A 283,902-nucleotide genomic window follows, 5' to 3' on the forward strand; every position below is an offset into this window, starting at 1 on the left:
CATAAGCATCCCACTGGTTGGGAGCACCAGCCAGAACCCAAGTTACTTTTTGTGGTGGTGGTCCAGGTAAGTCATGCACCGGACCTCTGATGTTCTTCTCTGAGTTGGTGTTTTTCTGATGATCCAACTTCATTCGTTTCTTCACAATACATCCACAAATAGTTACATTAACTACATGATTCATCTTTTGTTCTTTTTAAAAAAGAAAAACTTTGCATCTCTATACAAACTTGACATATCACCTAAGTCTCAGATTTCAAGTAATAACAAAGACATTTACTGTTTAACTTATACATCTCAGCAGTTAGGATCAGACATCAAATAACAACAATCAACTGTTAAATTCTGTAGTTTTGAAACTCACCTTGGATCCATAGCGTCTGTAGAACACCGGAGTGTTCATCTCTTCTTCTTCATCTTCTGAAAAAGATATTTGCTGTCCTACTGCAGACTGATCAGTAGAATTCTGCAGAAAATATAGTTTTAGATCAAAGCACCGAGAGAAATTCAAACAACTTCTTTGCAGTTCTTTTTAGCTACATTGAAAAAAGAAACAACATCAAGAGGTAGGTGAATAGGTGGTAAACCTAAGATTTTTATCTTTCAGCTTCAAAATCAAGATAAATGTGAAAAAACTTCATAACAATATCCATGCAAGGAATTAAACAAAAGGGTCAAAAACTAATTTTTCAAGATAATAATATCCATGCAAGGAATCAAACACCTCTTGTAACACGATAAACATGTTTTTACAATTAAAAAATAAATAAAATAGGATTTTTCAGCAACATATCTTCTTACAAAGCTAAAAAACCGTTTAAGCTCCGAGCAAGTGTCAAAAACAGCATGTTTTGTACCAATCACATCACACCATGTCAGTTTCTTGAAGATAACATTATTTTGTGGCTAAAAAGACAATGCAGAGAACTTTTTCATGGTAAAGAACAAGATCTATATGTTTCCGAAGCTGTGTCATCTTTCACTATGGTGTTTTGGGTAGATCCATAGATCCTTAAGTGAACCTTATGCATGCATGCATGAATGAATAAACAACACTTGATGGATGAAGAAGAGAAGGTTTACCTTGTCGGAGTAAGTAGGGCTAGATCCATGGAGTTTTCCCTCATCAGAAAGCTTGAGATGTGATGAACTACCAGCATGCAGCTCCCTTGAAAACATGATTTCGTTTTCAGCACTGTAGAAAATGTCTTCTCTCTTAACTTGGAATGGTGTTACTTCCTTCACCTTTGAGTCTTTGCTCGACATTGTTTGGTGTTGTTGATGTTTTCTGAAGACAACTGCAGCAGTGTGTTTTCGTGTGTGTTTTCATCTGTGTCTGTTCACTCTTATCTCATAACCAAACATATTATTGTTACCCAAAATACCCCCACTTTTTTCCCTAGGTAACATAAATGTTTTGGAAGTAGTGTCTAGAATAGTAATTTACCCTAGCAAGGATTAGGGTAACTGAGAAGTCTACTTAAACAAAGAACAGGTTCACTTAAAGCTTATTAATTAGTTAATTTTTTTTTTTAATTTCTCAAGACTTTGCACTATTATCTTTTACTTGTTTTATGCTTTAGTTTTTTTTTAAGATATGAAAGTTAATAATGATGTTCTATCTTGTCATGTTTAGAAATTAACTTTATCATTAATTAACAATTTTTTTTTATATTCTACAATTCATTTTTTAATATTTTTGACCACTTTTAATGCATTTGTTTATTCTAATTATTTGCTTTTAAATATTTATCCACTCTTTTTATATTACTACAGATATTTAAAATATTGTTTTTTAATTTAAATATTAAAACAAAATCTATCTATATATATAATTAATTAAGTTAGATTGTGGGGCTAAATGTTTGATGAGAAATAAGTTTTTATATCAGTAAATTCTCAAGATAAATTTATTATTAAATCGACATTTGTTAACAATTTGTTTGGAAACAAAAAAAAAATTGTTAACAATTGCTATATTTTTAATCACATTTTTACATGTTTTATACATTTCATAGAATAAGAAATCTTGATAAAAAAATTATATTAATGATAAAAAATTTTAAAAAAAAATATTTAAGAGGGAAACTAAGAAGGATAGTGTTAAAGGGGGTTTTCAAGTTTTTTGTTTACAGGACTCACACCTCATAGTCTCACAACTAACCAAGCACAAAACATTGTCATTGTCATAAGCTTTTAGGAACCAAAGATGGAAATTTAAAATGAAAGAATATGAAAAGATAGGGAAAGAAGAACAAATGTTCTATTAATCTGTAATACATCTTACATACTCACTCAAGATAGTATAGAAGAAAGTAAAAGAGGAGATAACTAACAACCTAATAAAACTCTTTTTTTTTTTTCCTTTACACCTCTCAAATTGATGTTACTTCTCGGGTTAGTTTGCTATGAAAATGCTTCAAATGGAGAATAGATTTGATTAGAATATCAACCACTTAAAATTGTGCAGGTAAATGAATGATATAAATGGCATCTTCAATGATCCTCACAAAATAGAGGTCAAAATGTTTGGTGGTGGACTTCATCACAGGATTTGTTGCAAACAAAATTGCACCAAAATTAATAAGATTTTGGAATCATACCCATAATTTACTTAGGAGAGCTTGCAACCAAAGTAAGTCAGCACTAAAAGCAGCAAGACCACAAAACTTAGTTGATTCACACAACTTTTTCCTTCAGAAGAAGTAAGCTTGCCTTCTATATAAATAGATTAGTCTATTGTAGATTTTTTGTCATCAAATCCACAATCAAAATATGAATAAACTAGAAAAATGAGTGGATAAAGCTTGTTAAGAAATAAATTTTAAATTTAAGTTAACCTTATAAAATCGGTTTAAAGTTCACTCCTTAATCTGGTATAGAGTTATAACTTCAGCTGCTTGTGAGCTTATTTGGCTTAAACTCTAATAATCAAATTGCTTTTCGTATTAGCTCAAATCCTGTCTTTTCACAAGTAGCTGAAGTCATAGTTATATATTTTGCTTTAACACTAAATCTTGCCACAACATTTTGTTTCTTGATCTTCCAAAAAATTAAATTATCACTAATAGAAACACAATATCCAAGTGATCTTCTATCCGACAAAGATCATATCCAATCAACATCGGAATAACATACAACTCTAGTATGATTATTTTGACCATATAACAAGCTTTTTTAAGAAGATCCTTTAATGTATTTCAATATACAAATGATTGTATTTCAATTATCAGCCCATGTTGAATTAAGGAATTGACTCACCACACTACTAGCAACAAATGAATATATGGACGAGTGAGTCCCCCTGATTAGTAGTCCTCTTACTAGGTAGGGGTTTATTATTAGGATCCATAAGTCTCTCAACAGATCGTTAATCCATTTTTCTCCTAAATATCCAATACATGGGAAACTACTTAAGTCCATATAAAGATTTGCGAAGATGAAATACCAATCTAAGAGACTTCCTTGACCAACAAGCCGGGAGGTTGCTTAATATAAATTTCTTTATGCAAATCCCCATTAAGAAAGACATTTTTTACATCTAGTGGATACAAAAGTCATTGTTGAAGAGCAATCATGACTATGAATAAGCAAACTGGAGTCATCTTTGCTACTAGAGAAAAAGTATCACCGTATTGGACAAAATGTTGTGGCAATCATCTCCAACAAAACTCATGAACAATCATACCTTGTAAATGTCTCAAAATTCTTTTCACAATTTTTCAGTGATGTTGGTGGGATTATGCATATGTTAACAAACTTTGTCAATGAAATAAAATACTCTGGCCTCATGATAATGATATATTAAACATCCTACAATAGACTTTTAAAAAGAAGGGCCAGAAACAAAATAACAGACAAGCTTGAGATATGAGTTGTAGACATGAGAACATGGAGTTGAGAAAGGTTTGGAATCATACATGCTTGCTCTACGAAGAAGATCACAAATGTATTTAGCTTGAGACTTGTCATCTATGCTGGTATAGACATCAATGTCTAAGAAATAGTGAAGAGATCCAATATCCTAAGAGCTATGACTGCAAACTTGGAACATGTAACTATGATAGTGATTTGAATCAATTTGACCACTTAGGAGTCTAGAACCATGATTTACAAAAACCATCTCTTGAAAAGCCTCATTCAAGAAGACATTATTAATATCAATACCATGATAGAACATTTTCCAGCCAAAGCCAAAGTAAGAACAACTCGTTGTACAGTAATCAGAAGATGACAGTGAAACACTGTGCATAAATGAATAAACTTGATGGGCTAAAAAGAGAAGATGTACCTTCCACTTATCTCTGAAAAATAGCAGAAACCTTAATGTTGTTGATGTTTTGCTCCAAACATGTTAAAAGGGACATTCACTATGCGAGAAAGAAAGTTGGTGGTGGACAAGTTTGTGTTCTTCATGTTCTGTCTGGTTATCAGATTCTCCACATTTTCTTTGAAGAACTTTCCACACATATTCTTTTCATGATTTTTGTCGAAATAATCTAAATGTGAGACTCTTCAACTAAGAGAGTGTGTTAGCCTTTAAATAGAATATCTGCATAATCTTTTGTTATTAAAATGCAAATAAACAATAGCCTAACTTTAGCCTAATTTCAATCATGTTTTCATGAGATTTAATTGGAACCTAAATTCAGTTATATTTTTCATGAATAAGAAAGAGGGAGGTAGATTTCTACTATTTTTTAAAAAAATTCTTTCTTTTTTCTACTATGAAATTTTCAAACCAAAACTTTAAAAATAAATAATGTACAAATTTATAAATGTTAATTTTGTTAATAATTTTTTTTATTTACATATTTTTAAATAATTATTTTTCGAAATATATGTTTTTGTAAATAATTATTGCACCAAATAATAATAATAAATTATTATATTCTACATAATTGTTTTTCTAAATTTTTAAGAAATTATTTTCTAAATTAATCTTAATGAATAATTATTTTTAAAAGTTTTAAATTATTAATTCTCGTTTCTTCATTTTTAAATAAAAATAAAAAATCAAGTTTAGAGTCAAACTAAATTTTAGACTGTTACACTAAACCATGTTATTTAAATAATTATTTAGCATGTTATTTGAGAAAAAAATAATATAAATATTATTAGAAGAAATAAATTTTTCAAGTCCGTTAATTTTGTTAAAAGTTTGTGTATTTTCTCTCATCTCATAACCAAAACATAATATTTTTATTTTGAAAAAAATCCACACCTTTTTACCTAGGTTACATAATTTTTTTATATATAAGGAGTCTAACTAAGAAAGAAAAAGGCTAACTTAATTATTACTTAATTGATTTTTTTTATTTCGTATTTCCCAAGCCTCTATAAATATTATTATTGACTGGTTTTATTTTTAAGATTTGAAAGTTAATAATATGTTTAGAAATAAACAGTATAATTAATTAATATTTTTTATATTTTACATTTTACATCTATTTTTCACATTTCATATATTTTTCTCCACTTTTTTATTCTAATTTTTAACCTTTAAAGATTTATCCACTCTTTTTATAATAGAAGACATATTAATTTTTTAATTCAAATTTTAAAACAAAATCTATATATAATTAAGTTAGATTGTGGTGCTAAATGTTTGACAGTAGATTGATAAGATAAATTTATATTGATATTTAATAACATTTTTAATGTTTTATATGCTTCTTAGAATTAGAATATTGATAAAACTAATATTTTTGTTACATAATAGAAAAAAATAAAATAGATATAGTAATGATATTTCTAAATTCACACATGGTATATATCTGTATCTGAAAAATAAAATAAAAAGATAAAGATAAAGAAAAAACATAAATTAAGAGAGAAAAGTAAAAAAAAAAAAAATGTTTATTTAAGAGTGAAAGTGCAGAAGAAAGAGGAAGAAGAAGAAAAGTGTTGAAGAGGTTTTGAAGTTTTGGTATATGCAAAGGATTGCGTTGTGTTTTGCGTGAGTTTCTGGTGATTCATCCATGAATACGACGCCGTTTATGGACAAGCAGATTATGGATCTCACTCACGGATCTTCCACTGCGCACCAACACACCAAGGACTTCATCGACCTCATGAAGCACGAACCACCGCAACAACAACACCACCATCAGCATCGCGAAGAAGACGATGATGAAGAAGAAGAAGAAGAGAAAGCGCGTGGCAATGGGATCAGCAAGGACGACATCGTTCCCAGCTACGATTTCCAGCCGATTCGCCCTCTCGCCGCTTCCAGTTACGATTCCGCCCCCAGTTTCGCTGCTGCATTCTCTCGCCCTTGGAACTCCGAATCCAACTCCAAAGTAACGTTTCTCACTTACCCTTTTGCTTTCAAACCCCAAATTTTTTGTCTTTATCCGTTTTGCTCATCTGGGTATTCTGTGTTTTCGATCATGTTTGTTTGTTGGCTTGTGGGGTGTTTGTTAATTAGGGTTTTGAATTAGTTGTTAATGTCTTGTTTAGTGATCATCTTCGAGGTTGTACTTGTCGTGCTGTGGTTTTTTATTGCTGTTTGTTACCCCTTTGAGTTTTATTAACTCTTTCCTGTAAATTGAATAATTCGGTTGTGTTATGTGATGATGAACTGAGATCATGGACACGTACTTTCAAACAGGAATTTGCTATCTTTCAATGTCGGGGGAGGATATCTGTACTGTTTCATTCTAGTTTTTTTTATCATGGGGTTCTTTGTTGTGTGCCTATGATATATTATGTTGAATATTTGGAATTGCTCTGTAGATTCAAGCATGAGTGACTTTTGTGTTTTCGATATAATAAATAAATACACTCTTTGGTAATGATTTTTTGTTTCTACTTTAGACTTCTTATTGGCGCACAATAGAGAACCCTTTCATTATTGTTTGCTGTTTTTTAAAATTTTGCATGTTTTGAATATTTTCCTGAAGTCCATCTTGGTTAGTGCTTAGAGAAAATGGAAGGTGTGTTTGAATAATTGGGTGATGATTCATTTGTAGTGTTGTGTAGGAGGAGGAATAATTCATTTTACTGTCTTTCTGGTGTATTTTCTACATAAATTTTATGTATCCATCCTTATTTTGTGCAGAATTACAGTTCTCTGGATTCGATTGAACCTGCAAAGGTGATTGTAGAAAAGGACCGAAGTGCTTCTGATGCTTCAATGTTGGCTGAGATTGATCGGACCATGCAGAAACATATGGAAAATATGCTTAATGTACTGGAAGGTGTTAGTGCCCGGTTAACACAACTGGAAACCAGAACCCACCATCTTGAAAATTCTGTGGATGATTTGAAGGTATCTGTTGGGAATAATCATGGTATCACTGATGGAAAATTGAGGCAACTGGAGAATATTCTTCGAGAGGTACTTTATCTGTAATAATCAGTAATATTTTATTTGTGTTGAATGAGTTCAAATGTTGACGTAAATATCTGTTATATATATTCAGCACCATAATATTTGTCTCCTAATCCTATAAGCATTGTTTATATGCAACAATTAAATTTGATTTTGACATTTTTTATATTCACACCAGGTATCAATGACAGTCTCTCACTATAGTTGTAGGTCCTTATTTCGTGTTCTTTCTTTTCTGTCCCTAAATTTTCATATATAACTTGTTTACCAAAATTATTAACAAAAGAATTGTGGCACATACACAAGAATCCCTTGTCTGCAGTTTGTAAATGTTAAATGTTCGCAGACTTTTCCCTCTAACTGATAGAACATCATTTTACCAGTTCATATGGCATAACATAGGAGTTATTAGGATTGTAATATTGTGTGTATAGTTCTATAGGTGTGGTATCTTTTCACCCAATGATGATGCCATTCTTTTAGTAGGGTTGCTTTTCCCACACTTTATAGACTCACATATTTTGATAATGTAACTTGACTTGATTTGTGTGTTTCTGATGCGAGTTTGTAATGTGAAACTCTTGCTGTAAATCCTTATTTGTGCAGACCACTTTTAAGTTTAACATAAAAGTGAATGATATTGAAATGTTTGTGAATTTTGGTTAGTTCTCCAATTCCTACATTGTTTGCTAATTAAGATTAATATTAAGCTTCTGTAAGAGGTCTTTTACACGCATCATTTTAGTACTGTTTTAAACTTCTGCAATAGTGAACAATATCATTAAAAAGTATTAAACTGAATTTGTTAGTTCATATTCAAAAAAGGAAAAGTAGAACAAATTATTTGTATGAATGGTTCAAGGCGAAAATTATGATGAGGCCGAGTAGCACTAAAGCTAATTTTTCCCTGAACTTTCATGATATATACGAGTTTATTTTCATACTACTACTGTTTTTACTTCTTTTATAAATGAAACATACAGGTGCAATCAGGGGTGCTAACTATCAAGGACAAGCAAGATATAATGCAAGCTCAGCTGCAATTTGCAAAGTTACAAATGTCCAATACGAATCAGAAACCAGAAGCTCAATCTAGCACCATTAACGTTCCTGTGCAGCAAGCTGTTCCTGCTCCTGTGCAATCTCAACCACAGCTTCCTACCCCTGCTAATCTTCCTCAATCAGTTCCAGTTGTTCCTCCCCCTAATGCTCCTCCTCAACCTCCTCCACAACAGGGTTTGCCACCTCCACCTCAAGTTCAACTTCCAAACCAATTCTCTCCAAACCAAATCCAAGCTGCTTCTCAGAGAGATCCATATTTCCCACCACCTGTTCAGTCTCAGCAGGAAACACCCAATCAGCAATACCAACTGGCGTTATCCCAGCCGCCACATTCTCAGCCTGGAGCACCGCCGCACCAGCAATATCAACAGACCCCACATCCCCAATACCCTCAACCAGCACCTCATCTACCTCAACAGCAGCCGCCGTCACATCCATCCATGAATCCACCTCAACTACAACCTCCACTGGGGCACCATGTTGAAGAACCACCTTATCCTCCTCAGACTTATCCTCCCAATGTCCGCCAGCCGCCATCTCAGTCACCCAGCGGTCCTCCTCCTCCTCAACAGTTCTACGGGACACCATCCCACTCGTATGAACCGCCATCGAGCAGACCCGGTTCCGGCTATTCTTCTGGGTATGGTACACTATCTGGCCCTGGCCCTGCTGAGCAGTATCGCTATGGTGGCCCACCACCTCAGTATGGTGGCAATCCTGCACTGAAACCACCACAACTGCCAACCGCTTCAGTCTCTCCGAGTGGTGGAAGCGGTTACCCTCAGCTTCCAACTGCCAGAATACTCCCACAAGCACTCCCTACTGCATCTGCAGTGAGTGGTAGCTCAGGTTCTGCTGGAACTGGAGGAAGGGTTTCTGTTGATGATGTGGTTGATAAAGTTGCTAGCATGGGATTCCCTAGAGACCATGTGAGGGCCACTGTTCGGAAGCTAACTGAGAATGGTCAATCTGTGGATCTAAACACAGTGCTGGACAAGCTTATGAATGATGGTGAAGTCCAACCCCCACGAAGTTGGTTTGGTCGGTAGCATTACACGGTTAATTCATATGTATAGAAGAACCAATTGCCATGAAAAGATGGTTCATGAAGAGACTTTGTTTTGTTGTTGGGTTGGATTGTGCCAAAGTTCATATTTTGACTCTCTTTTTTCTTTTCTATTCTTGTTTCATGGAAAGTTTAATCTTGTTTGTTTTCTTTTCTTGTTCTGATTTATGACTATCATCTTCATCTTGCTTTGTATATTCGCAATAAATAGAAGTGGATTTCGATAACTATTTAGCCCACTTCAAGTTCTGCCACTTTACTCATTGCTCATTTAATACTTAATGTGTCATAAATTAATGATATCATAATTATAGTTAAATTGTTGTTACAATTTTAGTTTTTAAATAAGATTACAGTGTTAAAAAATATATTTTGTATTTATTTTTTAAAACATAATTAAAGTTGAACCAAAATAATATTTTAATCATCGTAAAATAGGGCACCTCGAAATTTTTTCTTAATTATTATATTTCTCGTGTATTAATATTTAGTTTTGTTTTTGTTATGAATGTATTTATTTAGTGAGGAAATTAGTTTGTTTATTTATTAAAATCATACATTATATTTTAAAAAATATCATAAACAAAAAATAAATAATTTTCTAAACCAATTGAAGTTAAGAAAATGATATTTTTATACTAAAAGTGTTTGAATATGTGTATTCGTTTATTCGTGAATTGATTTTATTATTACTTTACTTATAATAATAAAATTTAAAAATAAAATAATATTTTTTCTTTTTAATAAAATATAAACAAAACATTGTTTGAATATTTTCCAATAGGTCAGTGAAAAGTTTTAAAGTATTGTTTAATGGAGTATTTTTCTTAATTTAAGATTTATTGTGGAATGAGTTAATGAAACACTAAAAAAATTAGTAAATAAAAATTAATTTAAGATATAATTAATTATTTTTTATATTAACTAAATTAGATAAAGATTAAAATAATTATTGGTATCTAAATTAGTTTATATTATTAATAAATATTTTTAAATTGGTATTTAATTAGTTATTAATATTTTAATTATCAATTAATTAAATTCTGAAATCGATAGTTAAAATCTTGATAGTTAATTTAATATTAATTTAAAAATTAATTTAAATATTAATAATTTTTTAAGTTTATAAGATAGTATTTAATTTTTAATATTGATTTTTTATTAAACGAGTTTCTAATAGTTTTAATAGTGAAAATTTAATTTTGTAATTAATTATGTGTTTTCATTATTAAATTGTTTAACGCATATGAATTTCATCTTTTTTAAATAAAAGCTTTCATGTTAGGTATCACTATGCAACTTAAGATCTCAGCTAGGCTGATACCTCAAGTTACAACAATCATTTACCATCACATGAAAAAAAAAAATATTATTGAACAAAAGAAAAAAATACAAAAATACGGGGGGACTATACCAAAACCCATATGTTAACAAAAACGATACATAGGTAGACTATACCTATTCATAAAGAATTCTAAGAATAGACAAGGTGGAAGCCTATTATACCAAAGAAAAGGCTCTCTATGAAAAAATCCTAAATTAGCCAACTTATCAGCACACGCATTTCCTTCACGAAAACTATGAGTAACCATAAACCTAATTTTCCCACAGTAATTAAGACAAGCATTCCATCGATTACGAAGCATCCAAGGAACAGTTGTCTTAGCAGTAAACGCAGCACAAACCAAAGCAGAATCACATTCCAACCAGACATTAGTAAGTCCCATCTTTTGAGCTTCCTCCATAGCATGTATAACCCCATAAAACTCAGCAACCAGAGCAGTCTGAACTTCAAGAAATGCAGAAAAAGCTCCAATAAATTCCCCCATACTCCCACGAAAAATACCTCCGCAAGTAGCAAGACCAGGATACCCCCTAGCAGCCCCATCAGTGTTAATTTTAACCTAGCCTGGTGAAGGAAACTCCCATCTAACAGGAAGAGGACGTAAAACTTTACCAGTACGAGTGTTAATACTAAAAAACCTGAGCACATTGAAATCGAACATATCATTCTTCATTGAAGCTTTAGACGAATTACCCACTAGACAAGTTAAATCTTTAATACATATGAATTTCATCTTGACATATTGAGAAGTTATATGAAATATGTAATTGATCTTGAAAAAATGTGCGATGTTGACATTTGTTACATTTAAAATACTTCAAATCTTATAATACTGATAAAACTATTTATATTTTAGTTTAAAATATGTGATTTTATATGATATTTATAATGTGTAGCAATTTAAATATTGTAGTACTAATAAAATTATTTACACGTTTATTTTAAATATATTGTTCTAATGTAATTTTGTGTCTTATTTAGGATTTTTTTATCCATGATTATACCTTTTTGTGCACAAATAATTTTTGACAAATAAATTTATAAATAAAATATTGATCAATTTATATAAACTATTGGCCACCATTTATATTAATCATTTTCAATTAATTATTTTACACATTTATTAATTTGTTGTTAACCATAACTTTATTATTACACTCACTTTGCCATAAAAGTTACCGCAAGTGTAAACCTAGGCCAAGATGAACTTGAACAATAACAAAATCTACTCAACAAATTCAACGCAAAAGAAAAAAAATTAAAAATAATATATATATATATATATATATATAATTGTTGTATCAATGGTTAATAATGCTATTGGAATTTGTATAATTTCAAAGTCAAGGTAGGGGTTAAGTGAAGTAAGAAAGTTAAGATAAAAAAATTTATAAAAATATTACTTTAAATTTTTTAGTTAAATTGGTATCAAGATCTGTTATTGAATTTTGTTCATGATTAAAACGGATAATTTTATAGATGGTTCATAAATTAATTCCAAGTCACTCCTAAAATAAGTCTTCTTTTATTAGTCCATTAAATAGGTAGATTAAAAAACTTTAAGATAAAGTGAGTTAAGTTATAAAACTTTAATTAACTCCTAAATAGTTTTTAAAATTGTATGAGTTTAATAAATATTATAAATTATAAATTAATCTCCAAATATTTTACATTAATTATAAATTAGTTCTTAATTATTTTTTATTATTTGCAATTTAATTGGAAGGTTAGAGTCCAACTTAACTTGTTCAACTGAGCCAACCTAATTCAACTTGGGTTTGGCCCAATGACAATGTCCAGTGTAGGCATGACCTTGGTTGGACTGTTTATTTCTGCACCTTCATATGTTCTTCTGCCACGCCCATATAAAATGTGAAAATACATTTATCTTTCTTGTGCCACCTCCATAGAGTAGTTTCCGGATTATGTAATTCATACACGCATTTGAAAAAAGACTTATGAACTACATAATCTAGAAGCTAAAAAAGACTTCTGGATTATGTAATTTGAAAACTAATCATGCATCTGAAAAAAAAGGTTTATGGATTATATAATTCGGAAGCTAATTACGAATTTGAAAAAAAGACTTCCGGATTATATAATCCAAAAGATTACAGAGGGATATTTTTGGAAATACAAAAAATTATGGAGGTGAGAGAATAACATATGGAGGTGCAAGAAGAAATAGTCTCTTGGTCGACCTTGTATCAACCTGACCTAACATGGCCTAGTCTGAACTTGGTCGACATTGGCCAAACTTGACTTGATTTAACGTGGTTTAGATTCTAATCGACTTGATGTGGGTCTGATACTACTTAAGTCGACGTGGTTTTGACTCGACTTGACTTAACTTGAGATGGCCATATCGACTTAACATGAGTGTGCCTGACTAAACTTAACTTGAAGTGGGTCCAACTCGACTTATCCCAAAGTGTGCCCGACATAAATTAGCTCAAGGTGGATCCAACTTAACTTTGCTCGATGTGGCCTATCTCAACTCAACTCGATCTAAATGAGTCTAACTTTACTCAACTTAACGTGTATCCATTTACTCGACTTAGCTCAACCTAGGTCATACTCAAATTGCCCGAATTGTGTCCAACTTGACTCTTTCTGAGGTGGGTCTGACTCAACTTAGTTTGAGGTGGGCCTAACTCAACTTAGCCTGAGGTGGGTCTGACTTGACTTATCCCAAAGTGTGCCTGACTTGACTCGACTCAGCTCGAGGTGGATCTAACTCAACTTTGCTTAATGTGGGCCTTATTCAACTCGACTCGAATTGACGTGTGTTCAACTTTACTCGACTTGATGTGTACTTGACTCGACTTAGCTCGACCTAGGTCAACCTCAAGTTGTTCGATTTGAGTCTAAATTGACTACATCTGAGGCTGGTCTAACTCAACTCAACACAAGATGAACCCAACTTGACTTAACTGAAGGTGGACTCAACTTGACTCAACCCAAGGTGAGTTCGACTTGACTACACCTCAAGTGGACATGACTCCAAATCAACTCAATTCGATGTGGGTCCACTCAATTTGGCTTGACATACGCCTTACTGAACCCAGTCTGAGGTGTGCTCGACTTCACTTGACTTGGCTCGAGGTGACTCCAACTCAACTTTATGTGGGTCCGAATCGATTTGGTTTGACATGGACCTGACTCGACCTCCATTCGATGTGAGATCAACTTAACTCAACACGACATGAACCTGATCAATCTTAACTTGATATGGGCCCAATTTTGGGTTCAACCCAACTTTTCCCATGCTAACATGGGATCGACTTGGGCATACATGAGACTCTTCTTGATTTGACTTGATCTAAACGTTATCTAACTTGGATAACGTGGGTCTAACCCGACCAAACCCAAGAGTCGAGTCTGTCTCAACCTGGCCTGATATGGATGAAGTTGGATTAGACCCGACCTAGACTTAGTCTAATCTAACTTATCCCAACTTAAGCTCTGCTTGACTTGACACAACTCGAATCAAAACTAACTTAACTTGACGTAAACTCGATTATAGTGTCAACTTGACCTAAACTCGATTATAGTGTCAACTTGACCTAAGTTCGACCCGACTTTGTTCATCTTGAATTTGAATTTGGATTGAGTAAATATTTTTTATGCATATAAATATATTTTTTTAAATTCTTTTATTTTATTTTCATTTTTGAATAAGAATTTTTTCTTTAAGATATGACCCATAGAATTTTTTCTTTAAAATATGATCCATGATACTTTTGTATTTTGTTAACATTTTAACCTTATGAACTTTTTTTTTTTATCTTTTGAGTTCTTTTTGGCCTTATCCATGTGGAGTTAACCCAAATTGACAAGTGTATTCATGATTCATTATTAATAAGTTTTTTAAATATATTCTTTTAGTAATACGATAATATTAACAAACATATAAAATCCAACTCCCAATTTATAGGAATGAAAGGAGTCACAAATGTGAATAGAAGAAAAATATTAACTATTTTTATTTATTCATATTTGTATTTTTCTGATTTTTTATGAAATCAATTAAATTATACAACTTTCAATTTTTTTTCTCAAAACATTGTTGGAGACTTTTAACTGAAATTTTACTTAAGCTAACCAATATTCTTGCTTAATATAATCTCAAGAGTACTTGATAATGGCTCATAACTTTCAACCATGCATTAGAAACAATTATTATTATTATATATACATAAACGATTTTAATTTTGTTCATATTGATTAAAAAAAATGTACATAATAAAATAATTAAAAAGTATATAAAATATTATTTTAACAATAAATTCGTTGAGATAATATTATTAAAGTGAATATCTTCTAACTACTCGAGGTTGAAACATATATAAATTTTTAAATCATTATTTAAAATTTTATATGAATGATTTTACATTGAAATTACATTCTAATTGATAATAAATAAAAAATTAAAATATGAAATTTGAATTTGCATTGTTTTGATCTGAGAAGCGAAAAAGGCAAAGACGAAAGGGGAGAAATAATAAAAGAAAAATCGATAATAATAAAAAATAATGTGATTAAGGTGTTGTGTTTGTTTCCTCTCTCACAAAGTCTCCAAAGGTAGAAGAGAGGCGCACGCACCAGGCTCTCACTCTCAGCTCCTCCGTCGTCCAATCGCCGCCGCAGCCGCCGACGCTAACCGCCATCACCGACAGCATCCGTCGCGCGTGGTTCAATTCCACCACTCCTTCTCTCTCTCTCTCTCAGGTTTTCTCTCTAATTTCGTGGATAAGACAATTGTTTATTCTTCCAATTGCTTTGCTCCTCTCTCTTATCCTAATTCAAGGAACGAACGAAATAGCTGCACGCGGGCGCGATTGCTTTCGCTTTAGGTTTAACTGATTTTTCGTGTTGTCAAAGGGATGCGTAATTTCGGTGATTTTTCTCCGTCGCTGTGTGTGGCACAATACATAAGTGCATAACCCCTCATGTACACAGTGTAGTGGTTGTTTGTTATTATTCGATCATTTGAATTGGAGAGAATTGTTGCACCGTCCTGTGTTGCGAACGGGAATGGTTGTTAGGGCAAACAGCACTGAGTGGATCTTTCGAATTGGGCAATCGTTTGGGGTTAATTAGAGACAAACAAAGACACGTGTTAATTAGAGACAAACAAAGACACGTGGTATTTTATTTGATTTTTTTTTTTGTAATTTTATGGGTTCCTCGGGCTTCACCAGCAGGTTTTAGCTGCTGATGACTTTGGTGTGGGATATATTTTAGTATTTAGTTTAATGTGGTGAAATTTTTGGTACTGCATTGTTTTATATGCCAATGTTGGGTAGCTGGCGATCTTTTGTCATCCCTTTTTTTTTTATGTTTGCTTCTAATATGGTTGTATCCTACGATACTGTGTGATTATTGCTGAATTGTCTTGCCCAGATGCTACATTTGTGTTTTTTTCGTAGTCTTTGGTGAATATTTAGACTTGGTTGTGTTTCCTCAAAAGTTGGAGGATATGATGCGCTAAAAAGAGTTTTTTAAGTGATTTCAAGTAATTATTATGGTTTTATTGTGTTACTTTGCGTCGATGCTGCATAGTTCACATATCAGGGACGTGCCAAATTCTAAACTTATTGCTTAAGGTGCTTAATAGGCATTTCTCACTCGCTACAGTAGGACAGACGATTGTAAATTTCATATAGATATATTCGCTCGTGCATTCTGAGTTCCTTGCTTGTTATCCTTTGATATTGTGGAAATATCATAATTTTCAGCAATTAGTTGTCAATTTGACCACTGGTATTTTCCTTGCATCTGGGTGTAATAATGATACATGACTAGGAAACGGTCAATAAAAGCTATCTTAACATGCATGTAATCTGCTAGTGCCCAGTGCATTTGCTATGGGTAATATTGCTAGTCTTTTATTGTAGATTATACCAAATTATCTCACACTGGCTCTCCTATTTTTTCTATTGATGTAGGTCCCTTTGTATTTCTGGGGCTGTTTCAGTGAACATAAGCTGGCTTATTCTTTCTAGTTGGTGTTTGGAAGAAGACTCTGTAAATATTGTGTTATAAGTGAATTAATGGAGCTGAAAGTAGCGTCTCCAAAACCTGAATCTGTTGCACCGTCTGATTGTGTCAGTGATCCAGAGGAAAAGGAAGTAAGTGAAGAAGATGATGATGATCGGAATCATAAGCATCGAAGGAGGGACGCTCGCTCTCAATCTTTGGAGAGAGATGTTTCAGATCCTGTTATTAATAGGCCATTCAAAAAGCGTAACAAAAATTTTGGTAATAGGCATCCCTTCAGGGTAAACGAATCACAAGCCTTTGAAACACTGAAAACTTACAGTGATGCCACCACTGATAAAGATATATACTTCAAGTTTGATAGAAGGCGCCCTGGCTTGACTTCAGTTCCTCGAGGACCTTTGGATATGAGCCAAAGACTACGTGGAAACCAATCTTTTACTGGAGATCCTGGTGTTGGCAGGGGAAGAGGCAGGGAATCTGGTTTTTGGAATCAACGTGAATCTAGGTTTGGCTCAATGGATGTTGCTTCACAAATGGTTCCACAAGGGTCAATTCCTCCAAGCCTTTATGCTGGACGTGGGTTACCCAATGTTTCAAATGCACAAAATGCATCGTGGAACACATTTGGTTTAATTCCAGCCGTGCCCAATGGTGGTCTAGATATGCTTCATCCAATGAGTTTACAAGGAACACTTAGACCATCTATTAATTCATCTTTGAATGTGAATATTTCTCGCCAACGGTGTAGAGATTTTGAGGAGCGTGGATTTTGCCTAAGAGGGGACATGTGTCCTATGGAACATGGTGTTAATCGAATTGTCATTGAAGATGTTCAGGTACCTTGCTTTTTCTTATTATATTTCCTGTTGTGTAGCTAAGAAGGGTGAAGCTTAAATTTCAAATTGCATGAGGATTTTTACTACGAAGTAGAATAATGTTTTTGTTGTGTTTCACTTTAATGGAGAATCAATTGGCTGTAGGTCACACAAATTATGTTTCAGATGTTCATGTGGGTGATTTAATATTTGATCTGCTGGCATGGTTGGGACAAATTTTGTTACTGAGTTGCGGTTGCATTTTCTAGGTTTTGAGCTGTTTTAGGAATGTTTGACTATCTGATGTCCTCACTTGCTTGTCTCAATTCTCTTGAATCTTAATGCTAAGAACCCAAGGACATGGGAAATAGACCCTGAAAAACAAACTATTAAGTTGGGAGAGCCAAACACTTAAATACTCCACAAAATATCTCATGCTACTCAATGTGGGAATTAGGCACCCCTTAATATTCCTATCACTGTAGTGCTCCCAATAGTCAACATCTCAATGGCTTTCACTTTACGACACCTTTTACATGGTGACACTTCACTCAATTTCCTTGTTGGTTAGAACCCTCCAGTGATTAAGACCCTTCATGGGCAGCCCTTTCTGAGACACTGGCAATTAACTCCGATACCAGTTAATAGGCACCTAAACACATGGGGACACACCCATAAACCTAATGGTGGAGCACCAAACATTTAAACAACCCTTTCTGAGACACCAGCTGTTAACTCTGATACCAGTTAATAGGCATCTAAACACTTGGGGAACTCACCCTTAAACCTAATGGTGGAGCACCAAACATTTAAATACTTAAGTGTCCCATATTACTCAATGTGGATCTTAGGTACCACGTTATACCCAAGTTCCTATCACTTAGTCAAACTGTTTTATCAAAGAGAAAAAAAGGATAGTTCCTCACATATAGAGCAAATGTAAGTGCAACATTGAAGCCTGACTTACATTATACTATATTAAATACATTTATCATAAAAAGCAACACCAAACACTGAAAACATAAATAGGTCTGAGTTGAAGTAATTAGTAAATTGAGAAACTTATTGTTGAGAATCAGAATAATATATTTTGTTTTTTATTATGTAATCCTTAATTTAGAAGAAACAATATATCCTCTATTCATGCATAATAAATATACAGAGTCAATTTATATAAGCTCATATCTGCCAAGTATTCATACATCAATGTCTATGTGATCTCTATTTTAACACTCACATTAAAAAAATGAGGCGTTAAGCAATAAGAAGTTACAGCATTTAAAAATTAGCTTTACAAATTTCGAAGTATGTTTTTCCTTGGTTCCTCTCAAGTTATATATCATCCTCGAGTTTATATAGATAAAGAATAAAATTGTGCATGATAGTAGCTATATATACAGGGGGAATTTTCTTAAAAAGATTTCATGAAAATGTTCTCTCATGCTTTCTGTTTTGTAACATTGCTTTTCGAAAATGAGATATTATATGAACACTCTCGAACTTGACATTTTGTATTTATTTTTTAATAGAATGTTTACATAAAACTATTGGGTTTTTGTAACACAGATTTGCATTTTGTAGAATTTTCAAATTTCCAGTATCAGTATTTATCTCACACATTGTATTAATTACTGTGGGTTGGATTAGATGTAGTGATGAATTCTTTTCTTTATATGGTCCAATTCATCGTTCACTAATTAATTTGTTGTTCACAATTCAGAGTCTTTCACAGTTTAACCTTCCTGTTTCGCTTCCAAGTGCACACTTAATTGGAGGTCCTGCTGGATCTGAATCTTTACATTCAGTAAATGCTTCTGCCACTTTGATGAACAACAAATGTTTACCTGGAAAAGTTTCTAAGTCTGTAGTCAATGATGATGGTTTGGCATTGGATGGTGCTTTTACTGGTCCTGCTGGTTGCACAAGTGGAGCTGATCTTTATGATCCTGATCAACCACTTTGGAATGATAGTGGTCTGGAGCCTTCAAATGCACTCCTAACTCTTCAGTCATCTAAGAGTGATGAAACTGAGCCCATATTGAATGATGCTCCAGATGGTGATTGTCCAGTTGGAACTGCTAGAACATCTGTCAGTTCACAGGGTGCCAGTTCATCTGTCTGGGCCAGAATTGGTAGTTCAAAAAACAGATTTGACATGAAAGAGAAAACTAATGTTGGAATGAGTTCTTTTCATTATCCTGAGAATCAATTAAAGGAAGATAACGGTGAATTACTAGGTGCTCACAATTCTTCCTTTCAAGTAAAGCAAAATATAGCGGATGATGCAGACCCAAAAGCCTTGGACGCTTCTTTGAAAGCACAAACTGATAGTATGCGTACTACACGAAAGTCATCACAAAAGGCATTGCGTACTCTATTTGTAAATGGAATACCTCATAAAAATAACAAGAGAGAGGCTCTTCTAGCTCATTTTAAGAAGTTTGGGGAAGTTATTGACATTTATATTCCATTGAACACTGAACGAGCTTTTGTGCAATTCTCCAAGAGGGAAGAGGCTGAAGCTGCTTTGAAGGCACCAGATGCTGTAATGGGTAATCGTTTTATCAAGCTATGGTGGGCTAATCGTGATAGCATTCGCAGTGATAGTACCAACACTGGGAATGGCGTGATTGTAACTCCTCGTGGGCAAGCAGCTGCTTTTGTTCCATCTCATCCCATTGTCACTGATAGGGGAAAAGACATCCATCAAATTGATGCTTCAAAGACTACATATGAAGTATCATCGCCTACTGATCAACCTAAGCCTGCCATCACTGATGGACTCAAGGTTCCGCCTCCTTTGCAGAAGAAGCTTGTAAACTTGGAGAATCTAAAGGAAGAACTGCGCAAGAAGCAGGAAATGCTAGATCAAAAGCGCAATGAGTTCAAGCGCCAGTTGAACAAATTTGAGAAACAAGTAAAACCTAAAGACCCTTAATTTAATTTGTAGTTGATTATACATTGTTTTAGAGGCTTATGATCTTTTGCCTGTAAGAAGCTAAAATACAATGCCTTTAATGGTGATTGGTTTAGACTTTAATGCCAAATATCAAGCATTATGTATCAATAAGGCCTATACTTCCCTTTCCAAGTCTAATTGAAGTATAACTGGTAGAACCTTAAATTTTTTTTTTTTTCGTAGTTTAATACTCTACATAAATATGTGAACAAAGAGACATAGAAGTTAGGCATACTCGGCATTCTCCTGTTACTTTCTGTTATCATCTTTCTTGTATTGGCATCATTCCCTCCGTCTCATCGTATGGATGCTAATTACTCACAGGCTTCTGGACTCAAGGGTGAATTGTCTAATGAGCAAGCCACCAAGAGGCTCAAATTAGGCACTGCATCTGATGTTGCCAAACTGGCTTCTCCTCCTCTATCATCGGATGCTGATGTTGGCATCACATCCCCAAATGCTGAGGCAGCAGCTGATAAGAATAAACAGCTGGTCAATACTGTATCCCAAAGTCCTAAAACAAGTACAGCAGCAAGACTGCAAGAACCTACAGGCTTGAAGCACCCAATTCAACCATTAATGCCTGTAAATAGATACAAATTGGACAATCGTCCTGCTGCATTTCGTATCATCCCACCTTTGCCTGCTGGTCTAACTAATGTAAGTATTCTCAATGTCTTTTCTGTAATTAAGAGATAGGAGAATTTTTCAATGGCTCGCCTTGTTTAAGCAATTGTTTTTACTATAAGGTCCCAAGACACAACCCATGTTGGAGATTCAGGCATGGATTCACATTTGAGAATAGTATATTGGTTTCACATGCATGTTCATATTTATTGGTTAAGGTTTTTACTTTTTGAATTGAAATCCCAACATGTGCCCTTTTTGGGGATTGACATTAGAGTTCTTGGATCATAATTATTGTAAGACAACAGAATTAAACTAATAAAGTTGACATTTTTAATTGTCCTTTCAAAGATATTTGCCATTTATTCCTTTCTTTTTCATATTTGTATGATATACACTCTTGTGCATTTTTTCATGCCATTCTACTCCTTAATGTAGAGAAGTTTCCTACCATCATAATGCGAAGGGGTAGAAAGAAAGAGAACAAGAAGTATGTTGTAATGGGATAAACTGTATAAAATGTCTCCTTTTGTCTACATACTACTAGATTAGGATTGCAGTACAAAATACATCTATGCAATAAATACCCATATAATCTCAATAGCCTGAAGTAAACTCTTAATTAACTCTTTACACTCTCCATCAAGCTGAAATATAGATTTTAATGATATTGAGCTTGTTTCAAATGAAATCACAGCATACCCTACTCAATGGTCACTTGTAAATTTTCTGTACATGCTATATACTCCCGACATATTGGATTTGATGAGATGAGTATGGCAGCCTGGTTATCAAATCACAATCATGGAGGGGCAGACTGCCAAATCCATTCTCAGTCTTGATCTAACATCAAGCATACTCACATAAGTTCGCAATTAGTCTGAACCATAGCATGATATTCTAATTCCATTGATGTTGCTAACACATTTTTGCTTCTTATTCTTCTATGACATTGAATTATCTCACAAAAGGCACAGTATCTTCGGGTGGTTTTTTAATCTGTAAGAGCCCTTACCGATTAGTTTTTGGCCTTGCAAGTTGTCTTGTTTGCTAATACAAGATTAATCAGATAAGTTGAACCTTTGCGTTGCATGAATATGCTTTGTTGGTTGGTCTCATCTTAGCAAACCTAGAACCCCAAGTGAAATATATCTTCTAGAATTGTTTTTCAATAAGAAATATTACATGAGATAATTTGTTATGTATCAGATCAGATGGAAATAAAATGACTTTTGTGGTTGATTTAGAAGTCTATGCATGGTTCATTACAAGTCTGTGCATTTATATGGTCACGTCTTAGATTTGTTACTGTACAATTATTAAATGAGAGGTAGTATTTTCATCACATTCCATGTTTTCTCAAATAAATTGCTGTTGTTTAGGTTGCTGTTTTGAAGGAGCACTTCTCACCTTATGGCGAACTTTCCTCCGTAGAGCTAGAAGACGTGCAAGTAAATGATAGTAGCCAACAAGAGGCTCATATAACTTTCACTACTCGTTGGGCAGCCGAGAGGGCATTTATTAATGGTAAATGCTGGAATGACCTGAATCTGAAATTCATGTGGCTGACACCTACTGGTTCTAGTAATTCGACGGGTGGTAGAGAACGTTCTCTATCCGCTCCCAAGGAGCCCTTAGATTCAGATGACCATTCCAAAGAAAAATTAGGAAACTCTTTGAACCAGGAAGTAATTGAATCAGATGGCGAGAATAAAAATTCTGAAACTAGAAATGGTTTGGAGCTTATGGAAATGGAACCAAGTGAAGATCCCCAGTCTACCACAAGGCAAGTTTCTTCTCCCGAACACTCACCCGAGGGAAGTGTCTGTTGAGGATCTACTAATGGTCAGATTTGTACAGCAAGGTAAAATTTTTAATCTACGAAACTCTAATTTTCAGGGGCCTATTTTTTGTTTCTATTTTCAATTTCTGAAAATTTATTATTCCATGTTCCTTTTTAAATGCTCGAGACTTGTAAATTTCCTTCTTTTTGGCTGCCTCCTGTATTTGGTGGTATTAGATGAATGGTGCATCATGTAGTTCACTTTTAGGATACAAGTTTTGAAGTTCAAAATTGTGTTAAAAGCCATTGAACGCTTACATAACAAATATTCGGAAACCCTTTTTCCCTTTATGTCTGTAGTTACAGTCGAAAAATAATTGAAGCGATTAGTCACTTAGTTTGATTACATACCTTTAAATGTTATTTATTTCACTTCTATCTATTGATTATTGGTTAGAGACTCTTAAACTGAGACAACGGCATAGTGATCCCCCAAAAAATTATTATGCGAAGTGTTGGAACAAAACATTTCAGTTTTTTTTAAGAAAATTTTGTTATTATTTTATATCATATTATTGCCCATATGATATAAATTAATTATCGGTTATATTATCCCTATTATTTGCAGGAGAAAAATGTTGAGACATTTAATATTGAATGCTTTTACTTTTTAGTCATTATTATTTTGTAATTCTTTAATTCCATTTAGGCTTATGCTAACCCACTACTTTCATTCAATGTCACCTAGTAAATGATATATAAAAATTGAAGCGATTGTAGCGTTGCCTCAAGGTTTTTTAGTTTTTTTTTTCTTTTTTTTTGTGGGATGCACCAGTCTTTGCTGTAGTGCAAAGCAAAGACAATGCTTCAAGGCCTCAGTAGCAAGCTACTGCAGTTGGCCCCTTCCCCTAAAAATTAAATTTAATATCGTGTGAACCAATGGCCTCAAGGTTTTTTAGTTATCCCCACTTTTTTAGCTTTAAAGTAGATTAGATTAAAATCTTCTATAATGTTCAAATAGTTGTGTTTATAGCAGTGAAAGTGTTGATAACAACTAAGGTGGGAAAGATGAGGAGTAATAATAGTAATTATTATAGTAAATCTAGTAGCAGTGATGACAACAATGAAGACATTGTCTATGGTAGTACTTGATGTTGATAATAGAGGTAATAATAATAGGGATGTTGATAATAGAGGTAATAATAACAGTATCAATGAGGATGGTGGTGGAGACTGTGGTGATGTTGCTTGATGAAGTGGTGGTAGTAGTAGTGTCATGAATGGTGGTAGACATGCAGACAATAATAAGTGGTGGTGATAATTGTAGAAGTGATTGTATTGGGAATAATGATGGTTGTGGTTAGGAATCATAAACTCTACTCAAACCTTAGGGAATACATGCTTATTTTAGAATGAGTGCAAGTATGTGTAATATAATACTCAACTTGTTTTCTCTCATAATTTATATTTATATTATATATGAACACTATAATAAATAAATTATGTAAATAATTTTTTTTAATTTAAATCTTAAAATGATTATATTAGATGACTATGATTGAAATATGTTTACTTATGACTTAAAATATTATGCTTGAATACTGGATAAGACATTTGAGTGATTTCACGGAAGAATTACAATTATTTATTATTTAATTTCTAAATTAAGAAAAAAAAATCACGTTCACATTTATCTTTATGTATAATATAATATTTTATTTACGAGTATTTGATAATTTTTTACATTTTTGTGAGTTTTTAAATATGTATCATTGGAGCTATATCATAAATTCGGAAGTCTTTTGTTAGCTTTCGGATTATGTAATCCAAAAGCCTTTTGTGATTAGTTTCTGGATTACATAATTCTGGATAATATAATTTTTTTTTTTCAGATGCTTGATTAGCTTTTGGATTCGTAATTTGGAAAAGTCTTTTTTGGATTGAGATTAGTTTCTGAATTATATAATCTGGAAGTCTTTTTTAAAATGTGTGATTAGCTTCTGGATTACACAATCCATAGGTTTATCTCAAATCTAAAAAAGACTTATGGATTATGTATGATAAAAAATTATGTATGATAAAAAAGTATTTTCATATGGAGGTGCATGAAGAAGCAGTCTAAAAGGGGTTGAGTATTGTCCTATCAAGTGTGTTTAAAAAAAGGCTATTACTTCTTGCGTCATACGAATTGGGACCTGCACCCAATAACCGTAAGGAAAATACGAGATTACCCTCCATGGTTTTAAAATTCAAAATAGGTTTTGGCTTTCCTTCTTCTCCATTCGTGTGCACACTTCTGGTGGCTGTGATTCTCATTATTTGCACTTGTGTTTGGTGGTTTTTGACACCCATTTCAGTTTTTTTACTTCCAGATTTTGGATTCTACAATGTATTACCAGAATTTGAATTCTGGAATAGGATTAGGAGCATGATTTTTAACTTCTTGATTTAGGAGTCTAGAATGTATTTCTAGATTATATTTTCCAGAATCCTAAATTCGAAAGTTAAAATAAATTGATCTTACCTTTCTACAATGATACCTTTCTACAATGATGGAATGCGTCTAAAATGGGTTCCAAAAACCATTCGAAAACACGGTGAATCATCGACTGCTTCTTTATGCACTTCCATACTTTCTTAGGCCACCCTCTTAAATATTTATATTCCAAAAATATAATTTTTTAATGTTCTGGATTACATAATCCAGTGTTTTTCTAAATTCGTAATTGGCTTATGGATTATGTAATTTGAAAGTCTTTGTGATTAGCTTCCGTATTACATAATCCAGAAGTCTTTTCTATACATGAGATTAATTTTTGAATTATATAATCCGGAAGTATTTTTTTCAGATGTGTTATTAACTTTCAATTTACATTAATTTGAGAGTCTTTTTTAGATATGCTTTCGGATTATATAATTCAGAAGTCTTTTTTTTTTTCAAATGCGTGATTAATTTTTGGATTATATAATTTATAGGTTTATTTCAAATAAAAAAAAAACTTAAGGATTTTATAAATATAAAGAAAAAGAATAAAATGGTATTTTTATATTTAGTATGGAGGTAGAAGGTATTGAAGTACAGGAAGAAGCAGTCTGAATCATCACACACAAGTGCTAATAACCAACCAAATATAGTGATCCACAAAACTCAAGATGAAAGAAAAAATGAGAACCTCGAGCATTGCACTCCAATGGAACTACAATGGAGGAGAAGGAAAACCAAAATCTATTTTTAATTTTAAAACCCTAGAGGGTAATTTCGTCTTACCCAGCCTACTCCATTACAAATTGATGGGTTAACTTCATTTTTTAAAATTGGTAACGTTTTAGTTTAGTTTTTTTTCTTTCTCTTATTATTTTCTAATATGAAAACTAAAATCAATATGCATATAATGACTATAATATATATGTATATGTATAATAATAATAATATCAATAAATGGTAATTCTAAATATCATATAAAAAACACTAAATAATAATTAGAAATATCATTCAAATAAAATCTAAATAATTATCTCAAAAGTCAATCCAACATATTCCTTTTGAAATATAAAATCTAAATAGGAAAATACAATCCAAATTCATAAAAATATATTACTATCCAATATCAATAATTCACGTCTCTAGCCTTTCCATAATATTAGGGTTAGAGTCTTGAATGCAATAATAAAGATTAAATTATTTTTTTTATCCCCATATACAATAAGAATTTTTTAATTATAAAAGATTAAGTAATAAATAATTAAACTAATGTTACCTGTTCAAAATTATGTAACTAATTTTGAGTTAAAATAAATGTCTCGATATTCTTTTGAAGGATGGAACAACGATATTTGGTTAACACGCTTACTATTATATGTTGTGGTTGGATAACAATCTGGACATGTAGAAATTACCGAAAGGTAAATTGTAAATATGAAAATAAAATTAAAAAATAAAATTATATTTTGAAAAAATATATTAACGCAAGACACTAATTATATATATATATATATATACATTAAAATATCAAATATAAATTATATTATATTATATATATATATATATATATATATATATTGTAAAAGCTTTCATGTTAGACATTATTATGCAACTTGACATCTCAGCTGACATTATAAAAACAGATTCACAAACAAAACTGTACTCAAATAAAAACAATCAACCAAAATTAGCAATAAAAGGACTACAAGGAATTGATGACATTGTAGGAAAAACATGACTAGACAAAACAAGTATGAATTCTAAAATCAAAATGACTCAAACACAATGAATTTCACCAATTAAAAATAGCAAAAAAGACTTAAAATAAAGTAAAAACAGAATTACTAACACAAAAACAGAATCAAAGTGTCCAACAACTCAAAGAAAAATTTCAGCACAACCATAGCTCTAGATACCACATGATATGAGCTGGATTGACACTAAACAAGATACACAATATATAAGGAGGCTTAAGGTCATCTCAATGGAGGATAATGCCATCCAAAAGAGAAGCCAAACTCATTCAAACAATGAGTGCCATGTCAATATCACAAACACTTGGCGGAATTTAAAGGAAAGCAAGAACAAAACAAGAACACAAATAGAAAAACAATTGAAATGTGTAATTGCAAAAACTGGACAGAATTGAAAGAAGAAATGAATCTACCGATTGAAATTGAAGAAACAAGATGAAGGAAGATGAAACTTATGTGGTTGAAGCTTGGTTTGGGAAATGGACACGCCACTTGGATGATGAATGTTCCAAGATAAGTGCAGATTTGTCGCCACTTGAATGCTCCCAATGCATCACAAGATAAGACAAGGAAGAGGAGAACTAGTCTCACAATCACTCACAAATTGAGCACAGTAACTTTACTCTATTTTCAAATCTGAATTTTACAAGAGCAAGCACATCTATTTATAGCCTTAGAGGTGCTGAAATGAAAAGCTAATCAAATTCAAATTTCCCTCTAAATCTAATTCAAATTTGGAGCCAAACTTGAGTCACATGGAAGGTGTGACCTTTTTTTTTTCTATTTTGGAACCTCTTAAACTACTCCTACACCATCCCCCTAAGTCACATGGACAATGTGACTTTATTTTGTACATTCCCACTCCTATTTTAATATCCACACCTCCTACAACTATACAAGAGTGGTGATGCTCATTTATTTAATGCTTGTGCCCTTGCTCCTAGTAGTTCTTTGAGTTATGACTTGAGCTTGGGCCTTATGTTGGGCTTGGGCCTCATATTTTTAAGAAGACTACTAGGAAGAACTTAAACTATTGTTGTCCTTGACCATTCCTCTTATTGATGGCCTCTGTAATTGCTTATTGAGAATACCTTTAGAGTATAGCATCCTTGGTCATCTTCATGTATTTTTCATTCTCATCACCTTTTGTGATTTGGTTATGGATGTGCATCCTTACCTGAGCGCAAACAACATATGAAAGTACTTGTGTGAATTTTTTCAGCGCAATACGGACCCAGAATAAAATTGCAGAAAGTTAAGCGAAATTTCACAAGTTTTGGTAGATGATAGCCTTTAGTTTACAAAAAATTTTTGAAAAATTCTCCCGAAATAGTTTTTTTCCTGAAATTCCACGTAAGAATCTCCACTGAATTTGGGACAAAACGCGACAAATTTCGGGTTAAACGGATAAGTATTCACCCACGAAAAGAATCAAACAGTTTCACACACAAACGAATAGCTTCCTTTCAGCCATGGCACTGATGAATAAAAAGTTTATTGCCAATCTTGTGAGACGAATCTGGAGCTCAAGTCTCAGCCAAAACTCAAAAGACACAGTGACGAATGTATGGTAAAAATTTCAGACCAAAATACCCAAGGAGTAAGGCGTAGTAAGTCCCAGACCGAGAGTGAACAAAACTAGTTTTCCGAAAACAAAACGTCCTGGCTTTTCTTCCCCGTATCTTCCTTCTGTGATTTGTTTATGGACGTGCCTCCTTACCTGGGTGCAAACAACATATGAAAGTACTTGTGTGAATTTTTTCAGCGCAATACGGACCCAGAATAAAATTGCAGAAAGTTGGGCGAAATTTCACAAGTTTTGGTAGAGATAGCCTTTGGTTTGCACAAAATTTCTGAAAAATTCTCCCGAAATAGTTTTTTTCCTGAAATTCCACGTAGGAATCTCCACTGAATATGGGACGAAAGGCGACAAATTTCGGGTCAAACGGATGAGCATTCACCCACGAAAAGATTCAAACAGATTCGCACACAAACGAACCTTCCTTTCAGCCCTGGCAGTGATGAATAAAAAATTTATTGCCAATCTTGTGGGACGAATCTGGAACTCAAGTCTCAGCCAAAACTCAATAGACACAGTGACGGATGTCTGGCAAAAATTTCAGACCAAAATACCCAAGGAGTAAGGCGTAGTAAGTCCCAGACCGAGAGTGAACAAAACTGGTTTTCCGAAAACAAAACGTCCTGACTTTTCTTCCCCATATCTTCCTTCTGTGATTTTTTAATGGACGTGCCTCCTTACCTGGGTGCAAACAACATATGAAAGTACTTGTGTGAATTTTTTCAGCGCAATATGAACCCAGAATAAAATTGCAAAAAGTTGGGCGACATTTCACAAGTTTTGGTAGAGATAGCCTTTGGTTTGCACAAAATTTCTGAAAAATTCTCCCGAAATAGTTTTTTTTCCTGAAATTCCACGTAGGAATCTCCACGAATATGGGACGAAATGCGACAAATTTCGGGTCAAACGGATGAGCATTCACCCACGAAAAGATTCAAACAGATTCGCACACAAACGAACCTTCCTTTCAGCCCTGGCAGTGATGAATAAAAAATTTATTGCCAATCTTGTGGGACGAATCTGGAACTCAAGTCTCAACCAAAACTCAATAGACACAGTGACGGATGTCTGGCAAAAATTTCAGACCAAAATACCCAAGGAGTAAGGCGTAGTAAGTCCCAGACCGAGAGTGAACAAAACTGGTTTTCCGAAAACAAAACGTCCTGACTTTTCTTCCCCATATCTTCCTTCTGTGATTTTTTAATGGACGTGCCTCCTTACCTGGGTGCAAACAACATATGAAAGTACTTGTGTGAATTTTTTCAGCGCAATATGAACCCAGAATAAAATTGCAAAAAGTTGGGCGACATTTCACAAGTTTTGGTAGAGATAGCCTTTGGTTTGCACAAAATTTCTGAAAAATTCTCCCGAAATAGTATTTTTTCCTGAAATTCCACGTAGGAATCTCCACGAATATGGGACGAAATGCGACAAATTTCGGGTCAAACGGATGAGCATTCACCCACGAAAAGATTCAAACAGATTCGCACACAAACGAACCTTCCTTTCAGCCCTGACAGTGATGAATAAAAAATTTATTGCCAATCTTGTGGGACGAATCTGGAACTCAAGTCTCAGCCAAAACTCAATAGACACAGTGACGGATGTCTGGCAAAAATTTCAGACCAAAATACCCAAGGAGTAAGGCGTAGTAAGTCCCAGACCGAGAGTGAACAAAACTGGTTTTCCGAAAACAAAACGTCCTGGCTTTTCTTCCCCATATCTTCCTTCTGTGATTTTTTAATGGACGTGCCTCCTTACCTGGGTGCAAACAACATATGAAAGTACTTGTGTGAATTTTTTCAGCGCAATACGGACCCAGAATAAAATTGCAGAAAGTTGGGCGAAATTTCACAAGTTTTGGTAGAGGATAGCCTTTGGTTTGCACAAAATTTCTGAAAAATTCTCCCAAAATAGTTTTTTCATGAAATTTCATGTAGGAATCTCCACTGAATATGGGACGAAACGCGACAAATTTCGGACTAAACGGATGAGTATTCACCAGCGAAAAGTATCAAACAGTTTCACACACAAACGAACCTTCCTCTCAGCCCTGGAAGTTATGAATAAAAAATTTATTGCCAATCTTGTGGGACGAATCTGGAGCTCAAGTCTCATCCAAAACTCAATAGACATAGTGATGAACGTCTGGTAAAAATTTCAGACCAAAATACCTAAGGAGTAAGGCGTAGTAAGTCCCAGACCGAGAGTGAACAAAATTGGTTTTCCGAAAACAAAACGTCCTGGCTTTTCTTTCCCGTATCTTCCTTCTGTGATTTGTTTATGGACGTGCCTCCTTACCTGGGTGCAAACAACATATGAAAGTACTTGTGTGAATTTTTTCAGCGCAATACGGACCCAGAATAAAATTGCAGAAAGTTAAGCGAAATTTCACAAGTTTTGGTAGAGGATAGCCTTTGGTTTGCACAAAATTTCTGAAAAATTCTCCCGAAATAGTTTTTTCCTGAACTTCCACGTAAGAATCTCCACTGAGTTAGGGACGAAACGCGACAAATTTTGGGTTAAACGGATGAGTGTTCACCCACGAAAATAGTCAAACAGTTTCACACACAAACGAACTTTCCTTTCAGCCCTGGCAGTGATGAATAAAAAAATTATTGCGTATCTTGTGGGACGAATCTGGAACTCAAGTCTCAGCCAAAACTCAATAGGCACAGTGAGGAACGTATGGTAAAAATTTCAGACCAAAATACCCAAGCAGAAAGGCGTAGTAAGTCCAGGACCGAGAGTGAACAAAACTGGTTTACCGAAAACAAAACGTCATGGCTTTTCTTCCCCGTATCTTCCTTCTGTGATTTGTTTATGGACGTGCCTCCTTACCTGGATGCAAACAAAATATGAAAGTACTTGTGTGAATTTTTTCAGCGCAATACAGACCGAGAATAAAATTGCACAAAGTTGGGCGAAATTTCACCAATTTTGGTACAGGATGTGGATTCACCCACAAAAAGAATCAAACAGTTTCACACACAAACGAACCTTCCTTTAAGCCCTCGCAGTGATGAATAAAATATTTATTGCCATCTTGTGCGACGAATATGGAGCTCCTGTCTCAGCCAAAATTCAATAGACATAGTGACGAACGTCTGGTAAAAATTTCAGACCAAAATACCCAAGGATAAAGGCGTTGTAAGTCCCAGACCGAGAGTGAACAAAACTGGTTTTTTGAAAACAAAGCGTCCTGGCTTTTCTGCCCCGTATCTTCCTTCTGTGATTTGTTAATGGACGTGCCTCCTTACCTGGGTGCAAACAACATCTGAAAGTACTTTTGTGAATTTTTTCAGCGCAATACGGACCCAGAATAAAATTGAAGAATATTTGGGCGAAATTTCACAAGTTTTTGTAGAGGATAACATTTGGTTTGCATTAAATTTCTGAAAAATTCTCCCGAAATAGTTTTTTTTTTTCTGAAATTCCACGTAAGAATCTGCACTGAATTTGGGACAAAACGCGACAAATTTCGGGTTAAACGGATGAGTATTCACCCACGAAAAGAATCAAACAATTTCACACACAAACGAAGCTTCCTTTCAGCCATGACACTGATGAATAAAAAATTTATTGCCAATCTTGTGAGACGAATCTGGAGCTCAAGTTGCAGCCAAATCTCAATAGACACAGTGACGAATGTATGGTAAAAATTTCAGACCAAAATACCCAAGGAGTAAGGCGTAGTAAGTCCCAGACCGAGAGTGAACAAACCTAGTTTTCCGAAAACAAAACGTCCTGGCTTTTCTTCCCCGTATCTTACTTCTGTGATTTGTTTATGGACGTGCCTCCTTACCTGGGTGCAAACAACATATGAAAGTACTTGTGTGAATTTTTTCAGCACAATACAGACCGAGAATAAAATTGCAAAAAGTTGGGCGAATTTTCACCAATTTTGCTAGAGTATATAGCCTTTGGTTTGCACAAAATTTCTGAAAAATTCTCCCGAAATAGTCTTCTCCTGAAATTCCACGTAACAATCTCCACTGAATTTGGGACAAAACGCGATAAATTTCTGGCCAAACGGATGAGTATTCACCCACGAAAAGAATCACATAGTTTCACACACAAACGAACCTTCCTTTCAGCAATGGCAGTGATGAATAAAAAATTTATTGCCAATCTTGTGGGACGAATCTGGAGGTCAAGTCTCAGCCAAAACTCAATAGACACAGTGACGAACGTCTGGTAAAAATTTCAGACCAAAATACCCAAGGAGTAAGGCGTTTAAGTCCCAGACCGAGAGTGAACAAAACTGGTTTTCCGTATACAAAACGTCCTGGCTTTTCTTCCCTGTATCTTCCTTCTGTGATTTGTTAATGGACGTGCTCCTTACCTGGGTGCAAACAACATGTGAAAGTACTTTTGTGAATTTTTTCAGCGCAATACGGACCCAGAATAAAATTGCAGAAAGTTGGGCGAAATTTCACAAGTTTTGGTAGAGTAGCCTTTGATTTGCACAAAATTTCTGAAATATTCTCCCGAAATAGTTTTTTCCTGAAATTCCACGTAAGAATCTCCACTGAATTTGGGACAAAACGCGATAAATTTCGGGCCAAACGGATGAGTATTCACCCTCGAAAAGAATCAAACAGTTTCACACACAATCGAACCTTCCTTTAAGCCCTCGCAGTGATGAATAAAAGATTTATTGCAATCTTGTGGGACGAATCTGGAGCTCAAGTCTCAACCAAAACTCAATAGACATAGTGACAGACGTCTGGTAAAAATTTCAGACCAAAATACCCAAGGATAAAGGCGTAGTAAGTCCCAGACTGAGAGTGAACAAAACTGGTTTTCTGAAAACAAAGCGTCCTGGCTTTTCTTTCCCGTAACTTCCTTCAGTGATTTGTTAATGGACGTGCCTCCTTACCTGGGTGCAAACAACATATGAAAATACTTGTGGGAATATTTTCACCGCAATACGGACCCAGAATAAAATTGAAGAATATTTGGGCGAAATTTCACAAGTTTTGGTAGAGGATAGCCTTTGGTTTTGCACAAAATTTCTGAAAAATTCTCCCGAAATAGTTTTTTTTCTGAAATTCCACGTAAGAATCTGCACTGAATTTGGGACAAAACGCGACAAATTTCGGACCAAACGGATGAGTATTCACCAGCGAAAAGAATCAAACAGTTTCACACACAAACGAACCTTCCTTTCAGCTCTGGCAGTTAGGAATAAAAAATTTATTGCCAATCTTGTGGGACGAATCTGGAGCTCAAGTCTCAGCCAAAACTCAATAGACATAGTGACGAACGTCTGGTAAAAATTTAGACCAAAATACCCAAGGAGTAAGGCGTAGTAAGTCCCAGACCGAGAGTGAACAAAATTGGTTTTCCGAAAACAAAACGTCCTGGCTTTTCGTTCCCGTATCTTGCTTCTGTGATTTGTTTATGGTTGTGCCTCCCTACCTGGGTGCAAACAACATATGAAAGTACTTGTGTGAATTTTTTTAGCGCAATACGGACCCAGAATAAAATTGCTGAAAGTTGGACGAAATTTCACAACTTTTGGTAGAGGATAACCCTTGGTTTGCACAAAATTTCTGAAAAATTCTCCCGAAATAGTTTTTTCCTGAACTTCCACGTAGGAATCTCCACTGAGTTAGGGACGAAACGCGACAAATTTTGGGTCAAACGGATGAGTATTCACCCACGAAAAGAATCAAACAGTTTCACACACAAACGAACCTTCCTTTCAGCTCTGGCAGCGATGAATAAAAAATTTATTGCCTATCTTGTGGGACGAATTTGGAGTTCAACTCTCAGCCAAAACTCAATAGACACAGTGACGAACGTCTGGTAAAAATTTCAGACCAAAATACCCAAGCAGAAAGGCGTAGTAAGTCCCAGACTGAGAGTGAACAAAACTGGTTCTCCGAAAACAAAACGTCCTGGCTTTTCTTCCCCGTAGCTTCCTTCTGTGATTTGTTTATGGACGTGTCTTCTTACCTTGGTGGAAACAACTTATGAAAGTACTTGTGTGAATTTTTCAGCGCAATACAGACCCAGAATAAGATTGCAAAAAGTTGGGCGAAATTTCACAAGTTTTGGTAGAGGATAACCTTTGGTTTGCACAAAATTTCTGAAAAATTCTCCCGAAATAGTTTTTTCCTGAAATTCCACGTAAGAATCTTCACTGAATTTGGGACTAAACGTGACAAATTTCGGGTCAAACGTATGAGTATTCACCCACGAAAAGAATCAAATAGCTTAACACACAAACAAACCTTCCTGTCACCCCTTGCAGTGGTTTATTAAAAAATTATTGCCAATCTTGTGGGACGAATATGGAGCTCAAGTCTCAGCAAAACCTCAATAGACACAGTGACAAACATCTGGTAAAAATTTCAAATGTCAATCACACCCAAGTAATGAATAGATGTCAGATGTCACAATTTGTCTATCCTCATAAAAGGATTTATTAAATTTTCCATTGTTCGCGTTCTCGGTGTCCCTCTCTTTTAAGAGAATTCGCTGCATGTTAAATCCTTGTAAAAATATTGTAGATTTTAGGTATTATAAAATAAATTTTTTTTAAAAAGAATGATTTCTGACTAAATTTTTTTTAAAAGAGGTTAGGGTAGATGTAAAAGCAAAATGTAATATCTATTCGTTGATAAAAGTAGGATTTATTTTCTTTGTAAGTGATTTTTTTTTCAAAAGCATGCATAAAATGAAACTTTTGAACTACACTAGAAACAAATTGAGAAACATTCATTAGAAAAAAAAGAAGATTAAAAAAAGTGTACAAGGTCTAATAAGAAAAGTGGGTTCTATTTTATTTCTTCAAAGACAAGTTTAGAATCAAATAGACCCACTAAGAGGTTCAACAAAACAGTTTGGTTCAGAAATCCACTTTCCAATCTACAATGTTCTAAGAATTAATGTTTAAAGTATTTGCATTTCAAAACTCCATTCTCTCAATTTGTCTCTCAGATGTTGGAGTTTGCTCGGGAACTGTACAGGAACTCCTCATCAGAACCCAATTTCAAGGTCTTCTACTTATTTCCTCTGTATAATATCATGGTACAGTGCTACACACCAACTTTGGAAGAGCTGTGGAAGAAATAAGGTAGAAAGAAACAAAAGCATAAGCACATTGTTCCATTTAGATCATTTAGTTCCAGTGATCTATTATTAAGTTTAAGTTCATTTTTTTTGTCAGAAACTGTAGTAACATGAAATAAGAACACAGAATACTCTGTTCGGAATGGATGCCAAATGCCAAACCACCTTCACGATTTTCGTAGTATTCTAAAATTAGGAAAAACATTCGGTTGGAATTTAATTTCAACAGAAAAATTGAAATAATTTTGCACGAAAATAAGAGTAAAATAAAAGTAATTGATTCATGAAAAACGTAGTTGAGTTCAAGTATATCATGTGCTGCTCTTGTTTGAAAAATGGCAATTATAGGGTTACCGTTTGCAACTAAGAAAATGGTAATCGAAAAGGTACAAAGATATTCTGGAGAATTCTAACCTGTTGAAGTGCCAGACAAATTCTAATTTTGAACTTCTGACTCATCTTCTGACTCATCTTCTGACTCATCTTCTGACCAATCATCCAGTTTCAGTTTTTGGATGTGAGCAATCTTTGTCCAGTCTTCGCCATCTGGATTCCGACAACGCTCCTTCAGCAATGGACAATCCCATATTGCAAGAGAAGAGATGGATTTGGGGAGACCCTCCGCTGGTAAGCATTCAAGGCTGGGACAAACCTCAAGTGTGAGAGAGGAGAGGTGGCAGAGACCCTTGTAGTGCATCTTTTTAAGATTTTGGCAATATTGGATTTGTAGAGAGGTGAGAGAGCGTGGCAGCAAAATTTCATCGGGAAAACACTCCACCTCCAAATTGTGAATATACAAGCTTTGAAGAGATGTGTTGGGATCCAAGTTGCCTCTCAAGTAGGCGATAAGTTTTAAAGATGAAAGAGACATTCTTTTTATATTTAATGGCAAACCTCCATCTGGGAACAACTCAACTTCTGGACAAGTAACTATATGCAGCACAGTAAGGGACGGAAACAGGATTTGCATGGGTTTGGGAAACAGGAATGATTTAAATTCAGGGCACTCATAAATACGTAGATACTTGAGATGATTATGAGCGTACTCCTGTGAAATTCTTCTTAGGTTTTGGCAGTCTATCAGTTTAAGAGAACGGAGCTTTGGAAAGAAATGTAGTCGAAAGATTGTAAGAGAGTCGGTGCCTCCATCAGTATGCGATGTGTCCATACTGTTTCCGCTAATTCTGAGCTCATCACTAACAACTTCTTTCGTACCTTTCAGTTTCGGACATTTAAACACAAGAAGCTCTTGAAGACGTGGAAAAGAAGTAGTTTTACACTCCCATTCTTCCCATTCCTTCATATTGAAGAATGTCAGCTTCTCCAAGCGTGCAAATGAAGAGTTGCTCCCATAAAATTCAGCACCAATGCTCACTATTCCATCAAGCCCTTCAATCTCAAGGATCTTCAGTGATGACAAAAGTCCAAGGGGAGGCAAACATAGGCAGTATTTACAGTCCAGCAAGCTTAAGAACACCAGGTTTGATAACGAATTATCGAATTCCCAACTTGGGAATTCTGTAGCATTGTAGTTCCAGATTGACAAAATCTCCAAGTGATTGGAAGGTTGTAGATTCTGAAGTACTTCCTTTTCTTTCTTTGGATCATCAGGGATGTGGTCCGACTTCCAATTTAATTTTAGCTCCACAAGGCGTTTATCTTTCAAATTTGCTTTTAATGCATCCAAAGGATTCCCAATATTCTGCACGTCAATGATTGATAGCCTTCCATGAAGATTGAGTCCTCCCAATCCGCCCAGTTCCTTAGTACTTAGCTCACTATTTTTATCCACGAAAAACATACTTAGTACTTGAAGATTCTTCAATTCTCCAAAATGCATTGGCATCTTTCTCACTTTTGTACCTTTAAAATCCAGGCAACGCAATTTGGTAAGCTTATGCAAATTTGAGGGAAACTCCTCCAACATTGAACAAGAGCTCAACTTCAGTATTAGTAACTTATAGAGCAAACATATCGAGTCAGGTAGCTTTTGTATCTCTGTAGATGAAAGATCTAACGATTGGAGATGTTTAAGATCACCTACAGAATCTGGGACCTCTCTAAGGTCTAAACAACCACGGAAAGATAACACGCGTATAAACTTAATATTGGAAAACAAATCATGTATCGAAATCTTGAAATCCCATGGAGATCTCCCATATTGTGAGATAGAAAAAAATGAACGAAGTTTTTTAGCATCAGTTAAACTCTCAAAACCATCAAAACTTTTGACGTCACGGAATTCAAATGAAAAATGACGGGTTGTTTTCTGTATATATTGTTCATTATCAAATTTCAACCTGAAACAGAAATCCGCATATACATATTTTGCCAAATCATTCAGAAGGTCATGCATGACGAAACGCCCTACGACGCTTGATTTGTTAAAAAAACACCTTGACAGTAGATCATTGAAGTACTCTTCCCCAATTTGTTCTGGATGTCTAATATGTTGTGTACTCAGTAGAAAATTTTGGGCCATCCACAAAAAAATTAACTCCTCCTTCACAAACTCATAATCTTTGGGGAATAAGGCACAATAAGCAAAGCACCTTTTAAGATGAGAAGGAAGATGGTGATAGCTCAAAAATAACGCAGGAATAATTTCACTGTGTTCTTTTGGTAACTCCCATATCTCACTTTCCAATATGTTCTTCCAATCTGAAATGGATGAATTTGTGCTCAAAAGACATCCAATTGTTTTCAGAGCTAGAGGTAATCCCTTGCACTTCTCAACTATTCTTCTACCAACCTTCATGAACTCATCATTCAATTCAATATCACCATCTTTTAATGCATGATTTTCAAAAACTTTCCTGCATTCGTCCTCTCCTAATTGCTTTAGAAGATGCACTTCAGACCTCATGCTAGAAGCAACTTTCTCACTGCGAGTTGTGACAAGAATTCTACTTCCTGGAGCCCCATAGCTAAGAGGAGTTTGCACAGCTTCCCATTCTGCTGGTCTTTCGTTCCAAACATCATCCAAAACAAGAAGAAATTTCTTTCCTGACAATTTTTCTTTCAGTTTTTTGTGAACCATTTCTAGGTTCCCACTATCATCTGTTTTATCAGTGATTGCCTCAAGAATTGTTCTTGTCACGGTCAAAACATGAAAATGATCAGAAACACAAACCCAGGCCTTGATATCAAATTTTACATCTTCTATCTTTGGGTCATTGTACACATGCTGGGCGAGTGTGGTCTTACCCAACCCACCCATGCCCACAATGGAAAATATTGATGGGTGGTTAGGATTGTCGATTTCAGATGTGAGCCAATTAATGATTATATCTTTGTCAGCATCTCTACCGTAAATAACACTTTCAACCACCAAAGAAGATGATGGCAATTTCTGTGACACTCTACTGCCTGATCTATCATTATCATCAGAATAAGTACCCTTTTTCAAACCAAGAGCATCCTTTTGGTTTGCAAGATATTCTAGTCTCCGCAGGACTTCTTTCATCCCTGATTCAATTTTCTTGTTAAATGAACTGAAAGTAGAGTTGAAGAAATTTGATACCTTGGAAGTAAAGGTTTGAGGTTGGGATTGAGCTTCGACTTGGCATCTGGTGAGTTCATAGTCTATTTCACCCAACAGATCCTCTGCATCAAAGACAGCCTCTTTGACAGCAACAAGCCATGCTTTGACGTGTGGATCTGTTAGCTGCTTTAGTTCAGCATCATCAGCGAGAGCATTTATGGAATGCAGCATGATGTTCAAATTGGCGAGCAGTTTCTCATCAAGTTTTCTTCTACGAAAGAAGTCTAGAAGTTGAGGAGAAGCGAGCCTGTCGAATGCAACCTGAAGAAAGGCGGAAAGAAGAGCACCACCAACAAGTTCTGCTGCCATGGTAGGAAGGAGTTGGAAATGAAGTGAATGGAAGTGTGTGATTTGAAATGGACAGTGATTAAGTGCAAGGAATCTTTCTCTTTGATGGCTGCTCAACCAAGACCTTTTTTAAGTCTTCCCATCAATGGTTTCTGATAAAAAAAATATTCACAGCTGTAATCCATGAATGGATGTCTCACAATAAGATGCAATAAACAAATATGCCTCTTAAACTTTAATTGCTTTCATATTCTCTAACTTCAGATATATTATAATTAAGCATATCTATTTTATGTACTAATTCTCATCCTTTCTTTATTCACTTAATTGCGTATCTCATGAGATAATTAACCCAGTTTAGTATATGCAGCAGTTATTGTGAATTAACCAAGATTTGGTTTATTGGTCTTTCTTTGTCTCTTCATTTGTCACCTTTTTTCAATTTGGTTCAATATTTTTATCTCTTCATTTATATTTTTTTAATTTTATTATTTTGAAAGATCTTAAATTGGTTTTACTTTTATTTAAAAATTGTCATAATTTTTTTAATATTGCTCCATTTACTAACTCTAAAGTGAATAGTAATTAGATATTTTTATTTTTTATTTTTTGAGGTGGATAGTAATTAGATATGAATTTTTTATTAAATTTTGATATGCGATCTTAGAACTTGTGTATATAGGGACAGAATGAAATAAGATGGTGGGATACTTAAAGGGTCTTATAAAGCTAGATATTTATTCTTAAATAAATAGGAAATGTTTTTTTAGTGGAAACAAAAACATTTTGCATTTTGACAAATTTTGGGAAGAAGTTACTATAAAAATGTTGAAGAATATTTTTAAAAGTTTGGCATAATCGTCTTGGTCATGCTACTATAATACTGTGACGACTAGAATAATGAAACTGGTGCAAAATTCCATGTATTAGATGCTCTATTTTGTTAAGATTCTATTGTTGCTAAATATCATCAATTGCTTTTTCATGATGATGAAGATGCCAAGGAACCCTTGTCACTGTTGTTGAAACCTGCTTCTGTGATGAAGTCAAAATTTGTGTTCTGATACATGTGTTACCATCCTGAAAGGCTTGTTTTTTATGTTCTTCAATATAAAATTTTAGCACGTTAAAAATTAGCACCTGCATTGGACATTTTATTATTATTTTATATATTTTACTAATTTATTAAATGTTTACATATATATATATATATACTCCAGGTCTGTATAATGCATGAATGGAGTTAGCTAGACCCAGCAACAGTCCCAATATCTTCTTCCAAGTCTTCATACATACTTTAGCACTTATGTTTTAAGATCCCAGTGGAAAGCATGAACATAAACTGTCTATAACTAGGCATTCCAATGGAAGCATTCACTCAACTTTGGAATCAAGGGTTTGGAACACAATAATTTTTCTTGTGTAATCTAATCGAAATGCATTACATATTTCGGTGAACAACCCCAAGGTTAGAACTATAGTACATGTGTAAGAAGAACACAAAAATAAAGGTACAACATGCATTATGTTTCTGCCGAATTTTAGTGCATTGAAATGTGTATGTACAACAGCTCCATGCTTTGTCAGAGACATTCCACACGGTTGGCTTCTGTTCAACACTGTGTCCTCTCTCAATTGAATTCCGAACCGAATCAGGAATGGAAGAAATAACTCAGTATTGTCCACATTCCATGAATGCCAAAGCTCAATTCCCAAGAACATCGTGCTGCGTGTAGCATGGTGATGGTGAGGGTGTTGTTTTGAGTATGCAACAATTTCAGTGTCATAATCTTGTATTTTGGGGACTATAGTTCAAGCAATAACCATGCTGGAGAGCCGGAGTTACTTATCCAATGGCAAGTAATTTTTAAGTAATACACATGTTTGATGCATCACTTTGAGCAGAAAAACAGCCATTCGATTCTCACTTTCATCGATGGGTTGGGAACCAGGAATATAGGAACCATCTGCTATTTGCACAGCCCAGTTGTATATGCGTTCTGTCGATGAAAAGAGGTGCGACGCGACAGTTTCAGCAACAACATTCCAGTTTTGGTCTGCTAGAAGAGACACAAGGGTGACTGGTAGATCATTCACTACCATTTGTTGGTCCACGATCATAAAGGGCATATACTTGCAGCATGAAGCAGATAACAGACCAAGAAACTGCAGTGCCTGCACAAAGTAAGCTCCAAAACAAATGAATGTCTGAAAATTAATGCATTTATCTTTTTCAAATAAAGAATATGCAACCCTCTTATAGCACACCAATTCTTGTTGAATTTAGTTTTCGAATTTTTCCATGATATGCCTGAAAGTTACTACAAATAGGGGTGGGCAAAATCCAATCTACATCCAATCCAAATCCAAATAAATGGATTGGATTTAAAATCCACATCCACTTTAACAAAACCACATATATTTGGATTTCTTTTTAAATCCATTTAAAGTGGATTGAATCTAGATTAAATCCACTTTGTTAAATCCATTTTGTCAATTACATTAAATCCATTTTGATATGAACATACACTAACTTGGCTCAAACTGGGCCTAAGCCGACTCAACCTGGACGCACACCAAAATCGACTCGGGCCTGGACGACTCGACATCAGTCCGGGCCCGGACGACTCGAGATCGGCCCATGCCCGGACAACTCGACATCGAACAGGCCCTCTCAGCTCGACATCGGCCCGAGCCCAGACGACAAGACATTAGGCACAGGACCGAACAACTCAACATCAGCCTGGGCCCGTACGATTCAAGATCGATACGGGCCCGTACGACTTAACATCGGCCCGGGCCTATACGACTCGAGATCGCCCCAGGCCCATACGACTCGACATCGACCCGTGCCCGTACGACTCGACATCGGCCCGGGCTCGTACGACTCGACATCGGCCCGGGCCCGTACGACTCGACATCGGCCCGGGCCCGTACGACTCGACATCGGCCCGGGCCCGTACGACTCGATATCGGACCGGGCCCGTACGACTCGAGAGCTGCCCGGGCCCGTATGACACGACAGTTGCCTGGGCCCGTACGACTCGATATCGGCCTGGGCCCGCACGACTCAAGGCCCAGACCCGTACGACTCAAGGCCCGGGCCCGTACGACTCGAGCCCGGGCCCATACGACTCGAGCTCGGCCCGGGCCCGTACGACTCGAGCTCGGCCCGGGCCCGTATGACACGACAGCTGCCTGGGCCCGTACGACTCGAGATCGGCCTGGGCACGCACGACTCGATGCCCCGTCTCGTACGACTCGAGCTCGGCCTGGGCCCGTACGACTCAAGATCTGCCCGGGCCCGTACGACTAGAGATCCGCTCGTGCCCGTACGACTCGACATCGGCCCGGGCCCGTACGACTCGAGATCGGCTCGGGCCCCTACGAATCGACATCGACCCGGGCCCGTACGACTAGAGATCGGCCCGGGCCCATACGACTCGACAATGGCCCAGGCCCGTACAACTCGACATTGGCCCGGGCCCGTACAACTCGACTCGAGATCAGCTTGAGCTCGCACGACTCGAGATTGGCCCGGGCCTATACGACTCGAGATTGGCCCGGGCCCGTACGACTCCAGATCGGCCCAGGCCCGTACGAATCAACATCGGCCTGTGCCCGCTCGGATTGACATAGGCTTTAGCCCGCTCGAATCGACATTGGCCCGTGCCCGCTCTGCTCAACATCGGCCCAGGCCTGCTCAGCTCAACATCAGTCTAGGTCCATGACAACGGCCCGAGCCCGCTCGACTCGACATCGGCTCGGGCCCACTCGACTTGACATCAGCCCGGGCTCGTTCAACTTGACATCAACCTGGGCCCGCTCGGCTCAATATTGACCTTGGCCCGCTCAGCTCGGAATCGGCCTCGGCCCGGACGACTCGACATCAGTTCGAGCCCGGACACTCGACAACGACCCGGGTCCGAACGACCTGACATCGGTTCGGGCCTGCTCTGCTCGACATCGGCCCGGATTGTCTTGGCTCAACTTGGATCGGACCAAGTCAAAACCCAACCCAAAATGCAATTTGGATAATCCAAAAATATATCCAATCCATATCTAATCCATATCCAATTAAATGGATTGGATTTAAAATCCAAAAATATGGATTTGGATTTAAGATAAATCCATTTAAATGGATTAAAACTAATATGGATTTGGATCCTTATGGATTGGATTTTGTAATTTGGATTTTTTGCCCACCCTTAACTACAAATAAGTTGTGATAATCAGTAAGGAACTACTACCGTGGAAGGAAAACTGGATACGCAGCTAATTTCAACAGCATCAATAAGCCACTGTTTTTAAAACATCTCATAACATAATACAGGCAACAAACAATAGAAATTATCACATATTGTAAAAGATTACTACTATTATTGTGTGACAGAACTCAATATTTTTCTTGATGGGGAAAGTTGGATGAAGAGATATCGTACAATATATCATGTATGGACACCATACCTTCAAGAAATCCAATAGCCAACTTTCTGGAGCCTTCCCTAAGCATCTTACAGCCTTGGACCATTCCTCTGACATCCCCTGACACTACACTTACAGAAGATTGAACTGCCGGCAATAAAGTAAATACAACTTCCATGCACCTCTCAATATGAGATATGTGACTAGATGTATCCACAGAAACCTCGTCCAGGCATTCATAGAGACCTTTCCAGCATGAAATAGATAACAAGCTTTTGTGGTAAGTGCCCGACTCTATATATGAAGTAAAAGACAATAAGTGATTGCTCACATCACCAAATAGTTTCTCAAGCCTGGAGTTTGAAAACACTTTTACAAGGTCTGCCAGATGGTTTAGCAGACATGACTGCAGATTTATTTCAAGTGTTCTCAATCTGGAAAAGTCAGATAGCTCATCAAGAAAAGTTAGAAGCGAATCAAATTGATTTGCATGAGCCATTGCAAACATGGTGGATTCCTCCCCAAGAGTTCCATTCTTGCAAGTAGAGTCTTTGGGTAGCAATTCAACAACTTTGACCTCATACCTCATACAACGCCTAATAATTGAGCCCCAATCCAAGCATGGCAACCTGGGAGCTCTAGAAAGACACCTTAATACAGCAATGACTGTGTCAACAGTTCCGGGCTGAATTTGGATGACAAAATAAGAGAAAAATGAGAAGTACTAACAAAAAAACATATCATAAAACTATTGTAATAGAAAATATAGATGTACAACGGAAGTTTATCATATACACACACCCATGCCAAAATCAAAGAAAAAAATAATTAAATAGGAGAAGCAGAAGTAGTTACTGTGTTGAATTCAGTTTACGCAATGGCACAAAACATGTAAGAAATAATGCAATGATGAATATCATCGAATAACCAAGATCAACAAAAAACCAAGATGATTTTATTGTTTAAGCCAGTAATTAAAAAGGGTACACGAAAAAGTGTAATATTAAATTCATTCATAAGACTTCTAAAAAAACACTTAAGTTCAAATCCCAACAACTAGCTTCCAGTGGACACTTCAAATTTATATATAATCATGACTAAATGATTTATGGATTTTAAGCTACTTTTGTAGTTAGTTTGATTTTCAACTCCCAAACGTGATAAGAAAATCTGTTTACATAATTCTAAAAAGAAAAATTAAGCATCAACTTAGACATTAAAAGCAAAGGATCACACCTTCTATCGGACAAAGAAAGGAGAATAAACAGAAAAAAAGAGTTACAGATGGGAAGGAAAGTAGTCCAATGCAAGCAAGCAAATGAATAAATATATATAAAAATTTATACAAAATAAAACATTTACCTCAGTGTATTTGAAATCCATAAGCCACAAACTAAGCTTCAAAACAACACTGTCCTCAGAAAAACTATGGGAAACAGATTTTGAACTAGTTTCAGCTACACTGCTATCACTATCAACCCCCAAAAGTTCCCTGGACCATAAATGATGTCGAAGGAAGGCAAGCACCCAGGAAGCAAACTGTTGTAGCTGCTGAGTATCAGAATTCTGTGCCACAAGAAACAACTCTTGCACCAATGATGTCAAGTATGGTTCAAAATCAGAACTTGATAGGAGAGGGCCCATTACAGAGGAAGACTCCTGTTTTTTAAATAGTAAGATATTTAAATATGAAGCAAGAAAAAAATAAATAATACGATGAGATAGCTGGTATCAATTTTTATCAAAAAGGTAAATTACCTTCTGATAATCAGATTGCTTAGTGTACTTTGGAAAATTCATATTGACCAAAATTTCTGCACCTGCTCCAATAGCATTAACAACTCCTAGCATGCCACCAAGATGAACAAGAGAAGGGAAAGCATTCACGTAACATTTCCTGAACAGTTCTAGTAAACATTTAACGTGTTAAGCCTCAATAGAGTAAACACCTTCATTCAATATACAAGAAAGTACAGTCCCTGCTCCAGCACATGATGCCATCAGCATACTATGGTGCGAAATGCCAGACTTTTTCACAGAAATTAACTCGGAAATCAACTCTTTATAGGCAATCACAATGTGCTCCAACTCAGCATCATCCATCAATTCCATTCTCTGGCAAAAAGCTACTATAGTGGGAAGTGCAATACAGGATCCTAGTGCTAAAACAATTTCAGATTCTTTCCCTAGAAAAGTTTTTATTTCAACTAGTGAATGCACATATGGAAGTCATGATATTACCAAGTTCTTTATCTTAATAACTGTCTCCAACTCTCCAGCTCTGTATATTGCACTAATGGAGTTAGCTAGACCCAGAACAAGTCCAGCAACACCCCAGATATCTTCTTCCAAGTCTTCAGTGTTGTCAGATATTTGTTCATATGCTTTACCACTTATTTCATATGAACCCAGTGGAAAGCATGAACATAGACTGTCTAAAACATCAGAAAAACATCGAGCTCTCTGTTGAATCATTGTAGCTAAGGAAGTAATAATTCTTCCTAGCAATTCAGATTCTGGAATCTTCTCTGTTTCTTTCATCACAGTAGAGGTAACAGAAGTTTCAACCCTGGTAAGAAGATCTTGGCAAGAAAAACCCAATCCAACACCACATGCTCCTTTTACAAGGGAACTTCTGCCATCAAAAAGAACCTGGAAGTTCATACAATCACTTAAATGCAATGCCAGAAAATCTTATCAATAAGTTTCTCTCAAGAGTGAACCAAATTGAAAAAAATTAATAAAATTGACAGAATATTCCATTTAAAACTCTGACTTTAGCCTTCATGTGTGTAGTAGCATTCTTACTTCTCAACTATCCTACTACAATGGAAATTGGGAACCTAACTGGAAGAAGATAAATACGTAAAGCAATATTTTGTTTAAGAAAATTCATGATCCTCAAGAATGAAAATTTTTGAAGTTGTCAATGTCACTTGATGAGTTGGGATATAACTTCTAATTTTTCATTTTCTATAATTCACCACCATCATTATTATAATCTATGTCGACAACGTATAAGTGTATGCAGAGGAATCTTAGACATGCTTACCTATGAGCAAGAATAGGATCATCTTTGTAACCTTGCACATGCTTTGCAATGACATCCCATGCAGTGTAAAAATCTAAAGAAGTCAACATATCAGATCAGAATGCTATTTAACAAATAAATTGAACATGATCTGGTATCAAACAATTGTAAATGCATAAATTACTATTCCTTGGTATAGTATTGTTCCACAAATATGTTTAGAAAATTACCAATCACATCAGCTTCACACAGGAAGGCAAGGCTTTGCAAGCCTAGAGCTTTAATTACACGATCTTGGTTCTCAATGCAAGACTGTTAAACCGTAATTTCTCATCAAAGGATGCACTGCAAAAAGAAAATCAAGAAAACAGTACAGGCAGAGCATACCGAAACAGACAAGATGAGATCAACACCCCTATCAGGACTTCTATGGCAAACATCTCGAATGGAAGCAGCCATGCTGATGCAGATTTCTCTCTCAGATGTGAAATTGGTGAACCCTTTAGGGAGCAAGACACCCTAGATAGAGACAAATGTAAAATATATATATATATATATAGGAAAAATTTACTGTAGTAAGATTTTGAAGACATGGCCAGGGACTGTAAAATACTCAAACAAAATTGGAATTTCAATCCTCAATAAAAATCTAAGAAATATGTTGCATGGACAAAAGATAGAAAGAATGAGACAGACAAAATGCCAAACTTTCAGATTGTACATAAATTTATAGAAAACCTTTTTATGTGACCTTTTCATGGATTCACAAGAATATATCACAGTACAGAAAGAATTGTGGTTTTATGTGTAAGAACTGTTTACTTAGCATCAAAGAATTGTGGATTTAAGTTTGAACTTTGCTTGGGTGAATATGTCCTCTCAAGTCTCTCATCTTCAGCATAAAATAGTTATGCATGCATGTCCACCTAAAATAATATTTGTTGCAATGGAGATACAGGAAAGTGTAGAGTGAAAAGCTCACTAGCAAACTCCCAAAGGCTCGATCAATAGTCTCCCAGGTTCGACAAAGCAATCTAGTTGCCGTAGAATGTAATGAGCTGCATGTTGAGGAAAAGTATTTAAAACTAAATTGCATGTATATTTAATATTTTTAAAAATGCAAAATGATCATATTTTAGTTTCAAGGCCAGGATGACATTTAAGCACCACAACGAATTTTCTATCTTTAAAACCAAACACCCTCCACCATGGTGACTTGAAGAAGAAGAAGATGATGATTTAGGCTATACAACCGTATCCAGAGCACTAGATTTGTACTTATATTTACGGGCACAAGTACAGAAGGGATATGTCATTAGCAAAGAATATTAAAAAACCAGTAAGGCTCCTGAAAATAATACAAAGGAAAAGCAGAAATTATAAAGACAAAATTGGCTTTTGGATGTCATTATGTTCCATTTTCCAACTAAAGACAAAAGCAGCTCAGAATTCACATACTTTGATTACATTTTTATGTTATACTCAATGCTAAAAAAGGGACCTCAATGGTACACATCATCTCTCCAAAAACAGGATACTAATGAGCAAGAATAATATAATAATAACAATATTATTTTTTTAAAAGAACCAAACAAAATACACATTTATACAATCTAGCTGGTGTACGCACACTTTTGCATCTTTGTTAAGCATTGGCAGGATAGTTTGAACAACAAGTGGAATCATTGCCGAGTGTGAAGCAAGTGATGGCAGCATTTCAAAAACTTTTAACTGCAAAAAGAACCAAAAAATAAGAGAGGAAGAAAAATAATGTACATATGATGGGAGACAAAAGAACAAGGTAAGACATGCAATAAGTGTCACTACAAAATGGAGAAATTACCAGCATATCATGGCAATTGACATCATTTCTTCTGAATATATTACTGTAAAACATAATTGTTAGCAACAAAGGAACTCCTAGTTTGGGATCCATAATGGCAATGGAAGACAAAGAATCGACAGAAGCAGCCCCATTGATGGATGTATCAATAAAACATTGAGAACAGAACTGAGTAACAAGGGCATCTCTGCAAGGCAGACATTGAAATAACATTAATTTCTTGCATCCTTTAACACAACTATAACTCCATTTCACAAAAGCTAAAAGGTTATACCATTCAGAAACACTTCCTGAGAATGTGAGAGAGGTAATGAAGATTTTCGTTGGTCAACAATTGACAGACAGAACCCTCTTAAATGGGAAACCCAAGATGCTGGTCTATCATACATTATTTCACTTTGATTCAATCCCGGTAAAGTCAACTTCAGAAGGGAAGTTCTGGAAGAAGATTCTCCATCCTGAAAAAACATATACATATTTCTTAAAGTCTATTATTTGCAACTAGACAAAGAAAGAGTATGCAAGAGCAGTATCCTGGAAAATTCATAAACATCTTTTCCATGAAAATATGAAATATGAACACTTTAGAGATTGACTTAGAACTTGATGGAAAATGAAAGTGCATTGGACTTGCATGCATGCTTAAACCTCAAAATCAAGACAGCTATAGAAAACATACCACTATCATATTTCCACTTCAGGATCAAGAGAAGGAGTTTCAGTATAGAAATTTGTTCGTGTTCAAGTTCTGATTGAACAATGATTATGAATAATGATACAATAGTTGATGACAAACCAGGTAACCATGCTAACCCAATATCTTTCTGTACAGTTAACAAGCGCATAAAGAGTTCACATACGGGCTCATCGCCACCAGGGTGCCATTGAAGACATGTAGATATGAAATATGTTTTCAATTTTTCTTTCTATAGAACATATATTGTTGTGTTCTAGAATTATTTTTCCGAAATGATACTTTTTTAATTTTATTTTGAAATTTTTTGTTAGAAAGTAACAATCTCTTTCTAACAATGTGTTGGATGCAGGTTAAAAAGGTTGGATGTAAGGAGAATTTTCCTAAAAAAATAATTTAAAAAAATCCTAAACCCAATAATGAATTGTTTCGGATTAACGAACACCACATATAAAAGAAAATTGGCACTTAAATGCATCACATATTCACGTATGAATCGTCAATTTTAAAACAACAAATTTGACCTACATCAAAACCATTAAAACATTTTTTCATAAATATTTAATTTCATGTCTGAGTTGAAAACATTCACTAAAAAAAAAAAAAAATGTTTATAAGCGAATACAAAAAAAGTTATAAATAAATTTTATAAAATTAAATTAAATTTAAAATTAAATTTTTTTTCCAATCATGATAATGTATATTCTAATTCCTACTTTCAAAACACATTTGGTTGGAATTTAATTTCAACAGAAGAATTGAAATAATTTTGCACGAAAATAAGAGTAAAATAAAAGTAATTGATTCATGAAAAACATAGTTGAGCCATCCTCCTTTAATAAATATCATGAGTTTAAGAAGTATAACATGTGATGCTCTTTTTTGGAAAATGGCAATTATAGGGTTACCGTTTGCAACTAAGAAAATGGTAATCGAAAAGGTACAAAGATATTGTGGAGAATTCGAACCTGTTGAAGTGCCAGACAAATTCAAATAGGTGCACGCCTAATTTTGAACTTCTCACTCATCTTCTGACTCATCTGAGCAATCATCCAGTTCCAGTTTTTGGATGTGAGCAATCTTTCCCCAGTCTTCGCCATCTGGATTCCGACAACGCTCCTTCAGCAATGGACAATCGAAGATTGTAAGAGAAGAGATGGATTTGGGGAGACCCTCCGCTGGTAAGCATTCAAGGCTGGGACAAGTATGAAGTGAGAGAGAGGAGAGGTGGCAGAGACCCTTGTAGTGCATCTTTTTAAGATTAGGGCAATGAGCGATTCGTAGAAAGGTGAGAGAGCGTGGAAGCAAAACTTCATCGGGAAAACACTCCACGTCCAACTTTTCAATAGTCAAGCTTTGAAGACATGTGTTGGAATCCAAGTTCTGTCTCAAGGAGGCGATAAGTTTTAAACATGAAAGAGACATTTTTTTTATATTTAATGGCAAACCTCCATCTCGGAACAACTCAACTTCTGGACACTTAGTTATCTCCAGCCCGATAAGGGACGGAAACAGGATTTGCATGGGTTTGGGAAACAGGAATGATTTAAATTGAGGGCAATCATCAATACTTAGATTCATGAGATGATTATGAGTGTACTCCTGTGAAATTCTTTCTATGTGGTGGCAGTCTATCAGTTGAAGAGAACGGAGCTTTGGAAAGAAATGTAGTCGAAAGATTGTAAGAGAGTCGGTGCCTCCATCAGTATGCGATGTGTCCATACTGTTTCCGCTAATTCTGAGCTCATCACTAACAACTACTTTCGTACCTTTCAGTTTCGGACAATTATCCACATGAAGCCCTTCAAGACGTGGAAAAGAAGTAGTTTTACACTCCCATTCTTCCCATTCCTTCATATTGTCGAAGTATAAGCTCTCCAAGGATGCAAACGAAGAGTTACTCCCATAAAATTCATCACCAACGCTCACTATTCCATCTAACCCTGTAATTAGGAGGGTCTTCAGTGATGACAAAAGTCCAAGGGGAGGCAAACATAGGCAGTATTTACAGTCGTCCAACTTTAAGAACACCAGATTTGATAACGAATTATCGAATACCCAACTTGGGAATTCTATACCACTGTAGTTCTTGATTAACAAATGCTTCAAGTGATTGGAAGATTGTAGATTCTGAAGTACTTCCTTTTCTTTCCTTGGATCATCAGGGATGTGGTCCGACTTCCAATCTAATTCTAGCTCCACAAGGTGTTTATCTTTCACATTTGCTTCTAATGCGTCCAAAGGATTCAAAATATTCTGCACGTCATTGATTGATAGCCTTCCATGAAGATTGAGTCCTCCCAACCCGCCCAGTTGTTTAGTACTAACCTCACTATTTCTATCGACGATAAACTTATCCAATTCTTGAAGATTCTTCAATTCTCCAAAATGCATTGGCATCTTTCTCACTTTTGTACCTTCAAATTCCAGGCAACGCAATCTGGTAAGTTTATGCAAATTTAAGGGAAACTCCTCCAACTTTGAACAAAATTTCAACTTCAGTATTAGTAAGTTATAGAGCAAACATATCGAGTCAGGTAGCTTTTGTATCTATGTAGAGGAAAGATCTAACGAATGGAGATGTGAAAGATCACCTATAGAATCCGGGACCTCTCTAAGGAATGAACAATAACTAAAAGATAACATGCGTATAAACTTAATCTTGGAAAACAAATCATGTATCGAAATCTTGAAATTCCATTGAGAACTCCAACCTTGGTTGATAGGAAGAAATGAACGAAGTCCTTTAGCATCAGTCAAACTCCCAAAACCATCAAAACTTTTGACGTCACTGAATTCAAATGAAAAATGACGGGTTGTTTTCGGTATACATCGGCCTTTATCAAATTTCCACCTGAAACAGAAATCCGCACAAATATATTTTGCCAAATCATTCAGAAGGTCATGCATGACGAAAATTTCTACGAGGTTTGATTGTTGAAAGAAAGACCTTGACAGTAGATCATTGAAGTACTCTTCACCAACTTCTTCTGGATGTCTAATCTGTTGTGGACTTTGTAGAAAATTTTGGGCCATCCACATCAAAATTAACTCCGCCTTCACAAACCGATAATCTTTGGGGAATAAGGCACAATAAGCAAAACACCTTTTAAGATGAGAAGGAAGATAGCGATAGCTCAAAAATAACGCAGGAATAATTTCACTGTGTTCTTTTGGTAACTCCCATATGTTACTTTCCAATATGTTCTTCCAATCTGAAATAGATGACTTTGTGCATAAAAGACATCCAATTGTTTTCAGAGCTAGAGGTAATCCCTTGCACTTCTCAACTATTCTTCTACCAACCTTCATTAACTCATCATTCAATTCAAGATCACCATCTTTTAATGCATGATTTTCAAAAACTTTCCAGCATTCATCCTCATCTAATTGCTTTAGAAGATGCACTTCAGACCTCATGCTTGAAGCTACTTTCTCACCACGAGTTGTGACAAGAATTCTACTTCCTGGAGCCCCATAGCTAAGAGGAGTTCGCACAGCTTCCCATTCTGCTGGTCTTTCGTTCCAAACATCATCCAAAACAAGAAGAAATTTCTTTCCTGACAATTTTTCTTTCAGTTTTTTGTGAACCATTTCTAGGTTCCCACTGTCATTTGTTTTATCAGTGATTGCCTCAAGTATTGTTCTTGTCACGGTCAAAACATGAAAATGATCAGAAACACAAACCCATGCTTTGATATCAAATTTTGCATCTTTGATCTTTGGGTCACTGTACACATGCTGGGCGAGTGTGGTCTTACCCAACCCACCCATGCCCACAATGGAAAGTATTGATGGGTGGTTAGGATTCTCGATTTCAGATGTGAGCCAATTAATGATTATATTTTTGTCAGCATCTCTACCGTAAATAACACTTTCAACCACCAAAGAAGATGATGGCACTTTACTACCTGATCCATCACCAAAATAAGTACCCTCTTTCAAACCAAGATCACCCTTTTGGTTTGCAAGATATTCTAGTTTCTCCAGGACTTCTTTCATCTCTGATTCAATTTTCTTGTTAAATGAAGTGAAAGTAGAGTTGAAGAAATTTGATACCTTGTAAGTAAAGGTTTGAGGTTGGGATTGAGCTTGGACTTGGCATCTGGTGAGTTCATAGTCTATTTCACCCAACAGATCCTCTGCATCAAAGACAGCCTCTTTGACAGCAAGAAGCCATGCTTTGACGTGTGGATCTGTAAACTGCTTTAGTTCAGCATCATCAGCGAGAGCATTGATGGAGTGCAGCTTGATGTTCAAATTGGCGAGGAGCTTCTCATCAAGTTTTCTTCGACGAAAGAAGTCGAGAAATTGAGGAGAAGCGAGCTTGTCGAATGCAACCTGAAGAAAGGCGGAAAGAAGAGCACCACCAACAACTTCTGCTGCCATGGTAGGAATTGGAAAATGATTGGAAGAATGGTAATGAATAAGTTGAAATGGATACAATATGTATTGATAGGATGAGTAGTAAAGTATTTTAGAAAGGATGACTTGACTTTAAAGATGGTGGAACATACTTTTCTTTGAGTCTTTCTTAAAACCTTAATTCCACAATTATTCGTTGCATTCACAGGTTCAGCCAATCATAGAGTTATTGATGGTTGGGTTTAAACATTGGATATATATTTTATGTTTCATTAGTTTTATATTCAATGGTTTTGGTGAGTTGAATAAGGTCGATAGAACCAAAGTCAAGAAATAATTGTTTATTTTGTGATATGATATTTAATGAATAAAAGTCTGACAATAATGGTGTGTTCTAGGTAGTTATTTTATTATTCTATCTGTACCTTCAATTAGTGGAAAGAAGATACCCTTAAATAGCGATCACTTAAATAATTATTTAACAGTTTTTTTATGTATTTCAAGTTAAAAAGAAAAACATTCTTATCATTTGGAAATTCTTCCGTGATATGTCTCAGCTTCTTTGTGAAATACTGAGGCAATAAATATTAAGAGCAATTTGGTTATCACAAGCAAGGGTCTTCTTTCATTAATATCTACTGTGCTGAATTTCAAACAATCACCTCTGAACTGATATTCTCTGTTTTCTTAATTGCCAGATTTTTTAAATATTTATAATTTCAATTTTATATTGTTTTCAAAATTTTAAAAAAAAATGTTTAATTACTTTTGTAGCTTGTATCTTTACTTTTCATCTAATCTTTAATTAATTTATATAAATGTATTTATCATATTGACTTAAATATTTTAGTTCCAGAAGCGAGGTCATTTGTCTATTAATTAGGTAGCAATACAATTTTTTAAACAATGTAAACAGACTTTTAACAGAAATCAATGTTTAGTTGTAGATCAATCATAACAAAAGACTCATTCCTTCTAAGAGTTATTGGAAATTTGAGGATCCATGGTGGAAGAGAATAACGCCACAAAGTATCATCTGACAGTTCAACAATGAGTTGAAATTGTGAATTGCATGAGTTGATTTCTCTAATCTAAGAGTCCAAGAGGTGACAGTTTGAATATACAAGGTTTCTAGAAAGGTGTTGGCTCCCAAGAATACCTTTTTATCTCCTTCTATACAGGACCAAACATAACTTCACACTTTTGTTAGTTGCTGTTCAGAGTCTTTACACTTGTATGCACAATTTTTCTGTTGCAGGAGAATCTTCAGATTGTGGACTAAGGAGAGGTAATAAAACAGCAAAACATACTTAATTATCACTTTATTAGATTTGAAATAAAACAGGAGAGACATGATTTTTTTTCCAAAGAATCAGAATTGATTGAGAATGGATACTTAATGAGATGCAATCTATTCAATTTTGTTGAAGATTGAAGAGTGATTTCTTAAATACCTGTCATGCAGATTTTCAAAAAATCATGAGAGAAAAGGCAGCCTATCAAGTGCAATGAAATTTTGAACAGTTAAATGTGTAAATGTGTGAATGCTGACAACACAACCATTCAGTCTCAAACCACACGCAGCATTCATTCTCATTTTATATATGACTTGAAATATTTAATCTTTAATTTAATCTAGCTTTTGTTTCTGCCTGACATAGTGTTTGGTACATCTTGCATAATATTTAGTCTATTTGTCTTTCTATATTCATCACTTTTTTTCAATTTTCTTACCTTAATTGTTAGTTTTCAAAACTGAAAGTAGCATAATTAATTGAAACAGTGGTGTGCATTGCAGAAAAGTACGCTCTATTTTGTTCTTTGAAAAGCAAATTTAGAAGCAATAGACCCATGAAGAGTTTGGTGGACAACATTAAGTTTAACTAGAAAACCTTTTACAGTTAAATTTTATAAATAAATGGAAATCTGAGGAGGAAAATGTAATGTCAGAAGTAAAAGCTATTTGCAATGCTCACTGCTTCAATGCCATTCCCAACCGAAGATTAGGATCCTCTGCCAACCGAAGATTGGAATACTGTGAAAAAAAGATAATGTGATTATCAATCAAATCATTAATTTGAAATTAACAAACCAACAAAAGAAATCAGTAGACGAGTCATGGATACATAATACATTAGCATAAGAGATTTTGTACAACTAAATTTTTAGATCAAGGTGTGGGAGATCAAACAAATCTCCGATCAATGTTTGAGCAATGAAAATTCTCAAATTGTAAGAGAAGAGATGGATTTGGGCAGACCCTCCTCTGGTAAGCATTGGAGGCTGGATTTTCAAGATTTGTGTTCAAAGTAAGTGTGGCAGCAGAACTTCATCGGGAAAAGACTCCATGTCAACCTTTTCAATACACAAGCTTGGAAAACATGTGTTTACATCCAAGGTCTCTCTCAGAGAGGCCATAAGTTTGAAACTTGAAAGAGACACATGTTGAAAATTCCACATCGAATGTCCTTTATGTGCACTGCAGTTTCCATTCATCTTTTCAATAATACATTCAGGAATCAGTAGTGGTGTTAACAACTAAATTTTTGGGGTCATTTTTTCTCCAGTTTCAGTGATCTATTATTAAGTTTAAGTTCATTTTTCTTTCTCAGAAACTGCCATAGCATGAAGTAAATGAAAGAAGGGAAAATGTGACTATGAAAACAAATATACTCATATTCATATAGCAAGATAAATGAAGATGAGGCCACCACAACTTCCAAATACAGACAACCTTCACTGTCTAAAAATAGGAAACATATTTGGTTGAAATTTATTTTGAACACGACAATTGAAATAATTTTGAAGATATTGTGGAGAATTGGAACCTGTTGAAGTGGCAGACATATTGAAATAGGTGCACGCCTAATTTTGAACTTCTGACTCATCTTATCACCAAACATCCAGTTCTTGGATGTGAGCAATCTTTGTCCAGTCTTCGCCATCTGGATTCTGACAACGCTCCTTCAGCAATGGACAATCCCATATTGCAAGAGAAGAGATGGATTTAGGGAGACCCTCCGCTGGTAAGCTTTGAAGGCTGGGACAATTAAGAAGTGTGAGAGAGGAGAGGTGGCAGAGACCCTTGTAGTGCATCTTTTTAAGATTTGGGCAATGATTGATTCGTAGAGAGGTGATAGAGGGTGGTAGCAAAACTTCATCGGGAAAAAACTCCACGTCCAAATTTCCAATACACAAGCTTTCAAGACATTTCAAGCTCTCTCTCAAGGAGGCGATAAGTTTTAAACATGAAAGAGACATTTCTTTTATATTTAACGGAAAACCTCGATCTGGGAACAACTCAACTTCTGGACACTTAGTTATATACAGAGCAGTAAGGGACGAAAACCGGATTTCCATGGGTTTGGGAAACAGGAATGATTTAAATTGAGGGCAATCATGAATATATAGATTCATGAGATGATTATGAGCGTACTCCTGTGAAATTCTTCTTAGGTTTTGGCAGTCTATCAGTTTAAGAGAACAGAGCTTTGGAAAGAAATGTAGTCGAAAGATGCCATCAGTATGCGATGTGTCCATACTGTTTCCGCTAATTCTGAGCTCATCACTAACAACTACTTTCGTACCTTTCAGTTTCGGACATCCACCCACATAAAGCTCTTCAAGACGTGGAAAAGAAGTAGTTTTACACTCCCATTCTTCCCATTCCTTCATATTCTGGAATTCCAAGCAATCCAAGGATGCAAACGAAGAGTTGCTCCCATAAAATTCAGCACCAACGCTCACTATTCCATCAAACCCTTCAATCTCAAGGGTCTTCAGTGATGACAAAAGTCCAAGGGGAGGCAAACATAGGCAATATTTACAGTCCTCCAACTTTAAGAACACCAGATTTGATAACGAATTATCGAATACCCAACTTGGGAATTCTGTACCACTGTAGTTCCTCATTGACAAATTCTCCAAGAGATTGGAAGGTTGTAGATTCTGAAGTACTTCCTTTTCTTTCCTTGGATCATCAGGGATGTGGTCCGACTTCCAATCTAATTCTAGCTCCACAAGGTGTTTATCTTTCACATTTGCTTCTAATGCATCCAAAGGATTCAAAATATTCTGCACGTCATTGATTGATAGCCTTCCATGAAGATTGAGTCCTCCTAGTTGCTTAGTACCTAGCTCACTATTTCTGTCCACGAAAAATGTACTCAGTACTTGAAGATTCTTCAATTCTCCAAAATGCATTGGCAACTTTGACACTCTTGTACCTTCAAATTCCAGGCAACGCAATTTGGTAAGTTTATGCAAATTTATGGGCAATTCCTCCAAAATGAAACAATAGTTCAACTTCAATATTAGTAAGTTATAGAGCAAACATATTGAGTCAGGTAGCTTTTGTATCGTAGTACGTGAAAGATCTAACGAATGAAGATGTTTAAGATCAGCTACAGAATCCGGGACCTCTCTAATGTCTGAACAACCAAAGAAAGATAACACGCGTATAAACTTAATCTTGGAAAACAAATCATGTAGGGAAATCTTGAAATTCCAATCGTGAGTCAAAACTTGTGAGATAGGAAGAAATGAACGAAGTCTTTTAGCATCTGTTAAACTCCCAAAACCATCAAAACTTTTGACATCATCGAAATCAAATGAAAAATGACGAGTTGTTTTCTGTATACATTGGCCTTTATCAAATTTCAACCTGAAACAGAAATCCGCACAAACATATTTTGCCAAATCATTCATAAGGTCATGCATGAGGAAACGTCTCCCGAAACCTGAATGTTGAAAGAAAGACCTTGACAAAAGATCATTGAAGTACTCTTCACCAACTTCTTCTGGATGTCTAATATGTTGTGGACTTTGTAGAAAATTTTGCGCCATCCACAACAAAATTAACTCCTCCTTCACAAACTCATAATCTTTGGGGAATAAGGCACAATAAGCAAAGCACCTTTTAAGATGAGAAGGAAGATAGCGATAGCTCAAAAATAACGCAGGAATAATTTCACTGTGTTCTTTTGGTAACTCCCATATCTCACTTTCCAATATGTTCTTCCAATCTGAAACGGATGACTTTGTGCGTAAAAGACATCCAATTGTTTTCAAAGCTAAAGGTAATCCCTTGCACCTCTCAACTATCCTTCCACCAATCTCCTTTAGCTCATCATTCAATTCAAGATCACCATCTTTTAATGCATGATTTTCAAAAACTTTCCAGCATTCATCCTCTCCTAATTGCTTTAGAAGATGCACTTTAGACCTCATGCTAGAAGCAACTTTCTCACTGCGAGTTGTGACAAGAATTCTACTTCCTGGAGCCCCGTAGCTAAGAGGAGTTCGCACAGCTTCCCATTCTGCTGGTCTTTCGTTCCAAACATCATCCAAAACAAGAAGAAACTTCTTTCCTGACAATTTTTCTTTCAGATTTTTGTGAACCATTTCTAGGTTCCCACTGTCATCTTTTTTATTTGTGATTGCCTCAAGAATTTGTCTTGTCACTGTCAAAACATGAAAATGATCAGAAACACAGACCCATGCTTTGATATCAAATTTTGCATCCTCGATCTTTGGGTCACTGTACACATGCTGGGCGAGTGTGGTCTTACCCAAGCCACCCATGCCCACAATGGAAAGTATTGATGGGTGGTTAGGATTGTCGGTTTCAGATGTGAGCCAATTAATGATTATATCTTTGTCAGCATCTCTGCCGTAAATAACACTTTCAACCACCAAAGAAGATGATGGCAATTTCAGTGGCACGTTACTACCTGATCCATCACCAGAATAAGTACCCTCCTTCAAACCAAGATCACCCTTTTGGTTTGCAAGATATTCTAGTTTCTCTAGGACTTCTTTCATCCCAAATTCAATTTTCTTATTAAATGAAGTGAAAATAGAGTTGAAGATATTTGATACCTTGTAAGTACAGGTTTGAGGTTTGGATTGAGCTTTGACTTGGCATCTGGTGAGTTTATAGTCTATTTCACCCAAAAGATCCTCTGCATCAAAGACAGCCTCTTTGACAGCAAAAAGCCATGCTTTGACGTGTGGATCTGTGAACTGCTTGAGTTCAGCATCATCAGCGAGAGCATTGATGGAATGCAGTTTGATGTTCAAATTGGCGAGGAGCTTCTCATCAAGTTTTCTTCCACGAAAGAAGTCCAGAAGTTGAGGAGAAGTCAGCTTGTCGAATGCAACCTGAAGAAAGGCGGAAAGAAGAGCACCACCAACAAGTTCTGCTGCCATGGTAGGAAGGAGTTGGAAATGAAGTGAATGGAAGTGTGTGATTTGAAATGGACAGTGATTAAGTGCAAGGAATCTTTCTCTTTGATGGCTGCTCAACCAAGACCTTTTTTAAGTCTTCCCATCAATGGTTTCTGATAAAAAAAATATTCACAGCTGTAATCCATGAATGGATGTCTCACAATAAGATGCAATAAACAAATATGCCTCGTAAACTTTCATATTCTCTAACTTCAGATATATTATAATTAAGCATATCTATTTTATGTCTACGTTTTTTTTTTTTTTGTTAATGATCCGATTTGTTTCTTAATGTATGTTGTTGGATTTTATTTTATAATATTTATACTTTGTTTATGAATTTCCAGGCTAGCTTAATTAGTTACCGTTTGTAACGTATGAGGTGTTTTTTAGAACTTGTGTATATAGGGACAGAATGAAATAAGATGGTGGGATACTTAAAGGGTCTTATAAAGCTAGATATTTATTCTTAAATAAATAGGATATGTTTTTGGTAGTGGAAATATAGTGTTCTATTGATGGCGATATTAAAGATATAAAAAGATTTTACCAGCACCTCAAAACATTTTGCATTTTGACAAATTTTTGGAAGAAGTTACTATAAAAATGTCGAAGAATATTTTTAAAACTTTGGCATAATATAATACTGTGACGACTAGAATAATAAAACTGTGCAAAGTTCCATGTATTAGATGTTCTATTTTTTTAAGATTCAATTGTTGCTAAATATCATCAATTGCTTTTTCATGATGATGAAGATGCCAAGGAACCCTTGTCACTGTTGTTGAAACCTGCTTCTGTGATGAAGTCAAAATTTGTGTTTCTGATACATGCGTTACCATGATGAAAAAGACTTGTTTTTTATGTTCTTCAATATAAAATTTTAGCACGTTAAAAATTAGCACCTGAATTGGACATTTTATTATTATTTTAACTCCATCCTCAGTTCAATTACTATAATTTTTAATTTCATATATTTTACTAATTTATTAAATGTTTACATATACATATATATATATATATATATATATATATATATATATATATATATATACATGAATGGAGTTAGCTAGACCCAGCAACAGCCCCAATATCTTCTTCCAAGTCTTCATACATACTTTAATTAGCACTTATGTTTTAAGATCCCACTGGAAAGCATGAACATAAACTGTCTATAACTAGGCATTCCAATGGAAGCATTCACTCAACTTTGTCATAAATAGGAACATAGAAGTGATTGGAATAGGCTAATAACAACTTATTTTTATAAGCTTCAGTATGAAGTTCATTGAAATAAGCTAAAGAGGTTATAATTATAAGAATCATCAATTATTATCATAAGCTCAAATAAAGTCCCTATAAGCTCTTTAACACTCCCTAAGTTATATTAGAAACTCTTCAGTTTCTTCATTTATTATGGTTTTGGAGAATATAATCTTTCTTAAGAACAGGTAAAAGAGCAGCCCAGATAAGAATAATAAAATGTATCTTTAGACCTGCATCCCTTCAGCACCACTAATGCCAACTCCAATATCAGCCTCCTGAAGCATGCCAACATCATTTGCCCCATCACCAATACATAATGTTATTGTCTTCCCAGTTCCCAATATTACCAACCTTGTAACCTGCATATTTTTTTGGCTGACATGATTATAATATTTTAACAACCAAAGCTATTATTATACATAACTACTCAAGGAAATAATATTATTTATATGACAGGAATTCAAATTGCACACCCATAGTACTCACACGAGCTTTTTGTTTGGGTGAAGATCGGCAACATATGACAGAAGCACAATTAATGGCAAGCTCAAAGAAGGACTTTTCCAAATTCTTGTTAAGAGAATAATCCAAGGACTTTCCATCGATTATCAAGCCAAACCCAGAAGACGTTCCTTTATTTGCATTAGAACTCTCTTTGGCAGAGTTAATTTGTGAGATTCCTTCTCCAATTTGCTTCTTAATGCTTTCAAGAGAAGCCTAAGAAAATAACTTCAAATTTATACAACTTTCTCATAAAAAGAATCTAGAACAAGCCTTGCTAATGTACCCTATGTTGACTGCAGTTTCCATCTTGTCTCCAGTCAATACCCATAATAACTTGATTTTTGCCCGTGCAAGCTTTTCAATACACTCAGGAACCTCTATTTCCATGTCAATAAGCTTTATTAACTAATCAAGAACAAAGGTATTAATATCTGATTTTTTTTTACTGTCATTTTTCCCTGTTTCAGTGGTCTATGTCTGAAGCCAAGTTCATTTTTTGTCAGAAATTCTATTTTATTCTCACTGGGTACATAATTGTTGTAAAGTTGTCTTCATTCAAGTGACCCCTAGTTCACTCTGATTTCACATCAATTAGAAATATGACTTAAATAAAACTTAGACAAATATCACTTTACAATTTGATTTTCTGAGATTGAGTTCGGCCCTTAACCCAAATTCTAAAAATAATAAATGCAAAGACTTACATGATTAGGAGTAGGAAGATTTAAAAGTTTACACTTACACCAAGAAGTATCAAATCTCTTTCCATCTTGTCAGCAGCTGCATCCACCAGTGCATCTTGGTCTTCTGTTACAGAAGTTTTGACCTTTGAAAACTCCTCGTCCCATAACTTTTATTCTTCTTCATCAAGTTCACAAGGGTTCTTAAACCAGTCTTGGCGTACCTTTTGATATGATCTCTGGTTTCAACCTCAAACTGTCTTCCATGCTGTGAGAGCCTTTCAAACATTACACTGAATATATGCAGGGAAATACACAATTTGACGTTACTACATGCTAATAACAACTCCATCATTCAAAAAGCATGGGATATTAATTGAAACCTGTCTGCACCCTTGCATAGGAGCAATAATTGATTTTCCTCATTCCTCACTATCACTGACATTCTTTTGCGGGAACTGCTGAACTCTAACAAATGTGGAAGCTGATACACTCTGCTAGTCAAAAATTAACCCAATGAACAGTAAATTAAACACAAATTTAAAACAAATGAAAATGCGTCTAAATTATAATATGCTATGTAAAGACTTGTTCAAAGCTTCTTAAATCACTCTCTCTGCATCGACCAAATATATCAAACAGGTTCAGACCTATTGATAGAGTTTATCAGAAATAAAGACAAAGAATACAAACTATAAATATATACCACTCATTGGCACCACATGAACCAAAACATTTATTAAATTTCAAGTAGAATTTTCTCTTATTAAGAGTTAATAATGATTCTTTTATTCATTGGAACTTATTAAAGGAAAAGAAAGAATAGGGTAAATCCCTTGTGTATATTGAACACATAGGGTTATGTTTATATAGGAAAAAGAAACATATGGGCTAAGCCCATTACATAAATATGAGATATCTAACAATATCTATAATATCTCATAATATTAAATAATATCTAATTATATCTAATAATATCTAACACTCCCCCTCAAGCTGGTTCATATAGATCATATGTACCCAGCTTGTTACAAATGTAATCAATCCTAGGTCCTCGTAAGGGTTTAGTAAAAATATCTGCTAATTGATTATTTGAATTAGCAAACTCAGTCTTGATATCTCCTGATATAATCTTTTCTCGAATGAAATGACAATCAATCTCAATATGTTTTGTCCTTTCATGAAAAACTGGATTTGAGCTAATATGAAGAGCAGCCTGATTATCACATATCAGTGTCATTTGAGTAACCTCTCCAAATTGCAATTCTTTAAGTAACTGTTTAAGCCAAATAAGCTCACAAGTAGCCAAGGCCATAGCTCTATATTCTGCTTCTGCACTAGATCTTGCCACAACACTTTGTTTCTTGCTCTTCCAAGAGATCAAGTTATCACCAATGGAGACACAATATCCAGAAGTTGACCTTCTATCAGATGGAGATCCTGCCCAATCAGCATCTGAATAACAAACGACTTTAGTATGGTTATTATGACCATATAACAAACCTTTTCCAGGAGAGCCTTTAATGTACTTCACTATACGAATGACTGCATTCCAATGATCTTCACATGGAGAATTAAGAAATTGACTCACCACACTGACTGCAAAGGAAATATCAGGACGAGTAACAGTGAGATAGTTCAATCTTCCAACTAATCTCCTGTACTTCTCAGGATCTGAAAGAGGCTCCCCCTGATTGGGTAGAAGCTTGACGTTGGGATCCATGGGAGTATCAACAGATTTCAAATTCATCAACCCAATTTCCTCCAAAATATCTAATGCGTATTTTCTTTGAGAGATAACAATACCAGTATTGGATTGTGCTACCTCAATCCCCAAGAAATATCTGAGTTTGCCAAGATCTTTGGTCTGAAAGTGTTGACAAAGGTGTTGTTTTACTTGTGAGATGCCATGGTGATCACTGCCTGTAAGAACAATGTCATCAACATATACTACAAGATAGATACACCCAGCACTCGAGTGACGATAAAAAACTGAATGATCGCCTTCACTGCGAGTCATACCAAATTGTTGAACAACATTGCTAAATTTTCCAAACCAAGCCCTAGGAGACTGCTTGAGGCCATATAAGGATTTGCGAAGACGACATACCAATCCAGAAGACTCCCCCTGAGCAACAAAACCGGGAGGTTGCTCCATATAAATTTCTTCCTGCAAATCCCCATTAAGAAAAGCATTTTTAACATCCAATTGATAAAGAGGCCATTGTTGAAGAGCAGCCATAGCTATGAATAAGCGAACAGAGGCCATCTTTGCTACTGGAGAAAAAGTATCACCATAGTCTAAACCAAAAATTTGGGTATAACCCTTAGCCACAAGACGAGCTTTGAGACGATCAATAGTACCATCAGGACCAACTTTGATAGCAAAAATCCACCTGCAACCAACAACAGATTTCCTAGATGGTAAAGGAACAAGTTCCCAAGTTCCATTATTCTGAAGCGCATTCATTTCATCAAGCATGGCCTGACGCCAACCAGGATGGGCTAAGGCATCACCTACAGATTTTGGAATGGATACAGAAGAAATAGACGAAAGGCAGGTATAAAAGGGTTGAGATAGTCTATGGTAACTCAAAGCAGTATAATGTGGAGAGGGATTACGAGTAGAATGTATACCTTTACGGATAGCAATAGGAAGATCAGGTTCAACAGTCGGAGGTTCAACTATAGGAGCCGGAGGGGGATAAGGTGTTGGCACCATAATAGAGTCTGCTGATGGACGATGAGACAGTTGACGACGACTATACACCTGAAGAGTTGGCGCCGGTGGTGAATTGTTAGGTGCACTAGGCACAACAAGAGGAATATTAACTTGATTAGATGAAGAAATTGAAGGAGAAGGACAAGACTTAAAGTAAAGGGAAGATTCACTGAAGGTGACATCTGCTGAAATAAAATAACGGTTTAAAGACGGTGAGAAACATTTATATCCTTTTTGTGATCTAGTGAACCCTAAAAAGACACATTTGTGTGACTTAGGAGATAATTTATCAAGACCAGGACTAAAATTATGAACAAAACATGTGGACCCAAAAACTTTGGGAGGTAAAGAGTGGAGAGGGTCATGTGGAAATAAAATAGAATGAGGAATTTTGTTATCTAAAACTGAAGATGGCATGCGATTAATGAGATAACATGCACTAAGAACAGCATCACCCCAAAAACGCTGAGGAACATCACCATGGATTAAAATAGTACGAGTTGTTTCAACAAGATGTCTATTCTTGCGCTCAACTACCCCATTTTGTTGAGGTGTATAAGCACATGAAGTTTGATGAAGAATACCATGAGAAGCCATAAAATTTTTAAAAGAATGAGAAAGATACTCACGTCCATTATCACTGCGCAAAATTCGGATGGAAATTCCAAATTGATTTTTAATTTCATTGTAAAATATTTGAAATATAGAAAACAACTCAGAACGGTTTTTCATTAAAAATACCCAAGTACATCTTGAATAATCATCAATAAAAGTAACAAAATACTGAAATCCTAAATTAGACTTAATACGACTTGGTCCCCAAATGTCAGAGTGAACTAAGGCAAAAGGAGATGAAGCACGTTGTGAGACACTACGAGGAAAAGAACTACGAATGTGTTTCCCTAACTGACACGACTCACACGATAAAGTAGACACATTAGACAAACTTGGAACAAGCTGTTGCATCTTGGCAAGACTAGGATGACCCAACCGAGCATGAATGAGAGATGGAGAATCCATAATTGCGCCAACATGTGTAGAGATCTGTAGTTGATAAAGTCCATGAGACTCACATCCGGTGCCAATCATCCGTCCCGAACTCCGGTCCTGTAAAGTAACAGAATCTTTGGTAAAAGAAATAACACAATCAAGGGAACGAGTGAGACGACTAATGGATAATAAGTTAAATGGAGACCCAGGGACATAAAGAACATTATCAATAGATAAAGATGAAAAAAGATTAATAGTACCAACACCATGTGATGGTACCCTATATCCATTGGCCATGGTAACTGAAGGTAAATAACCCGTAGTAGATAGGGAAGAGAAAAAAGATTTATTACCAGTAATGTGATCAGTGGCACCTGAATCTAGAACCCAAGGGCCATGGGAAGTGGAGTGAGTGAGGCCAACAAAAGATGTACCTGAATGTGCAACAGAAGCCGTGGAACTAGGGTTCTGACGATCCTCATACCATTTAAGAAATTCATTGAAAATAGCAGGCTGGCTTGGGGTATCAATTGAAGTATGGTCCATGGTAGAAGGTTGCACAGGGGCAATTTGAGCAACCGCAACAGATCTAGGAGGACGACCATGTAAGGCATAACATCTGTCAATTTTGTGGCCAAGTTTGCCACAATGGTCACACTTGTGGCGCCCTTTGCCCGGCTTGTGAGGGCGAGTACGATCATTATGCTGAGATACTAAAGCAGAAGAGTCATCAACATGAGACATTATATCAGCAGTGTGTTTACCTGGCACGCGCAAAAGGGTAGAACAAGTGGAAGTAAAATTGGGCACAATAGGAGATCCCAAAATTTGATCACGAACGTGAGAATAATCATCAGGAAGACCATGTAAACCCAATAACATGAAGAACTTGGATCTTTGTTCTAGTTCTTGAGAAGGAGTAGAGGCAGGAGGTAATAACTCATTAAAATCATGAAGAAGAGCATGAAGTTTACCTAGATATTCTGCCATTGTACCATCAAGACGTTTGGGAGCAACAATTGTGAGAAGATTTTGACACACACCATAAAGACGTTGAGTATCATTGGTGTATAATAATTTTGCTTGTTCCCAAACTTTTGAACATGTTTCATAGGTACGAAAAATTTGTTTTAAAGATGAGTGAATGGTCGATTTGATAACAATGCATAATTGAGCATCAATTTTCGACTAACGAACAACCTCATTTTCAGCAAGAGTAGGATGAGTAAGATGATCAACATAACCTTGACTCTTAAGCCATAATTTAATATCTGATGCCCAAGTATCATAATTGGTTCCATCCAATTTGTCAATGGAAAGATGAACATTGACGTAATTAGTATAAATAGATGAATCCAGCATAATGACTGAAGAAGAAGCCATAGTGGCAGCGGAAGCGGAAGAAGCCATAAAAGATAAGGACAAATCCAGTCACCGGTTAATGGGCGGGAGCAACAAAGATGAAGGCTCCGACAGCGATTCCGGCGAGATTCCGGCGGCGTCTCCGGCGAAGGTCCGGCGAAGTTCCGGTGAAGGTCCGGCGAAGGTCCGGCGAAGGTCCGGCGAAGGTCCGGCAAGACAGTGGGGGTGGTGGCTGGAAAATTCCAGTAAATAGTGGATTCACCAATAAAAATTGAACCCTAAACCCTAAACTCTAACCTTATGCTCTAGATACCATATTAAAGGAAAAGAAAGAATAGGGTAAATCCCTTGTGTATATTGAACACATAGGGTTATGTTTATATAGGAAAAAGAAACATATGGGCTAAGCCCATTACATAAATATGAGATATCTAACAATATCTATAATATCTCATAATATTAAATAATATCTAATTATATCTAATAATATCTAACAGAACTGAATATAGGTACTAGGAGGTTTTCAACAACTCACACACACTAAACTAATTGAGTTAGACGGCCCCTGTGGTAAAGATGATTTTCTTGTAGTTAGTAAATTTTGTTTACACTTATTTTGCTTCTCTTTTTCAAGATATTGAATCTTACGACCTTTACTATTCTCCTTTTTCAGCCAATATTCTTCCAAACATGAAAGGCTTTAATTCTTCTCCTCAATCTTTCATCCTAAAACCAGATTTAAGAGCCCAGACACTTTCTGAGAGTCTTTCCCTTTACATATGATTTTGCAGAAAGGAAAATTTCCCTATAACTATAATTTATACCATCCAAAAAATCCATAATTGAACTTTTTTCTTTTATGGGTCTTATATACAATGAAACTAGTTGAATAGATATATGAAGATGTAAAAGGAAGGGCAAACCAAAGCTTTGAAAATCCTATTATAATTTTGTTTTAGTGAGAAGCCAGATAAAACTTTGTTGACAATAGAAGCTGAACTACTCTATTAAATAGAAGTTATATGATCTCATCTGAGATGACAAATTTGGCCACCAACATTGTGGGGAACATATTAGAAAAGGGAACATGGTAAAAGGAGTTAGCCAACCTGTCAACCTTTTTTCCACTTTCATAATGCAATTCGTGCAATGATATGCTTGATTGTGTCCTTGCAAAAAACTCAAAACCAAGCTCCCTTGCAGCTGTGACAAAAGCTGCTTCATCTGGTGATTCGGCTTCATAGGAAATTTCTCCAGATTCATTATCTTCATCTGGAATAGCTGTGTGACAAATAGCTAAAACTCGAAAGAATTTTATCACTCAATATGGTATCAACCTGACCAAGTTCCTCATTCAAATTAGACGTGCGTGCAAGAGCTGGCCTATCTGATTCTTCATAATACATTTGTTGGTCTTGGTTAATGAAAATGCTCTGCAGAACTTTCACAATTTCTATGGACACATAAAGTGATATTGGAATTAGATATCCATACAACATAATGGAAGTCAAGAAATGAAGAACAGCAGCAAGTGTTGCCCTTCTCGGATCATAGAACACCGTTGCATTGTCTGGACGAAGATACCATCTTCTATAACTTCCACCACTAATATCCTTTTTGGTCTCAATACCAAAAAAGACAAAACCAATAAAGGATATCAAAACCAAGGTACTGAAGAGGATGTAGATTATCTTATCCATTTTCCTCTCAATTTTGCTTCTCTTGGACGGAGGATCAGTGGAATTCTGCATACTTTTCGTATCATGGCCAGTAAAGACAACAATGCCATAGATAAAATCAGTGTTGTCACCTCCAAAGCATGCTTTAATTTCAGATTAGTTTCTCCGTCAAGATTCATAGTCTCGACATAATTTTATTTTATTGTTTTGAAAGATCTCAAATTGGTTTTACTTTCATTTCAAAATTGACACAATCTTTTTTCTTTTCTAATATTGTTTCATTGACTAACTCTACAGTGGGACTTAATACCGATTTAGTATTATGTTTTCAGGTTGGTAGTAATTAGGTATTAATTTGGCCATAAAATATTTTGTATTTGACATATGTATTCAAATTTAAAGAAGAAGTTACTATGTTGACGAATATCATGTGGAGTATTGAGTTTCCATGGTGCACATAAGATAGCAGAAGACCAAAATGCTCATACAGAGGAACAAACGAAAAGAGCAAGAACAGAGAAAAGATGAACAATTTCTTACTTTGTTATTCATTTTCTGCACAGAAAACAACAGATTGCTATTTGTAAAAGAAAGGAACCTAAGTAAGAAGGCCCATTAGGAAAAACAAAACCAAGCCCAATAGAAAATAAACTACAAAAAATAATGAAGCCCAATAGCCTTCCTCAAGCTGGAGGTTGATAATTTTTCAACCCAAGCTTGGAAACCATTTACCGAATATGGATTGATAAGGACCTTGGTGAAAATGTCAGCATGTTGCTCAGAACTCTTGAAAGGGAGAAGATGAAATAATTCAGATTGTAGTTTTTCTGTAACGACGTGACAATCTTTTTCAATATGTTTCATGCGTTTGAGAAATATAAGATTTGAAGCAATGTGTCCGACAACTTGATTGTCGCAGAACAAATGGACATTTTGTTGAATATTGATATGAAGATCTTGTAGAAGAAAAATGAGCCATTGGATTTTACTATGCAGTAGTAACAAGAGCTCGATATTCGGTTTCGGACGAAGAGCGCAAAATAGTACTTTTTTTTTTGTTTTCCACGAAATCAAGTATTCTAACTCTGGCTTCAACTTGTGGAAAAAATATACACCTAAATATTGATCACTGGAATAAATTTTAGGAGTGTTTTTGAGTATTTCTAATTTTAATATATTATTTAAATAAAAATAATAATTTTCTTATCAGTTAGATATAAAATGTTGCTTTTAAACTGAAAATAATGTTAATATTTGAATCTCATGACAAAATTTTTGTATTTGGTTTATATGTTACTCATCCGTTTGACCTGAAATTTGTTGCGTTTTGTCCCAAATTCAGTTGAGATTCTTACGTGGAATTTCAGGAAAAAACTATTACAGGAGAATTTTTCAGAAATTTTGGGCAAAACTCGTGAAATTTCGCCCTACTTTCCGAAATTTTAGTTTAGGTCCGTATTGCACTGAAAAAATTCACACAGGTACTTTCATATGTTGTTTGCACCCAGGTAAGGAGGCACGTCCATAAAAAAATCACAAAAAGAAGATACGGGGGCGAAAAGCCAGGACGCTCTATTTTTGGAAAACCAATTTTGTTCACTCTCGGTCTAGGACTTACTACGCCTTACTCCCCGGGTATTCTGGTATGAAATTTTTACCAGACGTTCGTCACTGTGTCTACTGAGTTTTGGCTAAGATTTGAGCTCCAGGTTCGTCTCACAAGATTGTCAATAAATTTTTTATTCATCACTACCAGGGCTGAAAGGAAGGTTCGTTTGTGTGTGAAACTGTTTGATTTTTTGTGTGGGTGAATACTCATCCGTTTGACTTGAAATTTGTCGCGTTTTGTCCCAAATTCAGTGGAGATTCTTACATGGAATTTCAGGAAAAAACTATTCCAGGAGAATTTTTCAGAAATTTTGGGCAAACCAAGGCTATTCTCAACCAAAACTCGTGAAATTTCGCCCTACTTTCCGAAATTTTAGTCTGGTTTCGTATTGCGCTGAAAAAATTCACACAGGTACTTTCATATGTTGTTTACACCCAAGTAAGGAGGCACGTCCATCAACAAATCACAAAAAGAAGATACGGGGGAGAAAAGCCAGAACGCTCTATTTTCGGAAAATCAGTTTTGTTCACTCTCGGTTTGGGACTTACTACGCCTTACTCCCCGGGTATTCTAGTATGAAATTTTTATCAAACGTTCGTCACTGTGTCTAATGAGTTTTGGCTGAGATTTCGGCCCCAGATTCGTCCCACAAAGATGGCAATAAATTTTTTATTCATCACTGCCAGGGCTAAAAGGAAGGTTCGTTTGTGTGTGAAACTGTTTGATTTTTTCGTGGGTGAATACTCATTCGTTTGACCTGAAATTTGTCGCGTTTTGTCCCAAATTCAGTGGAGATTCTTGCGTGGAATTTCAGGAAAAAATATTCCGGGAGAATTTTTCAGAAATTTTGGACAAACCAAGGCTATCCTCTACCAAAACTCGTGAAATTTCGTCCTACTTTCTGAAATTTTAGTATGGGTTCGTACTGCGCTGAAAAAAATTCACACAGGTACTTTCATATGTTGCTTGCACTCAGGTAAGGAGGCACGTCCATAAAAAAATCACAAAAAGAAGATACGGGGGAGAAAAGCCAGGACTCTCTGTTTTCGGAACACCAGTTTTGTTCACTCACGGTCTGGGACTTACGACGCCCTACTCCCCGGGTATTCTGGTCTGAAATTTTTACCAGACGTTCAGCACTGTGTCTACTGAGTTTTGGCTGAGATTTGAGACCCAGATTCGTCCCACAAGATTGGCAATAAATTTTTTATTCATCACTGCCAGGGCTGAAAGGAAGGTTTGTTTGTGTGTGAAACTGTTTGATTTTTTTCGTGGTTGAATACTCATCCGTGTGACCTGAAATTTGTCGCGTTTTGTCCCAAATTCAGTGGAGATTCTGAATTGGATTTTTCAGGAAAAAACTATTCCCGGAGAATTTTTAAGAAATTTTGGGCAAACCAAAGGCTATCCTCTACCAAAACTCGTGAAATTTCGCCCTACTTTCCGAAATTTTAGTCCGGGAGCGTATTGTACTGAAAAAAATCACACAGGTACTTTCATATGTTGTTTGCATCCAGGTAAGGAGGCACGTCCATAAACAAATCATAAAAAAAAAGATACGGGGGAAAATAGCCAAGACGCTCTATTTTCGAAAAATAAGTTTTGTTCAATCACGGTCTAGGACTTACTACGCCCTACTCCCCGGGTATTCTGGAATGAAATTTTTACTAGACGTTCTTCCCTGTTTCCACTGAGTTTTGGCTGAGATTTGAGCCCCAGATTCGTCCCACAAGATTGGCAATAAATTTTTTATTCATCATTGTTAGGGCTTAAAGGAAGGTTCGTTTGTGTGTGAAACTGTTTGATTTTTTGTGTGGGTGAATACTCATCCGTTTGACCTGAAATTTGTCGTGTTTTATCCCAATTTCAGTGGAGATTCTTACGTGGAATTTGAGGAAAAAATTATTCCCGGAGAATTTTTCAAAAATTTTGGGCAAACCAAAGGCTATCCCTCTACTAAAACTCGTGAAATTTCGCCCTACATTCTGAAATTTTAGTATGGGTCCATATTGCGCTGAAAAAATTCACACAGGTACTTTCATATGTTGTTTGCACCCAGGTAAGGAAGCACGTCCATAAACAAATAACAAAAAGAAGATAGGGGAAGAAAAGCCAAGACGCTCTATTTTCCGGAAACCAGTTTTGTTCACTCTCGGTCTGGGACTTACTACGCCCTACTCCCCAGGTATTCTGGTCTGAAATTTTAACCAGACGTTCGTCACTGTGTCTAGTGAGTTTTGGCTTAGATTTGAGCCCTAGATTCGTCCAACAAGATTGGCAATAAATTTTTTATTCATCACTGTCAGGGCTGAAAGGAAGGTTCGTTTGTGTGTGAAACTGTTTGATATTTTTCGTGGGTGAATACTCATTCGTTTGACCTGAAATTTGTCGCATTTTGTCCCAAATTCAGTGGATATTCTTACGTGTAATTTCAAGAAAAAACTATTTCGGGAGAATTTTTTAGAAATTTTGGGCAAATCTCTACCAAAACTTGTGAAATTTCCCCCTACTGTATGCAATTTTAGTCCTAGTCTGTATTGCGCTGAAAAAATACACACAGGTACTTTCATATGATGTTTGCACCCAGGTAAGGAGGCAAGTCCATAAACAAATCACAAAAAGAAGATACTGGAGAGAAAAGCCAAGACGCTCTATTTTCGGAAAACAAGTTATGTTCACTCTCGGTCTGGGACTTACTACGCCCTACTCCCCGGGTATTATGGTATAAAATTTTTAGCAGACGTTCGTCACCGTGTCTACTGAGTTTTGGATGAGATTGGAGCCCCAGATTCGTCCCACAAGATTGGCAATAAATTTTTTATTCATCAGTGCCAGGCTTGAAATGAAGGTTCGTTTGTGTATGAAACTGTTTAATTTTTTTCGTGGGTGAATACTTATCTGTTTGACCTGAAATTTGTCGCGTTTTGTCCCAAATTCAATGGAGATTCTTACTTGGAATTTCAGGAAAAAAACTATTTCAGGAAACTTTTTCAGAAATTTTGGACAAACCAAGGCTATCCTCTACCAAAACTCGTGAAATTTCACCCTACTTTCTGAAATTTTAGTCTGGGAACGTATTGCTCTGAAAAAATTCAAACAGGTACTTTCCTATGTTGTTTGCACCCAGGTAAGGAGGCACGTCCATAAACAAATCACAAAAAGAAGATACGTGGGAGAAAAGCCAGGACTCTCTGTTTTCGGAACACCAGTTTTGTTCACTCACGGTCTGGGACTTACGACGCCCTACTCCCCGGGTATTCTGGTCTGAAATTTTTACCAGACGTTTGTCACTGTGTGTACTGAGTTTTGGCTGAGATTTGAGCCCCAGATTCGTTCCACAAGATTGGCATTAAATTTTTTATTCATCACTGCCAGAGCTGAAAGGAAGGTTCTTTTGTGCATGAAACTGTTTGATTTTTTTCGTGGGTGAATACTCATCTGTTTGACCTAAAATTTGTCGTGTTTTGTCCAAAATTTAGTGGAGATTCTTACGTGGAATTTCAAGAAAAAACAATTACGGGTGAATTTGTCAGAAATTTTGGGCAAACCAAGGCTATCCTCTACCAAAACTCGTGAAATTTCGCCCTACTTTCCGAAATTTTAGTCTGGGTCCATATTGCACTGAAAAAATTCACACAGGTACTTTCATATGTTGTTTGCACCCAGGTAAGGAGGCACGTCCATAAACAAATCACAAAAAGAAGATACGGGGGAGAAAAGCCAGGACGCTATGTTTTCGGAAAACAAGTTTTGTTCACTCTCGGTCTGGCACTTCCTACGCCCTATTCCCAAGGTACTTTGGTATGGAATTTTTACCAGACGTTCTTCACTGAGTCTATTGAGTTTTGGCTGAGATTTGAGCCCCAGATTCGTCCCAAAAGATTGGCAATAAATTTTTTATTCGTCACTGCCAGAGATGAAAGGAAGGTTCATTTGTGTGTGAAACTGTTTGATTTTTTTCGTGGGTGAGTACTCATCCGTTTTACCTGAAATTTGTCGCGTTTTGTCCCGAATTTGTTGGAGGTTCTTACATGGAAATTCAGGAAAAAACTATTTTGGGGGAATGTTTCAAAAAATTTCGGCAAACCAAGGCTATCCTCTACCAAAACTCGTGAAATTTCGCTCTACTTTCCGAAATTTTAGTCTGGGTCCGTATTGAGTTGAAAAATTTCAGACAGGTACTTTCATATGTTGTTTGTACCCAGGTAAGGAGGCACTTCCATAAACAAATCACAAAAAGAAGATACGGGTGAGAAAAGCTAGGACCCTCTGTTTTCGGAAAACCAGTTTTGTTCACTCTCGGTCTAGTACTCACTATGCCCTATTCCCAAGGTACTCTGGTTTGAAATTTTTACCAAACGTTCGTCACTGAGTCTATTGAGTTTTGGCTGAGATTTGAGCCCCAGATTTGTCCCAATTGATTGGCAATAAATTTTTTATTCGTCACTGCCAGGGCTGAAAGGAAGGTTCGTTTGTGTGTGAAACTGTTTGATTTTTTTCGTGGGTGACTACTCATCCGTTTGATCTGAAATTTGTCGCGTTTTGTCCCAAATTCAGTGGAGATTCTTACGTGGAATTTCAGGAAAAAACTATTCCGGAATAATTTTTCATAAATTTTGGGCAAACCAAGGCTATCCTCCACCAAAACTCGTGAAATTTTTACCTACTTTCCGAACTTTTAGTCTGGGTCCGTATTGCGCTTAAAAAATTCACACAGGTACTTTTATATGTTGTTTGCACCCAGGTAAGGAGGCACGCCCATAAAAAAATCACAAAAGGAAGATACGGGAAAGAAAAGCCAGGACGCTCTCTTTCTGGAAAACCAATTTTGTTGACTCTGGATGTGGGACTTACTACGCTCTACTCCCCTGGTATTCTGGTCTAAACTTTTTACCAGACGTTCGTCACTATGTCTACTGAGTTTTCGTTGAGATTTGAGCCCCAGATTCGTCCCACAAGATTGGCAATAAATTTTTTATTCATCACTGCCAGAGCTGAAAGGAAGGTTCGTTTGTGTGTGAAACTGTTTGATTTTTTTAGTAGGTGAATACTCATCTGTTTCACCTAAAATTTGCTGCGTTTTCTCCCAAATTCAGTGGAGATTCTTACGTGGAATTTCAGGAAAAAACTATTCTAGGAGAATTTTTCAGAAATTTTGGGTAAACCAAGGTTATCCTCTACCAAAACTCGTGAAATTTCGTCCTACTTTCCGAAATTTTAGTTTGGGTCCGTATTGCGCTAAATAAATTCACACAGGTAATTTCATATGTTGTTTGCACCCAGGTAAGGAGCCACATCCATAAACAAATCACAAAAAGAAGATACGGGGGAGAAAAGCCAGGACGCTCTGTTTTCGGAATACCAGTTTTGTTCACTTTCTGTCTGGGATTTACTACGCCATACTCCCCAGGTCATATGGTCTGAAATTTTTATCAGACGTTTGTCACTGTGTCTACTGAGTTTTGGCTGAGATTTGAGCCCCAGATTCGTCCCACAAGATTGGCAATAAATTTTTTATTCATCACTGACATGGCTGAAAAGAAGGTTCGGTTCTTTGTGAAACTGTTTGATTTTTTTCGTGGGTGAATACTCATCCGTTTGACCTGAAATTTGTCGCGTGTTGTCCCAAATTCAGTGGAGATTCTTACGTGGAATTTTAGGAAGAAACTATTCCAGAATAATTTTTCAGAAATTTTGGGCAAACCAAGGCTATCCTCTACCAAAACTCGTGAAATTTCGTCCTACTTTCCTAAATTTTAGTCTGGGTCCGTATTACGCTGAATAAGTTCACACAGGTACTTTCGTATGTTGTTTGCACCCAGGTAAGGAGACATGCCCATAATCAAATTACAAAAAGAAGATACGGGGGAGAAAAGCCAGGACGCTCTGTTTTCGGAAAACCAGTTTTGTTCACTCTCTGTCTGGAAGTTACTAAGCCCTACTCCGCGGGTATTCTGGTCTGAAATTTTTACCAAACATTTGTCACTGTGCCTACTGAGTTTTGGCTGAGATTTGAGCTCCAGATTCGTCCCACAAGATTTGCAATAAATTTTTTATTCATCACTGTCAGGGCTGAAAGGAAGGTTCGTTTGTGTGTCAAACTGTTTGATTTTCTTCGTGGGTGAATACTCATCTCTTTGACCTGAAATTTGTCGCGTTTTGTCCCAAATTCAGTGGAGATTCTTACGTGGAATTTTAGGAAAAAACTATTCTGGAATAATTTTTCAGAAATTTTGGGCAAACCAAGGCTATCCTTTACCAAAACTCGTGAAATTTCGCCCTACTTTCCTAAATTTTAGTCTGGGTCCGTATTGCGCTGAATAAGTTCACACAGGTACTTTCGTATGTTGTTTGCACCCAGGTAAGGAGGCATGCCCATAAACAAATTACAAAAAGAAGATAGGGGGAGAAAAGCCAGGACGCTCTGTTTTCGGAAAACCAGTTTTGTTCACTCTCTGTCTGGAAGTTACTAAGCCCTACTCCGCGGGTATTCTGGTCTGAAATTTTTACCAAACATTTTTCACTGTGCCTACTGAGTTTTGGCTGAGATTTGAGCCCCAGATTCGTACCACAAGATTGGCAATAAATTTTTTATTCATCACTGCCAGGGCTGAAAGAAAGGCTCGTTTGTGTGTGAAACTATTTGATTTTTTTCGTGGGTGAATACTCATCCTTTTGACCTCAAATTTGTTGTGTTTTGTGCCAAATTCAGTGGAGATTCTTATGTGCAATTTCAGGAAAAAACTATTCCGGAAGAATTTTTCAGAAATTTTGGGCAAACCAAGGCTATCCTCTACCAAAACTCGTGAAAGTTCGCCCTACTTTCCGAAATTTTAGTCTGGTTCCGTCTTGCGCTGAATAAATTCAAAAAGGTACTTTCGTATGTTGTTTGCACCCAGATAAGGAGGCACGTCCTTAAACAAATCACAAAAAGAAGATACGGGGGAGAAAAGTCAGGACGCTCTGTTTTCGGAAAACCAGTTTTGTTCACTCTCGGTCTGGGAATTACTACGCCCTAATCCCCGGGTCATCTGGCCTGAAATTTTTACCAGACGTTCGTCACTATGTCTACTGAGTTTTGACTCAGATTTGAGCCCCATATTCGTCCCACAAGATGTGCAATAAATTTTTTATTCATCACTGCGAGGGTTGAAAGGAATGTTCGTTTGTGTGTCAAACTGTTTGATTTTCTTCGTGCGTGAATACTCATCTGTTTGACCTGAAATTTGTCGCGTTTTGTCCCAAACTCAGTGGAGATTCTTACGTGGAATTTCAGGAAAAAACTATTCCGGGAGAATTTTTCAGAAATTTTGAGCAAACCAAGGCTATTCTCTACAAAAACTCGTGAAATTACGCTCTACTTTCCAAAATTTTAATCTGGGTCTTTATTGCGCTGATAAAATTCACACAGGTACTTTCGTATGTCGTTTGCGCCCAGGTAAGGAGGCATGTCCATAAACAAATCACAAAAAGAAGATACGGGGGAGAAAAGCCAGGACTCTCTGTTTTTGGAAAACCAGTTTTGTTCACTCTCGGTATGGGACTTACTACGTCCTACTCCCCGGGTCATCTGGTCTGAAATTTTACCAGACGTTCGTCACTGTGTCTACTGAGTTTTGGCTGAGATTTGAGCCCCATATTCGTCCCACAAGATGTGCAATAAATTTTTTATTCATCACTGCCAGGGCTGAAAGGAAGGTTCGTTTGTGTGTGAAATTGTTTGATTTTTTTCTTGGGTGAATACTTATCTGTTTGACCTGAAATTTGTCCCGTTTTGTACCAAATTCAGTGGAGATTCTTACGTGGAATTTCAGGGAAAAACTATTCCGGGAGAATTTTTCAGAAATTTTGGGCAAACCAAAGGCTATCCTCTACCGAAACTCGTGAAATTTCGCCCTACTTTCGGAAATTTTAGTCTGGGTCCGTATTGCGCTGAAAAAATTCACACGGGTACTTTCATATGTTGTTTGCACCCAGGTAAGGAGGCACGTCCATAAACAAATCACAAAAAGAAGATACGGGGGAGAAAAGCGAGGACGCTCTGTTTTCCGAAAACCAGTTTTGTTCAGTCTCGGTCTGGGACTTGCTACGCCCTACTCCCCGGGTATTCTGGTCTGAAGTTTTTACCAGACGTTCGTCACTGTGTCTACTGAGTTTTGGCTGAGATTTGAGCCCCAGATTCGTCCCACAAGATTGGCAATAAATTTGTCATTCATCACTGCCTGGGCCGAAAGGAAGGTTCGTTTGTGTGTGAAACTGTTTGATTTTTTTCGTGGGTGAATACTCATCCGTTTGACTTGAAATTTGTCGCGTTTTGCCCCAAATTCAGTGGAGATTCTTACGTCGAATTTCAGGAAAAAACTATTCCGGGAAAATTTTTTAGAAATTTTGGGCAAACCAAGGATCCTCTAGCAAAACTCGTGAAATTTCGCCCTACTTTCCGAAATTTTATTCTGGGTCCGTCTGGCGCTGAATAAATTTAAAAAGGTACTTTCGTATGTTGTTTGCACCCAGATAAGGAAGCACGTCCATAAACAAATCACAAAAAGAAGATACGGGGGAGAAAAGCCAGGACGCTCTGTTTTCGGAAAACCAGTTTTGTTCACTCTCGGTCTGGGAATTAGTACGCCCTACTCCCCGGGTCATCTGGTCTGAAATTTTTACCAAACGTTCGTCACTGTGCCTACTGAGTTTTGGCTTAGATTTGAGCCCCATATTCGTCCCACAGGATGTACAATAAAGTTTTTATTCCGCACTGCGAGGGTTGAAAGGAAGGTTCGTTTGTGTGTCAAACTGTTTGATTTTCTTCGTCGGTGAATACTCATCTGTTTGACCTGAAATTTGTCGCGTTTTGTCCCAAACTCAGTGGAGATTCTTACGTGGAATTTCAGGAAAAAACTATTTCGGGTGAATTTTTCAGAAATTTTGGGCAAACCAAGGCTATCCTTTACAAAAACTCGTGAAATTCTGCCCTTCTTTCCAAAATTTTAATCTGGGTGTGTATTGCGCTGATAAAATTCACACAGGTACTTTCGTATGTTGCTTGCGCCCAGGTAAGGAGGCATGTCCATAAACAAATCACAAAAAGAACATAGGGGGAGAAAAGCCAGGACGCTCTGTTTTTGGAAAACCAGTTTTGTTCACTCTCGGTATGGGACTTACTACGTCCTACTCCCCGGGTCATCTGGTCTGAAATTTTACAAGACGTTCGTCACTGTGTCTACTGAGTTTTGGCTGAGATTTGAGCCCCAGATTTGTCCCACAAGATGTGCAATAAATTTTTTATTCATCACTGCCAGGGCTGAAAGGAAGGTTCGTTTGTGTGTGAAACTGTTTGATTTTTTTCTTGGGTGAATACTCATCTTTTCCACCTGAAATTTGTCGCGTTTTGTCCCAAATTCAGTGGAGATTCTTACATGGAATTTCAGGGAAAAACTATTCCCGGAGAATTTTTCAGAAATTTTGGGCAAACCAAAGGCTATCCTCTACCGAATCTCGTAAAATTTCGCCCTACTTCCGAAATTTTAGTCTGGGTCCGTATTGCGCTGAATAAATTCACACAGGTACTTTCGTATGTTGTTTGCGCCCAGGTAAGGAGGCACGTCCATAAACAAATCACTAAAAGAAAATACGGAGGAGAAAAGCCAGGACGCTCTGTTTTCGGAAAACCCGTTTTGTTCACTCTCGGTCTGGGACTTACTACGCCTTACTCCCCGGGTCATCTGGTCTGAAATTTTTACCAAACGTTCGTCACTGTGTCTACTGAATTTTGGCTGGGATTTGAGCCCCATATTCGTCTCACAAGTTGTGCAATAAATTTTTTATTCATCATTGCGAGGGTTGAAAGGAAGGTTCGTTTGTGTGTCAAATTGTTTGATTTTTTTCGTAGGTGAATACTCATCTGTTTCACCTAAAATTTGCCGCGTTTTCTCCTAAATTCAGTGGAGATTCTTACATGGAATTTCAGGAAAAAACTATTCTAGGAGAATTTTTCAGAAATTTTGGGCAAACCAAGGCTATCCTCTACCAAAACTCGTGAAATTTCGCCCTACTTTCCGAAATTTTAGTCCAGGTTTGTATTGCGCTGAATAAATTCACACAGGTACTTTCGAATGTTGTTTACGCCCAGGTAAGGAGGCACGTCCATAAACAAATCACAAAAAGAAGATACGGGGGAGAAAAGCTAGGACGCTCTTTTTTCGGAACACCAGTTTTAGTCACTCTCTATCTGGGTCTTACTACGCCCTACTCCCCGGGTCATCTGGTCTGAAATTTTTATCAGACGTTCGTCACTGTGTCTACTGAGTTTTGGGTGAGATTTGAGCTCCAAATTCGTCTCACAAGATGTGCAATAAATTTTTTATTCATCACTGCCAGGGCTGAAAGGAAAGTTCGTTTGTGTGTGAAACTGTTTGATTTTTTTCGTGGGTGAATACTCATCTGTTTGACCTGAAATTTGTCGCGTTTTGTCCCAAAATCAGTGGAGATTCTTATGTGGAATTTCAGGAAAAAACTATTCTGGGAGAATTTTTCAGAAATTTTGGGCAAACTAAGGCTATCCTCTACCAAAACTCGTGAAATTTCGCCCTACTTTATGCAATTTTTGTCTGGGTCCGTATTGCGCTAAATAAATTCACACAGGTACTTTCGTATGTTGTTTGCGCCCAGGTAAGGAGGCACGTCCATAAAAAAATAACAAAAAGATGATACGGGGGAGAAAAGCCAGGACGCTCTGTTTTCGGAAAACCAGTTTTGTTCACTCTCGGTCTGGGTCTTACTACGCCCTACGCCCCGGGTATTCTGGTCTGAAATTTTTACCAGACGTTAGTCACTGTGTCTACTGAGTTTTGGCTGAGATTTGAGCTCCAGATTTGTCCCACAAGATGTGCAATAAATATTTTATTCATCACTGTCAGGGCTGAAAGGAAGTTTCGTTTGTGTGTCAAACTGTTTGATTTTCTTCGTGGGTGAATACTCATCTTTTTTACCTGAACTTTGTCGCGTTTTGTCCCAAACTCAGTGGAGATTCTTACGTGGAATTTCAGGAAAAAACTATTCCGGGTGAAATTTTCAGAAATTTTGGGCAAACCAAAGGCTATCCTCTACAAAAACTCGTGAAATTTTGCCCTACTTTCCGAAATTTTAGTCTGGGTCTGTATTGCGCTGATAAAATTGACACAGGTACTTTCGTATGTTGTTTGCGCCCAGGTAAGGAGGCATGTCCATAAACAAATCACAAAAAGAAGATGCGGGGGAGAAAACCCAAGACGCTCTGTTTTCGGAAAACCAGTTTTGTTCACTCTCGGTCTGGGTCTTGCTACGCCCTACTCCCGGGAGCATCTGGTCTGAAATTTTTACAAGACGTTCGTCACTGTGTCTACTGAGTTTTGGCTGAGATTTGAGCCCCAGATTCGTCCCATAAGATTGGCAATAAATTTCTCATTCATCACTGCCAGGGTCGAAAGGAAGGTTCGTTTGTGTGTGAAACTGTTTGATTTTTTTCGTGGGTGAATACTCATCCGTTTGACCTAAAACTTGTCGCATTTTGTCCCAAACTCAGTGGAAATTTTTACGTGGAATTTCAGGAAAAAACTATTCCGGGAGAATTTTTCAGAAATTTTGGGCAAACCAAAGCTATCCTCTAACAAAACTCGTGAAATTTCGCCCTACTTTCCGAAATTTTAGTCTGGGTCCGTATTGCGCTGAAAAAATTCTCACAGGTACTTTCGTATGTTGTTTGCGCCCAGGTAAGGAGGCACGTCCATAAACAAATCACAAAAAGAAGATACGGGGGAGAAAAGCCAGGACGCTCTGTTTTCGGAAAACCAGTTTTGTTCACTCTCGGCCTGGGACTTGCTACGCCCTACTCCCCAGGTATTCTGGTCTGAAATTTTTACCAGACGTTCGTCACTGTGTCTACTGAGGTTTGGCTGAGGTTTGAGCCCCAGATTCCTCCCACAAGATTGGCAATAAATTTTTCAATCACCACTGCCAGGGCCGAACGGAAGGTTCGTTTGTGTGTGAAACTGATTGATTTTTTTCGTGCGCGAATACTTATCCGTTTGACCTGAAATTTGTCGCGTTTTGTCCCAAATTCAGTGGAGATTCTTACGTGAAATTTCAGGAAAAAACTATTCCGGGAGAATTTTTCAGAAATTTTGGGCAAACCAAACCTCTACCAAAACTCGTGAAATTTCGCTCTACTTTCCGAAATTTTAGTCTGGGTCCGTATTGCGCTGAAAAAATTCACACAGGTACTTTCGTATGTTGTTTGCGCCCAGGTAAGGAGGCACGTCCATAAACAAATCACAAAAACAAGATACGGGGGAGAAAAGCCAGGATGCTCTGTTTTTGGAAAACCAGTTTTGTTCACTCTCGGTCTGGTACTTACTACGCCCTACTCCCCGGATCATCTGGTCTGAAATTTTTACCTGACGTTCGTCACTGTGCCTACTGAGTTTTGGCTGAGATTTGAGGCCCAGATTCTTCCCACAAGATGTGCAATAAATTTTTTATTCATCACTGCCAGGGCTGAAAGGAAGGTTCGTTTGTGTGTGAAACTGTTTGATTTTTTTCGTGGGTGAATACTCATCCATTTGACCTGAAATTTGTCGCGTTTTGTCTCAAATTCAGTGGAGATTCTTACGTGGAATTTCAGGAAAAAACTATTCCGGGAATATTTTTCAAAAGTTTTGGGCAAACCAAGGCTATACTCCACCAAAACTCGTGAAATTTCGCCCTACTTTCCGAAATTTTAGTCTACGTCCGTATCGCGCTGAATAAATTCACACAGGTACTTTCGTATGTTGTTTGGCCCAGGTAAGGAGGGACGTCCATAAAAAAAACACAAAAAGAAGATACTGGGAGAAAAGCCAGGACGCTTTGTTTTCGGAAAACCAGTTTTGTTCACGCCAGGTATGGGACTTACTACGTCCTAATCCCCTGGTCATCTAGTCTGAAATTTTTACCAGAAGTTCGTCACTGTGTCTACTGAGTCTTGGCTGAGATTTGAGCCCCAGATTCGTTCCACAAGATGTTCAATAATTTTTTTATTCATCACTGCTAGGGCTGAAAGGAAGGTTTGTTTGTGTGTGAAACTGTTTGATTTTTTTCGTGGGTGAATACTCATCCGTTTGACCTGAAATTTGTCGCGTTTTGTCCCAAATTCAGTGGAGATTCTTACGTGGAATTTCAGGAAAAAACTATTCAGGGAGAATTTTTCAGAAATTTTGGGCAAACCAAGGCTATCCTCCACCAAAACTCGTGAAATTTCGCCCTCCTTTTCGAAATTTTAGTCTGGGTCCGTATTGCGCTGAAAAAAATTCACACTGGTACTTTCGTATTTGTTTGCGCCCAGGTAAGGAGGCACGTCCATAAACAAATCACAAAAAGAAGATACGGGGGAGAAAAGCCAGGACGCTCTGTTTTCGGAAAACCAGTTTTGTTCACTCTCGGTCTGGGACTTGCTACGCCCTACTCCCCGGGTATTCTGGTCTGAAATTTTTGCAAGACGTTCGTCACTGTGTCTACTAAGTTTTGGCTGAGATTTGAGCCCCAGATTCGTCCCACAAGATTGGCAATAAATTTTTCATTCATCATTGCCAGGGTCGAAAGGAAGGTTCGTTTGTGTGTGAAACTGTTTGATTTTTTTCGTGGGTGAATAATCATTCGTTTGACCTGAAATTTGTCGCGTTTTGTCACAAATTCAGTGGAGATTCTTACGTGGAATTTCAGGAATAAATTATTCCAGGAGAATTTTTCAGAAATTTTGGTCAAACCAAGGCTATCCTCTATCAAAACTCGTGAAATTTCGCAGTAGTTTTGGAAATTTTAGTCCAGGTTTGTATTGCGCTGAATAAATTCACACAGGTACTTTCGTATGTTGTTTGTGCCCAGGTAAGGAGGCACGTCCATAAACAAATCACAAAAAGAAGATACGAGGGAGAAAAGCTAGGACGCTCTGTTTTCGGAAAACCAGTTTTGTTCACTCTCGATCTGGGTCTTACTACGCCCTACTCCCTGGGTCATCTGGTCTGAAATTTTTACCAGACGTTCGACACTGTGTCTACTGAGTTTTGGCTGAGATTTGAGCCCCAGATTCGTCCCACAAGATATGCAATATATTTTTTTTTCATCACTGCCAGGGCTGAAAGGAAGGTTCGTCTGTGTGTGAAACTGTTTGATTTTTTTCGTGGGTGAATACTCATCCGTTTGACCTGAAATTTGTCGTGTTTTGTCCCAAATTCAGTGGAGATTCTTACGTGGAATTTCAGGTAAAAACTATTCCGGGAGAATTTTTCAGAAATTCTGGTCAAACCAAGGCTATCCTCTATCAAAACTCGTGAAATTTCGCAGTAGTTTTGGAAATTTTAGTCCGGGTTTGTATTGCGCTGAATAAATTCACACAGGTACTTTCGTATGTTTTTTGCGCCTAGGTAAGGAGGCACGTCCATAAACAAATAACAAAAAGAAGATACGGGGGAGAAAATCCAGGACGCTTTGTTTTCGGAAAACCAGTTTTGTTCACTCTCGGTCTGGGACTTACTACGACCTACTCCCCGGGTCATCTGGTCTGAAATTTTTACCAGACGTTCGTCATTTTGTCTACTTTGTTTTGGCTGAGATTAGAGCCCCAGATTCGTCCCACAAGATGTGCAATAAATTTTTTATTCATCACTGCCAGGGCTGAAAGGAAGGTTCGTTTGTGTGTGAAACTGTTTGATTTTTTTTGTGGGTGAATACTCATCCGTTTGACCTTAAATTTGTCGTGTTTTCTCCCAAATTCAGTGGAGATTCTTAGATGGAATTTCAAGAAAAAACTATTCTGGGAGAATTTTTCAGAAATTTTGGGCAAACCAAGCCTATCCTCTACCAAAACTCGTGAAATTTCGCCCTACTTTCTGTAATTTTAGTATGGGTCCGTATTGCACTGAAAAAATTCACACAGGTACTTTCATATGTTTTTTGCACCCAGGTAAGGAGGCACGTCCACAAACAAATCACAAAAAGAAGATACGGGGGAGAAAAGCTAGGACGCTCTGTTTTCTGAAAACCAGTTTTGTTCACTCTCGGTATGAGACTTACTACGCCCTATTCTCCGGGTATTTTGGTCTGACATTTTTACCAGATGTTCGTCACTGTGTCTAATGAGTTTTGGCTGAGATTTGAGCCCCAGATTCGTCCCACAAGATTGGCAATAATTTTTTATTCATCACTGCCAGGGCAGAAAGGAAAGTTCGTTTGTGTGTGAAACTATTTGATTTTTTTGGTTGCTGAATACTCATCCGTTTGACCTTAAATTTGTCGCGTTTTTTCCCAAATTCAGTGGAGATTCTTACGTGGAATTTCAGGAAAAAAACTATTCCGGGAGAAATTTTCAGATATTTTTGGCAAACCAAGGCTATCCTCTACCAAATCTCGTGAAATTTTGCCCTATTTTCCGAAATTTTAGTCTGGGTCCGTATTGCGCTTAAAAAATTCACACAGGTACTTTCATATGTTGTTTGCACCCAAGTAAGGAGGCACGTCCATAAACAAATAAAAAAAAAAAGATACGGTGGAGAAAAGCCAGGACGCTATGTTTTCGGAAAACCAATTTTGTTCACTCTCGGTTTGGGACTTACTATGCCCTACTCTCCAGGTATTCTGGTCTGACATTTTTACCAGACGTTCGTCACTGTGTCTATTGAGTTTTGGATGAGATTTGAGCCCCATATTCGTCCCACAAGATTGGCAATAATTTTTTTATTCATCACTGCCAGGGCTGAAAGGAAGGTTCGTTTGTGTGGAAAACTGTTTGATTTTTTTCGTGGCTGAATACTCATCTGTTTGACTTGAAATTTGTCGCGTTTTGTCCCAAATTCAGTGGAGATTCTTAAGTTGAATTTCAGGAAAAAACTATTCTTGGAGAATTTTTCAGAAATTTTGGGCAAACCAACTACCAAAATTCGTGAAATTTCGCCCTACTTTCCGAAATTTTAGTCTGGGTCCGTATTACGCTGAAAAAATTCACACAGGTACTTTCGTATGTTGTTTGCGCCCAGGTAAGGAGGCACGTCCATAAAAAAATCACAAAAAGAAAATACGGGGAAGAAAAGCCAGGACGTTCTGTTTTCAGAAAACCAGTTTTGTTCACTCTCAGTCTGGGACTTACTACGCCCTACTCCCCGAGTATTCTGGTCTGAAATTTTTACCAGACGTTCGTCACTGTGTCTACTGAGTTTTGGTTTAGATTTGATCCCCAAATTCGTCCCACAAGATTGGCAATAAATTTTTTATTCATCACTGCCAGGGCAGAAAGGAAAGTTCGTTTGTGTGTGAAACTGTTTGATTTTTTTCGTTGCTGAATACTCATCCGTTTGACCTTAAATTTGTCGCGTTTGGTCCCAAATTCAGTGGAGATTCTTACGTGGAATTTCAGGAAAAAACTATTCCGGGAGAATTTTTCAGAAATTTTTGGCAAACCAAGGCTATCCTCTACCAAAACTCGTGAAATTTCGCCCTATTTTTCGAATTGCGCTGAAAAAATTCACACAGGTACTTTCATATGTTGTTTGCACCCAAGTAAGGAGGCACGTCCATAAACAAATAATTGGGTATCTCATGAGATAATTAAGCCAGTTTAGTATATGCAGCACTTATTGTGAATTAACCAAGATTTGGCTTATTGGTCTTTCTTTGTCTCTTCATTTATCACCTTTTTTCAATTTGGTTCAATATTTTTATCTCTTTATTTATATTTTTTTAATTTTATTATTTTGAAAGATCTTAAATTGGTTTCACTTTTATTTCAAAATTGTCATAATTTTTTTAATATTGCTCCATTGACTAACTCTAAAGTGGATAGCAATTAGATATTTTTATTTTTATTTTTTATTTTTTATTTTTTATTTTTTGAGGTGGATAGTAATTAGATATGAAATTTGGATGAAATGTTGATATGCGATCTTGGAAGAATAGTTGTGGTTGTTAGCTACAATTTAAGATTATCTTCTAAGTTATTGAATAATGTTATCTTTCAACATTATTTGAATATTTCTGTGGTGTTTTCAGTGTGTAATAGTCTGATTAAAATACTATATATGCAAACAAGTTTTTGTTTGCTTTAGTAATTAATTATATAGTTTTTCGTGATTTTAGGGTATTTTGTAATATTGATAACTTTGTTTGAGTTTATTAAAAAAAAAATTACTCATCTTATAATGTCTAGTTATTTTTGTTAATGATCCGATTTGTTTCTTAATGTATGTTGTTGGATTTTATTTTATAATATTTATACTTTGATTATGAATTTCCAGGGTAGCTTAATTAGTTACTGTTTGTAACGTATGAGGTTTTTTTTTAGAACTTGTGTATATAGGGACAGAATGAAATAAGATGGTGGGATACTTAAAGGTCTTATAAAGCTGGATATTTATTCTTAAATAAATAGGATATGTTTTTGGTAGTGGAAATATAGTGTTCTATTTATGGCGATATTAAAGATATAAAAAGATTTTACCAGCACCTTAAAACATTTTGCATTTTGACAAATTTTTGGAAGAAGTTACTATAAAAATGTTGAAGAATATTTTTAAAAGTTTGGCATAATCGCCTTGGTCATCCTACTATAATACTCTGACCACTAGAATAATGAAACTGTGCAAAGTTCCATGTATTAAAAGCTCTATTTTTTTTTTAAGATTCTATTGTTTCTAAATATCATCAATTGCTTTTTCATAATTCTGAAATTATTTATTTTTGTCATTTTGAGCTTGTGTTTTGCTGATGCATGGGGTCTTTCTCCATACAAATCGTTTAATAGATCTCGGTATTACTTAGTTTTTTTTTATGCATATTCGTGTTTTAAGTGGTTTTATTTCATATCGTCTAAGTATTAGGTTCTCTTGGTTTTTTTGGTTTTAAACTTTTTGCTAATAACAAACTGATTACACTTTAAAAAGCTTACAAACAGATTATGTTAAACAATTCCTTGCTCTTACATCGTATCTGAATAATATTTGTTGCAAGGGAAGATACAGGAAAGTGTAGAGTGAAAAGCTCACTTGCAAACTCCCAAAGGCTCGATCATTAGTCTCCCAGGTTCGACAAAGCAATCTAGTTGCCGTAGAATGTAATGAGCTGCATGTTGAGGACAAGTATTTAAAACTAAATTGCATGTATATTTAATATTTTTAAAAATGCAAAATGACCATATTTTAGTTTCAAGGCCAGGATGACATTTAAGCACCACAACAAATTTTCTATCTTAATGGTGACTTGAAGAAGAAGATGATGATGATTTAGGCTATACAACCGTATCCAGAGCACTAGATTTGTACTTATATTTACGGGCACAAGTACAGAAGGGATATGTCATTTGCAAAGAATATTCAAAAACCAGTAAGGCTCCTGAAAATAATACAAAGGAAAAGCAGAAATTATAAAGACAAAATAGGCTTTTGGATGTCATTATGTTCCATTTTCCAACTAAAGACAAAAGCAGCTCAGAATTCACATACTTTGATTACATTTTTATGTTATACTCAGTGCTAAAAAAGGGACCTCAATGGTACACATCATCTCTCCAAAAACAGGATACTAATGAGCAAGAATAATATAATAATAACAATAATATTTTTAAATATTAATAATCTTTTAATTTATAAAATAATATTTAACTTAATTTAATTAATATAATACTAATTATCTTATAATATAATTTAAATATTATTTAACTTTTTAATAATATTTGAGTAATTTAGAATCTATTCTAATAAAAATACTAATTATACCATGTTAATAATATCAAATTTTTTATTTTAAATTATAAATCTTGTAATAATATTTATGTATGTAATTTTCATGTTAAAAAAATTACCACAATAAAAAGAACATCCATTTTTACCAAGTAATTAATTGAGAGACCAACTTTGTTTTTTCTTGAAAACAATGATGAACATTAGGACCATATGTTTGGTATCTTTTCCCAACATCTTCTCCTATTCTATAGTCTCTACCTTCCTAACCCTAACCCTAACCCTAATCTCTCTCCAAATCTTTCTTTTTCAAACTCAAAATCTAGCTAATTAGCTTTAACACCAATGGACAAATTTTTTTTTTACCAAATATTAAACAAGAACCAAAACTTAGAACACAATCACCAACTTTTTAGGTCAAACTCAGATTTAATTGGACAAACTTCAATACAAAGATTGTAGAGGAGAGGTAATAAAGTAGTAAAATATAATTGAAAGAGTAGCATGCAAATAAGAAAAGTGGGTTCTATTTTATTCCTTCAAAGACAAGTTTAGAATCAAATAGACCCACTAAGAGGCTCAACAATACAGTTTGGTTCAGAAATTCACTTTCCAATCTACAATGTTCTAAGAATTAATGTTTCAAGTATTTCAAAACTCCATTCTTTCAATTTGTCTCTCAGATGTTGGAGTTTGCTCGGGAACTGTATAGGAACTCCTCATCAGAACCCAATTTCATACTTATTTCCTCTGTATAATATAATGGTACACTGCTACAAAACCAACTTTGGAAGAGCTGTGGAAGAAATAAGGTATAAATAAAAGCATAAGCACATTGTTCCATTTAAATGATTAACTTAAAAATCAAGAAAGAATGGGTGTATCCATCATAAATACATTAGCATACAAATTTTTTATAGAGCTGCATGTTTAGATTTTTCCAATTAAAGTGCAGTTCTAAAGCTTCACAATGTTAATTGCATTCACAGCTAGCTTCATATTTAGATAAAAAAAGTGTTAAAATAAACAAATGTGCTGCAATGGAGTTGGACTAGCTACAGCTTGAATTGAATACACTCAGAGATTTGGAACTTTTCCCAAAATCCTATCAAACTCAGTCTTCATTGAACACCATAAGACTTATTTTAATGCCTAAAAATATTGATGAAATATCGAAGACCTTTTTAATAAAGAAAAAAGTGGTTTAAAAATACTTTTAAATTCCAATTACAAGTTCCTTAGATACAGAATGTCCTTTATGTCCACTGCAGTTTCCATTCAAAACTTCATTTTTTGGATCATTTAGTTCCAGTGATCTATTATTAAGTTTAAGTTCATTTTTTTGTCAGAAACTGTAGTAACATGAAATAAGAACACAGAATACTCTGTTCGGAATGGATGCCAAATGCCAAACCACCTTCACGATTTTCGTAGTATTCTAAAATTAGGAAAAACATTCGGTTGGAATTTAATTTCAACAGAAAAATTGAAATAATTTTGCACGAAAATAAGAGTAAAATAAAAGTAATTGATTCATGAAAAACGTAGTTGAGTTCAAGTATATCATGTGCTGCTCTTGTTTGAAAAATGGCAATTATAGGGTTACCGTTTGCAACTAAGAAAATGGTAATCGAAAAGGTGCAAAGATATTGTGGAGAATTCGAACCTGTTGAAGTGCCAGACAAATTCAAATAGGTGCACGCCTAATTTTGAAGTTCCAGTTTTTGGATGTGAAGTCACAGGTCTTCGCCATCTGGATTCCGACAACGCTCCTTCAGCAATGGACAACCCCAGATTGTAAGAGAATAGATGGATTTGTCTCAGTTTCGGACATTTAAACACAAAAAGGTCTTGAAGACGTGGAAAAGAAGTAGTTTTACACTCCCATTCTTCCCATTCCTTCATATTATAGAAGTCTAAGCTCTCCAAGGATGCAAACGAAGAGTTGCTCCCATAAAATTCGGCACCAATGCTCACTATTCCATCAAGACCTCTAATCTCAAGGGTCTTCAGTGATGACAAAAGTCCAAGGGGAGGCAAACATAGGCAGTATTTACAGTTAAACAACTTTAAGAACACCAGATTTGATAACGAATTATCGAATTCCCAACTTGGGAATTCTGTACCATTGTAGTTCCTGATTGACAAAGTCTCCAAGTGATTGGAAGGTTGTAGATTCTGAAGTACTTCCTTTTCTTTCTTTGGATCATCAGGCATATGGTCCAACTTCCATTTTAATTCTAGCTTCACAAGGCGTTTATCTTTCAAATTTGCTTTTAATGCATCCAAAGGATTCCCAATATTCTGCACGTCATTGATTGATAGCCTTCCATGAAGATTGAGTCCTCCCAATCCGCCCAGGTGCTTAGTACTTAGCTCACTATTTTATACGGACTTCATTTGGTATAAGTGCTGCAAAGGTTATCTTTATATAGTTAGTCATTACAACCTAATTAGTTATTAGTTTATGATACACACATCCACTGATTGCAGAGGATAAACATCAATGCCAACGAGGTTAATTAAGAGTAAGATCTCTAAAGAGGTCTCTTCTACTCCCTCCAGCCTCCAGATATAGAAAAGGATACTGTAAAAAAAGATAGTATGAATGATTGATTAGTAAAGCTTCTTATCTTCCAATTAAATCATTAATTTAAAATCGAAACCTAACAAAAGATAAGTCAACACATCATCGATACATTAGCATAATAAATTTTCAGTCCTGCATGCTGGGAAATGCCGAAGCCTTAATGTTAAAGTTAATCAAAAGAAGGTAAAATGGTTGCAAACATGTTTCTTTCATCAAAAGAAGAAAATATTTTTAACAAGGAGTGCATTGGATTGGAGATAGGATAAGCATATTATGGACCTCGTTGCTGTTGAGAATCTTTAAAATTGTATTCCAGAAAAAGGTTTTATCAAAGAAAAGAAAGAAAAGAAGAAAATAAAAGAGAAACAGTTTATGAAAAAGATGGAGTACAACAGCCACTTCTAAGGGTTATATTCTGTACTGATTACTTTACCAATAACTTCTGCACTTCACAATTTTCAGTGTCCTAAACAGTGTCTGCATAATAAATTCAGTGCTGCATATGTAGGAGTTTCCCATTTTGGTTGATTATCTATAATTCAATTTCTCCATAATTTAACATAATCCACCTAATCCTTTTCACATTTTAGGACCACATGTTAAATAACACAGAAACAAATACACGAGTGTGGAAAAGGTAGCTTAAGTATGTGTTCATGAAAACAAAAGTTATTATCAATTAGAGTTTGTTCTCTAAATTTGATCATTAAACTTAAAGGAATAAGCTAAAAGGAGTTTTTTGGAAAAAGGTTATCTTAGAAGCTTATTGAAATAATAGAGATTATACGAGTCATAAGCTCAAATAAACTTCCAATAAGCTCTTCAAAATACTTCCTTAGCTAGAATTAAAATCCTCAATTTCTTCATTTGTTATGAATTCAGAGAATGTTAATCTTTTTAAAGGCAGGTAAAAGCATGGACCACATAGGTATAACCAAGTGAATATTTAGACGTGAATTCCTCCTACACCACTCATGCCAACATAATAATAACTTCCATGTTTTTCCAATGGCAGGATATCTCAGAATGAAGAGTGATCACTATTTGTTTAATGTCTTATCTAAAAGTAAACCAAAAGCATAGCTGTAAAAGGAAAAGGAAAATAAAACTAGTTTATATTCAATACAAGTTTCTTAGAAACAGAATTCAGAACAAGCCATTCTTAATGTACCCAATGTTCTCAGTGATTTCCTTTCATCTTGTCTCCAGTCAATACCCCTAGCTTCATTTTATCATGGACAGCCTTTTCAATATATCATGAACCTGTATTTTCATTCAAAAATAATCAAGAACATGAAAACTGAACTGGTGTGAATAACTGCATTCTATTAAGTTTGTTTTCTTTGTCAGAAACTTTATTAATTTAACGCACCAAGCATGGATCAAGAAGAAAGATGGATAAGTGTGGACAAGAAAATCAATTTTGTGGAATACCAAGCTACAGGATGGTGATGGATGGAACTATACCTTCCAACTACAGAGTAATCTTTAGAGAATGAACGCCACATGCTAGAACTTCATGCACTTCACAATTTTTAGTGTCCACATCCACTTTCTGAATATTCAAGTCACAACCATCGATCACTATTTCTTGAAGGAAGTCGTAATGGATCATGGGAATTTTCACAACTGAGTAAGTCCAAAAGCTGAAGGCATGTCACCAGAACCAAACACACTCTTTATCTATAAAACAAAAGGCTGAATTTCAATGTTGGAATATTTGTTAATTATCTGAGAAAGACTACCATCATATTGCCAAAAGTATCGTATAAAAGATGCTTTAAAATAGTAATTAAAATTAAGATATTTCTAATCCCAGGTATTTATATTATTTAGTTGAACTCATGCATTAAATGAACTAACTAGCAGTGTATGAATCTTAGTACTCTTGAATACAAACAGAAAACTATGAGATTAGTCTCAGCAGGAAAAAGTTGAAAATATGAATTTGAGTCTCAAGATCAGAATATTAAGGAAACTAAAATTGGACCATTACAAGGTTGTGTGGGTGAACACTAAATTGGATGGATGCATGGCCTTACACATTAGACCCTGTTTTAAAAATATTACTGAAATTGTCTCAGTTTAGGTTCATTATGCATAGCAGTTTGGTTGTCACCAAAGAACTTCATGAGGGTTTGCCAGCTTAACACTCATATTCTGAATAATATTCAAGCTATTTCTGTTACTATTTTTTCTGAAAACTCAGTCTTGATTGAACTCCATAAAACTTCTTTTAATGGAAATGAATGTCTTTTTTGTGTAGAAGACATCTAATTGTTTTCAAAGCTAGAGGTAATCCCTTGCATATACAAGAATTGTAAATTGAAATTTCCATTTGCTATGATTTCAAACTCTTATGTGATAAAGAACCATTTTTATAATATAAGTGAGTAAAATTAATATGAACAGACTTACAAAAATGAAGCTCAAACATGATAATTTACATAGATGGAAAGAACTCAAATTATGTTTCAAAATTGTCCTAAGACAAACTATGGTTCAAAATCTCATCATCTAGCTCCATAGCTTTCTGCAATCCATGGATCACATGCCTGCATGTTAACTTGTTAGGAACATACCCCACTTTCAGCAGCTTATCCTCAACCTCCATCAACTCTGTCACATTCCCAACATCACAAAACACTTTAACAACTGCATTGTAGCTTTCAGTATCATAAACTTGAAACTCCTTGGCAAAGAGTTTCAACAAGGACACAGCTTTATCAACCTTATTTTCCTCACAATACCCTTTTATTAATGCCCTGCTTATTTCTACATCAGGTAACATATCTGAACCAATAATTTCCTTCAACAAAACTTCAGCTTCCACAGTCCTCTTTACTCTACACAAACAGATTATAACAGCTCGATAGGCAGCAGCATTCACTTTCATGCTCTTATTTTCCATATCAGATTTCAAAATTAATGCTTCTTCCTCATTATTGAATTCACATAGAGACTCAACCAGTTTATTGTATGTGTTCATTTTAGGTGTATAACCATCCTCAGATATCCTATGCAGAAAACTTCTAGCAGCAAATTGCTTACCTTCCTTACACAGTGCAACTACAAGATAATCATATACTTCTTCAGGAATCTTAATTCTAAATCTCTTAAGCTCCTCAACAGTATTCATGGCTGAAAGAAGTTTTCCATCCCTGGCATATCCATCAACTATAACCCGACAAGTGATGCTGTCAGGACAAATCCTATTTCCTATCATTTCATACAATATTGATCTACACATTTGCATCCCACCATGTCTGCAATAGCCACACACAAGAGTATTATAAGACACAATATCTGGAGCTATACCTCTGTGAACCATCTGATGAAAAAGCTGATGAGCCTCCTTGACCTTCCCATCTTCGCAAAGACCATTCATCAAGGTTGTATATGTGATCAAATTAGGCATCACACCTCTGACATACATGATCTTGTATAGATAAAAAGCATCCTCCAATCTCCTCTTCTTACAATAACTGTTAACAAGTGTGTTATATGTAACCAAATCAGGTTCAAATCCTTCCTCCTCCATCTTCTCCGAGAACCCTGTCACCTTATCTGTATCTCCATCTTTACATAAAACATGAGTCATAATATTGAAAGTATAAGCATTCCTATGTACTCCAAGTCTTCCCAACATTGAGTAATGTAATTAAACCTAGACAACCCACTCAGCAAACAATTGCAAGCAATCACATTGGGGATAAGACGAGTCTCAATGTTCCTCCTAAAAGTTTCCAAAGCCTTCTCAACCATTCCCACCTTCACATAAGCCTTGACGAGCATATCAAATATCACAGGGTTCCAATTACAGTCCTCAGTACAGCGCACAAGATTCTCATAAATGCCCTCATTTGAAGAAGCACAAACACCCTCAACCTCAACCATTTGTATCAATTCAGCCAATAACTCCATGGCCTGAGAGAACACTCTAGACCAAGCAAGTACATGAAGAATTACACAGTAGTTTTGCACAGTTGGCGTGATATTCAAATCATTTTTAACCCAATTGAAGAAAGTGAGGGCTGAAGAGTGATCAGACTGGCATCTGAGCAAGACCCTTGAAATTTCATGGGGACCCAACTGGGGGAGAATCCCTTTGATTTCATTACTTTGGAGAAGGGAAAGGTGGGAACTTTTGTGTTTGAGGATGGAGGAGATGAGGTTTACGACGTTGTTGGGGTTCTGGGTGGGAGGCAGAAGATTGTAAAAGGGACTCAAAGTGCGTTTGGAGTGAGAATCATGAAGAGTGATGAGAGTAGAAGAAGAAAAAAGAAGGGTTTTATCGGTGAAAGTTGAGTTGGAGAATGATTGAAACAGTGTGGGAAGATAAATTGAAGGTCGACGAATCATGTTGAGAAAGAAAGAACAATGTTGGACGCTGCCGAAACCCTTCCCAAACCCTAAGGTAAGTGAGTAATCGGTAAGAGAGTTTCAAACCATTAACCTCCACAAGCGCCTCCATGGCTGCACATTTAATGATATGAAGCTGAAAAAGTTCGTCTGGAGTCAGGGAATCAGGAGTGTTCGGAGGAGAATTAGGGTAAGAAATGCTCGTAAGAGGAATGATGATGAAGATGTCAAGGAACCCTTGTCACTGTTGTTGAAACCTGCTTCTGTGATGAAGTCAAAATTTGTGTTCTGATACATGCGTTAGTGAATTGGACATTTTATTATTTTTTTTTTTTAGCATGAACATAAACTGTCTATAACAGTTCTCTGTCTATAACAGATCTTGGCAAGAAAAACCCAATCCAACACCACATGCTCCTTTTACAAGGGAAGTTCTGCCATACAAAAGAACCTCGAAGTTCACACAACCAGTGACATAAAATGCAAGAAAATTTTATCAACAAGTTCCTCTCAAGAGTGAACCAAATTGGAACTAAGTGTGTTGCAACCTCCAAAAAAAACTTTTGATTCATAAAAATCAAGGGGAAAAGGGTGAATCAATGAAAAGTTTTAGTAACACTTACATTTCATCTAAAATGTCGAGAAATTTATTAGAAATGCTAGTTTCTTTAATATTAAAACTTACTAAGGGCAACTAACTAAGGAGATTTCTTGCGGATGATTTGTTAGAGTATAAAAAAAATATGTTATGGTTCTATTTATAACTTCATGCCTTAGAGAACATTCTCAACAACACTCCAGACCAAGCAAGTATGTGAAGAACAACACAGTAGTTGTGAAACAACTTCATGCCTTAAAAAATTCACATATATAATGTATAAAAAGTTAAATGAACTTTTTCATAAAAACAACTTCTGAACACTTTTTCAGGATTCCAACCATTACGTGGATTTGTATCAAGTCACAGAAAAACTAGGCATTCCAATGGAAGCATTCACTCAACTTTGGAATCAAGGGTTTGGAACACAATAATTTTTCTTGTGTAATCTAATCGAAATGCATTACATATTTCGGTGAAAAACCCCAAGGTTAGAACTATAGTACATGTGTAAGAAGAACACAAAAATAAAGGTACAACATGCATTATGTTTCCGCCGAATTTTAATGCATTGAAATGTGTATGTACAGCTCCATGCTTTGTCAGAGACATTCCACACGGTTGGCTTCTGCTCAACACTGTGTCCTCTCAATTGAATTCGGAACCGAATCAGGAATGGAAGAAATGACTCAGAATTGTCCACATTCCATGAATGCCAAAGCTCAATTCCCAAGAACGTCGTGCTGCGTGTAGCATGGTGATAGTGAGGGTGTTGTTTTGAGTATGCAACAATTTCAGTGTCATAATCTTGTATTTTGGGGACTATAGTTTCCATCTCGAGCAATAACCATGCTGGAGAGCCGGAGTTGCTTATCCAATGGCAAGTAATTTTTAAGTAATACACATGTATGATGCATCACTTTGAGCAGAAAAACAGCCATTTGATTCTCACTTTCATCTATGGGTTGCGAACCAGGAATATAGGAACCGTCTGCTATTTGCGCAGCCCAGTTGTATATGCGTTCTGTCGATGAAAAGAGGTGCGACGTGACAGTCTCAGCAACAACATTCCAGTTTTGGTCTGCTAGAAGAGACACAAGGGTGACTGGTAGATCATTCACTACCATTTGTTGGTCCACGATCATAAAGGGCATATACTTGCAGCATGAAGCAGATAACAGACCAAGAAACTGCAGTGCCTGCACAAAGTAAGCTCCAAAACAAATTCAACTTGGTTATCAAGGAGTACAACACAGCTATGATTTCAGAATGTCTGAAAATTAATGCATTAATCTTTTCAAATAAAGAATATGCAACCCTTATAATAGCACACCAATTCTTGTTGAATTTAGTTTTTGAATTTTTCCATGATATGCCTGAAAGTTACTACAAATAAGTTGTGATAATAAGTACCGTGGAAGGAAAACTGGATACGCAGCTAATTTCAACGGCATCAATAAGCCACTGTTTTTTAATACTTCCCTCCGCACGGTACAAAGCTGCCACAACTTCAAAGAGTATATCCCAGAGTCCTGCAAAAATTAGACCAATAGTATTGACATTTGACATGTGAACCATCAATTTATTTCAGCCCAAACTGATATGAGCTTTCCTTTGCCAAAAAATAAAGAAACATTGAGTACCAAAGCAGAAAACTAACCTTGTGATTGGGAGTTCAAAATGTAGGATTTCATCTTTCCAAGTTCAGTCACTGAAAGGGAACCAGTCTTCACAAGCTTAATCTTAGCACAAACCTTTTTCTGGATTTCAATAGATTTTCCAGCACTCTGAACAAACTCCTCATGTGAAACCTGTGGATTGCAACTGTCAGCATAGATCACAGGTTTAAAGTGACAATTTGTACCTAATAATAAGCTAGACCTCAATTAGTTTGAATAAACAACAAGAAGAATTAACTTAAGGTAAACAACAAAACATCTTATTATCTCGTAACATAATACAGGCAACAAACAATAGAAATTATCACATATTGTAAAAGATTACTACTATTATTGTGTGACAGAACTTAAAATATTTTTCTTGAGGGGAAAGTTGGATGAAGAGATATCGTACAATATATCATGTATGGACACCATACCTTCAAGAAATCCAATAGCCAACTTTCTGGAGCCTTCCCTAAGCATCTTACAGCCTTGGACCATTCCTCTGCAGAACTAACATCCCCTGACACTACACTTACAGAAGATTGAACTGCCGGTAATAAAGTAAATAGAACCTCCATGCACCTCTCAATATGAGATATGTGACTAGATGTATCCACAGAAACCTCGTCCAGGCATTCATAGAGACCTTTCCAGCATGAAATACATAACAAGCTTTTGTGGTAAGTGCCCGACTCTATATATGAAGTAAAAGACAATAAGTGATTGCTCACATCACCAAATAGTTTCTCAAGCCTGGAGTTTGAAAACACTTTTACAAGGTCTGCCAGATGGTTTAGCAGACATGACTGCAGATTTATTTCAAGTGTTCTCAATCTGGAAAAGTCAGATAGCTCATCAAGAAAAGTTAGAAGCGAATCAAATTGATTTGCATGAGCCATTGCAAACATGGTGGATTCCTCCCCAAGAGTTCCATTCTTGCAAGTAGAGTCTTTGGGTAGCAATTCAACAACTTTGACCTCATACCTCATACAACGCCTAATAATTGAGCCCCAATCCAAGCTTGGCAACCTGGGAGCTCTAGAAAGACACCTTAATACAGCAATGACTGTGTCAACAGTTCCGGGCTGAATTTGGATGACAAAATAAGAGAAAAATGAGAAGTACTAACAAAAAAACATATCATAAAACTATTGTAATAGAAAGTATAGATGTACAACGGAAGTTTATCGTATACACCCATGCCAAAATCAAAGAAAAAAATAATTAAATAGGAGAAGCAGAAGTAGTTACTGTGTTGAATTCAGTTTACGCAATGGCACAAAACATGTAAGAAATAATGCAATGATGAATATCATCGAATAACCAAGATCAACAAAAAACCAAGATGATTTTATTGTTTAAGCCAGTAATTAAAAAGGGTACACGAAAAAGTGTAATATTAAATTCATTCATAAGACTTCTAAAAAAACACTTAAGTTCAAATCTCAACAACTAGCTTCCAGTGGACACTTCAAATTTATATATAATCATGACTAAATGATTTATGGATTTTAAGCTACTTTTGTAGTTAGTTTGATTTTCAACTCCCAAACGTGATAAGAAAATCTGTTTAGATAATTCTAAAAAGAAAAATTAAGCATCAACTTAGACATTAAATGCAAAGGATCACACCTTCTATCGGACAAAGAAAGGAAAATAAACAGAAAAAAAGAGTTACAGATGGGAAGGAAAGTAGTCCAATGCAAGCAAGCAAATGAATAAATATATATAAAAATTTATACAAAATAAAACATTTACCTCAGTGTATTTGAAATCCATAAGCCACAAACTAAGCTTCAAAACAACACTGTCCTCAGAAAAAATATGGGAAACAGATTTTGAACTAGTTTCAGCTACACTGCTATCACTATCAAACCCCAAAAGTTCCCTGGACCATAAATGATGTCGAAGGAAGGCAAGCACCCAGGAAGCAAACTGTTGTAGCTGCTGAGTATCAGAATTCTGTGCCACAAGAAACAACTCTTGCACCAATGATGTCAAGTATGGTTCAAAATCAGAACTTGATAGGAGAGGGCCCATTACAGAGGAAGACTCCTGTTTTTTAAATAGTAAGATATTTAAATATGAAGCAAGAAAAAAATAAATAATACGATGAGATAGCTGGTATCAATTTTTATCAAAAAGGTAAATTACCTTCTGATAATCAGATTGCCTAGTGTACTTTGGAAAATTCATATTGACCAAAATTTCTGCACCTGCTCCAATAGCATTAACAACTCCTAGCATGCCACCAAGATGAACAAGAGAAGGGAAAGGATTCACGTAACATTTCCTGAACAGTTCCAGTAAACATTTAACGTGTTCAGCCTCAAAAGAGTAAACACCTTCCTTCAATATACAAGAAAGTACAGTCCCTGCTCCAGCACATGATGCCATCAGCATACTATGGTGCAAAATGCCAGACTTTTTCACAGAAATTAACTCGGAAATCAACTCCATAAAGGCAATCACAATGTGGTCCAACTCAGCATCATCCATCAATTCCATTCTCTGGCAAAAAGCTACTATAGTGGGAAGTGCAATACAGGATCCTAGTGCTAAAACAATTTCAGATTCTTTCCCTAGGAAAGTTTTTATTTCAACTACTGAATGCACATATGGAAGCCATGATATTACCAAGTTCTTTATCTTAATAACTGTCTCCAACTCTCCAGCTCTGTATATTGCACTAATGGAGTTAGCTAGACCAAGAACAAGTCCAGCAACACCCCAGATATCTTCTTCCAAGTCTTCAGTGTTGTCAGATATCTGTTCATATGTTTTACCACTTATGTCATATGAACCCAGTGGAAAGCAAGAACATAGACTGTGTAAAACATCAGAAGAACATTGAGTTCTCTGTTGTATCATTGTAGCTAAGGCAGTAATAATTCTTCCTAGCAATTCAGATTCTGGAATCTTCTCTGTTTCTTTCATCACAGTAGAGGTAACAGAAGTTTCAACCCTGGTAAGAAGATCTTGGCAAGAAAAACCCAATCCAACACCACATGCTCCTTTTACAAGGGAACTTCTGCTATCAAAAAGAACCTGGAAGTTCATACAATCACTTAAATGCAATGCCAGAAAATCTTATCAACAAGTTTCTCTCAAGAGTGAACCAAATTGAAAAAAAATAATAAAAATTGACAGAATAATCCATTTAAAACTCTGACTTTAGTCTTCACGTGTGTAATAGCATTCTTACTTCTCAACTATTCTACTACAATGGAAATTGGGAACCTAAGTGTGTTACAACCTCTTATTAGAACCTCCAAAAAACTTTTGATTCATAAAATCTAAGCAAAAAAGGTGAACTTATGAAAATTTCCACAAACACTTGTGATTAATCTAAAATGTCAAGAAAAATTCATAGAAAATGTTATAGCTTCTTTAATATTCAAACTTACTTTCATCGGCACTTAATTTTAATTAAAAAATAGAGAACAAGAATACCTCAAGAAGTCCGGTGATGTTATGATATCTCTGTTTATGATCTGTTACATGAACGCAACTAGAGATTAATCCTAGAGAAATTGCAGCAGACCATTCGCGGTGTTCATGTTCATGTTGGAGCAACCATTCCAAAAGAAACTTTGAAGCAGCAGATTTAACTGTGTGAACAGAAGGAGGCAAAACCTGACAATAGAAAGGCCAAAGTTAGTTGCCAGCAAATGTTATTATGCTAATTACACAAGATACATTACTAACTAGATTATTAGAGAGCTGACTCACTACATGTTCAATAATCTTGAAAACAGTGTATATGTTAAGATGCCAACATGTGGCACAGAGGATAATTAAGCAGAATCTTTAAAGATTTTAAATGAGTGCATAACCATAGAAAACCTTCTCACCACACAAAGTGCTCCGATAGCCAGTGCAATATTTTCAGCAGCTCTAGGTATAGCCTCATCTGCGATAGCCATCATACTCTGCACAAAAAGCATGTAAAAAAACCTAAATCAGACATGACAAACTTGTGCATTCAATACAAATAACTGATAAATGGGTAAAAAAAGATGGTTTGTAATGACAAAAGACCAATCTTGACCTTCAAAATGTCACTAGCAGCTTTAGAAGTTTTATCTAGGACACTCAATTGTGCCTTAGCATCATATGACAGTGTGTAAGCCTTCATCCAACGTCGCACAAAGCCTTTCCATGACTGCAGTGCCATCAGCGCAAGCAAGATATTTCTTGAGAGCTGAAGAGAAGCAGCTACTTCCACTAGAGCAATTTCATACCCAGTATGTACATCTCTTAACCTCTGAATACTTATAATATCAGATCAAAAGTTCATTCAAATCTAATCCGATTATATTTAACTGTCAATATCTTACTTTGGATGCTTGATGTTCATTCACATCTTTAGGAGTGAAAGAAAAACATATTAAAGCGGCACCAGGTAATTCTCTAGTTTCCTTTGTCTTTCCTGTAAATAGTTGCTTAAGATCAAGGCGTATGCAAATAACACAAGAAAATCATTATATTAAACCAGACAGAGTCTGATAAGAGCTATTGGTAACAAAAGACTTGATTTAAGCATTTCATTTTATTTTTTCAACCATCAGATCTGAATTTCTTCTTGCAAGAATTCTTGGGAAAAGAACACAATGGAAAGCTGATACCACCATACCTGAAGAGAATATAACCTGTGGAAATACATTCATCAATTTTTCAATCTTGCTTCCTGTAACTCTTTTTTCCTTGACTAGTCTTCGGCGATTTCTAAGGCAAATGGATATAAAAAATAACAAATTCAATCATACTAAGATTACACCATCCTATATAAGTAAATTGTAGGATGCAGTATTTACATGTGCTCATATGCTATTATCTTGACATGAAAATCCTCCATAGCCTTGAGAACGTTGGGGCTTGTTTCAGAAAAGAACAACTCTAAAATCATTTTCTTGAAATCTGGAATACTATTTTCAAGTAGGGATACCTGGAAAGTGACAGCAAAACAATATTAAAGGAACAAGTGTAAATTACTCTTTCATTCAATAAAATAACAGTCCACTCATGTAGAAGAGCAACATTTGTATCAGTGGATATACTTCATATTGGGAAAGTGACTCCAGGGCTGAAATTCTTGCTTTTGCCCACTGTCTATCTTGACTGGAGGTAACTACATTCCAAACAATTGGAAGCACACTCTTTGATGCTTCTGAATATGCTTCTGCATCCATTGCACCCCACCTTAGCAGAAGGCAAAGGCTGCCATAATACAGGAAATATCTTTTAATGAGACAACAGAATGACAATTTAAACTAGGAAATTATATATTAATTTATGGAGAAAGAACACCTCAATCTAAATACTACACAGAATCAAATATTATTAACTGGAAGAAGATAAATACGTAAAGCAATATTTTGTTTAAGAAAATTCATGATCCTCAAGAATGAAAAATTCTGAAGTTGTCAATGTCACTTGATGAGTTGGGATATAACTTCTAATTTTTCATTTTCTATAATTCACCACCATCATTATTATAATCTATGTCGACAACGTATAAGTGTATGCAGAGGAATCTTAGACATGCTTACCTATGAGCAAGAATAGGATCATCTTTGTAACCTTGCACATGCTTTGCAATGACATCCCATGCAGTGTAAAAATCTAAAGAAGTCAACATATCAGATCAGAATGCTATTTAACAAATAAATTGAACATGATCTGGTATCAAACAATTGTAAATGCATAAATTACTATTCCTTGGTATAGTATTGTTCCACAAATATGTTTAGAAAATTACCAATCACATCAGCTTCACACAGGAAGGCAAGGCTTTGCAAGCCTAGAGCTTTAATTACACGATCTTGGTTCTCAATGCAAGACTGTTAAACCGTAATTTCTCATCAAAGGATGCACTGCAAAAAGAAAATCAAGAAAACAGTACAGGCAGAGCATACCGAAACAGACAAGATGAGATCAACACCCCTATCAGGACTTCTATGGCAAACATCTCGAATGGAAGCAGCCATGCTGATGCAGATTTCTCTCTCAGATGTGAAATTGGTGAACCCTTTAGGGAGCAAGACACCCTAGATAGAGACAAATGTAAAATATATATATATATAGGAAAAATTTACTGTAGTAAGATTTTGAAGACATGGCCAGGGACTGTAAAATACTCAAACAAAATTGGAATTTCAATCCTCAATAAAAATCTAAGAAATATGTTGCATGGACAAAAGTTAGAAAGAATGAGACAGACAAAATGCCAAACTGTCAGATTGTACATAAATTTATAGAAAACCTTTTTATGTGTCCTTTTCATGGATTCACAAGAATATATCACAGTACAGAAAGAATTGTGGTTTTATGTGTAAGAACTGTTTACTTAGCATCAAAGAATTGTGGATTTAAGTTTGAACTTTGCTTGGGTGAATATGTCCTCTCCAAAAATATGAGAAAAGTGTGGATCTTTTGCAAAAAAGCAACTATTATTCTTGCTACTTCTATGTTAACTTCTAGATATCAAACAATTTTAAATGCAAACAAATTTAAGAATAAATAAATACATTAACTCTAGCAGCTAGCTTTCCAATTCAAAAACAGTTTGGACTAACCGTTTATCAATATGTCAGGAGTTATCTCAGATTTTAATCATCAAAGCCAAGTAAAAAGCTTAGAAAATAAGTTATTTACTTTATTTATCTACAAATAAATTTTCTAGAAATAAATTCTACTCTTAAGAACAATGGAAATATTAATCATATGTAGCACATCTTAATAAATAATAGAGTTACAGAACGGAATACTAGCACCACTTCAATGTGTTTAAATTTACTTAAGAAAACTATTCACAAACAGTTACAATTTTATTGAGTTCTCAATTACATTTCTTCTATCAATTACAAAATTTCAAGTCATCTCATCTTCAGCATAAAATAGTTATGCATGCATGTCCACCTAAAATAATATTTGTTGCAAGGGAAGATACAGGAAAGTGTAGAGTGAAAAGCTCACTTGCAAACTCCCAAAGGCTCTATCATTAGTCTCCCAGGTTCGACAAAGCAATCTAGTTGCCGTAGAATGTAATGAGCTGCATTTTGAGGAAAAGTATTTAAAACTAAATTGCATGTATATTTAAGAATGCAAAATGACCATATTTTAGTTTCAATGCCAGGATGACATTTAAGCACCACAACCGAATCCAGAGCACTAGATTTGTACTTATATTTACGGGCACAAGTACAAAAGGGATATCTCATTTGCAAAGAATATTCAAAAACCAGTAAGGCTCCTGAAAATAATACAAAGGAAAAACAGAAATTATAAAGACAAAATTGGCTTTTGGATGTCATTATGTTCCATTTTCCAACTAAAGACAAAAGCAGCTCAGAATTCACATACTTTGATTACATTTTTATGTTATACTCAATGCTAAAAAAGGGACCTCAATGGTACACATCATCTCTCCAAAAACAGGATACTAATGAGCAAGAATAATATAATAATAACAATAATAATTTTTTAAAAGAACCAAACAAAATACACATTTATACAATCTAGCTGGTGTACGCACACTTTTGCATCTTTGTTAAGCATTGGCAGGATAGTTTGAACAACAAGTGGAATCATTGCCGAGTGTGAAGCAAGTGATGGCAACATTTCAAAAACTTTTAACTGCAAAAAGAACCAAAAAATAAGAGAGGAAGAAAAATAATGTACATATGATGCGAGACAAAAGAACAAGGTAAGACATGCAATAAGTGTCATTACAAAAGGGAGAAATTACCAGCATATCATGGCAATTGACATCATTTCTTCTGAATATATTACTGTAAAACATAATTGTTAGCAACAAAGGAACTCCTAGTTTGGGATCCATAATGGCAATGGAAGACAAAGAATCGACAGAAGCAGTCCCTATTGATGGATGTATCAATAAAACATTGAGAACGGCACTGAGTAACAAGGGCATCTCTGCAAGGCAGACATTGAAATAACATTAATTTCTTGCATCCTTTAACACAATTATAACTCCATTTTACAAAAGCTAAAAGGTTATACCATTCAGAAACACTTCCTGAGAATGTGAGAGAGGTAATGAAGATTTTCGTTGGTCAACAATTGACAGACAGAACCCTCTTAAATGGGAAACCCAAGACGCTGGTCTATCATACATTATTTCACTTTGATTCAATCCCGGTAAAGTCAACTTCAGAAGGGAAGTTCTGGAAGAAGATTCTCCATCCTAAAAAACATATACGTATTTCATAAAGTCTATTATTGCTGGGGTAGAAAACTAGATATAGGTACAATATACTATTTTACTGCCCTTTCCTGGTCACATAAATTGTGAGTTTGCATATAGTACTACAGCATATAAATGCTTCTGTCAAAATGTATATACAATTTGCATAGATAATATAAATAAACGTTTAAACAGAAAAGTGATATCCCAGACAAAATACCTGATACCACAGATGACGCAAAAGTCTGAAAACTATAATTCCTGGCGTGCTGAGATAATGAACTCCCTCCTCAAGGATTAGTTTATCTTTTGGAGTCACAAACATGTTGGCAAGGAGCTTCTCCAAAAGGTGAAGTAAATCAGTTGCCAATCCTTTAACAGATTTGGAAGGGGAAGACATGAGACTAAGAATGGGAAGAAGAAACAAAGTCTCTTCAAATAATAAAGAGAATTCAGTCCCGCTTATAGCAGCATCTGCATCGTTAACAATAAATAAGTTATAAAAAATGATGATACTAACAGCAGTATCAAATGAGCATAATTAGAGGGATTATTTTATGAATTGGAGCAGAGAGCATTTTACAGCAGGAGTCAAAAAGAAATGTTTCAGTGGAATTATATACAGGTGGTGTGCATATTGTAAACTTAGCCCTAGTGCCAAGTACCGCCTAAAATCCTGAACCCAATTCTTTGCAACTAGACAAAGAAAGAGTATGCAAGAGCAGTATCCTGGAAAATTCATAAACATCTTTTCCATGAAAATATGAAATATGAACACTTTAGAGATTGACTTAGAACTTGATGGAAAATGAAAGTGCATTGGACTTGCATGCATGCTTAAACCTCAAAATCAAGACAGCTATAGAAAACATACCACTATCATATTTCCACTTCAGGATCAAGAGAAGGAGTTTCAGTATAGAAATTTGTTCGTGTTCAAGTTCTGATTGAACAATGATTATGAATAATGATACAATAGTTGATGACAAACCAGGTAACCATGCTAACCCAATATCTTTCTGTACAATTAACAAGCGCATAAAGAGTTCACATACGGGCTCATCACCACCAGGGTGCCATTGAAGACATGTAGATAGAGAAAGAACTGTTTCCAGAAATTCAACAGCACACAGTTGAGCTTCAGTTATCAGCTGCTAACAGGGATCAACAAAAATACAAGGGCAAGGCATTAATTAAATTGAAGTAGAAAACATCATCATAAAAGCAAGGAACGCAAATGAGAAGTTTAAATTACAAGGGACATACTGATTTCATTCCAGCCAAAGATTTCAGTACAACTATATATGCCTCCACCATATGTTCTACAATAAATATTAATTTCCTGTAGTCCTGGGAAGGTCCGAAAACAAAACAGCAACAAGATAATCATTTCACTCCACCTATCACTAAACTAATAAAACAAAACAAACAAAGAACTAATTTAACACAACATATCCAATGCTTATTCTCGTATTACACTTACTTCGGATCCCAAATAATTATTTTTTTATATCTCATTAATTTTAAAAATGTTAAAAAAAATAATAAATTAGGTTTAGACATTAATTTACAAAATAGGTTATAGCTATGTATGAGCTAGTGACCTATATCAAATCATGCATGTTGATGGAAGACTTTTGTTCTCATGACATGTGCTACCAATTTTTGCTTTGATTTTTTGCATGTCTAATGTCTCATCCATCAATCATATAAATTAATTGAAGACCTTAAAAATAAGAAAATTAACTTTGTTTGTTTGGTTAAAAACAATGAAAAATTAATAATTAATGAGATTTGTTGTATTTGTCCCTCTTATTTATTTTTAATTGTTGCATTTTGTTCTTCTTTAATATTGAAGATTTTATATTAATTAAAAATATGATTAAATTATAACACATAAATAAGAAAGTTAATTTTATTTTATAAATTAATAAAATAAAATAACATAAGAAAAATATTAAATATCAATTTAAAGAAAAAAATCAATTATTATATTGATTAACTTGGATATTATTTTATAAATTAAAATATTATTAATATTTAAAATAAATTTTGTTATTAATAATGTTATATCAATTGACAATTATTTTATAAATTTTTATTAATAATAAAAATTACTTTAAATATTAATAATCTTTTAATTTATAAAATAATATTTAACTTAATTTAATTAATATAATACTAATTATCTTATAATATAATTTAAATATTATTTAACTTTTTAATAATATTCGAGTAATTTAGAATCTATTCTAATAAAAATACTAATTATACCATAATTATACCATGTTAATAATATCAAATTTTTTATTTTAAATTATAAATCTTGTAATAATATTTATGTATGCAATTTTCATGTTAAAAAAATTACCACAATAAAAAGAACATCCATTTTTACCAAGTAATTAATTGAGAGACCAACTTTGTGTTTTTCTTGAAAACAATGATGAACATTAGGACCATATGTTTGGTATCTTTTCCCAACATCTTCTCCTATTCTATAGTCTCTACCTTCCTAACCCTAACCCTAACCCTAACCCTAATCTCTCCCCAAATCTTTCTTTTTGAAATTCAAAATCTAGCTAATTAGCTTTAACACCAATGGATAAAAAAATAAATTACCAAATATTAAACAAGAACCAAAAGACTTAGAACACAATCACCAACTTTTTAGGTCAAAGCCAGATTCAATTGGACAAACTTCAATACAAAGAGTGACAGCCCAACAATAAAAAAGGGTAAATTAGCTCAAAGACAGCTAGGATAAGTAATTTTGGTAAAAAAATATTGAAAATTTTATTTGGTTGAAAACTAACTTTTTCCATAAAAAAATTATATAAGAAAAAATTATATAAATATTTTCATAATTAAATTTACCATATACACAAATAAAAATTATCAATTTTTTAAAAAACTTAAATATGATAGTTTGGACTAATTACTTTTTATAAATTATAAATAAATTAATTTCGTTTTTTCTTTCATTTTTTTCTCATGTGATTTCAAAGGATTTTTAACAAATAAATACCACATCTTAATAATTACGAAATAAAATTTTTTTTAACATGTTATTAGCTTCCGGATTACATAATCTATAGACATATTATTTAATCTGGAATTTGTCTAAATATGAAATTGACTTCCGGATTATGTAATCCGGAATTTGTCTGGATTACATAATCCATAGACATATTATTTCAAATCCAAGAGAGTGAAGAAAAATGATAAAATGGTATTTTCATATTTAGTATGGGAGTGACACAAGAAGGTATGGAGGTGTAGGAAGAAAGAGTCTGTAAAATAAACGCAATTAAATTACTTACTGTATCAAATTTCAACTTGCACCTGATTTCAGTATAAAACGACGAAAATGCCTTGAATAAAATTATGATGTGGGTAAAAATATATTCAGGACTTCTTTTCTGAAATATGTTTTCAATTTTTCTTTCTATAGAACATATTTTTTTGTGTTCTAGAATTATTTTTCCGAAATGATACTTTTTTAATTTTATTTTGAAATTTTTTGTTAGAACGTAATAATCTCTTTCGAATTTGTTTTTCCAAAATATATTATTTTTAATTTTTAATTTTCATTTTAAAAAATAAAGGGTATTTTTGGAAATTAAAAAATGTGTTGGATGCAGGTTTAAAAAGGTTGGATGTAAGGAGAATTTTCCTAAAAAAATAATTTAAAAAAATCCTAAACCCAATAATGAATTGTTTCGGATTAACGAACACCACATGTAAAAAAAATTTGGCACTTAAATGCATCACATATTCACGTATGAATCGCCAATTTTAAAACAACAAATTTGAGCTACATCAAAACCATTAAAACATGTTTTCATAAATATTTAATTTCATGTCTGAGTTGAAAATTTCACATTCACTAAAAAAATAAATAAAGATGTTTATAAGCGAGTACAAAAAAAGTTATAAATAAATTTTATAAAATTAAATTAAATTTTTTTTCCAATCATGATAATGTATATTCTAATTCCTACTTTCAGAACACATTTGGTTGGAATTTAATTTCAACAGAAGAATTGAAATAATTTTGCACGAAAATAAGAGTAAAATAAAAGTAATTGATTGATGAAACGTAGTTGAGGCATCCTCCTTTAATAAATATCATCAGTTTAAGAAGTATAAGATGTGCTGCTCTTTTTTGGAAAATGGCAATTATAGGGTTACCATTTGCAACTAAGAAAATGGTAATCGAAAAGGTACAAAGATATTGTGGAGAATTCGAACCTGTTGAAGTGCCAGACAAATTCAAATATAATCATCGCACATGCAGTTCTTGGATGTGAGCAATCTTTCCCCAGTCTTCGCCATCTGGATTCCGACAACGCTCCTTCAGCAATGGACAATTCAAGATTGTAAGAGAAGAGATGGATTTGGGGAGACCCTCCGCTGGTAAGCATTCAAGGCTGGGACAACCTTGAAGCCTGAGAGAGGAGAGGTGGCAGAGACCCTTGTAGTGCATCTTTTTAAGATTTCGGCAATCATAGATATCTAGAGAGGTGAGAGAGCGTGGCAGCAAAACTTCATCGGGAAAACACAAAACGTCCAAGTGCTGAATATTCAAGGTTTGAAGACATGTGTTGGGATCCAAGTTGTCTCTCAAGGAGGCGATAAGTTTTAAAGATGAAAGAGACATTTCTTTTATATTTAATGGCAAACCTCCATCTGGGAACAACTCAACTTCTGGACAAGTAACTATATGCATCTTGATAAGAGACGGAAACAGGATTTGCATGGGTTTGGGAAACAGGAATGATTTTAATTGAGGGCAATCATTAATACGTAGATGCATGAGATGATTATGAGCGTACTCCTGTGAAATTCTTTCTATGTGGTGGCACAATGTCAGTTCAAGAGAAAGGAGCTTTGGAAAGAAATGTAGTCGAAAGATTGCAAGAGAGTCGGTGCCTCCATCAGTATGCGATGTGTCCATACTGTTTCCGCTAATTCTGAGCTCATCACTAACAACTACTTTCGTACCTTTCAGTTTCGGACATTTAAACACAAAAAGGTCTTGAAGACGTGGAAAAGAAGTAGTTTTACACTCCCATTCTTCCCATTCCTTCATATTATAGAAGTCTAAGCTCTCCAAGGATGCAAACGAAGAGTTGCTCCCATAAAATTCGGCACCAATGCTCACTATTCCATCAAGACCTCTAATCTCAAGGGTCTTCAGTGATGACAAAAGTCCAAGGGGAGGCAAACATAGGCAGTATTTACAGTTAAACAACTTTAAGAACACCAGATTTGATAACGAATTATCGAATTCCCAACTTGGGAATTCTGTACCATTGTAGTTCCTGATTGACAAAGTCTCCAAGTGATTGGAAGGTTGTAGATTCTGAAGTACTTCCTTTTCTTTCTTTGGATCATCAGGCATGTGGTCCAACTTCCATTTTAATTCTAGCTTCACAAGGCGTTTATCTTTCAAATTTGCTTTTAATGCATCCAAAGGATTCCCAATATTCTGCACGTCATTGATTGATAGCCTTCCATGAAGATTGAGTCCTCCCAATCCGCCCAGGTGCTTAGTACTTAGCTCACTATTTTTATCCACGAAAAACATACTTAGTACTTGAAGATTCTTCAATTCTCCAAAATGTATTGGCATCTTTCTCACTTTTGTACCTTCAAATTCCAGGTAACGCAATTTGGTAAGCTTATGCAAATTGAAGGGAAACTCCTCCAACATTGAACAAGAGCTCAACTTCAATATTAGTAAGTTATAGAGCAAACATATCGAGTCAGGTAGCTTTTGTATCTCTGTAGACGAAAGATCTAACGATTGGAGATGTTTAAGATCACCTACAGAATCCGGGACCTCTGTAAGGAATGAATTACCACTAAAAGATAACATGCGTATAAACTTAATCTTGGAAAACAAATCATGTATCGAAATCTTGAAATGCCATTCATCCATCAAAGAATGTGAGATAGGAAGAAATGAACGAAGTCTTTTAGCATCAGTTAAACTCTCAAAACCATCAAAACTTTTCACGTCACGGAATTCAAATGAAAAATGACGGGTTGTTTTCGGCATACATTTTTCATTATCAAATTTCAACCTGAAACAAAAATCCGCACATACATATTTTGCCAAATCATTCAGAAGGTCATGCATGACGAAACGCCCTACGAAGCTTGATTGGTTAAAAAAACACCTTGACAGTAGATCATTGAAGTACTCTTCACCAACTTCTTCTGGATGTTTAATCTGTTGTGGACTCAGTAGAAAATTTTGGGCCATCCACAAAAAAATTAACTCCTCCTTCACAAACTCATAATCTTTGGGGAATAAGGCACAATAAGCAAAGCACCTTTTAAGATGAGAAGGAAGATGGTGATAGCTCAAAAATAACGCAGGAATAATTTCACTGTGTTCTTTTGGTAACTCCCATATGTCACTTTCCAATATGTTCTTCCAATCTGAAATGGATGACTTTGTGCTCAAAAGACATCCAATTGTTTTCAGAGCTAGAGGTAATCCCTTGCACTTCTCAACTATTCTTCTACCAACCTTCATTAACTCATCATTCAATTCAAGATCACCATCTTTTAATGCATGATTTTCAAAAACTTTCCAGCATTCATCCTCTCCTAATTGCTTTAGAAGATGCACTTCAGACCTCATGCTAGAAGCAACTTTCTCACTGCGAGTTGTGACAAGAATTCTACTTCCTGGAGCCCCGTAGCTAAGAGGAGTTCGCACAGCTTCCCATTCTGCTGGTCTTTCGTTCCAAACATCATCCAAAACAAGAAGAAATCTCTTTTCTTTCAGTTTTTTGTGAACCATTTCTAGGTTCCCACTGTCATCTTTTTGATTTGTGATTGCCTCAAGAATTGTTCTTGTCACGGTCAAAACATGAAAATGATCAGAAACACAAACCCAGGCTTTGATATCAAATTTTGCATCTTCGATCTTAGGATCACTGAACACATGCTGGGCCAGGGTGGTCTTACCCAACCCACCCATGCCCACAATGGAAAGTATTGATGGATGGTTAGGATTGTCAATTAATGATTATATCTTTGTCAGCATCTCTGCCATAAATAACACTTTCAGCCACCAAAGAAGATGATGGCAATTTCTGTGGCAGTTTACTATTACCTGATCCTTCAGCAGTATAAGTACCCTCCTTCAAACCAAGATCACCCTTTTGGTTTGCAAGATTTTCAAGGTTCTCCAGGACTTCTTTCATCTCTGATTCAATTTTCTTGTTAAATAAAGTGAAAGTAGAGTCGAAGAAATTTGATACCTTGTAAGTAAAGGTTTGAGGTTGGGATTGAGCTTCGACTTGGCATCTGGTGAGTTCATAGTCAATTTCACCCAACAGATCCTCTGCATCAAAGACAGCCTCTTTGACATCAAAAAGCCATGCTTTGACGTGTGGATCTGTGAACTGCTTTAGTTCAGCATCATCAGCGAGAGCATTGATGGAGTGCAGCATGGTTTTCAAATTGCTGAGGAGCTTCTCATCAAGTTTTCTTCCACGAAAGAAGTCTACAATTTGAGCAGAAGCGAGCCTATCGAATGCAACCTGAAGAAAGGCGGAAAGAAGAGCACCACCAACAAGTTCAGCTGCCATGGTAGGAAGGAGTTGGAAATGAAGTGAAATGGATTGAATGCAGGAATGAATGGCAAAGTGATGAGAAGAGTAGTTACAAAAGATGACTTGACTTTAAAAAGAACATGTTTATGTTTAATGGGAACTCAACCAATATAAAATGTGAGCTGTTGGATATTTATTCAACGGTTGTGATGAATGAAAGTACGGCAGGAAGAGGAACGTACAATGCAATAATTGTCACAACTGTAATCAATGAATGTATGTCTGATTATTAGGTGAAATATTAAATGATATCCGACTCGAAATTTTAATTGGTTGGATAATATCTGACTCCAAATAATATCTTTTATGTAACAATTATATTATATTCATGCAAAGTTAGTTGATGTACTAATTCCCATCCTTTCTTTATTCACTTAATTTGGTTTATCTGTCTTTCTTTGTCTCTTTATTTATCATTTTTTTAATTTGGTTCAATAGTAATTTTTATCTCTTTATTTATACTTTTATTTAAAATTAGTCAGAAAAGATATTTTAATATTTTTTCATTGAATAACTTTAGAGTGGGACTTAACATTGATTTGGTATTATTGTAGTTACGTATTAAATTTGGATGATATTTTGATGTGATTTTAGAAGAATACAGTGACGTTGTTATCTTTATGAGTCATCGTGAATTGATGTACTTTGTTGTTTCTACATTTATTTCATAAGGAAACTGTAATTTTGCAATTATTTGAATAATGTTGTGGTGTTTGTTGTTCTATGTATAATAGTGTGCTTAAAATACTATGCAAACAAGACTAATAGAAGTATGACTCTTGACCACCCTCTTTTTTAGGTTTTTTTCCTTTAATTCCTTCTAATTACAGAATTTTATAGCCTCAGACCCTGCATTTATATTACATTGAAGACAGAAAACAATTATCTCTTTAAGCATCATCAACTTTAAGTCCTTTTGAATAACATGCTTTCTTGTAGTTTCAACAATGTCCTTAAAACTCGAAAGAATTTCTGAACATCAGTGTTTTTCAACTTAGAATCTCTTAACAGGATCAGCTGCAAGGAAAGAGGATATTCTTTACCATCATGTTGTAAAGTTCCAATAAATGAGTACAGATTTTCATAAGGTTAGTGTAGCAATCTAGTGAAGGAAGGACACTGAAGGAAGGAGCAAAAATGTCCTAGCTCAATCTAGTGCTCAAGCTAAAAAAATCTATAAATATGAGACTTATGAACGAATAGGAAGATATATAATTTTTAGTTTAATAGTTTTGTTCTATTTTCTTTCTTTCTATTTGTAAAAGTAGTATATTAAGTGGAGACTTATGAGTGTGTTGTACTACCTCCAGATATAAAAGGGGATGGTGTAAAAGAAAGTGTGGAAAAATAGTAATTGAAAATTATAGGATTAGTGTTTGAAACAAAGAAGATTGTAATAGAAAAGGTAGAGAGATATTGTGCAGAATTAGGAGGTGTTGAAGTTGCAGACAAAGGGAAATAAAAGAGTGTGAGAGTGGAGAGGTGACACAGACCCTTGTAGTGCATCTTCAACTGAAGAGCACCACCAACAAGTTCTGCTGTCATGGTAGGAGTTGGAAATGGAGTGAATGGAAGTTTGTGATTTGAAATGGATTAAGTGCAGGGATGGTATAATGATGAAATGAGTAGTTAGCTATTTTAGGAAGATGGATGAGTAGTGATCTTTTAACATTATTTGAATAATGTTGTGGTGTTTTCAATGTGTAATAGTGTGATTAAAATACTATATATGCAAACAAGGTTTTGTTTTTAGTAATTAATTATATAGTTTCGTGATTTTAGGGTATTTTCAGAAGTTGTAGCTATGACATACTCGCCTTGGTCATGCTATCTATAACAGTGTGGCTAGAATAATGAGATTGTGCAATTCCATGTACTGGATTCTCTGTTTTTTGTGAAAATTATTGTGTTTTTAAACATCATCAACTTCCTTTTCATGATTCTGAAATTGTTTACTCTTGTCCCTTTGAACTTGTTTTTTTTTTATATATGGGATCCTTTTCTATACAATTCTGTTAATGGATCTCGGTATTACTTAGCTTTTCTTGATGCTTTTGTTGTTGCATATTTGCGTTTTACGTGGCTTTATCTCATATCGTCTAAGTTTCAGGTTCTCTTGGTTTTTCTTCGTTTTAAACTTTTTGCTGAAACAAATTAGCAAACGGTTCTGGTTGTTGTTACTTGGATGGATGTATGGCCTTGCTCATTGGATCCTGTTTTAAGAAAATTTCAAAGCTCAAATTGTCTCAGTTTGTTGTAACTAAACACAAATGAGCTATAGAATCTTATACCATGTTAGATTTCAGCTTAAAAGCATTTCACATTAAGACTTGAGACAAGCAATATGGAACTTTTCCCAGCATCCCATCAAAGCCTCATAGCAGAAATTAAAGGTTCTAATCTAATATCTAAGAAAAGAAAAGAGAAAGAGCTGATAAAAAAGATAAGAGTATAGCACATTAACATCATGAATAACCATCTTTGAACGTGTAGGGGTTGTTTCATAATAACATGGTTTATTATGTATAATTCAATTTCTCCATGATTTAGCATAACATTTCTGAATAAACATTCAAGAGAACCAAATTCAAAAAAACAGAGATTTACTCACACTCAGATGAGTTAAGAGTAAGCAAGTATTGAATTTGGTTAAATTTATACGGACTTCATTTGGTATAAGTGTTGCAAAGGTTATCTTTATATAGTTAGTCATTACAACCTAATTAGTTATTAGTTTATGATACACACATCCACTGATTGCAGAGGAGAAACATCAATGTCAATGAGGTTAATTAAGAGTAAGATCTCTAAAGAGGTCTCTTCTACTCCCTCTAGATATAGAAAAGGATACTGTAAAAAAAGATAGTATGAATGATTGATTAGTAGTAAAGCTTCTTATCTTCCAATTAAATCATTAATTTAAAATCGAAACCTAACAAAAGATAAGTCAACACATCATCGATACATTAGCATAATAAATTTTCAGTCCTGCATGCTGGGAAATGCCGATGCCTTAATGTTAAAGTTAATCAAAAGAAGGTAAAATGGTTGCAAACATGTTTCTTTCATCAAAAGAAGAAAATATTTTTAACAAGGAGTGCATTGGATTGGAGATAGGATAAGCATATTATGGACCTCGTTGCTGTTGAGAATCTTTAAAAATTTATTCCAGAGAAAGGTTTACTCAAAGAAAAGAAAGAAAAGAAGAAAATAAAAGAGAAACAGTTATGAAAAATATGGAGTACAACAGCCACTTCTAAGGGTTATATTCTGTACTGATTACTTTACCAATAACTTCTGCACTTCACAATTTTCAGTGTCCTAAACAGTGTCTGCATAATAAATTCAATGCTGCATATGTAGGGGTTTCACAGCTTGGTTGATTATCTATAATTCAATTTCTCTATAATTTAACATAATCCACCTAGTCCTTTTCCATTACACAGAAACAAATACACGAGTGTGGAAAAGGTAGCTTAAGTATGTGTTCATGAAAACAACTTTAAGTTATTATCAATTAGAGTTTGTTCTCTAAATTTGATCATTAAACTTAAAGGAATAAGCTAAAAGGAGTTTTGTGGAAAAAGGTTATCTAAGAAGCTTATTGAAATAATAGAGATTATACGAGTCATAAGCTCAAATACACTTCCAATAAGCTCTTCAAAAGACTTTCTTAGCTAGAATTAAAATCCTCAATTTCTTCATTTGTTATGAGTTCAGAGAATGTTAATCTTTTTAAAGGCAGGTAAAAGCATAGACCACATAGGTATAATCAAGTGAATATTTAGACGTGAATTCCTCCTACACCACTCATGCCAACATAATAATAACTTCCATGTTTTTCCAATGGCAGGATATCTCAGAATGATGAGTGATCACTATTTGTTTAATGTCTTATCTAAAAGTAAACCAAAAGCATAGCTGTAAAAGGAAAAGGAAAATAAAACTAGTTTATATTTAATACAAGTTCCTTGGAAACAGAATTCAGAACAAGCCATTCTTAATGTACCCAATGTTCTCAGCTGTTTCCTTTCATCTTGTCTCCAGTCAATACCCCTACCTTCATTTCATCATTCAAAAATAATCAAGAACATGAAAACTGAACTGGTGTGAATAACTGCATTCTATTAAGTTTGTTTTCTTTGTCAGAAACTTTATTAATTTAACGCACCAAGCATGGATCAAGAAGAAAGATGGATAAGTGTGGACAAGAAAATAAATTTTCTGGAATACCAAGCTAAAGGATGGTGATGGATGGAGCCATACCTTCCAACTACAGAGTAATCTTTGGAGAATAAACGCCACATGCTAGAACTTCTGCACTTCACAATTTTTAGTGTCCACATCCACTTTCTGAATATTCAAGTTACAACCATCGATCACTATTTCTTGAAGGAAGTCGTAATGGATCATGGGAATTTTCACAACTGAGTAAGTCCAAAAGCTGAAGGCATGTCACCACAACCAAACACACTCTTTATCTATAAAACAAAAGGCTGAATTTCAATGTTGGAATATTTGTTAATTATCTGAGAAAGACTACCATCATTGCCAAAAGTATCGTATAAAAGATGCTTTAAAATAGTAATTAAAATTAAGATATTTCTAATCCCATGTATTTATATTATTTAGTCGAAGTCATGCATTAAATGAACTAACTAGCAGTGTATGAATCAAATAATTTATAAAATATCTCAAGTTGTGTTTTATCTTACTGAGGGCTAAATGTGATTTTCTTTCTAATGGTAGGAATTGAACACAAGTAGCAGAAGGTTTTCAATAACTCACACTACTGAACCAATTGAGTATAAAGTTGTTTTTCTAATGGGCAGTAGTGTTACATTTATTTGCTTCTCTTTTTTCAAGATATTGAATCTTAGTACTCTTGAATACAAACAGAAAACTATGAGATCAGTCTCAGCAGGAAAAAGTTGAAAATATGAATTTGAGTCTCAAGATCAGAATATTAAGGAAACTAAAATTGGACCATTACAAGGTTGTGTGGGTGAACACTAAATTGGATGAATGCATGGCCTTACACATTAGTCCCTGTTTTAAAAATATTACTGAAATTGTCTCAGTTTAGGTTCATTATGCATAGCAGTTTGGTTGTCACCAAAGAACTTCATGAGGGTTTGGCAGCTTAACACTCATATTCTGAACAATATTCAAGCTATTTCTGTTACTATTTTTTCTTAAAACTCAGTCTTGATTGAACTCCATAAAACTTCTTTTAATGGAAATGAATGTCTTTTTTGTGTAAAAGACATCTAATTGTTTTCAAAGCTAGAGGTAATCCCTTGCATATACAAGAATTGTAAATTGAAATTTCCATTTGCTATGATTTCAAACTCTTATGTGATAAAGAACCATTTTTATAATATAAGTGAGTAAAATTAATATGAACAGACTTACAAAAATGAAGCTCAAACATGATAATTTACATAGATGGAAAGAACTCAAATTATGTTTCAAAATTGTCCTAAGACAAACTATGGTTCAAAATCTCATCATCTAGCTCCATAGCTTTCTGCAATCCATGGATCACATGCCTGCATGTTAACTTGTTAGGAACATACCCCACTTTCAGCAGCTTATCCTCAACCTCCATCAACTCTGTCACATTCCCAACATCACAAAACACTTTAACAACTGCATTGTAGCTTTCAGTATCATAAACTTGAAACTCCTTGGCAAAGAGTTTCAACAAGGACACAGCTTTATCAACCTTATTTTCCTCACAATACCCTTTTATTAATGCCCTGCTTATTTCTACATCAGGTAACATATCTGAACCAATAATTTCCTCCAACAAAACTTCAGCTTCCACAGTCCTCTTTACTCTACACAAACAGATTATAACAGCTCTATAGGCAGCAGCATTCACTTTCATGCTCTTATTTTCCATATCAGATTTCAAAATTAATGCTTCTTCCTCATTATTGAATTCACATAGAGACTCAACCAGTTTATTGTATGTCTTCATTTTAGGTGTATAACCATCCTCAGATATCCTATGCAGAAAACTTCTAGCAGCAAATGGCTTACCTTCCTTACACAGTGCAACTACAAGATAATCATATACTTCTTCAGGAATCTTAATTCTAAATCTCTTAAGCTCCTCAACAGTATTCAAGGCTGAAAGAAGTTTTCCATCCCTGGCATATCCATCAACTATAACCCGACAAGTGATGCTGTCAGGACAAATCCTATTTCCTATCATTTCATACAATATTGATCTACACATTTGCATCTCACCATGTCTGCAATAGCCACACACAAGAGTATTATAAGACACAATATCTGGAGCTATACCTCTGTGAACCATCTGATGAAAAAGCTGATGAGCCTCCTTGACCTTCCCTTCTTCGCAAAGACCATTCATCAAGGTTGTATATGTGATCAAATTAGGCATCACACCTCTGACATACATGATCTTGTATAGATAAAAAGCATCCTCCAATCTCCTCTTCTTACAATAACTGTTAACAAGGGTGTTATATGTAACCAAATCAGGTTCAAATCCTTCGTCCTCCATCTTCTCCAAGAACCCTGTCACCTTATCTGTATCTCCATCTTTACATAAAACATGAGTCAAAATATTGAAAGTATAAGCATTCCTATGTACTCCAAGTCTTCCCATCTCTTCATACACTTCCCAACATTGAGTAATGTAATTAAACCTAGACAACCCACTCAGCAAACAATTGCAAGCAATCACATTGGGGAGAAGACGAGTCCCAATGTTCCTCCTAAAAGTTTCCAAAGCCTTCTCAACCATTCCCACCTTCACATAAGCCTTGACGAGCATATCAAATATCACAGGGTTCCAATTACAGTCCTCAGTACAGCGCACAAGATTCTCGTAAATGCCCTCATTTGAAGAAGCACAAACACCCTCAACCTCAACCATTTGTATCAATTCAGCCAATAACTCCATGGCCCGAGAGAACACTCTAGACCAAGCAAGTACATGAAGAATTACACAGTAGTTTTGCACAGTTGGCGTGATATTCAAATCATTTTTAACCCAATTGAAGAAAGTGAGGGCTGAAGAGTGATCAGACTGGCATCTGAGCAAGACCCTTGAAATTTCATGGGGACCCAACTGGGGGAGGATCCCTTTGATGTCATTACTTTGGAGAAGGGAAAGGTGGGAACTTTTGTGTTTGAGGATGGAAGAGATGAGGTTTACGACGTTGTTGGGGTTCTGGGTGGGAGGCAGAAGATTGTAAAAGGGACTCAAAGTGCGTTTGGAGTGAGAATCATGAAGAGTGATGAGAGTAGAAGAAGAAAAAAGAAGGGTTTTATCGGTGAAAGTTGAGTTGGAGAATGATTGAAACAGTGTGGGAAGATAAATTGAAGGTCGATGAATCATGTTGAGAAAGAAAGAACAATGTTGGACGCTGCCGAAACCCTTCCCAAACCCTAAGGTAAGTGAGTAATCGGTAAGAGAGTTTCAAACCATTAACCTCCACAAGCGCCTCCATTTAATGATATGAAGCTGAAAAAGTTCGTCTGGAGTCAGGGAATCAGGAGTGTTCGGAGGAGAATTAGGGTAAGAAATGCTCGTAAGAGGAATGATGATGAAGATGCCAAGGAACCCTTGTCACTCTTGTTGAAACCTGCTTCTGTGATGAAGTCAAAATTTGTGTTCTGAGATACATGCGTTACCATCATGAAAGGCTTGTTTTTTAAGTTCTTCAATATAAAATTTTAGCACGTTAAAAATTAACACCTGAATTGGACATTTTTTATTTATTTTAACTCCATCTTGAGTTCAATTACTATAATTTTTAATTTCTTATATTTTACTAATTTAATAAATGTTTACATATGTATTAATATAAAAAAAAATCTTCAATACCTGTAAGATGACATTGTTTTCATATTGTTTCATTTTCTAAAGTTTTTTTTTACTCATTAATAAATCTTAAACTATTCTATCATCTACGTTTCTTTTCATAATCTATCACTATATTGTTACCAACTATTCTAAAAAAAAAGTTTAGTTGTAATGTTAACTTCAGACTCTTTTCTCTGGAAAGTTTGCTTTTTTTTTTTCCAACTAGTGAATTGGACATTTTATTATTTCTTTTTTTTTAGCATGAACATAAACTGTCTATAACAGTTCTCTGTCTATAACAGATCTTGGCAAGAAAAACCCAATCCAACACCACATGCTCCTTTTACAAGGGAAGTTCTGCCATACAAAAGAACCTCGAAGTTCACACAACCACTGACATAAAATGCAAGAAAATTTTATAAACAAGTTCCTCTCAAGAGTGAACCAAATTGGAACTAAGTGTGTTGCAACCTCCAAAAAAAACTTTTGATTCATAAAAATCAAGGGGAAAAGGGTGAATCAATGAAAAGTTTTAGTAACACTTACATTTCATCTAAAATGTCGAGAAATTTATTAGAAATGCTAGTTTCTTTAATATTAAAACTTACTAAGGTCAAGGCAACTAACTAAGGAGATTTCTTGCGGGTGATTTGTTAGAGTATAAAAAAAATATGTTATGGTTCTATTTATAACTTCATGCCTTAGAGAACATTCTCAACAACACTCCAGACCAAGCAAGTATGTGAAGAACAACACAGTACTTGTGAAACAAATTTATCGATAAACAAAACACTTTGAACTGGTTGTAAGAAAATTCCTTACCTCATAACAATATACAGTTTATGATGTATGGAATTTCAGCACTTAATAGACAGCCAACACTTTTCTACATTTTAAAAAATTCACATATATAATGTATAAAAAGTTAAATGAACTTTTTCATAAAAACAACTTCTGAACACTTTTTCAGGATTCCAACCATTACGTGGATTTGTATTAAGTCACAGAAAAACTAGGCATTCCAATGGAAGCATTCACTCAACTTTGGAATCAAGAAGGGTTTGGAACACAATAATTTTTCTTGTGTAATCTAATCGAAATGCATTACATATTTCGGTGAAAAACCCCAAGGTTAGAACTATAGTACATGTGTAAGAAGAACACAAAAATAAAGGTTCAACATGCATTATGTTTCCGCCGAATTTTAATGCATTGAAATGTGTATGTACAGCTCCATGCTTTGTCAGAGACATTCCACACGGTTCGCTTCTGCTCAACACTGTGTCCTCTCTCAATTGAATTCGGAACCGAATCAGGAATGGAAGAAATGACTCAGAATTGTCCACATTCCATGAATGCCAAAGCTCAATTCCCAAGAACGTCGTGCTGCGTGTAGCATGGTGATAGTGAGGGTGTTGTTTTGAGTATGCAACAATTTCAGTGTCATAATCTTGTATTTTGGGGACTATAGTTTCCATCTCGAGCAATAACCATGCTGGAGAGCCGGAGTTGCTTATCCAATGGCAAGTAATTTTTAAGTAATACACATGTATGATGTATCACTTTGAGCAGAAAAACAGCCATTTGATTCCCACTTTCATCTATGGGTTGCGAACCAGGAATATAGGAACCGTCTGCTATTTGCACAGCCCAGTTGTATATGCGTTCTGTCGATGAAAAGAGGTGCGACGTGACAGTCTCAGCAACAACATTCCAGTTTTGGTCTGCTAGAAGAGACACAAGGGTGACTGGTAGATCATTCACTACCATTTGTTGGTCCACGATCATAAAGGGCATATACTTGCAGCATGAAGCAGATAACAGACCAAGAAACTGCAGTGCCTGCACAAAGTAAGCTCCAAAACAAATTCAACTTGGTTATCAAGGAGTACAACACAGCTATGATTTCAGAATGTCTGAAAATTAATGCATTAATCTTTGCAAATAAAGAATATGCAACCCTTATAATAGCACACCAATTCTTGTTGAATTTAGTTTTTGAATTTTTCCATGATATGCCTGAAAGTTACTACAAATAAGTTGTGATAATAAGTACCGTGGAAGGAAAACTGGATACGCAGCTAATTTCAACAGCATCAATAAGCCACTGTTTTTTAATACTTCCCTCCGCACGGTACAAAGCTGCCACAACTTCAAAGAGTATATCCCAGAGTCCTGCAAAAATTAGACCAATAGTATTGACATTTGACATGTGAACCATCAATTTATTTCAGCCCAAACTGATATGAGCTTTCCTTTGCCAAAAAATAAAGAAACATTGAGTACCAAAGCAGAAAACTAACCTTGTGATTGGGAGTTCAAAATGTAGGATTTCATCTTTCCAAGTTCAGTCACTGCAAGGGAACCAGTCTTCACAAGCTTAATCTTAGCACAAACCTTTTTCTGGATTTCAATAGATTTTCCAGCACTCTGAACAAACTCCTCATGTGAAACCTGTGGATTGCAACTGTCAGCATAGATCACAGGTTTAAAGTGACAATTTGAACCTAATAATAAGCTAGACCTCAATTAGTTTGAATCAACAACAACAAGAATTAGTTTAAGGTAAACAACAAAACATCTCGTAACATAATACAGGCAACAAACAATAGAAATTATCACATATTGTAAAAGATTACAACTATTATTGCGTGACAGAACTCAATATTTTTCTTGATGTGGAAAGTTGGATGAAGAGATATCGTACAATATATCATGTATGCAAACCATACCTTAAAGAAATCCAATAGCCAACTTTCTGGAGCCTTCCCTAAGCATCTTACAGCCTCGGACCATTCCTCTGCAGAACTAACATCCCCTGACACTTCACTTACAGAAGATTGAACTGCCGGTAATAAAGTAAATAGAACCTCCATGCACCTCTCAATATGAGATATGTGACTAGATGTATCCACAGAAACCTCGTCCAGGCATTCATAGAGACCTTTCCAGCATGAAATACATAACAAGCTTTTGTGGTAAGTGCCCGACTCTATATATGAAGTAAAAGACAATAAGTGATTGCTCACATCACCAAATAGTTTCTCAAGCCTGGAGTTTGAAAACACTTTTACAAGGTCTGCCAGATGGTTTAGCAGACATGACTTCAGATTTATTTCAAGTGTTCTCAATCTTGGAAAGTCAGATAGCTCATCAAGAAAAGTTAGAAGCGAATCAAATTGATTTGCATGAGCCATTGCAAACATGGTGGATTCCTCCCGAAGAGTTCCATTCTTGCAAGTAGAGTCTTTGGGTAGCAATTCAACAACTTTGACCTCGTACCTCATACAACGCCTAATAATTGAGCCCCAATCCAAGCTTGGCAACCTGGGAGCTCTAGAAAGACACCTTAATACAGCAATGACTGTGTCAACAGTTCCGGGCTGAATTTGGATGACAAAATAAGAGAAAAATGAGAAGTACTAACAAAAAAACATATCATAAAACTATTGTAATAGAAAATATAGATGTACAACGGAAGTTTATCATATACACCCATGCCAAAATCAAAGAAAAAAATAATTAAATAGGAGAAGCAGAAGTAGTTACTGTGTTGAATTCAGTTTACGCAATGGCACAAAACATGTAAGAAATAATGCAATGATGAATATCATCGAATAACCAAGATCAACAAAAAACCAAGATGATTTTATTGTTTAAGCCAGTAATTAAAAAGGGTACACGAAAAAGTGTAATATTAAATTCATTCATAAGACTTCTAAAAAAACACTTAAGTTCAAATCCCAACAACTAGCTTCCAGTGGACACTTCAAATTTATATATAATCATGACTAAATGATTTATGGATTTTAAGCTACTTTTGTAGTTAGTTTGATTTTCAACTCCCAAACGTGACAAGAAAATATGTTTAGATAATTCTAAAAAGAAAAATTAAGCATCAACTTAGACATTAAATGCAAAGGATCACACCTTCTATCGGACAAAGAAAGGAGAATAAACAGAAAAAAAGAGTTACAGATGGGAAGAAAAGTAGTCCAATGCAAACAAATGAATAAATACATATAAAAATTTATACAAAATAAAACATTTACCTCAGTGTATTTGAAATCCATAAGCCACAAACTAAGCTTCAAAACAACACTGTCCTCAGAAAAACTATGGGAAACAGATTTTGAACTAGTTTCAGCTACACTGCTCTCACTATCAACCCCCAAAAGTTCCCTGGACCATAAATGATGTCGAAGGAAGGCAAGCACCCAGGAAGCAAACTGTTGTAGCTGCTGAGTATCAGAATTCTGTGCCACAAGAAACAACTCTTGCACCAATGATGTCAAATATGGTTCAAAATCAGAACTTGATAGGGGAGGGCCCATTACAGAGGAAGACTCCTGTTTTTTAAATAGTAAGATATTTAAATATGAAGCAAGAAAAAAATAAATAATACGATGAGATAGCTGGTATCAATTTTTATCAAAAAGGTAAATTACCTTCTGATAATCAGATTGCCTAGTGTACTTTCGAAAATTCATATTGACCAAAATTTCTGCACCTGCTCCAATAGCATTAACAACTCCTAGCATGCCACCAAGATGAACAAGAGAAGGGAAAGGATTCACGTAACATTTTCTGAACAGTTCCAGTAAACATTTAACCTGTTCAGCCTCAAAAGAGTAAACACCTTCCTTCAATATACAAGAAAGTACAGTCCCTGCTCCAGCACATGATGCCATCAGCATACTATGGTGCAAAATGCCAGACTTTTTCACAGAAATTAACTCGGAAATCAACTCTTTAAAGGCAATCACAATGTGGTCCAACTCAGCATCATCCATCAATTCCATTCTCTGGCAAAAAGCTACTATAGTGGGAAGTGCAATACAGGATCCTAGTGCTAAAACAATTTCAGATTCTTTCCCTAGGAAAGTTTTTATTTCAACTACTGAATGCACATATGGAAGCCATGATATTACCAAGTTCTTTATCTTAATAACTGTCTCCAACTCTCCAGCTCTGTATATTGCACTAATGGAGTTAGCTAGACCAAGAACAAGTCCAGCAACACCCCAGATATCTTCTTCCAAGTCTTCAGTGTTGTCAGATATCTGTTCATATGCTTTACCACTTATGTCATATGAACCCAGTGGAAAGCAAGAACATAGACTGTGTAAAACATCAGAGGAACATTGAGTTCTCTGTTGTATCATTGTAGCTAAGGCAGTAATAATTCTTCCTAGCAATTCAGATTCTGGAATCTTCTCTGTTTCTTTCATCACAGTAGAGGTAACAGAAGTTTCAACCCTGGTAAGAAGATCTTGGCAAGAAAAACCCAATCCAACACCACATGCTCCTTTTACAAGGGAACTTCTGCTATCAAAAAGAACCTGGAAGTTCATTCAATCACTTAAATGCAATGCCAGAAAATCTTATCAACAAGTTTCTCTCAAGAGTGAACCAAATTGAAAAAAAATAATAAAAATTGACAGAATAATCCATTTAAAACTCTGACTTTAGCCTTCATGTGTGTAATAGCATTCTTACTTCTCAACTATTCTACTACAATGGAAATTGGGAACCTAAGTGTGTTACAACCTCTTATTAGAACCTCCAAAAAACTTTTGATTAATAAAATCTAAGCAAAAAAGGTGAACTTATGAAAATTTCCACAAACACTTGTGATTAATCTAAAATGTCAAGAGAAATTCATAAAAAATGTTATAGCTTTTTTGATATTCAAACTTACTTTCATCGGCACTTACTTTTAATTAAAAATAGAGAACAAGAATACCTCAAGAAGTCTGGTGATGTTATGATATCTTTGTTCATGATCTGTTACATGAAGGCAACTAGAGATTAATCCTAGAGAAATTGCAGCAGACCATTGGCGGTGTTCATGTTCATGTTGGAGCAATCATTCCAAAAGAAACTTTGAAGCAGCAGATTTAACTGTGTGAACAGAAGGAGGCAAAACCTGGCAATAGAAAGGCCAAAGTTAGTTGCAAGAAAATGTTATTATGCTAATTACACAAGCTACATTACTAACTAGATTATTAGAGAGTTGACTCACTACATGTTCAATAATCTTGAAAACACTGTATATGTTAAGATGCCAACATGCGGGCACAGATGATAATCAAGCAGAATCTTCAAAGATTTTAAATGAGTGCATAACCATAGAAAACCTTCTCACCACACAAAGTGCACCGATAGGCAGTGCAATATTTTCAGCAGCTCTAGGTATAGCCTCATCAGCCATAGCCATCATACTCTGCACAAAAAGCATGTAACAAAACCTGAATCAGACATGACAAACTTGTGCATTCAATACAAACTGATAAATGGGTAAAAAGGATGGTTTGTAATGACAAAAGACCAATCTTGACCTTCAAAATGTCACTAGCAGCTTTAGAAGTTTTATCTAGGACACTCAATTGTGCCTTAGCATCATATGACAGTGTGTAAGCCTTCATCCAACGTCGCACAAAGCCTTTCCATGACTGCAGTGCCATCAGTGCAAGCAAGATATTTCTTGAGAGCTGAAGAGAAGCAGCTACTTCCACTAGAGCAATTTCATACCCAGTATGTACATCTCTTAACCTCTGAATACTTATAATATCAGATCAAAAGTTCATTCAAATCTAATCAGAATATGTTTAACTGTCAATATCTTACTTTGGATGCTTGATGCTCATTCACATCTTTAGGAGTGAAAGAAAAACATATTAAAGCGGCACCAGGTAATTATCTAGTTTCCTTTATCTTTCCTGTAAATAGATGCTTAACATCAAGGTGTATGCAAATAACACAAGAAAATCATTATATTAGTCTTTCAATCTTGCTTCCTATAACTCTTTTTTCCTTGACTAGTCTTCGGCGATTTCTAAGGCAAATGGATATAAAAAATAAGAAATGAAATCTTACTAACATTACACCATCCTATATAAGTAAATTGTAGAATGCAGTAGTTACATGTGCTCATATGCTATTATCTTCACATGAAAATCCTCCATAGCCTTGAGAACGTTGGGGTTTGTTTCAGAAAAGAACAACTCCAAGACACCCTAGATAGAGACAAATGTAAAATATATATATATATATAGGGAAAATTTACGGTAGTAAGATTTTGATGACATGGCCAGGGATTGTAAAATACTCAAGCAAAATTGGAATTTCAATCCTCAGTAAAAATCTAAGAAATATGTTGCATGGACAAAGTGTGGCGTCATCTTTTGAAAAAAGCAATTATTATTCTTGGTACTTCTATGTTAACTTCTAGATATCAAACAATTTTAAATGCAAACAAATTTAAGAATAAATAAATACATTAACTCTAGCAGATAGCTTTCCAATTCAAAAACAGTTTGAACTAACCCATTATTCAATATGTCAGTAGTTATCTCAGATTTTAATCATCAAAGGCAAGTAAAAAGCTTAGAAAATAAGTTATTTACTTTATTTATCTACAAATAAATTTTCTAGCAATAAATTCTACTCTTAAGAACAATGGAAATATTAATCATATGTAGCACATCTTAATAAATAATAGAGTTACAGAACGGAATACTAGCACCACTTCAATGTGTTTAAATTTACTTAAGAAAACTTTTCACAAACAGTTACAATTTTATTGAGTTCACAATTACATTTCTTCTATCAATTATAAAATTTCAAGTCCACCTAAAATAATATTTGTTGCAATGGAGATACAGGAAAGTGTAGAGTGAAAAGTTCACTTGCAAACTCCCAAAGGCTCGATCATTAGTCTCCCAGGTTCGACAAAGCAATCTAGTTGCCGTAGAATGTAATGAGCTGCATGTTGAGGAAAAGTATTTAAAACTAAATTGCATGTATATTTAATATTTTTAAAAATGCAAAATGACCATATTTTAGTTTCAAGGCCAGGATGACATTTAAGCACCACAACGAATTTTCTTTCTTATAAACCAAACACCCTCCACCATGGTGACTTGAAGAAGAAGAAGATGATGATGATTTAGGCTATACAACCGTATTTAGAAAAACAAGTTTTTGAGTTTTTGTTTGCTCTTGGTTTGGGACTTATTCACCTAATTCCTTGTGTGTTTTGATATGAAGTTTTTACGAGACATTCCTTATTGTTTGTACTGAGTTGTGGATGAGATTGCACTAGCACAAAAATAAGAAAAGAGCGCTCTTTATTTAATGCGGCTCAGCACTTAAACGCATTCGTAAAAAATGCGGTAGCATTTTTGAAATTAATTTGATTTACAAATGCGTTTATTTGAATAACCGCATTTGTAAATTGAAGCGTTTGATTTACAAATAACCGCATTTGTAAATTGAAGCGCTTGATTTACAAATGCAGTTATTTGAATAACCGCATTTGTAAATTGAAGCGATTGATTTACAAATGCGGTTATTCAAATAACCGCATTTGTAAATCAAATTTACCCTAAAATTTTTACGCGCCTCAACAGTTTCATAGTTTCTTTCTCTTTGCGCTCATCTCTTTTCTTCGTTTTCTCTCGTTTTTGAACTCATTGCTGCACTCGAAGGTATTTCGTTTCCATTGCAACTGCATTGAACTTCATTGCTTTTAATGGCTTTCGCTTTCCCTATTGCTTTCGTTTTTAATGGGTTTCGGTTTCCATTGCTGCATATTGAAGGTACTTTCCATTGGCTCGCCGCTCCGCCACTGCTTCCGCCGCCGCTGTCGTCGCCGCTGCCGCTGTTCCTCTTTGTCCTCTTCCACTCTTCTTAAATCATATACTAAAACCCCTAAAACCCCTAAAACCCTTTTGCTAATTTAGAAGAATATACAAATGCTGCTATTTGAAATAACCGCATTCGTAAATCGCATTTACAAATGCGCCTCTATAACCGCATTTGTATTTCTCTGATTTACGACTGCGTGCTGATCTAGCCGCATTTGTAAATGTAAAATAGCCGCATTTGATTAGCATTTCTGCGCTAGTGTTGGAGCCTAAATTTCGTCCCACAAGTTTTGCAATATTTTTGTTATTGATCATTGCTAGGGCTGAAAGGAAGGTTCGTTTCTATGTGAAACTGTTTCATTTTTTTTCTAAGTGAATTCTCATTCGTTTGAGCTGAAATTTGTCGCGTTTGGTCTCCAATTCTGTTGGGATTCTTACGCAGAGTTTCAACGAGAAACTGTTTTGAAAATTTTTTCAGAAATTTCTTGTACTCCAAGGTTATCCTCTTTCAAGATTTGTGAAATTTTGCCCCAGTTTCTGCAATTTTATTCTGAGTTCATATTATGTTGATAAATTCTGAAAAAAGTTACACAAGTACTTTCATATGTTGTTTTCTCTCCAGTAAGGAGGCATGTCCAAAAGAGAAACACAAAATAAGATATAAGGAAGAAAAACCAAGACGTTTGTTTCTGGAAAAACAAGTTTTCGAGTTTTTTGTTTGCTCTCGGTCTGGGACTTATTCGTCTAATTCCTTGAGTGTTTTGATATGAATTTTTTACCAAACATTCCTTATTGTTTGTACTGAGTTGTGGTTAAGATTCGAGCCCCAATTTCGTCCCACAAATTTTGCAATATATTTGTTATTCATCATTGCTAGGGCTGAAAGGAAGATTCGTTTTTGTGTGAAACTGTTTCATTTTTTTCTAACTGAATTCTCATCCGTTTGAGCTGAAATTTTTCATGTTTGGTCTTGAATTCTATTGGGATTCTTACACAAAATTTCAATGAGAAACTGTTTCGGGAAAAATTTTCAGAAATTTCTTGCACTCCAAGGCTATATCCTCTTTCAAAATTTGTGAAATTTTGTCATAGTTTCTGCAATTTTATTCTGAGTTCATATTACATTGACCTTGTTAAGAATATTTCCCAGGAGGTGATGAATAGATGTTAAATGTCAATCACACCCAAATAATGAATAAATGTCAGATGTCACAATTTGTCTATTCTCATTAGAGCATTTATTAAATTTTTCTTGTGTTTGCGTTCCCGAAGGCGTCCCTCTCTTTTAAGAGAATTCCTGGCATGTGAAATCCTGGTAAAAATATTGTAGATTTTAGGTATTATATAATGTAAAAAATTTAAAAAAAAGGTTTCTGACTAAATTATCCTAAAAGAGGTTAGGCAGATGTAAAAGCAAAATGTAATATCTATTCATTGATAAAAGTAGGATTTATTTTCTTTGTAAGTGATTTTTTTTTTTCAAAAGCATGCATAAAATGAAACTTTTGAACTACACTAGAAACAAATTGAGAAACATTCATTAGAAAAAAAGAAGATTAAAAAAAGTGTACAAGGTCGTTAGAAAATATAAGAAAATTAAGAAAAAGATGAAATACATATATGCATTACAACCTTTGAAATACCTTAGTGATGCTTGACATTAAGATGCATGGATTGAATTCATTTTAAGTGAATAGCAACAATAATTGGAAAATACTCAGTTAGAAAAAAAGTGAGAAAATGAAATGCATACGAGAGATGTATTTGAAGGGTTGCAGATTATGAAGTACTTCTTTCCTTGGAGATGTGGTCTCACTTCCTTTTTTAATTCTAATTTCACAAGCTGTCTATTCTATTAATAATATTATTATTATTACTTTTTATTAATTTTATTATTATTATTAACACTTGTTATTGTTATGAATAATATTGTTATTATTAATAATATTTATAATAACATTCTAACATTGAAAGCTTTTATAAAAAAAAAGTATTATTATTAATGATAGTAACATTATAATTGTTAAAATTAATATTAATATTATTTTGTTTTAATAATATTAATATTAATATTATTATAAAAATAATAATATTATTAATATTATTAATATTAACATGTTTAAAATTTTTAATGTTATTCCTAATATTAAGATTTATGTAGCTAATGTGTTCGCATGGATTTCAAAAAATTTCATATTTTTTAGTGAAGGAAATAATTGTGGTGATAAATTGAAAAAATTGAACTGCTTTTGCTCTGCATGATCTGTGAGAGCATTGATGGACAACAAGATTTTGATGTTGAATTTGTTGAGCAGTGCTACATGGAAGTTTCTTGTGCGAAAGTAGTTTAGAAATTTAGAAGAAGCTAGCCAATAGAACCTGCAGGAAAGCAGAAAAAGTGCTGCTGTCATGCTAGGAATACTACAATACAGGGTTTGTAATAACAAATTAGGTATTTCCAGATTTAGTGCACAACAAGAGTTTTTCTGTTGCAGGAGGATCTCCAGATTGTAGAGGAGAGGCAATAAAGTAGTAAAATATAATTGAAAGAGTAGCATGCAAATAAGAAAAGTGGGTTCTATTTTATTCCTTCAAAGGCAAGTTTAGAATCAAATAGACCCACCAAGAGCTTCAACAAAACAGTTTGGTTCAGGAATGCACTTTCCAATCTACAATGTTCTAAGAATTAATGTTTAAAGTATTTGCATTTCAAAACTCAACTGTTTCAATTTGCCTCTCAGATGTTGGAGTTTGCTCTGGAACTGTATAGGAACTCCTCATCAGAACCCAATTTGAAGCCCTTGTACTTATTTCCTCTGTATAATATCATGGTACACTGCTACAAACCAACTTTGGAAGAGCTGTGGAAGAAATATGGTAGAAACAAAAGCATAAGCACATTGTTCCTTTGAAATCATTAACTTAAAAATCAAGAAAGAATGAGTGCATCCATCATAAATACATCAGCATACAAATTTTTTATAGAGCTGCATGTTTAGGTTTTTCCAATTAAATTGCAGTGCTAAAGCTTCACAATGTTAATTGCATTCCCAGCAAGCTGCATATTTAGATAACAAATGTGTTGAGCCATATTGATTAAAGGACATTCTGCAATGGGGTTGGACATTCTGAATTGAGTATGCTGAGTGAGTGATCTAGTTGATGAATGATAAAGCACATATCTCTGCCATTAATGTATATACTAATTGCTAGTTTCAGAAGCTCTACCATCACATGGAAAATGTTGGACACAGGGACACAATTGATTGGAATTTAATTTCAACAGAAGAATTGAAATAATTTTGCACGAAAATAAGAGTAAAATAAAAGTAATTGATTGATGAAAATCGTAGTTGAGCCATCCTCCTTTAATAAATATCATGAGTTTAAGTATAAATGTGCTGCTCTTGTTTGGAAAATGGCAATTATAGGGTTACCATTTGCACTTGTTTGATGTGGGCAATCTTTCCCCAGTCTTCGCCATCTGGATTCTGACAACGCTCCTTCAGCAATGGACAACCATAAAGTAAGAGAAAAGAGATGGATTTGGGGAGACCCTCCGCTGGTAAGCATTCAAGGCTGGGACAATCATAAAGTATGAGAGAGGAGAGGTGGCAGAGACCCTTGTAGTGCATCTGTTTAAGATTTGGGCAATATTCGATAAATAGAGAGGTGAGAGAGCGTGGCAGCAAAACTTCATCAGGAAAACACTCCACGTCCAAATTTTCAATAACCAAGGTTTGAAGGCATGTGTTGGGATCCAAGTTCTGTCTCAAGGAGGCGATAAGTTTTAAACATGAAAGAGACATTTCTTTTATATTTAATGGCAAACCTCCATCTGGGAACAACTCAACTTCTCGACACTTAGTTATATGCATCTCGATAAGAGACGGAAACAGGATTTGCATGGGTTTGGGAAACAGGAATGATTTAAATTCAGGGCACTCATAAATACGTAGATTCATGAGATGATTATGAGCGTACTCCTGTTTTGGCAGTCTATCAGTAGAAGAGTACGGAGCTTTGGAAAGAAATGTAGTCGAAAGATGCCATCAGTATGCGATGTGTCCATACTGTTTCCGCTAATTCTGAGCTCATCACTAACAACTACTTTCGTACCTTTCAGTTTCGGACATCCACCCACATCAAGCTCTTCAAGACGTGGAAAAGAAGTAGTTTTACACTCCCATTCTTCCCATTCCTTCATATTGGAGAATGCCAGCTCCTCCAAGCGTGCAAATGAAGAGTTGCTCCCATAAAATTCAGCACCAATGCTCACTATTCCATCAAGCCCTCTAATCTCAAGGGTCTTCAGTGATGACAAAAGTCCAAGGGGAGGTAAACATAGACAGTATTTAATAGACAGTATTTACAGTGCTGCAACACTAAGCACACCAGATTTGATAACGAATTATCAAATACCCAACTTGGAAATTCTGTACCACTGTAGTTCGTGATTGACAAACTCTCCAACTGATTGGAAGGTTGTAGATTCTGAAGTACTTCCTTTTCTTTCCTTGGATCATCAGCGATGTGGTCCGACTTCCATTCTAATTCTAGGTCTACAAGGTGTCTATCTTTCATATTTGCTTCTAATGCATCCAAAGGATTGGAAATATTCTGCACTTCTTTGATTGATAGCTTTCTTCCATAAAGATTGAGTCCTCCTAATGCACCCAGTTGCTTAGTAATTAGCTCACTATTTCTATCCACTAAAATCGGATTTAGTACTTGAAGATTCTTCAATTCTCCAAAATGCATTGGCATCTTTGACACTCTTGTACCTTTAAATTCTAGGCAACGCAATTTGGTAAGTTTATGCAAATTTATGGGCAATTCCTCCAACTTGAAACAATGGTTCAACTTCAGAATTAGTAAGTTATAAAGCAAACATATCGAGTCAGGTATCTTTTTTATCTTAGTACACCACGAAAGATCTAACGAATGGAGATGTTTAAGATCACCTACAGAATCTGGGACCTCTTTAAGGTCTACACAACCACGGAATGATAACACGCGTATAAACTTAATCTCGGAAAACAAATCATGTATGGAAATCTTGAAATGCCATTCAGGTTCCCAAAATTTTGAGATAGGAAGAAATGAACGAAGTCTTTTAGCATCAGTTAAACTCTCAAAACCATCAAAACTTTTCACGTCACTGAATTCAAATGAAAAATGACGGGTTGTTTTCGGTATACATCGGCCTTTATCAAATTTCAACCTGAAACAGAAATCCGCACATACATATTTTGCCAAATCATTCAGAAGGTCATGCATGACGAAATATCTCTTGCCACCTGATTGTTGAAAAAAAGACCTTGATAGTAGATCATTAAAGTACTCTTCACCAACTTCTTCTGGATGTCTAATCGGTTGTGGACTCAGTAGAAAATTTTGCGTCATCCACATCAAAATTAACTCCTCCTTCACAAATTCATAATCTTTGGGGAATAAGGCACAATAAGCAAAGCACCTTTTAAGATGAGAAGGAAGATAGCGATAGCTCAAAAATAACGTAGGAATAATTTCATTGTGTTCTTTTGGTAACTCCCATATGTCACTTTCCAATATGTTCTTCCAATCTGAAATGGATGACTTTGTGCTCAAAAGACATCCAATTGTTTTCAAAGCTAGAGGTAATCCCTTGCACTTCTCAACTATCCTTCTACCAACCTTCATTAACTCATCATTCAATTCAAGATCACCATCTTTTAATGCATGATTTTCAAAAACTTTCCAGCATTCATCGTCTCCTAATTGCTTTAGAAGATGCACTTCAGACCTCATGCTAGAAGCAACTTTCTCACCACGAGTTGTGACAAGAATTCTGCTTCCTGGAGCTCCACAGCTAAGAGGAGTTCGCACAACTTCCCATTCTGCTGGTCTTTCGTTCCAAACATCATCCAAAACAAGAAGAAATTTCTTTCCTGACAATTTTTCTTTCAGTTTTTTGTGAACCATTTCTAGGTTCCCACTGTCATCTTTTTGATTTGTGATTGCCTCAAGAATTGTTCTTGTCACGGTCAAAACATGAAAATGATCAGAAACACAGACCCATGCTTTGATATCAAATTTTGCATCTTCCATCTTTGGGTCATTGTACACATGCTGGGCGAGTGTGGTCTTACCCAACCCACCCATTCCCACAATAGAAAGTATTGATGACTGGTTAGGATTGTCGGTTTTAGATGTGAGCCAATTAATGATTATATCTTTGTCAGCATCTCTGCCATAAATAACACTTTCACCCGCCAAAGAAGATGATGGCAATTTCTGTGAAGCGTTACTACCTGATCCATCACCAGAATAAGTACCCTCGTTCAAACGAAGAGCATCCTTTTGTTTTGTAAGATATTCTAGTTTCTCCATGACTTCTTTCATCTCTGATTCAATTTTCTTGTTAAATGAAGCGAAAGTAGAGTTGAAGAAATTTGATACCTTGTAATTAAAGGTTTGAGGTTGGGATTGAGCGTGGACTTGGCATCTGGTGAATTCATAGTCTATTTCACCCAACAGATCCTCTGCATCAAAGACAGCCTCTTTGACAGCAAGAAGCCATGCTTTGACGTCTGGATTTGTGAACTGCTTTAGTTCAGCATTGATGGAATGCAGCATGATGTTCAAATTGGCGAGCAGTTTCTCATCAAGTTTTCTTCCACTAAAGAAGTCTAGAAGTTGAGGAGAAGCGAGCCTGTGGAATACAACCTGAAGAAAGGCGGAAAGAAGAGCACCACCAACAAGTTCAGCTGCCATGGTAGGAAGGAGTTGGAAATGAAGTGAAATGGATTGAGTGGAGGAATGAATGGTATAGTGATGAATGAAAAGAGAAGTTAGAAAGGATGACTTGACTTTAGAACATGTTTTTCTTTAATGGCAACTCAACCAATATAAAATGTGAGCTGTTGGATATTCATTCAACGGTTGTGATGAATGAAAGTAGGGCGGGAAGAGGAACGAACAATGCAATAATTGTTGACAACTGTAATCCATGAATGTATGTCTGATTATTAGGTGAAATATTAAATGATATCTGACTCGAAATTTTAATTGGTTGGATAATATCTGACTCCAAATAATATCTTTTATGAAACAATTATATTATATTCATGCAAAGTTAGTTAATGTACTAATTCCCATCCTTTCTTTATTCACTTAATTTGGTTTATCGTCTTTGTCTCTTTATTTATCATTTTTTTTAATTTGGTTCAATGGTAATTTTTATCTCTTTATTTATACTTTTATTATTTATGAAAGGTCTCAAATTAGTTTTACTTTTATTTAAAATTAGTCAGAAAAGATATTTTAATATTGTTTCATTGACTAACTTTAAGTGGGACTTAACATTTTTTTTATCAGCAATAAATAAATAAAATTAAGAGGGATACTTCAGGGGTATCCCAACCCGTATACATCAACCACATAGTTGCTCTCCCTTTATGACTTAGGGGAGACAACCGTTGTATGGCAAAACCTGCTTAAAAAACTGTAAGCACAGAACAACAAACCAATTTGTACCCTCATGACAGTGGACCTACACGGTTTTGACAGCAACCTAAAAAAAACTACACAGACGCAGCAGAACATTGTACACCTTGGCAATCCAAACACCGCTTCACCACCTTGGCCTCACCTGCACCCTTACCTACATCCACAACCTATACTTCCTACCTTACACCTTTATTCCATTACCCTTCACAAAAAGACCTCCACGCCTCACTTTACCTCACTTAGTGGGACTTAACATTGATTTGGTATTATTGAGTTACAGATAGGTGAGACTCAGATATTGCAGATAATCCTTCACTCATCAGTATATAGACTCATGAGATCATTCAATTCGTGCAATGATATGCCATAGATAAAATCAGTGTTTTTCAACTTAGAATCTCTTAACCATCATGTTGAAAAGTTCCAATAAATGAGTACAAATTTTCATTAGGATCCTCACATTTAACCATAGCCCTGAACTTTTGGAGAGATTTTTCATCATGAAGATGAGTTGTCACCTCCAAAGCATGCTTTAATTTCAGATTAGTTTCTCCGTCAAGATTCATAGTCTCGACATTATTTTATTTTATTGTTTTGAAAGATCTCAAATTGGTTTTACTTTCATTTCAAAATTGACACAATCTTTTTGTTTCTAATATTGTTTCATTGACTAACTCTACAGTGGGACTTAATACCGATTTAGTATTATGTTTTCTGGTTGGTAGTAATTAGGTATTAATTTGGCCATAAAATATTTTGTATTTGACATATGTATTCATGTGGAGGTTGATAATTTTTCAACCTTGGTGAAAATGTCAACATATTGCTCAGAACTCTTGAAAGGGAGAAGATGAAATAATTCACATTGTAGTTTTTCTCTAACGACGTGAGAATCTATTTCAATATGTTTCATGAGTTTGAGAAAAATAAGATTTAAAACAATGTGTCCGACAACTTGATTGTCGCATAACAAATGGACATTTTGTTGAATATTGATATGAAGATCTTGTAGAAGAAAAATGAGCCATTGAATTTTACTATGCAGTAGTAACAAGAGCTCGATATTCGGTTTCGGACGAATAGTACTTTGTTTTTTTGTTTTCCACGAAATCAAGTATTCTAACTCTAGCTTCAACTTGTAGAAAAAATATACACCTAAATATTGATCACTTGAATAAATTTTAGGATATTTTTGAGTATTTCTAATTTTAATATATTATTTAAATAAAAATAATAATTTTCTTATCAGTTAGATATAAAATGTTGCTTTTAAAATGAAAATAATGTTACTATTTGAATCTCATGATAGAAATTTTGTATTTGGTTTATATGTAAGAAAGTTATACTATATATAAAGTGTATGATTAAAAAATTAATGAAACTCTTCCGTATGATAGATCTCCTCTTCTTGTAAAAGTATATTTTGTAGAGAGGTGTTGCCTCCCAATAATCAGTTTTTATCTCCAACTATACAGGACAATACTTGGTCAACAAGAAACTTTACACTTCTGTAACTTTGTTGTTGCTGTTCAGAGTCTTTAAACTTTTAGTGCAGAGCAAGAGTTTTTCTGTTGCAGGAGGATCTCCAGATTGTAGAGGAGAGGTAATAAAGTAGTAAAATATAATTAACTCTTATTTTTTAATGGGAAGAGAGATTAAAAGGATGTGAAATAAAACAGGAGACACATGGTTTTTTATTGGAAGAATCAGATTTTTTTGAGAATGGATACTTAATGAGGTTTTAAAACAACACTACAATAATCATCACCAAGGACCATCCATCTAATCCAATCCCAAGGAAATAAATTTTGAAAAGTTAAACAGTTTGGTTCAACAATCCACTTTCCAATCTACAATGTTATAAGAATTAATGTTGGAGTTTGCTCGGGAATTGTATAGAAACTCCTCATCGGAACCCAATTTCAAGCCCTTGTACTTATTTCCTCTGTATAATATCATGGTACACTGCTACAAACCGACTTTGGAAGAGCTGTGGAAGAAATAAGGTAGAAACAAAAGCATAAGCACATTGTTCCATTTAAATCATTGACTTAAAAATCAAGAATAAGTGTATCCATCATAAATACATTAGCATACAATTTTTTTATAGAGCTGCATGTTTAGATTTTTCCAATTAAATTGCAGTGCTAAAGCTTCACAATGTTAATTGCTTTCGCAGCAAGCTGCATGTTTAGATAACAAATGTGTTGAGCCATATTGATTAAAGGAGATTCTGCAATGGGGTTGGAGTAGCTACAGCTTGAATTGAGTTGGTGAGTGAGTGATGTAGTTGATGAATGACAAAGCACATGTCTCTGCCATTAATGTATATTCTAATTCCTACTTTCAGAAGCTCTACCATCACATGGAAAATGATGGAAAATGTTGGACACAGGGAAACATTTGGTTCATCACATTCTAAGGCTCATCAGTTTATTGTAATTAAACACATGCCTGCTAAGCTATAGAATCTTAAACACAATACATGTCCCTTATGTCCACTACAGTTTCCATTCATCTTTCCTCACTCAAAACCCATAACTTCATTCTTGGGATCATTTAGTTTTAGTGATCTATTATTTAGTTTAAGTTCAATTTTTTTGTCAGAAACTGTAGTAGCAAGAATAAGAAGATAGAAGGAAAAATGTGGCTATGAAAACAAATATACTTAGATAGCCATAACTTCCAACTACAGAATACTCTGTTCTCAATGGATGCCAAATGCCTGATATAAGAAGAGGGTTGTGGGCCCCAGTGAAGGAATAATTGTTGACTGTTTCTGATAAGAAAAGTGTTGACAACTGTAATCCATGAATGGATGTCTGATAATAATGATAATAAGATGAAACAAATGAAATCTGAGAGTATTTCGAAACCAAAATTTTAATTGCTTGAATAATCTCTGACTTCAAATAATATCTTTTATGCAACAATTATATTATATTCATGCAAATTTAAAAGATATATGATATGGAGGAGTTTGATTTATTTATTCATATACTCTATATATAGAGTAAAATATAACAAAATATCAAATATTAACAATTTCTCAATCTGAATGTCTTAAATATAAATAATAAAGGAATATATTTTTATCTTTTTGCAAGAGATATTTTTAAAAAACTTAAAGATTTCAGGAGCTGAAATGGATCTAGTTATACCCTCTGGTAAGCACCATGCTTCCATGTTATCACAAATATATATTTCCTTTAAATGAAAAAGTTGCTTTGAAAAAACCTTTTAACTTGGGTCATATCTATGTACAAGATATTGCAGACGCGGAAAAGTAGCAGTTTTACATTACATTCATTCATTTTGTAGAATTCCAATCTTTCCAAAGCTACTGAACTCGCAATTTTTATGGACAAAAAATGTGCTTAGTACTTTAAGATTCTTCATTTTTCCCGAATGCATTGGCATCTTTGTCACTTTTGTTATTGTAAATTCAAGGCAACTTGGTGAGTTTATGAAAATTTGAGGACACCTCCTCCAGGTTGTAACAAAAGTTAGCTTCAGTATTTACAAATCATATATATTTAGGAAAAGGTCTTATTTCTTTAATATCTAATGTGCTGAATTTCAAACAATCACGTCTGAACTGTTGAATTTCTTTCATTCACATTTCATATCTGGTTTGAGATCTTTTACCTTTAATTTCATCTAGTTTTTGTTTCTGCTAGAGGGTTGATGGCATGATGAGTGCTCTCGGAAAAGTTCATTTGTCTTGGTTTATATAATTATAGTGCCTGACATAGTATTTGGTACATCTTGCATTATATTTAGTCTATTTGTCTTTCTATATTCATCACTTTTTTTCAATTTTCTTACATTGATTGTTTGTTTCCAAAACTGAAAGTGGCATAATTAATTGAAACAGTGGTGTGCATTGCAGAAAAGTGCGCTCTATTTTCTTCCTTGAAAAGCAAATAGACCCATGAAGAAGTTCAGCAAAACAGTTTATTTAGAAAAATGAAGTTTAGAAGTCTATAACAGTTCAATTCAATTTTTTAGTACATAACTAGTTTGCTGAAGAAATCAATAATAGTTCAGTTCACGTTGACGAGGATAAATTGGTTTTGTTTTATGCTGCCACAGGTAAAATATATAGTAAAATATCTAAAGCTTCTTCCATTAAGAAATACATGTGCCTAATGTCTCCAAACATTTGTTGAAGGTATAGTCTGACAAATACCTAGGCTAGGTTGGTGGACAACATGAAGTTTAACTAGAAAACAAGTGTATACCTTTTACAGTTCAACAATTACACAAAATAAGAGTCAGGTAATGTCAGAAGTAAAAGGTATTTGCAATGCTCACTGCTTCAATGCTTCAATTTCCTTCTCTCATGTAGGAGTCACAATTTCAAACCCTTTTACTTCTTTTCTCCCTATTTCATCGTCCAATGGTACAAACAGACTTTGAAACACATGCATAACAGGTTACCATTACTTCTGAAGGTTTAGTAAATGCCGATTACAGAGTGAAATATTTGCAACTTAAGAAAATTGTAATTGAAAAGGTACAGAGATATTGTGTGGAAAATTAATTAGCACCTGTAGAAGAGAAAGACAAATGGGATTTTCTCCACATCTATTTCTGAACTTGTGCTTCATCTTATTACCTAACACTCAGTTTCTGAAAGTGATCAATCTTTCCCCCAGTCTTCGCCTTCTGGATTCTGACAACTCTGTTTCAGCAATGAACATTCCCAAGTTAATCCTTCACCCGGAAATGATTCAAATTGAGGGCAATCATTAATTGCCAATTCTTTGAGATGATTATGAGTGTGCTCCTGTGAAATTCTTCTCAGATTTTGGCACCTTCTCAGATGAATTAAACGGATCTTTGGAAAGAAATCTAGCCTCCAAGTGTTTGGAGGGCTGGAGAATCTCAAGTAGTTCCTTGTGTTTCCTTGGATCATTAGGGATGTGGTTCTTATTTCATTTTAACTTAATAATCACTTTATTAAGGAGAGGTAATAAAACAGAAAAACATACTTAATTATCACTTTATTAGATTTGAAATAAAACAGGAGAGACATGATTTTTTTTTCCAAAGAATCAGAATTGATTGAGAATGGATACTTAATGAGATGCAATCTATTCAATTTTGTTGAAGATTGAAGAGTGATTTCTTAAATACCTGTCATGCAGATTTTCAAAAAATCATGAGAGAAAAGGCAGCCTATCAAGTGCAATGAAATTTTGAACAGTTAAATGTGTAAATGTGTGAATGCTGACAACACAACCATTCAGTCTCAAACCACACGCAGCATTCATTCTCATTTTATATATGACTTGAAATATTTAATCTTTAATTTAATCTAGCTTTTGTTTCTGCCTGACATAGTATTTGGTACATCTTGCATAATATTTAGTCTATTTGTCTTTCTATATTCATCACTTTTTTTCAATTTTCTTACCTTAATTGTTAGTTTTCAAAACTGAAAGTAGCATAATTAATTGAAACAGTGGTGTGCATTGCAGAAAAGTACGCTCTATTTTGTTCTTTGAAAAGCAAATTTAGAAGCAATAGACCCATGAAGAGTTTGGTGGACAACATTAAGTTTAACTAGAAAACCTTTTACAGTTAAATTTTATAAATAAATGGAAATATGAGGAGGAAAATGTAATGTCAGAAGTAAAAGGTATTTGCAATGCTCACTGCTTCAATGCCATTCCCAACCGAAGATTAGGATCCTCTGCCAACCGAAGATTGGAATACTGTGAAAAAAATATAATGTGATTATCAATCAAATCATTAATTTGAAATTAACAAACCAACAAAAGAAATCAGTAGACGAGTCATGGATACATAATACATTAGCATAAAAGATTTTGTACAACTAAATTTTTAGATCAATGTGTGGGAGATCAAACAAATCTCCGATAAATTATAGTTTAACCATTGCTACAATGAGATTCTACAATCACATAGCTGAGATCAGCTACAATTTACTGTGCTCAGTTACTAATGCATTTGATATATATATGTGCATGTGTATGTATTCTAATTGCTATAGTTCAAGAAGCTCTACCATGAAAGGAAACATGTTGGAAATCAGACTTATTCAATGTGAAGTTTAGCAGAATAACAAAATAATAAAAATTACTAATGTGATTACTTTAACAATTTTGTAATCAACAAATCCATAGTGATATTTGGAATGCTATGACATTATTACTAATTTTGTTCAAAAGCAATAACGGATAGCAACAGCAAAAAGGCAACTTCTAGAAAAATGTTTGATTTGGAAAAAAGAATTATATTATTGCCAATTAACAAATAATCAATTAAAACTCATGTGGCCCTCTCCTCTAAAACTTAGAGTTTCTTTTGTTTAGTAAATGCCGATTACAGAGTGAAACATTTGCAACTTCAGAAAATTGTAATTGAAAAGGAACAGAGATACTGTGGAAAATTAATTAGCACGGGTAGAAGAGGCAGAGAAATGGGAATTGCTCCATATCTAATTTTGAACTTGTGCTTCATCTTGTTACCTAACACTCAGTTTTTCAATGTGAGCAATCTTTCCCCAGCTTTGCCTTCTGGATTCTGACAATGTTGTTTGAGCAATGAACATTCTCAAATTGTAAGAGAAGAGATGGAACTTCATCGGGAAAAGACTCCATGTCAACCTTTTCAATACCCAAGCTTGCAAGACAAGACATGTGTTTACATCCAATGGGAAACTTGAAAGAGATACATGATTTTCATCTGGGAATATCTCTACTTTTGGACAATCAATTATCCGCAACACAGTAAGGGACGGAAACTGGACTTGCATGGGTTTCGGCCACAACTTCAAATTCTCAGCTCCTTCAATTGATATTCCTTCACTCAGTAATGATTCAAATTGAAGACAATCATCAATTGTTAGATCCATGAGATGATTATGAGCGTGCTCCTGTGAAATTCTTCTTAGGTTTTGGCACCTTATCATTTTAAGTACACGGATCTTTGGAAAGAAATCTAGTGGGAAGAGTCACAAGCACCAGTAATATCCATCTCTTCAAGGAAATCGTAATGGGTCATGCTGTTTCCACTAATCACGACCTTATCACACATGATCATAACTAGTTTCTTTAAATGAAGAAGTTGCTCTGACAGACCTTTCAGCTTTGGACAACGATACACATAAAGATGCTGAAGACGTGGAAAAGTAGTTTTTCGTTTTCCATTCTTATAATATTTTACATATTTTATTCCGTAGATTCCTTTAGTGCTTTTTTTTAATGCTTTCAAGTGACTTGAGAGGCATAACCAAGTGTTGTTTCGTAAATCTATAATAGTGAGAAAACATGAAATGCTCACAACTACAAATGCCATTGATTCCTTGTCTCCTTGTTTTACAGAGGATAGTGAATCATTACAAGCATACTTGTAAAACTAATGAGATACATATTTTATCTTTGATTATAGATATATAAAACATTAGCAGATTGATTTTTATTCAACGGTTTTGATGAGTTGGAGGAGTGAATAATTCCAGGTGGAATTTATTATACTATTCTAACTCTAGCAACTCATGAGTTCAGACTTTAAACTTTTAGTGCACAACAAGAGTTTTTCTGTTGCAGAAGGATCTCCAGATTGTAGAGGAGATGTAATAAAGTAGTAAAATATAATTGAAAGAGTAGCATGCAAATAAGAAAAGTGGGTTCTATTTTATTCCTTCAAAGACAAGTTTAGAATCAAATAGACCCACCAAGAGCTTCAACAAAACAGTTTGGTTCAGAAATCCACTTTCCAATCTACAATGTTCTAAGAACTAATGTTTAAAGTATTTGCATTTCAAAACTCCATTGTTTCAATTTGCCTCTCAGATGTTGGAGTTTGCTCGGGAACTGTATAGGAACTCCTCATCAGAACCCAATTTCAAGCTCTTCTACTTATTTCCTCTGTATAATATCATGGTACACTGCTACAAACCAACTTTTGAAGACCTGTGGAAGAAATAAGGTAGAAACAAAAGCATAAGCACATTGTTCCATTGAAATCATTGACTTAAAAATCAAGAAAGAATGAGTGTTGGAGTAGCTACAGCTTGAATTGAGTATGGTGAGTGAGTGATGTAGTTGATGAATGATAAAGCACATGTCTCTGCCATTAATATATATTCTAATTGCAACTTTCAGAAACTCTACCATCACATGGAAAATGTTGTAAAAAAGGACACATTTGGTTGGAATTTAATTTCAACAGAACAATTGAAATAATTTTGCACGAAAATAAGAGTAAAATAACAGTAATTGATTCATGAAAAAAGTGGTTGGCAATCCTCCTTTAATAAATATCATGAGATTAAGTATAAATGTGCTGCTCTTGTTTGGAAAATGGCAATTATAGGGTTACCGTTTGCAACTAAGAAAATGGTAATCGAAAAGGTACAAAGATGTTGTGGAGAATTCGAACCTGTTGAAGTGGCAGAGAAATTGAAATAGGTGCACGCCTAATTTTGAACTTGTGACTCATCTTATGGCCAAACATGCAGTTTTTGGATGTGAGCAATCTTATCCCAGTCTTCTCCATCTGGATTCTGACAACGCTCCTTCAGCAATGGACAATTCCATATTGCAAGAGAAGAGATGGATTTGGGGAGACCCTCCGCTGGTAAGCATTCAAGGCTGGGACAATCATCAAGTGAGAGAAAGGAGAGGTGGCAGAGACCCTTGTAGTGCATCTTTTTAAGATTTGGGCAACCATTGATTTGTAGAGAGGTGAGAGAGCGTGGCAGCAAAACTTCATCGGGAAAACACTCCACCTCCAACTCTTCAATAGTCAAGGTTTGAAGAGATGTGTTGGGATCCAAGTTGTCTCTCAAGGAGGCGATAAGTTTAAAACATGAAAGAGACATTTCTTTTATATTTAATGGCAAACCTCCATCTGGGAACAACTCAACTTCTGGACACTTAGTTATATGCAGCTCGGTAAGGGACGGAAACAGGATTTGCATGGGTTTGGGAAACAGGAATGATTTAAATTGATCGCAAGCAGAAATACATAGACGCGTGAGATGATTATGAGCGTACTCCTGTGAAATTCTTCTTAGGTTTTCGCAGTCTATCAGTGTAAGTTCACGGAGCTTTGGAAAGAAATGTAGTGGAAAGATTGTAAGAGAGTCGGTGCCTCCATCAGTATGCGATGTGTCCATACTGTTTCCGCTAATTCTGAGCTCATCACTAACAACTACTTTCGTACCTTTCAGTTTCGGACATTTATCCACATAAAGCCATTCAAGACGTGGAAAAGAAGTAGTTTTACACTCCCATTCTTCCCATTCCTTCATATTGTGGAATTCCAACCTCTCCAAGGATGCAAACGAAGAGTTGCTCCCATAAAATTCAGCACCAATGCTCACTATTCCATCAAGCCCACTAATGTGAAGGATCTTCAGTGATGACAAAAGTCCAAGGGAAGGCAAACATAGACAGTATTTACAGTCCTCCAAGTTTAAGAACACCAGATTTGATAACGAATTATCGAATACCCAACTTGGGAATTCTGTACCACTGTAGTTCCTGATTAACAAATTCTCCAAGTGATTGGAAGGTTGTAGATTCTGAAGTACTTCCTTTTCTTTCCTTGGATCATCAGGGATGTGGTCGGACTTCCATTCTAATCCTAGCTGCTTAAGATCTTTATCTTTCAAATTTGCTTCTAATGCATCCAAAGGATTCAAAATATTCTGCACGTCATTGATTGATAGCCTTCCATGAAGATTGAGTCCTCCCAATCTTCCCAGTTGCTTAGTACTTAGCTCACTATTTGTATCCACGAAAAATGTACTCAGTAATTGAAGATTCTTCAATTCTCCAAAATGCATTGGCAACTTTGACACTCCTGAATCTTCAAATAACAGGCAACGCAATTTGGTAAGTTTATGCAAATTTAAGGGCAATTCCTCCAACTTTGAACAATCCCTCAAGTCCAGGCAACGTAATTTGGTAAGTTTATGCAAATTTAAGGGCAGTTCCTCCAACTCGAAACAAAAGTTCAACTTCAGTATTAGTAAGTTATAAAGCAAACATATCGAGTCAGGTAGCTTTTTTATCCCAGTACCAAAAAGATCTAACGAATGGAGTTGTCTAAGATCACCTATAGAATCCGGGACCTCTGTAAGGAATGAACAACCACCGAAAGATAACATGCGTATAAACTTAATCTTGGAAAACAGATTATGTATGGAAATCTTAAAATTCCATTGATAATTCCAATTTTGTGAGATAGAAAGAAATGAACGAAGTCTTTTAGCATCAGTCAAACTCCCAAAACCATCAAAACTTTTGACATCACTGAAATCAAATGAAAAATGACGAGTTGTTTTCGGTATACATCGGCCTTTATCAAATTTCAACCTGAAACAGAAATCCGCACATACATATTTTGCCAAATCATTCAGAAGGTCATGCATGACGAAACGTCTCCCCCCACCTGATTGTTGAAAAAAAGACCTTGACAGTAGATCATTGAAGTACTCTTCACCAACTTCTTCTGGATGTCTCATATGTTGTGAACTATGTAGAAAATTTTGGGCCATCCACAACAAAATTAACTTCTCCTTCACAAACTCATAATCTTTGGGGAATAAGGCACAATAAGCAAAGCAAATTTTAAGATGAGAAGGAAGATAGCAATAGCTCAAAAATAACGCAGGGATAATTTCATTGTGTTCTTTTGGTAACTCCCATATGTCACTTTCCAATATGTTCTTCCAATCTGAAATGGATGACTTTGTGCGTAAAAGACATCCAATTGTTTTCAAAGCTAGAGGTAATCCCTTGCACTTCTCAACTATTCTTCTACCAACCTTCATTAACTCATCATTCAATTCAAGATCACCATCTTTTAATGCGTGATTTTCAAAAACTTTCCAGCATTCATCCTCTCCTAATTGCTTTAGAAGATGCACTTCAGACCTCATGCTAGAAGCAACTTTCTCACCACGAGTTGTGACAAGAATTCTACTTCCTGGAGCCCCATAGCTAAGAGGAGTTCGCACAGCTTCCCATTCTGCTGGTCTTTCGTTCCAAACATCATCCAAAACAAGAAGAAATTTCTTTCCTGACAATTTTTCTTTCAGTTTTTTGTGAACCATTTCTAGGTTCCCACTGTCATCTTTTTTATTTGTGATTGCCTCAAGAATATTTCTTATCACCGTCAAAACATGAAAATGATCAGAAACACAAACCCATGCTTTGATATCAAATTTTGCATCTTTCATCTTTGGGTCATTGTACACATGTTGGGCGAGTGTGGTCTTACCCAACCCACCCATTCCCACAATGGAAAGTATAGATGGCTGGTTAGGATTTTCGATTTCAGATGTGAGCCAATTAATAATTATATCTTTGTCAGCATCTCTGCCGTAAATAACACTTTCAGCCACCAAAGAAGATGATGGCAATTTCTGTGGCACTTTACGAGCTGATCTATCATCAGAATAAGTACCCTCCTTCAAACCAAGATCACCCTTTTGCTTTGCAAGATATTCTAGTTTCTCCAAGACTTCTTTCATCTCTGATTCAATTTTCTTGTTAAATAAAGTGAAAGTAGAGTTGAAGAAATTTGATACCTTGTAAGTAAGGGTTTGAGGTTGGTATTGAGCTTCGACTTGACATCTGGTGAGTTCATAGTCTATTTCACCCAACAGATCCTCTGCATCAAAGACAGCCTCTTTGACAGCGAAAAGCCATTCTTTGACGTGTGGATCTGTGAACTGCTTTAGTTCAGCATCATCAGCGAGAGCATTGATGGAATGCAGCTTGATGTTCAAATTGGCGAGCAGTTTCTCATCAAGTTTTCTTCGACGAAAGAAGTCAAGAAATTGAGGAGAAGCGAGCCTATCGAATGCAACCTGAAGAAAGGCGGAAAGAAGAGCACCACCAACAACTTCTGCTGCCATGGTAGGAAGGAGTTGGAAATGAAGTGAAATGGATTGATTACAGGAATGAATGAAAAGAGTAGTTAGAAAGGATGACTTGACTTTAAAAAGAACATGTTTTTCTTTAATGGGAACTCAACCAATATAAAATGTGAGCTGTTGGATATTCATTCAACGGTTGTGATGAATGAAAGTATATGGCAGAAAGAGGAACGTACAATGCAATAATTGTTGACAACTGTAATCAATGAATGGTGAAATATTAAATGATATCTGGGGATCCTTCTGCAACAGAAAAAGTCTTGGTCTGCACTAAAAGTTTAAAGACTCTGAACAACAACAACAAAGTTACATAAGTGTAAATTTTCTTGTTCACCTAGTATTGTCTTGTATAGTTGGAGATAAAAAGTGATTATTGGGAGCCAACACCTCTCTACAAATCTTGTATATTCAAAGAGTGGATTTAGAGTCTTTTACCCATGAAGATTTTCTTCCACTCCTTCTCACTTTGCTAAATGCATGTGATTGTGCATGTACACTACAAAATATACTTTTACAAGAAGAGGAGATCTATCATATGGAAGAATTTCATTAATTTTTTAATCATACACTTTATATATAGCATAACTTTCTTACATATAAACCAAATACAAAATTTCTATCATGAGATTCAAATATTAACATTATTTTCATTTTAAAAGCAACATTTAGATATAAAATTTTATATCTAACTGATAAGAAAATTATTATTTTTATTTAAATAATATATTAAAATTAGAAATACAAAAAAAAACTCCTAAAATTGTTCATCTTTTCTCTGTTTTTGCTCTTTCCGTTTGTTCCTCTTTGGTGCGCGCTCAATGTCTTCCATTATCCCTGAATGAGTCTTTAAACTTTTAGTGCAGAGCAAGACTGATAGGTGGTTTACGGCTGAACCACTGGCCAAAGGAAATTAAGAGAAAAGAAAAGAAAGATGAAGGAGAAGAAACAAGAGAGATTGAGGCAATTTTCTCATATATCTTTCTAAAAGCAAACATTACAATTTAAAGGGAAAACGTAAACTACTTCTAATAACTTCTAATAACTTCTAATAACTTCTAATAACTTCTAATAACTGTAAATGAAAACATGGCCTAATAACTGTAAATGGAAACGTGGGCCCACTCATTAGTTAGCATCATAACAATCCACCCCACTTGAAATCACCTTGTCCTCAAGGTGAAACTGAGGATAAGTACGAAAAAAACGCCATTTATCTTCCCATGTCGCATCTTCCCTTGATTGACCAACCCATTTAACCAGAATCTCTGTTTTCGGCCGATATTTCCCTTTTTGCACGACTCGTTCTTCCATGATCCCCTCTGGTTGAGGCGCCACCTGTAACTGGACATGCTCGTTGACAGGAGGTGGTATCGGTTTCAGAACAGGGCCTTCCCTTTTCCGTAACAAACTCACATGAAACACATCGTGAATTAAGGAACCAGGAGGTAATTCAATCCGATATGCAACCGTTCCTACCTTAGCAAGGATTTTGTAAGGGCCAAAAAAATGCGGACTTAACTTAGCTGATGCTCGAGAGACCACACTTGACTGTCTATATGGCTGTAATTTAACATAAACATGATCCCCTACCTCAAATTCCAATTCACGACGGCGTTGGTCTGCAAAATGCTTCATACGGCCTTGGGCTTTGAAGAGGTTGGCGCGTAAGGTTTTCAGGATCAGATCACGGTCTTGAAGGTAGTCTTCGACAGCTTGAACCTTAGTCGTTCCTGGAACATATGGCAAGATTTTTGGAGGCAGCCGTCCATAAACAACCTGAAAAGGAAACAGCTTGGTGGAAGTGTGAACTGAAGTATTATAGCTATATTCCGCCCATGGTAGCCAATCCACCCATTTTTTAGGCTTGTCACAAACAAAACAACGCAAGTATTGTTCCAGAATTCGATTAACAACTTCTGTTTGTCCATCCGTCTGCGGATGATAGCTAGAACTCATGCATAAAACCGAACCTTGCAGCTTGAATAGAGCTTGCCAAAAGGAACTTATGAAAATTTTAGCACGATCACTTACAATGGTTGAAGGGATACCATGCAAGCGGACAACGTTGGCTACAAAATCCCGAGCTACACTTGAAGCAGTAAATGGATGCCGCATAGGTACAAAGTGAGCATATTTTGAGAGTCGATCTACAATCACCATTACCACCGTAAACCCGTTAGACGCAGGTAATCCTTCCACGAAATCCATGCTAATGTCTTCCCAAATTCTGTCTGGAACCGGAAGTGGCTGTAACAAACCAGAAGGTTGCATGGTGTCCGTCTTGGCTCGTTGACACTCATGACATTCCCGGATATATCTTTTCACAAAATCTTTCATGCCCAACCACCAAAAATTGTGCTTCACCTTAGCAAGAGTTTTATGAAAACCAAAATGCCCTCCTTCGGGAGAGGAGTGACACATAACTAGCACAGTGGATAAAAGAGGAGAATTGGAGCTCAACAATATAGCATCATTTCTAAACCAAACTCCATTATGTTTCACAAGGTTACCCTTAACTTTAATAGGCAAGGATGAAGGTAAATTTAAATAAAAAGGGTCTGTGTGTACCTCCTTTTGAATGGTAGTCCAAATGGTGGAACAAGGATGTGAAACATTTAGATAATGAAACTCGGGCGTACGAGAGAGTGCATCTGCGCCTTGGTTCAAACTTCCCTTCTTATATTCAATTTTGTAATCGAATCCCAAAAGCTTGGGTAGCCATCTGGACTGAGCTGGGGTAGTGATTCGCTGCTCCATTAGATACTTGAGACTGACATGGTCTGTTTTCACCACAAAAGGGCGACCCAGTAAATAGTGCCGCCATTTCCGAACTGCCTTTACAATAGCTAACATCTCCTTCTCATATGTAGACCAAGATAACATGGTTCCCTTTAAGGGAGCACTGAAATAAGCCAAGGGTCTTCCACGTTGAGTGAGAATAGCTCCTATACCCACCCCACTCGCATCACACTCCACCGTAAATGGGTGAGACCAATCGGGCAAAGCCAAAGTAGGAGGGGTTGTCAGGGAAATTTTCAACTCCTTGAAAGCCACTTCTGTCTTTTCATCCCAAATAAAAGGGCCTTTGCCAACTAGTTTATGCAAGGGGGCAGCAATACTTCCAAATCCCTTGATAAACTTTCGATAATAACCCGCCAACCCCAAAAAACCACGTACCCCTTTTGCGTTAGTTGGAGTAGGCCATGAAAGTACAGCCTTAACTTTATTTGCTTCAACCGCCACACCTCCCGATGAAATAACATGCCCCAAATAGTTAACTTGAGAAACTCCAAAACAACATTTGGAGAGCTTGGCAAAAAGTTGATTAGTATTTAATAATCCCAAAACAATACGTAAGTGTTCAAGATGATCATTCAAAGTCTTTGAATAAATAAGAATATCGTCAAAGAATACCAATATAAACTTACATAGGTATGGCCTGAAAATGTCATTCATTAAGCATTGAAAAGTGGCTGGAGCATTGGTGAGGCCAAAAGGCATAACAACGAACTCATAATGTCCATCATGCGTTCGAAACGCTGTCTTTGGAATGTCAGTTTCCCGAACCCGTATTTGGTGATATCCAGCACGAAGGTCAAGCTTAGAAAAGATCGTAGCACCATATAGTTCATCTAGTAACTCGTCTATTACTGGAATTGGGTACTTGTCCTTCACAGTGATGTCATTGAGAGCCCTATAGTCTACGCAAAAACGCCAAGTGTTGTCAGATTTCTTCACTAACAAGACCGGCGATGAGAACGGGCTATGGCTGGGGCGAATTAACCCATCACGCAGTAACTCTATAACTTGTTTTTTCAATTTCCGTCTTCTGCAAATAAGGTTGGAGATATGGCCGAGAGCTCACTGGTTTGGCTCCTGGAATTAAAGGTATGCCATGGTCATGGAAACGCCTTGGGGGCAATTCTTTTGGCTCTTGAAAGACCTGCTCATATTCAGTTAAAACATGTTGGACGGCTGGACAAGGACTTGGGGTAGAAGAAAACTCAGCTTCGACCCGATTAACCTGGAGAAGTAAGGCAATACCTTGTATTCCCATCAACTCGTTAGCCTTTAAAGCAGTCAAATCCGACCCCTGCAACCCTTGTAACTTATGTGCTGAACCAGCATGATGGAATCCAAGAGTGAGATTCTGGAAATCGATTTCAATAGGCCCCAAAGTCTTCAACCACTGAACGCCTAAGACAATCGGACAAGCTGCGATTGGCAGAACAAAAAAATCAGTGGTTATAGTGAAACCTTGAATAATGATTGTAAGTCCTCTCACTCGTCCCACACAAGCTAACTTGTCACGGTTTGCGACGACCACTTCCAATTTGACCCCAGTATCCACCGTCAATCCGAACCGCTCCACTAATGATTGCTCCATGAAATTGTGGGTACTACCACCATCAATTAAGACCACCACATCTTTGTTATGAATTTTTCCCGGCAACCTTAAGGTTTGGGGAAGGATGGTGCCGGAAATTGCGTGGAAAGAAATCTCAGCGGAAACCTCATCAGGAGGGTTCTCATTGGCTTCATCCTCATGGTTGCTGCTCTCTTCAACATCATCGACTTCACTGATCATGAATAGTTGGGGCTTGGTGCACTTATGACCCGGAATGTAGCGATCATCACAGTAGTAACACAACCCCTTTTCCCGACGTTCTTTAGCCTCTGCTCCTGATAAACGACGAACTGGGCTTGAGGCAGGTAAAGCTAGGCGTTGAGATGGTGCTGAGCCTAAAATTCCAGCAGAGTGTGGGCCTTTAGGTAGGGAATTAAAACTGGTAACCCGAGTAGACGAAGTAACCCGTCGTTGTAAGTTCAATTTCTCCTCAACCAACCGGGACAACCCCATTGCATCTGTCATGGTGCGTGGCTTCTTGAGTTTCACCTCCAACCGTATCTCTTCCTTCAGCCCACCTACAAAACAGCCAAGTAAGAAAGACTCCGGTAGGTTATCAATACGGTGTGACAATCGTTCGAAGGCTTCAATATAAGCTGCAACTGTGGTGATATGTCTGAGTCGATGAAGGGATTCTGAAGGGTCATCATAATCAGTTGGGCCAAAACGGCTCAACAAAGCCGTGGTAAATTCCCTCCATGTCATCGGACCTCGTGATTTAGCAAACCACCGGTGCCACTGTAAGGCAATACCGTCAAGATGAAAAGAGGCAAGATTGACACAATCTGTATCAGCGACGTTCTGAAATTCAAAATATTGTTCAGCCTGAAATATCCATCCCGTAGGATCATCACCACTAAACCGAGGAAAGTGGAGTTTCATGTAGGGTTTCCCTTCATTACCGATTGTGATTCCCTTGCCAGAGCCAGAAGGTTTGTCAGAATCCTTCTCCTTAATGTCCTGAACGTCTGTCACTAACTTGTGGAACATGGCAGTGAGCTTTTCGAGAGTCTCATTAGTGTTTTGTTGGAATTGTTCGAGAGATTGTTTACGTGTTTCCATTGGATCAACACCGTTCTGATACCACTGATAGGTGGTTTACGGCTGAACCACTGGCCAAAGGAAATTAAGAGAAAAGAAAAGAAAGATGAAGGAGAAGAAACAAGAGAGATTGAGGCAATTTTCTCATATATCTTTCTAAAAGCAAACATTACAATTTAAAGGGAAAACGTAAACTACTTCTAATAACTTCTAATAACTTCTAATAACTTCTAATAACTGTAAATGAAAACATGGCCTAATAACTGTAAATGGAAACGTGGGCCCACTCATTAGTTAGCATCATAACAAAGACTTTTTCTGTTGCAGAAGGATCCCCAGATATCATTTAATATTTCACCTAATGATGAGACATACATTCATGGATTACAGTTGTGAACAATTATTGCATTGTACGTTCCTCTTCCTGCCGTACTTTCATTCATCACAACCGTTGAATGAATATCCAACAGCTCACATTTTATATTGGTTGAGTTCCCATTAAAGAAAAACATGTTCTTTTTAAAGTCAAGTCATCTTTTGTAACTACTCTTCTCATCACTTTGTCATTCATTCCTGCATTCAATCCATTTCACTTCATTTCCAACTCCTACTATGGCAGCAGGACTTTGCAATTATTTGAATAATGTTGTGGTGTTTGTTGTTCTATGTATAATAGTGTGGTTAAAATACTATGCAAACAAGACTAATAGAAGTATCACTCTTGACCACCCTCTTTTTTAGGTCTTTTTCCTTTAATTCTTCTAATTACAGAATTTTATAGCCTCAGACCCTGCAGTTATATTATATTGAAGACAGAAATTAATTATCTCTTTAAGCATCATCAACTTTAAGTCCTTTTGAATAACATGTTTTCTTGTAGTTTCAACAATGTTAAAAGTGAAATAGACCACAATTCATCACTAAAACGTCCCAGTGGACACTGAAGGAAGGAGAAAAATGTCCTAGCTCAATCTAGTGCTCAAGCTAAAAAAGTCTATAAATATGAGACCTATGAATGAATAGGGAGATATATAATTTTTAGTTTAATAGTTTTGTTCTATTTTCTTTCTTTCTATTTGTAAAAGTAGTATATTAAGTGGAGACTTATGAGTGTGTTGTACTACCTCCAGATATAAAAGGGGATGGTGTAACAGAAAGTGTGGAAAAATAGTAATTGAAAATTATAGGATTAGTGTTTGAAACAAAGAAGATTGTAATAGAAAAGGTAGAGAGATATTGTGCAGAATTAGGAGGTGTTGAAGTTGCAGACAAAGGGAAATAAAAGAGTGTGAGAGTGGAGAGGTGACACAGACCCTTGTAGTGCATCTTCAACTGAAGAGCACCACCAACAAGTTCTGCTGTCATGGTAGGAGTTGGAAATGGAGTGAATGGAAGTTTGTGATTTGAAATGGATTAAGTGCAGGGATGGTATAATGATGAAATGAGTAGTTAGCTATTTTAGGAAGATGGATGAGTAGTGATCTTTTAACATTATTTGAATAATGTTGTGGTGTTTTCAATGTGTAATAGTGTGATTAAAATACTATATATGCAAACAAGGTTTTGTTTTTAGTAATTAATTATATAGTTTCGTGATTTTAGGGTATTTTCAGAAGTTATAGCTATGCATACTCGCCTTGGTCATGCTATCTATAACAGTGTGGCTAGAATAATGAGATTGTGCAATTCCATGTACTCGATTCTCTGTTTTTTCTGAAATTTATTGTGTTTTTAAACATCATCAACTTCCTTTTCATGATTCTGAAATTGTTTACTCTTGTCCCTTTGAACTTGTTTTTTTTTATATATGGGATCCTTTTCTATACAATTCGTTTAATGGATCTCGGTATTATTTAGCTTTTCTTGATGCTTTTGTTGTTGCATATTTGCGTTTTACGTGGCTTTATCTCATATCGTCTAAGTTTCAGGTTCTCTTGGTTTTTCTTCGTTTTAAACTTTTTGCTGAAACAAATTGGCAAACGGTTCTGGTTGTTGTTACTTGGATGGATGTATGGCCTTGCTCATTGGATCCTGTTTTAAGAAAATTTCAAAGCTCAAATTGTCTCAGTTTGTTGAAACTAAACTCAAATGAGCTATAGAATCTTGTACCATGTTAGATTTCAGCTTAAAAGCATTTCACATTAAGACTTGAGACAAGCAATATGGAAATTTTCCCAACATCCCATCAAAGCCTCATAGCAGAAATTAAAGGTTCTAATCTAATATCTAAGAAAAGAAAAGAGAAAGAGCTGATAAAAAAGATAAGAGTATAGCACATTAACATTATGAATAACCATCTTTGAACGTGTAGGGGTTGTTTCATAATAACATGGTTTATTATGTATAATTCAATTTCTCCATGATTTAGCATAACATTTCTGAATAAACATTCAAGAGAACCAAATTCAAAAAACAGAGATTTACTCACACTCAGATGTGTTAAGAGTAAGCAAGTAGTGAATTTGGTTAAATTTATACGGACTTCATTTGGTACAAGTGTTGCAAAGGTTATCTTTATATAGTTAGTCATTACAACCTAATTAGTTATTAGTTTATGATACACACATCCACTGATTGCAGAGGAGAAACATCAATGCCAATGAGGTTAATTAAGAGTAAGATCTCTAAAGAGGTCTCTTCTACTCCCTCTAGATATAGAAAAGGATACTGTAAAAAAAGATAGTATGAATGATTGATTAGTAAAGCTTCTTATCTTCCAATTAAATCATTAATTTAAAATCGAAACCTAACAAAAGATAAGTCAACACATCATATATACATTAGCATAATAAATTTTCAGTCCTACATGCTGGGAAATGCCGAAGCCTTAATGTTAAAGTTAATCAAAACAAGGTAAAATGGTTGCAAACATGTTTCTTTCATCAAAAGAAGAAAATATTTTTAACAAGGAGTGCATTGGATTGGAGATAGGATAAGCATATTATGGACCTCGTTGCTGTTGAGAATCTTTAAAAATTTATTCCAGAGAAAGGTTTATTCAAAGAAAAGAAGAAAATAAAAGAGAAACAGTTATGAAAAATATGGAGTACAACAGCCACTTCTATGGGTTATATTCTGTACTGATTACTTTACCAATAACTTCTGCACTTCACAATTTTCAGTGTCCTAAACAGTGTCTGCATAATAAATTCAATGCTGCATATGTAGGGGTTTCACAGCTTGGTTGATTATCTATAATTCAATTTCTCTATAATTTAACATAATCCACCTAGTCCTTTTCCATTACACAGAAAAAAATACACGAGTGTGAAAAAGGTAGTTTAAGTATGTGTTCATGAAAACAACTTTAAGTTATTATCAATTAGAGTTTGTTCTCTAAATTTGACATAGGTATAATCAAGTGAATATTTAGACGTGAATTCCTCCTACACCACTCATGCCAACATAATAACTTCCATGTTTTTCCAATGGCAGGATATCTCAAGAATGAAGAGTGATCACTATTTGTTTAATGTCTTGTCTAAAAGTAAACCAAAAGCATAGCTGTAAAAGGAAAAGGAAAATAAAACTAGTTTATATTCAATACAAGTTCCTTAGAAACAGAATTCAGAAGAAGCCATTCTTAATGTACCCAATGTTCTCAGTGATTTCCTTTCATCTTGTCTCCAGTCAATACCCCTAGCTTCATTTTATGTTGTCTCAAGTCTTACCTATATCAACACACGTAGGGAGCGTTCAGGACATTTGTGCAAGGTTGGGTGATACTTACCACCGCACTTAAAACAAAGCCCCTTTGCTCGCTGTTCCTCCATCTCCTCACTTCGCACTCCCCGCCACCGTTCCGAAGCTCTACCGCGGCGGTCGCCGTCGGTCTTCCGTCCCGTCGAGCTCAGCGATGAAGTTGGGTTCGCGTTCGACCCAAAAGAGCTCCTTGTTTTTGCCGGGTTGGGCCAACTTAAGTTTCCGGGTCTATTCATTTCCTTCTGGGTCGGGTTAAACCCACTACTGAACTTAAGCCCACTTTCTTCTCTTCGGCCCACAAACCTTTTCCCCACAGCTTTTTCACCCTCGACATCGTCTTCCTTAATCTCTTCCTCAACATCCTTAGCCATCCTCATCATCTGCATCCGATTAGAAGGATTCAGAGTTCTCACCCTTCGCCGGATCAGAGGTTTCAACCCACTCATGAAGTATCCTAAGTATTGCTCCTCCGACAATCGACCCACCTGCGAGGAAAGCAATTCAAATGCTTCAACAAACTCTTCAACTCTTCCAGTTTGACGGAGCGTGGATAATTCTTCAAACGGGTTTTCCAATCTCCGGCCACCGTAACGTGCGATCAATGCCCTTTTGAGTTTTTCCCATGATAGCTGATCTTCCGTCTCCATCAGTAAATTGAACCAATGGATCGTGGGACCTTCCATGCTCAAACGTGAAAGCTTCACCCGCATATCCTCCGGTGTGTTCTGGACATCGAAATATATTTCCGCACGAGTTATCCAAGCCACTGGATCTTCGCCATCGAACAGTGGAAGCTTCACCTTCTTCCCAGCGAGTCGAGACTCACTCGAAGGCGAATCACCACCCGAGTTTCCACTCGATGCCTCTCCTTCTCTATTTCCTTCCTTCAGTTTGCTTAGTTTCGCGAGAACTAGACTCTGCTGCTGCATCTGTTCGGAGTGGAGCTGCATCTGTCGAACCAATGCGTCGAGCGTGGAGGTAACATGTCCCACTTGGGTCTCCAAAGCGTCAATCCGATCACCCATCTTAGGCGCAGGTGGCTTCCTTGGCATGGACGGTCTTCTCCGGGCTGGGTCTTTATCCGGCAGGTCGGACCAATTTATGGAATGCAGATCAAAAAACAGAGACAATCAGCAAGAATAACAGTAATTGGTAGCAAGCTACCAATCCAGAGCCACAGGGCCTCTACAATTCACGTTTACAGTGAATCCACTTCTAACAGAATCCTCGATACTCTCTCTCTCCTCTAACCACCTATATATATTACTAATGCTTATACCCCTTATATCCTCCATACATATCAAGCCTGATTCAGGACCATGTCATTCCTCTTGACCCCTCTCTTATTCTTCCTCTCATACACTCTCCAAAACTTGGGCTTAGGACCATATTCCTGGCCCAGTTGTACCTCAGCATTTCTATCATGGAATACCAAGCTACAGGATGGTGATGGATGGAACCATACCTTCCAACTACAGAGTAATCTTTAGAGAACAAACGCCACATGCTAGAACTTCATGCACTTCACAATTTTTAGTGTCCACATCCACTTTCTGAATATTCAAGTCACAACCATCGATCACTATTTCACAACTAAGTAAGTCCAAAAGCAGAAGGCATGTCACCAGAACCAAACTCACTTTATATCTATAAAAGAAAAGGCTGAATTTCAATGTTGAAATATTTGTTAATTATATGAGAAACACTACAATCATATTGCCAAAGTATCGTATAAAAGATGCTTTAAATTAGTAATTAAAATTAAGATATTTCTAATCCCAGGTATTTATATTATTTAGTTGAACTCATGCATTAAATGAACTAACTAGCAGTGTATGAATCAAATAATTTATAAAATATCTCAAGTTGTGTTTTATCTTACTGAGGGCTAAATGTGATTTTCTTTCTAATGGTAGGAATTGAACACAAGTAGCAGAAGGTTTTCAATAACTCACACTACTGAACCAATTGAGTATAAAGTTGTTTTTCTAATGGGCAGTAGGGTTACATTTATTTGCTTCTCTTTTTTCAAGATATTGAATCTTAGTGCTCTTGAATACAAACAGAAAACTATGAGATCAGTCTCAGCAGGAAAAAGTTGAAAATATGAATTTGAGTCTCAAGATCAGAATATTAAGGAAACTAAAATTGGACCATTACAAGGTTGTGTGGGTGAACACTAAATTGGATGGATGCATGGCCTTACACATTAGACCCTGTTTTAAAAATATTACTGAAATTGTCTCAGTTTAGGTTCATTATGCATAGCAGTTTGGTTGTCACCAAAGAACTTCATGAGGGTTTGGCAGCTTAACACCCATATTCTGAACAATATTCAAGCTAATTCTGTTACTATTTTTTCTGAAAACTCAGTCTTGATTGAACTCCATAAAACTTCTTTTAATGGAAATTAATGTCTTTTTTTGTGTAAAAGACATCTAATTGTTTTCAAAGCTAGAGGTAATCCCTTGCATATACAAGAATTGTAAATTGAAATTTCCATTTGCTATGATTTCAAACTCTTATGTGATAAAGAACCATTTTTATAATATAAGTGAGTAAAATTAATATGAACAGACTTACAAAAATGAAGCTCAAACATGATAATTTACATAGATGGAAACAACTCAAATTATGTTTCAAAATTGTCCTAAGACAAACTATGGTTCAAAATCTCATCATCTAGCTCCATAGCTTTCTGCAATCCATGGATCACATGCCTGCATGTTAACTTGTTAGGAACATACCCCACTTTCAGCAGCTTATCCTCAACCTCCATCAACTCTGTCACATTCCCAACATCACAAAACACTTTAACAACTGCATTGTAGCTTTCAGTATCATAAACTTGAAACTCCTTGGCAAAGAGTTTCAACAAAGACACAGCTTTATCAACCTTATTTTCCTCACAATACCCTTTTATTAATGCCCTGCTTATTTCTACATCAGGTAACATATCTGAACCAATAATTTCCTCCAACAAAACTTCAGCTTCCACAGTCCTCTTTACTCTACACAAACAGATTATAACAGCTCTATAGGCAGCAGAATTCACTTTCATGCTCTTATTTTCCATATCAGATTTCAAAATTAATGCTTCTTCCTCACTATTGAATTCACATAGAGACTCAACCAGTTTATTGTATGTGTTCATTTTAGGTGTATAACCATCCTCAGATATCCTATGCAGAAAACTTCTAGCAGCAAATGGCTTACCTTCCTTACACAGTGCAACTACAAGATAATCATATACTTCTTCAGGAATCTTAATTCTAAATCTCTTAAGCTCCTCAACAGTATTCAAGGCTGAAAGAAGTTTTCCATCCCTGGCATATCCATCAACTATAACCCGACAAGTGATGCTGTCAGGACAAATCCTATTTCCTATCATTTCATACAATATTGATCTACACATTTGCATCTCACCATGTCTGCAACAGCCACACACAAGAGTATTATAAGACACAATATCTGGAGCTATACCTCTGTGAACCATCTGATGAAAAAGCTGATGAGCCTCCTTGACCTTCCCTTCTTCGCAAAGACCATTCATCAAGGTTGTATATGTGATCAAATTAGGCATCACACCTCTGACATACACTACAAGAATTCTTATCTTTAGTAACATTTTGAGAGTTACATTTATTTAAATGTTACTATACATAACTTTTAGTAACATTTGTTTATATAAATGTTACTGTAAATACAGTACACACGCTATTGTTACATTTATAGGTACATGTTACAATAAACAAATTCAAAATAATATATAAAACTAATATATAGTATCACTTTTTAAAATGTTGCTAAAACAATTTTTTAATTAAAAAATTGATTTTATTTTATAGAGTAATCTTTTATTAATAAAAATAATACAATTATTTTTTTTAATTATTATATTATTAGATATTTAAATCTTGATTTTATTTTATAGAGTAATCTTTTATTAATAAAAATAATACAATTATTTTTTTAATTATTATATTATTATATATTTAAATATTTTATTAGTATTATTTAGATTTAGATAATGATTCGTAACTAAATTTTATAAATTTATAAACTAATTATTTTATCAGATTCAAATTTAGTTATGTAGTCCGGGTTTCATTGTTAATTGATTTTTTTTTTCTTCTTCCCACTGTAAACTATATAAGACTTTCTAATTATTAGAAATTATATATATAAGATTTGTTTTTCAAATTGCACTAACTATATTATCCCACATTATTTAAATTATTCTTATTTACAAGTGTGGTATTGCGTTTTCAAATTCTTATATATTTATTCAAATTCTTATTTGCTAGTGTTCCGTTTTCAAATTTTAATATATTTCAATTTCCAATGGTTAAAGACTATTCAACTCCTCGTTCATTCATTTTCTCACGAATTTCTATTCTCGGGGCAACAACCAAATGTTCATCCTCTCGCTTACTTTTCTACACCGTGTGCAACAATTAGGTTAGTTCACCTTCTCTTTTCCGTTAATTTTTCTAACTTCTTCTTATGCATTTGATTCTGATTTCAATTCCTGCTCTCCTCTGAATTTATGGCTCTGATTTTCTCTGATGTGCGTTTTCCTCACGGTTATCTCTCGACAACATCTTAAGGTTCTCTCAATTTTCTCTCCTTTAACTTCAATACATATCTGATTAATTGAGTTTTTGGAGTACAAGTAGGATTTCGTTTGTTTGTAAAGGAGCTTCGCGTTGCGGCTCAAGAGCACACTGTGGAAACGCAAGGTTTTGCAAGGGTTTTACTCATTCGGGATCTGAATGCACTTGCATGGTTGTTAGGAGGGAATCAACAATGTCATCGTAGCATAACTAGAGTGAAGGTGATTGATTCAAATGCTCACCGAGTGTTTGATAAAATGCTTGAATGATACCGATTGATTCTTTCTCTATTTGTTTAGACTATGATTTTGTGAATTGATTACAAGACACTCATTTATTAATTAATATATGCGTAGCATGCTTGTTGGTTGGGGTGTGACCGTGAGAGGGAAGGTGGGAGACATTGAACATGACTTCTTGAGAGAATGGAGAATGATGGAATAATGTTGCGACAATTTTGAATATGTTGAAGCATTGGCGATAACGCTAATCCTTAGCTTCAATATACAATTTATTGTTCACTAGTTCATTCTAAATTATTTTTCAGATTTTTATTTCATTTTAAATTTACTATCCTCCAAAGAGCTAATGCTTGTTGCTATTACAGGTGGTAGAGTCTCCCAACACAGCAAAGTCTTGGAGGAGTTTGAACAACACTTGCTAATCCAACAAGAAATGGTGTGTTTTCTCTGTTTTGTGGCAAAGTTCAACCTCATGATGCATTTGAGCAAAAGAGCAATGTGGTTAATGAAATCGAAGATTTCGAGCATGGTAGTTCTGAGAATGGACCGGCACAAATGGTGGGAGCTGATGATTGTCAAATTAATGAATGTATGGTTAAGGAGAAAGAGGTGAATAGTTTTGAAATTGAAGTGATAGCAAATGCGAAAAAGGAGGTATTCACTTTGAACGTGAAGGTTAAAGAAGAGGAGGACCCTGCATTGTCTGTGACTGCTGGTTGGAAGGAAGCAATACGCGGTGCTGGGGGGATTGATGTTACTGATTCGAAGGATGCTTGGAATACACACCCAAGTCCTAGTTGACATTGTGTATGTGTCCTCTAACGAGGACTTGGATGCCTTCAGCAGCTTCTATGTAAGCATGTCGTGGGTGGCGATTGCGTTCTCTGATTTAGAAATAAAGAAATTGTTGACCAGAAAATATGATGTGGAAGGCATTCCATGCATGATTTTGTTGCAACCTCAGTATCGTAAAGATGAGGCAACAGTTCGTGACGGGGTTGAACTTATTTACCATTATGGAGTCCAAGCTTACTCATTCTGTAATGAGAGGTTGGAGCAGCTGCAAATGGAAGACAAAGTGAAGCGTGAAAACCAGACTCTCTTTAATTTGCTCTAAAGAAAATGGTTGCATTGGCTGAAAAGTAAGCTACTTAAATATCGAAAAAGCATTTTGTATCACCTGGAAGAAGAGGAAGTCATAGATTTAGTTGTCTTTGCAAGACATTTACACATTTGTGAGACTCTTTTGTAGTATATATTAGGAATCTTATGTATGATATTTGGTAAACAAAATTCACTATTTATTGACAAGACATGTTTAAATTCTTTTTCAAATATTAAAAATTCATTGAAATATTATAACATTTGTGTTGAGAGATTTTTATTATTAGCTTGCTTATAAAATAAAAGCATATAAACATAAATGATTAAAAGTTTTTAGTAACATTTTTATAATGTTACTGTTTTATTAAAAATTATTACAAAAAATATTTAGTAACATTTTTAAAATGTCGTCTTTTTATTAAAAAAAGTTACTAAAAATAATTAGTAACCTTTTTAAAATGTTACTTTTTTTTAAAATAAAATATTACTAAAATGATTTAGTAACATTTTTAAAATGTCACCTCTATATTAAAAAAAGTTACTAAAGATTTATAGTAACATTTTTATAGTGTTACTTTTTATTAAATAAACATTACTAAAAAGATTTAGTAACATTTTTAAAATGTTATTATTTTATTAAATAAATGTTACTAAAAATAATTAGTGACATTTTTATAAATGTATCTATTGAAATGTAAAATTGTTATTAAAAGTCTTTAGTTACATAGAATATTCGCTACATTTGATAAAATGTTACTAAATTTTATTAGTAACATTTTCCTTGATTTAGTAACATTTTTTTTATGTTACTAATTATCATATATGTAGTAGTGATACATGATCTTGTATAGATAAAAAGCATCCTCCAATCTCCTCTTCTTACAATAACTGTTAACAAGTGTGTTATATGTAACCAAATCAGGTTCAAATCCTTCCTCCTCCATCTTCTCCAAGAACCCTGTCACCTTATCTGTATCTCCATCTTTACATAAAACATGAGTCACATAATATTGAAAGTATAAGCATTCCTATGTACTCCAAGTCTTCCCATCTCTTCATACACTTCCCAACATTGAGTAATGTAATTAAACCTAGACAACCCACTCAGCAAACAATTGCAAGCAATCACATTGGGGATAAGACGAGTCTCAATGTTTCTCCTAAAAGTTTCCAAAGCCTTCTCAACCATTCCCACCTTCACATAAGCCTTGACGAGCATATCAAATATCACAGGGTTCCAATTACAGTCCTCAGTACAGCGCACAAGATTCTCATAAATGCCCTCATTTGAAGAAGCACAAACACCCTCAACCTCAACCATTTGTATCAATTCAGCCAATAACTCCATGGCCTGAGAGAACACTCTAGACCAAGAAAGTACGTGAAGAATTACACAGTAGTTTTGCACAGTTGGCGTGATATTCAAATCATTTTTAACCCAATTGAAGAAAGTGAGGGCTGAAGAGTGATCAGACTGGCATCTGAGCAAGACCCTTGAAATTTCATGGGGACCCAACTGGGGGAGGATCCCTTTGATGTCATTACTTTGGAGAAGGGAAAGGTGGGAACTTTTGTGTTTGAGGATGGAGGAGATGAGGTTTACGACGTTGTTGGGGTTCTGGGTGGGAGGCAGAAGATTGTAAAAGGGACTCAAAGTGCGTTTGGAGTGAGAATCATGAAGAGTGATGAGAGTAGAAGAAGAAAAAAGAAGGGTTTTATCGGTGAAAGTTGAGTTGGAGAATGATTGAAACAGTGTGGGAAGATAAATTGAAGGTCGACGAATCATGTTGAGAAAGAAAGAACAATGTTGGACGCTGCCGAAACCCTTCCCAAACCATTAACCTCCATGGCTGCACATTTAAGAAGATGAGGAAGTTTGCTCAGAAAGCCATGGGAACTAATGATATGAAGCTGAAAAAGTTCGTCTGGAGTCAGGGAATCAGGAGTGTTGGAAGGAGAATTAGGGTAAGAAATGCTCGTAAGAGGAATGATGATAGGAATCCTTGTCACTGTTGTTGAAACCTGCTTCTGTGACGAAGTGAAAATTTGTGTTCTGATACATGCCTTACCATGATGAAAGTCTTGTTTTTTAAGTTCTTCAATATAAAATTTTAGCACGTTAAAAATTAGCACCTGAATTGGACATTTTTTATTTATTTTAACTCCATCTTGAGTTCAATTACTATAATTTTTAATTTCTTATATTTTACTAATTTATTAAATGTTTACATATGTATTAATATAAAAAAAAAAAAAAATCTTAGTCATAACTCTCTCTGTTTCTTTCATCATACTGTTTCAACCCTTGCAAGAAGATCTTGGCAAGAAAAACACAATCAACACCCACATGCTCCTTTTACAAGGGAAGTTCTGCCATACAAAAGAACCTGGAAGTTCACACAACCAGTGACATAAAATGCAAGAAATTTTTATCAACAAGTTCCTCTCAAGAGTGAACCAAATTGGAACTAAGTGTGTTGCAACCTCCAAAAAAAACTTTTGATTCATAAAAATCAAGGGGAAAAGGGTGAATCAATGAAAAGTTTTAGTAACACTTACATTTCATCTAAAATGTCGAGAAATTTATTAGAAATGCTAGTTTCTTTAATATTAAAACTTACTAAGGTCAAGGCAACTAACTAAGGAGATTTCTTGCGGGTGATTTGTTAGAGTATAAAAAAAATATGTTATGGTTCTATTTATAACTTCATGCCTTAGAGAACAGTCTCAACAACACTCCAGACCAAGCAAGTATGTGAAGAACAACACAGTAGTTGTGAAACAATACACTTTGAACCAGGAATATAGGAACCGTCTGCTATTTAACAGACCAAGAAACTGCAGTGCCTGCACAAAGTAAGCTCCAAAACAAATTCAACTTGGTTATCAAGGAGTACAACACAGCTATGATTTCAGAATGTCTGAAAATTAATGCATTAATCTTTTCAAATAAAGAATATGCAACCCTTATAATAGCACACCAATTCTTGTTGAATTTAGTTTTTGAATTTTTCCATGATATGCCTGAAAGTTACTACAAATAAGTTGTGATAATAAGTACCGTGGAAGGAAAACTGGATACGCAGCTAATTTCAACAGCATCAATAAGCCACTGTTTTTTAATACTTCCCTCCGCATGGTACAAAGCTGCCACAACTTCAAAAGAGTATATCCCAGAGTCCTGCAAAAATTAGACCAATAGTATTGACATTTGACATGTGAACCATCAATTTATTTCAGCCCAAACTGATATGAGCTTTCCTTTGCCAAAAAATAAAGAAACATTGAGTACCAAAGCAGAAAACTAACCTTGTGATTGGGAGTTCAAAATGTAGGATTTCATCTTTCCAAGTTCAGGCACTGAAAGGGAACCAGTCTTCACAAGCTTAATCTTAGCACAAACCTTTTTCTGGATTTCAATAGATTTTCCAGCACTCTGAACAAACTCCTCATGTGAAACCTGTGGATTGCAACTGTCAGCACAGATCACAGGTTTAAAGTGACAATTCGTACCTAATAATAAGCTAGACCTCAATTAGTTTGAATCAACAAGAAGAAGAATTAAGTTAAGGTAAACAACAAAACATCTCGTAACATAATACAGGCAACAAACAATAGAAATTATCACATATTGTAAAAGATTACTACTATTATTGTGTGACAGAACTCAAAATATTTTTCTTGAGGGAAAAGTTGGATGAAGAGATATCGTACAATATATCATGTATGGACACCATACCTTCAAGAAATCCAATAGCCAACTTTCTGGAGCCTTCCCTAAGCATCTTACAGCCTTGGACCATTCCTCTGCAGAACTAACATCCCCTGACACTACACTTACAGAAGATTGAACTGCCGGCAATAAAGTAAATAGAACCTCCATGCACCTCTCAATATGAGATATGTGACTAGATGTATCCACAGAAACCTCGTCCAGGCATTCATAGAGACCTTTCCAGCATGAAATACCTTTCCAGATGGTTCAAACTGTTGTAGCTGCTGAGTATCAGAATTCTGTGCCACAAGAAACAACTCTTGCACCAATGATGTCAAGTATGGTTCAAAATCAGAACTTGATAGGAGAGGGCCCATTACAGAGGAAGACTCCTGTTTTTTAAATAGTAAGATATTTAAATATGAAGCAAGAAAAAAATAAATAATACGATGAGATAACTGGTATCAATTTTTATCAAAAAGGTAAATTACCTTCTGATAATCAGATTGCCTAGTGTACTTTGGAAAATTCATATTGACCAAAATTTCTGCACCTGCTCCAGTAGCATTAACAACTCCTAGCATGCCACCAAGATGAACAAGAGAAGGGAAAGGATTCACGTAACATTTTCTGAACAGTTCCAGTAAACATTTAACGTGTTCAGCCTCAAAAGAGTAAACACCTTCCTTCAATATACAAGAAAGTACAGTCCCTGCTCCAGCACATGATGCCATCAGCATACTATGGTGCAAAATGCCAGACTTTTTCACAGAAATTAACTCGGAAATCAACTCTTTAAAGGCAATCACAATGTGGTCCAACTCAGCATCATCCATCAATTCCATTCTCTGGCAAAAAACTACTATAGTGGGAAGTGCAATACAGGATCCTAGTGCTAAAACAATTTCAGATTCTTTCCCTAGGAAAGTTTTTATTTCAACTACTGAATGCACATATGGAAGCCATGATATTACCAAGTTCTTTATCTTAATAACTGTCTCCAACTCTCCAGCTCTGTATATTGCACTAATGGAGTTAGCTAGACCAAGAACAAGTCCAGCAACACCCCAGATATCTTCTTCCAAGTCTTCAGTGTTGCCGGATATTTGTTCATATGCTTTACCACTTATGTCATATGAACCCAGTGGAAAGCATGAACATAGACTGTCTAAAACATCAGAAGAACATCGAGCTCTCTGTTGAATCATTGTAGCTAAGGAAGTAATAATTCTTCCTAGCAATTCAGATTCTGGAATCTTCTCTGTTTCTTTCATCACAGTAGAGGTGACAGAAGTTTCAACTCTGGTAAGAAGATCTTGGCATGAAAAACCCAATCCAACACCACATGCTCCTTTTACAAGGGAACTTCTGCCATCAAAAAGAACCTGGAAGTTCATACAATCAGTGAAATGCAATGCCAGAAAATCTTATCAACAAGTTTCTCTCAAGAGTGAACCAAATTGAAAAAAAATAATAAAAATTGACAGGATAATCCATTTAAAACTCTGACTTTAGCCTTCATGTGTGTAATAGCATTCTTACAACCTCTTAATATAATCCCATAAGTGTATAGAACCTCCAAAAAGCTTTTGATTCATAAAATCTAAACGAAAAAGGTGAACTTATGAAAAGTTCCATAAACACTTGTGATTAATCTAAAATGTCAAGAGAAATTCATAAAAAATGTTATAGCTTTTTTGATATTAAAACTTACTTTCATCGGCACTTAATTTTAATTAAAAAATAGAGAACAAGAATACCTCAAGAAGTCCGGTGATGTTATGATATCTCTGTTTATGATCTGTTACATGAAGGCAACTAGAGATTAATCCTAGAGAAATTGCAGCAGACCATTGGCGATGTTCATGTTCATGTTGGAGCAACCATTCCAAAAGAAACTTTGAAGCAGCAGATTTAACTGTGTGAACCGAAGGAGGCAAAACCTGGCAATAGAAAGGCCAAAGTTAGTTGCAAGCAAATGTTATTATGCTAATTACACAAGCTACATTACTAACTAGATTATTAGAGAGTTGACTCACTACATGTTCAATAATCTTGAAAACAGTGTATATGTTAAGATGCCAACATGTGGTACAGATGATAATTAAGCAGAATCTTTAAAGATTTTAAATGAGTGCATAACCATAGAAAACCTTCTCACCACACAAAGTGCACCGATAGCCAGTGCAATATTTTCAGCAGCTCTAGGTATAGCCTCATCTGCCATAGCCATCATACTCTGCACAAAAAGCATGTAACAAAACCTGAATCAGACATGACAAACTTGTGCATTCAATACAAATAACTGATAAATGGGTAAAAAGCATGGTTTGTGATGACAAAAGACCAATCTTGACCTTCAAAATGTCACTAGCAGCTTTAGAAGTTTTATCTGGGACACTCAATTGTGCCTTAGCATCATATGACAGTGTGTAAGCCTTCATCCAACGTCGCACAAAGCCTTTCCATGACTGCAGTGCCATCAGTGCAAGCAAGATATTTCTTGAGAGCTGAAGAGAAGCAGCTACTTCCACTAGAGCAATTTCATACCCAGTATGTACATCTCTTAACCTCTGAATACTTATAATATCAGATCAAAAGTTCATTCAAATCTAACCAGAATATGTTTAACTGTCAATATCTTACTTTGGATGCTTGATGTTCATTCACATCTTTAGGAGTGAAAGAAAAACATATTAAAGCGGCACCAGGTAATTCTCTAGTTTCCTTTATCTTTCCTGTAAATAGATGCTTAACATCAAGGCGTATGCAAATAACACAAGAAAATCATTATATTAAACCAGACAGAGTCTGATAAGAGCTATTGATAACAAAAGACTTGATTTAAGCATTTCATTTTATTTTTTTAACCATCAGATCTAAATTTCTTCTTGCAAGAATTCTTGGGAAAACAACACAATGGAAAGCTGATACCACCACCATACCTGAAGAGAATATAACCTGTGGAAATACATTCATCAATTTTTCAATCTTGCTCCCTGTAACTCTTTTTTCCTTGACCAGTCTTCGGCGATTCCTAAGGCAAATGGATATAAAAAAAATAAGAAATGCAATCATACTAACATTACACCATCCTATATAAGTAAATTGTAGAATGCAGTAGTTACATGTGCTCATATGCTATTATCTTGACATGAAAATCCTCCATAGCCTTGAGAACGTTGGGGTTTGCGTGAATTTTTTCAGCGCAATACGGACCCGAAAAAAATTTGCAGAAAGTAGGGCGAAATTTCACAAGTTTTGCTAGAGGATAGCCTTGGTTTTCACAAAATTTCTGAAAAGTTCTCCCGAAATGGTTTTCTCCCGAAATTCCGCGTAAGAATCTCCACTGAATTTGGGACAAAACGCGACAGATTTCGGGTCAAACGGATGAGCATTCACCCAGGAAAAAAATCAAACAGTTTCACACACGGACGAACCTTCCTTTCGGCCCGGGCAGTGATGAATAAAAAATTTATTGCGAATCTTGTGGGACGAGTCTGGGGCTCAAATCTCAGCCAAAACTCAATAGACACAGTGACGAATGTCTGGTAAATATTTCATACCAAAATACCCAAGGAGTAAGGCGCAGCAAGTCCCAGACCGAGAGTGAACAAAACCGGTTTTCCCAAAACAAAACGTCCTGGCTTTTCTTCCCCGTATCTTCTTTCTGTGATCTGTTTGTGGACGTGCCTCCTTACCTGGGTGCAAACAACACACGGAGGTACTTGCGTGAATTTTTTCGGCGCAATACGGTCCCGGAAAAAAATTGCAGAAAGTAGGGCGAAATTTCACAAGTTTTGCTAGAGGATAGCCTTGGTTTTCACAAAATTTCTGAAAAGTTCTCCCAAAATGGTTTTCTCCCGAAATTCCGCGTAAGAATCTCCACTGAATTTGGGACAAAACGCGACAGATTTTGGGTCAAACGGATGAGCATTCACCCAGGAAAAAAATCAAACAATTTCACACGCGAACGAACCTTCCTTTCGGCCCGGGCAGTGATGAATAAAAAATTTATTTCGAATCTTGTGGGACGAGTCTGGGGCTCAAATCTCAGCCAAAACTCAATAGACACAGTGACGAATGTCTGGTAAAAATTTCAGACCAAAATACCCAAGGAGTAAGGCGCAGCAAGTCCCAGACCGAGAGTGAACAAAACCGGTTTTCCGAAAACAAAACGTCCTGGCTTTTCTTCCCCGTATCTTCTCTCTGTGATCTGTTTGTGGACGTGCCTCCTTACCTGTGTGCAAAGAACACACGGAGGTACTTGCGTGAATTTTTTCAGTGCAATACGGACCCGGAAAAAAATTGCAGAAAGTAGGGCGAAATTTCACAAGTTTTGCTAGAGGATAGCCTTGGTTTTCACAAAATTTTTGAAAAATTCTCCCGAAATGGTTTTCTCCCGATATTCCGCGTAAGAATCTCCACTGAATTTGGGACAAAACGCGACAGATTTTGGGTCAAACGGATGAGCATTCACCCAGGAAAAAAATCAAACAGTTTCACACGCGAACGAACCTTCCTTTCGGCCCGGGCAGTGATGAATAAAAAATTTATTTCGAATCTTGTGGGACGAGTCTGGGGCTCAAATCTCAGCCAAAACTCAATAGACACAGTGACGAATGTCTGGTAAAAATTTCAGACCAAAATACCCAAGGAGTAAGGCGCAGCAAGTCCCAGACCGAGAGTGAACAAAACCGGTTTTCCGAAAACAAAACGTCCTGGCTTTTCTTCCCCGTATCTTCTCTCTGTGATCTGTTTGTGGACGTGCCTCCTTACCTGGGTGCAAACAACACACGGAGGTACTTGCGTGAATTTTTTCGGCGCAATACAGACCCGGAAAAAAATTGCAGAAAGTAGGGCGAAATTTCACAAGTTTTGCTAGAGGATAGCCTTGGTTTTCACAAAATTTCTGAAAAATTCTCCCGAAATGGTTTTCTCCCGAAATTCCGCGTAAGAATCTCCACTGAATTTGGGACAAAACGCGACAGATTTCGGGTCAAACGGATGAGTATTCACCCAGGAAAAAAATCAAACAGTTTCACACGCGGACGAACCTTCCTTTCGGCCCGGGCAGTGATGAATAAAAAATTTATTGCGAATCTTGTGGGACGAGTCTGGAGCTCAAATCTTAGCCAAAACTCAATAGACACAGTGACGAATGTCTGGTAAAAATTTCAGACCAAAATACCCAAGGAGTAAGGCGCAGCAAGTCCCAGACCGAGAGTGAACGAAACCGGTTTTCTGAAAACAAAACGTCCTGGCTTTTCTCCCCCGTATCTTCTCTCTGTGATATGTTTGTGGACGTGCCTCCTTACCTGGGTGCAAACAACACACGGAGGTACTTGCGTGAATTTTTTCGGCCCAATACGGACCCGGAAAAAAATTGCAGAAAGTAGGGCGAAATTTCACAAGTTTTGCTAGAGGATAGCCTTGGTTTTCACAAAATTTCTGAAAAATTCTCCCGAAATGGTTTTCTCCCGAAATTCCGCGTAAGAATCTCCACTGAATTTGGGACAAAACGCGACAGATTTCGGGTCAAAAGGATGAGTTTTCACCCAGGAAAAAATCAAACAGTTTCACACGCGAACGAACCTTCCTTTCGGCCCGGGCAGTGATGAATAAAAAATTTATTGCGAATCTTGTGGGACGAGTCTGGGGCTCAAATCTCAGCCAAAACTCAATAGACACAGTGACGAATGTCTGGTAAAAATTTCAGACCAAAATACCCAAGGAGTAAGGCGCAGCAAGTCCCAGACCGAGAGTGAACAAAATCGGTTTTCCGAAAACAAAACGTCCTGGTTTTTCTTCCCCGTATCTTCTCTCTGTGATCTGTTTGCGGACGTGCCTCCTTACCTGGGTGCAAACAACACACGGAGGTACTTGCGTGAATTTTTTCGGCACAATACGGACCCGAAAAAAAATTGCAGAAAGTAGGGCGAAATTTCACAAGTTTTGCTAGAGGATAGCCTTGGTTTTCACAAAATTTCTGAAAAATTTTCCCGAAATGGTTTTCTCCCGAAATTCCACGTAAGAATCTCCACTGAATTCGGGACAAAACGCGACAGATTTCGGGTCAAACGGATGAGTATTCACCCAGGAAAAAAATCAAACAGTTTCACACGCGGACGAACCTTCCTTTTGGCCCGGGCAGTGATGAATAAAAAATTTATTGCGAATCTTGTGGGACGAGTCTGAGGCTAAAATCTCAGCCAAAACTCAATAGACACAGTGACGAATGTCTGGTAAAAATTTCAGACCAAAATACCCAAGGAGTAAGGCGCAGCAAGTCCCAGACCGAGAGTGAACAAAACCGGTTTTCCGAAAACAAAACATCCTGGCTTTTCTTCCCCGTATCTTCTTTCTGTGATCTGTTTGTGGACGTGCCTCGTTACCTAGGTGCAAACAACACACGGAGGTACTTGCGTGAATTTTTTCAGCGCAATACGGACCCGGAAAAAAATTGCAGAAAGTAGGGCGAAATTTCACAAGTTTTGCTAGAGGATAGCCTTGGTTTTCACAAAATTCTGAAAAATTCTCCCGAAGTGGTTTTCTCCCGAAATTCTGCGTAAGAATCTCCACTGAATTTGGGACAAAACGCGACAGATTTTGGGTCAAACGGATGAGTATTCACCCAGGAAAAAAATCAAACAGTTTCACACGCGGACGAACCTTCCTTTCGGCCCGGGCAGTGATGAATAAAAAATTTAATGCGAATCTTGTGGGACGAGTCTGGGGCTCAAATCTCAGCCAAAACTCAATAGACACAGTGACGAATGTCTGGTAAAAATTTCAGACCAAAATACCCAAGGAGTAAGGCGCAGCAAGTCCCAGACCGAGAGTGAACAAAACCGGTTTTCCGAAAACAAAACGTCCTGCCTTTATTTCCCCGTATCTTCTCTCTGTGATCTGTTTGTGGACGTGCCTCCTTACCTGGGTGCAAACAACACACGGAGGTACTTGCGTGAATTTTTTCAGCGCAATACGGACTCGGAAAAAAATTGCAGAAAGTAGGGCGAAATTTCACAATGTGCTAGAGGATAGCCTTGGTTTTCACAAAATTTCTGAAAAATTCTCCCGAAATGGTTTTCTCCCAAAATTCTGCGTAAGAATCTCCACTGAATTTGGGACAAAACGCGACAGATTTCGGGTCAAACGGATGAGTATTCACCCAGGAAAAAAATCAAACAGTTTCACACACGAACCTTCCTTTCTGCCCGGGCAGTGATGAATAAAAAATTTATTGCGAATCTTGTGGGACGAGTCTGGGGCTCAAATCTCAGCCAAAACTCAATAGACACAGTGACGAATGTCTGGTAAAAATTTCAGACCAAAATACCCAAGGAGTAAGGCGCAGCAAGTCCCAGACCGAGAGTGAACAAAACCGGTTTTCCGAAAACAAAACGTCCTGGCTTTTCTTCCCCGTATCTTCTCTCTGTGATCTGTTTGTGGACGTGCCTCCTTACCTGGGTGCAAACAACACACGGAGGTACTTGCGTGAATTTTTTCAGCGCAATACGGACCCGGAAAAAAATTGCAGAAAGTAGGGCGAAATTTCACAAGTTTATCTAGAGGATAGCCTTGGTTTTCACAAAATTTCTGAAAAATTCTCCCGAAATGGTTTTCTCCCGAAATTCCGCGTAAGAATCTCCACTGAATTTGGGACAAAACGCGACAGATTTCGGGTCAAACAGATGAGTATTCACCCAGGAAAAAAATCAAACAGTTTCACACGCGGACGAACCTTCCTTTCGGCCCGGGCAGTGATGAATAAAAAATTTATTGCGAATCTTGTGGGACGAGTCTGGGGCTCAAATCTCAGCCAAAACTCAATAGACACAGTGACGAATGTGTGGTAAAAATTTCATACCAAAATACCCAAGGAGTAAGGCGCAGCAAGTCCCAGACCGAGAGTGAACAAAACCGGTTTTCCCAAAACAAAACGTCCTGGCTTTTCTTCCCCGTATCTTCTCTCTGTGATCTGTTTGTGGACGTGCCTCCTTACCTGGGTGCAAACAACACACGGAGGTACTTGCGTGAATTTTTTCAGCGCAATACGGACCTGGAAAAAAATTGCAGAAAGTAGGGCGAAATTTCACAAGTTTTGCTAGAGGATAGCCTAGGTTTTCACAAAATTTCTGAAAAATTCTCCCGAAATGGTTTTCTCCCGAAATTCCGCGTAAGAATCTCCACTGAATTTGGGACAAAACGCGACAGATTTCGGGTCAAACGGATGAGTATTCACCCAGGAAAAAAATCAAACAGTTTCACACGCGGACGAACCTTTCTTTCGGCCCGGGCAGTGATGAATAAAAAATTTATTGCGAATCTTGTGGGACGAGTCTGGGGCTCAAATCTCAGCCAAAACTCAATAGACACAGTGACGAATGTCTGGTAAAAATTTCAGACCAAAATACCCAAGGAGTAAGGCGCAGCAAGTCCCAGACCGAGAGTGAACAAAACCGGTTTTCCGAAAACAAAACGTCCTGGCTTTTCTTCCCCGTATCTTCTCTCTGTGATCTGTTTGTGGACGTGCCTCCTTACCTGGGTGCAAACAACACACGGAGGTACTTGCGTGAATTTTTTTAGCGCAATACGGACCCGGAAAAAAATTGCAGAAAGTAGGGCGAAATTTCACAAGTTTTGCTAGAGGATAGCCTTGGTTTTCACAAAATTTCTGAAAAATTCTCCCGAAATGATTTTCTCACGAAATTCCGCGTAAGAATCTCCACTGAATTTGGGACAAAACGCGACAGATTTCGGGTCAAACGGATGAGTATTCACCCAGGAAAAAAATCAAACAGTTTCACACGCGGACGAACCTTTCTTTCGGCCCGGGCAGTGATGAATAAAAAATTTATTGCGAATCTTGTGGGACGAGTCTGGGGCTCAAATCTCAGCCAAAACTCAATAGACACAGTGACGAATGTCTGGTAAAAATTTCAGACCAAAATACCCAAGGAGTAAGGCGCAGCAAGTCCCAGACCGAGAGTGAACAAAACCGGTTTTCCGAAAACAAAACGTCCTGGCTTTTCTTCCCCGTATCTTCTCTCTGTGATCTGTTTGTGGACGTGCCTCCTTACCTGGGTGCAAACAACACACGGAGGTACTTGCGTGAATTTTTTTAGCGCAATACGGACCCGGAAAAAAATTGCAGAAAGTAGGGCGAAATTTCACAAGTTTTGCTAGAGGATAGCCTTGGTTTTCACAAAATTTCTGAAAAATTCTCCCGAAATGGTTTTCTCCCGAAATTCCGCGTAAGAATCTCCACTGAATTTGGGACAAAACGCGACAGATTTCGGGTCAAACGGATGAGTATTCACCCAGGAAAAAAATCAAACAGTTTCACACGCGGACGAACCTTTCTTTCGGCCCGGGCAGTGATGAATAAAAAATTTATTACGAATCTTGTGGGACGAGTCTGGGGCTCAAATCTCAGCAAAACTCAATAGACACAGTGACGAATGTCTGGTAAAAATTTCAGATAAAAATACCCAAGGAGTAAGGCGCAGCAAGTCCCAGACCGAGAGTCAACAAAACCGGTTTTCCACAAAAAAAACGTCCTGGCTTTTCTTCCCCGTATCTTCTTTCTGTGATCTGTTTGTGGACGTGCCTCCTTACCTGGGTGCAAACAACACACGGAGGTACTTGCGTGAATTTTTTCAGCGCAATACGGACCCGAAAAAAAATTGCAGAAAGTAGGGCGAAATTTCACAAGTTTTGCTAGAGGATAGCCTTGGTTTTCACAAAATTTCTGAAAAATTCTCCCGAAATGATTTTCTCACGAAATTCCGCGTAAGAATCTCCACTGAATTTGGGACAAAACGCGACAGATTTCGGGTCAAACGGATGAGTATTCACACAGGAAAAAAATCAAACAGTTTCACACGCGGACGAACCTTCCTTTCGGCCCGGGAGGTGATGAATAAAAAATTTATTGCGAATCTTGTGGGACGAGTCTGGGGATCAAATCTCAGCCAAAACTCAATAGACACAGTGAAGAATGTCTGGTAAAAATTTCAGACCAAAATACCAAAGGAGTAAGGCGCAGCAAGTCCCAGACCGAGAGTGAACAAAACCGGTTTTCCAAAAACAAAACGTCCTGGCTTTTCTTTCCCGTATCTTCTTTCTGTGATCTGTTTGTGGACGTGCCTCCTTACCTGGGTGCAAACAATACACGGAGGTACTTGCGTGAATTTTTTGAGCGCAATACGGACCCGGAAAAAAATTGCAGAAAGTAGGGCGAAATTTCACAAGTTTTGCTAGAGGATAGCCTTGGTTTTCACAAAATTTCTGAAAAATTCTCCCGAAATGGTTTTCTCCCGAAATTCCGCGTAAGAATCTCCACTGAATTTGGGACAAAACGCGACAGATTTCGGGTCAAACGGATGAGTATTCACCCAGGAAAAAAATCAAACAGTTTCACACGCGGACGAACCATTCTTTCGGCCCGGGCAGTGATGAATAAAAAATTTATTACGAATCTTGTGGGACGAGTCTGGGGCTCAAATCTCAGCAAAACTCAATAGACACAGTGACGAATGTCTGGTAAAAATTTCAGATAAAAATACCCAAGGAGTAAGGCGCAGCAAGTCCCAGACCGAGAGTCAACAAAACCGGTTTTCCAAAAAAAAAACGTCCTGGCTTTTCTTCCCCGTATCTTCTTTCTGTGATCTGTTTGTGGACGTGCCTCCTTACCTGGGTGCAAACAACACACGGAGGTACTTGCGTGAATTTTTTCAGCGCAATACGGACCTGGAAAAAAATTGCAGAAAGTAGGGAGAAATTTCACAAGTTTTGCTAGATGATAGCCTTGGCTTTCACAAAATTTCTGAAAAATTCTCCCGAAATGGTTTTCTCCCGAAATTCTGCGTAAGAATCTCCACTGAATTTGGGACAAAACGCGACAGATTTCGGGTCAAACGGATGAGTATTCACCCAGGAAAAAAATCAAACAGTTTCACACGCGGACGAACCTTCCTTTCGGCCCGGGCAGTGATGAATAAAAAATTTATTGCGAATCTTGTGGGACGAGTCTGGGGCTCAAATCTCAGCCAAAACTCAATAGACACAGTGACGAATGTCTGGTAAAAATTTCAGACCAAAATACCCAAGGAGTAAGGCGCAGCAAGTCCCAGACCGAGAGTGAACAAAACCGGTTTTCCGAAAACAAAACGTCCTGGCTTTTCTTCCCCGTATCTTCTCTCTGTGATCTGTTTGTGGACGTGCCTCCTTACCTGGGTGCAAACAACACACGGAGGTACTTGCGTGAATTTTTTCAGCGCAATACGGACCCGGAAAAAAATTGCAGAAAGTAGGGCGAAATTTCACAAGTTTTGCTAGAGGATAGCCTTGGTTTTCACAAAATTTCTGAAAAATTCTCCCGAAATGGTTTTCTCCCGAAATTCCGCGAAAGAATCTCCACTGAATTTGGGACAAAACGCGACAGATTTCGGGTCAAAGGGATGAGTATTCACCCAGGAAAAAAATCAAACAGTTTCACACCCGGACGAACCTTCCTTTCGGCCCGGGCAGTGATGAATAAAAGATTTATTGCGAATCTTGTGGGACGAGTCTGGGGCTCAAATCTCAGCCAAAACTCAATAGACACAGTGACGAATGTCTGGTAAAAATTTCAGACCAAAATACCCAAGGAGTAAGGCGCAGCAAGTCCCAGACCGAGAGTGAACAAAACCGGTTTTCCGAAAACAAAACGTCCTGGCTTTTCTTCCCCGTATCTTCTTTCTGTGATCTGTTTGTGGACGTGCCTCCTTACCTGGGTGCAAACAACACACGGAGGTACTTGCGTGAATTTTTTCAGCGCAATACGGACCCGGAAAAAAATTGCAGAAAGTAGGGCGAAATTTCACAAGTTTTGCTAGAGGATAGCCTTGGTTTTCACAAAATTTCTGAAAAATTCTCCCGAAATGATTTTCTCATGAAATTCCGCGTAAGAATCTCCACTGAATTTGGGACAAAACGCGACAGATTTCGGGTCAAACGGATGAGTATTCACCCAGGAAAAAAATCAAACAGTTTCACACGCGGACGAACCTTCCTTTCGGCCCGGGAGGTGATGAATAAAAAATTTATTGCGAATCTTGTGGGACGAGTCTGGGGATCAAATCTCAGCCAAAACTCAATAGACACAGTGAAGAATGTCTGGTAAAAATTTCAGACCAAAATACCAAAGGAGTAAGGCGCAGCAAGTCCCAGACCGAGAGTGAACAAAACCGGTTTTCCGAAAACAAAACGTCCTGGCTTTTCTTCCCCGTATCTTCTTTCTGTGATCTGTTTGTGGACGTGCCTCCTTACCTGGGTGCAAACAACACACGGAGGTACTTGCGTGAATTTTTTGAGCGCAATACGGACCCGGAAAAAAATTGCAGAAAGTAGGGCGAAATTTCACAAGTTTTGCTAGAGGATAGCCTTGGTTTTCACAAAATTTCTGAAAAATTCTCCCGAAATGGTTTTCTCCCGAAATTCCGCGTAAGAATCTCCACTGAATTTTGGACAAAACGCGACAGATTTCGGGTCAAACGGATGAGTATTCACCCAGGGAAAAAATCAAAGAGTTTCACACGCGGACGAACCTTTCTTTCGGCCCGGGCAGTGATGAATAAAAAATTTATTACGAATCTTGTGGGACGAGTCTCGGGCTCAAATCTCAGCAAAACTCAATAGACACAGTGACGAATGTCTGGTAAAAATTTCAGATAAAAATACCCAAGGAGTAAGGCGCAGCAAGTCCTAGACCGAGAGTCAACAAAACCGGTTTTCCAAAAAAAAAAACGTCCTGGCTTTTCTTCCCCGTATCTTCTTTCTGTGATCTGTTTGTGGACGTGGCTCCTTACCTGGGTGCAAACAACACACGGAGGTACTTGCGTGAATTTTTTCAGCGCAATACGGACCCGGAAAAAAATTGCAGAAAGTAGGGCGAAATTTCATAAGTTTTGCTAGATGATAGCCTTGGCTTTCACAAAATTTCTGAAAAATTCTCCCGAAATGGTTTTATCCCGAAATTCTGCGTAAGAATCTCCACTGAATTTGGGACAAAACGCGACAGATTTCGGGTCAAACGGATGAGTATTCACCCAGGAAAAAAATCAAACAGTTTCACACGCGGACGAACCTTCCTTTCGGCCCGGGCACTGATGAATAAAAAATTTATTGCGAATCTTGTGGGACGAGTCTGGGGCTCAAATCTCAGCCAAAACTCAATAGACACAGTGACGAATGTCTGGTAAAAATTTCATACCAAAATACCCAAGGAGTAAGGCGCAGCAAGTCCCAGACCGAGAGTCAACAAAACCGGTTTTCCGAAAACAAAACGTCCTGGCTTTTCTTCCCCGTATCTTCTCTCTGTGATCTGTTTGTGGACGTGCCTCCTTACCTGGGTGCAAACAACACACGGAGGTACTTGCGTGAATTTTTTCAGCGCAATACGGACCTGGAAAAAAATTGCAGAAAGTAGGGCGAAATTTCACAAGTTTTGCTAGAGGATAGCCTTGGTTTTCACAAAATTTCTGAAAAATTCTCCCGAAATGGTTTTCTCCCGAAATTCCGCGTAAGAATCTCCACTGAATTTGGGACAAAACGCGACAGATTTCGGGTCAAAGGGATGAGTATTCACCCAGGAAAAAAATCAAACAGTTTCACACCCGGACGAACCTTCCTTTCGGCCCGGGCAGTGATGAATAAAAAATTTATTGCGAATCTTTTGGGACGAGTCTGGGGCTCAAATCTCAGCCAAAACTCAATAGACACAGTGACGAATGTCTGGTAAAAATTTCAGACCAAAATACCCAAGGAGTAAGGCGCAGCAAGTCCCAGACCGAGAGTGAACAAAACCGGTTTTCCGAAAACAAAACGTCCTGGCTTTTCTTCCCCGTATCTTCTTTCTGTGATCTGTTTGTGGACGTGCCTCCTTACCTGGGTGCAAACAACACACGGAGGTACTTGCGTGAATTTTTTCAGCGCAATACGGACCCGGAAAAAAATTGCAGAAAGTAGGGCGAAATTTCACAAGTTTTGCTAGAGGATAGCCTTGGTTTTCACAAAATTTCTGAAAAATTCTCCCGAAATGATTTTCTCATGAAATTCCGCGTAAGAATCTCCACTGAATTTGGGACAAAACGCGACAGATTTCGGGTCAAACGGATGAGTATTCACCCAGGAAAAAAATCAAACAGTTTCACACGCGGACGAACCTTCCTTTCGGCCCGGGAGGTGATGAATAAAAAATTTATTGCGAATCTTGTGGGACGAGTCTGGGGATCAAATCTCAGCCAAAACTCAATAGACACAGTGAAGAATGTCTGGTAAAAATTTCAGACCAAAATACCAAAGGAGTAAGGCGCAGCAAGTCCCAGACCGAGAGTGAACAAAACCGGTTTTCCGAAAACAAAACGTCCTGGCTTTTCTTCCCCGTATCTTCTTTCTGTGATCTGTTTGTGGACGTGCCTCCTTACCTGGGTGCAAACAACACACAGAGGTACTTGCGTGAATTTTTTCATTGCAATACGGACCCAGAAAAAAATTGCAGAAAGTAGGGCGAAATTTCACAAGTTTTGCTAGAGGATAGCCTTGGTTTTCACAAAATTTCTGAAAAATTCTCCCGAAATGGTTTTCTCCCGAAATTCCGCGTAAGAATCTCCACTGAATTTGGGACAAAACGCGACAGATTTCGGGTCAAACGGATGAGTATTCACCCAGGAAAAAAATCAAACAGTTTCACACGCGGACGAACCTTCCTTTCGGCCCGGGGAGTGATGAATAAAAAATTTATTGCGAATCTTGTGGGACGAGTCTGGGGCTCAAATCTCAGCAAAACTCAATAGACACAGTGACGAATGTCTGGTAAAAATTTCAGACCAAAATACCCAAGGAGTAAGGCGCAGCAAGTCCCAGACCGAGAGTGAACAAAACCGGTTTTCCGAAAACAAAACGTCCTGGCTTTTCTTCCCCGTATCTTCTTTCTGTGATCTGTTTGTGGACGTGCCTCCTTACCTGGGTGCAAACAACACACGGAGGTACTTGCGTGATTTTTTTTAGCGCAATACGGATCCGGAAAAAAATTGCATAAAGTAGGGCGAAATTTCACAAGTTTTGCTAGAGGATAGCCTTGGTTTTCACAAAATTTCTGAAAAATTCTCCCGAAATGGTTTTCTCCCGAAATTCTGCGTAAGAATCTCCACTGAATTTGGGACAAAACGCGACAGATTTCGGGTCAAACGGATGAGTATTCACCCAGGAAAAAAATCAAACAGTTTCACACGCGGACGAACCTTTCTTTCGGCCCGGGCAGTGATGAATAAAAAATTTATTACGAATCTTGTGGGACGAGTCTGGGGCTCAAATCTCAGCAAAATTTAATAGACACAGTGACGAATGTCTGGTAAAAATTTCAGATAAAAATACCCAAGGAGTAAGGCGCAGCAAGTCCCAGACCGAGAGTGAACAAAACCGGTTTTCCAAAAAAAAAACGTCCTGGCTTTTCTTCCCCGTATCTTCTTTCTGTGATCTGTTTGTGGACGTGCCTCCTTACCTGGGTGCAAACAACACACGGAGGTACTTGCGTGAATTTTTTCAGCGCGATACGGACCCGGAAAAAAATTGCAGAAAGTAGGGCGAAATTTCACAAGTTTTGCTAGATGATAGCCTTGGCTTTCACAAAATTTCTGAAAAATTCTCCCAAAATGGTTTTCTCCCGAAATTCTGCGTAAGAATCTCCACTGAATTTGGGACAAAACGCGACAGATTTCGGGTCAAACGGATGAGTATTCACCCAGGAAAAAAATCAAACAGTTTCACACGCGGACGAACCTTCCTTTCGGCCCGGGCAGTGATGAATAAAAAATTTATTGCGAATCTTGTGGGACGAGTCTGGGGCTCAAATCTCAGCCAAAACTCAATAGACACAGTGACGAATGTCTGGTAAAAATTTCAGACCAAAATACCCAAGGAGTAAGGCGCAGCAGATCCCAGACCGAGAGTCAACAAAACCGGTTTTCCGAAAACAAAACGTCCTGGCTTTTCTTCCCCGTATCTTCTCTCTGTGATCTGTTTGTGGACGTGCCTCCTTACCTGGGTGCAAACAACACATGGAGGTACTTGCGTGAATTTTTTCAGCGCAATACGGACCCGGAAAAAAATTGCAGAAAGTAGGGCGAAATTTCACAAGTTTTGCTAGAGGATAACCTTGGTTTTCACAAAATTTCTGAAAAATTCTCCCGAAATGGTTTTCTCCCGAAATTCCGCGTAAGAATCCCCACTGAATTTGGGACAAAACGCGATAGATTTCGGGTCAAACGGATGAGTATTCACCCAGGAAAAAAATCAAACAGTTTCACACCCGGACGAACCTTCATTTCGGCCCGGGCAGTGATGAATAAAAAATTTATTGCGAATCTTGTGGGACGAGTCTGGGGCTCAAATATCAGCCAAAACTCAATAGACACAGTGACGAATGTCTGGTAAAAATTTCAGACCAAAATACCCAAGGAGTAAGGCGCAGCAAGTCCCAGACCGACAGTGAACAAAACCGGTTTTCCAAAAAAAAAACGTCCTGGATTTTCTTCCCCGTATCTTCTTTCTGTGATCTGTTTGTAGACGTGCCTCCTTACCTGGGTGCAAACAACACACGGAGGTACTTGCGTGAATATTTTCACCGCAATACGGACCCGGAAAAAAATTGCAGAAAGTAGGGCGAAATTTCACAAGTTTTGCTAGAGGATAGCCTTGGTTTTCACAAAATTTCTGAAAAATTCTCCCGAAATTCTGCGTAAGAATCCCCAATGAATTTGGGACAAAACGCGACAGATTTCGGGTCAAACGGATGAGTATTCAGCCAGGAAAAAAATCAAACAGTTTCACACGCGGACGAACCTTCCTTTCGGCCCGGGCAGTGATGAATAAAAAATTTATTGCGAATCTTGTGGGACGAGTCTGGGGCTCAAATCTCAGCCAAAACTCAATAGACACAGTGACGAATGTCTGGTAAAAATTTCAGACCAAAATACCCAAGGAGTAAGGCGCAGCAAGTCCCAGACCGAGAGTGAACAAAACCGGTTTTCCGAAAACAAAACGTCCTGGCTTTTCTTCCCCGTATCTTCTTTCTGTGATCTGTTTGTGGACGTGCCTCCTTACCTGGGTGCAAACAACACACGGAGGTACTTGCGTGAATTTTTTCAGCGCAATACGGACCCGGAAAAAAATTGCAGAAAGTAGGGCGAAATTTCACAAGTTTTCCTAGAGTATAGCCTTGGTTTTCACAAAATTTCTGAAAAATTCTCCCAAAATGGTTTTCTCTCGAAATTGCGCGTAAGAATCTCCACTGAATTTGGGACAAAACACGACAGATTTTGGGTCAAACGGATGAGGATTCACCCAGGAAAAAAATCAAACAGTTTCACACACGGACGAACCTTCCTTTCGGCCCGGGCAGTGATGAATCAAAAAATTTAATGCGAATCTTGTGGGACGAGTCTGGGGCTCAAATCTCAGCCAAAACTCAATAGACACAGTGACGAATGTCTGGTAAAATTTTCAGACCAAAATACCCAAGGAGTAAGGCGCATCAAGTCCCAGACCGAGAGTGAACAAAACCGGTTTTCCGAAAACAAAACGTCCTGGCTTTTCTTCCCCGTATCTTCTCTCTGTGATCTGTTTGTGGACGTGCCTCCTTACCTGGGTGCAAACAACACACGGAGGTACTTGCGTGAATTTTTTGAGCGCAATACGGACCCGGAAAAAAATTGCAGAAAGTAGGGCGAAATTTCACAAGTTTTGCTAGAGGATAGCCTTGGTTTTCACAAAATTTCTGAAAAATTCTCCCGAAATGGTTTTCTCCCGAAATTCCGCGTAAGAATCTCCACTGAATTTGGGACAAAACGCGACATATTTCGAGTCAAACGGATGAGTATTCACCCAGGAAAAAAATCAAACAGTTTCACACACGGACGAACCTTCCTTTCGGCCCGGGCAGTGATGAATAAAAAATTTATTGCGAATTTTGTGGGACGAGTCTGGGGCTCAAATCTCATCCAAAACTCAATAGAAACAGTGACGAATGTCTGGTAAAAATTTCAGCCCAAAATACCCAAGGAGTAAGGCGCAACAAGTCCCAGACCGAGAGTGAACAAAACCGGTTTTCCGAAAACAAAACGTCCTGGCTTTTCTTCCCCGTATCTTCTTTCTGTGATCTGTTTGTGGACGTGCCTCCTTACCTGGGTGCAAACAACACACGGAGGTACTTGCGTGAATTTTTTCAGCGCAATACGGACCCGGAAAAAAATTGCAGAAAGTAGGGCGAAATTTCACAAGTTTTGCTAGAGGATAGCCTTGGTTTTCACAAAATTTCTGTAAAATTCTCCCGAAATGATTTTCTCACGAAATTCCGCGTAAGAATCTCCACTGAATTTGGGACAAAACGCGACAGATTTCGGGTCAAACGGATGAGTATTCACCCAGGAAAAAAATCAAACAGTTTCACACACGGACGAACCTTCCTTTCGGCCCGGGCAGTGATGAATAAAAAATTTATTGCGAATCTTGTGGGACTAGTCTGGGGCTCAAATCTCATCCAAAACTCAATAGAAACAGTGACGAATGTCTGGTAAAAATTTCAGCCCAAAATACCCAAGGAGTAAGGCGCAACAAGTCCCAGACCGAGAGTGAACAAAACCGGTTTTCCGAAAACAAAACGTCCTGGCTTTTCTTCCCCGTACCTTCTTTCTGTGATCTGTTTGTGGACGTGCCTCCTTACCTGGGTGCAAACAACACACGGAGGTACTTGCGTGAATTTTTTCAGCGCAATACGGACCCGGAAAAAAATTGCAGAAAGTAGGGCGAAATTTCACAAGTTTTGCTAGAGGATAGCCTTGGTTTTCACAAAATTTTTGTAAAATTCTCCCGAAATGGTTTTCTCCCGAAATTCCGCGTAAGAATCTCCACTGAATTTGGGACAAAACGCGACAGATTTCGGGTCAAACGGATGAGTATTCACCCAGGAAAAAAATCAAACAGTTTCCCACCCGGACGAACCTTCCTTTCGGCCCGGGCAGTGATGAATAAAAAATTTATTGCGAATCATTTGGGACGAGTCTGGGGCTCAAATCTCAGCCAAAACTCAATAGACACAGTGACGAATGTCTGGTAAAAATTTCAGACCAAAATACCCAAGGAGTAAGGCGCAGCAAGTCCCAGACCTAGAGTGAACAAAACCGGTTTTCCGAAAACAAAACGTCCTGGCTTTTCTTCCCCGTATCTTCTTTCTGTGATCTGTTTGTGGACGTGCCTCCTTACCTGGGTGCAAACAACACACGGAGGTACTTGCGTGAATTTTTTCAGCGCAATACGGACCCGGAAAAAAATTGCAGAAAGTAGGGCGAAATTTCACAAGTTTTGCTAGAGGATAGCCTTGGTTTTCACAAAATTTCTGTAAAATTCTCCCGAAATGGTTTTCTCCCGAAATTCCGCGTAAGAATCTCCACTGAATTTGGGACAAAACGCGACAGATTTTGGGTCAAACGGATGAGCATTCACCCAGGAAAAAAATCAAACAGTTTCACATGCGGACGAACCTTCCTTTCGGCCCGGGAGGTGATGAATAAAAAATTTATTGCGAATCTTGTGGGACGAGTCTGGGGATCAAATCTCAGCCAAAACTCAATAGACACAGTGAAGAATGTCTGGTAAAAATTTCAGACCAAAATACCAAAGGAGTAAGGCGCAGCAAGTCCCAGACCGAGAGTGAACAAAACCGATTTTCCGAAAACAAAACGTCCTGGCTTTTCTTCCCCGTATCTCCTTTCTGTGATCTGTTTGTGGACTTGCCTCCTTACCTGGGTGCAAACAACACACGGAGGTACTTGCGTGAATTTTTTGAGCGCAATACGAACCCGGAAAAAAATTGCAGAAAGTAGGGCGAAATTTCACAAGTTTTGCTAGAGGATAGCCTTGGTTTTCACAAAATTTCTGAAAAATTCTCCCGAAATGATTTTCTCACGAAATTCCGCGTAAGAATCTCCACTGAATTTGGGACAAAACGCGACAGATTTCGGGTCAAACGGATGAGTATTCACCCAGGAAAAAAATCAAACAGTTTCACAGGCGGACGAACCTTCCTTTCGGCCCGAGAGGTGATGAATAAAAAATTTATTGCGAATCTTGTGGGACGAGTCTGGGGATCAAATCTCAGCCAAAACTCAATAGACACAGTGAAGAATGTCTGGTAAAAATTTCAGACCAAAATACCAAAGGAGTAAGGCGCAGCAAGTCCCAGACCGAGAGTGAACAAAACCGGTTTTCCGAAAACAAAACGTCCTGGCTTTTCTTCCCCGTATCTTCTTTCTGTGATCTGTTTGTGGACGTGCCTCCTTACCTGGGTGCAAACAACACACGGAGGTACTTGCGTGAATTTTTTCAGCGCAATACGGACCCGGAAAAAAGTTGCAGAAAGTAGGGCGAAATTTCACAAGTTTTGCTAGAGGATAGCCTTGGTTTTCACAAAATTTCTGAAAAATTCTCCCGAAATGATTTTCTCACGAAATTCCGCGTAAGAATCTCCACTGAATTTGGGACAAAACGCGACAGATTTCGGGTCAAACGGATGAGTATTCACCCAGGAAAAAAATCAAACAGTTTCACACAGGGACGAACCTTCCTTTCGGCCCGGGCAGTGATGAATAAAAAATTGATTGCGAATCTTGTGGGACGAGTCTGGGGATCAAATCTCAGCCAAAACTCAATAGACACAGTGAAGAATTTCTGGTAAAAATTTCAGACCAAAATACCCAAGGAGTAAGGCGCAGCAAGTCCCAGACCGAGAGTGAACAAAACCGGTTTTCCGAAAACAAAACGTCCTGGCTTTTCTTCCCCGTATCTTCTTTCTGTGATCTGTTTGTGGACGTGCCTCCTTACCTGGGTGCAAACAACACACGGAGGTACTTGCGTGAATATTTTGAGCGCAATACGGACCCGGAAAAAAATTGCAGAAAGTAGGGCGAAATTTCACAAGTTTTGCTAGAGGATAGCCTTGGTTTTCACAAAATTTCTGAAAAATTCTCCCGAAATGGTTTTCTCCCGAAATTCCGCGTAAGAATCTCCACTGAATTTGGGACAAAACGCGACAGATTTCGGGTCAAACGGATGAGTATTCACCCAGGAAAAAAATCAAACAGTTTCACACACGGACGAACCTTCCTTTCGGCCCGGGCAGTGATGAATAAAAAATTTATTGCGAATCTTGTGGGACGAGTCTGGGGCTCAAATCTCATCCAAAACTCAATAGAAACAGTGACGAATGTCTGGTAAAAATTTCAGCCCAAAATACCCAAGGAGTAAGGCGCAACAAGTCCCAGACCGAGAGTGAACAAAACCGGTTTTCCGAAAACAAAACGTCCTGGCTTTTCTTCCCCGTATCTTCTTTCTGTGATCTGTTTGTGGACGTGCCTCCTTACCTGGGTGCAAACAACACACGGAGGTACTTGTGTGAATTTTTTGAGCGCAATACGGACCCGGAAAAAAATTGCAGAAAGTAGGGCGAAATTTCACAAGTTTTGCTAGAGGATAGCCTTGGTTTTCACAAAATTTCTGAAAAATTCTCCCGTATTGGTTTTCTCCCGAAATTCCGCGTAAGAATCTCCACTGAATTTAGGACAAAACGCGACAGATTTCGGGTCAAACGGATGAGTATTCACCCAGGAAAAAAATCAAACAGTTTCACACACGGACGAACCTTCCTTTCGGCCTGGGCAGTGATGAATAAAAAATTGATTGCGAATCTTGTGGGACGAGTCTGGGGCTCAAATCTCAGCCAAAACTCAATAGACACAGTGACGAATGTCTGGTAAAAATTTCAGACCAAAATACCAAAGTAGTAAGGCGCAGCAAGTCCCAGACCGAGAGTGAACAAAACCGGTTTTCCGAAAACAAAACGTCCTGGCTTTTCTTCCCCGTATCTTCTTTCTGTGATCTGTTTGTGGACGTGCCTCCTTACCTGGGTGCAAACAACACACGGAGGTACTTGCGTGAATTTTTTCATTGCAATACGGACCCAGAAAAAAATTGCAGAAAGTAGGGCGAAATTTCACAAGTTTTGCTAGAGGATAGATAGCCTTGGTTTTCACAAAATTTCTGAAAAATTCTCCCGAGATGGTTATCTTCCGAAATTCCGCGTAAGAATCTCCACTGAATTTGGGACAAAACGCGATAGATTTCGGGTCAAACGGATGAGTATTCACCCAGGAAAAAAATCAAACAGTTTCACACACAAACGAACCTTCCTTTCGGCCCGGGCAGTGATGAATAAAAAATTTATTGCGAATCTTGTGGGACGAGTCTGGGGCTCAAATCTCAGCCAAAACTCAATAGACACAGTGACGAATGTCTGGTAAAAATTTCAGACCAAAATACCCAAGGAGTAAGGCGCAGCAAGTCCCAGACCGAGAGTGAACAAAACCGGTTTTCCGAAAACAAAACGTCCTGGCTTTTCTTCCCCGTATCTTCTTTCTGTGATCTGTTTGTGGACGTGCCTCCTTACCTGGGTGCAAACAACACACGGAGGTACTTGCGTGAATTTTTTCATTGCAATACGGACCCAGAAAAAAATTGCAGAAAGTAGGGCGAAATTTCACAAGTTTTGCTAGAGGATAGCCTTGGTTTTCACAAAATTTCTGAAAAATTCTCCCGAAATGGTTTTCTCCCGAAATTCCGCGTAAGAATCTCCACTGAATTTGGGACAAAACGCGACAGATTTCGGGTCAAACGGATGAGTATTCACCCAGGAAAAAAATCAAACAGTTTCACACACGGACGAACCTTCCTTTCGGCCCGGGCAGTGATGAATAAAAAATTTATTGCGAATCTTGTGGGACGAGTCTGGGGCTCAAATCACAGCCAAAACTCAATAGACACAGTGACGAATGTCTGGTAAAAATTTCAGACCAAAATACCCAAGGAGTAAGGCGCAGCAAGTCCCAGACCGAGAGTGAACAAAACCGGTTTTCCGAAAACAAAACTTCCTTGCTTTTCTTCCCCGTATCTTCTTTCTGTGATCTGTTTGTGGACGTGCCTCCTTACCTGGGTGCAAACAACACACGGAGGTACTTGCGTGAATTTTTTCATTGCAATACGGACCCAGAAAAAAATTGCAGAAAGTAGGGCGAAATTTCACAAGTTTTGCTAGAGGATAGCCTTGGTTTTCACAAAATTTCTGAAAAATTCTCCCGAAATGGTTTTCTCCCGAAATTCCGCGTAAGAATCTCCACTGAATTTGGGACAAAACGCGACAGATTTCGGGTCAAACGGATGAGTATTCACCCAGGAAAAAAATCAAACAGTTTCACACACGGACGAACCTTCCTTTCGGCCCGGGCAGTGATGAATAAAAAATTTATTGCGAATCTTGTGGGACGAGTCTGTGGCTCAAATCACAGCCAAAACTCAATAGACACAGTGACGAATGTCTGGTAAAAATTTCAGACCAAAATACCCAAGGAGTAAGGCGCAGCAAGTCCCAGACCGAGAGTGAACAAAACCGGTTTTCCAAAAACAAAACGTCCTGGCTTTTCTTCCCGTATCTTCTTTCTGTGATCTGTTTGTGGACGTGCCTCCTTACCTGGGTGCAAACAACACACGGAGGTACAACACACGGACCCGGAAAAAAATTGCAGAAAGTAGGGCGAAATTTCACAAGTTTTGCTAGAGGATAGCCTTTGGTTTGCAGAATATTTCTGAAAAATTCTCCCGAAATAGTTTTTTCCTGAAATTCCACGTAAGAATCTCCACTGAATTTGAAACAAAACAAGACAAATTTCGGGTCAAACGGATGAGTATTCACCCACGAAAAAAATCGAACAGTTTCACACACAAACGAACCTTCCTTTAAGCTCTAGCAGTGATGAATACAAAATTTATTGCCAATCTTGTGGGACGAATCCGGAGCTCAAGTCTCAGCCAAAACTCAATAGACACAGTGACGAACATCTGGTAAAAATTTCAGACCAAAAGGTCCAAGGAGTAAGGCGTAGTAAGTCCCAGACCGAGAGTGAACAAAACTGGTTTTCTGAAAACAAAACATCTTGGCTTTTCTTCTCCGTATCTTCCTTTTGTGATTTGTTTATGGACGTGCCTCCTTACCTGGGTGCAAACAACGTATGAAAGTACTTGTGTGAATTTTTACAGCGCAATACGGACCCATAATAAAATTGCACAAAGTTGGGTGAAATTTCACAAGTTTTGGTAAATGATAGTTTTTGGTTTGCACAAAATTTCTGGAAAATTCTCCCGAAATAGTTTTTTCCTAAAATTCCACGTAAGTATCTCCATTGAATTTGAGACAAAACACGACAAATTTCGGGTCAAACGGAGGAGTATTCACTCACGAAAAAAATCAAACAGTTTCACACACAAACATACATTCCTTCAGCCCTTACAGTGGTGAATAAAAAATTTATTGCCAATCTCTTGGGACGAATCTGGAGCTCAAGTCTCAGCCAAAACTCAGAAGACACAGTGACGAACGTCTGGTAAAAATTTCATACCAAAATACCCAAGGAGTAAGGCGTAGTAAGTCCCAGACCGAGAGTGAACAAAACTGGTTTCCGAAAACAAAACGTCCTGGCTTTTCTTAACCTTATCTTCCATTTGTGATTTTTTTATGGACGTGCCTCCTTACGTGGGTGCAAACAACATATGAAAGTACTTGTGTGAATTTTTTCAGCGCAATACAGACCCAAAATAAAATCTCACAAAGTTGGGCGAAATTTCACAAGTTGGGCAAAATTTTTTATTTGCACAATATATGAAAGTACTTGTAAGAATTTTTTCAGCGCAATACGGACCCAGAATAAAATTGCAGAAAGTTTATCGAAATTTCACAAGTTTTGGTAGAGGATAGCCTTTGGTTTGCACAAAATTTCTGAAAAAATCTCCCGAAATAGTTTTTTCTTGAAATTCCTCATAAGAATCTCCACTTAATTTGGGACAAAAAGCAAAAATTTTGGAGTCAAACAGATGAGTTTTCACCCACGATAAAAATCAAACAGTTTCACACACGAATGAACCTTCCTTTCAGGCCTGACAGTGATGAATAAAAAATTTATTGCCAAGCTTGTGGGACGAATCCGGAGCTCAAGTCTCTTCCAAAACACAATAGACACAGTGACGAACGCCTGTTAAAAATTTCAGACCAAAATATCCAAGGAGTAAGGCGTCGTCAGTCCAGACCGAGAGTGAACAAAACTGGTTTTCCGAAAACAAAACGTCCTGACTTTTCTTTCTTGTATCTTCCTTTCGTCATTGGTTTATGGACGTGCCTCCTTACCTGTGTGCAAACAACATATGAAAGTACTTGTGTGAATTTTTTCAGCGGAATACGGACCCAGAATAAAATTGCAGAAAATGGGGCGACATTGCACAAGTTTTGGTAGAGGATAGCCTTTGATTTGCACAAAATTTCTAAAAAATTCTCCCGAAATAGTTTTTTCCTGAAATTCCACGTAAGAATCTGCACTAAATTTGGGACAAAACGCGAAAAATTTCTGGTCAAACAGATGAGTATTCTCCTACGAAAAAAATCAAACAGATTAATACACAAACAAACCTTCATAATTTTTAATTATGTTTAAAAAATTTATTGCCAATCTTGTGGGACGAATCCTACGAAGGTTCGTTTATTTGTGAAACTGTTTTATTTTTTTTCTAACTGAATTCTCATCTGTTTAAGCTGAAATTTATTGCGTTTGTGTATTAAAATTCCAATTCCTTACTATTAAAAAAGGAAGATCTGTATTAATAAAAAAGAAAAGAAAAGGAAGATTAAAATTCCTTACTATTAAAAAGCAAGATTAAAAATCCAATTACAATCTCCAGATTGTAGAGGAGAGGTAATAAAGTAGTAAAATATAATTGAAACAGTAACATACAAATAAGAAAAGTGGGTTCTATTTTATTCCTTCAAAGACAAGTTTAGAATCAAATAGACCCACTAAGAGGTTCAACAAAAGAGTTTGGTTCAGAAATCCACTTTCCAATCTACAATGTTCTAAGAATTAATGTTAAAAGTATTTCAAAACTCCATTCTAAGAATTAAGGGTTGTATAGGAACTCCTCATCACAACCCAATTTCATACTTATTTCCTCTGTATAATATCATGGTACACTGCTACACACCAACTTTGGAAGAGCTGTGGAAGAAATAAGGTAGAAACAAAAGCATTAGTGAACTGCTTTATTTCAGCATCATCAGCGAGAGCATTGATGGAGTGCAGCATGATTTTCAAATTGGTGAGCAGTTTCTCATCAAGTTTTCTTCCACGAAAGAAGTCTAGAACTTGAGGAGAAGCGAGGCTGTCGAATGCAACCTGAAGAAAGGCGGAAAGAAGAGCACCACCAACAAGTTCAGCTGCCATGGTAGGAAGGAGTTGGAAATGAAGTGAAATGGATTGAGTGCAGGAATGAATGGTATAGTGATGAGTGAAAAGAGTAGTTAGAAAGGGTGACTTCACTTTAATAGCAATGATATGGTGACATCTTGCTCCATTATACAACTCTTTATTAGTGATATAAAAAAAGATATTTTTGTCATTTCATGTAAAATTTGAAATTTTAAGCATAGAAAAAAGGTTGTGCAGGGAAACAAAGATTGTCATTTTATCAATTTTCATTGTGATGAATGAACCGAATGGGAAGAGGGTTGTGGGCCCCAGTGAAGCAATAAATGTTGACTGTTTCTGATGTACTAATTCGCATTCTTTCGTTATTCACTTAATTTCGTTTATCGTCTTTCTTTTTCTCTTTATTTATCATTTTTTTAATTTGGTTCAATAGTAATTTTTATCTCTTTATTTATACTTTTATTATTTTTGAAAGGTCTCAAATTAGTTGTACTTTTATTTAAAATTAGTCAGAAAAGATATTTTAATATTGTTTGATTGAGTAACTTTAGAGTGGGACTTAACATTGATTTGGTATTATTGTAGTTACGTATTAAATTTGGATGATATTTTGATATGTCATTTTAGAAGAATAGAGTGACGTTGTTATCTTTATGAGTCATCGTGAATTTATTTCATAAGGTAACTGTAATTTTGCAATTATTTGAATTCTCTTCTCCTTGTTGAAAGGGGTATAGATGGAGGGTCGCAGGAGGTGGGAGAGGCCGGGAAATCGGGACAAGAAGGAAGGCAATAAGTTCTCTTTCCCAAAGAACCTCTCATCTTTCTTTTTCTCTAACTTTTCCGACAGTCATGGGGAATATGAGATGTTTAGAATTTTTCAAAAATGGGCTAGGGTTAGAGAAGTTTTCATATCCAGGCGCCTAAATAGATGGGGAAGAAGATTTGGCTTCGTGAAGTTTTACCAAGTTCCTGATGAGGGGAGGTTGGAGAAGCAGCTGGACCAAATCTTTATTGGTAATCAAAAGCTGTATGTAAACCTCCCAAAGTATAGGAGAGCAGAGGATGTCAAACTTAACTCCCCTAGCAAAGATAACCTGCGGGTTAGTAATGCCACTGGTAGGAGGAAGGAGAAGGAGGTGTGGCTGGAGAAAACAAGGTTTTCAGGGCGAAGGAGTTATAACATGAAGCATTCCTATGCTGAGATGGTTCGCAAAACACCACAAGGTCTCTGGAATGGTCCTATCATTGAAACCACACCAAATGGTCCGGCTTGGTTGTCCTCTAGTGCTGTAGGGTGGATGTCCTCTGGTTTTACTTTTGACTCGATGTGTGAGGAGTTTATCAAAGGAGGAATGAGCAGAATCAAACTGAGGTATATGGGAGATAATCTAGTTCTTCTGACACCTAAAAATGGAGAAAGAATGGAAGAAGTCATTAGGCCCAACAAAGAATGGTTCGTTTCCATCTTTGAGGACATTGAACCCTGGTCAGCTACGTTTGAAGCAGATCATAAAATAGTGTGGATCAGGTGCCATGGGCTGCCGGTAACGTTCTGGAATAAGGACTGCTTCTCTAAAGTGGTCGAAGAAGTAGCATCACTGGTAGATGTAGACGAGTCAACCTTGGCGTGGGAGAACCTGGAATATGCACGTTTGCAGGTCCGTCTGCCCAAGTCATGCAAAGCAGAATTTACGAAGGAGTTTAAGATCAATGGGCATGTTTACAACATCTCCCTTGTCGAAGAGTGGCTAAGCCAAGGGAGAGGGGACTGCAAATGTCCAGAATACCACTATACGTCATCTGATAGCATCTCGTCGTCGGAAACTCTAGTGGAGGAAACCGTCGTCTCAGGGTCCAGCGGAGACGGAAAAGGCAATGGAAACGGCGTAAGGCGGCGGAATGGGGTATTCGGAGGCAGTACAGAACCAGGGTCTCGCAGAGACAAAGTGGAACCAGTTTAAGCAAAAGGCAGTGAGTGATATGGGGTGTCAGAACAAAGGTGGCAGTACAACCCCATATGGAGTAAAACGTGTACAGGGGGTATCTGAGGGTGGAGAAGCTTTTTCTGCTGCACAACAAGTCAACGAAGCGTATGAAAACATAAAGTTCTCACTAGCAAACCTAATTGAAGGGGTCCAGGTCATCAACTCCCTCCCATCTGGGCCTAATTTGGAAACGGCCCATGTAAAGAATAGTGGTGCGTTTAGTAGAAACGAAGTCCTTGGGGGCCCAGCGGCTGGGAGCAAAGGGGAAATGAACGCAAGCAAAGAGGGAGATGCTATGGCAGGGTCAGAAACAGGTTCGTCGGAACCGGTACCCAACCCTTGCTCAAGGTCTGATGGGTACGAAGGCCACCAAAAAACGACACCTCTGCATGGAAGCAAATCTGATATGTATCCTTATCGCGCTGTCTGTAGTGGTAGTGAGGGTGAGGGCTCTTCGTCTGGAAGCTCTGAACCCCAATCTAACGGAGTTATTATTTGGCGTAAGGAGGGAGATGGGGTAGGAGCGGTGAGAAGGAAGCCCGATGCTGAGGAGGCTCTAGCCCATACCGAGGTACCCACCAAATTTTCACCGGAGTGTTGTAGGCTGCTGGAAATGAGAGAGCACGGGGCGGTAACTGCTAAACCGAAATGGAGATCCAAAGGCGGAATCGGGGCGCTGCACCTTGGAGCAACCTCTCCATCCAGGTTAAGTCGCTGTTCCGCTGCGGAATCGGTGAATGACATTATACATTGCAATATTCGCCTGAAACTAGAAGAAAATGAGGCTGAATCAGTTAGAATTTGGGATATGGGTCAAAATTTGGGGCTGCAATGCCCAGGGGATGAGGAAAGCATTGTTAGAGAGCTGGATCGTTTGGAGGCTAGGGATAATGAAGTACAGAAGGAGTCTCGGGAGGGTAGTAGAAAAGGTATATCATGATCCTTATTAATCTCAATATCAGGGGTTTGGGGGGGGGGGACGAAAGCAAGGTATTTGAGTCATCTTGTGGCAAAGGAGGGGGCTGAAATACTTTGTCTGCAGGAGACTAAAGTAGCAACGATATCAGATGCCAAATGTTTTTCCTTATGGGGTGACAGTAACATTGGTTGGATTCATAACGAAGGGGTTAATGGGGCAGGTAGTTTGGTTATTTTGTGGCACAAAGATGCATTCTCTGTTGGCAATCAGGTTATAGGAACTGGCTTCATCGCGGTTATGGGTCAACACTTAAAAACGAACAGTCATTGCATAGTTGTCAACGTCTACGGCCCATGTAACCAGAACGAGAAGGTGGTATTGTGGGATGCCCTCACGACTCTCAAGCAGCAACATCAGAATTTGGCGTGGTGCTTCTGTGGAGACTTCAATGCAGTAAGGAGTGTTGATGAAAGGAAAGGGGTCAGAGGTTGTTCCGGGCAAAGGAAGGAGACCGACATCTTCAACGGGTTCATTGAGAATAATGGACTGTTAGACATCCCCTTTGTCGGGAAAAAGTATACATGGTTCAAGTCAAATGGTACAGCTAAGAGCAGGTTGGACCGTATCTTGGTGTCTGAAGAGTGGCTGCAATTATGGCCAGCCTCTAAACAGTATGTGCAGCCGAGAGTGGTTTCGGACCACTGTGCTTTGGTGGTGAAATCGTTAGATAAAGACTGGGGCCCTAAACCCTTTAGATCCTTTGATGCATGGTTCTTGGAGCCGAATTTTTTGAAGATGGTAAAGGAAAAGTGGATGTCATACAAGGTACAAGGTAATAGTATATCTATGCTCAAGGATAAGTTAAAGCTTTTGAAGTCGGACCTTAAAGTGTGGAGTAGAAATAACTTTGGCTGCCTGGAATCCACTAAGAAGCGGTTAATGGAGGAGATTGAGGAGCTGGATGGTAAAGACAATAATGACGTTCTTACAGGAGAAGGGAATATGAGACGGCTGGAACTACTCAGTTAGTTGGGATTGGTTGATAAGAAGATAGACTCTGTGTACAGACAAAAGGCAAGAGCTAATTGGCTCAAATATGGGGACATTAATTCTAAGTTCTACCACTCGGCAATCAGATGGAAAAGACTAAGGAACGAGGTGAAAGGGGTAGAAGTTGACTCTCAATGGAGCGAGGAGCCGGAAGTTGTTCGCAGGGAAGCAAAGTTGCTCTTTGAAAACAGATTCAAAGCTACATATGACTATGGTGTTAATATGGGTTCGGTGGAGTTTAAAACTTTATCCGTTGAGGTTAGTAGGAATATGATAGCCCGTTTCTCTGAGGAAGAAGTGAAGGAAGCTGTGTGGCAGTGTGGAGGGGCAAAGAGTCCGGGTCCGGATGGTTTCAACTTTAACTTCATTAAGAACTGCTGGGACGTCATGAAATCTGACATTATGGAAGCTATGCACTCTTTCCATGTCTCAGGGACAATACCAAGGGGATGTAATGCGTCCTTCATTGCTCTTGTGCCCAAGGTAAAGGACCCCTCATCACTCGAACAGTTTAGACCTATATCTTTAGTTGGGGCAATTTATAAGATTATTGCTAAGGTCTTGTCATGTCGAATGAAGAAAGTTCTGCCTATGATCATAGATGAGTGTCAGACAGCCTTCCTCAGTAACAGAGGCCTCTTGGATAGTGTGGTTACGGCAAATGAGGTACTTGAGGGGATTAGGAGGAACCGGAGGGGCGGGGTGTGCTTCAAAGTGGATTTTGAAAAGGCGTACGACTCCGTTAGGTGGAGTTTCCTGTTTGACATGCTCGAGAGGATGGGGTTCCACGTTAAGTGGATTGAGTGGATCAAAGGGTGTTTGGTGTCGTCGTCCGTATCGGTTTTGGTAAACGGGAGCCCTACGGAGGAATTTGAACCCACTAGGGGGTTGAGACAGGGGGACCCCTTAGCTCCTTTCTTGTTCTTAGTGGTAGCCGAGGGACTAGCTGGGCTGGTAAGACAAGCGTTGAGGAAAGAGGTCCTACGGGGGGTAAAGGTAGGTTCAAGTGAAATTGAGTGTTGTCTCCTACAGTTTGCAGACGATACAATTTTTTTGTGAAGATTCGTTCAACAATATTTTTGCTATAAAGACTATTCTACGTTGCTATGAGATTGCGTCAGGGTTGAAAGTTAACTTCCATAAGTCGAAGGTGGCTGGTGTAAACATTGATGACTATGCCATATCCACCTATGCGAAGACGCTAAATTGTAATACTATGCGGATACCGTTTCAATATCTGGGGGTAGAAGTGGGTGGAAATCCGAGGAAAAAGCAATTCTGGGACCCGGTTGTAAAGAAACTACAAGCTAGATTAACAACTTGGAAAGGAAGATTGCTATCTATGGCAGGGCAGATAAGCTTACTCAAGTCAGTGTTCACTTCTATCCCTCTGTTCTACTTATCCATCTTCAGAGCTCCAATAGCAGTGTGCAATAAAATCAGTAGTATTCAGAGGCAATTCCTCTGGGCATGGGGTAAGGAGAATAAAGCGATCTCTTGGGTTAGTTGGGAGAACGTTTGTAAGCCTTGTGAGGAAGGCGGGTTGGGGGTAAAAGAGGTGAAGAGTTTTAATTCTGCTCTCGTGGCCAAGTGGAAATGGCGAATCATGAGTGATGCCGGTGGAATATGGAAAGAAATTCTGTTCTCTAAGTATGGCACCGAAACGGCTAGTAGTCAGGTAGGGTTGAAATATCAATCGTGGTGGTGGAGGGATCTAGCAAAAATGTGTGGTGAAGGGAACCAACAAGAAGGATGGTTTCGTAAAGCGATAGGGTGGAAAATTGGCGATGGGAGTATTATTAGGCTGTGGGAGGACGTGTGGTTACAAAACAGTAGTCTAAAATCCATGTTTCTGAGATTATACTCCTTGTCCAATGATCAAGGCAAGACGGTAGGAGAGGTAGGAATATGGGAGGAAGGGAGGTGGAGATTTAAGCCTCTGTGGAGAAGGGAGAGGTTCGAATGGGAAGCAAGAATGGAGGAAGAGCTGATGTCAATACTGGATACGGGTAACATACGCCAGGACACCCAGGACCGCCTAGTTTGGAGGGAGGATCCTGAAGGGGCTTTCTCGGTTAAGTCTGCTTATAAAATCCTGACGAAACAAACGGCTTATGTTCCTGTAGATGGTGTTTACCGTGCTCTATGGCAAGCGAAAGCTATGCCTAAAGCGCTCATCACCGCTTGGAGAGTCATACTTGATAGACTCCCAACCATTGCCAACCTTATTAGGAGAGGTGTCCTAGTGGGCTCGCCGATCTGTGTCATGTGTAACCAACTACAAGAAACATCCCAACACCTTTTTTTAGAGTGCACGGTCGCACAAAGAGTATGGTATGGCTGCTACCGCTGGATTGGTATTGTGGGGGCCCAAAGCAACGCGATTGGGAATCATTTGGAAAACTTCTACCTAATCCATTTATCTAATGAGCAGAACAAGGTGTGGAGAGGTGTGTGGGTGGCGATCATTAGGAGCATCTGGGAGCAGCGAAACCAGGTTGTCTTTAGAGGTGGGGTTCCGGACGCGGAAGAAATCCTTCAAAAAGCCCAACTGCTATCCTGGTTGTGGTTGAAATACAAGGCAACCGGTTTTTTATATGCTTTTTCAGATTGGTTATTGAATCCAAATCACTGCTTTCCTGCAGCTCTTTAACTGAGTACAATTGTATATTTTTGAAAGGGTGATGGCATGTTAGTGGAAGCTTATGTATTCAGCTGGTGGCTCAACACATCTACATAGAGCATATGAGTATATGACTAGGTTTATGTCTCAAGGAAGCAAACCAGGGGAAAAAGTACGAGGGTCCTTAGCATTGTATGAGGAGGAGGCATAAGGTTTAAGATGCCAGGTGCGGTTTAGCTGCAGAAGTGGTTTCGGCGTATGCAGGCCCTTGGGTAGTTCGCGCGAAGATGTGGCAGGGCGTGAGTCCACTTGCACCAAGAAATCTCAGGAGTTTTGGGTGCTTTTATGCTAGAAGTTGTTGTACTAAGAAGGGCAGGTGGGCTAGACGGTCTGGTGGGAACCTGGTGAGGAAGGCCACAGTTCAAGGATTAGAGGCTGTTGTATTGGAGTCTGTCAAGGTCTGTTGATGCAATGGAGTCTGTCATGGTTGGAAGGTTAATACTTTGGGGGCAAGACCTGGTTACGTAACTCTTCACCGGTGGTAACAGTATAGAGATTGGGGAATATGGCTTGTCAAAGGCCATCTTGCTGTAGCAGAGGCTATCGATGGAGCAACAGGAAAACTGTGTTGGCTAATTTTTTCTGTTAGTTTTTGCAGGTACAGACTCTATCTAAATGTTGAAGGAAGTAGAACGTTAGTTTGATGACGCGTTGCAACTGCCATGAATCACCATTTCTGGAGATCCTTAAGTGGTTGCCACGTGTGCGGAGGAGGGAGCAAACACCTAAAAGGTGGAGCCTTATGGAGAACACGTAAGAAGAGGCTGGAATGGATGAAGGAAAGCTCAATGGGCTGGGTAGTGCTACACTGCTGGGCACTTTTCTTTTTTCCTGTTTTTGGAATAGTGTACCCCACTCTTGTTTTATGCAGAACTTATAGCATTGGTAGCCTGAGGCCATTAGCATGGTGTGTAGGTTTAGTTTTGAGGTTGGGGAAATTACTAGTACAACCCTGCTCTCTACTCTGCTCTGGTGTGTTTGCTGAGGTCCTTCTCTAAGTTTGGTTCTGTAAAGGGTTGGGACACCCCTTACTCTCTACTCTGCTCTGGTGTGTTTGCTGAGGTCCTTCTCTAAGTTTGGTTCTGTAAAGGGTTGGGACACCCCTTAAGTGTCCCCTCATAATTTTATTAATTCATTGCTGTTAAAAAAAAAAATGTTGGTGTTTGTCGTTCTAACAAGACTAATAGAAGTATGGCTCTTGACCACAGATTTTTTTTTCCTTTAATTCCTTCTAATGTTAGGATTATATCTTATATCTTCTATTTAATCTAGTTAAATTAGAAATAAACGCTCTTATGCATTTTATAGTTCAAAAATATATTAAAAATTCAAATTCTTGAATTAAAAGTTAGTTAAAATTATATATATTTTTATCAATAAAGAATAAATTAAAATTCTAAGTGACTATTTTTTTTTATGAAATATTACATAATTATGACCTTTATCAACAACTTCCCTTAAATCTACTTCCTCTAGATAAGTTTGTATTCTTGTAATCTATAAGTAATAATTTTTGTCATCAAAGAATGAATTAACAACGTGTGGGAAACTTCTTTCTCGTTCTATTTTACAGATAGCATTAGAACGATGGTTATTGATTGCACGGTTGGGATTCTGGTTTTCGAAATATACTTCGAAATTATAAAAGATATGTGATATTGGAGGAATTTGATTTATTTATATTCATATACTCTATATATATTGAGTAAAATATAACAAAATATCAAATATTAACAATATGAATTTCCTAAATATAAATAATAATGGAATATATTTTTATCTTTATGCAAGAGATATTTTTGAAAAACTTAAAAGATTTCCTAAAAATATATTGAGCAAATATTTTCAATGTTGTTTTTCAAAATGGTGCCTGATGTAAAGACATTATGAGTGTATAAAATTTGGAGAGTTGAAGTCACAATCTTACAAAAACATTTCCTAAGAATTATTTTAATGTACTTGTTCAGTACCTCAAGATTAAGCTGGCTAATTGAATGTCATCTTACTTCCTGAGATTGTTAAGCAATCCATTTAAATAAGTGGTATTCATGATTTTCATGACATTTTGATTTATATATGACAAGTTATAGAATTTTATAGCATCAGACCTTGCAGTTATACTACAGTGAAGACAGAAAACAATTATCTCTTTAAGCATCATCAACTTTAAGTCCTTTTGAATAACATGCTTTCTTGTAGTTTCAACAATGTTAAATGTTAAAAGTGAAATAGACCACAATTCATCACTAAAACGTCCCAGTGGACACTGAAGGAAGGAGCAAAAATGTCCTGGCTCAATCTAGTGCTCAAGCTAAAAGAATCTATAAATATGAGACTTATGAATGAATAGGGAGATATATAATTTTTAGTTTAATAGTTTTGTTCTATTTTCTTTCTTTCAATCTGTAAAAGTAGTATATTAAGTGGAGACTTATGAGTGTGTTCTACCACCTCCAGATATAAAAGGGGATGGTGTAAAAGAAAGTGTGGAAAAATAGTAATTGAAAATTATAGGATTAGTGTTTGAAACAAAGAAGATTGTAATAGAAAAGGTAGAGAGATATTGTGCAGAATTAGGAGGTGTTGAAGTTGCAGACAAAGGGAAATAAAAGAGTGTGAGAGTGGAGAGGTGACACAGACCCTTGTAGTGCATCTTCAACAAGTTCTGCTGTCATGGTAGGAGTTGGAAATGGAGTGAATGGAAGTCTGTGATTTGAAATGGATTAAGTGCAGGGATGGTATAATGATGAAATGAGTAGTTAGCTATTTTAGGAAGATGGATGAGTAGTGATCTTTTAACATTATAAGAGGATATTCTTTACCATCATGTTGTAAAGTTCCAATAAATGAGTACAGATTTTCATAAGGTTAGTGTAGCAATCTAGTGAAGGAAGGACACTGAAGGAAGGAGCAAAAATGTCCTAGCTTAATCTAGTGCTCAAGCTAAAAAAATCTATAAATATGAGACTTATGAATGAATAGGAAGATATATAATTTTTAGTTTAATAGTTTTGTTTTATTTTCTTTCTTTCTATTTGTAAAAGTAGTATATTAAGTGGAGACTTATGAGTGTGTTGTACTACCTCCAGATATAAAAGGGGATGGTGTAAAAGAAAGTGTGGAAAAATAGTAATTGAAAATTATAGGATTAGTGTTTGAAACAAAGAAGATTGTAATCGAAAAGGTAGAGAGATATTGTACAGACACTACTACATATATGATAATTAGTAACATAAAAAAATGTTACTAAATCAAGGAAAATGTTACTAATAAGATTTAGTAACATTTTATCAAATGTAGCGGATATCCTATGCAACTAAAGAATTTTAGTAACATTTTCACATTACAATAGATACATTTATAAAAATGTCACTAACTATTTTTAGTAACATTTATTTAATAAAAATGTAACATTTTAAAAATATTACTAAATCTTTTTAGTAATGTTTATTTAATAAAAAGTAACAATATAAAAATGTTACTACAAATTTATAGCAACTTTTTTTAATATAGAGGTGACATTTTAAAAATGTTACTAAATCATTTTAGTAATATTTTTTTTGAAAAAGTAACATTACAAAAATGTTATTAATTATTTTTAGTAACATTTTTTAATAAAAATGTGACATTTTAAAAATGTTACTAAATTCTTTTAGTGATGTTTTTTAATAAAACAGTAACGCTATAAAAATGTTACTAAAAATTTTTAGTAACTTTTTTTAATAAATGAGTAACACTTTAAAAATGTTACTAAATATTTTTAGTTATATTTTTTAGAAAAAGAGTAACATTATAAAAATGTTACTAAAAATCTTTAGTAACTTTTTTCAATAAAGAAGTGACATTTAAAAAATGTTACTAAATTTTTTTAGTAATATTTTTTAATAAAAAAGTAACATTATAAAAATGTTACCAAAAATCTTTGTAAATTGTTTGATTAGAAAATTATACAAATTACTTAGATTTGGATTGTAAAATATGAATTTAATAATTTATGTTTAGATACTTTTATTCTATAAGCAAACAAGTAATAAAAATCTGTCAACACAAACACCAATAGTATTTCAATGGATTTTTAATGTTTAAAAGTGAATTTAGACATGCCTTGTCAATATAGTGTCACTTTTGTTTACCACACATAAGATTCCTAGTATTTACTACAACTACATTCTCACAATCAGTTCATGTATCATGGGAATGACACTGACAGTTATTCACTGTAAAGTGTACATTACAGTTACTCAACATCAAAACCCTTCTCCTTTAGTTCAGTTGCAACCTCATTCTTCAGCCTTAACCACTACTTCTATGCTTCCTCATCCTTCCCATGCCAATGAAATCCTTCAATGATTCTTCGTGCTCCTTGAGCCTTGACTTCATGAGCATAAGAAAAGCCTAAAACACACTTTAATCATACTTGCAGTGCTTACGACAAGGAAAAACTGATAGTATAACAAAAACAGGTTCACCCCTATCACCCACAATGTTTAATCATTGACATGAGACTTACCTACTGGATCAGATGGGAAGAGTTGCTTTCAATTGGACCAGAATATATCTGCTCCCCTCCCAATTTCAGAAGTACCAGCTGCAAAGGTTGGTATTGAAGTACTTAATTATTATTTCATATATGTAAGCATGGTAATAACCTTGGAAGAATCACATCAGGAAAGATAACTACAATAGTTGAGAGTCTCAGACCTCATAGACTTCATTCACACTAGAATCTCATGCTTTTTAATGTAGGACTTAAGTTGTATTATAGAGTATATTGCTGGCCTTTTTGATACTTTTAAACAAGTTAAACTAAGTATTTGATCCAATAAATGACACTTGGGAATTAGTCTATCTATGAAAAAAAAGAGTTGAGTTTTAGTCCTCATACAACCTTACTAATACTGGTAAAGATAGGTATGTGCTGTTACTATGCTTCTTAAGTTTAATCTCAAAAAGTTGAGTTTCATTCTTTATACACCCTTACAGAAACTAAAACTTAATTTGTTTTACACATTCTTAAATGAGTGTTACCTACAAAGGCTAAATGAATAATTTAACCTTTTAAATGTGACTAATTACGCATAAACAGAAAGGTTAATTGAAATATATATTAAACATAGGTACCTGTGGCATGTCTACAAAATATCTTATCTCATCAAAAGTGAGGAATAGAGGTTGAAAAGGAAGAACCATGCCTCTCCTTCCACTATCACTAGCTTTGTTGTTTTTATCAACTTGTCCAGAAGAGGGTCTGGATGATGGACTTGCTTCTTTGTCCATCTTTGTATATGTTTATCATCATGTTATGTTATTTATGGCTTAGAACTTCAAGTTATAAGCACAGAACCTATAGCTTAGAACTTAAGTACTCACCAGAAGAATTTTTTCTTGTTGGTAACAGAATGAACTCTTCAACCATTGAAGCATTTCTCTCGAGCAAATTCTCTTCGGATAGCCCTGCTTGATCTTTTCTGAATGCTAAGCAACATATTCAATTATCAGAATGCATTTGTGTTCAGAAATGAAGTTCAACTAAAGATCACAGCTTAAAGATGGCACTTACGACTGAGATATTGCAAAGCCAGGGAGAACAGAAAGTTGTGGGAAAAATCCACGAGATTTCAGTATCAATACTTCCAATGTTTCTTTGGAATTGGGACTAACCTGAAAAATATCTCAGCCAATTTTCTTATGTAAATATCATTTTCCTTAGCTCATTCTTATTCATAGAACTTTTTCACCATTAAAAACAAATTGATTACCTTTCTCCAACTATGCCCAAGAAACTCATTCACAGCTATAGCATTTTGTCCATACATCATTGGTGAGGACCAGTAACCCCACATAAACCATTTGTGCACATCCTCTAATGCGAAAAATGAAAGTTTTCAAATTAGAAAGGTTCACTAGATTAGCCACCTTTGAAGTTACACTACCATTTTCTCACCTCTAGAAATCACAAATCCTCCCAGAACTGTAACTGCAAGCAGTGCAAATGTGCCAGCAGTGTTTGCCACGACAATATCCCTTCCTATTGCAGCCATCAACCGAAACAGTGCTGGTGCCATCTGCTTAATGCAAAAGATTACCAAGCACTGTTTTACAAACCTGCCAATAAGATTTCTCATTAGATTCCAAAAGTAAGTGAGTAATAGCATAGTTGAGGAATGAGTACAAATGATTTAGGCCTTACTTGTTCATTGTTTTCAAAAACAGTTTTCTAGTGTTGCTGCCTGCAATGAACAAGTAATGAAACAATGCAGCTTCTTCAAAATTCAGTGTGTTCTCCATTTCAAACATAAAGATTCAAGGCTTCCTTTTCGATCTTAATATATGCATCCACATCAGGAACTGGTTCAATGTTTGCTTCCTTCTCTCTTTTAAGTAGGCCAGTCAACATCTCTATAAAGTAGTAAATTTCAAAATTCTGATTAAGAACACTATCTTGTTTTAGATAAATTTAAAAGGTTTATGCATTCTTTTGTTCACAATTACCATAATTGTGTCCAATCCCTTGACATCTTGCTGAGAAAGCCAGTTTTTCTCTCACAGTCATTTCTCCAATGTGATTATCATGTTGACTTATGTAAGCTGATGTCCTTTGTGGCACAAACTCCTCAAGCCCATGTCCATTGTATGTTACTCTTCCAGAATGCTGAGGCTTCATCTCCAATGATATTAATTACTATAATTCAGGAAGTACTCAACTAAAACTATTGTTACTATAGTTAGAGAAATATAACAATTATTCTCTCAATTTATTACTAAAATTGGTTTCCTTACCTTCAAATCTTTACCAAGTCTTCCAGCCAATGCCAACAGCAACGTGGTCTTTCCAGATCCTGGTGGCCCTTGAAGCAAGGCCATTCTGCAAAAAGCTCAACATCAGAACAAGAAAATATCTAGATGCTCCTTTATTGTTGTTGGGTTCTTTGAGTGGAGGTATTCGATAGAGTTGGTACCTAACCTAAGAGACATGGATCCAATAAGTCTTGAGCCATGAGTCAACCTATAACAAAAAATATTGATACCACCTTCAATCCAAAACCTACATTAGATTTGTAGGCCTTTCTTCTTATATATTGTTCACCTCACTCATCTTTAGTGTGGGACTCTAGACTTCACACTTGAATTTCTCACTTTTACAATGAGTTTTTCAAACAAAAGAAAATTCAAGAGTCCCTAAACAAAGAAAGACCGAAAAAATAAATAGATCAAAACCATTATATGAATAAAGGAACCGTATGTGAGATTTGAATTACCTCAAGCACATTCACAAAGAAGTTGAGTAAGGTAGGCAATGCTCTACTTCCAACATAAACTTGTGCTTCAACATTTATATGCTCAAATCAACCTTTAATTGTTGGAATTTCAAGCCCAACTCTGAGTTTAGTTTAACATAGCAAATAAAAATGAAGCGAAAATGAAAACGAAAATCAAGTAAAAAAAAAAAAAAAACCTTACCTAATTGTAGAAACAACTTGAAGCCTGCGATGGAGATTAGATTCAAGTACCTGCATTTGAGCATCGTCAACAATGCAAATTACAAGCAGGAGATAAAAACCAATTCGAACGAAGAGTGCTAGCGAGCATGCTCTATAAAAATATTCTGACTCAAGATAGGCCTAATACTACATTCCTAACTCAATTTAAAGCAATGAATCTGAGTAATTTTCACTTATTTGGTACTTGAAAACTCGTTATTATGAATACAGTACTTTATAACTCGTGAATTCCAGTATTCTTTCCCCCCAGTTTGACTTACCATTATTATGCTCCCCATCGAGCAGAAGCTATTTGAGTATTCCCAAGATTACGAAGTCTTTGGCCAATGCTTTTTCAATACGCTTGAGCACCAACCAATGTCTCTAAATGCCTCGATCTAGCTAAACCATTAGCTCTAAATGTCGCTGGAATCCAACAACAAAATTTGAAGGAAATACAAGAATGTTGTATATTAATATCTCAACAGTGCCCTAATCAATAATAGTTTGGGCTGCTACTACTACATATACATATACATCAATTAAAACTTATTAGAATCCTAAATAACTTAAGAAGTGTGGCAAGAGAAATCACAACTACTCAAGAGTGTACGTAATAAAAAAAAAGTCACAACATCCTAATGGTAAAGAAAAACCTATTAGTAATTACTTAACATATAGTTTAAGAATTGTTCACACTAATTCTACGAGTCAGCGTATCAACCCTTGCATCATGGTTTCGCCTTCTTTTACCTTATATTTTATTCCTACTCAAGTTAGCTCTGATGTTGAGAAGAAACAGAGACCATTCAACTTTCCTTCAATTCAATTTATTAATAAAAGACTTATATACATAACAAAATCAATCATGGAGGCATTTCATAGAAGCTTAGGTGAATGGAAAACGGCAACTGAAAGCTCCAAATGATGCAGAGAGAAATGAAATTAATTATTCTAGTATTCTTATCAGAAGAATTTTTGCAGTTCTACTCAGTTATACTCAGAAGACTACTTCAATTATACTAAAGATGCAACTGCACATATATAAGCACAAATAGAAATAATTAATATTATCATAACACTCTAGTTTTGTACCAAATCAGAATCAAGACGTTATGTAAAAAATCAAGGAGATAATCACTCAATAATCACTCAAACAAAATTATCAGCATTTTAATACAGAAATCAAACACAAATTAATCATAAGAAATGAAACAACAATATTCACCTGCTTAAAAAAACACTAATCCAAGGGATCAAATGTGAGAGAGACTCACTACGATACACACCGATTAAAAACCATATAAAAACACAATGAAAATTAAAATGAAAACCAAATAAAATCAAAGACAAAAAAATCATACCCAATTTGTAAGAACAAATTGAAGTCTGTGAGAGAACAGAGATGAAATTCAAATACCTGCGTTTGAACTGACAATAATGCGAGACGCAAGCACGAGATAGAGAGCGTATGAGAGAGCGTGAAAAGCTTACCTGCGTTTGACCGTGAACGATGAGAATGACAGTGACACACAGAGAACGAGAAAGACGGAGACTAAGAGCGCGAACAAGAGAGTAAAACGAGACTGAAACGAGAGTGAGAGAATGAGGAAGAGGAAGAGATTGAGAGAATAAGAAAAATGAAACGAGAATGAGATTTTGAAAGTAAAGAGAGTAACCATAGCGGGAGATTCATAGAGCAAGGAGAATCAGTGAGTTAGAGAAAAGGGATAGATTCAGACAGTAAAAGGAAATGAGTGTGAGAGAGTGACTTGTGACTGAGAAATTCATTTTATTTTTATTTTTATTTTTATTAGTAACATTTATAAAAATATACAAATTTAAATTTATTTATTGTAACATTTATTTATAAAATGTTACAATATTATGTTTATTTCGCTTCTAGTAACATTTTTTTAAAAAAATGTTACTATAGTAATTAAAATTTATGTACAGTATCGTTTTAAATAAATGTAACTGTAAAAATGTTACTATAGGTAATTAATGGTGTAGTGAGAATTAGTAGGTGTTGAAGTGGCAGACAAAGGAATTTCAATTGTTTAAGTAATTGTTTGAGCTAATTAAGGTCACAAAACAGAAGTCATCTCTTTCTACTAAGCTTCTGCACTACATCTTCTCACCATGTTCTGCTTCTTTTTTTTCCCTTTATAAGCATAGACTATTATCTTATATTATTAATATTAATATTAATATAGTTTACATCATACACATTGTCATGTTTTTCATTATCATTGTTTATTCTTGGGTGTTCTTTCATGTATTATGTCGTATGGCGATTTTCTTCTTCTTCAAATACAAGAATCAGTACATAGGATAGTTTTTACATACCTTTTCAGCTGGTGTTTCCATGCTATCACAAATATATATACAGTTCCTAAAAATGAAGAAGTTTCTTTGAAATTTTTTAACTTGGGACATATCTATGTAGAAAGCTATTGAAGACTCGAAAAAGTACCAGTTTTACATTCCATTTATTCATGTTGTAGAATTCCAATCTTTCCAAAGACAGAAATGAAGAAGAGCTGCTTCCATAAAATTCAGCACCAATGCTCACTATTACTACTGAACTCGCAATTTGTATCGACAAAAATGTACTTAGTACTTTAAGATTCTTCAATTTTCTTCATTGGCATATTTGTGACTTTTGTAAGTGTAAATTCAAGTTGGGGAGTGTATGCAAATTTTGAGGGCATTTCCTTCAGGTTGTAACAAATGTTCAGCTTCAGTATTAACAAATTATAGAGCAAACATGTTGATATTAACATAGCATACATAATTTTGCTTTTATATATATATATATAGGAAACAATTAATGTATGAAGAAGAAAAGGGTCTTATTTCTTTAATATCTATTGTGCTGAATTTCAAACAATGACGTCTGAACTGTTGAATTCCTTTCATACACATTTCATATCTGGTTTGAAATCTTTTACCTTTAATTTCATCTAGTTTTTGTTGCTTTTAGAGGGTTGGTGGCATAATGAGTGCTCGGGGAAAAGTTTGATTGTCCTGGTTTATATAATTATAGCATGCTGGATTATCACTGCCTGACATAGTATTTGGTACATCTTGGATAATATTTAGTCTATTTGTCTTTCTATATTCATCACTTTTTTTCAATTTTCTTACTTTGATTGTTAGTTTTCAAAACTGAAAGTGGCATAATTAATTGAAACAGTGGTGTGCATTGCAGAAAAGTGCGCTCTATTTTGTTCTTTGAAAAGCAAATTTAGAAGCAATAGACCCATGAAGAGGTTGGTGGATAACATTAAGTTTAACTAGAAAACCTTTTACAGTTAAATTTTATAAATAAATGGAAATTTGAGAAGGAAAATGTAATGTCAAAAGTAAAAGCTATTTGCAATGCTTACTGCTTCAATGCCATTCCCAACCGAAGATTAGGATCCTCTGCCAACCGAAGATTGGAATACTGTGAAAAAGATAATGTGATTATCAATTAAATCATTAATTTGAAATTATCAAACCAACAAAAGAAATCAGTAGACAAGTCATGAATACTTAATACATTAGCATAAGAGCTTTTTTACACCTACATTTTTAGATCAAAGTGTGGGAGATCAAACAAATCTCTGATAAATCATATTGCTTCAATGAGATTCTATAATCACATAGCTGAGATCAGCTACAATTTACTATGCTCAGTTACTAATGCATTTGATATATATGTGTAAGTGTATGTATTCTAATTGCTATAGTTCAAGAAGCTCTACCATGAAAGGAAACATGTTGGAAATCAGACTTGTCCAATGTGAAATTTAGCATAACAACAAAATAATAAAAACTACTAATGTGAATACTTTAACAATTTTGTAATCAACAAATCTATAGTGATATTTGCAATGCTGTGACATTATTACTAATTTTGTTCAAAAGCAATAACAGATAACAACAGCAAAAAGGAAACTTCTAGAAAAATGTTTGATTTGGAAAAAAGAATTATATTATTGCCAATTAACAAATAATCAATTAAAACTCATGTGGCCATCTCCTCTAAAACTTAGAGTTTCTTTTGTTTAGTAAATGCCGATTACAGAGTGAAAGATTTGCAACTTCAGAAAATTGTAATGAAAAGGAACAGAGATACTGTGGAAAATTAATTAGCACCTGTAGAAGAGGCAGACAAATGGCAATTGCTACACATCTAATTTTGAACTTGTGCTTCATCTTATTACCTAACACTCAGTTTTTCAATGTGAGCAATCTTTCCCCAGCTTTGCCTTCTGGATTCTGACAATGTTGTTTGAGCAATGAACATTCTCAAACTGTAAGTGTGGCAGCAGAACTTCATCGAGAAAAGACTCCATGTCAACCTTTTCAATATACAAGCTTGCAAGACATGTGTTTACATCCAAGGTCTCTCTCAGGGAGACACATCGAATGTCCTTTATGTGCACTGCAGTTTCCAGTCATCTTTTCTCCACTCTAAACCCTTAACTTCATTTTAGCCTGGACAAGGTTTTCAATAATACATTCAGGAATCAGTAGTGGTGTTAACAACTGAATTTTTGGGGTCATTTTTTCTCCAGTTTCAGTGATCTATTATTAAGTTTAAGTTCATTTTTCTTTGTCAGAAACTGCCATGGCATGAAGTAGATGAAAGACGGGAAAATGTGACTATGAAAACAAATATACTCATATTCATATAGCTAGATAAATGAAGATGAGGCCACCACAACTTCCAAATACAGACAACCTTCACGATCTAAAAATAGGAAACACATTTGGTTGGAATTTAATTTCAACAGAACAATTGAAATAATTTTGCACGGAAAATAAGAGTAAAATAAAATAATTGATTCATGAAAAACGTAGTTGACCCATCCTCCTTTAATAAATATCATCAGTTTAAGTATGCAACTAAGAAAATTGTAATCGAAAAGGTACAAAGATATTGTGGAGAACTAGAACCTGTTGAAGTGGCAGACAAATTGAAAAAGATTCACGTCTAATTTTGAACTTGTGACTCGTCTTATGACCAAACATGCCATTTTTGGATGTGAGCAATCTTTTCCCAGTCTTCTCCATCTGAATTCCGACAACGCTCCTTCAGCAATGGACAATTAAGGATTGTAAGAGAAGAGATGGATTTGGGGAGACCCTCCGCTGGTAAGCATTGTAGGTTGGGACACTCACGAAGGAGGAGAGTGGAGAGGTGGCAGAGACCCTTCAAGTGCATCGTTTTAAGATTTGGGCAATCATAGATTTGTAGAGAGGTGAGAGAGCGTGGCAGCAAAACTTCATCAGGAAAACACTCCACGTCCAAATTTACAATAGACAAGCATTCAAGACATGTGTTGGGATCCAAGGTGTCTCTCAAGGAGGCAATAACTTTAAAACATGAAAAAAAAATATTTTTTATATTTAATGGCAAACTTCCATCTGGGAACAACTCAACTTGTGGACAATTAGTTATACGCAGTCTGGTAAGGGACGGAAAAAGGATTTGCATGGGTTTGGGAAACATGGAGGATTTAAATTGAAGGCAACCATCAATATATAGGTTTATGAGATGATTATTAGTGGACTCCTGTGAAATTCTTCTTATGTTTTGGCAATTTGTCAGTGTAAAAGAACGGAGCTTTGGAAAGAAATCTAACCGAAAGATTGTAAGAGAGTCGCTGCCTCCATCAATATGCGATGTGTCCATACTGTTTCCGCTAATTCTGAGCTCATCACTAACAACTACTTTCGTACCTTTCAGTTTCGGACATTCAATCACATAAAGTTGTTGAAGACGTGGAAAAGAAGTAGTGTTACACTCCCATTCTTCCCATTCCTTCATATGATGGAATGTCAGACTCTCCAAGCATGCAAATGAAGAGTTGCTCCCATAAAATTCAGCACCAATGCTCACTATTCCATCAAGCCCTAAAATCTCAAGGGTCTTCAGTGATGACAAAAGTCCAAGGGGAGGCAAACATAGGCAATATTTACAGTCCTCCAACTTTAAGAACACCAGATCTGGTAACGAATTATCGAATACCCAACTTGGGAATTCTATACCACTGTAGTTACATATGAACAATTAGCGTAACGATTGATGAAAGTCAGTCTGCGTTCTTGAAGGAAAGAGGAATGTTAGATAGTGTACTATTAGCAAATGAAGTACTAGAAGACCTTAAGAGAAGGGGAAAGAGAGGTGTATGCTTGAAAGTGGATTATGAAAAGGCCTATGACTCAGTCAGGTGGGACTTCCTATATGATATGCTAAGTGCACTAGGTTTTCACGACAAATGGGTGAACTGGATAAGAGGGTGCTTAGAATCTGCTTCGGTGTCAGTGTTGGTAAATGGGAGCCCCACAACGGAATTTAAACCGACTAGAGGGCTGAGACAAGGTGATCCACTTGCACCGTTCCTGTTTATTATTGTAGCTGAGGGCCTCACAGGACTTGTGAAGCAAGCTATGAAGAGGAATATGCTTAAAGGTGTGAAAGTCGGTAGACTTGAGGTTGAGCTGGGTATTTTGCAGTTTGCAGATGACACTCTTCTTATGTGTGAAGATAATGTTCAAAATGTGCTTACAATCAAAGCTATTCTTAGATGTTATGAACTTGCATCTGGATTAAAAATCAATTTTCACAAATCTAATCTAGCAGTTATAAACATTGAAAAAACATCTTTTGATTGTTATGCAAGGATTTTGAACTGCTCTCAAATGTCTTTACCTTTTAAATACTTGGGTATGGTTATTGGTGGTAACCCAAGGAAAGGCCAGTTCTGGGAACATGTAGTGAACAAGATAAGGATCAAATTGAGTTCCTGGAAAGGGAAACTGTTATCTTTGGCAGGAAGAGTATGCCTTATAAAGTCGGTTTTATCCGCTATCCCTTTGTTTTATTTCTCTGTATTCAAAGCCCCTGAATCGGTATATAAAAAGTTGATTAGTATTCAAAGAAGATTCCTCTGGGGATGGGGAAGGGACAAGCGAACAATTCCATGGATTAGCTGGGAAAATATCTGCAAAACAAGAGAAGAAGGTGGGCTTGGAATTAAAGATATTCGTTGTTTTAACTATGCGTTGTTGGCCAAGTGGAAATGGAGAATTCAAGGAGAAGAAAGAGGGAAATGGAAGGAGATAATTGAGTCGAAGTATGGAAGTGGAATAGATCAGTCACCTATCCCTATTAAATACCAATCGTGGTGGTGGAGAGACCTCATTAAGGTGTGTGGAGAGGAGAGTTCGATGGGGTGGTTCCATAAAGAAATCAAGTGGAAGATTGGTGTTGGGGATAAAATAAGATTTTGGGAGGACTCTTGGGTCAATAACAATAGTTTAAAGTCAATGTATCCTAGACTATATTCTTTATCAGTTGATCAGGGGTTAAAAGTAAAAGAAGTTGGTAGTTGGGTGGACTCGGTATGGATCTGGAATCTAAGATGGAGACGTCCTGGATTTGAATGGGAAGTTGCATTACAGGAAGAATTATCAAGAACTTTGGCTGGATTTAAACTAGTTAGAGAGATGAAGGATTGTATGACTTGGAAAGGCGAAGACTTCTCTGTTAAATCTGCATATGAATGCGTTACAAAAAGTGATTCATGTAATAAGAGTATAATTTTCGAACATCTCTGGATGTCTAGAGCATTTCCAAATGTTCAAGTTACAGCATGGAGGGTCTTATTGGATAGGTTACCAACAAGGATAAACCTTTCCAGGAGAGGTATAGGGGTAAATACATCTCTTTGTGCTCTGTGTTAAAAGTGGCCTGAATCGGCTCAACACTTGTTCCTAGAGTGTGAATTTGCAATACAGGTATGGAACTGGTGTTTTAGATGGATTGGAATTATGTCTGTACAACAAAAAATCCTTAAAGACCATTTTGAGAGCTTCTATTTGATGCAGATGAATTATAAACAAAATTTTGTGTGGAAAGGTGTATGGACAGCTATAGTATGGAGCATTTGGGATCAAAGGAACAGAACTATCTTTAAACAAGATAGTGTTGATACGGAGGAAATATTCCATATGGCTCAACTTAAAACTTGGTTATGGTTGAGGTATAGAATGAAGTCCTTTAATTATTCTTTCTCTGATTGGCTTTTAAACCCTATCTTGTGCATTAAAAGTTGCTAGTAGATGGAAGGAGCATAGGGAAGGAGTCGCTACTTGCATAGAGATGAAAGGAAGATAGGTTAATGGTGGAAGGGTATGAGAGGTTATGTAGGAGGGATGGGTGAAGTGTAATATAGAATTAATTCTAAGATTGTTATAACTGTTCTTTATCAATTTGTATTACTTATATCCTAGCTGAAAGCTAGGAAAGGTTTTCTGGTTTCTGATTGGAACAGGAGACCATGGTTTGCGTGGACAGAATGATACAAGATGGGGAACTTATGGTTAATTATTGTGCTGGAAGGTGTGTACTAATACAAGGAACAGCTTGTGGAGATCCTGTAGCCACAAAGGACTAAAGCATTGTTGCTGTCTTTATTCTTGATGTGGTCTGGTATGGGGGAATGGTGCTGTCAAAGGTTACTCTGCTGCACAGAATTCTAAGTAGCCAAATACAATTTGTTTTTTTTTCTCTTAGTGCAGATCTTGAGCTACTATTATTTTGTTTTATTGCTGATGTTGGTAATAGTATTAGGAAAAACTGGTGCAGAATGTACACCTGTGTACACCAGTTTGGAATCAATTAGTTGTAGGTTTTTGACATCTAAAGTTTCAGAACTTTTGGGTAATTTTGCTCAAAACCACAAGGAATGGAACTTTGTGATTGTGTATATGGGTTGGGTTACCCCTGAAGTAACCCTCTAATTTAATTTATTCATTGCTGATAAAAAAAAAAACATATGAACAAACGCTTCAAGTGTGTGTTAGGTTGTAGATTCTCAAGTACTTTCTTTTCTTTCCTTGTATCATTAGGGATGTGGTCCGACTTCCATTCTAATTCTAGATGCACAAGGTATTTATCCTTCACATTTGCTTCTGATGCATGCAAAGGATTGAAAATATTCTGCAAGTCATTGATTGATAGCCATCCACGAAGATTGAGTCCTCCCAATCCGCTCAGTTGCTTAGTACTTAGCTCGCTATTTCTATCCACGAGAAAAACGTACTTAGTACTTGAAGATTCTTCAATTCTCCAAAATGCATTGGCATCTTTCTCACTTTTGTACCTTCAAATTCCAGGAAACGCAATTTGGTAAGTTTATGCAAATTTAACGGCAACTCCTCCAACTTTGAACAAGAGTTCAACTCCAAGAAACACAATTTGGTAAGTTTGTGCAAATTTAAGGGCAATTCCTCCAACTCTGAACAATAGTTCAACTTCAGTATTAGTAAGTTATAGAGCAAACACATCGAGTTAGGTAGCTTTTTTATCGCAGTATGCGAAAGATCTAATGAATGGAGATGTCTAAGATCACCTATAGAATCTGGGACCTCTCTAAGGAATGAACAATCATGGAAAGATAACATTCGTATAAACTTAATCTTGGAAAACAAATCATGTATTGAAGTCTTGAAATGCCATTGAGGTTTCCATAATTGTGGGATAGGAAGAAATGAACGAAGTCTTTTAGCATCAATTAAACTCCCAAAACCATCAAAACTTTTGACGTCACAAAATTCAAATGAAAAATGACGGGTTGTTTTCGGTATACATCTGCCTTTATCAAATTTCAACCTGAAACAAGAATTCACACAAACATATTTTGCCAAATCATTCAGAAGGTCATGCATGACATAACCTCTCTTAGCACCTATACGTTGCAAAAAAGACCTTGACAATAGATCATTGAAGTGCTCTTCACCAACTTCTTCTAGATGTCTAATCTGTTGTGGACTTTGTAGAAAATTTTGGGTCATCCACATCAAAATTAACTCCTTCACAAACTCATAATCTTTGGGGAATAAGGCACAATAAGCAAAGCACCTTTTAAGATGAGAAGGAAGACAGCGATAGCTCAAAAATAACGCAGGGATAATTTCATTGTGTTCTGGTAACTCCCATATATCACTTTCGAATATGCTTTTTCAATCTGAAATATATGACTTTGTGCGTAAAAGACATCCAATTGTTTTCAGAGCTAGAGGTAATCCCTTGCACTTCTCAACTATTCTTCTACCAACCTTCATTAACTCATCATTCAATTCAAGATCACCATCTTTAATTGCATGATTTTCAAAAACTTTCCAGCCATGCTTTGACGTGTGGATCTGTGAACTGCTTTAGTTCAGCATCATCAGCGAGAGCATTGATGGAATGCAGCTTGATGTTCAAATTGGCGAGGAGTTTCTCATCAAGTTTTCTTCCACGAAAAAAGTCCAGAAGTTGAGGAGAAGTCAGCTTGTCGAATGCAACCTGAAGAAAGGCGGAAAGAAGAGCACCACCAACAAGTTCTGCTGCCATGGTAGGAACGAGTTGGAAATGAAGTGAATGGAAGTGTGTGATTTGAAATGGACAGTGATTAAGTGCAAGGAATCTTTCTCAATCAATGACCTTTTTTAAGTCTTCCCATCAACGGTTTCTGATAAACAAAATATTCACAGCTCTAATCCATGAATGGATGTCTCACAATAAGATGCAATAAACAAATATGCCTCGTAAACTTTCATATTCTCTAACTTCAGATATATTATAATTAAGCATATCTATTTTATGTCTACGTTTTTTTTTTTTTGTTAAAGATCCGATTTGTTTCTTAATGTATGTTGTTGGATTTTATTTTATAATATTTATACTTTGTTTATGAATTTCCAAGCTAGCTTAATTAGTTACCGTTTGTAACGTATGAGGTGTTTTTTAGAACTTGTGTATATAGGGACAGAATGAAATAAGATGGTGGGATACTTAAAGGGTCTTATATTTATTCTTAAATAAATAGGAAATGTGTTTTTAGTGGAAACAAAAACATTTTGCATTTTGACAAATTTTGGGAAGAAGTTACTATAAAAATGTTTAACACTTATGTTTTAAGATCCCAGTGGAAAGCATGAACATAAACTGTCTATAACTAGGCATTCCAATGGAAGCATTAACATCTTGTGTAATCTAATCGAAATGCATTACATATTTCGGTGAACAACCCCAAGGTTAGAACTATAGTACATAAGGGTTGTGTAAGAAGAACACAAAATGCATTACATGGTGTTGCGTGTAGCATGGTGATGGTGAGGGTGTTGTTTTGAGTATGCAACAATTTCAGTGTCATAATTAATCTTGTATTTTGGGGACTATAGTTTCCATCTCGAGCAATAACCATGCTGGAGAGCAGGAGTTGCTAATAATCCCTCATGTGAAACCTGTGGATTGCAACTGTCAGCATAGATCACAGGTTTAAAGTGACAATTCGTACCTAATAATAAGCTAGACCTCAATTAGTTTGAATCAACAACAACAAGAAGCTAGACCTCCATGCACCTCTCAATATGATATATGTGACTAAATGTATCCACAAAACCCCAACCAAATGTCACCAAGTAAAAAAACAATACATGGCAGCATTAATTTTTCTAAGATATATGGAAGAAAAGCAGTACGTTTTGTTTTTGAAAAAATATAAGTTTTTTAGTTATTTTGTTTGCTTTCGGTTTGAGACTTATTCGTCTAATTCCTTGTGTGTTTTAATATGAAATTTTTACTGGACGTTTCTTATTGTTTGTACTAAGTTGTGATTGAGATCTATTTTATTTTTTTTCTAACTGAATTCTCATCCGTTTGATTTGAAACTTGTCGCGTTTGGTCTCGAATTTTGTTGGCATTCTTACACAGAATTTCAACGAGAAACATGTTTTGGAAAAAAAATTCATAAATTTATTACACTCCAAGGCTATCCTCTATCCTAATTTCTCAAATTTTGTCATAGTTTCTACAATTTTATTATAAGTTCATATTACGTTGATAAATTCCAAAAAAAGTTACACAAGTACTTTCATGTGTTGTTTTCTCTCCAGTAAGGAGGCATGTCCAAAAGAGAAACACAAAATAAGATATAAGGAAGAAAAACCAAGACGTTTTGTTTCTGGAAAAACAAGTTTTCGAGTTTTTTGTTTGCTCTCGGTCTGGGACTTATTCGTCTAATTCCTTGTGTGTTTTGATATGAAATTTTTACCAGACATTCCTTATTGTTTGTACTGAATTGTGGTTGAGATTGGAGCCTCAATTTCGTCCCACAACTTTTGCAATATATTTGTTATTCATCATTGCTAGGACTGAAAGGAATGTTCGTTTTTGTGTGAAATTGTTTCTTTTTTTTTCTAACTGAATTCTCATCCGTTTGAGCTGAAATTTTTCATGTTTGGTCTTGAATTCTGTTGGGATTCTTACACAAAATTTCAACGAGAAACTGTTTCGGGAAAAAATTTCAAAATTTTTTTGCACTCCAAGGCTATATCCTCTTTCTAAATTTGTGAAATTTTGTCATAGTTTCTGCAATTTTATTCTGAGTTCATATTACATTGACCTTGTTAAGAATATTTCTCAGGAGGTGATGAATAGATGTTAAATGTCAATCACACCCAAATAATGAATAGATGTCAGATGTCACAATTTGTCTATTCTCATAAGAGCATTTATTAAATTTTTCGTGTGTTTGCGTTCCTGAAGGCGTCCCTCTCTTTTAAGAGAATTTCTGGCATGTTAAATCCTGGTAAAAATATTGTAGATTTTAGGTATTATATAATGTAAAAAATTTAAAAAGAAAGGTTTCTGACTAAATTATCCTAAAAGAGGTTAGGCAGATGTAAAAGCAAAATGTAATATCTATTCATTGATAAAAGTAGGATTTATTTTCTTTGTAAGTGATTTTTTTTTTTTCAAAAGCATGCATAAAATGAAACTTTTGAACTACACTAGAAACAAATTGAGAAACATTCATTAGAAAAAAAGAAGATTAAAAAAAGTGTACAAGGTCGTTAGAAAATATAAGAAAATTAAGAAAAAGATGAAATACATATATGCATTACAACCTTTGAAATACCTTAGTGATGCTTGACATTAAGATGCATGGATTGAATTCATTTTAAGTGAATAGCAACAATAATTGGAAAATACTCAGTTAGAAAAAAAGTGAGAAAATGAAATGCATACGAGAGATGTATTTGAAGGGTTGCAGATTATGAAGTACTTCTTTCCTTGGAGATGTGGTCTCACTTCCTTTTTAATTCTAATTTCACAAGCTGTTTATTCTATTAATAATATTATTATTACTTTTTATTAATTTTATTATTATTATTAACACTTGTTATTGTTATGAATAATATTGTTATTATTAATAATATTTATAATAATATTCTAACATTGAAAGCTTTTATAAAAAAAAAAGTATTATTATTAATGATAGTAACATTATAATTGTTAAAATTAATATTAATATTATTTTGTTTTAATAATATTAATATTAATATTATTATAAAAATAATAATATTATTAATATTATTAATATTAACATGTTTAAAATTTTTAATGTTATTCCTAATATTAAGATTTATGTAGCTATAATGTGTTCGCATGGATTTCAAAAATTTTCATATTTTTTAGTGAAGGAAATAATTGTGGTGATAAATTGAAAAAATTGAACTGCTTTTGCTCTGCATGATCAGTGAGAGCATTGATGGAAAGCAAGATTTTGATGTTGAATTTGTTGAGCAGTGCTACATGGAAGTTTCTTGTGCGAAAGTAGTTTAGAAATTTAGGAGAAGCTAGCCAATAGAACCTGCAGGAAAGCAGAAAAAGTGCTGCTGTCAAGCTAGGAATACTACAATACAGGGTTTGTAATAACAAATTAGGTATTTCCAGATTTAGTGCACAACAAGAGTTTCTCTGTTGCAGGAGGATCTCCAGATTGTAGAGGAGAGGTAATAAAGTAGTAAAATATAATTGAAACAGTAACATACAAATAAGAAAAGTGGGTTCTATTTTATTCCTTCAAAGACAAGTTTAGAATCAAATAGACCCACTAAGAGGTTCAACAAAACAGTTTGGTTCAGAAATCCACTTTCCAATCTACAATGTTCTAAGAATTAATGTTTCAAGTATTTGCATTTCAAAACTCCATTCTTTCAATTTGCCTCTCAGATGTTGGAGTTTGCTCGGGAACTGTATAGGAACTCCTCATCACAACCCAATTTCATACTTATTTCCTCTGTATAATATCATGGTACACTGCTACAAACCAACTTTGGAAGAGCTGCGGAAGAAATAAGGTAGAAACAAAAGCATAAGCACATTGTTTCACTTAAATCATTAACTTAAAAATCAAGAAAGAATGAATGTATCCGTCATAAATACATCAGCATACAAATTTTATAGAGCTTCATGTTTAGATTTTTCCCACTAAATTGCAGTGCTAAAGCTTCATAATGTTAATTGCTTTCTTAGCAAGCTGCATATTTAGATAACAAATGTGTTCAGCCATATTGATTAAAGGAGATTCTGCAATGGGGTTGGAGTAGCTACAGCTTGAATTGAGTATGCTGAGTGAGTGATGTAGTTGATAAAGCACATGTCTCTGCCATCACATGGAAAATGTTGGACACAAGGAGGTCTGGCTAAAGAAAATTTCAAGGCTCATCAGTTTATTGTAATTAACACATGCCTGCTGAGCTATACAATCTTAAACACATGCCTTTTAAATTCCAATTACAAGTTCCTTAGATACAGAATGTCCCTTATGTCCACTGCAGTTTCCATTCATGTTTCTAAATTGCTTCTGAAGTTAACATTTTATATAGAGGAAATATTCTTTAATTCAGACAGAAGCAATTTTAATAATTAATAAAATTTTGTACCTTCAGACAAAGTTTTGCAGAAACAACTTGATAGAAGATGTCTAGAGCGATTAGTTGAAGTGAAGAAGGGTTTGTGTGGGTTTAGGGTTTAGGATGTGTGGATGGATGGATGTGTACAGTAATCAAAAGGTTCAAGATCAGCGACACATTATTGTTGCCAAGCAATTGGATGAAAAATTGGAGCTGGGGATAAAGCTAGATGTTGGGAAGACTACTGGTTCAACAATAATAATCTAAAATTGGTATATCCCAGGTTATATTCTATGTCATTAGGCAAAGGACTGAAGGTGGGTGAGGTTGGAGAATGGGTAGATTCGGTATGGCATTGGAAGATAAGTTGGAGACGCAATGGATTTGAATGGGAAAATGCATTACAGGAAGAAATGTTGACCTCTTTGTCTAGTGTTACGCTTAATAGGTGTGGAAAGGACACAAATCATACGATTTCTCAGTTAAAAAAGCATACGATTGTGTCTCAAAAAAGTAACCTTGGCAGTTAATCTTCAAAAATCTTTGGATGTCTAAAGTTTTACCGAATATCCTATCAACAATCTGGTGGGCTTTGCTGAATAGATTACCTACGAGAGTGAACCTAGCCAGAGAGGAGGGTTATGGTTAACTCACTTTCTAGTGCTTTCTGTCTCGAAAAGGAAAAATCATCTCAACACTTGTTCTAGGAGTGTAAGTTTGTTGCTTCGTTTGGAGCAACTGTTTTAGATGGATTGGTATTCTTTTTGTCCAACATAAGGATTTAAAAAGTCACTTTGAGAACTTCTCCTTGGTACATGTTAATGCCAGACAAAATCTTGTGTGAAAAGGAGTATGGACGACAATAGTGTGGAGTATCTGGACCAAAGGAATAAGATTGTTTTTAAACAAGGTAAAGTTGATGCAGAAGAAATATTTCATATGGCACAACTCAAAACCTAGTTAAATGTTAGGACACAACATAAGGATCAAGAAATAGAAAGTTGTCCTTTAACTTCTCATTTTTTGGATTGGTGTCTGAATCCTTATATATGCATAAAAAGTTGTTCTTTGACGAGCAAAAGTGAAAGGAAGGGTAAAAAACAGCAGGGAGTAGGATGTGGTAGCGCAGGTGTTTGTAGGTGCTGCTTTGTGTCTGTACAGTCAGGTTATGCATCACAGTATAGTTTTTCTTTTTATGGATCTATGTCTTAGATGAAAGGCTAGGAAGGTAGTTTTATTTTCCAGGGCAAGAAGGTATGCCGCAGGCGAAAGAAACAGGGGTGACTATGAAAGAGGAGGATAAGGCCGTATCCTATGGAGGAATGAAGGGACTGGTGTTTCAGCAATAGATGTTAGGCTCTGGGCAGCAGCATGATGGCAATGCAAATATGGATAAAACTGGATGCTACACACAGCTGGTCGAAGGCCTATTATGCAGTTATCATGTTGATGTTGTAATCAGCACTTTATTACTTTTCTCAGAGACTTGTTTCTTAAAAAGCAAGCCAGCTTGTTTTAGTGCTAGGTGGTTTATTACACCAACGCATGATAGTCTAGTTGTGTCTTTTTTTTTTTTATAAAGATTGAAACATCCTTAAAATGTTTTATTTTATTTAATTTATTTTTTGTTAACTAAAAAAAAATTCCTATAGAGAAAATAGTGCATAAAGTACTCGTCTTCTAAGAAGAAGAATTGTATATGTCTATCTGCTGATTCTTAAATATTCTTTAATATATAGAGAAGCAATTTTAAAAAATATGACAACATAGTACCTTTAGGCAAAGTTTGGCAGAAACATCCTGATGAAAAACACGTAGAGCGATTACTGGAAGTGAAGTGAGAAGACATTGTAAAATGACATGTACCAATCATTGTAAGCAGCTTCACCAGAGAAAGAAGCATATGCTTGAAACCAAAGAAGGGTAAATCCAAATGCAATGTTTTTATAGAAAAAATAGCATATCTGCATAAAAACAATTCAACAAGTTATCAGCAACAATTTTTTGTATGGAGAAAGTTGCCTATTTTTTATCTAAGCAAGTATGATATGGTTTAATGCATTCCCAAACACATGTAATACTCTTACGCAGCAAACAGAAAATTATAAGATCTTTTTCATCTGGACTAAACCAATCAACTCATGGAGAGGGTAAACAAATTGAGAAAAAATGAAAAAATAATTAATAATATACAGCTGTCACTTTCTTATGTTAAAAGACTTCTATGTAAGAAGCAACTAAAACTTCTTGTTTTTAATCTTTTAAGACTGAGAGAAATAGATGAATGCATGGTTTTACCATCATTGATATACGCCGATAACACTAATGGCCATGTACCAACAACAAACGCTCCAGAAATCAAAATTTTTACCAGATGTTCCTTATTGTTTGTACTGAGTTGTGGCTGAGATTGGAGACTCAATTTCGTCCCACAAGATTTGTAATAAATTTTTTATTCATCATTCTCAACGCCGAAGGAATGTTCGTTTCTGTGTGAAACTATTTAATTTTTTTTCTAATTGAATTCTCATCCATTTGAGCCGAAATTTGTCATTTTTGGTTCCTAAATTCTGTTGCGATTCTTACACTACATATCAACGAGACACTATTTTGGGAAAACATTTCAGAAATTTCTTGCACTCCAAAGCTATCTTCTTTCCAGATTTGTAAATTTTTGCCCTAGTTGATGCAATTTTATTCTAAGTTCATATTACGTTGATAAATTCAAAAAAAAATTACACAAGTACTTTCATATGTTGTTTTCTATCCAGTAAGGAGGCACGTCCAAAAAAAACACAAAATAAGATATAAGGAAGAAAAGTCAGGACATTTTGTTTACGGAAAAAAGAGTTTTCGATTTTCCTGTTTGCTCTCAGTCTAGGACTTATTCGCCTAATTCCTTGTGTGTTTTGATATGAAATTTTTATCAGGCGTTCCTTATTGTTTGTACTGAGTAGTGGCTGAGATTGGAGCCTCAATTTTGTCTCACAAGATTTGCAATAAATTTTTTATTCATCATTTTCAGGGCAGAAAAGAAGGTTCGTTTTTTTTGTGTGAAACTGTTTCATTTTTTTTTAACTGAATTCTCATCCGTTTGGGCTGAAATTTGTCGTGTTTAGTCCCAAATTTATTTGGATTCTAACACAGAATTTCAAGAAGAAACTGGTTCAGGAAAAAATTTCAAAAATTTCTTGAACTTCAAGGCTATCCTCTTTCCATATTTGTGAAATTTTGCCATAGTTTCTACAATTTTATTCTGAGTTCATATTACGATGATAAATTTCGTAAAAAGTTACACAAGTACTTTCATATGTTGTTATCTATCCAGTAAGGAGGCACGTCCAAAAAAAACACACAAAATAAGATATAAGGAAGAAAAGTCAGGACGTTTTGTTTTCAGAAGAACAAGTTTTCGAGTTTTTTGTTTGCTCTCAGTTTGAGACTTATTTGCCTAATTCCTTGTGTGTTTTGATCTGAAATTTTACCAGAAGTTCCTTATTGTTTGTACTGAGTGGTGGCTAAGATTGGAGCCTTGATTTTGTCTCACAAGATTTGTAATAAATTTTTTATTCATCATTGCCTGGCCAAAAGGAAGGTTCGTTTCTGTGTAATACTGTTTCATTTGGAATTCTTACACATAATTTCTACTCTATTTCGGGAAAAAATTTTAGAAATTTCTTGCACTCCAAGGCTCTCCTAGTTTCTACAATTTTATTCATCATTGCCTGGCCGAAAGGAAGGTTCGTTTCTATGTAAAACTGTTTCATTTGGAATTCTTACACATAATTTCTACTCTGTTTTGGGAAATTTTTTTAGAAATTTCTTGCACTCCAAGGCTCTCCTAGTTTCTACAATTTTATTTTGAATTCATATTACATTGAGCTTCTTAAGAATATTTCCCAGCATTCCTCCTCGAGGTAATGAATAGATGTCAAATGTCAATCACACGCAAGTAATGAATAGATGTCAGATGTCACAATTTGTCTATCCTCATTAGAGCATTTATTAAATTGTCCGCGTTCCTGAAGGCACCCCTCTCTTTCAAGAGGATTCGCGGTATGTTAAATCAAAAATATTGTAGATTTTAGGTATTATATAATGCAATATTTTAAAAAAGAAAGGATGCTGACTAAAATTTTCCTAAAAGAGGTTAGGGTAGATGTATAAGCAAAATGTAATATCTATTCATTGATAAAAGTAGGATTTATTTTCTTTGTAAGTGATTTTTTTTCTTTTTCAAAAGGATGCAGAAAATGAAACTTGTGAACTACACTAGAAACAAATTGAGAAACATTCATTAGAAAAAAAGAAGATTAAAAAGAGTGTACAAGGTCGTTAGAAAAATATAAGAAAATTAAGAAAAAGATTAAATACATATATGTTTCTTTATCATAATTTTGTGCTTATGAAGATAGTTTTCTTACAAGTAGGTGTCATTACAACCTTTGAAATACCTTAGTGATGCTTGACATTAAGATGCATGGATTGAATTCATTTTAAATGAATAGCAACAATAATTGGAAAATACTCAGTTAGAAAAAAAAGTGAGACAATTATCTTAGAGAGGAAATGAAATGCATATACAGAGATGTATTTGAAGGGTAGATTATGAAGTACTTCCTTTTCTTTTCTTGGATATCAGGAATGTGGTCTCACTTCCTTTTTAATTCTAATTTCACAAGCTGTTTATTCTATTAATAATATTATTATTACTTTTGATTAATTTTATTATTATTATTAACACTTGTTATTGTTATAGATATTATTATTATTATTATTATTAATATTTATAATAATATCCTAACATTGAAAGCTTTTATAAATAGAAAATAAAACATTTATAATAATAATATTATTATTATTATTATTATTATTAATGATAGTAACATTATAATTGTTAAAATTAATATTAATATTAATATTATTTTGCTAACCGAATGGATCAAGAATTTTTTTTAAACTGATGGTGAAAAGAAATTTAAGTGGGCTGAAAGCAAAAAGGGCCCAAAAGTTTTGGAACAAACACATGATGTAAAATAAAAGCAATTAAATTACTTACTGTATCAAATTTCAACTTGCATCTGATTTCAGTATAAAACGACGAAAATGCCCTGAATAAAATTATGATATGGGGAAAAACATGTTTTCATAAATATTTAATTTCATGTCTGAGTTGAAAATTTCACATTCACCAAAAAAATAAAAAAAATAAAGATGTTTATAAGCGAATACAAAAAAAGTTATAAATAAATTTTATTAAATTAAATTAAATTTAAAATTAAATTTTTTTTCTAATCATGATAATGTATATTCTAATTCCTACTTTCAGAACACATTTGGTTGGAATTTAATTTCAACAGAAGAATTGAAATAATTTTGCACGAAAATAAGAGTAAAATAAAAGTAATTGATTGATGAAAAACGTAGTTGAGCCATCCTCCTTTAATAAATATCATGAGTTTAAGAAGTATAACATGTGCTGCTCTTTTTTGGAAAATGGCAATTATAGGGTTACCGTTTGCAACTAAGAAAATTGTAATCCAAAAGGTACAAAGATATTGTGGAGAATTAGAACCTGTTGAAGTGCCAGACAAATTATGATCGAACATCCAGTTCTTGGATGTGAGCAATCTTTCCCCAGTCTTCGCCATCTGGATTCCGACAACGCTCCTTCAGCAATGGACAATCCAAGATATTGTGGAGAATTCTAACCTGTTGAAGTGCCAGACAAATTCAAATATACAGTTCTTGGATGTGAGCAATCTTTCCCCAGTCTTCGCCATCTGGATTCCGACAACGCTCCTTCAGCAATGGACAATCCAAGATTTCAAGAGAAGAGATGGATTTGGGGAGACCCTCCGCTGGTAAGCATTCAAGGCTGGGACAACCTTGAAGCCTGAGAGAGGAGAGGTGGCAGAGACCCTTGTAGTGCATCTTTTTAAGATTTCGGCAATCATAGATATCTAGAAAGGTGAGAGAGCGTGGCAGCAAAACTTCATCGGGAAAACACAAAACGTCCAAGTGCTGAATATTCAAGGTTTGAAGACATGTGTTGGGATCCAAGTTGTCTCTCAAGGAGGCGATAAGTTTTAAACATGAAAGAGACATTTCTTTTATATTTAATGGCAAACCTCCATCTGGGAACAACTCAACTTCTGGACAAGTAACTATATGCATCTTGATAAGAGACGGAAACAGGATTTGCATGGGTTTGGGAAACAGGAATGATTTAAATTGATCGCAAGCATAAATACGTAGATTCATGAGATGATTATGAGCGTACTCCTGTGAAATTCTTCTTAGGTTTTGGCAGTCTATCAGTTCAAGAGAACGGAGCTTTGGAAAGAAATCTAGTCGAAAGATTGTAAGAGAGTCAGTGCCTCCATCAGTATGCGATGTGTCCATACTGTTTCCGCTAATTCTGAGCTCATCACTAACAACTACTTTCGTACCTTTCAGTTTCGGACAGTTAAACACATCAAGCTGTTGAAGACGTGGAAAAGAAATAGTTTTACACTCCCATTCTTCCCATTCCTTCATATCGTAGAATGACAGACTCTCCAAGGATGCAAACGAAGAGTTGCTCCCATAAAATTCATCACCAACGCTCACTATTCCATCAAACCCTGTAATCTCAAGGGTCTTCAGTGATGACAAAAGTCCAAGGGGAGGCAAACATAGGCAGTATTTACAGTCCTCCAACTTTAACAACACCAGATTTGATAACGAATTATTGAATTCCCAACTTGGGAATTCTGTACCATTGTAGTTCCAGATTGACAATTTCTCCAAGTGATTCGAAGGTTGTAGATTCTTAAGTACTTCCTTTTCTTTCTTTGAATCATCAGGCATGTGGTTCGACTTCCATTTTAATTCTAGCTCCACAAGGCGTTTATCTTTCAAATTTGCTTTTAATGCATCCAAAGGATTCCCAATATTCTGCACGTCATTGATTGATAGCCTTCCATGAAGATTGAGTCCTCCCAACCCGCCCAGTTGTTTAGTACTGACCTCACTATTTCTATCGACGATAAACGTATCCAACACTTGAAGATTCTTCAATTCTCCAAAATGCATTGGCATCTTTCTCACGTCTGTACCTTCAAATTCCAGGCAACGCAATTTGGTAAGCTTATGCAAATTTAAGGGAAACTCCTCCAACATTGAACAAAAGCTCAACTTCAGTATTAGTAAGTTATAGAGCAAACATATCGAGTCAGGTAGCTTTTGTATCCCTGTAAACGAAAGATCTAACGATTGGAGATGTTTAAGATCACCTACAGAATCTGGGACCTCTCTAAGGTCTAACAAACCACGGAAAGATAACACGCGTATAAACTTAATATTGGAAAACAAATCATGTATCGAAATCTTGAAATCCCATGGAGATCTCCCATATTGTGAGATAGAAAAAAATGAACGAAGTTTTTTAGCATCAGTTAAACTCTCAAAACCATCAAAACTTTTGACGTCACAGAATTCAAATGAAAAATGACGGGTTGTTTTCTGTATATATTGGTCATTATCAAATTTCAACCTGAAACAGAAATCCGCATATACATATTTTGCCAAATCATTCAGAAGGTCATGCATGACGAAACGCCCTACGACGCTTGATTTGTTAAAAAAACACCTTGACAGTAGATCATTGAAGTACTCTTCCCCAATTTGTTCTGGATGTCTAATATGTTGTGTACTCAGTAGAAAATTTTGGGCCATCCACAAAAAAATTAACTCCTCCTTCACAAACTCATAATCTTTGGGGAATAAGGCACAATAAGCAAAGCACCTTTTAAGATGAGAAGGAAGATGGTGATAGCTCAAAAATAACGCTGGAATAATTTCACTGTGTTCTTTTGGTAACTCCCATATGTCACTTTCCAATATGTTCTTCCAATCTGAAATGGATGAATTTATGCTCAAAAGACATCCAATTGTTTTCAGAGCTAGAGGTAATCCCTTGCACTTCTCAACTATTCTTCTACCAACCTTCATGAACTCATCATTCAATTCAATATCACCATCTTTTAATGCATGATTTTCAAAAACTTTCCTGCATTCGTCCTCTCCTAATTGCTTTAGAAGATGCACTTCAGACCTCATGCTAGAAGCAACTTTCTCACTGCGAGTTGTGACAAGAATTCTACTTCCTGGAGCCCCATAGCTAAGAGGAGTTTGCACAGCTTCCCATTCTGCTGGTCTTTCGTTCCAAACATCATCCAAAACAAGAAGAAATTTCTTTCCTGACAATTTTTCTTTCAGTTTTTTGTGAACCATTTCTAGGTTCCCACTATCATCTGTTTTATCAGTGATTGCCTCAAGAATTGTTCTTGTCACGGTCAAAACATGAAAATGATCAGAAACACAAACCCAGGCTTTGATATCAAATTTTACATCTTCGATCTTTGGATCATTGTACACATGCTGGGCGAGTGTGGTCTTACCCAACCCACCCATGCCCACAATGGAAAATATTGATGGGTGGTTAGGATTGTCGATTTCAGATGTGAGCCAATTAATGATTATATCTTTGTCAGCATCTCTACCGTAAATAACACTTTCAACCACCAAAGAAGATGATGGCAATTTCTGTGACACTCTGCTGCCTGATCTATCATTATCATCAGAATAAGTACCCTTTTTCAAACCAAGAGCATCCTTTTGGTTTGCAAGATATTCTAGTCTCCGCAGGACTTCTTTCATCCCTGATTCAATTTTCTTGTTAAATGAACTGAAAGTAGAGTTGAAGAAATTTGATACCTTGTAAGTACAAGTTTGAGGTTGGGATTGAGCTTCGACTTGGCATCTGGTGAGCTTATGGTCTATTTCACCCAACAGATCCTCTGCATCAAAGACAGCCTCTTTGACAGCAACAAGCCATGCTTTGACGTGTGGATCTGTGAGCTGCTTTAGTTCAGCATCATCAGCGAGAGCATTTATGGAATGCAGCATGATGTTCAAATTGGCGAGCAGTTTCTCATCAAGTTTTCTTCTACGAAAGAAGTCTAGAAGTTGAGGAGAAGCGAGCCTGTCGAATGCAACCTGAAGAAAGGCGGAAAGAAGAGCACCACCAACAAGTGCTGCTGCCATAGTAGGAGTTGGAAATGAAGTGAAATGGATTGAATGCAGGAATGAATGGCAAAGTGATAAGAAGAGTAGTTAGAAAGGATGACTTGACTTTAAAAAGAACATGTTTTTGTTTAATGGGAACTCAACCAATATAAAATGTGAGCTGTTGGATGTGATGAATGAACGAATGGGAAGAGGGTTGTGGGCCCCAGTGAAGCAATAATTGTTAACTGTTTCTGATAAGAAAAGTGTTGACAACTGTAATCCATGAATGGATGTCTGATAATAAGATGAAACAAATCATCAGTGAAATCTGACAGTAGTTCCAAACCAATATTTTAACTGTTTGGATAATATCTGATTCCAAATAATATTTTTTATATTATATTCATGCAAATTTAGTTGATGTACTAATTCGCATCCTTTCCTTATTCACTTAATTTTGTTTCTTTGTCTCTTTATTTATCACTTAATATACCTTAAAAACATAAAAGATATATGATATGGAGGAGTTTGATTTATTTATTCATATACTCTATATAATAAATGAATATATTTTTATATTTATGTAAGAGATATTTTTAAAAAACTTAAAGATTTCCTAAAAAATTATTAAGCAAATATTTTCAATGTTGTTTTTATGAGATGGTGCCTGATGTAAAGACATTATATGAGTGTATAAAATTTGGAGAGTTGAAGTCACAATCTTACAAAAGCTCTTCCTAAGAATTATTTTAATGTACTTGTTCAGTAGATCAAGATTAAGCTGGCTAATTGAATTTCATCTTACTTCCTGAGATTGTTAAGCAATCCATTTAAATAAGAGGTATTGGTGATTTTCATGATATTTTGATTTATATATGACAAGTTATAGAATTTTATAGCATCAGACCCTGCAGTTATACTACAGTGAAGACAGAAAACAATTATCTCTTTAAGCATCATCAACTTTAAGTCCTTTTGAATAACATGCTTTCTTGTAGTTGCAACCATGTCCTTTCTTTGTAGAAATTCTTATTCTCTGTTTTAAGAGTCAGTTATCTAATTAGTTCAATCTTTGCAGATGGTTAAAGTGGAGAAAATTAGTAACTGATTCAATTTGGATTAATGCATGTTTATGTACATTAGCTTTTTGTTTGTCACTCTTATTTAAGTGTTCATTATATTGTTGAGTTTTTTATTCATACTTCTTAGACTTCTTTTCATCTTAATTATAAAATCAACACAAGCAAGGTCCTATCTCATCAAACCAAAATACTAAACTTTCTTTCTTCCGATATGTATTTAGTATACACCAGTTTGAAAATCAAACCCTCTTAATCTTAGAAAGACCATAATACTAATATTGAACTATTATTATAGTCTTGTAGTTGACATTAATATCATGAACTTCACTGACACACACAGGTATGTTGTAAAATAATGTTAATATTTGAATCTCATGATAGAAATTTTGTACTTGGTTTACATATTTAGAAAGTTATGCTACATATAAAGTGTATGAATAAAAAATTAATGAAACTCTAAATCCACTCTTTGAACATAGAAGATTTGTAGGAAGGAGTTAGCTCCTAATTGACTTTTTATCTCCAACTATACAAGACAATACTTGGTAAACAAGAAACTTTACACTTTTGTAAGTTTGTTGTTGCTGTTCAGAGTCCTTAAACTTTTAGTGCAGAGCAAGAGTTTTTCTCTTGCAAGAGAATATATAGACTCTATAGGAGAGGTAATAAAATAGTAAAATATAATTTAGTTTTATTTTTTAATGGGAAGAGAGATTAGAAGGATGTGAAATAAAATAGTAGAGAAAGGATTTTTTATTGGAATAATCAGAATTGTTTGAGAATAGATACTTAATGAGGTTTTATTGGAATAATGTTTGAACAGTTAGATGTTTGAATGTGTCTGTTGTGAAATCTGGATCCAATCAATGCTGAGTCTTTCTGAGAACACAACCATTCAGTCTTAAACCACTTGCAGCACACTGAGAATCCACATAGATTCAGTTAACGTTGCACTTTCTCCAACAATCTTGGCACAGCTCTTCAGCCTCTGTAACTCATATCTAGTGCTCAAGCTAAAAAAGTCTATAAATATGAGACTTATGAATGAATAGGAAGATATATAATTTTTAGTTTAATAGTTTTGTTCTATTTTCTTTCTTTCTATTTGTAAAAGTAGTATATTAAGTGGAGACTTATGAGTGTGTTGTACTACCTCCAGATATAAAAGGGGATGGTGTAAAAGAAAGTGTGGAAAAATAGTAATTGAAAATTATAGGATTAGTGTTTGAAACAAAGAAGATTGTAATAGAAAACGTAGAGAGATATTGTGCAGAATTAGGAGGTGTTGAAGTTGCAGACAAAGGGAAATAAAAGAGTGTGAGAGTGGAGAGGTGACACAGACCCTTGTAGTGCATCTTCAACTGAAGAGCACCACCAACAAGTTCTGCTGTCATGGTAGGAGTTGGAAATGGAGTGAATGGAAGTTTGTGATTTGAAATGGATTAAGTGCAGGAATGGTATAATGATGAAATGAGTAGTTAGCTATTTTAGGAAGATGGATGAGTAGTGATCTTTTAACATTATTTGAATAATGTTGTGGCGTTTTCAATGTGTAATAGTGTGATTAAAATACTATATATGCAAACAAGGTTTTGTTTTTAGTAATTAATTATATAGTTTCGTGATTTTAGGGTATTTTCAGAAGTTGTAGCTATGCATACTCGCCTTGGTCATGCTATCTATAACAGTGTGGCTAGAATAATGAGATTGTGCAATTCCATGTACTCGTTCTCTGTTTTTTCTGAAAATTATTGTGTTTTTAAACATCATCAACTTCCTTTTCATGATTCTGAAATTGTTTACTCTTGTCCCTTTGAACTTGTTTTTTTTTATATATGGGATCCTTTTCTATACAATTCGTTTAATGGATCTCGGTATTACTTAGCTTTTCTTGATGCTTTTGTTGTTGCATATTTGCGTTTTACGTGACTTTATCTCATATCGTCTAAGTTGCAGGTTCTCTTGGTTTTTCTTCGTTTTAAACTTTTTGCTGAAACAAATTGGTTGCACTTTAAAAAGCTTACAAACGGTTCTGGTTGTTGTTACTTGGATGGATGTATGTATGGCCTTGCTCATTGGATCCTGTTTTAAGAAAATTTCAAAGCTCAAATTGTCTCAGTTTGTTGTAACTAAACACAAATGAGCTATAGAATCTTGTACCATGTTAGATGTCAGCTTAAAAGCATTTCACATTAAGACTTGAGACAAGCAATATGGAACTTTTCCCAACATCCCATCAAAGCCTGATAGCAGAAATTAAAGGTTCTAATCTTATATGTAATAAACATTCAAGAGAACCAAACTCAAAAAACAGAGATTTACTCACACTCAGATGTGTTAAGAGTAAGCAAGTAGTGAATTTGGTTAAATTTATACGGACTTCATTTCGTATAAGTGTTGCCAAGGTTATCTTTATACAGTTAGTCATTCCAACCTAATTAGTTATTAGTTTATGATACATATACATCCATTGGCTTGTAAGGGCAGGAAGAAAAAGGTACTACAAACAAAGATGCAGAGGAGAAACATCATGCCAATGAGGTTAAGAGTAAGATCTCTAAAGAGGTCTCTTCTACTCCCTCCAGATATAGAAAATGATACTGTAAAAAAAGATAGTATGAATGATTGATTAGTAGTAAAGCTTCTTATCTTCCAATTAAATCATTAATTTAAAATCGAAACCTAACAAAAGATAAGTCAACACATCATCTATACATTAGCATAATAAATTTTCAGTCCTGCATGCTGGGAAATGCCGAAGCCTTAATGTTAAAGTTAATCAAAAGAAGGTAAAATGATTGCAAACATGTTTCTTTCATCAAAAGAAGAAAATATTTTTAACAAGGAGTGCATTGGATTGGAGATAGGATAAGCATATTATGGACCTCTTTGCTGTTGAGAATCTTTAAAATTTTATTCCAGAGAAAGGTTTTATCAAAGAAAAGAAGAAAATAAAAGAAAAAAAGTTGATGAAAAAAAAGATGGAGTACAACAGCCACTTCTAAGGGTTATATTCTGTACTGATTACTTTACCAATAACTTCTGCACTTCACAATTTTCAGTGTCCTAAACAGTGTCTGCATAATAAATTCAATGCTGCATATGTAGGGGTTTCACAGCTTGGTTGATTATCTATAATTCAATTTCTCTATAATTTAACATAATCCACCTAGTCCTTTTCCATTACACAGAAAAAAATACACGAGTGTGAAAAAGGTAGTTTAAGTATGTGTTCATGAAAACAACTTTAAGTTATTATCAATTAGAGTTTGTTCTCTAAATTTGATCATTAAACTTAAAGGAATAAGCTAAAAGGAGTGTTTATTGAAATAATAGAGATTATACGAGTCATAAGCTCAAATACACTTCCAATAAGCTCTTCAAAATACTTCCTTAGCTAGAATTAAAATCCTCAATTTCTTCATTTGTTATGAATTCAGAGAATGTTAATCTTTTTAAAGGCAGGTAAAAGCATAGACCACATAGGTATAATCAAGTGAATATTTAGACGTGAATTCCTCGTACACCACCCATGCCAACATAATATCTCAAGAATGAAGAGTGATCACTATTTGTTTAATGTCTTATCTAAAAGTAAACCAAAAGCATAGCTGTAAAAGGAAAAGGAAAATAAAACTAGTTTATATTCAATACAAGTTCCTTAGAAACAGAATTCAGAAGAAGCCATTCTTAATGTACCCAATGTTCTCAGTGATTTCCTTTCATCTTGTCTCCAGTCAATACCCCTAGCTTCATTTTATCATGGACAGCCTTTTCAATATATCATGAACCTGTATTTTCATTCAAAAATAATCAAGAACATGAAAACTGAACTGGTGTGAATAACTGCATTCTATTAAGTTTGTTTTCTTTGTCAGAAACTTTATTAATTTAACGCACCAAGCATGGATCAAGAAGAAAGATGGATGAGTGTGGACAAGAAAAATCAATTTTGTGGAATACCAAGCTACAGGATGGTGATGGATGGAACCATACCTTCCAACTACAGAGTAATCTTTAGAGAACAAACGCCACATGCTAGAACTTCATGCACTTCACAATTTTTAGTGTCCACATCCACTTTCTGAATATTCAAGTCACAACCATCGATCACTATTTCACAACTGAGTAAGTCCAAAAGCAGAAGGCATGTCACCAGAACCAAACTCACTTTATATCTATAAAAGAAAAGGCTGAATTTCAATGTTGAAATATTTGTTAATTATATGAGAAACACTACAATCATATTGCCAAAGTATCGTATAAAAGATGCTTTAAATTAGTAATTAAAATTAAGATATTTCTAATCCCAGGTATTTATATTATTTAGTTGAACTCATGCATTAAATGAACTAACTAGCAGTGTATGAATCAAATAATTTATAAAATATCTCAAGTTGTGTTTTATCTTACTGAGGGCTAAATGTGATTTTCTTTCTAATGGTAGGAATTGAACACAAGTAGCAGAAGGTTTTCAATAACTCACACTACTGAACCAATTGAGTATAAAGTTGTTTTTCTAATGGGCAGTAGTGTTACATTTATTTGCTTCTCTTTTTTCAAGATATTGAATCTTAGTACTCTTGAATACAAACAGAAAACTATGAGATCAGTCTCAGCAGGAAAAAGTTGAAAATATGAATTTGAGTCTCAAGATCAGAATATTAAGGAAACTAAAATTGGACCATTACAAGGTTGTGTGGGTGAACACTAAATTGGATGGATGCATGGCCTTACACATTAGACCCTGTTTTAAAAATATTACTGAAATTGTCTCAGTTTAGGTTAATTATGCACAGCAGTTTGGTTGTCACCAAAGAACTTCATGAGGGTTTGGCAGCTTAACACTCATATTCTGAACAATATTCAAGCTATTTCTGTTACTATTTTTTCTGAAAACTCAGTCTTGATTGAACTCCATAAAACTTCTTTTAATGGAAATGAATGTCTTTTTTGTGTAAAAGACATCTAATTGTTTTCAAAGCTAGAGGTAATCCCTTGCATATACAAGAATTGTAAATTGAAATTTCCATTTGCTATGGTTTCAAACTCTTATGTGATAAAGAACCATTTTTATAATATAAGTGAATAAAATTAATATGAACAGACTTACAAAAATGAAGCTCAAACATGATAATTTACATAGATGGAAAGAACTCAAATTATGTTTCAAAATTGTCCTGAGACAAACTATGGTTCAAAATCTCATCATCTAGCTCCATAGCTTTCTGCAATCCATGGATCACATGCCTGCATGTTAACTTGTTAGGAACATACCCCACTTTCAGCAGCTTATCCTCAACCTCCATCAACTCTGTCACATTCCCAACATCACAAAACACTTTAACAACTGCATTGTAGCTTTCAGTATCATAAACTTGAAACTCCTTGGCAAAGAGTTTCAACAAGGACACAGCTTTATCAACCTTATTTTCCTCACAATACCCTTTTATTAATGCCCTGCTTATTTCTACATCAGGTAACATATCTGAACCAATAATTTCCTCCAACAAAGCTTCAGCTTCCACAGTCCTCTTTACTCTACACAAACAGATTATAACAGCTCTATAGGCAGCAGCATTCACTTTCATGCTCTTATTTTCCATATCAGATTTCAAAATTAATGCTTCTTCCTCATTATTGAATTCACATAGAGACTCAACCAGTTTATTGTATGTGTTCATTTTAGGTGTATAACCATCCTCAGATATCCTATGCAGAAAACTTCTAGCAGCAAATGGCTTACCTTCCTTACACAGTGCAACTACAAGATAATCATATACTTCTTCAGGAATCTTAATTCTAAATCTCTTAAGCTCCTCAACAGTATTCAAGGCTGAAAGAAGTTTTCCATCCCTGGCATATCCATCAACTATAACCCGACAAGTGATGCTGTCAGGACAAATCCTATTTCCTATCATTTCATACAATATTGATCTACACATTTGCATCTCACCATGTCTGCAATAGCCACACACAAGAGTATTATATGACACAATATCTGGAGCTATACCTCTGTGAACCATCTGATGAAAAAGCTGATGAGCCTCCTTGACCTTCCCTTCTTCACAAAGACCATTCATCAAGGTTGTATATGTGATCAAATTAGGCATCACACCTCTGACATACATGATCTTGTATAGATAAAAAGCATCCTCCAATCTCCTCTTCTTACAATAACTGTTAACAAGTGTGTTATATGTAACCAAATCAGGTTCAAATCCTTCCTCCTCCATCTTCTCCAAGAACCCTGTCACCTTATCTGTATCTCCATCTTTACATAAAACATGAGTCATAATATTGAAAGTATAAGCATTCCTATGTACTCCAAGTCTTCCCATCTCTTCATACACTTCCCAACATTGAGTAATGTAATTAAACCTAGACAACCCACTCAGCAAACAATTGCAAGCAATCACATTGGGGATAAGACGAGTCTCAATGTTCCTCCTAAAAGTTTCCAAAGCCTTCTCAACCATTCCCACCTTCACATAAGCCTTGACGAGCATATCAAATATCACAGGGTTCCAATTACAGTCCTCAGTACAGCGCACAAGATTCTCATAAATGCCCTCATTTGAAGAAGCACAAACACCCTCAACCTCAACCATTTGTATCAATTCAGCCAATAACTCCATGGCCTGAGAGAACACTCTAGACCAAGCAAGTACATGAAGAATTACACAGTAGTTTTGCACAGTTGGCGTGATATTCAAATCATTTTTAACCCAATTGAAGAAAGTGAGGGCTGAAGAGTGATCAGACTGGCATCTGAGCAAGACCCTTGAAATTTCATGGGGACCCAACTGGGGGAGAATCCCTTTGATTTCATTACTTTGGAGAAGGGAAAGGTGGGAACTTTTGTGTTTGAGGATGGAGGAGATGAGGTTTACGACGTTGTTGGGGTTCTGGGTGGGAGGCAGAAGATTGTAAAAGGGACTCAAAGTGCGTTTGGAGTGAGAATCATGAAGAGTGATGAGAGTAGAAGAAGAAAAAAGAAAGGTTTTATCGGTGAAAGTTGAGTTGGAGAATGATTGAAACAGTGTGGGAAGATAAATTGAAGGTCGACGAATCATGTTGAGAAAGAAAGAACAATGTTGGACGCTGCCGAAACCCTTCCCAAACCATTAACCTCCATGGCTGCACATTTAAGAAGATGAGGAAGTTTGCTCAGAAAGCCATGGGAACTAATGATATGAAGCTGAAAAAGTTCGTCTGGAGTCAGGGAATCAGGAGTGTTGGAAGGAGAATTAGGGTAAGAAATGCTCGTAAGAGGAATGATGATAGGAACCCTTGTCACTGTTGTTGAAACCTGCTTCTGTGACGAAGTGAAAATTTGTGTTCTGATACATGCCTTACCATCATGAAAGGCTTGTTTTTTAAGTTCTTCAATATAAAATTTTAGCACGTTAAAAATTAGCACCTGAATTGGACATTTTTTATTTATTTTAACTCCATCTTGAGTTCAATTACTATAATTTTTAATTTCTTACATTTTACTAATTTATTAAATGTTTACATATGTATTAATATAAAAAAAAAATCTTCAATACCTGTAAGATGACATTGTTTTCATATTGTTTCATTTTCTAAAGTTTTTTTTTACTCATTAATAAATCTTAAACTATTCTATCATCTACGTTTCTTTTCATAATCTATCACTGTATTGTTACCAACTATTCTAAAAAAAGAGTTTAGTTGTAATGTTAACTTCAGACTCTTTTCTCTGGAAAGTTTGCTTTTTTTTTCCAACTAGTGAATTGGACATTTTATTATTTCTTTTTTTTTAGCATGAACATAAACTGTCTATAACAGTTCTCTGTCTATAACAGATCTTGGCAAGAAAAACCCAATCCAACACCACATGCTCCTTTTACAAGGGAAGTTCTGCCATACAAAAGAACCTCGAAGTTCACACAACCAGTGACATAAAATGCAAGAAAATTTTATAAACAAGTTCCTCTCAAGAGTGAACCAAATTGGAACTAAGTGTGTTGCAACCTCCAAAAAAAACTTTTGATTCATAAAAATCAAGGGGAAAAGGGTGAATCAATGAAAAGTTTTAGTAACACTTACATTTCATCTAAAATGTCGAGAAATTTATTAGAAATGCTAGTTTCTTTAATATTAAAACTTACTAAGGTCAAGGCAACTAACTAAGGAGATTTCTTGCGGGTGATTTGTTAGAGTATAAAAAAAATATGTTATGGTTCTATTTATAACTTCATGCCTTAGAGAACATTCTCAACAACACTCCAGACCAAGCAAGTATGTGAAGAACAACACAGTAGTTGTGAAACAAATTTATCGAGAAACAAAACACTTTGAACTGGTTGTAAGAAAATTCCTTGCCTAATAACAATATACAATCCCTCTATTTCTACTTTATGATGTATGGAATTTCAGCACTTAATAGACAGCCAACACTTTTCTACATTTTAAAAAATTCACATATATAATGTATAAAAAGTTAAATGAACTTTTTCATAAAAACAACTTCTGAACACTTTTTCAGGATTCCAACCATTACGTGGATTTGTATCAAGTCACAGAAAAACTAGGCATTCCAATGGAAGCATTCACTCAACTTTGGAATCAAGGGTTTGGAACACAATAATTTTTCTTGTGTAATCTAATCGAAATGCATTACATATTTCGGTGAAAAACCCCAAGGTTAGAACTATAGTACATGTGTAAGAAGAACACAAAAATAAAGGTACAACATGCATTATGTTTCCGCCGAATTTTAATGCATTGAAATGTGTATGTACAGCTCCATGCTTTGTCAGAGACATTCCACACGGTTCGCTTCTGCTCAACACTGTGTCCTCTCAATTGAATTCGGAACCAAATCAGGAATGGAAGAAATGACTCAGAATTGTCCACATTCCATGAATGCCAAAGCTCAATTCCCAAGAACGTCGTGCTGCGTGTAGCATGGTGATGGTGAGGGTGTTGTTTTGAGTATGCAACAATTTCAGTGTCATAATCTTGTATTTTGGGGACTATAGTTTCCATCTCGAGCGATAACCATGCTGGAGAGCCGGAGTTGCTTATCCAATGGCAAGTAATTTTTAAGTAATACACATGTATGATGCATCACTTTGAGCAGAAAAACAGCCATTTGATTCTCACTTTCATCTATGGGTTGCAAACCAGGAATATAGGAACCGTCTGCTATTTGCGCAGCCCAGTTGTATATGCGTTCTGTCGATGAAAAGAGGTGCGACGTGACAGTCTCAGCAACAACATTCCAGTTTTGGTCTGCTAGAAGAGACACAAGGGTGACTGGTAGATCATTCACTACCATTTGTTGGTCCACGATCATAAAGGGCATATACTTGCAGCATGAAGCAGATAACAGACCAAGAAACTGCAGTGCCTGCACAAAGTAAGCTCCAAAACAAATGAATGTCTGAAAATTAATGCATTTATCTTTTTCAAATAAAGAATATGCAACCCTCTTATAGCACACCAATTCTTGTTGAATTTAGTTTTTGAATTTTTCCATGATATGCCTGAAAGTTACTACAAATAAGTTGTGATAATCAGTAAGGAACTACTACCGTGGAAGGAAAACTGGATACACAGCTAATTTCAACAGCATCAATAAGCCACTGTTTTTTAATACTTCCCTCCGCATGGTACAAAGCTGCCACAACTTCAAAGAGTATATCCCAGAGTCCTGCAAAAATTAGACCAATAGTATTGACATTTGACATGTGAACAATCAATTATTTCAGCCCAAACTGATATGAGCTTTCCTTTGCCAAAAAATAAAGAAACATTGAGTACCAAAGCATAAAACTAACCTTGTGATTGGGAGTTCAAAATGTAGGATTTCATCTTTCCAAGTTCAGTCACTGAAAGGGAACCAGTCTTCACAAGCTTAATCTTAGCACAAACCTTTTTCTGGATTTCAATAGATTTTCCAGCACTCTGAACAAACTCCTCATGTGAAACCTGTGGATTGCAACTGTCAGCATAGATCACAGGTTTAAAGTGACAATTCGTACCTAATAATAAGCTAGACCTCAATTAGTTTGAATCAACAACAAGAAGAATTAGGTTAAGGTAAACAACAAAACATCTCGTAACATAATACAGGCAACAAACAATAGAAATTATCACATATTGTAAAAGATTACTACTATTATTGTGTGACAGAACTCAAAATATTTTTCTTGAGGGGAAAGTTGGATGAAGAGATATCGTACAATATATCATGTATGGACACCGTACCTTCAAGAAATCCAATAGCCAACTTTCTGGAGCCTTCCCTAAGCATCTTACAGCCTTGGACCATTCCTCTGCAGAACTAACATCCCCTGACACTACACTTACAGAAGATTGAACTGCCGGTAATAAAGTAAATAGAACCTCCATGCACCTCTCAATATGAGATATGTGACTAGATGTATCCACAGAAACCTCGTCCAGGCATTCATAGAGACCTTTCCAGCATGAAATACATAACAAGCTTTTGTGGTAAGTGCCCGACTCTATATATGAAGTAAAAGACAATAAGTGATTGCTCACATCACCATATAGTTTCTCAAGCCTGGAGTTTGAAAACACTTTTACAAGGTCTGCCAGATGGTTTAGCAGACATGACTGCAGATTTATTTCAAGTGTTCTCAATCTGGAAAAGTCAGATAGCTCATCAAGAAAAGTTAGAAGCGAATCAAATTGATTTGCATGAGCCATTGCAAACATGGTGGATTCCTCCCGAAGAGTTCCATTCTTGCAAGTAGAGTCTTTGGGTAGCAATTCAACAACTTTGACCTCATACCTCATACAACGCCTAATAATTGAGCCCCAATCCAAGCTTGGCAACCTGGGAGCTCTAGAAAGACACCTTAATACAGCAATGACTGTGTCAACAGTTCCGGGCTGAATTTGGATGACAAAATAAGAGAAAAATGAGAAGTACTAACAAAAAAACATATCATAAAACTATTGTAATAGAAAATATAGATGTACAACGGAAGTTTATCATATACACCCATGCCAAAATCAAAGAAAAAAATAATTAAATAGGAGAAGCAGAAATAGTTACTGTGTTGAATTCAGTTTACGCAATGGCACAAAACATGTAAGAAATAATGCAATGATGAATATCATCGAATAACCAAGATCAACAAAAAACCAAGATGATTTTATTGTTTAAGCCAGTAATTAAAAAGGGTACACGAAAAAGTGTAATATTAAATTCATTCATAAGACTTCTAAAAAAACACTTAAGTTCAAATCCCAACAACTAGCTTCCAGTGGACACTTCAAATTTATATATAATCATGACTAAATGATTTATGGATTTTAAGCTACTTTTGTAGTTAGTTTGATTTTCAACTCCCAAACGTGATAAGAAAATCTGTTTAGATAATTCTAAAAAGAAAAATTAAGCATCAACTTAGACATTAAATGCAAAGGATCACACCTTCTATCGGACAAAGAAAGGAGAATAAACAGAAAAAAAAGAGTTACAGATGGGAAGGAAAGTAGTCCAATGCAAGCAAGCAAATGAATAAATATATATAAAAATTTATACAAAATAAAACATTTACCTCAGTGTATTTGAAATCCATAAGCCACAAACTAAGCTTCAAAACAACACTGTCCTCAGAAAAACTATGGGAAACAGATTTTGAACTAGTTTCAGCTACACTGCTATCACTATCAACCCCCAAAAGTTCCCTGGACCATAAATGATGTCGAAGGAAGGCAAGCACCCAGGAAGCAAACTGTTGTAGCTGCTGAGTATCAGAATTCTGTGCCACAAGAAACAACTCTTGCACCAATGATGTCAAGTATGGTTCAAAATCAGAACTTGATAGGAGAGGGCCCATTACAGAGGAAGACTCCTGTTTTTTAAATAGTAAGATATTTAAATATGAAGCAAGAAAAAAATAAATAATACGATGAGATAGCTGGTATCAATTTTTATCAAAAAGGTAATTACCTTCTGATAATCAGATTGCCTAGTGTACTTTGGAAAATTCATATTGACCAAAATTTCTGCACCTGCTCCAATAGCATTAACAACTCCTAGCATGCCACCAAGATGAACAAGAGAAGGGAAAGGATTCACGTAACATTTCCTGAACAGTTCCAGTAAACATTTAACGTGTTCAGCCTCAAAAGAGTAAACACCTTCCTTCAATATACAAGAAAGTACAGTCCCTGCTCCAGCACATGATGCCATCAGCATACTATGGTGCAAAATGCCAGACTTTTTCACAGAAATTAACTCGGAAATCAACTCTTTAAAGGCAATCACAATGTGGTCCAACTCAGCATCATCCATCAATTCCATTCTCTGGCAAAAAGCTACTATAGTGGGAAGTGCAATACAGGATCCTAGTGCTAAAACAATTTCAGATTCTTTCCCTAGGAAAGTTTTTATTTCAACTACTGAATGCACATATGGAAGCCATGATATTACCAAGTTCTTTATCTTAATAACTGTCTCCAACTCTCCAGCTCTGTATATTGCACTAATGGAGTTAGCTAGACCAAGAACAAGTCCAGCAACACCCCAGATATCTTCTTCCAAGTCTTCAGTGTTGTCAGATATCTGTTCATATGCTTTACCACTTATGTCATATGAACCCAGTGGAAAGCAAGAACATAGACTGTGTAAAACATCAGAAGAACATTGAGTTCTCTGTTGTATCATTGTAGCTAAGGCAGTAATAATTCTTCCTAGCAATTCAGATTCTGGAATCTTCTCTGTTTCTTTCATCACAGTAGAGGTAACAGAAGTTTCAACCCTGGTAAGAAGATCTTGGCAAGAAAAACCCAATCCAACACCACATGCTCCTTTTACAAGGGAACTTCTGCTATCAAAAAGAACCTGGAAGTTCATACAATCACTTAAATGCAATGCCAGAAAATCTTATCAACAAGTTTCTCTCAAGAGTGAACCAAATTAAAAAAAAATAATAAAAATTGACAGAATAATCCATTTAAAACTCTGACTTTAGCCTTCACGTGTGTAATAGCATTCTTACTTCTCAACTATTCTACTACAATGGAAATTGGGAACCTAAGTGTGTTACAACCTCTTATTAGAACCTCCAAAAAACTTTTGATTCATAAAATCTAAGCAAAAAAGGTGAACTTATGAAAATTTCCACAAACACTTGTGATTAATCTAAAATGTCAAGAAAAATTCATAGAAAATGTTATAGCTTCTTTAATATTCAAACTTACTTTCATCGGCACTTAATTTTAATTAAAAAATAGAGAACAAGAATACCTCAAGAAGTCCGGTGATGTTATGATATCTCTGTTTATGATCTGTTACATGAAGGCAACTAGAGATTAATCCTAGAGAAATTGCAGCAGACCATTGGCGGTGTTCATGTTCATGTTGGAGCAACCATTCCAAAAGAAACTTTGAAGCAGCAGATTTAACTGTGTGAACAGAAGGAGGCAAAACCTGACAATAGAAAGGCCAAAGTTAGTTGCAAGCAAATGTTATTATGCTAATTACACAAGATACATTACTAACTAGATTATTAGAGAGCTGACTCACTACATGTTCAATAATCTTGAAAACAGTGTATATGTTAAGATGCCAACATGTGGCACAGAGGATAATTAAGCAGAATCTTTAAAGATTTTAAATGAGTGCATAACCATAGAAAACCTTCTCACCACACAAAGTGCTCCGATAGCCAGTGCAATATTTTCAGCAGCTCTAGGTATAGCCTCATCTGCGATAGCCATCATACTCTGCACAAAAAGCATCAAAAAAAACCTAAATCAGACATGACAAACTTGTGCATTCAATACAAATAACTGATAAATGGGTAAAAAAAGATGGTTTGTAATGGCAAAAGACCAATCTTGACCTTCAAAATGTCACTAGCAGCTTTAGAAGTTTTATCTAGGACACTCAATTGTGCCTTAGCATCATATGACAGTGTGTAAGCCTTCATCCAACGTCGCACAAAGCCTTTCCATGACTGCAGTGCCATCAGCGCAAGCAAGATATTTCTTGAGAGCTGAAGAGAAGCAGCCACTTCCACTAGAGCAATTTCATACCCAGTATGTACATCTCTTAACCTCTGAATACTTATAATATCAGATCAAAAGTTCATTCAAATCTAATCCGATTATATTTAACTGTCAATATCTTACTTTGGATGCTTGATGTTCATTCACATCTTTAGGAGTGAAAGAAAAACATATTAAAGCGGCACCAGGTAATTCTCTAGTTTCCTTTATCTTTCCTGTGAATAGTTGCTTAAGATCAAGGCGTATGCAAATAACACAAGAAAATCATTATATTAAACCAGACAGAGTCTGATAAGAGCTATTGGTAACAAAAGACTTGATTTAAGCATTTAATTTTATTTTTTCAACCATCAGATCTGAATTTCTTCTTGCAAGAATTCTTGGGAAAAGAACACAATGGAAAGCTGATACCACCATACCTGAAGAGAATATAACCTGTGGAAATACATTCATCAATTTTTCAATCTTGCTTCCTGTAACTCTTTTTTCCTTGACTAGTCTTCGGCGATTTCTAAGGCAAATGGATATAAAAAATAACAAATTCAATCATACTGAGATTACACCATCCTATATAAGTAAATTGTAGGATGCAGTATTTACATGTGCTCATATGCTATTATCTTGACATGAAAATCCTCCATAGCCTTGAGAACGTTGGGGCTTGTTTCAGAAAAGAACAACTCTAAAATCATTTTCTTGAAATCTGGAATACTATTTTCAAGTTGGGATACCTGGAAAGTGACAGCAAAACAATATTAAAGGAACAAGTGTAAATTACTCTTTCATTCAATAAAATAACAGTTCACTCATGCAGAAGAGCAACATTTGTATCAGTGGATATACTTCATATTGGGAAAGTGACTCCAGGGCTGAAATTCTTGCTTTTGCCCACTGTCTATCTTGACTGGAGGTAACTACATTCCAAACAATTGGAAGCACACTCTTTGATGCTTCTGAATATGCTTCTGCATCCATTGCACCCCACCTTAGCAGAAGGCAAAGGCTGCCATAATACAGGAAATATCTTTTAATGAGACAACAGAATGACAATTTAAACTAGGAAATTATATATTAATTTATGGAGAAAGAACACCTCAATCTAAATACTACACAGAATCAAATATTATTAACTGGAAGAAGATAAATACGTAAAGCAATATTTTGTTTAAGAAAATTCATGATCCTCAAGAATGAAAAATTCTGAAGTTGTCAATGTCACTTGATGAGTTGGGATATAACTTCTAATTTTTCATTTTCTATAATTCACCACCATCATTATTATAATCTATGTCGACAACGTATAAGTGTATGCAGAGGAATCTTAGACATGCTTACCTATGAGCAAGAATAGGATCATCTTTGTAACCTTGCACATGCTTTGCAATGACATCCCATGCAGTGTAAAAGTCTAAAGAAGTCAACATATCAGATCAGAATGCTATTTAACAAATAAATTGAACATGATCTGGTATCAAACGTAAATGCATAAATTACTATTCCTTGGTATAGTATTGTTCCACAAATATGTTTAGAAAATTACCAATCACATCAGCTTCACACAGGAAGGCAAGGCTTTGCAAGCCTAGAGCTTTAATTACACGATCTTGGTTCTCAATGCAAGACTGTTAAACCGTAATTTCTCATCAAAGGATGCACTGCAAAAAGAAAATCAAGAAAACAGTACAGGCAGAGCATACCGAAACAGACAAGATGAGATCAACACCCCTATCAGGACTTCTATGGCAAACATCTCGAATGGAAGCAGCCATGCTGATGCAGATTTCTCTCTCAGATGTGAAATTGGTGAACCCTTTAGGGAGCAAGACACCCTAGATAGAGACAAATGTAAAATATATATATATATATAGGAAAAATTTACTGTAGTAAGATTTTGAAGACATGGCCAGGGACTGTAAAATACTCAAACAAAATTGGAATTCCAATCCTCATTAAAAATCTAAGAAATATGTTGCATGGACAAAAGTTAGAAAGAATGAGACAGACAAAATGCCAAACTGTCAGATTGTACATAAATTTATAGAAAACCTTTTTATGTGTCCTTTTCATGGATTCACAAGAATATATCACAGTACAGAAAGAATTGTGATTTTATGTGTAAGAACTGTTTACTTAGCATCAAAGAATTGTGGATTTAAGTTTGAACTTTGCTTGGGTGAATATGTCCTCTCCAAAAATATGAGAAAAGTGTGGATCTTTTGCAAAAAAGCAACTATTATTCTTGCTACTTCTATGTTAACTTCTAGATATCAAACAATTTTAAATGCAAACAAATTTAAGAATAAATAAATACATTAACTCTAGCAGCTAGCTTTCCAATTCAAAAACAGTTTGGACTAACCGTTTATCAATATGTCAGGAGTTATCTCAGATTTTAATCATCAAAGCCAAGTAAAAAGCTTAGAAAATAAGTTATTTACTTTATTTATCTACAAATAAATTTTCTAGAAATAAATTCTACTCTTAAGAACAATGGAAATATTAATCATATGTAGCACATCTTAATAAATAATAGAGTTACAGAACGGAATACTAGCACCATTTCAATGTGTTTAAATTTACTTAAGAAAACTTTTCACAAACAGTTACAATTTTATTGAGTTCACAATTACATTTCTTCGATCAATTACAAAATTTCAAGTCATCTCATCTTCAGCATAAAATAGTTATGAATACATGTCCGCCTAAAATAATATTTGTTGCAATGGAAAATACAGGAAAGTGTAGAGTGAAAAGCTCACCTGTAAACTCCCAAAGGCTCGATCATTAGTCTCCCAGGTTCGACAAAGCAATCTAGTTGCCGTAGAATGTAATGAGCTGCATGTTGAGGAAAAGTATTTAAAGCTAAATTGCATATATATTTAATATTTTTAAGAATGCAAAATGACCATATTTTAGTTTCAAGGCCAAGATAACATTTAAGCACCACAACGAATTTTCTATCTTAAAAACCAAACATCCTCCACCATGGGGACTTGAGGAAGAAGAAGAAGAAGAAGATTTAGGCTATACTACCCGGAGCACTAGATTTGTACTTATATTTACGGGCACAAGTACAGAAGGGATATGTCATTTGCAAAGAATATTCAAAAACCAGTAAGGCTCCTGAAAGTAATACAAAGGAAAAGCAGAAATTATAAATACAAAATTGGCTTTTGGATGTCATTATGTTCCATTTTCCAGCTAAAAACAAAAGCAGCTCAGAATTCACATACTTTGATTACATTTTTATGTTATACTCAATGCTAAAAAAGGGACCTCAATGGTACACATCATCTCTCCAAAAACAGGATACTAATGAGCAAGAATAATATAATAATAAAAATAATATATTTTTAAAAGAACCAAACAAAATACACATTAACACAATCTAGCGGGTGTACGCACACTTTTGCGTCTTTGTTAAGCATTGGCAGGATAGTTTGAACAACAAGTGGAATCATTGCCGAGTGTGAAGCAAGTGATGGCAGCATTTCAAAAACTTTTAACTGCAAAAAAATCCAAAAAACAACAGAGGAAGAAAAATAATGTACATATAATGGGAGACAAAAGAACAAGGTAAGACATGCAATAAGTGTCACTACAAAATGGAGAAATTACCAGCATATCATGGCAATGGACATCATTTCTTCTGAATATATTACTGTAAAACATAATTGTTAGCAACAAAGGAACTCCTAGTTTGGGATCCATAATGGCAATGGAAGACAAAGAATCGACAGAAGCAGCCCCCATTGATGGGTGTATCAATAAAACATTGAGAACAGAACTGAGTAACAAGGGCATCTCTGCAAGGCAGACATTGAAATAACATTAATTTCTTTCACCCTTTAACACAACTATAACTCCATTTCACAAAAGCTAAAAGGTTATACCATTCAGAAACACTTCCTGAGAATGTGAGAGAGGTAATGAAGATTTTCGTTGGTCAACAATTGACAGACAGAACCCTCTTAAATGGGAAACCCAAGATGCTGGTCTATCATACATTATTTCACTTTGATTCAATCCCGGTAAAGTCAACTTCAGAAGGGAAGTTCTGGAAGAAGATTCTCCATCCTGAAAAAACATATACATATTTCTTAAAGTCTATTATTGCTGGGGTAGAAAACTAGATATAGGTACAATATACTATTTTACTGCCCTTTCCTGGTCACATAAATTGTGGGTTTACATATAGTACTACAGCATATAAATGCTTCTGCCAAAATGTATATACAATTTGCATAGATAATATAAATAAACGTTTAAACAGAAAAATCATATCCCAGACAAAATACCTGATACCACAGATGACGCAAAAGTCTGAAAACTATAATTCCTGGCGTGCTGAGATAATGAACTCCCTCCTCAAGGATTAGTTTATCTTTTGGAGCCACAAACATGTTGGCAAGGAGCTTCTCCAAAAGGTGAAGTAAATCAGTTGCCAATCCTTTAACAGATTTGGAAGGGGCAGACATGAGACTAAGAATGGGAAGAAGAAACAAAGTCTCTTCAAATAATAAGGAGAATTCAGTCCTGCTTATAGCAGCATCTGCATCGTTAACAATAAATAAGTTATAAAAAATGATGATACTAACAGCAGTATCAAATGAGCATAATTAGAGGGATTATTTTATGAATTCGAGCAGAGAACATTTTACAGCAGGAGTCAAAAAGAAATGTTTCAGTGGAATTATATACAGGTGGTGTGCATATTGTAAACTTAGCCCTAGTGCCAAGTACCGCCTACAATCCTGAACCCAATTCTTTGCAACTAGACAAAGAAAGGGTATGCAAGAGCAATATCCTGGAAAATTCATAAACATCTTTTTCATGAAAATATGAAATATGAACACTTTAGAGATTGACTTAGAACTTGATGGAAAATGAAAGTGCATTGGACTTGCATGCATGCTTAAACCTCAAAATCAAGACAGCTATAGAAAACATACCACTATCATATTTCCACTTCAGGATCAAGAGAAGGAGTTTCAGTATAGAAATTTGTTCGTGTTCAAGTTCTGATTGAACAATGATTATGAATAATGATACAATAGTTGATGACAAACCAGGTAACCATGCTAACCCAATATCTTTCTGTACAGTTAACAAGCGCATAAAGAGTTCACATACGGGCTCATGACCACCAGGGTGCCATTGAAGACATGTAGATAGAGAAAGAACTGTTTCCAGAAATTCAACAGCACACAGTTGAGCTTCAGTTATCAGCTGCTAACAGGGATCAACAAAAATACAAGGGCAAGGCATTAATTAAATTGAAGTAGAAAACATCATCATAAAAGCAAGGAACGCAAATGAGAAGTTTAAATTACAAGGGACATACTGATTTCATTCCAGCCAAAGATTTCAGTACAACTATATATGCCTCCACCATATGTTCTACAATAAATATTAATTTCCTGTAGTCCTGGGAAGGTCCGAAAACAAAACAGCAACAAGATAATCATTTCACTCCACCTAGCACTAAACTAATAAAACAAAACGAACAAAGAACTAATTTAACACAACATATCCAATGCTTATTCTCGTATTACACTTACTTCGGATCCCTCATGCGGAAGATACTTAAGGCACTCAATTAGCAGCTTAAAAACAGGCATGGAGTCATGTGGAAAAGAGCAACAGAAAGTCACCATAGACGATACCAGTTGCATGGCAAACGAGGAAGAGGATGACTCCAAAACTAACAATTTTATGATTGAGACATCCAACAACGGCCTTAAAAACTCACAAACGCGCACCATTCCCACCTGCTTATTCTGCAACATAAACAGCAACACCTGCTGCAGAAGTTCAGACTGAACCTCTGGCCGGCACAACAACACCTGCCAAACATTAAATAAAATATCAAACTTCATTCAAGGTCAGGAGCAAGGTTTCACATAGCACTTGCAGTGATGATTTCTTCGCGATCCTTAACATTGTGAGAAATTGCAGGCAAATGCAGTCAATGAGGGCACATTCACAGTCACAGCCATTCTTTGGAACCTTGCTCGTGAAGTTAACTAGTGCATCAAGTTATACAAAATTCTCAGGGTTTATTCTTTTGCTCTCTTGTCAACTACAAACAACAATGTTTGCACATGATAACACTGATCCATCACAACACAACTTTCTCTATCTAACCAATAACATAATTCACATAAATCAAATAGTTCATGAAAATATCACTCTCCCTCTCCATGTCCTTCCCAATTATTTTCTTTCACTGAACTTCCTCAATTTAAAACAAACTCACACTCATTTCAGTAATTATAATCGAGTTTCTATCTTTCAGCTTCTTCGGCCTTTGGATGAAATTAATTTCGCAAATATTTTGATCAAACGTGATTCTGAATTCTCGTGATTTCATCACAAAAGCAAATGAGAACCAAATCCTATAGTATATTTTTTATCCAACACAAAGAAAAACTACTTAAAATGAATTCAACTCAGTCAATTTCCGAAGGCGGAATAATTTGCACGTTGAGTGTGGTGAGTGTGGTGAGCAGCTAACCCTAACGAACGGATGAGTGTGAGAGGAAGAAGAAGAAGCAGAATGTGAAGAGGCATTGTTGCGGAACTCGTGGCGAGCGAGGAAGCCCAATCCCTTGACGAACACAGGCACGAGTTTCGGGTCGGAGCCTTCGAGCGCGGCCTGGAGCTCGAGCGAGGCGCGCGCGACGGCGACGACTGAGTCGGCGGCGAGGCGGCAGAGGAGGCGGACGGAGTGGTCGACGACGTGAGGAGACGGCGAGGTGAGGCAGAGGAAAATGGCGCGTCTTCCGGGTTCGGATTCCGGGTCGAGATGCTTCGGCGCGGATCGAAGCTTCGAGAAAATGGTTTCAACCGCGAGCTTTTGGAGCCCCGGTTGAGGCACTCGGGTCTTCTCTAGAAGAGGACCGTAAGACTCCATCACAGTGAGAAAGTTAGTTACTCTCTCTCACTCGTTACTTCATATTCAACCAAAACCAAAGAAGCTTCATCACACTCTTACACAATTACAGAAAAATTTTATGCTTAATATTTTTTTATATATTTTAATAAATTAAAATAATATTGATTAATTTAGTTTGTAAATCATAAAAAAATTATGATCAAAATTACGGATTTTTAAAAAATAAGACAAAATTATAATTAAGCCAAAATTTAACATGTTTTGAGGATTAGATGTGCTTTTAAGGTAAAAATAAATAAATCTCATATATTTTTATTTTTTTATATATACAAATTTTCGTGTTAAGTATTATTATGGAGTTGACAATAATCTTCTGTCAATCACAGGAAAAAAGTAAAAACAATCCTACATTTTTATTTTAATCATTCTAAAACTTAAATACTTTGAAGGGTAAGAAACTTTAAGTTTGAATCCTAAGTTGATATAAGTTGAGTGTGGGCTTGTATGTGTGTAAAATTCTTATTGAATTAGATGGTTACTTACATAAATTTTAAACTTATGCATGTACTAATTTTAAAATTAATGATAGATAAAATTGAGATTTTTTTTAACTTTGAAATTTTGTTTAACAAATTTAAAGTAATTTGGTTTAGTTTTGGTACAATATTTAGTTTTGGTTTAGTTTAAAGTAATTAGTTTAATTTTTCACTAATCGATGAGTAAACATGTTAGTGATATTTTTAAAATGGTGGTCTATCCAATATTTAACATGCTAACATATTTATACATGAAACAAGTTTTTAATAGGAAAATAGGTGAAAAAAACTTTAAAATAATGATACTAATTTTAAAAAAAGGTTAAAAAAAATAATAAATTAGGTTTAGACATTAATTTACAAAATAGGTTATAGCTATGTATGAGCTAGTGACCTATATCAAATCATGCATGTTGATGGAAGACTTTTGTTCTCATGACATGTGCCTACCATTTTTTGCTTTGATTTTTTGCATGTCTAATGTCTCATCCATCAATCATAGAAATTAATTGAAGACGTTAAAATAATATAAATCATTTTTAATTTGTTTTAGGAGAAAATAGATGGGAAAATAAGAAAATTAACTTTGTTTGTTTGGTTAAAAAAAATGAAAAATTAATAATTAATGAGATTTGTTGTATTTGTCCCTCTTATTTATTTTTAATTGTTGCATTTTGTTCTTCTTTAATATTGAAGATTTTATATTAATTAAAAATATGATTAAATTATAACACATAAATAAGAAAGTAAATTTTATTTTATAAATTAATCAAATAAAATAACATAAGAAAAATATTAAATATCAATTTAAAGAAAAAAATCAATTATTATATTGATTAAGTTGGATATTATTTTATAAATTAAAATATTATTAATATTTAAAATAAATTTTGTTATTAATAATGTTATATCAATTGAAAATTATTTTATAAATTTTTATTAATAATAAAAATTACTTTAAATATTAAAAATCTTTTAATTTATAAAATAATATTTAACTTAATTTAATTAATATAATACTAATTATCTTATAATATAATTTAAATATTATTTAACTTTTTAATAATATTCGAGTAATTTAGAATCTATTCTAATAAAAATACTAATTATACCATGTTAATATTATCAAGTTTTTTATTTTAAATTATAAATCTTGTAATAATATTTATGTATGTAATTTTCATGTTAAAAAAATTACCACAATAAAAAGAACATCCATTTTTACCAAGTAATTAATTGAGAGACCAACTTTGTTTTTTCTTGAAAACAATGATGAACATTAGGACCATATGTTTGGTATCTTTTCATCTCTTTCCAACATCTTCTCCTATTCTATAGTCTCTACCTTCCTAACCCTAACCCTAATCTCTCCCCAAATCTTTCTTTTTCAAACTCAAAATCTAGCTAATTAGCTTTAATTGACAATTTTTTTTTTACCAAATATTAAACAAGAACCAAAAGACTTAGAACACAATCACCAACTTTTTAGGTCAAACTCAGATTCATTTGGACAAACTTCAATACAAAGAGTGACAGTCCAATGTTGGAGATCCCACATCGACTAGAGATTAGAGCATTTCATTGTATATAAGTGGGTGCAAACCTCAACCTCATGAGTTTATGGGGTTGAGTTAGGCTTAAAGTCCACTTCGTAACATGGTATCAGAGCTATTTTCGAGTTAGGCTTAAAGTCCACTTCGTAACACCCAACAATAAAAAAGGATAAATTAGCTCAAAGACAGCTAGGATAAGTAATTTTGGTAAAAAAAATATTGAAAATTTAAAATTATTTGGTTGAAAACTAACTTTTTCCATAAAAAAATATATAAGAAAAAATTATATAAATATTTTCATAAATTAAGATTACCTCATACACAAATAAAAATTATCAAATTTTAAAAAACTTAAATATGATAATTTGGACAAATTACTTTTTGTAAATTATAAATTAATTAATTTCCTTTTTTTTCTTTCATTGTTTAACAAATAAATACCACACCTTAATAATTACTAAATAAAAATTTAACCAAAGATAGAAACATGATGTAATCAATGGGTTTTTTTTACGAAAAAAAAATTAAAATTACCTTTTATATTATTTTTTCAAAATGAAAGTAATGTTTTTCTCGAACTGAAGAATCTAATAATCAATTATAGTGGAAAAAATAACACCTTCGTTTAATTTAAGTGATAAAGGGTTTAATTTTTTTTACCAAAAAAATTGTAATTTTTTAAAAATTGGTAATATGTATATATAATTCCAACAGTTTGATGAACATTAATTAATAGTTTTATGCATTTAAAATGATAATATATATATAAGAATTTTTAATAATAATTTTTTTTATAAAAAGTTTTCTATGTTAGTACTTGACATAGTTAGGCTGACACCTTACGTTAATCTTTAACTAAGTGATAATAATTTTTTTATATTGATAATGTGTAAAATTCAACACCTCAACATTAGACATTCAAATTCTCACATTATTATTTAATTTGTTATCATTTAAAAATAATAATATTATATCTATCATGTAACACCCCAGAAAATAACATCTAACTATTACAATACAAGTTCTACGTATTTCTATACAAACTTGGAGTTTTTCAAAACATTCCTAATACATGATTAGGATTTATAGAAATACAAATATTTACATATCCATAGCTCAAAATAAAACTCTGAAACCTCTAAGGCTTTCCTGCACCTGTATGGTCATCTGCTCGTGTACATAGTACAGTCATCGCAGTTTAAACACAACACAAAAAGCAAGGGTAAGCTAGTGAAAATAAAATTTTATAATATACGAAATTAAATTAAAAGAGAAAATCAAATTACATGGCCAATTTCTCAATTATTCAATCGTCTTCAAATTACAACATAAATCAATCACATAGATCTCACATGGATCTACACATCCAGAATATTCAACAAATAACGTCTTTCGGAAGACCCGTATTAAGTAAGTCCTACCAGAGACTAACACCTGATCCAAAGATTACCAGCGAATCCAACAGAAAGGATCAGGGTAAGTTCAATACAACCCAAGCCGTGCATCTCATATGTCACGGTGTGCATGAACTCCCCCATCAGCTTCTCACCACCTGATATCTTAGTCTATGTGACTTAGATCATCAGTGAAGCTCGGAGATCTCTGTTACCACATAGGCATCAATACTTAATACACACCAAACATCAGTCCATACATGATCCCAAATGTATGAATTCAATTCCATACCATTTTGTCATACAATATCATTCAAAAAGTGATCCACAATATTCAAAAGCGTAATTAACATAAAAAAAAAACAACACTTAAATATTAAACCATCAAAATATAATATTTTTACAAATTTAAATAATATATAAACAAACAACCCAATATATATAAACACACAACATCCCTGCAAGAAAAATTGAATATTGGGACCACGTCCCTTCCGCATTCAGATCTTCTATCCTAGGGTGCTATTAAAAATTAAATTTAGCTTCCCTTACCTCAATTGCTTGCTTTCCAAGCCACTTCTAAAATTTTATTCCCCACCGTTTGGATAAGCTTCAAGATTTATGGGCTCTGTTTAAAAATCTGATCGGGTAGAAATGTTCCTTAACTTGCCAACTATAACGTGGTCCGATCAGATTCTAAAATAGATGAAGATTGAGAGAGAAAATTAAGAGAGAGGGAGAGAAGAGAATATGGAAAGAGAAAGAAATGGAGATAGGGAAGAAAAGAAAAATATGCGTGCAGGTGCAGGGGGTTGCCATTTTGTTTTGTTTTTTTTTAAAGTGCTCTTACATATCACATCAATGATAATAGAATAATAGAATATGAAACATTTGATAAATTTTGTTAAGATAATCTCTTGTATTAAGGTTAATCACTACAAGAAAATCATGAAATAGAAACCAATTTTTAGAGACCAAAATAATTAGTTGCAATAGTAACTAAATTAGAGACCATTTTAGAAACTAAACAAAGAATTAGTTTCTAAATTAGTTTCTATTATTTTCTGTTATTGTTAAATAGTTTCTAAATTGGTATCTAATTAGCAACCAAGGTTTTAGAGACCAAATTTAGAAACTAAATATTTGGTAGTTAAAACCTTGGTTGCTAATTAGATACCAATTTAGAAACTATTTAACCATAATAGAAAATAATAGAAACTAATTTAGAAACCAATTTTTTGTTTAGCTTCTAAAATGGTCTCTAATTTAGTTACTATTGCAACTAATTATTTTGGTTTCTAAATATTGGTTTTTATTTCATGATTTTCTTGTAGTGAATATAATATGAAACATTTAATTTTGTTAAATCAACCTATAAAAATGACTCTTAATAAGGTTATCCACTATCTTATTGTTTTTTTTATATCACACTATGACACATTATTTTTAACATTTTATAATTCTCATATTTTTAACATTTTTTACCAGACTTGAGACCTTAAACTTAATATTTTCACTACAAATTCTCTATTATTGGAGATATATAAGGTTTTCATTATCTCATTATAACAAATTTTAGAAGAACTATAAAATTCTAGTAAATTTAATTTTGATAAAAAAAAGTAATTTGAGTAATAAATTAGATAAACTTTAGATTGATTTGTGTTTTCAAAAACATTAAAACTGAAAATTTGACATTTAATTTTTTTCATACTCTTAAAAATTAAGATCGAAAAGTATTCTTAGTTATTTATTTCACATTTGAGAATCCAGTAAAAAATTAACTTGTTAATTCTGCAAATTTTGTGCTCTTACAAGGTTTTGAAACCAGTTTTTTCTCCTTATACATGTTTTTTTTTAGTCATTTGACTTTTTAAGCTTTTAAAGTGAGATTACTTTGTATATATTATTTGACTTTTATTTTCTTTTAAATTTGAAACCAATTTAATAAAAAAAAAAGATTAAAATTCCGTACTATTAAAAAGGAAGATTAAAAATCCAATTACAATCTTTTAGAATTTGATGTTAAATGTTACAATGTTTCTTACAACAACAAAAAAATATACGAAGTTCAACAAAGCATTAAAAACTAACATTTAATCTTCTTATTTTTTTTTTATAAGCTCTTTTATTTATTTACACTACAAGATAATTATTAAATAAAAACTAATCTTAGACACAAAAAATAATTAATCATTATATTAATTAACTAAATCATATACTATTTTAGAAACTTAAAAAATTATTAATATATATACTTATATAAGGTCTATATAGCACACTACAAAAAAAAATTGATATTACATACAACTCCAACTCAAAGTTCGTATGTAAGACAATAAATTCATATGTAAAACATAGTTACATACAAATCATTTACAGACAAAAATTCATACGTAAGACTGTTGTAGGTAACTATTACGTACGAATTTGAGATCCATATGTAATTATTTTTAATCTTTATAATAGTACCTAATTTAGTTAATATAATAACTAATTATTTTATATAAAAAAATTAATTTTTATTTAATGATTATTTAGTAGTGAAATTATTTATGAATTAATTTAAAATATTATAAAATAACCCACTAATTTTGTACCAAAATCCATAGTAAGAAGTTAAAGTGGTTAATATGAAGAGAGTAGGAGGAGGAAGATGTGGAAGAAAGTTCCCTATATGGCAACAACATGCACGTTTTCTTGTCCCACTTGGTTCAAACTTGAATGACCCAATTGTGATCACATGCATGAACAACAACACAACAATCCTCTTCCTAGATCCTACATCCCTAGGCATTTGTGCCACACTTGATTCTCATAATCATAGTGTTGAAATGAAGGCAAGACATGCAAATATTTCTTTTGCCCCAAACATCATATCTTCCTCAAAATATTTGTTACCATTCTTTCTTTGCCAAAAACAAAAACCAACTCAACTCAACATGCATAAGGAGGAAAGTCAACACTTCCACTTCTTACTTTCAATATACATTAAGCCTAACTTAACCTTATAAAATGAGCTTATAAGATAAGGTTTGCGCTTGCTTATAAATTATGAAATATCATTATCTATATTTGATGTGGGATCTCCAACACATCCTCACGTCGAGATCTATAGCCAACAAATTCCTGCTAAGATAGACTCTAAATGGCTCTGATACCATATTAAGAAGTGATAAGTCTAACTCAACCTTATAAAATCGGCTTATGGATGATTGATAATATGTGTTGATGAACTTTGTTGTTTTTTGGGTTATGCATATATAACATGTGAAAGAGATTTCATGTCGATTAGAAATTAAAATATTTCATAAATAAATAGATGCAAACTTTATCGGATGATTTGATTTTATAAGATTGAGTTAGATTTAAGGTTTCTTCTTAAGTATTTTGTAATAACATTAGAACACTCCTAAAATGTTCCACATTTATTACTCATTCCTCTATGGATAATATTTTTTTAAAATTGTTCTATAAATCTTCTATGTATTTTTTTAAGAAATAATTAGACAAAACAAAATAAATTTAATTTAATATAATAATTTATAGATTGCGCTGTACAAAGTGACTTTTCTTATATATAGAATAACCTGGAGATATATAATCATTTAAAAATAGTTAAGATTATTTAAAACCACTCACATCATCACTCAAAAGAATAGCACAATAAAAAAACTTGCATAATTTATGCTTTTTTATTTTTAATATATAATATTATTAATATTTGTTATTCTTGTTTTCATATTAAAAAATTATAAGTAAGGTTCGTGGAAACTGCAGTGCATGCTTGAAAAGGTTGATAGATAAGGCCATTTTGAGAACTTCACCTAAAGAATAAATAATATATATATATATATATATATATATATATATGGAAAGTGCAAGTGCATGCTTGAAAAGGTGTAGGTGACATTATATATAATGAAATATATAAGATGTATGAAAGTATTAAATAAAAAAGTAATAAGATTCCATTTGGCTAACACACCCCAACCTTAAATAACTCTTGTCGATATATGCCTTATAATGAGTGGGGGCCCTTTTATATATATAAATAAATTTTCTTAGAAAAAAAAAATAGTGGAATATCAATTAGTGGCCAAAATTAAAGGACACATATCTAACCATGCCAATGAGAAAAAGCATGACAAGTTTTTTTTTTTTTTTTTTCATTTGAAAGTGTTTGTTATTTAAGGTATTATGTTATGCCAAAGACAATAATTTCATCTTATCTAGATTTGTTTTTCTTCACTTGTTCATATATCAATTTGCATTCAAGGTTTTTAAGAGATGATACTAATAATGGTGGATAATTACATTCTGAGTGTTTTGCAATTAGAAAACAAGAAAATTGTAGTTTTTTTATCTAAAAATAATAATAAATAAATATGAATTATTTTAGGATACGAGAAAAAAAAACAATAAAATTATCATCACCTAACATTCATCCAAAAAAACTCAACCTTACCAACACCACCTCACTAAAAAAGTAAAGAATGAATAAATAAATATAAATTACTTTAGGAATACTCCAACCTTATTACATAATACTTTAGGAATACTTTGACCTTAAAAAAAAATTATCATCACCTATATTAACATTCATTAAAAAAAAAAACTCAACCTTATCAACACCACCTCACTAAAAAGTGATGATATATTTATTATTTTTGTCCTTTAAACACTAATTAATTAGTTTTGTAATGTGCTTAATTACTCTTACAAATTTGTTTACACATAATTTTTTTATATATATAAAACTTGATTTTGTTTTACAACCTTCAAATACAATCAAAAGACACACTTATTGATTTTAATAAATTTATAGAATCATCTCACAATAACATATACACCATATTGTATTAATATATACATACACTTGGCTTCATATAGATATATATACACAGAATATGACCCATGATTCAATACATTACAATAAGAAAATTCTAAGTGGCTAACTTGAAATTTAATACGTGACAATTGATGCATAGAGGGTTGAGAATTAAGCCCACACTCTTCTTATATATCTCCTCTGGGGTACCCATTTTCATCACAAGGATTATTGTTCCAATTAGTAGAAGAAGAAGCATAATATAAATCATCATCATCACTAATAATCTTGCTTCTTCCTTCATGATGATTACTACTATTTGGCATTTCATTGCATGTGTTGTAGCGGATCAAATCAACATTTGTAGCATCAAGTTCCTTTTGGAGCTTAAGAACTTGTCTTTGGAGCACTGAAATGGCACCAACACAACCATACACAGGATCTTTGATCCTTGCTTCTGCTTCATAGGCCAGAGAGTTCACAGTGTCCTCTCTCTGGTAGGGTTGCACCTCGTTCAGGATCTTGCTCACATTGCTTGCACCAAAGACCTTGTGCACATTCACAAACTTTTGAGGCTCCTCTGGGGGGAAATATGGAGCAAAAAGACAATCTGGCATGCACTTCCTCCTCAAAAACTTGCAGGCTGCACATGGAGAATTGGAGTAGCTAGAAGAAGCCATGATCTTCACTTGCCTCAAATTCACACACTATATACCAATCAATAACAATCACAAACTCTACATAGTAAACTTCTAAGTGTTGGTGTGATGACACATTATTGTTGTTACTTGACGTTTCAGCTTAGCTGAGATGTCAAGTTGCATAGTAATACCTAACATGAAAGTTTTTATAATAAAAAACTTCTAAGTGATCATATAATGTCATTATCACGATACCTCAAATGGTTTTTTTTATCAACAAAAAACAATATATACATATGAACAACTTAAGAGTTGATCCAACCCATATAAAAAACTAAAATAACCATACAACCCAACACCTACCAAACAAACTCAAATGGTATTTCAAATTATTGAATTATAGACATGTGAATAGAAAGATGTTTGAGTATTTTGAAGTGATTAGAAAGTAATAGGGCTATTTCAGAACTTAATTAAGCTCTTCCATATCTAATTAAACTTAGGGTTATGAAGACTTTGCTTGTTTGTTAAAGCACTTTGCTGCTACTACACTTTTTTTTTATTAACTTTTTGTACCAAAGTCTTCTTTGAAACTGAGTGCTACATATTCTCAGATTCTCAGTACCTAGAACCCTTATTTTCTTCTTTTTTTTTTCTTTTTTTTGTACAAATGGAGAAAAGAAACTAAAAAGAAAAAGAAATCAAAGATGGATACACATAAATTATGATATATATATATATATGCATGAAAATTTTATAAATTGTGCTTTATCAATTTCTTTTCATGTTCAATATTCTCTACATATTCTAACTATTTTCCTGTAAAATCTCTCTAAATTTGTAGGTATACCCTTTTGTATGTGTGTAGCTCAATTGCAAATGGCTACAAGGCAAGAAAAAGGTACACCAACCAAGTAGCTTTTGGTAGTACATATTGAATTTTCTCAATTGTTATCTCTTTCTATTGGATGATACACCAATCACCCAGAATACATATATATGTATAATTTTCTCAAAAAAATTCAAAAAAAACCTGATAAAAACACTAATTTATAAGACAAAGTTTTCAACTACAAGAAAATAGGTAATTATATAATTGGGATGAAAAAAGATAGTATGGATAATATATACATATACCTGGTGAAGCTAGCTAGCTAAACTAGCTAGGTTTCTTTGAAGAAATTAAGAATAATATGATGATTTACCTTAAAATGTAGGTGGAGGCTTGGTCTTTGAAGATCTGCTAAATCTTTAATATTTGGGTGTGAAAAAGTGTGGCATCTAAGTGTGTGTGAGAGAGAGTTTTCTAGAAAGTGACTATTGGATGTGAAGTTGAGGGAAGAACCCTAGTTAGTTGCAAGACAAGATGAGAGAAACCTGCAAATTAATAGTGAGACAAAAAAAAAACAACATGAGGGCAAAGAGCATTTTCATGTGAGCAATGGAAAAAGAAACATTTTCATGTGAGCAATGGAAAAAAAACCAAAATGAGGAAACAAAATGAAAAAGAATGACTATGACAAAACCTTTATAATAATGTCAAACACTATGCAAGAATATCCAATGTTAATTGCAATATATAATAACCCCACATGACCATAATAAATAGTTTATGCATTAACATGTAAAAGTAAATACCTTTTTCTATTTTTTCTAATCTCAAATTTTGTAAAGTCGTTTTCAGTCATAATTTGTGGTTGATTGAGAGTGCACAAATTTTAAATTGGCAACATATATGTAGAAAGTACAATCTTCTATTTCAATATTTTTTATAAAATAAAAAATGATGTTAAAGTGATATATAACATGAACCCTTTTGCTGCCAAGCTTAACCGTTATTACTAAATGTTTCTAATTAAATAAATTAAAAATTGTTTATTTTTGTAACTTTTAATTACTTTTCATTTTTAAATAACTAATCAATTGATTCTATCAAACATCACTTTTTACAAGAAGAAGTTAAAATTAAAATTGTTCTTAATCTATTTTTTATATGTAGACTTTACATTACAATATTTTTCTGTGCTTCCCAAATTAACAGGCAATGACACCACTAAGCAAGTAAATAATAGGAAACCAGTATTTTGAAAGATAAATATATATTGATAATTCAATTACAAGACACCCAATTTATGTAGAAAATCAGATATAGTTATACACTATGTAGGTTAAAAATTGGTCAAGAAAAAAATTTCTCTTATATTTATCTAGAACCAAAATTATTATCTAAAAATAACTAAATCAATAACACTAAGCTAATATTTGATGAGAAAAAATTTACTTTAACTGGTCAATTTAATAAAATGAGAGATTTATTTAAATTCAATGGAATCAATTAATATAACATGAAAACTAAGGTAGTGACAAGTTTATGATGTTTCTATTCAAACATTTTTTCAAAAAAAAATCATGAAAAAATTTTTGATTTCTAAATTATTTTTTATGATTTATAGTAACATTTCCACACGTATGTAGGTTTTCTAGATTTGATTAAAGTAATAAAAAGAATAATAAAGTATAATTAAGAATTGATAAAAAGAATTATTAAAAAGTGATTATGAACAGGTAAAAGTCGGCAGTGGCAAACAAAAATTCCTTGTTTTGTCAACTGTCTTTGGGATTTGGATAAACAAATTCTTAATATAAATTTCGAGACTTTTATTTATTTAAATAACAATATACTAAGATATATGTAGGGAGAAGAAGACAAAATTTGATAAAGTTAATACATAATTTGTAGATTTTTTAATTTGTAGAAATTTTTTGATAAAGTTAAAATTACTTAATACATAAATCAAGGGTTAAATTAGTATAAAACTTTTATGTTGATTTATTTCACTAGTTATTATTTATTAAACAAATTATTATTATTCATCGTGAAAAAGTCTTACAACTTATATTCTATTATATTGCTTGATTGTATCATCAAATTATATTTGTAAAAATTTTATTTTCGTCTTAAAAGGTATACAAGTTATATATCCATGAAAATCTGGAAATTTATTTTCTAAATTCAAACTAACATATTAGTTATTTGATCACTAAAATAAATATTCATGTTTATATTTTGTTGATGAATTGAAGTGATTTTATAGGATGAATGTTTTGTTTGTCCTCACATTTAAAACCTTATTCTTTTCACACATCCACTAATTTAAGATGTATTAATTTTACCTTCTTTCCATATAGATAAGTTTCTTCGTAAAGATACTAAGATGCTCAAGCTAATAAAAAAAATATACATGAAATGAAATATGTGTAATAAATGAACAATATATACTTTGAAATCTTCATCTATTTATAACAATTTAGTAAGTCTTTTATATAAACGAGTTTAGTTTAACTATCCAATTTGTCTTAATATCTTATTAGTGTCTAGTTCAATAATTATATACATAATATTGAGTATATAACCAATCAAATATGATATTTTTTTTCCATTACCTACATCCATTGGACCCCAATCTTAAATATTTTTGTATAATGAGAGTTTAGGATTTAAGATTTAGGATTTTGTGTAATGAGAGTCTTTAGAAGAAATTTTTTGTATCTTTAATCAAGGGTACTTGACATCGTTCATATGTTGACAATAATAAAGAATCATAAGGTATTGAAAGAAAATTTTCATATCTATGCCCTAGACTCAAAAAATAAATAAAATAATAAAAAGTCATAATATACTTAAAAAATTTGTAAATAATCAAATTTAACTATTTTTTATTAGATTTAACCCATTAATTATTTCCTTGGTTTAATTAACACATATAAAGTGTAATTATTTACCTAATCTACTTTTTATATGAGTGGAAAAAAAATGTAACTAATGATATAGGAAAGAACTCCTATGAAGATGAAACAAAGTGGTTTTAAGTATTTGATGAGATGATACATATATACTAAATTAGGTGTCCCATCTTTTTTGTAGGGCACACATTTAAGGATCCATTTCTATAAAGCTTTATTCTAAGATATCTCATGCAAATCTTTGTCCTCTCAATTTCTGTATAAACACTGTGTTGTCCTCAATTATTGGTCATTTGGGAAAGAAAGAAAGAAAATATATTAAAAAAAAACACTGTTTAGCTTCCATTATTGGTTCTATACCATCACTTCTGTCACCAAAAACAGATTCCTGAAAGTTGTCAGAGACAAAAATAATGCTAATAGTTCAACCCTAAAGACTAGCTCAAGACAAAAAAATTCACTTTGTTTTCATATTTTCTCAGACCAAGTTTTTGGTAACTATTTTTAATGCATAGAAAAGGGAAAAATAGGGTAAGATTTTGGATTTTAATCAACTTCGTATTTTTACCTTTTTATTATCTCTTCATTTTTTTCATCTTCACCGACAATGGTATTATGAAAACAAAATATTGAAATTTTACATTTCAAAATGGAAGCAAAATCATCCCTCACAATTTATTATTAAAAAAAATCTATTAATAAATGGTTAAACTACACTATCATTATTATTCTTCTTCCATTGTTTTGATCTCAAATTCGTTGAGATATAAATTATAATAACTACAAGAAAATCATGAAATATAAACTATTTTTAGAGACAAAAAATAATTAGTTGCTATAATGACTAAATTAGAGACCATTTCAGGGACTAAATAAATTTTTGGTTTCTAAATTAGTGTATATTATTGTTAAATGGTTTCTAAATTGGTATCTAAATCATTGGTAGTTAAAACCTTTTAGCTAATTAGATACCAATTTATAAAGTTTTTAACAATAATATAAACTAATTTAGAAACTAATTTTTTTCAGTTTCTAAAATAATTTATAATTTAGTTACTATTGCAACTAACTAATTATTTTGGTCTTTAAAATTTGGTTTTTATTTGATGATTTTGTTGTAATGAATTAATCATTTCCGACTTTAAATCTGTTGAGATGACAGCATTATGATCAATTATTTTTTACTTCAAATTCGTTAAGAAGATATCATTAGCTATAATAATCACATATAAGATATTATTTCTTTGAAGTTTAGAACTCCATCACGATTTTATTTCTAAATAACATCTCAAAAAATTAAGAAAAAAAATATATAATTAAATTAATTTTTATTTTGACTCCTAATCAAAGTAATAAAAGTATTAACGTACTAAAAAATCATCAATTTATTTAAGAATTCTATATAAATTATAAAACTAATGTGTAAGATATTAAATCTACATGACAAATTTAGAGACTCCACAAAAGTGAAGTCATAGTGAGATCACATACATGTGCATTGAAGTAAAAATATCAACAACTAGTCTTATATTATATTTTTTAATCTCCATATTAAATGTGAGTGTTTTTTTTTTAGAAATGATTAATAATAGTGTTTTTAGAATTTTGTTTTCTTAAATAATAGTGTTTTTAGGGGTTATAGTCTTAGATCGCATAATTCTTTTTTATTTGGTATTTTCATCTTTTTTTTGGGAATTAAATTCTAACATATAAAGTTATGATAACTAAATTTTTATAATAAATATATAATGTCATTTACATATTTTTTAAAAAAATCATTTATTGTACATTTTAATTATAGTATAAGTAAAAACTTATTTATCATATATTTTAATTATAATATAATTTATTTATTGATAAATGTTTGTTTACTAAAAAGATCATTATATAAAAATATACTTACTAATTATTTTAATATTTACTTACAACTATACGTTAAAGAAAAATATGAGTTTTCGATATACATATTTTATTATCATATATACCTATATTATTCTTTCTTTTTCATTCCTATAACTATCTTGACATAATAATTCAATATTTTTTTATATTTTTTATTTCTCTTTTATTTTATTTTATTATTTTCCATTTATAAAGAGATACTTGTTTTCCTCCTAGTATTAAGATTAATTAGAATCCATTAGATACGGAAACAAATCATAATTGAATTTTTCTTTATATTGTAATACTTAATTTCCTTTTTTCTAAGATAAATTTTAATATTTAAATATATTAATAATTAAAATTATATTTATATTACAGTATAAATACTTTTCATAAATTTAAAATAAGTTTTTTTCATATTTATGTATTTTTTAAATATATTCTTTCAATTTTAGCTTCCATGTAAGTTTATTTCTAACCTAGGAGTTGAGTTATTATTTCTAATAAAAAAATACCCATAATATTCTTTTCCACCACCTTTGTGATTCTTTTTTCTTTGGGGGTATTTGAAAATAACCGTTTTCAATAACATGGCAAAAAAAGGTTCAAAAGACACAAATATTATTAAATTGGAACGTGATTAATTAAGTTTCAGCAACTTTATGGTGCATTTAGATTATTAAATAATTAATTTTAATCTATCACGTATACTCCATCTGAGTTTATTAATAATTGTTGTGATATGTTTAATAATCTCATATTATTTAGGAGTTGAGGTTAAAGATAATTTTCAGGTAAAATATTTTATTATTAGAGACATTGTGTTGTTGGTAAGGAATAATAATAAGATTTCCATAATATCTTACCCATCTATGTATATATTTAATGTATGTTTGTAATCAGAAATAATACAAATTATTCTTCTTTGTTCTTGATAAATCTCCATATATTTTGAGAAAAAAAATGAAAAGGTTTTACCAATAAAATGTTATTATTATTATTTTTTTTGCACAAACAATCTTCTTCGTGCAGCGGGAGGATTCCATCCAAAGTACTCTCAAAGTTCCAAACTAGTTTTACTTAATCTACTCGCAACTATGTCTGAAAAATACAAATTGTAATGTTAAATTTACCTATAAATTTGTATATGTGAGTATTAATTCATATTAATATTCAATTTACATACATTTGTATGTATATAATAATTCATTGAAATGTTTTGAAGTTTCATATAGTAAATAATTTTGCAATCTAATTGGAAATGAAAAACACTTGTTCACCAACTTGAGAGGAAGTGTCAAGGAAACTTCATATGGGTATTTTACAAGTTTTAATTTTGTCATATTAATTTTAATTTGGTATTTATTAGGTCTTTGATTCTATATATTTTATCTTTATTTCAAATTGTAGATCTAATAATACGAGGGATAATGTTTTACTACGATTATGAGTAAGATTAAGAGCTCTAAAGGTAATTTATGTATATAATAACCATTATTTGTATTATCTTTATTACAGAGAAATCTCCATAAATTTTGAGGTGAGATGAAAAAGTTATACATATAAAGTGTTATTACTTTGTTGCAAAGGCAATCTTTCTCCTACGACAGGTGGATTCCAACCATAGCACTCTCGATGTCCCGATATTATTCTGCATGGTCCATTCGCAAATATGTCCCAAGAACATGAATCTTCTATACAATAAGAATCTCGCTTTTCGACATATATGTCAAAATAATGATCTCCTTCCAACCATACAAAATGACAAAAGTACAAGGTTTCAGGGAAAAAAATATCTGGAAGGAACCTAAAACTAAATGTTTCGCCAACATTCAGTTGTTGCACCCCGAGATCATTGTGTTTGTCTTTACACTGAACAGCCAAATATCTCATGTCTAAGCGATTGGTTATACTAACTGTTTCTTTGGAAGGAAAGAAAGGAACACCACTCTTAACACACTTCAATTGCAAACCAAAAAGTATTGTTAACAAACAAAATGCTAGTGTAATTTTGAACTTTCCAATCATCATTATTGTAATTTGATTGAATCTATAAAACATCAGACAAACACACCTATATATACTAGCTACATATTTTAACAATTATAATTTTAATAATATTAATAATAGTAACAATATTAATAACAATATCAATATTAATAACAACATTAATAATAGTAATAAATACAATAATAATATTATTAAATTATTAATAAGGTTAATAATAATATTAATTATGCTTATAATATTATTAATAATATTATTAAAAATATTATTTATAATTTTAATAAAATTAATAATGATAATAATATTAGTATAAATAAGAGTAATCATATTTTTACTATTATTAATATTAGTCCTATTATTATTAACAATGTTATTATTAATATTAATCTTATTATTATTAATCATGTTATTCTTAATATTATTATTAATATTAATATTGTTGGAAAGACAAACGTTATTACGTTTGTTTGTTCATAATATCTTTGAAATTTTGATTTATTCTCTTTATTATAGATATTATATTATAAATTAATAATAATTATAAATTTTATTGAATTAATATGTGACGTAAATATATAAATATTATTACAAATTTTATTTTATATATTGAATTAAGACAAAAAAAAATCACTTTGTTTTCATATTTTCTCAGACCAAGTTTTTGGTAACTATTTTTAATGGAAAAAAATGCATAAAAAGGGGAAAATAGGGTAAGATTTTGGATTTTAATGAACTTCGTATTTTTACCTTTTTATCTCTTCATTTTTCATCCCCACCGATAATACTAAGTATTATGAAAACAAAATATTAAAATTTTACATTTCAAAATAAATTTCAAAATGTAGGCAAAATCATTCCTCACAATTTATTATAAAAAAAAATCTATTAATAAATGGTTAAACTACATTTAATATCTAATATGAAAGCTTTAAAAAAATAAACTACATTATTGTTCTTTCTCCATTATTTTAATCTCAAGTCTTTAAAATAATAATATTATAATCAATCATTATCAATTTCAAGTCTAATGAAATGATAATATTATGGTCAATCATTTTCGATTTTAAGTCTGTTGAGATCATATCAGGTATAATTATCACATTTGAAATATTATTTGTTTTAGAATTTAGAGTTCCGTCACGATTTTATTCCTAAAATACAGAGAAATTGTAATTAAATTAATTCTGATCTCGACTCATAATCCATGTGAGGGCTAATAATATAATAAAGAATCATCAATTTATTTTGGAATTATAAAACTAATGTATATCTAACCATGCAATTATGAAAAATAAATTACTTCTTTTAATGTAAGATATTAGATCTACATGACAAATTTAGAGACTCCACAAAAGTGAAGTCATAGTGAGATCACATACATGTGCATTGAAGTAAAAATATCAACAACTAGTCTTATATTATATTTTTTAATGTGTTTTTTTAGAAATGATTAATGATGGTGTTTTTAGAATTTTGTTTTCTTAAATAATAGTGTTTTTAGGGGTTATCTTCTTAGATCGCATAATTCTTTTTTATTTAGTATTTTCATCTTATTTTTTGGGAATTAAATTCTAACATATAAAGTTATGATAAATAAATTTTTATAATAAATATATAATGTCATTTATATATTTAAAAAAATCATTTATTGTACATTTTAATTATAGTATAAGTAAAAAGTTATTTATCATATATTTTAATTATAATATAATTTATTTATTGATAAATGTTTGTTTACTAAAAAGATCATTATATAAAAATATACTTACTAATTATTTTAATATTTACTTACAACTATACGTTAAAGAAAAATATGAGTTTTCGATATACATATTTTATTATCATAAACCTACATTATTCTTTCTTTTTCATTCCTATAACTATCTTGGCATGATAATTCAATATTTTTTTATATTTTTTATTTCTCTTTTATTTTATTTTATTATTTTCCATTTATAAAGAGATACTTGTTTCCTCCTAGTATTAAGATTAAATAGAATCCATTAGATACGGAAACAAATCACAATTGAAATTTTCTTTATATTGTAATACTAAATTTCCTTTTTTCTAAGATAAATTTTAATATTTAAATATATTAATAATTAAAAATATCTTTATATTACAGGATAAAAACTTTTCATAAATTTAAAATAAGTTTTTTTATATTTATGTATTTTTGAAATATATTATTTCAATTTTAGCTTCCATATAAGTTTATTTCTAACCTAGGAGTTGAGTTATTACTTCTACTTTAAAAAAAATACCCATAATATTCTTTTCCACCTTTGTGATTTTTTTTCTTTGGGGTATTTGAAAATAACCATTTTCAATAACATGGCCAAAAGGTTCAAAAGACACAAATATTATTAAATTGAAATTAGATTATTAAATAAGGTTGAATAACTTTATGGTGCATTTAGATTATTAAATAATTAATTGTTAATATTGTTATAATTAGTTAAGTGTATTGCGGAATTAAAGCTTAGTGATTTGGGCTTGGTGGACAAGAAGTTAGGGTCTATATATAGACAAAAAAATAAGAGTGAACTAGTGCAAATATGGGAACACTAACTCAAAGTTTTTTCACTCTGCAATTAGATGGAGAAGACTAAGAAACGAGGTTAAAGGAGTGGAGGTAGACTCTCAATGGTATGAGGAACCAGAAGTTGTCCGTAGGGAGGCGAAGTCAGTGTTTGAAAACAGGTTTAAAGCTACACAAGACTATGGTGTTACTTTGAGTTAAGTGGATTTTAAGTATTTATCAATGGAGGTAAGTAGAAAAATGATAACTAGCTTCACTGAGGAAGAGGTGAAGGATGCCGTGTGTCAATGTGGAAGATCAAAGAGTTCGGGCCCGGACGGATTCAACTTCAATTTCATTAAGTAGTGTTGGGACATCATAAAAACTGATATAATGGAAGTTGTGAGATTTTTTCATACTACATGGTCCTTCCCGAAGGGTTGTAATGTGTCATTCATCGCCCTTGTCCCTAAGGTAAGAGACCCTTTGTCGCTTGAACACTTCAGACCCATATCTCTTGTTGGTGCTGTTTACAAGATCATTACAAAGGTGTTGTCACTCCGTATGAAAGAAGTTATGTCTGCAGTCATTGATGGTTGCCAATCAGTTTTCCTTAGTAACAGAGGTCTTTTGGATAGTGTCATTATGGCCAATGAAGTGCTTGAGGAGTGTAAGAGGAACCAGAGGAGTGGAGTATGCTTTAAGGTGGACTTTGAAAAGGCATATGACTCAGTTAGATGGAGCTTTCTATTTGATATGCTCCGGAGGCTGGGTTTCCATGAAAAGTGGATTATGTGGGTTAAAGGATGTTTGGCTTCGTCTTCAGTATCTGTTCTGGTCAACGGGAGTCCTACGGAGGAATTCAAGCCGTCTAAGGGGTTAAGACAAGGAGATCCTTTGGCTCCATTTCTGTTCCTGGTGGTAGCCGAAGGACTAGCAGGGCTTGTGAGGCAAGCGTTGAATATGGAGGTGCTCAAGGGTGTCAAGGTAGGGAAAAATGGTATTGAGTGCTGCTTATTACAGTTTGCAGACGACACACTTTTCCTGTGTGAGGACTCTTTCAATAATATCTTCGCTATTAAGGCCATCCTGCGATGCTATGAAATAGTATCAGGCTTGAAAGTTAATTTCCATAAATCAAAGCTGGTTGGTATAAGGGTTGACAGCTTCGTCCTAAATATCTATGTGAAGACGCTCAACTGCCACACCTTGAGACTACCATTCCAATACTTGGGGGTAGAAGTTGGTGGTAATCCGAGGAAGAAGCAATTCTGGGAGTCGGTTGTGACAAAATTAGAAGCTAGACTTAGTTCTTGGAAAGGAAGATTTCAATCTATGGAAGGTAGAATATGCATGCTAAAATCGGTTTTCACTACCATACCACTTTTCTATCTATCCATTTTTGAAGCGCCAGTAGCAGTGTGCAACAAGATCAAGATTATACAAAGAAGATTCCTCTGGGCATGGGGAAGAGAAAACAAAATGATTTATTGGGTAAGTTGGGACAACGTTTGCAAGCTTCTTGAGGAAGGTGGGCTGGGGATCAAAGAGATTAGAAATTTTAATACTGCTCTACTGGCAAAATGGAAAGACATACTTAAATCAAAATATGTCTCAGAAACAGGAAGTTGTCAGTTGGGGCTGAAATATCAATCGTGGTGGTGGAGGGATTTAATCAAAGTATGTGGCGAGGGTGAACAAGAGGGATGGTTCCATAAAGCTGTTGAGTGGAAAGTAGGGGATGGGGGCATAGCTAGATTCTGGGAGGATGTGTGGCTTCAGAACATTTGCCTTAAAAACTTATATCCGAGATTATACGTTGTGTCATTAGATCAAGGTAAGACGGTGGGAGAGGTAGGAAGATGGGAGGATGGTTTGTGGCGGTTAAACTGGAGAAGAGAAAGATTTGTTTGGGAGGTGAATATGGAAGGAGAGTTATTCTCAAGCTTGACAACAGGTATCATATGCCAGGATGTTGAAGATCGTCTTGTATGGAGGGGAAACCCCAAAGGGGTGTTCTCGGTGAAATCAACATACTCCACCTTGAACCATCATCAAACCAATGGAGCAGAGGATAATGTTTTTGGTATTTTATGGCAGTTGAAAGCCATGCCCAAAGTACTTATCACTGCCTGGAGAGTCCTTCTTGACAGACTTCCAACCACTGACAATCTCATAAGAAGAGGAGTTTCCATGGACTCACCTTTATGTGTTCTGTGCAGATTGTCTGAGGAATCATCTCAACACCTATTCCTTGAATGCGAACACGCACAACGTGTTTAGTCCCGCTGCTATCGTTGGATTGGTATTTTGGGGGTCCACAACAAGGACATCAGGAATCACTTGGAAATATTTTACTTAATCCACTTATCAAGTGCACAAAATCAGGTGTGGAGAGGATTATGGGCAGCAATTATTAGGTGTATTTGGGAGCAACAAAACCAGGTTGTCTTTAAAGGAGGGGTCCCCGATGCAGATGAAGTTTTCCAAAATGCTTAGTTATTGTCGTGGTTGTGGTTAAAACACAAGGCAGCTGGATTCTCATATGCATTTTCTGACTGGCTATTGAATCCCATCCAGTGCCTTATTGTTGTTAAGGTGCCTAACTATTTCATGTTATTGGTTTCTGGTTTGTTGGTACAGGGGGGAATCAAGGGAGATGTACCGAATGGAAGTAGCATTGTTGCAACACAGCTCCTATACTCATAAGCACTTCCAGACTGGCTTTTGAATCCCATCTAGTGCCTTATTGTTGTTAGCTGAAATTTCATTTTTCATGTTGTTAAGGTACCTAGCTGTTTCGTGTTACTGGTTTTCTGGTTTGTTGGTTTGTTGGTATCAAATGGAAGTGGCACTGCTGCAACACAACTCCTATACTGGAGTTGTGCTATATGTCACAATAAATCTCTAATGAAAGCTTCTATGTTAGCAAAAGGGTAACGGGGAAGGTAGATTCGTGGTTGGAAAAGCAATGGCAGCTAGTTAACGTAGTGTGAAAAAGTTATCAGATACAAGGGAGAGAATGGTAGTGAATGCTTATGCCAGTAGAGGTTTTTCCTACTGAGTGTAAATAGCAATCATAGTGTTACCAAGAGTTGAAATGGAGGGTTTGTCACGGCATATATCAAAGAAGTGTTGGAATCTGCTTGGTTCAAAGCAATCCTAAGTGACGTAAGTTCCAATGGTGGTATGGAAGGAATCTGGATAATGGTCATATGCAGCTGGTGTTGTGCACATACACTGATCAACTGTTTCAGGAGCTCACCAAGTGAAGTATTGTGTAGCCAACTAAGCTAAAATTGGTTTCTTGAAGTTTAAGCTTTTATGTTTTAACCAATTTTGTGGTTTTTAAACGGGGTTAGGATACCCCTGAAGTATCCCTGTTAATTTATTTTATTTATTGTTGATAAAAAAAAATTAAGTTGTTATCACGAACAAAATAAGATACATTATTTAATTTTTTTAATATATCATGTATAATAACATACATTATTTTATTTTATTTTTTTAATTTATCATGTATACTAATCTACTTAATTGTTCTGATATGTCTAATAATCTCATATTTTTTAGGAGTCGAGGTTAAAGATAATTTTTCAAGTAAAATATCTTATTATTAGAGACATTGTGTTGTTGGTAAGAAAGAATAATAAGATTTCCATAATATCTTACGCATTTATGTATATATTCAATGTATGTCTGTAATGAGAAATAATACAAATTATTCTCCTTTGTTCTTGATAAATCTCTATATATTTTGAGAAAAAAGATGAAAAGGTTTTACCGATAAAATGTTATTATTTTTTTTGCACAAACAATCTTCTTCATGCGACTGGATGATTCCATCCAAAGTACTCTCAAAGTTTCAAACCAGTCTTACTTAATCTACTCGCAACTATGTCCAAAAAAATACGCATTGTAATGTTAAATTTACCTATAAATTTGTATATGTGAGTATTAATTCATAGTAATGTTCAATTTACATACATTTGTATATAATAATTCCTTGAAATGTTTTGAAGTTTCTTATAGTAAATAATTTTGTAGTTCAACTGAAAATGAAAAACACTTGTTCACCAACTTGAGAGGAAGTGTCAAGGAAACTTCATATGGGTATTTTACAAGTTTTAATTTTGTCATATTAGTTTTAATTTGGTATTTATTAGATATTTGATTCTATATATTTTATCTTTATTTCAAATTGTAAATCTAATAATACGAGGGATAATGTTTTACTACGATTATGAGTAAGATTAAGAGCTCTAAAGGTAAGATTAAGAGTGGTAAAGTTATGAAATTAGCTTGCTCATTTATGTATATAATAACCATTATTTGTATTCTCTTTATTCCAGAGAAATCTCCATAAATTTTGAGGAGAGATGAAAAAGTTATACATATAAAGTGTTATTACTTTCTTGCAGAGGCAATCTTTCTTCTACGGCAGGTGGATTCCAACCAAAGCACTGTCGATGTCCCGATATCATTCTGCATGGTCCATTCGCAAATATGTCCCAAGAACATGAATCTCCTTTACAGTAAGTATCTCGCTTTTCGACATATATGTCAAAATAATGATCTCCTTCCAACCATACAAAATGAAAAAAGTATAAGGTTTCAGGGAAAAAAATATCCGGAAGAAACGAAAAACTAAATGTTTGGCCAACATTCAGTTGTTGCACCCCAAGATCATTGTGTTTGTCTTTACATTGAACAGCCAAATATCTCATGTCAAAGCGATTGGTTATACGAACTGTTACATTGGAAGGAAAGAAAGGAATACCAGCCTTAACACACTTCAATTGCGAACCAAAAAATATTGTTAAGAAACAAAATGCTAGTGTAATTTTGAACTTTCCAATCATCATTATTGTAATTTGATTGAATCTATAAAACACCAGACAAACACACCTATATATACTAGCTACATATTTTAACAATGATAATTTTAATAATATTAATAACATTAATAATGGTAACAATATTAATAATATTAATAACAATATCAATAATAATAACAACATTAATAATAGTAATAAATACAATAATAATAATATTAAATTATTAATAAGGTTAATAATAATATTAATTATGCTTATAATATTATTAATAATATTAATTTTAATTTTAATAAAATTAATAATGATAATAATATTAGTATAAATAAGAATAATCATATTTTTACTATTATTAATATTAGTCCTATTATTATTAACAATGTTATTATTAATATTAATCTTATTATTATTAACCATGTTATTCTTAATATTATTATTAATATTAATATTGTTGGAGAGACAAACGTTATTACGTTTGTTTTCTCATAATATCTTTGAAATTTTGATTTATTCTCTTTATTATAGATATTATATTATAAATTAATAATAATTAAAAAATTTATTGAATTAATATGTGACGTAAATTTATAAATATTATTACAAATTTTATTTTATATACAAAAATAAAATATTAATTAAAATGTGATAATTATTTATATAATAATAAATTATTTTTTAAAAAGGAGACAAAAAAAATATTTTTCATATTTTTATTTAAGGGAATTTATAGAAGTAATATTTTTGTTAATAATTTTATTTATTAAATTATAACCATAATTGAACATATTTAAAATAAATTATATATATATAAGTAAACTATTATTATTATGATTATTATACATATATAACGTTATTTGTAAAAACAAAACCTTATTGAATTATTCTGAAATAAAAATAAATTATTAATTTAATTGTTTATTAAATAAATAAATAAATTATTATTTTATTTAAAGATGAATAATTTAAATATTGTACATCTTTTTTATTTTGACAATTTCATTTTGATTATATATGAATTATCTTTAGATAATTTAACTTAAAAATATTTTTTTAAATTATATATAGTATTTGGAATTGCTAAAAGAAGATGTTATCATTGACGCCGTTTGATAATTTTATTTTATTAAATATATAGTGTATTTATATTTGTATTAAATACTAATAATATTAATATTACTATTAATAATAATAATATTAATATTAATGTGAATATATTTTTTTCTATGTTTGATCATTCCTTTGATTTTTTTATCTCTTTGCTATACTTTTAAAGAAACTTATGTTTTATTTATTTATACACATATTAAATTATTTTCACATGAAAAATTAATAATAATTTCAGAAAATTAATTCTTCAATCCTTTTTCTTAATAATTAAAATACAAAAGTAAGAATTCATTGTCATTAAATACTAATAATATTAATATTACTATTAATAATAATAATATTAATGTGAATATATTTTTTCCATGTTTGATCATTCCTTTTATTTTCATTTCATTTCCTCCTTCTCTATTATTTAATGACAATGGTGTTTTTTTTCTCTCTTTGCTATACTATTAAAAAACTTATGTTTTATTTATTTATACACATATTAAATTATTTTCACATGAAAATTTAATAATAATTTCAGAAAATTAATTATTCAATCCTTTTCCTTAATAATTAAAATACAAAAGTAAGAATTCATTTTGATTTTATTAGCAAATTTTAAGTCATTATTGAACAAACATCTAATAAACAAATTTGACCACCCACATTTGAACATTCTACTACTTTCACTCATTTATTTGGCAATTAAAAAAAGTATAAAAAAAATCATTTCATTTGTCCTGATAATTTTAAAATATAATAAGTGTTGTAATAACAATACATATAAAACTAAACTAAAAAATTATTTAGTTTGACAATTAATAAATCAAAACATTCATTATAAAAAACAATACAAAAAATATTATGTGGATATAGAAAAACTTTTGAAATAAACAGAGAGAATTTCCTTTAATCTTTTATAAACTTTTAACTTTCAATATTCAATACGAGAATGAAATCAACTAACCCATACCCTAGTTTTGCACCAAGACAACTGAAAATGTCCTTCACACGATTTAATTATCACAATATTTATCTGATTAATTTTTTTTCTTTCTAAATTACTATTACTTATCATTCCTAAAATATAGATATTTACTATATATATATATATATATATATATATATATATATATATTTATTTATAATAAATATATTAATTATGTACTAGTGGATAAAAACCGTCATTAAAGTATGAAAGTTCACCTTATAATTTGTTAGTAACTATCCACATTATTCATAATTCGATTTTGGGTGTTTCTTCCTGCACTTTTACATTTCTTTTTCTACACCTCTACATTCTTCAAAAATACTAAAATTATCCTTTACAGTTTTAGGTGTTTCTGGGATAGTGGTTCCGTAGGTAAAGGATATTTTTGAAATAGAAAATCTGGAAGATAAAAAATCATTTTGGAACACATTTTTTTTTCTTTCCGCTTTTCAGATTGATAAATCCAGAATTCATAAAACATATTCAAGAAAAAATGCTCTGGAAATATTTCGATTCGAAAAAGACAATCCAAAAATCATTTTTCAAAGTGGGTAATACAGTCTTCTCCAAAAATGATGGGGTGTAGGAAGAAATTTGTAGAGGTGCAGAAAGAAGTTGCCCTCGATTTTAACTATCAAGTAACCAACATAATAGGGTTCACGTAAGAAAACGTGACTTAACATTTATGATAAGGCAAATTCTCCCTACACCATATCATTTTGGATTGCACCCAATATATACAAAGGAAAAGACAAAATACTCTTAATGAAATGAAAATTAGTGCTTAGGTAAAATGTTCACCCAACCCACACCCAACCCAGCAGTGATGCTGCGAAAACTCTAATGTTTTGGGAACAAATCAAGGTTTCGCAGCAGTCCTTCTCTAGTGGCTTCGTCTCCTTCTCCGGTGGCTTCAATCCTTCTCCGGTGCTTCGTTTGCTATCATCGCGGTGCCTCAATGCTGCTTTCGAGTTCCGATGCTGCCACAGTCACGAGAATAATAAGAATGGAGGTTCTTGGGTTGCTCTTTGTTTAAGTTTCCAAGTTTTCGCCCGCTGCTTCACAGTGAGCACAGAAAAATGAAGGGTACACTCTTGGGTTGGGTGCACATTTTACCTAAACCCTTATTTTCATTTCATTAATGGTATTTTAGTCTTTTCCTTTATGTATATTGGGTGCAGTCCAAAATGATCTGGTGCAGGGAGAATATGCCTTATGATAAAGTAGTTATTTTATTGGGCTCCTATTTAGATAGGCCCATAAGTGTTTATAAATACATTCATTATCTCACTAAGTACGTCTAATCTCTCATATTCATTTACTCATTTACAAAATCACCTATATTCTTACTGTTTGTGAATTGAAAAATCTTCTACACATGTCTCATCATTTAGTAGAACAACTCGAATAACTCATAATATTTAGATAAATAACTCATATCATCTTCAGTAAGAACATCTTTAAATTTTTTTAAAAAAAATTATCACTTATTCACCAGTTTAAAGTGCAAAAATTTCAATTTATTTTCTTGATAGAGTAAAGATAATGATAAAATACATTCACAGTTGCTGCATCAATGAAAAAGTGGGAAACTGCCGTTGTTGGTTCTTCACCCAATCCTAATATTAATTTATGAAAATATTCTATAAAATATAAATATGAATAAGTTTAATGATTTAATTAGAATATTTTACAAAACAATTACTTATGCCATAAAAGTATTATCCAAAGATTAATAATACAAACACATCTATATCTATATATCTTCTTATATATAAAAATATTATCCTTCCCAACCGTTTTATTTTTACACAAATTCTGTTTCTATTTTTTATTAATATGTGTCATTTTATTATTTTTGTTATTTCATAGGAATATTT

The 283,902-nt window shown here is 35.1% G+C and overlaps 19 protein-coding genes, 1 long non-coding RNA gene and 7 pseudogenes across 62 annotated transcripts in view; 4 read left to right on the forward strand and 23 right to left on the reverse strand.

Moving 5' to 3' along the window:
- LOC137836361 (uncharacterized) overlaps positions 1-1,316 on the reverse strand; it is a 1,938-nt gene extending 622 nt beyond the window's left edge. The window contains exons 1-3 of the mRNA XM_068645091.2: positions 1,084-1,316; positions 365-466; positions 1-139 (exon numbers count right to left, since the gene is read on the reverse strand). The exon at positions 1-139 is cut by the window's left edge and continues 118 nt beyond it. Coding sequence (XP_068501192.2) covers positions 1-139; positions 365-466; positions 1,084-1,266 — 424 coding nt within the window. The 5' untranslated portion in view covers positions 1,267-1,316. The remainder of the gene's footprint in view (positions 140-364; positions 467-1,083) is intronic.
- A 4,489-nt stretch (positions 1,317-5,805) lies between these two features.
- Positions 5,806-9,691, forward strand: LOC137836673 (basic salivary proline-rich-like protein (DUF1421)). Its single transcript, XM_068645361.2, has 3 exons — positions 5,806-6,302; positions 7,064-7,342; positions 8,320-9,691. Exons 1-3 carry the CDS (start codon positions 5,982-5,984, stop codon positions 9,445-9,447), a joined length of 1,728 nt encoding a protein of 575 aa, XP_068501462.1. The 5' UTR covers positions 5,806-5,981; the 3' UTR covers positions 9,448-9,691.
- A 5,630-nt stretch (positions 9,692-15,321) lies between these two features.
- On the forward strand, positions 15,322-23,409 carry LOC137836674 (zinc finger (CCCH-type) family protein / RNA recognition motif (RRM)-containing protein). Its single transcript, XM_068645362.2, has 5 exons — positions 15,322-15,540; positions 16,761-17,651; positions 19,351-20,547; positions 20,914-21,249; positions 22,599-23,409. Exons 2-5 carry the CDS (start codon positions 16,866-16,868, stop codon positions 23,046-23,048), a joined length of 2,769 nt encoding a protein of 922 aa, XP_068501463.2. The 5' UTR covers positions 15,322-15,540; positions 16,761-16,865; the 3' UTR covers positions 23,049-23,409.
- A 411-nt stretch (positions 23,410-23,820) lies between these two features.
- LOC150027780 (U2 spliceosomal RNA) lies at positions 23,821-23,962 on the reverse strand (annotated as a pseudogene).
- Positions 23,963-35,587: 11,625 nt separating this feature from the next.
- Positions 35,588-39,862, reverse strand: LOC150027781 (putative disease resistance RPP13-like protein 1). Of its 2 annotated transcripts, XM_090301262.1 has the most exons (3): positions 37,024-39,862; positions 36,312-36,981; positions 35,588-35,885 (listed from the first exon to the last, which is right to left on the reverse strand). In XM_090301262.1, exons 1-2 carry the CDS (start codon positions 39,748-39,750, stop codon positions 36,334-36,336), a joined length of 3,375 nt encoding a protein of 1,124 aa, XP_090157388.1. In that variant the 5' UTR covers positions 39,751-39,862; the 3' UTR covers positions 35,588-35,885; positions 36,312-36,333. The 2 variants fall into 2 exon arrangements, with proteins under 2 accessions (XP_090157388.1, XP_090157387.1); XM_090301261.1 differs by having other exon boundaries at positions 36,312-39,862.
- LOC137836695 (putative disease resistance RPP13-like protein 1) lies at positions 35,588-54,192 on the reverse strand. Its single transcript, XM_090301263.1, is given in 2 exon segments — positions 35,588-35,885; positions 50,691-54,192. A coding segment is annotated over 1 exon segment (3,369 nt). The 5' UTR covers positions 54,112-54,192; the 3' UTR covers positions 35,588-35,885; positions 50,691-50,742.
- On the reverse strand, positions 35,588-60,410 carry LOC137836351 (putative disease resistance RPP13-like protein 1). The gene is made up of 2 exons (XM_090301268.1): positions 56,916-60,410; positions 35,588-35,885 (listed from the first exon to the last, which is right to left on the reverse strand). The coding sequence occupies exon 1, from the start codon at positions 60,295-60,297 to the stop codon at positions 56,980-56,982; it is 3,318 nt and encodes a 1,105-aa protein (XP_090157394.1). The 5' UTR covers positions 60,298-60,410; the 3' UTR covers positions 35,588-35,885; positions 56,916-56,979.
- Positions 41,572-49,716, reverse strand: LOC137836691 (protein RST1-like; annotated as a pseudogene). The gene is made up of 13 exons (XR_016520482.1): positions 49,708-49,716; positions 49,303-49,486; positions 49,029-49,215; positions 48,816-48,916; positions 48,168-48,243; positions 47,573-47,704; positions 47,416-47,497; positions 47,207-47,279; positions 45,913-46,789; positions 45,517-45,813; positions 44,197-44,839; positions 43,980-44,030; positions 41,572-41,904 (listed from the first exon to the last, which is right to left on the reverse strand). The product of XR_016520482.1 is annotated as a protein RST1-like (transcript).
- On the reverse strand, positions 55,076-145,798 carry LOC137836723 (putative phospholipid-transporting ATPase 8; annotated as a pseudogene). The gene is made up of 10 exons (XR_016520484.1): positions 145,562-145,798; positions 139,319-139,481; positions 123,564-123,569; positions 115,912-115,961; positions 68,949-69,644; positions 63,149-63,259; positions 62,822-63,058; positions 62,068-62,481; positions 61,812-61,940; positions 55,076-56,122 (listed from the first exon to the last, which is right to left on the reverse strand). The product of XR_016520484.1 is annotated as a putative phospholipid-transporting ATPase 8 (transcript).
- Positions 93,382-115,024, reverse strand: LOC137836710 (putative disease resistance RPP13-like protein 1; annotated as a pseudogene). The gene is made up of 3 exons (XR_016520394.1): positions 111,542-115,024; positions 93,922-94,137; positions 93,382-93,717 (listed from the first exon to the last, which is right to left on the reverse strand). The product of XR_016520394.1 is annotated as a putative disease resistance RPP13-like protein 1 (transcript).
- LOC137836694 (uncharacterized) lies at positions 94,812-111,558 on the reverse strand. Its single transcript, XM_090301271.1, is given in 3 exon segments — positions 94,812-96,096; positions 96,099-97,079; positions 111,542-111,558. Coding segments are annotated over 2 exon segments (1,875 nt in total). The 5' UTR covers positions 96,817-97,079; positions 111,542-111,558; the 3' UTR covers positions 94,812-94,939.
- LOC137836566 (protein RST1-like) lies at positions 97,688-109,679 on the reverse strand. Its single transcript, XM_090301180.1, has 24 exons — positions 109,659-109,679; positions 108,554-108,637; positions 108,162-108,438; positions 107,508-107,761; positions 107,104-107,287; positions 106,829-107,016; positions 106,616-106,716; positions 106,057-106,132; positions 104,997-105,128; positions 104,840-104,921; positions 104,631-104,703; positions 104,139-104,298; positions 103,896-104,026; positions 103,715-103,806; positions 103,419-103,510; positions 103,130-103,345; positions 102,933-103,010; positions 102,532-102,714; positions 101,233-102,126; positions 100,837-101,133; positions 99,513-100,163; positions 99,075-99,225; positions 98,828-98,946; positions 97,688-98,613 (listed from the first exon to the last, which is right to left on the reverse strand). The coding sequence occupies exons 1-24, from the start codon at positions 109,677-109,679 to the stop codon at positions 98,215-98,217; spliced, it is 4,935 nt and encodes a 1,644-aa protein (XP_090157306.1). The 3' UTR covers positions 97,688-98,214.
- LOC137836713 (uncharacterized) lies at positions 118,690-167,974 on the reverse strand. Of its 3 annotated transcripts, XR_016520395.1 has the most exons (5): positions 167,794-167,974; positions 122,388-122,408; positions 121,240-122,327; positions 119,191-119,405; positions 118,690-118,984 (listed from the first exon to the last, which is right to left on the reverse strand). XR_016520395.1 is itself a non-coding variant. In XM_090301269.1 (3 exons), the coding sequence occupies exons 2-3, from the start codon at positions 122,390-122,392 to the stop codon at positions 120,407-120,409; spliced, it is 1,926 nt and encodes a 641-aa protein (XP_090157395.1). In that variant the 5' UTR covers positions 122,393-122,408; positions 167,794-167,965; the 3' UTR covers positions 120,279-120,406. The 3 variants fall into 3 exon arrangements, 2 of the variants coding, with proteins under 2 accessions (XP_090157395.1, XP_090157396.1); XM_090301269.1 differs by lacking the exons at positions 118,690-118,984; positions 119,191-119,405 and having other exon boundaries at positions 120,279-122,327; positions 167,794-167,965; XM_090301270.1 differs by lacking the exons at positions 118,690-118,984; positions 119,191-119,405 and having other exon boundaries at positions 120,279-122,408; positions 167,794-167,965.
- Positions 123,834-131,554, reverse strand: LOC137836569 (protein RST1-like; annotated as a pseudogene). The gene is made up of 12 exons (XR_016520477.1): positions 131,528-131,554; positions 129,698-129,789; positions 129,401-129,608; positions 129,112-129,327; positions 128,919-128,996; positions 128,517-128,699; positions 127,219-128,112; positions 126,823-127,119; positions 125,503-126,153; positions 125,074-125,224; positions 124,827-124,945; positions 123,834-124,612 (listed from the first exon to the last, which is right to left on the reverse strand). The product of XR_016520477.1 is annotated as a protein RST1-like (transcript).
- LOC137836684 (putative disease resistance RPP13-like protein 1) lies at positions 134,847-138,259 on the reverse strand (annotated as a pseudogene).
- Positions 146,538-150,890, reverse strand: LOC137836709 (putative disease resistance RPP13-like protein 1). Its single transcript, XM_090301260.1, has 2 exons — positions 147,328-150,890; positions 146,538-146,858 (listed from the first exon to the last, which is right to left on the reverse strand). The coding sequence occupies exon 1, from the start codon at positions 150,815-150,817 to the stop codon at positions 147,389-147,391; it is 3,429 nt and encodes a 1,142-aa protein (XP_090157386.1). The 5' UTR covers positions 150,818-150,890; the 3' UTR covers positions 146,538-146,858; positions 147,328-147,388.
- On the reverse strand, positions 154,616-161,425 carry LOC150027782 (uncharacterized). The gene is made up of 2 exons (XM_090301495.1): positions 159,965-161,425; positions 154,616-156,332 (listed from the first exon to the last, which is right to left on the reverse strand). Exons 1-2 carry the CDS (start codon positions 161,039-161,041, stop codon positions 154,626-154,628), a joined length of 2,784 nt encoding a protein of 927 aa, XP_090157621.1. The 5' UTR covers positions 161,042-161,425; the 3' UTR covers positions 154,616-154,625.
- LOC137836570 (putative disease resistance RPP13-like protein 1) lies at positions 161,459-234,145 on the reverse strand. 10 transcript variants are annotated; one of them, XR_016520388.1, is made up of 3 exons: positions 230,510-234,145; positions 226,708-226,898; positions 224,074-224,363 (listed from the first exon to the last, which is right to left on the reverse strand). XR_016520388.1 is itself a non-coding variant. In XM_090301264.1 (2 exons), the coding sequence occupies exon 1, from the start codon at positions 234,022-234,024 to the stop codon at positions 230,668-230,670; it is 3,357 nt and encodes a 1,118-aa protein (XP_090157390.1). In that variant the 5' UTR covers positions 234,025-234,145; the 3' UTR covers positions 161,459-161,636; positions 230,647-230,667. The 10 variants fall into 10 exon arrangements, 4 of the variants coding, with proteins under 4 accessions (XP_090157390.1, XP_090157392.1, XP_090157393.1 ...); XR_016520389.1 differs by lacking the exon at positions 224,074-224,363 and adding an exon at positions 224,379-224,720; XR_016520393.1 differs by lacking the exons at positions 224,074-224,363; positions 226,708-226,898 and adding an exon at positions 161,459-161,582.
- LOC150027783 (uncharacterized) lies at positions 162,465-167,799 on the reverse strand (annotated as a pseudogene).
- LOC150027784 (uncharacterized) lies at positions 164,300-166,158 on the forward strand. 2 transcript variants are annotated; one of them, XR_016520396.1, is made up of 3 exons: positions 164,300-164,450; positions 164,600-164,826; positions 165,213-166,158. It is a non-coding gene; the product is annotated as an uncharacterized LOC150027784 (long non-coding RNA). The 2 variants fall into 2 exon arrangements; XR_016520397.1 differs by having other exon boundaries at positions 164,303-164,450; positions 164,669-164,826.
- On the reverse strand, positions 169,260-172,852 carry LOC137836550 (protein RST1). Of its 2 annotated transcripts, XM_090301272.1 has the most exons (9): positions 172,795-172,852; positions 172,612-172,703; positions 172,313-172,404; positions 172,024-172,239; positions 171,828-171,905; positions 171,427-171,609; positions 170,158-171,051; positions 169,691-170,058; positions 169,260-169,411 (listed from the first exon to the last, which is right to left on the reverse strand). In XM_090301272.1, exons 1-8 carry the CDS (start codon positions 172,833-172,835, stop codon positions 169,789-169,791), a joined length of 1,866 nt encoding a protein of 621 aa, XP_090157398.1. In that variant the 5' UTR covers positions 172,836-172,852; the 3' UTR covers positions 169,260-169,411; positions 169,691-169,788. The 2 variants fall into 2 exon arrangements, with proteins under 2 accessions (XP_090157398.1, XP_090157399.1); XM_090301273.1 differs by lacking the exon at positions 172,795-172,852 and having other exon boundaries at positions 172,313-172,417; positions 172,612-172,697.
- On the forward strand, positions 196,803-198,029 carry LOC150027785 (uncharacterized). Its single transcript, XM_090301496.1, has one exon. It carries the CDS (start codon positions 196,803-196,805, stop codon positions 198,027-198,029), a length of 1,227 nt encoding a protein of 408 aa, XP_090157622.1.
- On the reverse strand, positions 206,752-211,947 carry LOC150027786 (ABC transporter G family member 36-like). Of its 20 annotated transcripts, XM_090301279.1 has the most exons (13): positions 211,866-211,941; positions 211,681-211,772; positions 210,468-210,612; positions 210,167-210,216; positions 209,486-210,056; positions 209,198-209,387; positions 208,896-209,104; positions 208,650-208,810; positions 208,465-208,568; positions 208,266-208,366; positions 208,076-208,180; positions 207,216-207,293; positions 206,752-207,100 (listed from the first exon to the last, which is right to left on the reverse strand). In XM_090301279.1, the coding sequence occupies exons 7-11, from the start codon at positions 209,000-209,002 to the stop codon at positions 208,114-208,116; spliced, it is 540 nt and encodes a 179-aa protein (XP_090157405.1). In that variant the 5' UTR covers positions 209,003-209,104; positions 209,198-209,387; positions 209,486-210,056; positions 210,167-210,216; positions 210,468-210,612; positions 211,681-211,772; positions 211,866-211,941; the 3' UTR covers positions 206,752-207,100; positions 207,216-207,293; positions 208,076-208,113. The 20 variants fall into 20 exon arrangements, with proteins under 20 accessions (XP_090157405.1, XP_090157404.1, XP_090157401.1 ...); XM_090301278.1 differs by having other exon boundaries at positions 209,486-210,216; XM_090301275.1 differs by having other exon boundaries at positions 209,486-210,216; positions 210,468-211,741; positions 211,866-211,939.
- On the reverse strand, positions 218,999-220,659 carry LOC137836561 (putative disease resistance RPP13-like protein 1). Its single transcript, XM_090301497.1, is given in 3 exon segments — positions 218,999-219,279; positions 219,282-219,350; positions 219,420-220,659. Coding segments are annotated over 3 exon segments (1,242 nt in total). The 5' UTR covers positions 220,312-220,659.
- Positions 234,146-238,632: 4,487 nt separating the features above from the next.
- LOC137836715 (uncharacterized) lies at positions 238,633-242,433 on the reverse strand. 3 transcript variants are annotated; one of them, XR_016520399.1, is made up of 3 exons: positions 241,084-242,433; positions 239,067-239,248; positions 238,633-238,861 (listed from the first exon to the last, which is right to left on the reverse strand). XR_016520399.1 is itself a non-coding variant. In XM_090301297.1 (3 exons), exons 1-2 carry the CDS (start codon positions 242,144-242,146, stop codon positions 239,074-239,076), a joined length of 1,974 nt encoding a protein of 657 aa, XP_090157423.1. In that variant the 5' UTR covers positions 242,147-242,422; the 3' UTR covers positions 238,633-238,861; positions 239,067-239,073. The 3 variants fall into 3 exon arrangements, 1 of the variants encoding a protein (XP_090157423.1); XM_090301297.1 differs by having other exon boundaries at positions 240,348-242,422; XR_016520398.1 differs by having other exon boundaries at positions 238,752-238,861; positions 240,184-242,429.
- Positions 242,434-243,526: 1,093 nt separating this feature from the next.
- LOC137836721 (protein RST1-like) lies at positions 243,527-256,098 on the reverse strand. 3 transcript variants are annotated; one of them, XM_090301295.1, is made up of 25 exons: positions 255,613-256,098; positions 254,657-254,941; positions 254,440-254,523; positions 254,048-254,324; positions 253,394-253,647; positions 252,989-253,172; positions 252,714-252,901; positions 252,501-252,601; positions 251,855-251,930; positions 250,793-250,924; positions 250,636-250,717; positions 250,431-250,503; positions 249,939-250,098; positions 249,696-249,826; positions 249,515-249,606; positions 249,219-249,310; positions 248,930-249,145; positions 248,733-248,810; positions 248,332-248,514; positions 247,033-247,926; positions 246,638-246,934; positions 245,313-245,963; positions 244,883-245,033; positions 244,637-244,755; positions 243,527-244,452 (listed from the first exon to the last, which is right to left on the reverse strand). In XM_090301295.1, the coding sequence occupies exons 1-25, from the start codon at positions 256,009-256,011 to the stop codon at positions 244,054-244,056; spliced, it is 5,598 nt and encodes a 1,865-aa protein (XP_090157421.1). In that variant the 5' UTR covers positions 256,012-256,098; the 3' UTR covers positions 243,527-244,053. The 3 variants fall into 3 exon arrangements, with proteins under 3 accessions (XP_090157421.1, XP_090157420.1, XP_090157422.1); XM_090301294.1 differs by having other exon boundaries at positions 254,048-254,327; positions 255,613-256,084; XM_090301296.1 differs by lacking the exons at positions 254,440-254,523; positions 254,657-254,941; positions 255,613-256,098 and having other exon boundaries at positions 254,229-254,324.
- Positions 256,099-264,297: 8,199 nt separating this feature from the next.
- Positions 264,298-266,294, reverse strand: LOC137836720 (LOB domain-containing protein 25). 2 transcript variants are annotated; one of them, XM_068645425.2, is made up of 2 exons: positions 266,154-266,294; positions 264,298-265,014 (listed from the first exon to the last, which is right to left on the reverse strand). In XM_068645425.2, the coding sequence occupies exon 2, from the start codon at positions 264,985-264,987 to the stop codon at positions 264,496-264,498; it is 492 nt and encodes a 163-aa protein (XP_068501526.2). In that variant the 5' UTR covers positions 264,988-265,014; positions 266,154-266,294; the 3' UTR covers positions 264,298-264,495. The 2 variants fall into 2 exon arrangements, with proteins under 2 accessions (XP_068501526.2, XP_090157424.1); XM_090301298.1 differs by having other exon boundaries at positions 264,298-264,990; positions 266,154-266,287.
- Positions 266,295-283,902: the final 17,608 nt, after the last annotated feature.

This window comes from Phaseolus vulgaris, chromosome 4 (assembly GCF_051622355.1).
Source record: "Phaseolus vulgaris cultivar YP4 chromosome 4, ASM5162235v1, whole genome shotgun sequence".
Taxonomy (NCBI): Eukaryota; Viridiplantae; Streptophyta; class Magnoliopsida; order Fabales; family Fabaceae; genus Phaseolus; species Phaseolus vulgaris.

What these genes read in the sequence shown, in the direction of transcription:
- LOC150027782 (XM_090301495.1), bottom strand. Translation starts at nt 161,041, where the DNA reads ATGCCAAGGAAGCCACCTGCGCCTAAGATGGGTGATCGGATTGACGCT. An exon ending in AACGCTCCCTACGTGTGTTG is followed by an intron (nt 156,333 to 159,964) that starts ATATAGGTAAGA and finishes ACCACCTATCAG; the next exon opens with TGGTATCAGAACGGTGTTGA.
- LOC137836351 (XM_090301268.1), bottom strand. Translation starts at nt 60,297, where the DNA reads ATGGCAGCAGAACTTGTTGGTGGTGCTCTTCTTTCCGCCTTTCTTCAG.
- LOC137836550 (XM_090301272.1), bottom strand. Translation starts at nt 172,835, where the DNA reads ATGGAGGATTTTCATGTCAAGATAATAGCATATGAGCACAT. An exon ending in ATAATAGCATATGAGCACAT is followed by an intron (nt 172,704 to 172,794) that starts GTAACTACTGCA and finishes CATTTGCCTTAG; the next exon opens with GAATCGCCGAAGACTGGTCA. An exon ending in ATGAACATCAAGCATCCAAA is followed by an intron (nt 172,240 to 172,312) that starts GTAAGATATTGA and finishes ATAAGTATTCAG; the next exon opens with AGGTTAAGAGATGTACATAC.
- LOC137836720 (XM_068645425.2), bottom strand. Translation starts at nt 264,987, where the DNA reads ATGGCTTCTTCTAGCTACTCCAATTCTCCATGTGCAGCCTGCAAGTTT.
- LOC137836570 (XM_090301264.1), bottom strand. Translation starts at nt 234,024, where the DNA reads ATGGCAGCAGCACTTGTTGGTGGTGCTCTTCTTTCCGCCTTTCTTCAG.
- LOC150027786 (XM_090301279.1), bottom strand. Translation starts at nt 209,002, where the DNA reads ATGTTTGAAATGGAGAACACACTGAATTTTGAAGAAGCTGCATTGTTT. An exon ending in TTTTTGAAAACAATGAACAA is followed by an intron (nt 208,811 to 208,895) that starts GTAAGGCCTAAA and finishes TCTTATTGGCAG; the next exon opens with GTTTGTAAAACAGTGCTTGG. An exon ending in TTGGGCATAGTTGGAGAAAG is followed by an intron (nt 208,367 to 208,464) that starts GTAATCAATTTG and finishes GATATTTTTCAG; the next exon opens with GTTAGTCCCAATTCCAAAGA.
- LOC150027781 (XM_090301261.1), bottom strand. Translation starts at nt 39,750, where the DNA reads ATGGCAGCAGAACTTGTTGGTGGTGCTCTTCTTTCCGCCTTTCTTCAG.
- LOC137836566 (XM_090301180.1), bottom strand. Translation starts at nt 109,679, where the DNA reads ATGGATGTTCTTTTTATTGTG. An exon ending in TCAATTGCCATGATATGCTG is followed by an intron (nt 106,717 to 106,828) that starts GTAATTTCTCCC and finishes TTCTTTTTGCAG; the next exon opens with TTAAAAGTTTTTGAAATGTT. An exon ending in TGGATTTCAAATACACTGAG is followed by an intron (nt 100,164 to 100,836) that starts GTAAATGTTTTA and finishes ATCCAAATTCAG; the next exon opens with CCCGGAACTGTTGACACAGT.
- LOC150027785 (XM_090301496.1), top strand. Translation starts at nt 196,803, where the DNA reads ATGGAGGGTCGCAGGAGGTGGGAGAGGCCGGGAAATCGGGACAAGAAG.
- LOC137836674 (XM_068645362.2), top strand. Translation starts at nt 16,866, where the DNA reads ATGGAGCTGAAAGTAGCGTCTCCAAAACCTGAATCTGTTGCACCGTCT. An exon ending in TGAACAAATTTGAGAAACAA is followed by an intron (nt 20,548 to 20,913) that starts GTAAAACCTAAA and finishes AATTACTCACAG; the next exon opens with GCTTCTGGACTCAAGGGTGA. An exon ending in TGCCTGCTGGTCTAACTAAT is followed by an intron (nt 21,250 to 22,598) that starts GTAAGTATTCTC and finishes GCTGTTGTTTAG; the next exon opens with GTTGCTGTTTTGAAGGAGCA.
- LOC137836721 (XM_090301294.1), bottom strand. Translation starts at nt 256,011, where the DNA reads ATGGAGTCTTACGGTCCTCTTCTAGAGAAGACCCGAGTGCCTCAACCG. An exon ending in CTTTGGCTGGAATGAAATCA is followed by an intron (nt 254,328 to 254,439) that starts GTATGTCCCTTG and finishes GATCCCTGTTAG; the next exon opens with CAGCTGATAACTGAAGCTCA. An exon ending in AGTCACTTTCCCAATATGAA is followed by an intron (nt 249,827 to 249,938) that starts GTATATCCACTG and finishes GTCACTTTCCAG; the next exon opens with GTATCCCAACTTGAAAATAG.
- LOC137836715 (XM_090301297.1), bottom strand. Translation starts at nt 242,146, where the DNA reads ATGATTCGTCGACCTTCAATTTATCTTCCCACACTGTTTCAATCATTC. An exon ending in GATAAGCTGCTGAAAGTGGG is followed by an intron (nt 239,249 to 240,347) that starts GTATGTTCCTAA and finishes TTTCTTTTATAG; the next exon opens with ATATAAAGTGAGTTTGGTTC.
- LOC137836673 (XM_068645361.2), top strand. Translation starts at nt 5,982, where the DNA reads ATGAATACGACGCCGTTTATGGACAAGCAGATTATGGATCTCACTCAC. An exon ending in ACTCCGAATCCAACTCCAAA is followed by an intron (nt 6,303 to 7,063) that starts GTAACGTTTCTC and finishes TATTTTGTGCAG; the next exon opens with AATTACAGTTCTCTGGATTC. An exon ending in TGGAGAATATTCTTCGAGAG is followed by an intron (nt 7,343 to 8,319) that starts GTACTTTATCTG and finishes TGAAACATACAG; the next exon opens with GTGCAATCAGGGGTGCTAAC.
- LOC137836709 (XM_090301260.1), bottom strand. Translation starts at nt 150,817, where the DNA reads ATGGCAGCAGAAGTTGTTGGTGGTGCTCTTCTTTCCGCCTTTCTTCAG.